Here is a 253,384-nt window from a genome sequence, read left to right on the forward strand (position 1 = left end):
AGGCTGGGCGTGCACACGGACTCCGGGAAAAGACGAACCTGACGACCACGGTGCCGGGCCGGGGGAGGGGAAGGGAAGTCCGCGAGGACCCAGAGGCCGAGTTCTCCGGACACCCGGAAACAGGGGAGGCGACCAACGTCGGGCGGGCAGTGGGCAGGAGCGGTGGGCAGGGGGAGGGCGGGCAGCGGGCAGGGACAGCGAGTGCCCTCGGCGCACAGCCCCTCGGGGAGAGCGGGCGCCAACGGGCAGACGGCGCGGTGCCTACCCAGAGGAGGCGCCCCGGGGGAATCGTGCTCCCGGCCCGGCAGGCTGCGCACAGCCCGGCCCAGGAGGCTGCGAGCGGTGTGGCCTCCTCGGGGCGGGGCGCAAAGCCGGGGGCGGGTCCTTTGCGCCCGGACCGCCTCCTCCGCTGCTAAAGCCGGCGCGGGCGCCCAGCTGCGGCACGCGCCCCTCCAGCCCAGGTGCCGCCGCCGCTTTGCCACCTGCTTGGACCTCCCGCCTCACCTCACGTCACATCAGCTCGCCTCACCTGTGCTCGGCTCGAAATGGACCCCAACTGCTCCTGCTCCACTGGTAAGAGGCCCCTGGCTCGGAGCCATGCGATGCCCCTTTCCCAGGCACAAGACAGAGCGTCCATGGTTTAAATCAGCGAGTATTTGGAGCTGAAGCTGAGGCGGACGCCTGCACTTAGCCGGTCTTGGGCCCTCTCCCTGCTGAAGCAGCCTCATCAGCCGTGAGAGCGTTTCCATCCCCCCCAGGCCTCCCATTTCAGTGGAGAGAGGCCGCAGGCCTGAGGCCTGAGGCCCAGGACTGTCTTCTCAACATCGCCCAGGTGGTCCATGGGGCTGCTGGTCCACACCCAGTGCTCTGTGCAGGCCTTGGGCTGCCTGTGCTTGGCAGGAGGCTGGGGACATTGCCTCTTCCGGGCCCAGGACATAGGCTCTGACCCTGGCCAGGCCCAGCCTTCCCGATGCGGGTTGGAGCCTGGGACTATTGCCGTGTGATAAACACAAGGGACAGCAAGGCTCTGTCTGGGGGAGGGCAGAGAAGGTGGGAGGTTAGCAGTTTCCCTGTGGTATGGGACCGGAGCTCCCAAGTAGTGGACCCTCCCTGCACAGAGGCGGCTGCACAGAGCCTTTGTACACCTAGTGCTGAGGCTCCTGTCTCACACTCACTGTTCCCTGCCTGGCCTTCTCTTCCTGGCAGGTGGCTCCTGCACCTGTGCTGGCTCCTGCACATGCAAAGAGTGCGCATGCACCTCCTGCAAGAAGTGAGTGTTGGGGCTTCTCTGGCGATCTGGGGGCTGTGGCCAAGGCAAGGGAGGGCACCCAGAGCTGGCTCTCAAAGTGTGGTTCTGGGAAGCTGGCCTTCCTTTACCCATAGGTCCCACCACTGCCTCTTGAAGCTTTCTGCCCCAGCCTGGGACCCCATGAGACGTGGACACCTCTTTCTGTGTGGCCCAAACCTGGGAGGTTCTACCAGAGTGGCCGTGGGACAGCATGTTCTTCTGCACTAAGGGTCCTCAGGGGCTGGGGGCAGAGGCTGTGCCAGGGTCCCTGTGCTGTGGGCACAGGAGTGTCCCGGTCATGTCTGCTGACTTCCCACTGTCCCTTCTTCCCAGGGCTGCATCGGAGCAATGCGGCTGCCGTGCCTGATGTGGGAGCGAGCCCGCTCTTCGTGGAAAGAGAGCAGGCTTGACAAACCTGCCTTTAAGAGTCAGCATAAGATCCTGGCCCTTTTCCTGTGAGCCCCGTGAATGATAATAAAGTGGTTGATTTGACTGTGGCTCAGGTTACTTCTTCTGTGCATGGGAAATAAGGATCTTAGTGCCCTTGGAGTGGGGATGGGGGAACCGAACCCTAATATTGGTTCAGAGTATAACAACCTGAGTGAGTGCTACCTTAGGGCAAGCCAGGTGACCTCACTGAGCACCACCTTCTGTGCCATGGAAAGCACTGGGCCAGAGGCCTAAGGGCACTGGCCAGATAGAGGAGGACTGCTATGCCCTTGCCAAGGCTTGGTGACCCAGAATCTTAACAATCACTCACCCATGCTCTGGTTTCCTTTCCAACTTCAGTCCCTTGTGTCCTTTGGGCTCCATGACATCTAAGAGGGTGGAATCCAACTCCCCAGTTACCCGAATTCCTGGCCTGAGGTTCTCAGACTCTCTCTGATGAATGACTGGTGCCAACAATCTGGGATTTCTCTATTCTGTCAGTCACAGACCTAAAGTGTGGTCAAACGAAATGTATGACACAGCTTTGAGAAGGACTGAATGTCTGAAACTCGCCTTTTGATTGGACAGACAACTCTCCATACATGAATGAGGAACAAATAAAGCAGGCAAACCAAAAGAATTACAAACCGCACGGGTTCTCTGAATGTGTGCGCTGAGCAATGGCAATGATTCACATGGGCGCCACGTGTGACCACGCACAGCTGAGTGAAGCTGCACCCAACAGCCCCAGAGGGAACCATCATCAGTCCTGCATCGCCCAGTGCCCCTGACTGGAGCCCACTTTCCCGGGGCTCCCAGCTGTGTGACCTGGCTCCCTGCTGTGACCAGGCTCAGAACTTCTGCAAGGTCCTCCTGAGCGCAGGTTGAAATGTGCCCCTCCTTCACCCGGGCCTCTGTGATTTCAGCAGCAAAGGGACTAGGGATTTGGAGGCAAGTGCCCAGGTACTCAGCAGCCAGGAGGGAGGGTAGCTGAGCATTTATCTTGGGTAAAATGTTAAAGGAGGGTATTTCTGCGCCCCAGGACAAATAAAGCAGGCCTGGGGTCTCTCGTTGTGCGTCCGGTGTTGTTGTCCTTATGTCCCTGAGAGGGAATGACCACTGGTCCAGACAGTGTCCTTCTGTTCCCCCCAAACCTCACATCAGCTACAGGATATAAAGCCATGAATCAACGCTCCGTTCCTCATTTCAGGCAGTGAGAGACGCTCCTCAGTGTTATGGCGTCCACACCCTATTTTGCTTAACACTGTACTTCGAAGGGATTCATAGTGTCCTAGATGTCTTTCTATGGAAGGCAAGCCGTGATCACTACTGAGTATGAACATCTGCCTTATTCTAGATGCAGAAGATGGCCAAATAATTGTATTGTAATATGTCTATTTCAGTGCGGAGTCCCCTAAACACTGCTCCATGGTTTGCAGTTCATTCAATGGTTCCCAGCAGTGGAGGAGTGCTCTGCACATGCGTGAGCCCCAGGCAAGCCTCTTGGACCTTGTCTTTCCCTTGGGAGGCATGCACAACTCCCTGGCTTTGTGACCTGGGGAAAGTGGTTTGGATGCCCTGAGTTGTCAACGGCCGTTAGCAAAAGGGCCCCCAAATAATAGCCCATTTCCCACTCAGGGGCCTGTGACAGTACACACGTAGAAAGTGGTTATAACAAGGCCTGGCAGGCGCATACAAAATGCTATGGATTGATTAACTGTCAGGAAAGTTGAAAGGGAAATGGCTCCTTTGCTGTAGAACCACGCCTTGGAAGCACCCTGAACTGAGGATGCGGAGGCCAGCCAGCTGTGGGCGGCGCTGCGGAGAGCTTGACAGCAAGAAGCACCAGCTGTCCTGCCCCATACATAAAGATATCCGTTCTGGCGTGGAGAACACAGAGAAGGGGGGCACAGAATGTACTGGCCGTAGCTGCGCGTGGTACGAGTTTTCGCAAAGCACGATGTGGTGACAGGCGAGAAGTGCAGTAGCAGGCAAAGGTCACAGGCACACAGGGTCCCCCTGCACAGATCCCTCAGGGGGCTATGCAGCCCCCACCGCTTGCCCGCAGCCAGGGTGCTGAGCGCGAGGCTGGGCTTGCACCCGGACTCTGAGAAAGGAATGAACATGACGACGGCCCGCGCAAGGACCGGGGATGCAGAAGCCGGCGAGGACCCAGACACGGAGTTCTCCGCCGGGCCACCCGGGAACGTGGGTGGCGGCCAACTCTGGCAACTACAGGGAGGGCAGAGGGCTGCCGAGAGCGCGTGCAGCCGCCGCACGGCCCCTCAGCGATAGCGGGTGCCAAAGGGCAACTGCCGCTGTGCGCACGGAGCTCAGGCGCTTTGGGGACCGTGCGCTCCGCCCGGGAAGGGTGCGCAGAGCCGGGTCAAGGTCGCTGCGAGCCCGTGAGGACTCCGCGAGGCCGGGCGCAAGGCCGGTGTGGAGCCTCTGCACTCCGACCCGCCTCCTCGGCTCTTTTAAGCCAAAACGCGGGCGCCCCAGCTGCAGAACGCGCCCCTCCAGTCCAGGGTGTCGCTGCCCCCTTTGCCACTTGCTTGGACCTCCCGCCTACACCTCGCCCTCAGCTCACCTTGGCTCGAAATGGACCCCCAACTGCTCCTGCCCCCAGTGGTAAGAGGCCCCCCCCGCTTGGAGCAGTGCGATGCCCCTTTCCCAGGTCCAAGACAGAGAACATCCTTGGGTTTAGAGCAGGAAGTACTTGGAGCTGGAGGCCGAGGCAGATTCCTGCACTTGGCCGGTCTTGGGCCCCTCTCCCTGCTCAAGCAAGCCTCATCAGCCCTGAGAGCGTTTGCATCCCCCCAGGCCTCCCATTTCAGAGGCGAGAGGCCACAGGCCAGAGGCCCCAGGACTGTCTTCTCGATATCGCCCAGGTGGTCCATGGGGCTGCTGGTCCACACCGAGTGCTCTGTGCAGGCCTTGGGCTGCCTGTGCTTGGCAGGAGGCTGAGGATATTGCCTGGGCTCCGGACACAGGCTCTGACTCTGGCCAGACCCAGTCTTCCAGATATGGCTTGGAGCCTGGGACGATTGGCTATTGTGGCAAACACAAGGGACAGCAAGGGTCTGTGTGGGTGAGGGCAGAGAAGGTGAGAGGTTAGCAGTCCCCCTGTGGTACGGGACAGGAGCTCCCAGAGCTGGGCCCTCACTGCACAGAGGCAGCTGGCTGCTCAGAGCATTTGCTGCACCAACTGCTGAGGCTCCTGTCTCACACTCACTGCTTCCTGCCTGGCTTTCTCTTCCTGGCAGGTGGCTCCTGCACCTGTGCTGGCTCCTGCAAATGCAAAGAGTGCAGATGCACCTCCCTGCAAGAAGAGTGAGTACGGGGTCTTCTTCTAGAATCTTGGAGTTGAGTAATAGGAGGAACCCAGAGCTCAGGAGGCAGGAGCAGACCAATGACCCAGTTTTCTGGCATCCCCTTCACCGCAACTGATTCAGGATCAGAGCTGGAAAAACCTTAGCAATGGCTCATTGCAGCCTGTCCTTATACAACAGGGAAACTGGGGTACAGCAGGTTTTTGCCAGTCAAGCACACACCTGGTAGAAGTAGTTCTCCTGCCTGCAATGCAGCTTTCTTAATCACCTCAGCTACGAAAGCACTTTATGGATGTGAGCTAGTGTCCACATGTGGTTTCTCTAACATGGTGCAGCCTTTCCTGTAGACAGAGGCTTCCCTGGTCCTCTGGGAGCTGCTCTGGCAAGGGTTTGTCCCCTGTCTGATCTTGAGGAACTGTCATTGTATGTTTCTGGGGGGACGGACGCCGGGCTTCCCACCTCTCCCAGAGGCCCTGTCACTGTCTCTGCAGGATTTCTGCCCTGTCCTGGACTCCAAAGGTGCAGGGTGGCTTTTCCTAATGGGGTAGGATCCAGGCGTCTTGGGACAGAGCACGGCCCTGTGGGGCTGGGGGCAGAGTGTGTGCCGCGCGTGCTTTGGGAAGGGAAGGTCCCAGGTAATGTGCTCTGACTTCTCACTCTCCTTTCTTCCCCAGGCTGCTGTTCCTGCTGCCCCGTGGGCTGTTCCAAGTGTGCCCAGGGCTGCATCTGCAAAGGGGCGTCGGGCAAGTGCAGCTGCTGTGCCTGACATGGGGGAGAGCCTGCTCCCCATGTGGAAAGAGCAGCATGTAGAAGCCTGTATTGTAATCAAATTTTTAGTACACCACCAATCTGTGTTCTACAGTACAGTTTGTATGACATAGTGAATCATAATAGTCGTTGTGTGACTATTTTTGGTCCCTGTATTCCTTTTGTGCCTTAGAATTAAGGGTGTTCAAGCCCTCAGGGCTGGGGGTCGGGTGATTGGACTGGAAATGTGTAGACATCTGGGTTCTTCATACAAATACTAGTCTCTAAGAAACCCTTATAAGGGGGAGAACATATACAACCTCTCAGGGACTCCCTTTCATTATCTGGGGATCACTGCCAAAGTTCACTCCTCCGTGATGTGAGGGTTAAAAAGTATTCAGAGGGAATGCGATTCAAGCACTTTGCCACTCCCACCGTTTGACTTCTACAGAGGGCTTTCTTACAAAGTTCTGTGAAAACACTGCTTTTATTTTCTAATACAGATATAAAATAAAATGAGTAATTAAGGAAAGATTCAAAAGACTACAGTAACGTGAACCCTATTTTCTGATTCAACACTTTACTTCAACTACGTAGGGAACAAGTAAAATAAGCAAAATAAAAGAGTTACAAATTGCAGTTTTGTTTACCAATGAACACTGGAAACAATTCACAAATATCCTGGTGTGTGGACCACAGAGGAACTTTGAGTAGAATAGCCCTGACAGCCCCAGAGGGAACCAGAATCTGTCTTGCCCCCACCCAGTGCCCCTGACCAGAGCCCACTCTCCCGGGCTCCCCGCTGTGACCGGGCTCAGAAAGTCTGCAAGGTCCTCCTGAGCTCAGCCTGAAAACTGCCCCTCCTTCCTCACCGGGCCTCCGCGACTTCAGCAGCAAACGGACTAGGGATTTGGAAGGCAAGTGCCCAGGAACTCCGCAGCCAGCAGGCAGGGTAGCTGTGCCTCGGTTCCCCATGAAGTGCTTCGGGTCTGCCAGGGGCAGGGTGATGGTCCCATTCTGCAGTTGGGAGGGGCGTGGTGCTGCTTCTTAGGCAGGAGTGACTTGTAACTCAAGCCAGTGGTTACCACCCCTGCCTCCATGTGGAGGCACTTGCTGCTTGATGTTCCAAGAGAGAGGCGAGTACCGTGGCCTCGGATCAGGATCACGCTCACCCGCAGGTGAGCTGCGTGTGGGGCAGAAGACGGAAAGTCAGAAGGCAGCCTGAATCACATGCATGGGTTTTCCCACACGACACATCCCGGTACACAGCACACCCTGCCCCACCCAAGTGGTACGGCCTGGCAAGTCACTCAGCCTCCCTGAGCCTGCGTTTCCCCTTTGGGAGGGAAGGAGATTATAGCATTAGGTGGGAGTAAATGAGAAAGTGGCTCAACTCCTGGCCAGGGCTTCCTATGCAGTGTCCGTTAGGATCTCTCTCTGTTCACACTTACTTTCTCGAGACAGGATCCTTGAGGTTCACAAGAGCTCCGGGGAGAAAGGCTGTTGATATGGAAACGTGACTCTGGGCTGTGGGTTAAGGACGGAATTGAAAATTCATCTGGCAGCCAAAGAGAGGGTGACTGTGCCCGCAGGAGTCCCCTGGGCACCAGAGGCTGCCACAGCATTTTGGACTGACACCAAGGCCCTTACCAGCCTCCTCAACGTCATCTGGTCTCCCTGTGCCCCAGAGACTGAGACCTCAAACAGGAAGAGACTGGAGTAATTACGCCAATGTCCACAGAGGGTCCGCCACCAGCACAATGTCACACTGCTCAGAAATAAAGGTATGGAAGAACCCAGGCTACAGTTGTCCCCAGAGCCCTGGGCCGCAGCTGGTGCATCATGGTGTCAGCGGATGCTACACTGGGACGTATCACAGTTCTAAGCTGGAGGGTCCCTTGGGGGGTGGAGACACGTGTTGTCCTTGGCTCAGAGGTGGGAAACCAGCCACAGAGGTCACAGCGCTACGCTGAGGGAGCTGACGGCTGGCTCACCTGCTGGCTCACGGCCCTACCCGCTGCTGCCTCTGTGTCCTCATCTTTCACATGCAGTCGTGACATAGGGTGACTGGTGAGGGCCAGGTGTTGCCGTCAGCCTACCAGAGTGCGATTCCACTTGTGTCACTCAGAGCAGGGTGACATTTAGTGGCTTCCCCTCTGCACTGTGAAACAGGCAATATGAAAGCATTTTCCTCATGGAAATGATAGAGGTAAAACTGGTAAAGAACATAGAAAGCTGCCTGGCATTGGGCGAGGTGGCCTATGAATATCAGCCATGTCTTTTATTAGCATTTTTTCTGGGGTAAAATGTAAATGAGGGATGTTCTTTACCCCAGACAAATACAGCAGGCCTGGGGACCCTGTTTTTTGTGTTCTGTGTCATCTTCATGACCCTGAGAGGACGTGACCTCTGGTCCAGACAGCGTCACTCTCTTCCCACACAACTGGCATCGGATCGGCCCCCAGGATATAAAGTCATGAAGCAAGGCTCTGTTCCTCATTTCAGACAGTGAGAGATGCTCGCCAGTGTTCTGCCACCTACACCCTATTTGACTTAACACTGTAATTCGAAGGGATTCATAGTGTTGTCGATGTTTTTCCTATGGAGGGCAAGCTCTGATCACTAATGAATATGAACATCCACCTCATTCTAGATGCAGAAGATGGCCAAATAATGGCATTATAGTATGTATGTTTCACTCAGGAGTCCCCTAAACACTGGCTCCATGCTTGAACAGACTGTTTGCACTCCATTCAATGGTTTCAAGCAGTGTAGGAGGGCCCTGCACACCCTTGGGCCCCAGGCAGGCTTCTTGGACCTTGTGTTTCCCCTTTGGGAGGAAGGAGGCAGGGAGGCTGACTGGATTCCAGCATGTACAACTCCCTGGCTAGGTGCCCCGGGGAAAGTGATTTTAGACGCCTTGAGTTGCAATTGGCCCTTAGTAAAAGGAGCCACCAAATAATAGCCCCATTCCCTTTTAGGGACTTGTGACAGTACACACATAGAAAGTGGTTATAACAGGGCCTGACAGGCACATAGAAAATGCTGTGGCTATAACCGACAGGAATGTTGAAAGGGAAATGGGCACGTTCCTTGCTCTGTTCTGGAAGGCAGATCTCCCTCGCCTCTAAGAAGAGAGCCCCTTTGGCGGTGTCCCCGGTTTTGGGAGAGCCCTGGAGTGGAGTGAGGGTGCGCTGGCCAGCTGTGGGCAGCGCTAGAGAGTTTGATGGTAAGAAGCACCGACTATGCTATCCTGCCCATATATACACATATATATATATACACATATATATATATATATATACATATAAATCCGTTCTTTCGTGGAGAACGCAGAGGAGGGTGCAGAGAATGTGTATGGGCCCTAGCTGCGGTGTACGAGTTTTCCAAAGCACCATGTGGTGACAGGGAGAAGCAGTGCAGTGGCAGGCAAAGGTCCTGTTCGCCGCCCGTCCCCTGCACAGATCTGTCGGGTGGCTAGGCACGCCCGCGCTGTCCGCCCGCAGGCAGGGTGCTGAGCGCGAGGCTGGGCGTGCACACGGACTCCGGGAAAAGACGAACCTGACGACCACGGTGCCGGGCCGGGGGAGGGGAAGGGAAGTCCGCGAGGACCCAGAGGCCGAGTTCTCCGGACACCCGGAAACAGGGGAGGCGACCAACGTCGGGCGGGCAGTGGGCAGGAGCGGTGGGCAGGGGGAGGGCGGGCAGCGGGCAGGGACAGCGAGTGCCCTCGGCGCACAGCCCCTCGGGGAGAGCGGGCGCCAACGGGCAGACGGCGCGGTGCCTACCCAGAGGAGGCGCCCCGGGGGAATCGTGCTCCCGGCCCGGCAGGCTGCGCACAGCCCGGCCCAGGAGGCTGCGAGCGGTGTGGCCTCCTCGGGGCGGGGCGCAAAGCCGGGGGGCGGGTCCTTTGCGCCCGGACCGCCTCCTCCGCTGCTAAAGCCGGCGCGGGCGCCCAGCTGCGGCACGCGCCCCTCCAGCCCAGGTGCCGCCGCCGCTTTGCCACCTGCTTGGACCTCCCGCCTCACCTCACGTCACATCAGCTCGCCTCACCTGTGCTCGGCTCGAAATGGACCCCAACTGCTCCTGCTCCACTGGTAAGAGGCCCCTGGCTCGGAGCCATGCGATGCCCCTTTCCCAGGCACAAGACAGAGCGTCCATGGTTTAAATCAGCGAGTATTTGGAGCTGAAGCTGAGGCGGACGCCTGCACTTAGCCGGTCTTGGGCCCTCTCCCTGCTGAAGCAGCCTCATCAGCCGTGAGAGCGTTTCCATCCCCCCCAGGCCTCCCATTTCAGTGGAGAGAGGCCGCAGGCCTGAGGCCTGAGGCCCAGGACTGTCTTCTCAACATCGCCCAGGTGGTCCATGGGGCTGCTGGTCCACACCCAGTGCTCTGTGCAGGCCTTGGGCTGCCTGTGCTTGGCAGGAGGCTGGGGACATTGCCTCTTCCGGGCCCAGGACATAGGCTCTGACCCTGGCCAGGCCCAGCCTTCCCGATGCGGGTTGGAGCCTGGGACTATTGCCGTGTGATAAACACAAGGGACAGCAAGGCTCTGTCTGGGGGAGGGCAGAGAAGGTGGGAGGTTAGCAGTTTCCCTGTGGTATGGGACCGGAGCTCCCAAGTAGTGGACCCTCCCTGCACAGAGGCGGCTGCACAGAGCCTTTGTACACCTAGTGCTGAGGCTCCTGTCTCACACTCACTGTTCCCTGCCTGGCCTTCTCTTCCTGGCAGGTGGCTCCTGCACCTGTGCTGGCTCCTGCACATGCAAAGAGTGCGCATGCACCTCCTGCAAGAAGTGAGTGTTGGGGCTTCTCTGGCGATCTGGGGGCTGTGGCCAAGGCAAGGGAGGGCACCCAGAGCTGGCTCTCAAAGTGTGGTTCTGGGAAGCTGGCCTTCCTTTACCCATAGGTCCCACCACTGCCTCTTGAAGCTTTCTGCCCCAGCCTGGGACCCCATGAGACGTGGACACCTCTTTCTGTGTGGCCCAAACCTGGGAGGTTCTACCAGAGTGGCCGTGGGACAGCATGTTCTTCTGCACTAAGGGTCCTCAGGGGCTGGGGGCAGAGGCTGTGCCAGGGTCCCTGTGCTGTGGGCACAGGAGTGTCCCGGTCATGTCTGCTGACTTCCCACTGTCCCTTCTTCCCACGGCTGCATCGGAGCAATGCGGCTGCCGTGCCTGATGTGGGAGCGAGCCCGCTCTTCGTGGAAAGAGAGCAGGCTTGACAAACCTGCCTTTAAGAGTCAGCATAAGATCCTGGCCCTTTTCCTGTGAGCCCCGTGAATGATAATAAAGTGGTTGATTTGATTGTGGCTCAGGGGGTTACTTCTTCTGTGCATGGGAAATAAGGATCTTAGTGCCCTTGGAGTGGGGATGGGGGAACCGAACCCTAATATTGGTTCAGAGTATAACAACCTGAGTGAGTGCTACCTTAGGGCAAGCCAGGTGACCTCACTGAGCACCACCTTCTGTGCAATGGAAAGCACTGGGCCAGAGGCCTAAGGGCACTGGCCAGATAGAGGAGGACTGCTATGCCCTTGCCAAGGCTTGGTGACCCAGAATCTTAACAATCACTCACCCATGCTCTGGTTTCCTTTCCAACTTCAGTCCCTTGTGTCCTTTGGGCTCCATGACATCTAAGAGGGTGGAATCCAACTCCCCAGTTACCCGAATTCCTGGCCTGAGGTTCTCAGACTCTCTCTGATGAATGACTGGTGCCAACAATCTGGGATTTCTCTATTCTGTCAGTCACAGACCTAAAGTGTGGTCAAACGAAATGTATGACACAGCTTTGAGAAGGACTGAATGTCCTGAAACTCGCCTTTTGATTGGACAGACAACTCTCCATACATGAATGAGGAACAAATAAAGCAGGCAAACCAAAAGAATTACAAACCGCACGGGTTCTCTGAATGTGTGCGCTGAGCAATGGCAATGATTCACATGGGCGCCACGTGTGACCACGCACAGCTGAGTGAAGCTGCACCCAACAGCCCCAGAGGGAACCATCATCAGTCCTGCATCGCCCAGTGCCCCTGACTGGAGCCCACTTTCCCGGGGCTCCCAGCTGTGTGACCTGGCTCCCTGCTGTGACCAGGCTCAGAACTTCTGCAAGGTCCTCCTGAGCGCAGGTTGAAATGTGCCCCTCCTTCACCCGGGCCTCTGTGATTTCAGCAGCAAAGGGACTAGGGATTTGGAGGCAAGTGCCCAGGTACTCGGCAGCCAGGAGGGAGGGTAGCTGAGCATTTATCTTGGGTAAAATGTTAAAGGAGGGTATTTCTGCACCCCAGGACAAATAAAGCAGGCCTGGGGTCTCTCGTTGTGCGTCCGGTGTTGTTGTCCTTATGTCCCTGAGAGGGAATGACCACTGGTCCAGACAGTGTCCTTCTGTTCCCCCCAAACCTCACATCAGCTACAGGATATAAAGCCATGAATCAACGCTCCGTTCCTCATTTCAGGCAGTGAGAGACGCTCCTCAGTGTTATGGCGTCCACACCCTATTTTGCTTAACACTGTACTTCGAAGGGATTCATAGTGTCCTAGATGTCTTTCTATGGAAGGCAAGCCGTGATCACTACTGAGTATGAACATCTGCCTTATTCTAGATGCAGAAGATGGCCAAATAATTGTATTGTAATATGTCTATTTCAGTGCGGAGTCCCCTAAACACTGCTCCATGGTTTGCAGTTCATTCAATGGTTCCCAGCAGTGGAGGAGTGCTCTGCACATGCGTGAGCCCCAGGCAAGCCTCTTGGACCTTGTCTTTCCCTTGGGAGGCATGCACAACTCCCTGGCTTTGTGACCTGGGGAAAGTGGTTTGGATGCCCTGAGTTGTCAACGGCCGTTAGCAAAAGGGCCCCCAAATAATAGCCCATTTCCCACTCAGGGGCCTGTGACAGTACACACGTAGAAAGTGGTTATAACAAGGCCTGGCAGGCGCATACAAAATGCTATGGATTGATTAACTGTCAGGAAAGTTGAAAGGGAAATGGCTCCTTTGCTGTAGAACCACGCCTTGGAAGCACCCTGAACTGAGGATGCGGAGGCCAGCCAGCTGTGGGCGGCGCTGGAGAGCTTGACAGCAAGAAGCACCAGCTGTCCTGCCCATACATAAAGATATCCGTTCTGGCGTGGAGAACACAGAGAAGGGGGGCACAGAATGTACTGGCCGTAGCTGCGGTGTACGAGTTTTCGCAAAGCACGATGTGGTGACAGGGAGAAGTGCAGTAGCAGGCAAAGGTCACAGGCACACAGGGTCCCCTGCACAGATCCCTCAGGGGGCTATGCAGCCCCACGCTGCCCGCAGCCAGGGTGCTGAGCGCGAGGCTGGGCTTGCACCCGGACTCTGAGAAAGGATGAACATGACGACGGCCGCGCAGGACCGGGGATGCAGAAGCCGGCGAGGACCCAGACACGGAGTTCTCCGCCGGGCACCCGGGAACGTGGGTGGCGGCCAACTCTGGCAACTACAGGGAGGGCAGAGGGCTGCGAGAGCGCGTGCAGCCGCCGCACGGCCCCTCAGCGATAGCGGGTGCCAAAGGGCAACTGCCGCTGTGCGCACGGAGCTCAGGCGCTTTGGGGACCGTGCGCTCCGCCCGGAAGGGTGCGCAGAGCCGGGTCAAGGTCGCTGCGAGCCGTGAGGACTCCGCGAGGCCGGGCGCAAGGCCGGTGTGGAGCCTCTGCACTCCGACCGCCTCCTCGGCTCTTTTAAACCAAACGCGGGCGCCCAGCTGCAGAACGCGCCCCTCCAGTCCAGGTGTCGCTGCCCCTTTGCCACTTGCTTGGACCTCCCGCCTCACCTCGCCTCAGCTCACCTTGGCTCGAAATGGACCCCAACTGCTCCTGCCCCAGTGGTAAGAGGCCCCCCCGCTTGGAGCAGTGCGATGCCCCTTTCCCAGGTCCAAGACAGAGAACATCCTTGGGTTAGAGCAGGAAGTACTTGGAGCTGGAGCCGAGGCAGATTCCTGCACTTGGCCGGTCTTGGGCCCTCTCCCTGCTCAAGCAGCCTCATCAGCCCTGAGAGCGTTTGCATCCCCCCAGGCCTCCCATTTCAGAGGCGAGAGGCCACAGGCCAGAGGCCCAGGACTGTCTTCTCGATATCGCCCAGGTGGTCCATGGGGCTGCTGGTCCACACCGAGTGCTCTGTGCAGGCCTTGGGCTGCCTGTGCTTGGCAGGAGGCTGAGGATATTGCCTGGGCTCCGGACACAGGCTCTGACTCTGGCCAGACCCAGTCTTCCAGATATGGCTTGGAGCCTGGGACGATTGCTATGTGGCAAACACAAGGGACAGCAAGGGTCTGTGTGGGTGAGGGCAGAGAAGGTGAGAGGTTAGCAGTCCCCCTGTGGTACGGGACAGGAGCTCCCAGAGCTGGGCCCTCACTGCACAGAGGCAGCTGGCTGCTCAGAGCATTTGTGCACCAACTGCTGAGGCTCCTGTCTCACACTCACTGCTTCCTGCCTGGCTTTCTCTTCCTGGCAGGTGGCTCCTGCACCTGTGCTGGCTCCTGCAAATGCAAAGAGTGCAGATGCACCTCCTGCAAGAAGAGTGAGTACGGGGTCTTCTTCTAGAATCTTGGAGTTGAGTAATAGGAGGAACCCAGAGCTCAGGAGGCAGGAGCAGACCAATGACCCAGTTTTCTGGCATCCCCTTCACCGCAACTGATTCAGGATCAGAGCTGGAAAAACCTTAGCAATGGCTCATTGCAGCCTGTCCTTATACAACAGGGAAACTGGGGTACAGCAGGTTTTTGCCAGTCAAGCACACACCTGGTAGAAGTAGTTCTCCTGCCTGCAATGCAGCTTTCTTAATCACCTCAGCTACGAAAGCACGTTATGGATGTGAGCTAGTGTCCACATGTGGTTTCTCTAACATGGTGCAGCCTTTCCTGTAGACAGAGCTTCCCTGGTCCTCTGGAGCTGCTCTCGCAAGGGTTTGTCCCCTGTCTGATCTTGAGGAACTTCATTGTATGTTTCTGGGGGACGGACGCCGGGCTTCCACCTCTCCCAGAGGCCCTGTCACTGTCTCTGCAGGATTTCTGCCCTGTCCTGGACTCCAAAGGTGCAGGGTGGCTTTTCCTAATGGGTAGGATCCAGGCGTCTTGGGACAGAGCACGGCCCTGTGGGGCTGGGGGCAGAGTGTGTGCCGCGCGTGCTTTGGGAAGGGAGGTCCCAGGTAATGTGCTCTGACTTCTCACTCTCCTTTCTTCCCCAGGCTGCTGTTCCTGCTGCCCCGTGGGCTGTTCCAAGTGTGCCCAGGGCTGCATCTGCAAAGGGGCGTCGGGCAAGTGCAGCTGCTGTGCCTGACATGGGGGAGAGCCTGCTCCCCATGTGGAAAGAGCAGCATGTAGAAGCCTGTATTGTAATCAAATTTTTAGTACACCACCAATCTGTGTTCTACATTACAGTTTGTATGACATAGTGAATCATAATAGTCGTTGTGTGACTATTTTGGTCCTGTATTCCTTTTGTGCCTTAGAATTAAGGGTGTTCAAGCCCTCAGGGCTGGGGTCGGGTGATTGGACTGGAAATGTGTAGACATCTGGGTTCTTCATACAAATACTAGTCTCTAAGAAACCCTTATAAGGGGGAGAACATATACAACCTCTCAGGGACTCCCTTTCATTATCTGGGGATCACTGCCAAAGTTCACTCCTCCGTGATGTGAGGGTTAACAAGTATTCAGAGGGAATGCGATTCAAGCACTTTGCCACTCCCACCGTTTGACTTCTACAGAGGGCTTTCTTACAAAGTTCTGTGAAAACACTGCTTTTATTTTCTAATACAGATATAAAATAAAATGAGTAATTAAGGAAAGATTCAAAAGACTACAGTAACGTGAACCCTATTTTCTGATTCAACACTTTACTTTAACTACGTAGGGAACAAGTAAAATAAGCAAAATAAAAGAGTTACAAATTGCAGTTTGTTTACCAATGAACACTGGAAACAATTCACAAATATCCTGGTGTGTGGACCACAGAGGAACTTTGAGTAGAATAGCCCTGACAGCCCCAGAGGGAACCAGAATCTGTCTTGCCCCACCCAGTGCCCCTGACCAGAGCCCACTCTCCCGGGCTCCCCGCTGTGACGGGGCTCAGAAAGTCTGCAAGGTCCTCCTGAGCTCAGCCTGAAAACTGCCCCTCCTTCCTCACCGGGCCTCCGCGACTTCAGCAGCAAAGGGACTAGGGATTTGGAGGCAAGTGCCCAGGAACTCCGCAGCCAGCAGGCAGGGTAGCTGTGCCTCGGTTCCCCATGAAGTGCTTCGGGTCTGCCAGGGGCAGGGTGATGGTCCCCTTCTGCAGTTGGGAGGGCGTGGTGCTGCTTCTTAGGCAGGAGTGACTTGTAACTCAAGCCAGTGGTTACTACCCCTGCCTCCATGTGGAGGCACTTGCTGCTTGATGTTCCAAGAGAGAGGCGAGTACCGTGGCCTCGGATCAGGATCACGCTCACCCGCAGGTGAGCTGCGTGTGGGGCAGAAGACGGAAAGTCAGAAGGCAGCCCGAATCACATGCATGGGTTTCCCACACACATCCCGGTACACAGCACACCCTGCCCCAACCAAGTGGTACGGCCTGGCAAGTCACTCAGCCTCCCTGAGCCTGCGTTTCCCCTTTGGGAGGAAGGAGATTATAGCATTAGGTGGGAGTAAATGAGAAAGTGGCTCAACTCCTGGCCAGGGCTTCCTATGCAGTGTCCGTTAGGATCTCTCTCTGTTCACACTTACTTTCTCGAGACAGGATCCTTGAGGTTCACAAGAGCTCCGGGAGAAAGGCTGTTGATATGGAAACGTGACTCTGGGCTGTGGGTTAAGGACGGAATTGAAAATTCATCTGGCAGCCAAAGAGAGGGTGACTGTGCCGCAGGAGTCCCTGGGCACCAGAGGCTGCCACAGCATTTGGACTGACACCAAGGCCCTTACCAGCCTCCTCAACGTCATCTGGTCTCCCTGTGCCCCAGAGACTGAGACCTCAAACAGGAAGAGACTGGAGTAATCACGCCAATGTCCACAGAGGGTCCGCCACCAGCACAATGTCACACTGCTCAGAAATAAAGGTATGGAAGAACCCAGGCTACAGTTGTCCCCAGAGCCTGGCCGCAGCTGGTGCATCATGGTGTCAGCGGATGCTACACTGGACGTATCACAGTTCTAAGCTGGAGGGTCCCTTGGGGGTGGAGACACGTGTTGTCCTTGGCTCAGAGGTGGGAAACCAGCCACAGAGGTCACAGCGCTACGCTGAGGGAGCTGACGGCTGGCTCACCTGCTGGCTCACGGCCCTACCCGCTGCTGCCTCTGTGTCCTCATCTTTCACATGCAGTCGTGACATAGGGTGACTGGTGAGGGCCAGGTGTTGCCGTCAGCCTACCAGAGTGCGATTCCACTTGTGTCACTCAGAGCAGGGTGACATTTAGTGGCTTCCCCTCTGCACTGTGAAACGGGCAATATGAAAGCATTTTCCTCATGGAAATGATAGAGGTAAAACTGGTAAAGAACATAGAAAGCTGCCTGGCATTGGGCGAGTGGCCTATGAATATCAGCCATGTCTTTACTAGCATTTTTCTGGGGTAAAATGTAAATGAGGGATGTTCTTTACCCCAGACAAATACAGCAGGCCTGGGGACCCTGTTTTTGTGTTCTGTGTCATCTTCATGACCCTGAGAGGACGTGACCTCTGGTCCAGACAGCGTCACTCTCTTCCCACACAACCGGCATCGGATCGGCCCCAGGATATAAAGTCATGAAGCAAGGCTCTGTTCCTCATTTCAGACAGTGAGAGATGCTCGCCAGTGTTCTGCCACCTACACCCTATTTGACTTAACACTGTAATTCAAAGGGATTCATAGTGTTGTCGATGTTTTCCTATGGAGGGCAAGCTCTGATCACTAAATGAATATGAACATCCACCTCATTCTAGATGCAGAAGATGGCCAAGTAATGGCATTATAGTATGTATGTTTCACTCAGGAGTCCCCTAAACACTGCTCCATGCTTGAACAGACTGTTTGCACTCCATTCAATGGTTTCAAGCAGTGTAGGAGGGCCCTGCACACCCTTGGGCCCCAGGCAGGCTTCTTGGACCTTGTGTTTCCCCTTTGGGAGGAAGGAGGCAGGGAGGCTGACTGGATTCCAGCATGTACAACTCCCTGGCTAGGTGCCCCGGGGAAAGTGATTTTAGACGCCTTGAGTTGCAATTGGCCCTTAGTAAAAGGAGCCACCAAATAATAGCCCCATTCCCTTTTAGGGACTTGTGACAGTACACACATAGAAAGTGGTTATGACAGGGCCTGACAGGCACATAGAAAATGCTGTGGCTATAACCGACAGGAATGTTGAAAGGGAAATGGGCACGTTCCTTGCTCTGTTCTGGAAGGCAGATCTCGCTCGCCTCTAAGAAGAGAGCCCCTTTGGCGGTGTCCCACGCTTTGGGAGAGCCCTGGAGTGGAGTGAGGGTGCGCTGGCCAGCTGTGGGCAGCGCTAGAGAGTTTGATGGTAAGAAGCACCGACTATGCTATCCTGCCCATATATACACACATATATATACACACACATATATATATATATATATACATATAAATCCGTTCTTTCGTGGAGAACGCAGAGGAGGGTGCAGAGAATGTGTATGGGCCCTAGCTGCGGTGTACGAGTTTTCCAAAGCACCATGTGGTGACAGGGAGAAGCAGTGCAGTGGCAGGCAAAGGTCCTGTTCGCCGCCCGTCCCCTGCACAGATCTGTCGGGTGGCTAGGCACGCCCGCGCTGTCCGCCCGCAGGCAGGGTGCTGAGCGCGAGGCTGGGCGTGCACACGGACTCCGGGAAAAGACGAACCTGACGACCACGGTGCCGGGCCGGGGGAGGGGAAGGGAAGTCCGCGAGGACCCAGAGGCCGAGTTCTCCGGACACCCGGAAACAGGGGAGGCGACCAACGTCGGGCGGGCAGTGGGCAGGAGCGGTGGGCAGGGGGAGGGCGGGCAGCGGGCAGGGACAGCGAGTGCCCTCGGCGCACAGCCCCTCGGGGAGAGCGGGCGCCAACGGGCAGACGGCGCGGTGCCTACCCAGAGGAGGCGCCCCGGGGGAATCGTGCTCCCGGCCCGGCAGGCTGCGCACAGCCCGGCCCAGGAGGCTGCGAGCGGTGTGGCCTCCTCGGGGCGGGGCGCAAAGCCGGGGGCGGGTCCTTTGCGCCCGGACCGCCTCCTCCGCTGCTAAAGCCGGCGCGGGCGCCCAGCTGCGGCACGCGCCCCTCCAGCCCAGGTGCCGCCGCCGCTTTGCCACCTGCTTGGACCTCCCGCCTCACCTCACGTCACATCAGCTCGCCTCACCTGTGCTCGGCTCGAAATGGACCCCAACTGCTCCTGCTCCACTGGTAAGAGGCCCCTGGCTCGGAGCCATGCGATGCCCCTTTCCCAGGCACAAGACAGAGCGTCCATGGTTTAAATCAGCGAGTATTTGGAGCTGAAGCTGAGGCGGACGCCTGCACTTAGCCGGTCTTGGGCCCTCTCCCTGCTGAAGCAGCCTCATCAGCCGTGAGAGCGTTTCCATCCCCCCCAGGCCTCCCATTTCAGTGGAGAGAGGCCGCAGGCCTGAGGCCTGAGGCCCAGGACTGTCTTCTCAACATCGCCCAGGTGGTCCATGGGGCTGCTGGTCCACACCCAGTGCTCTGTGCAGGCCTTGGGCTGCCTGTGCTTGGCAGGAGGCTGGGGACATTGCCTCTTCCGGGCCCAGGACATAGGCTCTGACCCTGGCCAGGCCCAGCCTTCCCGATGCGGGTTGGAGCCTGGGACTATTGCCGTGTGATAAACACAAGGGACAGCAAGGCTCTGTCTGGGGGAGGGCAGAGAAGGTGGGAGGTTAGCAGTTTCCCTGTGGTATGGGACCGGAGCTCCCAAGTAGTGGACCCTCCCTGCACAGAGGCGGCTGCACAGAGCCTTTGTACACCTAGTGCTGAGGCTCCTGTCTCACACTCACTGTTCCCTGCCTGGCCTTCTCTTCCTGGCAGGTGGCTCCTGCACCTGTGCTGGCTCCTGCACATGCAAAGAGTGCGCATGCACCTCCTGCAAGAAGTGAGTGTTGGGGCTTCTCTGGCGATCTGGGGGCTGTGGCCAAGGCAAGGGAGGGCACCCAGAGCTGGCTCTCAAAGTGTGGTTCTGGGAAGCTGGCCTTCCTTTACCCATAGGTCCCACCACTGCCTCTTGAAGCTTTCTGCCCCAGCCTGGGACCCCATGAGACGTGGACACCTCTTTCTGTGTGGCCCAAACCTGGGAGGTTCTACCAGAGTGGCCGTGGGACAGCATGTTCTTCTGCACTAAGGGTCCTCAGGGGCTGGGGGCAGAGGCTGTGCCAGGGTCCCTGTGCTGTGGGCACAGGAGTGTCCCGGTCATGTCTGCTGACTTCCCACTGTCCCTTCTTCCCAGGGCTGCATCGGAGCAATGCGGCTGCCGTGCCTGATGTGGGAGCGAGCCCGCTCTTCGTGGAAAGAGAGCAGGCTTGACAAACCTGCCTTTAAGAGTCAGCATAAGATCCTGGCCCTTTTCCTGTGAGCCCCGTGAATGATAATAAAGTGGTTGATTTGACTGTGGCTCAGGTTACTTCTTCTGTGCATGGGAAATAAGGATCTTAGTGCCCTTGGAGTGGGGATGGGGGAACCGAACCCTAATATTGGTTCAGAGTATAACAACCTGAGTGAGTGCTACCTTAGGGCAAGCCAGGTGACCTCACTGAGCACCACCTTCTGTGCCATGGAAAGCACTGGGCCAGAGGCCTAAGGGCACTGGCCAGATAGAGGAGGACTGCTATGCCCTTGCCAAGGCTTGGTGACCCAGAATCTTAACAATCACTCACCCATGCTCTGGTTTCCTTTCCAACTTCAGTCCCTTGTGTCCTTTGGGCTCCATGACATCTAAGAGGGTGGAATCCAACTCCCCAGTTACCCGAATTCCTGGCCTGAGGTTCTCAGACTCTCTCTGATGAATGACTGGTGCCAACAATCTGGGATTTCTCTATTCTGTCAGTCACAGACCTAAAGTGTGGTCAAACGAAATGTATGACACAGCTTTGAGAAGGACTGAATGTCTGAAACTCGCCTTTTGATTGGACAGACAACTCTCCATACATGAATGAGGAACAAATAAAGCAGGCAAACCAAAAGAATTACAAACCGCACGGGTTCTCTGAATGTGTGCGCTGAGCAATGGCAATGATTCACATGGGCGCCACGTGTGACCACGCACAGCTGAGTGAAGCTGCACCCAACAGCCCCAGAGGGAACCATCATCAGTCCTGCATCGCCCAGTGCCCCTGACTGGAGCCCACTTTCCCGGGGCTCCCAGCTGTGTGACCTGGCTCCCTGCTGTGACCAGGCTCAGAACTTCTGCAAGGTCCTCCTGAGCGCAGGTTGAAATGTGCCCCTCCTTCACCCGGGCCTCTGTGATTTCAGCAGCAAAGGGACTAGGGATTTGGAGGCAAGTGCCCAGGTACTCAGCAGCCAGGAGGGAGGGTAGCTGAGCATTTATCTTGGGTAAAATGTTAAAGGAGGGTATTTCTGCGCCCCAGGACAAATAAAGCAGGCCTGGGGTCTCTCGTTGTGCGTCCGGTGTTGTTGTCCTTATGTCCCTGAGAGGGAATGACCACTGGTCCAGACAGTGTCCTTCTGTTCCCCCCAAACCTCACATCAGCTACAGGATATAAAGCCATGAATCAACGCTCCGTTCCTCATTTCAGGCAGTGAGAGACGCTCCTCAGTGTTATGGCGTCCACACCCTATTTTGCTTAACACTGTACTTCGAAGGGATTCATAGTGTCCTAGATGTCTTTCTATGGAAGGCAAGCCGTGATCACTACTGAGTATGAACATCTGCCTTATTCTAGATGCAGAAGATGGCCAAATAATTGTATTGTAATATGTCTATTTCAGTGCGGAGTCCCCTAAACACTGCTCCATGGTTTGCAGTTCATTCAATGGTTCCCAGCAGTGGAGGAGTGCTCTGCACATGCGTGAGCCCCAGGCAAGCCTCTTGGACCTTGTCTTTCCCTTGGGAGGCATGCACAACTCCCTGGCTTTGTGACCTGGGGAAAGTGGTTTGGATGCCCTGAGTTGTCAACGGCCGTTAGCAAAAGGGCCCCCAAATAATAGCCCATTTCCCACTCAGGGGCCTGTGACAGTACACACGTAGAAAGTGGTTATAACAAGGCCTGGCAGGCGCATACAAAATGCTATGGATTGATTAACTGTCAGGAAAGTTGAAAGGGAAATGGCTCCTTTGCTGTAGAACCACGCCTTGGAAGCACCCTGAACTGAGGATGCGGAGGCCAGCCAGCTGTGGGCGGCGCTGGAGAGCTTGACAGCAAGAAGCACCAGCTGTCCTGCCCATACATAAAGATATCCGTTCTGGCGTGGAGAACACAGAGAAGGGGGGCACAGAATGTACTGGCCGTAGCTGCGGTGTACGAGTTTTCGCAAAGCACGATGTGGTGACAGGGAGAAGTGCAGTAGCAGGCAAAGGTCACAGGCACACAGGGTCCCCTGCACAGATCCCTCAGGGGGCTATGCAGCCCCACGCTGCCCGCAGCCAGGGTGCTGAGCGCGAGGCTGGGCTTGCACCCGGACTCTGAGAAAGGATGAACATGACGACGGCCGCGCAGGACCGGGGATGCAGAAGCCGGCGAGGACCCAGACACGGAGTTCTCCGCCGGGCACCCGGGAACGTGGGTGGCGGCCAACTCTGGCAACTACAGGGAGGGCAGAGGGCTGCGAGAGCGCGTGCAGCCGCCGCACGGCCCCTCAGCGATAGCGGGTGCCAAAGGGCAACTGCCGCTGTGCGCACGGAGCTCAGGCGCTTTGGGGACCGTGCGCTCCGCCCGGAAGGGTGCGCAGAGCCGGGTCAAGGTCGCTGCGAGCCGTGAGGACTCCGCGAGGCCGGGCGCAAGGCCGGTGTGGAGCCTCTGCACTCCGACCGCCTCCTCGGCTCTTTTAAACCAAACGCGGGCGCCCAGCTGCAGAACGCGCCCCTCCAGTCCAGGTGTCGCTGCCCCTTTGCCACTTGCTTGGACCTCCCGCCTCACCTCGCCTCAGCTCACCTTGGCTCGAAATGGACCCCAACTGCTCCTGCCCCAGTGGTAAGAGGCCCCCCCGCTTGGAGCAGTGCGATGCCCCTTTCCCAGGTCCAAGACAGAGAACATCCTTGGGTTAGAGCAGGAAGTACTTGGAGCTGGAGCCGAGGCAGATTCCTGCACTTGGCCGGTCTTGGGCCCTCTCCCTGCTCAAGCAGCCTCATCAGCCCTGAGAGCGTTTGCATCCCCCCAGGCCTCCCATTTCAGAGGCGAGAGGCCACAGGCCAGAGGCCCAGGACTGTCTTCTCGATATCGCCCAGGTGGTCCATGGGGCTGCTGGTCCACACCGAGTGCTCTGTGCAGGCCTTGGGCTGCCTGTGCTTGGCAGGAGGCTGAGGATATTGCCTGGGCTCCGGACACAGGCTCTGACTCTGGCCAGACCCAGTCTTCCAGATATGGCTTGGAGCCTGGGACGATTGCTATGTGGCAAACACAAGGGACAGCAAGGGTCTGTGTGGGTGAGGGCAGAGAAGGTGAGAGGTTAGCAGTCCCCCTGTGGTACGGGACAGGAGCTCCCAGAGCTGGGCCCTCACTGCACAGAGGCAGCTGGCTGCTCAGAGCATTTGTGCACCAACTGCTGAGGCTCCTGTCTCACACTCACTGCTTCCTGCCTGGCTTTCTCTTCCTGGCAGGTGGCTCCTGCACCTGTGCTGGCTCCTGCAAATGCAAAGAGTGCAGATGCACCTCCTGCAAGAAGAGTGAGTACGGGGTCTTCTTCTAGAATCTTGGAGTTGAGTAATAGGAGGAACCCAGAGCTCAGGAGGCAGGAGCAGACCAATGACCCAGTTTTCTGGCATCCCCTTCACCGCAACTGATTCAGGATCAGAGCTGGAAAAACCTTAGCAATGGCTCATTGCAGCCTGTCCTTATACAACAGGGAAACTGGGGTACAGCAGGTTTTTGCCAGTCAAGCACACACCTGGTAGAAGTAGTTCTCCTGCCTGCAATGCAGCTTTCTTAATCACCTCAGCTACGAAAGCACTTTATGGATGTGAGCTAGTGTCCACATGTGGTTTCTCTAACATGGTGCAGCCTTTCCTGTAGACAGAGCTTCCCTGGTCCTCTGGGAGCTGCTCTGGCAAGGGTTTGTCCCCTGTCTGATCTTGAGGAACTTCATTGTATGTTTCTGGGGGACGGACGCCGGGCTTCCACCTCTCCCAGAGGCCCTGTCACTGTCTCTGCAGGATTTCTGCCCTGTCCTGGACTCCAAAGGTGCAGGGTGGCTTTTCCTAATGGGTAGGATCCAGGCGTCTTGGGACAGAGCACGGCCCTGTGGGGCTGGGGGCAGAGTGTGTGCCGCGCGTGCTTTGGGAAGGGAGGTCCCAGGTAATGTGCTCTGACTTCTCACTCTCCTTTCTTCCCCAGGCTGCTGTTCCTGCTGCCCCGTGGGCTGTTCCAAGTGTGCCCAGGGCTGCATCTGCAAAGGGGCGTCGGGCAAGTGCAGCTGCTGTGCCTGACATGGGGGAGAGCCTGCTCCCCATGTGGAAAGAGCAGCATGTAGAAGCCTGTATTGTAATCAAATTTTTAGTACACCACCAATCTGTGTTCTACATTACAGTTTGTATGACATAGTGAATCATAATAGTCGTTGTGTGACTATTTTGGTCCTGTATTCCTTTTGTGCCTTAGAATTAAGGGTGTTCAAGCCCTCAGGGCTGGGGTCGGGTGATTGGACTGGAAATGTGTAGACATCTGGGTTCTTCATACAAATACTAGTCTCTAAGAAACCCTTATAAGGGGGAGAACATATACAACCTCTCAGGGACTCCCTTTCATTATCTGGGGATCACTGCCAAAGTTCACTCCTGCGTGATGTGAGGGTTAAAAAGTATTCAGAGGGAATGCGATTCAAGCACTTTGCCACTCCCACCGTTTGACTTCTACAGAGGGCTTTCTTACAAAGTTCTGTGAAAACACTGCTTTTATTTTCTAATACAGATATAAAATAAAATGAGTAATTAAGGAAAGATTCAAAAGACTACAGTAACGTGAACCCTATTTTCTGATTCAACACTTTACTTCAACTACGTAGGGAACAAGTAAAATAAGCAAAATAAAAGAGTTACAAATTGCAGTTTGTTTACCAATGAACACTGGAAACAATTCACAAATATCCTGGTGTGTGGACCACAGAGGAACTTTGAGTAGAATAGCCCTGACAGCCCCAGAGGGAACCAGAATCTGTCTTGCCCCACCCAGTGCCCCTGACCAGAGCCCACTCTCCCGGGCTCCCCGCTGTGACCGGGCTCAGAAAGTCTGCAAGGTCCTCCTGAGCTCAGCCTGAAAACTGCCCCTCCTTCCTCACCGGGCCTCCGCGACTTCAGCAGCAAACGGACTAGGGATTTGGAGGCAAGTGCCCAGGAACTCCGCAGCCAGCAGGCAGGGTAGCTGTGCCTCGGTTCCCCATGAAGTGCTTCGGGTCTGCCAGGGGCAGGGTGATGGTCCCATTCTGCAGTTGGGAGGGCGTGGTGCTGCTTCTTAGGCAGGAGTGACTTGTAACTCAAGCCAGTGGTTACCACCCCTGCCTCCATGTGGAGGCACTTGCTGCTTGATGTTCCAAGAGAGAGGCGAGTACCGTGGCCTCGGATCAGGATCACGCTCACCCGCAGGTGAGCTGCGTGTGGGGCAGAAGACGGAAAGTCAGAAGGCAGCCTGAATCACATGCATGGGTTTCCCACACACATCCCGGTACACAGCACACCCTGCCCCACCCAAGTGGTACGGCCTGGCAAGTCACTCAGCCTCCCTGAGCCTGCGTTTCCCCTTTGGGAGGGAAGGAGATTATAGCATTAGGTGGGAGTAAATGAGAAAGTGGCTCAACTCCTGGCCAGGGCTTCCTATGCAGTGTCCGTTAGGATCTCTCTCTGTTCACACTTACTTTCTCGAGACAGGATCCTTGAGGTTCACAAGAGCTCCGGGAGAAAGGCTGTTGATATGGAAACGTGACTCTGGGCTGTGGGTTAAGGACGGAATTGAAAATTCATCTGGCAGCCAAAGAGAGGGTGACTGTGCCGCAGGAGTCCCTGGGCACCAGAGGCTGCCACAGCATTTGGACTGACACCAAGGCCCTTACCAGCCTCCTCAACGTCATCTGGTCTCCCTGTGCCCCAGAGACTGAGACCTCAAACAGGAAGAGACTGGAGTAATTACGCCAATGTCCACAGAGGGTCCGCCACCAGCACAATGTCACACTGCTCAGAAATAAAGGTATGGAAGAACCCAGGCTACAGTTGTCCCCAGAGCCTGGCCGCAGCTGGTGCATCATGGTGTCAGCGGATGCTACACTGGACGTATCACAGTTCTAAGCTGGAGGGTCCCTTGGGGGTGGAGACACGTGTTGTCCTTGGCTCAGAGGTGGGAAACCAGCCACAGAGGTCACAGCGCTACGCTGAGGGAGCTGACGGCTGGCTCACCTGCTGGCTCACGGCCCTACCCGCTGCTGCCTCTGTGTCCTCATCTTTCACATGCAGTCGTGACATAGGGTGACTGGTGAGGGCCAGGTGTTGCCGTCAGCCTACCAGAGTGCGATTCCACTTGTGTCACTCAGAGCAGGGTGACATTTAGTGGCTTCCCCTCTGCACTGTGAAACGGGCAATATGAAAGCATTTTCCTTATGGAAATGATAGAGGTAAAACTGGTAAAGAACATAGAAAGCTGCCTGGCATTGGGCGAGTGGCCTATGAATATCAGCCATGTCTTTATTAGCATTTTTCTGGGGTAAAATGTAAATGAGGGATGTTCTTTACCCCAGACAAATACAGCAGGCCTGGGGACCCTGTTTTTGTGTTCTGTGTCATCTTCATGACCCTGAGAGGACGTGACCTCTGGTCCAGACAGCGTCACTCTCTTCCCACACAACTGGCATCGGATCGGCCCCAGGATATAAAGTCATGAAGCAAGGCTCTGTTCCTCATTTCAGACAGTGAGAGATGCTCGCCAGTGTTCTGCCACCTACACCCTATTTGACTTAACACTGTAATTCGAAGGGATTCATAGTGTTGTCGATGTTTTCCTATGGAGGGCAAGCTCTGATCACTAATGAATATGAACATCCACCTCATTCTAGATGCAGAAGATGGCCAAATAATGGCATTATAGTATGTATGTTTCACTCAGGAGTCCCCTAAACACTGCTCCATGCTTGAACAGACTGTTTGCACTCCATTCAATGGTTTCAAGCAGTGTAGGAGGGCCCTGCACACCCTTGGGCCCCAGGCAGGCTTCTTGGACCTTGTGTTTCCCCTTTGGGAGGAAGGAGGCAGGGAGGCTGACTGGATTCCAGCATGTACAACTCCCTGGCTAGGTGCCCCGGGGAAAGTGATTTTAGACGCCTTGAGTTGCAATTGGCCCTTAGTAAAAGGAGCCACCAAATAATAGCCCCATTCCCTTTTAGGGACTTGTGACAGTACACACATAGAAAGTGGTTATAACAGGGCCTGACAGGCACATAGAAAATGCTGTGGCTATAACCGACAGGAATGTTGAAAGGGAAATGGGCACGTTCCTTGCTCTGTTCTGGAAGGCAGATCTCCCTCGCCTCTAAGAAGAGAGCCCCTTTGGCGGTGTCCCACGCTTTGGGAGAGCCCTGGAGTGGAGTGAGGGTGCGCTGGCCAGCTGTGGGCAGCGCTAGAGAGTTTGATGGTAAGAAGCACCGACTATGCTATCCTGCCCATATATACACATATATATATATACACATATATATATATATATATATACATATAAATCCGTTCTTTCGTGGAGAACGCAGAGGAGGGTGCAGAGAATGTGTATGGGCCCTAGCTGCGGTGTACGAGTTTTCCAAAGCACCATGTGGTGACAGGGAGAAGCAGTGCAGTGGCAGGCAAAGGTCCTGTTCGCCGCCCGTCCCCTGCACAGATCTGTCGGGTGGCTAGGCACGCCCGCGCTGTCCGCCCGCAGGCAGGGTGCTGAGCGCGAGGCTGGGCGTGCACACGGACTCCGGGAAAAGACGAACCTGACGACCACGGTGCCGGGCCGGGGGAGGGGAAGGGAAGTCCGCGAGGACCCAGAGGCCGAGTTCTCCGGACACCCGGAAACAGGGGAGGCGACCAACGTCGGGCGGGCAGTGGGCAGGAGCGGTGGGCAGGGGGAGGGCGGGCAGCGGGCAGGGACAGCGAGTGCCCTCGGCGCACAGCCCCTCGGGGAGAGCGGGCGCCAACGGGCAGACGGCGCGGTGCCTACCCAGAGGAGGCGCCCCGGGGGAATCGTGCTCCCGGCCCGGCAGGCTGCGCACAGCCCGGCCCAGGAGGCTGCGAGCGGTGTGGCCTCCTCGGGGCGGGGCGCAAAGCCGGGGGCGGGTCCTTTGCGCCCGGACCGCCTCCTCCGCTGCTAAAGCCGGCGCGGGCGCCCAGCTGCGGCACGCGCCCCTCCAGCCCAGGTGCCGCCGCCGCTTTGCCACCTGCTTGGACCTCCCGCCTCACCTCACGTCACATCAGCTCGCCTCACCTGTGCTCGGCTCGAAATGGACCCCAACTGCTCCTGCTCCACTGGTAAGAGGCCCCTGGCTCGGAGCCATGCGATGCCCCTTTCCCAGGCACAAGACAGAGCGTCCATGGTTTAAATCAGCGAGTATTTGGAGCTGAAGCTGAGGCGGACGCCTGCACTTAGCCGGTCTTGGGCCCTCTCCCTGCTGAAGCAGCCTCATCAGCCGTGAGAGCGTTTCCATCCCCCCCAGGCCTCCCATTTCAGTGGAGAGAGGCCGCAGGCCTGAGGCCTGAGGCCCAGGACTGTCTTCTCAACATCGCCCAGGTGGTCCATGGGGCTGCTGGTCCACACCCAGTGCTCTGTGCAGGCCTTGGGCTGCCTGTGCTTGGCAGGAGGCTGGGGACATTGCCTCTTCCGGGCCCAGGACATAGGCTCTGACCCTGGCCAGGCCCAGCCTTCCCGATGCGGGTTGGAGCCTGGGACTATTGCCGTGTGATAAACACAAGGGACAGCAAGGCTCTGTCTGGGGGAGGGCAGAGAAGGTGGGAGGTTAGCAGTTTCCCTGTGGTATGGGACCGGAGCTCCCAAGTAGTGGACCCTCCCTGCACAGAGGCGGCTGCATCAGAGCCTTTGTACACCTAGTGCTGAGGCTCCTGTCTCACACTCACTGTTCCCTGCCTGGCCTTCTCTTCCTGGCAGGTGGCTCCTGCACCTGTGCTGGCTCCTGCACATGCAAAGAGTGCGCATGCACCTCCTGCAAGAAGTGAGTGTTGGGGCTTCTCTGGCGATCTGGGGGCTGTGGCCAAGGCAAGGGAGGGCACCCAGAGCTGGCTCTCAAAGTGTGGTTCTGGGAAGCTGGCCTTCCTTTACCCATAGGTCCCACCACTGCCTCTTGAAGCTTTCTGCCCCAGCCTGGGACCCCATGAGACGTGGACACCTCTTTCTGTGTGGCCCAAACCTGGGAGGTTCTACCAGAGTGGCCGTGGGACAGCATGTTCTTCTGCACTAAGGGTCCTCAGGGGCTGGGGGCAGAGGCTGTGCCAGGGTCCCTGTGCTGTGGGCACAGGAGTGTCCCGGTCATGTCTGCTGACTTCCCACTGTCCCTTCTTCCCAGGGCTGCATCGGAGCAATGCGGCTGCCGTGCCTGATGTGGGAGCGAGCCCGCTCTTCGTGGAAAGAGAGCAGGCTTGACAAACCTGCCTTTAAGAGTCAGCATAAGATCCTGGCCCTTTTCCTGTGAGCCCCGTGAATGATAATAAAGTGGTTGATTTGACTGTGGCTCAGGTTACTTCTTCTGTGCATGGGAAATAAGGATCTTAGTGCCCTTGGAGTGGGGATGGGGGAACCGAACCCTAATATTGGTTCAGAGTATAACAACCTGAGTGAGTGCTACCTTAGGGCAAGCCAGGTGACCTCACTGAGCACCACCTTCTGTGCCATGGAAAGCACTGGGCCAGAGGCCTAAGGGCACTGGCCAGATAGAGGAGGACTGCTATGCCCTTGCCAAGGCTTGGTGACCCAGAATCTTAACAATCACTCACCCATGCTCTGGTTTCCTTTCCAACTTCAGTCCCTTGTGTCCTTTGGGCTCCATGACATCTAAGAGGGTGGAATCCAACTCCCCAGTTACCCGAATTCCTGGCCTGAGGTTCTCAGACTCTCTCTGATGAATGACTGGTGCCAACAATCTGGGATTTCTCTATTCTGTCAGTCACAGACCTAAAGTGTGGTCAAACGAAATGTATGACACAGCTTTGAGAAGGACTGAATGTCTGAAACTCGCCTTTTGATTGGACAGACAACTCTCCATACATGAATGAGGAACAAATAAAGCAGGCAAACCAAAAGAATTACAAACCGCACGGGTTCTCTGAATGTGTGCGCTGAGCAATGGCAATGATTCACATGGGCGCCACGTGTGACCACGCACAGCTGAGTGAAGCTGCACCCAACAGCCCCAGAGGGAACCATCATCAGTCCTGCATCGCCCAGTGCCCCTGACTGGAGCCCACTTTCCCGGGGCTCCCAGCTGTGTGACCTGGCTCCCTGCTGTGACCAGGCTCAGAACTTCTGCAAGGTCCTCCTGAGCGCAGGTTGAAATGTGCCCCTCCTTCACCCGGGCCTCTGTGATTTCAGCAGCAAAGGGACTAGGGATTTGGAGGCAAGTGCCCAGGTACTCAGCAGCCAGGAGGGAGGGTAGCTGAGCATTTATCTTGGGTAAAATGTTAAAGGAGGGTATTTCTGCGCCCCAGGACAAATAAAGCAGGCCTGGGGTCTCTCGTTGTGCGTCCGGTGTTGTTGTCCTTATGTCCCTGAGAGGGAATGACCACTGGTCCAGACAGTGTCCTTCTGTTCCCCCCAAACCTCACATCAGCTACAGGATATAAAGCCATGAATCAACGCTCCGTTCCTCATTTCAGGCAGTGAGAGACGCTCCTCAGTGTTATGGCGTCCACACCCTATTTTGCTTAACACTGTACTTCGAAGGGATTCATAGTGTCCTAGATGTCTTTCTATGGAAGGCAAGCCGTGATCACTACTGAGTATGAACATCTGCCTTATTCTAGATGCAGAAGATGGCCAAATAATTGTATTGTAATATGTCTATTTCAGTGCGGAGTCCCCTAAACACTGCTCCATGGTTTGCAGTTCATTCAATGGTTCCCAGCAGTGGAGGAGTGCTCTGCACATGCGTGAGCCCCAGGCAAGCCTCTTGGACCTTGTCTTTCCCTTGGGAGGCATGCACAACTCCCTGGCTTTGTGACCTGGGGAAAGTGGTTTGGATGCCCTGAGTTGTCAACGGCCGTTAGCAAAAGGGCCCCCAAATAATAGCCCATTTCCCACTCAGGGGCCTGTGACAGTACACACGTAGAAAGTGGTTATAACAAGGCCTGGCAGGCGCATACAAAATGCTATGGATTGATTAACTGTCAGGAAAGTTGAAAGGGAAATGGCTCCTTTGCTGTAGAACCACGCCTTGGAAGCACCCTGAACTGAGGATGCGGAGGCCAGCCAGCTGTGGGCGGCGCTGGAGAGCTTGACAGCAAGAAGCACCAGCTGTCCTGCCCATACATAAAGATATCCGTTCTGGCGTGGAGAACACAGAGAAGGGGGGCACAGAATGTACTGGCCGTAGCTGCGGTGTACGAGTTTTCGCAAAGCACGATGTGGTGACAGGGAGAAGTGCAGTAGCAGGCAAAGGTCACAGGCACACAGGGTCCCCTGCACAGATCCCTCAGGGGGCTATGCAGCCCCACGCTGCCCGCAGCCAGGGTGCTGAGCGCGAGGCTGGGCTTGCACCCGGACTCTGAGAAAGGATGAACATGACGACGGCCGCGCAGGACCGGGGATGCAGAAGCCGGCGAGGACCCAGACACGGAGTTCTCCGCCGGGCACCCGGGAACGTGGGTGGCGGCCAACTCTGGCAACTACAGGGAGGGCAGAGGGCTGCGAGAGCGCGTGCAGCCGCCGCACGGCCCCTCAGCGATAGCGGGTGCCAAAGGGCAACTGCCGCTGTGCGCACGGAGCTCAGGCGCTTTGGGGACCGTGCGCTCCGCCCGGAAGGGTGCGCAGAGCCGGGTCAAGGTCGCTGCGAGCCGTGAGGACTCCGCGAGGCCGGGCGCAAGGCCGGTGTGGAGCCTCTGCACTCCGACCGCCTCCTCGGCTCTTTTAAGCCAAACGCGGGCGCCCAGCTGCAGAACGCGCCCCTCCAGTCCAGGTGTCGCTGCCCCTTTGCCACTTGCTTGGACCTCCCGCCTCACCTCGCCTCAGCTCACCTTGGCTCGAAATGGACCCCAACTGCTCCTGCCCCAGTGGTAAGAGGCCCCCCCGCTTGGAGCAGTGCGATGCCCCTTTCCCAGGTCCAAGACAGAGAACATCCTTGGGTTAGAGCAGGAAGTACTTGGAGCTGGAGCCGAGGCAGATTCCTGCACTTGGCCGGTCTTGGGCCCTCTCCCTGCTCAAGCAGCCTCATCAGCCCTGAGAGCGTTTGCATCCCCCCAGGCCTCCCATTTCAGAGGCGAGAGGCCACAGGCCAGAGGCCCAGGACTGTCTTCTCGATATCGCCCAGGTGGTCCATGGGGCTGCTGGTCCACACCGAGTGCTCTGTGCAGGCCTTGGGCTGCCTGTGCTTGGCAGGAGGCTGAGGATATTGCCTGGGCTCCGGACACAGGCTCTGACTCTGGCCAGACCCAGTCTTCCAGATATGGCTTGGAGCCTGGGACGATTGCTATGTGGCAAACACAAGGGACAGCAAGGGTCTGTGTGGGTGAGGGCAGAGAAGGTGAGAGGTTAGCAGTCCCCCTGTGGTACGGGACAGGAGCTCCCAGAGCTGGGCCCTCACTGCACAGAGGCAGCTGGCTGCTCAGAGCATTTGTGCACCAACTGCTGAGGCTCCTGTCTCACACTCACTGCTTCCTGCCTGGCTTTCTCTTCCTGGCAGGTGGCTCCTGCACCTGTGCTGGCTCCTGCAAATGCAAAGAGTGCAGATGCACCTCCTGCAAGAAGAGTGAGTACGGGGTCTTCTTCTAGAATCTTGGAGTTGAGTAATAGGAGGAACCCAGAGCTCAGGAGGCAGGAGCAGACCAATGACCCAGTTTTCTGGCATCCCCTTCACCGCAACTGATTCAGGATCAGAGCTGGAAAAACCTTAGCAATGGCTCATTGCAGCCTGTCCTTATACAACAGGGAAACTGGGGTACAGCAGGTTTTTGCCAGTCAAGCACACACCTGGTAGAAGTAGTTCTCCTGCCTGCAATGCAGCTTTCTTAATCACCTCAGCTACGAAAGCACTTTATGGATGTGAGCTAGTGTCCACATGTGGTTTCTCTAACATGGTGCAGCCTTTCCTGTAGACAGAGCTTCCCTGGTCCTCTGGGAGCTGCTCTGGCAAGGGTTTGTCCCCTGTCTGATCTTGAGGAACTTCATTGTATGTTTCTGGGGGACGGACGCCGGGCTTCCACCTCTCCCAGAGGCCCTGTCACTGTCTCTGCAGGATTTCTGCCCTGTCCTGGACTCCAAAGGTGCAGGGTGGCTTTTCCTAATGGGTAGGATCCAGGCGTCTTGGGACAGAGCACGGCCCTGTGGGGCTGGGGGCAGAGTGTGTGCCGCGCGTGCTTTGGGAAGGGAGGTCCCAGGTAATGTGCTCTGACTTCTCACTCTCCTTTCTTCCCCAGGCTGCTGTTCCTGCTGCCCCGTGGGCTGTTCCAAGTGTGCCCAGGGCTGCATCTGCAAAGGGGCGTCGGGCAAGTGCAGCTGCTGTGCCTGACATGGGGGAGAGCCTGCTCCCCATGTGGAAAGAGCAGCATGTAGAAGCCTGTATTGTAATCAAATTTTTAGTACACCACCAATCTGTGTTCTACAGTACAGTTTGTATGACATAGTGAATCATAATAGTCGTTGTGTGACTATTTTGGTCCTGTATTCCTTTTGTGCCTTAGAATTAAGGGTGTTCAAGCCCTCAGGGCTGGGGTCGGGTGATTGGACTGGAAATGTGTAGACATCTGGGTTCTTCATACAAATACTAGTCTCTAAGAAACCCTTATAAGGGGGAGAACATATACAACCTCTCAGGGACTCCCTTTCATTATCTGGGGATCACTGCCAAAGTTCACTCCTCCGTGATGTGAGGGTTAAAAAGTATTCAGAGGGAATGCGATTCAAGCACTTTGCCACTCCCACCGTTTGACTTCTACAGAGGGCTTTCTTACAAAGTTCTGTGAAAACACTGCTTTTATTTTCTAATACAGATATAAAATAAAATGAGTAATTAAGGAAAGATTCAAAAGACTACAGTAACGTGAACCCTATTTTCTGATTCAACACTTTACTTCAACTACGTAGGGAACAAGTAAAATAAGCAAAATAAAAGAGTTACAAATTGCAGTTTGTTTACCAATGAACACTGGAAACAATTCACAAATATCCTGGTGTGTGGACCACAGAGGAACTTTGAGTAGAATAGCCCTGACAGCCCCAGAGGGAACCAGAATCTGTCTTGCCCCACCCAGTGCCCCTGACCAGAGCCCACTCTCCCGGGCTCCCCGCTGTGACCGGGCTCAGAAAGTCTGCAAGGTCCTCCTGAGCTCAGCCTGAAAACTGCCCCTCCTTCCTCACCGGGCCTCCGCGACTTCAGCAGCAAACGGACTAGGGATTTGGAGGCAAGTGCCCAGGAACTCCGCAGCCAGCAGGCAGGGTAGCTGTGCCTCGGTTCCCCATGAAGTGCTTCGGGTCTGCCAGGGGCAGGGTGATGGTCCCATTCTGCAGTTGGGAGGGCGTGGTGCTGCTTCTTAGGCAGGAGTGACTTGTAACTCAAGCCAGTGGTTACCACCCCTGCCTCCATGTGGAGGCACTTGCTGCTTGATGTTCCAAGAGAGAGGCGAGTACCGTGGCCTCGGATCAGGATCACGCTCACCCGCAGGTGAGCTGCGTGTGGGGCAGAAGACGGAAAGTCAGAAGGCAGCCTGAATCACATGCATGGGTTTCCCACACACATCCCGGTACACAGCACACCCTGCCCCACCCAAGTGGTACGGCCTGGCAAGTCACTCAGCCTCCCTGAGCCTGCGTTTCCCCTTTGGGAGGGAAGGAGATTATAGCATTAGGTGGGAGTAAATGAGAAAGTGGCTCAACTCCTGGCCAGGGCTTCCTATGCAGTGTCCGTTAGGATCTCTCTCTGTTCACACTTACTTTCTCGAGACAGGATCCTTGAGGTTCACAAGAGCTCCGGGAGAAAGGCTGTTGATATGGAAACGTGACTCTGGGCTGTGGGTTAAGGACGGAATTGAAAATTCATCTGGCAGCCAAAGAGAGGGTGACTGTGCCGCAGGAGTCCCTGGGCACCAGAGGCTGCCACAGCATTTGGACTGACACCAAGGCCCTTACCAGCCTCCTCAACGTCATCTGGTCTCCCTGTGCCCCAGAGACTGAGACCTCAAACAGGAAGAGACTGGAGTAATTACGCCAATGTCCACAGAGGGTCCGCCACCAGCACAATGTCACACTGCTCAGAAATAAAGGTATGGAAGAACCCAGGCTACAGTTGTCCCCAGAGCCTGGCCGCAGCTGGTGCATCATGGTGTCAGCGGATGCTACACTGGACGTATCACAGTTCTAAGCTGGAGGGTCCCTTGGGGGTGGAGACACGTGTTGTCCTTGGCTCAGAGGTGGGAAACCAGCCACAGAGGTCACAGCGCTACGCTGAGGGAGCTGACGGCTGGCTCACCTGCTGGCTCACGGCCCTACCCGCTGCTGCCTCTGTGTCCTCATCTTTCACATGCAGTCGTGACATAGGGTGACTGGTGAGGGCCAGGTGTTGCCGTCAGCCTACCAGAGTGCGATTCCACTTGTGTCACTCAGAGCAGGGTGACATTTAGTGGCTTCCCCTCTGCACTGTGAAACGGGCAATATGAAAGCATTTTCCTCATGGAAATGATAGAGGTAAAACTGGTAAAGAACATAGAAAGCTGCCTGGCATTGGGCGAGTGGCCTATGAATATCAGCCATGTCTTTATTAGCATTTTTCTGGGGTAAAATGTAAATGAGGGATGTTCTTTACCCCAGACAAATACAGCAGGCCTGGGGACCCTGTTTTTGTGTTCTGTGTCATCTTCATGACCCTGAGAGGACGTGACCTCTGGTCCAGACAGCGTCACTCTCTTCCCACACAACTGGCATCGGATCGGCCCCAGGATATAAAGTCATGAAGCAAGGCTCTGTTCCTCATTTCAGACAGTGAGAGATGCTCGCCAGTGTTCTGCCACCTACACCCTATTTGACTTAACACTGTAATTCGAAGGGATTCATAGTGTTGTCGATGTTTTCCTATGGAGGGCAAGCTCTGATCACTAATGAATATGAACATCCACCTCATTCTAGATGCAGAAGATGGCCAAATAATGGCATTATAGTATGTATGTTTCACTCAGGAGTCCCCTAAACACTGCTCCATGCTTGAACAGACTGTTTGCACTCCATTCAATGGTTTCAAGCAGTGTAGGAGGGCCCTGCACACCCTTGGGCCCCAGGCAGGCTTCTTGGACCTTGTGTTTCCCCTTTGGGAGGAAGGAGGCAGGGAGGCTGACTGGATTCCAGCATGTACAACTCCCTGGCTAGGTGCCCCGGGGAAAGTGATTTTAGACGCCTTGAGTTGCAATTGGCCCTTAGTAAAAGGAGCCACCAAATAATAGCCCCATTCCCTTTTAGGGACTTGTGACAGTACACACATAGAAAGTGGTTATAACAGGGCCTGACAGGCACATAGAAAATGCTGTGGCTATAACCGACAGGAATGTTGAAAGGGAAATGGGCACGTTCCTTGCTCTGTTCTGGAAGGCAGATCTCCCTCGCCTCTAAGAAGAGAGCCCCTTTGGCGGTGTCCCACGCTTTGGGAGAGCCCTGGAGTGGAGTGAGGGTGCGCTGGCCAGCTGTGGGCAGCGCTAGAGAGTTTGATGGTAAGAAGCACCGACTATGCTATCCTGCCCATATATACACATATATATATATACACATATATATATATATATATACATATAAATCCGTTCTTTCGTGGAGAACGCAGAGGAGGGTGCAGAGAATGTGTATGGGCCCTAGCTGCGGTGTACGAGTTTTCCAAAGCACCATGTGGTGACAGGGAGAAGCAGTGCAGTGGCAGGCAAAGGTCCTGTTCGCCGCCCGTCCCCTGCACAGATCTGTCGGGTGGCTAGGCACGCCCGCGCTGTCCGCCCGCAGGCAGGGTGCTGAGCGCGAGGCTGGGCGTGCACACGGACTCCGGGAAAAGACGAACCTGACGACCACGGTGCCGGGCCGGGGGAGGGGAAGGGAAGTCCGCGAGGACCCAGAGGCCGAGTTCTCCGGACACCCGGAAACAGGGGAGGCGACCAACGTCGGGCGGGCAGTGGGCAGGAGCGGTGGGCAGGGGGAGGGCGGGCAGCGGGCAGGGACAGCGAGTGCCCTCGGCGCACAGCCCCTCGGGGAGAGCGGGCGCCAACGGGCAGACGGCGCGGTGCCTACCCAGAGGAGGCGCCCCGGGGGAATCGTGCTCCCGGCCCGGCAGGCTGCGCACAGCCCGGCCCAGGAGGCTGCGAGCGGTGTGGCCTCCTCGGGGCGGGGCGCAAAGCCGGGGGCGGGTCCTTTGCGCCCGGACCGCCTCCTCCGCTGCTAAAGCCGGCGCGGGCGCCCAGCTGCGGCACGCGCCCCTCCAGCCCAGGTGCCGCCGCCGCTTTGCCACCTGCTTGGACCTCCCGCCTCACCTCACGTCACATCAGCTCGCCTCACCTGTGCTCGGCTCGAAATGGACCCCAACTGCTCCTGCTCCACTGGTAAGAGGCCCCTGGCTCGGAGCCATGCGATGCCCCTTTCCCAGGCACAAGACAGAGCGTCCATGGTTTAAATCAGCGAGTATTTGGAGCTGAAGCTGAGGCGGACGCCTGCACTTAGCCGGTCTTGGGCCCTCTCCCTGCTGAAGCAGCCTCATCAGCCGTGAGAGCGTTTCCATCCCCCCCAGGCCTCCCATTTCAGTGGAGAGAGGCCGCAGGCCTGAGGCCTGAGGCCCAGGACTGTCTTCTCAACATCGCCCAGGTGGTCCATGGGGCTGCTGGTCCACACCCAGTGCTCTGTGCAGGCCTTGGGCTGCCTGTGCTTGGCAGGAGGCTGGGGACATTGCCTCTTCCGGGCCCAGGACATAGGCTCTGACCCTGGCCAGGCCCAGCCTTCCCGATGCGGGTTGGAGCCTGGGACTATTGCCGTGTGATAAACACAAGGGACAGCAAGGCTCTGTCTGGGGGAGGGCAGAGAAGGTGGGAGGTTAGCAGTTTCCCTGTGGTATGGGACCGGAGCTCCCAAGTAGTGGACCCTCCCTGCACAGAGGCGGCTGCACAGAGCCTTTGTACACCTAGTGCTGAGGCTCCTGTCTCACACTCACTGTTCCCTGCCTGGCCTTCTCTTCCTGGCAGGTGGCTCCTGCACCTGTGCTGGCTCCTGCACATGCAAAGAGTGCGCATGCACCTCCTGCAAGAAGTGAGTGTTGGGGCTTCTCTGGCGATCTGGGGGCTGTGGCCAAGGCAAGGGAGGGCACCCAGAGCTGGCTCTCAAAGTGTGGTTCTGGGAAGCTGGCCTTCCTTTACCCATAGGTCCCACCACTGCCTCTTGAAGCTTTCTGCCCCAGCCTGGGACCCCATGAGACGTGGACACCTCTTTCTGTGTGGCCCAAACCTGGGAGGTTCTACCAGAGTGGCCGTGGGACAGCATGTTCTTCTGCACTAAGGGTCCTCAGGGGCTGGGGGCAGAGGCTGTGCCAGGGTCCCTGTGCTGTGGGCACAGGAGTGTCCCGGTCATGTCTGCTGACTTCCCACTGTCCCTTCTTCCCAGGGCTGCATCGGAGCAATGCGGCTGCCGTGCCTGATGTGGGAGCGAGCCCGCTCTTCGTGGAAAGAGAGCAGGCTTGACAAACCTGCCTTTAAGAGTCAGCATAAGATCCTGGCCCTTTTCCTGTGAGCCCCGTGAATGATAATAAAGTGGTTGATTTGACTGTGGCTCAGGTTACTTCTTCTGTGCATGGGAAATAAGGATCTTAGTGCCCTTGGAGTGGGGATGGGGGAACCGAACCCTAATATTGGTTCAGAGTATAACAACCTGAGTGAGTGCTACCTTAGGGCAAGCCAGGTGACCTCACTGAGCACCACCTTCTGTGCCATGGAAAGCACTGGGCCAGAGGCCTAAGGGCACTGGCCAGATAGAGGAGGACTGCTATGCCCTTGCCAAGGCTTGGTGACCCAGAATCTTAACAATCACTCACCCATGCTCTGGTTTCCTTTCCAACTTCAGTCCCTTGTGTCCTTTGGGCTCCATGACATCTAAGAGGGTGGAATCCAACTCCCCAGTTACCCGAATTCCTGGCCTGAGGTTCTCAGACTCTCTCTGATGAATGACTGGTGCCAACAATCTGGGATTTCTCTATTCTGTCAGTCACAGACCTAAAGTGTGGTCAAACGAAATGTATGACACAGCTTTGAGAAGGACTGAATGTCTGAAACTCGCCTTTTGATTGGACAGACAACTCTCCATACATGAATGAGGAACAAATAAAGCAGGCAAACCAAAAGAATTACAAACCGCACGGGTTCTCTGAATGTGTGCGCTGAGCAATGGCAATGATTCACATGGGCGCCACGTGTGACCACGCACAGCTGAGTGAAGCTGCACCCAACAGCCCCAGAGGGAACCATCATCAGTCCTGCATCGCCCAGTGCCCCTGACTGGAGCCCACTTTCCCGGGGCTCCCAGCTGTGTGACCTGGCTCCCTGCTGTGACCAGGCTCAGAACTTCTGCAAGGTCCTCCTGAGCGCAGGTTGAAATGTGCCCCTCCTTCACCCGGGCCTCTGTGATTTCAGCAGCAAAGGGACTAGGGATTTGGAGGCAAGTGCCCAGGTACTCAGCAGCCAGGAGGGAGGGTAGCTGAGCATTTATCTTGGGTAAAATGTTAAAGGAGGGTATTTCTGCGCCCCAGGACAAATAAAGCAGGCCTGGGGTCTCTCGTTGTGCGTCCGGTGTTGTTGTCCTTATGTCCCTGAGAGGGAATGACCACTGGTCCAGACAGTGTCCTTCTGTTCCCCCCAAACCTCACATCAGCTACAGGATATAAAGCCATGAATCAACGCTCCGTTCCTCATTTCAGGCAGTGAGAGACGCTCCTCAGTGTTATGGCGTCCACACCCTATTTTGCTTAACACTGTACTTCGAAGGGATTCATAGTGTCCTAGATGTCTTTCTATGGAAGGCAAGCCGTGATCACTACTGAGTATGAACATCTGCCTTATTCTAGATGCAGAAGATGGCCAAATAATTGTATTGTAATATGTCTATTTCAGTGCGGAGTCCCCTAAACACTGCTCCATGGTTTGCAGTTCATTCAATGGTTCCCAGCAGTGGAGGAGTGCTCTGCACATGCGTGAGCCCCAGGCAAGCCTCTTGGACCTTGTCTTTCCCTTGGGAGGCATGCACAACTCCCTGGCTTTGTGACCTGGGGAAAGTGGTTTGGATGCCCTGAGTTGTCAACGGCCGTTAGCAAAAGGGCCCCCAAATAATAGCCCATTTCCCACTCAGGGGCCTGTGACAGTACACACGTAGAAAGTGGTTATAACAAGGCCTGGCAGGCGCATACAAAATGCTATGGATTGATTAACTGTCAGGAAAGTTGAAAGGGAAATGGCTCCTTTGCTGTAGAACCACGCCTTGGAAGCACCCTGAACTGAGGATGCGGAGGCCAGCCAGCTGTGGGCGGCGCTGGAGAGCTTGACAGCAAGAAGCACCAGCTGTCCTGCCCATACATAAAGATATCCGTTCTGGCGTGGAGAACACAGAGAAGGGGGGCACAGAATGTACTGGCCGTAGCTGCGGTGTACGAGTTTTCGCAAAGCACGATGTGGTGACAGGGAGAAGTGCAGTAGCAGGCAAAGGTCACAGGCACACAGGGTCCCCTGCACAGATCCCTCAGGGGGCTATGCAGCCCCACGCTGCCCGCAGCCAGGGTGCTGAGCGCGAGGCTGGGCTTGCACCCGGACTCTGAGAAAGGATGAACATGACGACGGCCGCGCAGGACCGGGGATGCAGAAGCCGGCGAGGACCCAGACACGGAGTTCTCCGCCGGGCACCCGGGAACGTGGGTGGCGGCCAACTCTGGCAACTACAGGGAGGGCAGAGGGCTGCGAGAGCGCGTGCAGCCGCCGCACGGCCCCTCAGCGATAGCGGGTGCCAAAGGGCAACTGCCGCTGTGCGCACGGAGCTCAGGCGCTTTGGGGACCGTGCGCTCCGCCCGGAAGGGTGCGCAGAGCCGGGTCAAGGTCGCTGCGAGCCGTGAGGACTCCGCGAGGCCGGGCGCAAGGCCGGTGTGGAGCCTCTGCACTCCGACCGCCTCCTCGGCTCTTTTAAGCCAAACGCGGGCGCCCAGCTGCAGAACGCGCCCCTCCAGTCCAGGTGTCGCTGCCCCTTTGCCACTTGCTTGGACCTCCCGCCTCACCTCGCCTCAGCTCACCTTGGCTCGAAATGGACCCCAACTGCTCCTGCCCCAGTGGTAAGAGGCCCCCCCGCTTGGAGCAGTGCGATGCCCCTTTCCCAGGTCCAAGACAGAGAACATCCTTGGGTTAGAGCAGGAAGTACTTGGAGCTGGAGCCGAGGCAGATTCCTGCACTTGGCCGGTCTTGGGCCCTCTCCCTGCTCAAGCAGCCTCATCAGCCCTGAGAGCGTTTGCATCCCCCCAGGCCTCCCATTTCAGAGGCGAGAGGCCACAGGCCAGAGGCCCAGGACTGTCTTCTCGATATCGCCCAGGTGGTCCATGGGGCTGCTGGTCCACACCGAGTGCTCTGTGCAGGCCTTGGGCTGCCTGTGCTTGGCAGGAGGCTGAGGATATTGCCTGGGCTCCGGACACAGGCTCTGACTCTGGCCAGACCCAGTCTTCCAGATATGGCTTGGAGCCTGGGACGATTGCTATGTGGCAAACACAAGGGACAGCAAGGGTCTGTGTGGGTGAGGGCAGAGAAGGTGAGAGGTTAGCAGTCCCCCTGTGGTACGGGACAGGAGCTCCCAGAGCTGGGCCCTCACTGCACAGAGGCAGCTGGCTGCTCAGAGCATTTGTGCACCAACTGCTGAGGCTCCTGTCTCACACTCACTGCTTCCTGCCTGGCTTTCTCTTCCTGGCAGGTGGCTCCTGCACCTGTGCTGGCTCCTGCAAATGCAAAGAGTGCAGATGCACCTCCTGCAAGAAGAGTGAGTACGGGGTCTTCTTCTAGAATCTTGGAGTTGAGTAATAGGAGGAACCCAGAGCTCAGGAGGCAGGAGCAGACCAATGACCCAGTTTTCTGGCATCCCCTTCACCGCAACTGATTCAGGATCAGAGCTGGAAAAACCTTAGCAATGGCTCATTGCAGCCTGTCCTTATACAACAGGGAAACTGGGGTACAGCAGGTTTTTGCCAGTCAAGCACACACCTGGTAGAAGTAGTTCTCCTGCCTGCAATGCAGCTTTCTTAATCACCTCAGCTACGAAAGCACTTTATGGATGTGAGCTAGTGTCCACATGTGGTTTCTCTAACATGGTGCAGCCTTTCCTGTAGACAGAGCTTCCCTGGTCCTCTGGGAGCTGCTCTGGCAAGGGTTTGTCCCCTGTCTGATCTTGAGGAACTTCATTGTATGTTTCTGGGGGACGGACGCCGGGCTTCCACCTCTCCCAGAGGCCCTGTCACTGTCTCTGCAGGATTTCTGCCCTGTCCTGGACTCCAAAGGTGCAGGGTGGCTTTTCCTAATGGGTAGGATCCAGGCGTCTTGGGACAGAGCACGGCCCTGTGGGGCTGGGGGCAGAGTGTGTGCCGCGCGTGCTTTGGGAAGGGAGGTCCCAGGTAATGTGCTCTGACTTCTCACTCTCCTTTCTTCCCCAGGCTGCTGTTCCTGCTGCCCCGTGGGCTGTTCCAAGTGTGCCCAGGGCTGCATCTGCAAAGGGGCGTCGGGCAAGTGCAGCTGCTGTGCCTGACATGGGGGAGAGCCTGCTCCCCATGTGGAAAGAGCAGCATGTAGAAGCCTGTATTGTAATCAAATTTTTAGTACACCACCAATCTGTGTTCTACATTACAGTTTGTATGACATAGTGAATCATAATAGTCGTTGTGTGACTATTTTGGTCCTGTATTCCTTTTGTGCCTTAGAATTAAGGGTGTTCAAGCCCTCAGGGCTGGGGTCGGGTGATTGGACTGGAAATGTGTAGACATCTGGGTTCTTCATACAAATACTAGTCTCTAAGAAACCCTTATAAGGGGGAGAACATATACAACCTCTCAGGGACTCCCTTTCATTATCTGGGGATCACTGCCAAAGTTCACTCCTGCGTGATGTGAGGGTTAAAAAGTATTCAGAGGGAATGCGATTCAAGCACTTTGCCACTCCCACCGTTTGACTTCTACAGAGGGCTTTCTTACAAAGTTCTGTGAAAACACTGCTTTTATTTTCTAATACAGATATAAAATAAAATGAGTAATTAAGGAAAGATTCAAAAGACTACAGTAACGTGAACCCTATTTTCTGATTCAACACTTTACTTCAACTACGTAGGGAACAAGTAAAATAAGCAAAATAAAAGAGTTACAAATTGCAGTTTGTTTACCAATGAACACTGGAAACAATTCACAAATATCCTGGTGTGTGGACCACAGAGGAACTTTGAGTAGAATAGCCCTGACAGCCCCAGAGGGAACCAGAATCTGTCTTGCCCCACCCAGTGCCCCTGACCAGAGCCCACTCTCCCGGGCTCCCCGCTGTGACCGGGCTCAGAAAGTCTGCAAGGTCCTCCTGAGCTCAGCCTGAAAACTGCCCCTCCTTCCTCACCGGGCCTCCGCGACTTCAGCAGCAAACGGACTAGGGATTTGGAGGCAAGTGCCCAGGAACTCCGCAGCCAGCAGGCAGGGTAGCTGTGCCTCGGTTCCCCATGAAGTGCTTCGGGTCTGCCAGGGGCAGGGTGATGGTCCCATTCTGCAGTTGGGAGGGCGTGGTGCTGCTTCTTAGGCAGGAGTGACTTGTAACTCAAGCCAGTGGTTACCACCCCTGCCTCCATGTGGAGGCACTTGCTGCTTGATGTTCCAAGAGAGAGGCGAGTACCGTGGCCTCGGATCAGGATCACGCTCACCCGCAGGTGAGCTGCGTGTGGGGCAGAAGACGGAAAGTCAGAAGGCAGCCTGAATCACATGCATGGGTTTCCCACACACATCCCGGTACACAGCACACCCTGCCCCACCCAAGTGGTACGGCCTGGCAAGTCACTCAGCCTCCCTGAGCCTGCGTTTCCCCTTTGGGAGGGAAGGAGATTATAGCATTAGGTGGGAGTAAATGAGAAAGTGGCTCAACTCCTGGCCAGGGCTTCCTATGCAGTGTCCGTTAGGATCTCTCTCTGTTCACACTTACTTTCTCGAGACAGGATCCTTGAGGTTCACAAGAGCTCCGGGAGAAAGGCTGTTGATATGGAAACGTGACTCTGGGCTGTGGGTTAAGGACGGAATTGAAAATTCATCTGGCAGCCAAAGAGAGGGTGACTGTGCCGCAGGAGTCCCTGGGCACCAGAGGCTGCCACAGCATTTGGACTGACACCAAGGCCCTTACCAGCCTCCTCAACGTCATCTGGTCTCCCTGTGCCCCAGAGACTGAGACCTCAAACAGGAAGAGACTGGAGTAATTACGCCAATGTCCACAGAGGGTCCGCCACCAGCACAATGTCACACTGCTCAGAAATAAAGGTATGGAAGAACCCAGGCTACAGTTGTCCCCAGAGCCTGGCCGCAGCTGGTGCATCATGGTGTCAGCGGATGCTACACTGGACGTATCACAGTTCTAAGCTGGAGGGTCCCTTGGGGGTGGAGACACGTGTTGTCCTTGGCTCAGAGGTGGGAAACCAGCCACAGAGGTCACAGCGCTACGCTGAGGGAGCTGACGGCTGGCTCACCTGCTGGCTCACGGCCCTACCCGCTGCTGCCTCTGTGTCCTCATCTTTCACATGCAGTCGTGACATAGGGTGACTGGTGAGGGCCAGGTGTTGCCGTCAGCCTACCAGAGTGCGATTCCACTTGTGTCACTCAGAGCAGGGTGACATTTAGTGGCTTCCCCTCTGCACTGTGAAACGGGCAATATGAAAGCATTTTCCTCATGGAAATGATAGAGGTAAAACTGGTAAAGAACATAGAAAGCTGCCTGGCATTGGGCGAGTGGCCTATGAATATCAGCCATGTCTTTATTAGCATTTTTCTGGGGTAAAATGTAAATGAGGGATGTTCTTTACCCCAGACAAATACAGCAGGCCTGGGGACCCTGTTTTTGTGTTCTGTGTCATCTTCATGACCCTGAGAGGACGTGACCTCTGGTCCAGACAGCGTCACTCTCTTCCCACACAACTGGCATCGGATCGGCCCCAGGATATAAAGTCATGAAGCAAGGCTCTGTTCCTCATTTCAGACAGTGAGAGATGCTCGCCAGTGTTCTGCCACCTACACCCTATTTGACTTAACACTGTAATTCGAAGGGATTCATAGTGTTGTCGATGTTTTCCTATGGAGGGCAAGCTCTGATCACTAATGAATATGAACATCCACCTCATTCTAGATGCAGAAGATGGCCAAATAATGGCATTATAGTATGTATGTTTCACTCAGGAGTCCCCTAAACACTGCTCCATGCTTGAACAGACTGTTTGCACTCCATTCAATGGTTTCAAGCAGTGTAGGAGGGCCCTGCACACCCTTGGGCCCCAGGCAGGCTTCTTGGACCTTGTGTTTCCCCTTTGGGAGGAAGGAGGCAGGGAGGCTGACTGGATTCCAGCATGTACAACTCCCTGGCTAGGTGCCCCGGGGAAAGTGATTTTAGACGCCTTGAGTTGCAATTGGCCCTTAGTAAAAGGAGCCACCAAATAATAGCCCCATTCCCTTTTAGGGACTTGTGACAGTACACACATAGAAAGTGGTTATAACAGGGCCTGACAGGCACATAGAAAATGCTGTGGCTATAACCGACAGGAATGTTGAAAGGGAAATGGGCACGTTCCTTGCTCTGTTCTGGAAGGCAGATCTCCCTCGCCTCTAAGAAGAGAGCCCCTTTGGCGGTGTCCCACGCTTTGGGAGAGCCCTGGAGTGGAGTGAGGGTGCGCTGGCCAGCTGTGGGCAGCGCTAGAGAGTTTGATGGTAAGAAGCACCGACTATGCTATCCTGCCCATATATACACATATATATATATACACATATATATATATATATATACATATAAATCCGTTCTTTCGTGGAGAACGCAGAGGAGGGTGCAGAGAATGTGTATGGGCCCTAGCTGCGGTGTACGAGTTTTCCAAAGCACCATGTGGTGACAGGGAGAAGCAGTGCAGTGGCAGGCAAAGGTCCTGTTCGCCGCCCGTCCCCTGCACAGATCTGTCGGGTGGCTAGGCACGCCCGCGCTGTCCGCCCGCAGGCAGGGTGCTGAGCGCGAGGCTGGGCGTGCACACGGACTCCGGGAAAAGACGAACCTGACGACCACGGTGCCGGGCCGGGGGAGGGGAAGGGAAGTCCGCGAGGACCCAGAGGCCGAGTTCTCCGGACACCCGGAAACAGGGGAGGCGACCAACGTCGGGCGGGCAGTGGGCAGGAGCGGTGGGCAGGGGGAGGGCGGGCAGCGGGCAGGGACAGCGAGTGCCCTCGGCGCACAGCCCCTCGGGGAGAGCGGGCGCCAACGGGCAGACGGCGCGGTGCCTACCCAGAGGAGGCGCCCCGGGGGAATCGTGCTCCCGGCCCGGCAGGCTGCGCACAGCCCGGCCCAGGAGGCTGCGAGCGGTGTGGCCTCCTCGGGGCGGGGCGCAAAGCCGGGGGCGGGTCCTTTGCGCCCGGACCGCCTCCTCCGCTGCTAAAGCCGGCGCGGGCGCCCAGCTGCGGCACGCGCCCCTCCAGCCCAGGTGCCGCCGCCGCTTTGCCACCTGCTTGGACCTCCCGCCTCACCTCACGTCACATCAGCTCGCCTCACCTGTGCTCGGCTCGAAATGGACCCCAACTGCTCCTGCTCCACTGGTAAGAGGCCCCTGGCTCGGAGCCATGCGATGCCCCTTTCCCAGGCACAAGACAGAGCGTCCATGGTTTAAATCAGCGAGTATTTGGAGCTGAAGCTGAGGCGGACGCCTGCACTTAGCCGGTCTTGGGCCCTCTCCCTGCTGAAGCAGCCTCATCAGCCGTGAGAGCGTTTCCATCCCCCCCAGGCCTCCCATTTCAGTGGAGAGAGGCCGCAGGCCTGAGGCCTGAGGCCCAGGACTGTCTTCTCAACATCGCCCAGGTGGTCCATGGGGCTGCTGGTCCACACCCAGTGCTCTGTGCAGGCCTTGGGCTGCCTGTGCTTGGCAGGAGGCTGGGGACATTGCCTCTTCCGGGCCCAGGACATAGGCTCTGACCCTGGCCAGGCCCAGCCTTCCCGATGCGGGTTGGAGCCTGGGACTATTGCCGTGTGATAAACACAAGGGACAGCAAGGCTCTGTCTGGGGGAGGGCAGAGAAGGTGGGAGGTTAGCAGTTTCCCTGTGGTATGGGACCGGAGCTCCCAAGTAGTGGACCCTCCCTGCACAGAGGCGGCTGCACAGAGCCTTTGTACACCTAGTGCTGAGGCTCCTGTCTCACACTCACTGTTCCCTGCCTGGCCTTCTCTTCCTGGCAGGTGGCTCCTGCACCTGTGCTGGCTCCTGCACATGCAAAGAGTGCGCATGCACCTCCTGCAAGAAGTGAGTGTTGGGGCTTCTCTGGCGATCTGGGGGCTGTGGCCAAGGCAAGGGAGGGCACCCAGAGCTGGCTCTCAAAGTGTGGTTCTGGGAAGCTGGCCTTCCTTTACCCATAGGTCCCACCACTGCCTCTTGAAGCTTTCTGCCCCAGCCTGGGACCCCATGAGACGTGGACACCTCTTTCTGTGTGGCCCAAACCTGGGAGGTTCTACCAGAGTGGCCGTGGGACAGCATGTTCTTCTGCACTAAGGGTCCTCAGGGGCTGGGGGCAGAGGCTGTGCCAGGGTCCCTGTGCTGTGGGCACAGGAGTGTCCCGGTCATGTCTGCTGACTTCCCACTGTCCCTTCTTCCCAGGGCTGCATCGGAGCAATGCGGCTGCCGTGCCTGATGTGGGAGCGAGCCCGCTCTTCGTGGAAAGAGAGCAGGCTTGACAAACCTGCCTTTAAGAGTCAGCATAAGATCCTGGCCCTTTTCCTGTGAGCCCCGTGAATGATAATAAAGTGGTTGATTTGACTGTGGCTCAGGTTACTTCTTCTGTGCATGGGAAATAAGGATCTTAGTGCCCTTGGAGTGGGGATGGGGGAACCGAACCCTAATATTGGTTCAGAGTATAACAACCTGAGTGAGTGCTACCTTAGGGCAAGCCAGGTGACCTCACTGAGCACCACCTTCTGTGCCATGGAAAGCACTGGGCCAGAGGCCTAAGGGCACTGGCCAGATAGAGGAGGACTGCTATGCCCTTGCCAAGGCTTGGTGACCCAGAATCTTAACAATCACTCACCCATGCTCTGGTTTCCTTTCCAACTTCAGTCCCTTGTGTCCTTTGGGCTCCATGACATCTAAGAGGGTGGAATCCAACTCCCCAGTTACCCGAATTCCTGGCCTGAGGTTCTCAGACTCTCTCTGATGAATGACTGGTGCCAACAATCTGGGATTTCTCTATTCTGTCAGTCACAGACCTAAAGTGTGGTCAAACGAAATGTATGACACAGCTTTGAGAAGGACTGAATGTCTGAAACTCGCCTTTTGATTGGACAGACAACTCTCCATACATGAATGAGGAACAAATAAAGCAGGCAAACCAAAAGAATTACAAACCGCACGGGTTCTCTGAATGTGTGCGCTGAGCAATGGCAATGATTCACATGGGCGCCACGTGTGACCACGCACAGCTGAGTGAAGCTGCACCCAACAGCCCCAGAGGGAACCATCATCAGTCCTGCATCGCCCAGTGCCCCTGACTGGAGCCCACTTTCCCGGGGCTCCCAGCTGTGTGACCTGGCTCCCTGCTGTGACCAGGCTCAGAACTTCTGCAAGGTCCTCCTGAGCGCAGGTTGAAATGTGCCCCTCCTTCACCCGGGCCTCTGTGATTTCAGCAGCAAAGGGACTAGGGATTTGGAGGCAAGTGCCCAGGTACTCAGCAGCCAGGAGGGAGGGTAGCTGAGCATTTATCTTGGGTAAAATGTTAAAGGAGGGTATTTCTGCGCCCCAGGACAAATAAAGCAGGCCTGGGGTCTCTCGTTGTGCGTCCGGTGTTGTTGTCCTTATGTCCCTGAGAGGGAATGACCACTGGTCCAGACAGTGTCCTTCTGTTCCCCCCAAACCTCACATCAGCTACAGGATATAAAGCCATGAATCAACGCTCCGTTCCTCATTTCAGGCAGTGAGAGACGCTCCTCAGTGTTATGGCGTCCACACCCTATTTTGCTTAACACTGTACTTCGAAGGGATTCATAGTGTCCTAGATGTCTTTCTATGGAAGGCAAGCCGTGATCACTACTGAGTATGAACATCTGCCTTATTCTAGATGCAGAAGATGGCCAAATAATTGTATTGTAATATGTCTATTTCAGTGCGGAGTCCCCTAAACACTGCTCCATGGTTTGCAGTTCATTCAATGGTTCCCAGCAGTGGAGGAGTGCTCTGCACATGCGTGAGCCCCAGGCAAGCCTCTTGGACCTTGTCTTTCCCTTGGGAGGCATGCACAACTCCCTGGCTTTGTGACCTGGGGAAAGTGGTTTGGATGCCCTGAGTTGTCAACGGCCGTTAGCAAAAGGGCCCCCAAATAATAGCCCATTTCCCACTCAGGGGCCTGTGACAGTACACACGTAGAAAGTGGTTATAACAAGGCCTGGCAGGCGCATACAAAATGCTATGGATTGATTAACTGTCAGGAAAGTTGAAAGGGAAATGGCTCCTTTGCTGTAGAACCACGCCTTGGAAGCACCCTGAACTGAGGATGCGGAGGCCAGCCAGCTGTGGGCGGCGCTGGAGAGCTTGACAGCAAGAAGCACCAGCTGTCCTGCCCATACATAAAGATATCCGTTCTGGCGTGGAGAACACAGAGAAGGGGGGCACAGAATGTACTGGCCGTAGCTGCGGTGTACGAGTTTTCGCAAAGCACGATGTGGTGACAGGGAGAAGTGCAGTAGCAGGCAAAGGTCACAGGCACACAGGGTCCCCTGCACAGATCCCTCAGGGGGCTATGCAGCCCCACGCTGCCCGCAGCCAGGGTGCTGAGCGCGAGGCTGGGCTTGCACCCGGACTCTGAGAAAGGATGAACATGACGACGGCCGCGCAGGACCGGGGATGCAGAAGCCGGCGAGGACCCAGACACGGAGTTCTCCGCCGGGCACCCGGGAACGTGGGTGGCGGCCAACTCTGGCAACTACAGGGAGGGCAGAGGGCTGCGAGAGCGCGTGCAGCCGCCGCACGGCCCCTCAGCGATAGCGGGTGCCAAAGGGCAACTGCCGCTGTGCGCACGGAGCTCAGGCGCTTTGGGGACCGTGCGCTCCGCCCGGAAGGGTGCGCAGAGCCGGGTCAAGGTCGCTGCGAGCCGTGAGGACTCCGCGAGGCCGGGCGCAAGGCCGGTGTGGAGCCTCTGCACTCCGACCGCCTCCTCGGCTCTTTTAAGCCAAACGCGGGCGCCCAGCTGCAGAACGCGCCCCTCCAGTCCAGGTGTCGCTGCCCCTTTGCCACTTGCTTGGACCTCCCGCCTCACCTCGCCTCAGCTCACCTTGGCTCGAAATGGACCCCAACTGCTCCTGCCCCAGTGGTAAGAGGCCCCCCCGCTTGGAGCAGTGCGATGCCCCTTTCCCAGGTCCAAGACAGAGAACATCCTTGGGTTAGAGCAGGAAGTACTTGGAGCTGGAGCCGAGGCAGATTCCTGCACTTGGCCGGTCTTGGGCCCTCTCCCTGCTCAAGCAGCCTCATCAGCCCTGAGAGCGTTTGCATCCCCCCAGGCCTCCCATTTCAGAGGCGAGAGGCCACAGGCCAGAGGCCCAGGACTGTCTTCTCGATATCGCCCAGGTGGTCCATGGGGCTGCTGGTCCACACCGAGTGCTCTGTGCAGGCCTTGGGCTGCCTGTGCTTGGCAGGAGGCTGAGGATATTGCCTGGGCTCCGGACACAGGCTCTGACTCTGGCCAGACCCAGTCTTCCAGATATGGCTTGGAGCCTGGGACGATTGCTATGTGGCAAACACAAGGGACAGCAAGGGTCTGTGTGGGTGAGGGCAGAGAAGGTGAGAGGTTAGCAGTCCCCCTGTGGTACGGGACAGGAGCTCCCAGAGCTGGGCCCTCACTGCACAGAGGCAGCTGGCTGCTCAGAGCATTTGTGCACCAACTGCTGAGGCTCCTGTCTCACACTCACTGCTTCCTGCCTGGCTTTCTCTTCCTGGCAGGTGGCTCCTGCACCTGTGCTGGCTCCTGCAAATGCAAAGAGTGCAGATGCACCTCCTGCAAGAAGAGTGAGTACGGGGTCTTCTTCTAGAATCTTGGAGTTGAGTAATAGGAGGAACCCAGAGCTCAGGAGGCAGGAGCAGACCAATGACCCAGTTTTCTGGCATCCCCTTCACCGCAACTGATTCAGGATCAGAGCTGGAAAAACCTTAGCAATGGCTCATTGCAGCCTGTCCTTATACAACAGGGAAACTGGGGTACAGCAGGTTTTTGCCAGTCAAGCACACACCTGGTAGAAGTAGTTCTCCTGCCTGCAATGCAGCTTTCTTAATCACCTCAGCTACGAAAGCACTTTATGGATGTGAGCTAGTGTCCACATGTGGTTTCTCTAACATGGTGCAGCCTTTCCTGTAGACAGAGCTTCCCTGGTCCTCTGGGAGCTGCTCTGGCAAGGGTTTGTCCCCTGTCTGATCTTGAGGAACTTCATTGTATGTTTCTGGGGGACGGACGCCGGGCTTCCACCTCTCCCAGAGGCCCTGTCACTGTCTCTGCAGGATTTCTGCCCTGTCCTGGACTCCAAAGGTGCAGGGTGGCTTTTCCTAATGGGTAGGATCCAGGCGTCTTGGGACAGAGCACGGCCCTGTGGGGCTGGGGGCAGAGTGTGTGCCGCGCGTGCTTTGGGAAGGGAGGTCCCAGGTAATGTGCTCTGACTTCTCACTCTCCTTTCTTCCCCAGGCTGCTGTTCCTGCTGCCCCGTGGGCTGTTCCAAGTGTGCCCAGGGCTGCATCTGCAAAGGGGCGTCGGGCAAGTGCAGCTGCTGTGCCTGACATGGGGGAGAGCCTGCTCCCCATGTGGAAAGAGCAGCATGTAGAAGCCTGTATTGTAATCAAATTTTTAGTACACCACCAATCTGTGTTCTACAGTACAGTTTGTATGACATAGTGAATCATAATAGTCGTTGTGTGACTATTTTGGTCCTGTATTCCTTTTGTGCCTTAGAATTAAGGGTGTTCAAGCCCTCAGGGCTGGGGTCGGGTGATTGGACTGGAAATGTGTAGACATCTGGGTTCTTCATACAAATACTAGTCTCTAAGAAACCCTTATAAGGGGGAGAACATATACAACCTCTCAGGGACTCCCTTTCATTATCTGGGGATCACTGCCAAAGTTCACTCCTGCGTGATGTGAGGGTTAAAAAGTATTCAGAGGGAATGCGATTCAAGCACTTTGCCACTCCCACCGTTTGACTTCTACAGAGGGCTTTCTTACAAAGTTCTGTGAAAACACTGCTTTTATTTTCTAATACAGATATAAAATAAAATGAGTAATTAAGGAAAGATTCAAAAGACTACAGTAACGTGAACCCTATTTTCTGATTCAACACTTTACTTCAACTACGTAGGGAACAAGTAAAATAAGCAAAATAAAAGAGTTACAAATTGCAGTTTGTTTACCAATGAACACTGGAAACAATTCACAAATATCCTGGTGTGTGGACCACAGAGGAACTTTGAGTAGAATAGCCCTGACAGCCCCAGAGGGAACCAGAATCTGTCTTGCCCCACCCAGTGCCCCTGACCAGAGCCCACTCTCCCGGGCTCCCCGCTGTGACCGGGCTCAGAAAGTCTGCAAGGTCCTCCTGAGCTCAGCCTGAAAACTGCCCCTCCTTCCTCACCGGGCCTCCGCGACTTCAGCAGCAAACGGACTAGGGATTTGGAGGCAAGTGCCCAGGAACTCCGCAGCCAGCAGGCAGGGTAGCTGTGCCTCGGTTCCCCATGAAGTGCTTCGGGTCTGCCAGGGGCAGGGTGATGGTCCCATTCTGCAGTTGGGAGGGCGTGGTGCTGCTTCTTAGGCAGGAGTGACTTGTAACTCAAGCCAGTGGTTACCACCCCTGCCTCCATGTGGAGGCACTTGCTGCTTGATGTTCCAAGAGAGAGGCGAGTACCGTGGCCTCGGATCAGGATCACGCTCACCCGCAGGTGAGCTGCGTGTGGGGCAGAAGACGGAAAGTCAGAAGGCAGCCTGAATCACATGCATGGGTTTCCCACACACATCCCGGTACACAGCACACCCTGCCCCACCCAAGTGGTACGGCCTGGCAAGTCACTCAGCCTCCCTGAGCCTGCGTTTCCCCTTTGGGAGGGAAGGAGATTATAGCATTAGGTGGGAGTAAATGAGAAAGTGGCTCAACTCCTGGCCAGGGCTTCCTATGCAGTGTCCGTTAGGATCTCTCTCTGTTCACACTTACTTTCTCGAGACAGGATCCTTGAGGTTCACAAGAGCTCCGGGAGAAAGGCTGTTGATATGGAAACGTGACTCTGGGCTGTGGGTTAAGGACGGAATTGAAAATTCATCTGGCAGCCAAAGAGAGGGTGACTGTGCCGCAGGAGTCCCTGGGCACCAGAGGCTGCCACAGCATTTGGACTGACACCAAGGCCCTTACCAGCCTCCTCAACGTCATCTGGTCTCCCTGTGCCCCAGAGACTGAGACCTCAAACAGGAAGAGACTGGAGTAATTACGCCAATGTCCACAGAGGGTCCGCCACCAGCACAATGTCACACTGCTCAGAAATAAAGGTATGGAAGAACCCAGGCTACAGTTGTCCCCAGAGCCTGGCCGCAGCTGGTGCATCATGGTGTCAGCGGATGCTACACTGGACGTATCACAGTTCTAAGCTGGAGGGTCCCTTGGGGGTGGAGACACGTGTTGTCCTTGGCTCAGAGGTGGGAAACCAGCCACAGAGGTCACAGCGCTACGCTGAGGGAGCTGACGGCTGGCTCACCTGCTGGCTCACGGCCCTACCCGCTGCTGCCTCTGTGTCCTCATCTTTCACATGCAGTCGTGACATAGGGTGACTGGTGAGGGCCAGGTGTTGCCGTCAGCCTACCAGAGTGCGATTCCACTTGTGTCACTCAGAGCAGGGTGACATTTAGTGGCTTCCCCTCTGCACTGTGAAACGGGCAATATGAAAGCATTTTCCTCATGGAAATGATAGAGGTAAAACTGGTAAAGAACATAGAAAGCTGCCTGGCATTGGGCGAGTGGCCTATGAATATCAGCCATGTCTTTATTAGCATTTTTCTGGGGTAAAATGTAAATGAGGGATGTTCTTTACCCCAGACAAATACAGCAGGCCTGGGGACCCTGTTTTTGTGTTCTGTGTCATCTTCATGACCCTGAGAGGACGTGACCTCTGGTCCAGACAGCGTCACTCTCTTCCCACACAACTGGCATCGGATCGGCCCCAGGATATAAAGTCATGAAGCAAGGCTCTGTTCCTCATTTCAGACAGTGAGAGATGCTCGCCAGTGTTCTGCCACCTACACCCTATTTGACTTAACACTGTAATTCGAAGGGATTCATAGTGTTGTCGATGTTTTCCTATGGAGGGCAAGCTCTGATCACTAATGAATATGAACATCCACCTCATTCTAGATGCAGAAGATGGCCAAATAATGGCATTATAGTATGTATGTTTCACTCAGGAGTCCCCTAAACACTGCTCCATGCTTGAACAGACTGTTTGCACTCCATTCAATGGTTTCAAGCAGTGTAGGAGGGCCCTGCACACCCTTGGGCCCCAGGCAGGCTTCTTGGACCTTGTGTTTCCCCTTTGGGAGGAAGGAGGCAGGGAGGCTGACTGGATTCCAGCATGTACAACTCCCTGGCTAGGTGCCCCGGGGAAAGTGATTTTAGACGCCTTGAGTTGCAATTGGCCCTTAGTAAAAGGAGCCACCAAATAATAGCCCCATTCCCTTTTAGGGACTTGTGACAGTACACACATAGAAAGTGGTTATAACAGGGCCTGACAGGCACATAGAAAATGCTGTGGCTATAACCGACAGGAATGTTGAAAGGGAAATGGGCACGTTCCTTGCTCTGTTCTGGAAGGCAGATCTCCCTCGCCTCTAAGAAGAGAGCCCCTTTGGCGGTGTCCCACGCTTTGGGAGAGCCCTGGAGTGGAGTGAGGGTGCGCTGGCCAGCTGTGGGCAGCGCTAGAGAGTTTGATGGTAAGAAGCACCGACTATGCTATCCTGCCCATATATACACATATATATATACACACACACACACACATATATATATATATATATACATATAAATCCGTTCTTTCGTGGAGAACGCAGAGGAGGGTGCAGAGAATGTGTATGGGCCCTAGCTGCGGTGTACGAGTTTTCCAAAGCACCATGTGGTGACAGGGAGAAGCAGTGCAGTGGCAGGCAAAGGTCCTGTTCGCCGCCCGTCCCCTGCACAGATCTGTCGGGTGGCTAGGCACGCCCGCGCTGTCCGCCCGCAGGCAGGGTGCTGAGCGCGAGGCTGGGCGTGCACACGGACTCCGGGAAAAGACGAACCTGACGACCACGGTGCCGGGCCGGGGGAGGGGAAGGGAAGTCCGCGAGGACCCAGAGGCCGAGTTCTCCGGACACCCGGAAACAGGGGAGGCGACCAACGTCGGGCGGGCAGTGGGCAGGAGCGGTGGGCAGGGGGAGGGCGGGCAGCGGGCAGGGACAGCGAGTGCCCTCGGCGCACAGCCCCTCGGGGAGAGCGGGCGCCAACGGGCAGACGGCGCGGTGCCTACCCAGAGGAGGCGCCCCGGGGGAATCGTGCTCCCGGCCCGGCAGGCTGCGCACAGCCCGGCCCAGGAGGCTGCGAGCGGTGTGGCCTCCTCGGGGCGGGGCGCAAAGCCGGGGGCGGGTCCTTTGCGCCCGGACCGCCTCCTCCGCTGCTAAAGCCGGCGCGGGCGCCCAGCTGCGGCACGCGCCCCTCCAGCCCAGGTGCCGCCGCCGCTTTGCCACCTGCTTGGACCTCCCGCCTCACCTCACGTCACATCAGCTCGCCTCACCTGTGCTCGGCTCGAAATGGACCCCAACTGCTCCTGCTCCACTGGTAAGAGGCCCCTGGCTCGGAGCCATGCGATGCCCCTTTCCCAGGCACAAGACAGAGCGTCCATGGTTTAAATCAGCGAGTATTTGGAGCTGAAGCTGAGGCGGACGCCTGCACTTAGCCGGTCTTGGGCCCTCTCCCTGCTGAAGCAGCCTCATCAGCCGTGAGAGCGTTTCCATCCCCCCCAGGCCTCCCATTTCAGTGGAGAGAGGCCGCAGGCCTGAGGCCTGAGGCCCAGGACTGTCTTCTCAACATCGCCCAGGTGGTCCATGGGGCTGCTGGTCCACACCCAGTGCTCTGTGCAGGCCTTGGGCTGCCTGTGCTTGGCAGGAGGCTGGGGACATTGCCTCTTCCGGGCCCAGGACATAGGCTCTGACCCTGGCCAGGCCCAGCCTTCCCGATGCGGGTTGGAGCCTGGGACTATTGCCGTGTGATAAACACAAGGGACAGCAAGGCTCTGTCTGGGGGAGGGCAGAGAAGGTGGGAGGTTAGCAGTTTCCCTGTGGTATGGGACCGGAGCTCCCAAGTAGTGGACCCTCCCTGCACAGAGGCGGCTGCACAGAGCCTTTGTACACCTAGTGCTGAGGCTCCTGTCTCACACTCACTGTTCCCTGCCTGGCCTTCTCTTCCTGGCAGGTGGCTCCTGCACCTGTGCTGGCTCCTGCACATGCAAAGAGTGCGCATGCACCTCCTGCAAGAAGTGAGTGTTGGGGCTTCTCTGGCGATCTGGGGGCTGTGGCCAAGGCAAGGGAGGGCACCCAGAGCTGGCTCTCAAAGTGTGGTTCTGGGAAGCTGGCCTTCCTTTACCCATAGGTCCCACCACTGCCTCTTGAAGCTTTCTGCCCCAGCCTGGGACCCCATGAGACGTGGACACCTCTTTCTGTGTGGCCCAAACCTGGGAGGTTCTACCAGAGTGGCCGTGGGACAGCATGTTCTTCTGCACTAAGGGTCCTCAGGGGCTGGGGGCAGAGGCTGTGCCAGGGTCCCTGTGCTGTGGGCACAGGAGTGTCCCGGTCATGTCTGCTGACTTCCCACTGTCCCTTCTTCCCAGGGCTGCATCGGAGCAATGCGGCTGCCGTGCCTGATGTGGGAGCGAGCCCGCTCTTCGTGGAAAGAGAGCAGGCTTGACAAACCTGCCTTTAAGAGTCAGCATAAGATCCTGGCCCTTTTCCTGTGAGCCCCGTGAATGATAATAAAGTGGTTGATTTGACTGTGGCTCAGGTTACTTCTTCTGTGCATGGGAAATAAGGATCTTAGTGCCCTTGGAGTGGGGATGGGGGAACCGAACCCTAATATTGGTTCAGAGTATAACAACCTGAGTGAGTGCTACCTTAGGGCAAGCCAGGTGACCTCACTGAGCACCACCTTCTGTGCCATGGAAAGCACTGGGCCAGAGGCCTAAGGGCACTGGCCAGATAGAGGAGGACTGCTATGCCCTTGCCAAGGCTTGGTGACCCAGAATCTTAACAATCACTCACCCATGCTCTGGTTTCCTTTCCAACTTCAGTCCCTTGTGTCCTTTGGGCTCCATGACATCTAAGAGGGTGGAATCCAACTCCCCAGTTACCCGAATTCCTGGCCTGAGGTTCTCAGACTCTCTCTGATGAATGACTGGTGCCAACAATCTGGGATTTCTCTATTCTGTCAGTCACAGACCTAAAGTGTGGTCAAACGAAATGTATGACACAGCTTTGAGAAGGACTGAATGTCTGAAACTCGCCTTTTGATTGGACAGACAACTCTCCATACATGAATGAGGAACAAATAAAGCAGGCAAACCAAAAGAATTACAAACCGCACGGGTTCTCTGAATGTGTGCGCTGAGCAATGGCAATGATTCACATGGGCGCCACGTGTGACCACGCACAGCTGAGTGAAGCTGCACCCAACAGCCCCAGAGGGAACCATCATCAGTCCTGCATCGCCCAGTGCCCCTGACTGGAGCCCACTTTCCCGGGGCTCCCAGCTGTGTGACCTGGCTCCCTGCTGTGACCAGGCTCAGAACTTCTGCAAGGTCCTCCTGAGCGCAGGTTGAAATGTGCCCCTCCTTCACCCGGGCCTCTGTGATTTCAGCAGCAAAGGGACTAGGGATTTGGAGGCAAGTGCCCAGGTACTCAGCAGCCAGGAGGGAGGGTAGCTGAGCATTTATCTTGGGTAAAATGTTAAAGGAGGGTATTTCTGCGCCCCAGGACAAATAAAGCAGGCCTGGGGTCTCTCGTTGTGCGTCCGGTGTTGTTGTCCTTATGTCCCTGAGAGGGAATGACCACTGGTCCAGACAGTGTCCTTCTGTTCCCCCCAAACCTCACATCAGCTACAGGATATAAAGCCATGAATCAACGCTCCGTTCCTCATTTCAGGCAGTGAGAGACGCTCCTCAGTGTTATGGCGTCCACACCCTATTTTGCTTAACACTGTACTTCGAAGGGATTCATAGTGTCCTAGATGTCTTTCTATGGAAGGCAAGCCGTGATCACTACTGAGTATGAACATCTGCCTTATTCTAGATGCAGAAGATGGCCAAATAATTGTATTGTAATATGTCTATTTCAGTGCGGAGTCCCCTAAACACTGCTCCATGGTTTGCAGTTCATTCAATGGTTCCCAGCAGTGGAGGAGTGCTCTGCACATGCGTGAGCCCCAGGCAAGCCTCTTGGACCTTGTCTTTCCCTTGGGAGGCATGCACAACTCCCTGGCTTTGTGACCTGGGGAAAGTGGTTTGGATGCCCTGAGTTGTCAACGGCCGTTAGCAAAAGGGCCCCCAAATAATAGCCCATTTCCCACTCAGGGGCCTGTGACAGTACACACGTAGAAAGTGGTTATAACAAGGCCTGGCAGGCGCATACAAAATGCTATGGATTGATTAACTGTCAGGAAAGTTGAAAGGGAAATGGCTCCTTTGCTGTAGAACCACGCCTTGGAAGCACCCTGAACTGAGGATGCGGAGGCCAGCCAGCTGTGGGCGGCGCTGGAGAGCTTGACAGCAAGAAGCACCAGCTGTCCTGCCCATACATAAAGATATCCGTTCTGGCGTGGAGAACACAGAGAAGGGGGGCACAGAATGTACTGGCCGTAGCTGCGGTGTACGAGTTTTCGCAAAGCACGATGTGGTGACAGGGAGAAGTGCAGTAGCAGGCAAAGGTCACAGGCACACAGGGTCCCCTGCACAGATCCCTCAGGGGGCTATGCAGCCCCACGCTGCCCGCAGCCAGGGTGCTGAGCGCGAGGCTGGGCTTGCACCCGGACTCTGAGAAAGGATGAACATGACGACGGCCGCGCAGGACCGGGGATGCAGAAGCCGGCGAGGACCCAGACACGGAGTTCTCCGCCGGGCACCCGGGAACGTGGGTGGCGGCCAACTCTGGCAACTACAGGGAGGGCAGAGGGCTGCGAGAGCGCGTGCAGCCGCCGCACGGCCCCTCAGCGATAGCGGGTGCCAAAGGGCAACTGCCGCTGTGCGCACGGAGCTCAGGCGCTTTGGGGACCGTGCGCTCCGCCCGGAAGGGTGCGCAGAGCCGGGTCAAGGTCGCTGCGAGCCGTGAGGACTCCGCGAGGCCGGGCGCAAGGCCGGTGTGGAGCCTCTGCACTCCGACCGCCTCCTCGGCTCTTTTAAGCCAAACGCGGGCGCCCAGCTGCAGAACGCGCCCCTCCAGTCCAGGTGTCGCTGCCCCTTTGCCACTTGCTTGGACCTCCCGCCTCACCTCGCCTCAGCTCACCTTGGCTCGAAATGGACCCCAACTGCTCCTGCCCCAGTGGTAAGAGGCCCCCCCGCTTGGAGCAGTGCGATGCCCCTTTCCCAGGTCCAAGACAGAGAACATCCTTGGGTTAGAGCAGGAAGTACTTGGAGCTGGAGCCGAGGCAGATTCCTGCACTTGGCCGGTCTTGGGCCCTCTCCCTGCTCAAGCAGCCTCATCAGCCCTGAGAGCGTTTGCATCCCCCCAGGCCTCCCATTTCAGAGGCGAGAGGCCACAGGCCAGAGGCCCAGGACTGTCTTCTCGATATCGCCCAGGTGGTCCATGGGGCTGCTGGTCCACACCGAGTGCTCTGTGCAGGCCTTGGGCTGCCTGTGCTTGGCAGGAGGCTGAGGATATTGCCTGGGCTCCGGACACAGGCTCTGACTCTGGCCAGACCCAGTCTTCCAGATATGGCTTGGAGCCTGGGACGATTGCTATGTGGCAAACACAAGGGACAGCAAGGGTCTGTGTGGGTGAGGGCAGAGAAGGTGAGAGGTTAGCAGTCCCCCTGTGGTACGGGACAGGAGCTCCCAGAGCTGGGCCCTCACTGCACAGAGGCAGCTGGCTGCTCAGAGCATTTGTGCACCAACTGCTGAGGCTCCTGTCTCACACTCACTGCTTCCTGCCTGGCTTTCTCTTCCTGGCAGGTGGCTCCTGCACCTGTGCTGGCTCCTGCAAATGCAAAGAGTGCAGATGCACCTCCTGCAAGAAGAGTGAGTACGGGGTCTTCTTCTAGAATCTTGGAGTTGAGTAATAGGAGGAACCCAGAGCTCAGGAGGCAGGAGCAGACCAATGACCCAGTTTTCTGGCATCCCCTTCACCGCAACTGATTCAGGATCAGAGCTGGAAAAACCTTAGCAATGGCTCATTGCAGCCTGTCCTTATACAACAGGGAAACTGGGGTACAGCAGGTTTTTGCCAGTCAAGCACACACCTGGTAGAAGTAGTTCTCCTGCCTGCAATGCAGCTTTCTTAATCACCTCAGCTACGAAAGCACTTTATGGATGTGAGCTAGTGTCCACATGTGGTTTCTCTAACATGGTGCAGCCTTTCCTGTAGACAGAGCTTCCCTGGTCCTCTGGGAGCTGCTCTGGCAAGGGTTTGTCCCCTGTCTGATCTTGAGGAACTTCATTGTATGTTTCTGGGGGACGGACGCCGGGCTTCCACCTCTCCCAGAGGCCCTGTCACTGTCTCTGCAGGATTTCTGCCCTGTCCTGGACTCCAAAGGTGCAGGGTGGCTTTTCCTAATGGGTAGGATCCAGGCGTCTTGGGACAGAGCACGGCCCTGTGGGGCTGGGGGCAGAGTGTGTGCCGCGCGTGCTTTGGGAAGGGAGGTCCCAGGTAATGTGCTCTGACTTCTCACTCTCCTTTCTTCCCCAGGCTGCTGTTCCTGCTGCCCCGTGGGCTGTTCCAAGTGTGCCCAGGGCTGCATCTGCAAAGGGGCGTCGGGCAAGTGCAGCTGCTGTGCCTGACATGGGGGAGAGCCTGCTCCCCATGTGGAAAGAGCAGCATGTAGAAGCCTGTATTGTAATCAAATTTTTAGTACACCACCAATCTGTGTTCTACAGTACAGTTTGTATGACATAGTGAATCATAATAGTCGTTGTGTGACTATTTTGGTCCTGTATTCCTTTTGTGCCTTAGAATTAAGGGTGTTCAAGCCCTCAGGGCTGGGGTCGGGTGATTGGACTGGAAATGTGTAGACATCTGGGTTCTTCATACAAATACTAGTCTCTAAGAAACCCTTATAAGGGGGAGAACATATACAACCTCTCAGGGACTCCCTTTCATTATCTGGGGATCACTGCCAAAGTTCACTCCTGCGTGATGTGAGGGTTAAAAAGTATTCAGAGGGAATGCGATTCAAGCACTTTGCCACTCCCACCGTTTGACTTCTACAGAGGGCTTTCTTACAAAGTTCTGTGAAAACACTGCTTTTATTTTCTAATACAGATATAAAATAAAATGAGTAATTAAGGAAAGATTCAAAAGACTACAGTAACGTGAACCCTATTTTCTGATTCAACACTTTACTTCAACTACGTAGGGAACAAGTAAAATAAGCAAAATAAAAGAGTTACAAATTGCAGTTTGTTTACCAATGAACACTGGAAACAATTCACAAATATCCTGGTGTGTGGACCACAGAGGAACTTTGAGTAGAATAGCCCTGACAGCCCCAGAGGGAACCAGAATCTGTCTTGCCCCACCCAGTGCCCCTGACCAGAGCCCACTCTCCCGGGCTCCCCGCTGTGACCGGGCTCAGAAAGTCTGCAAGGTCCTCCTGAGCTCAGCCTGAAAACTGCCCCTCCTTCCTCACCGGGCCTCCGCGACTTCAGCAGCAAACGGACTAGGGATTTGGAGGCAAGTGCCCAGGAACTCCGCAGCCAGCAGGCAGGGTAGCTGTGCCTCGGTTCCCCATGAAGTGCTTCGGGTCTGCCAGGGGCAGGGTGATGGTCCCATTCTGCAGTTGGGAGGGCGTGGTGCTGCTTCTTAGGCAGGAGTGACTTGTAACTCAAGCCAGTGGTTACCACCCCTGCCTCCATGTGGAGGCACTTGCTGCTTGATGTTCCAAGAGAGAGGCGAGTACCGTGGCCTCGGATCAGGATCACGCTCACCCGCAGGTGAGCTGCGTGTGGGGCAGAAGACGGAAAGTCAGAAGGCAGCCTGAATCACATGCATGGGTTTCCCACACACATCCCGGTACACAGCACACCCTGCCCCACCCAAGTGGTACGGCCTGGCAAGTCACTCAGCCTCCCTGAGCCTGCGTTTCCCCTTTGGGAGGGAAGGAGATTATAGCATTAGGTGGGAGTAAATGAGAAAGTGGCTCAACTCCTGGCCAGGGCTTCCTATGCAGTGTCCGTTAGGATCTCTCTCTGTTCACACTTACTTTCTCGAGACAGGATCCTTGAGGTTCACAAGAGCTCCGGGAGAAAGGCTGTTGATATGGAAACGTGACTCTGGGCTGTGGGTTAAGGACGGAATTGAAAATTCATCTGGCAGCCAAAGAGAGGGTGACTGTGCCGCAGGAGTCCCTGGGCACCAGAGGCTGCCACAGCATTTGGACTGACACCAAGGCCCTTACCAGCCTCCTCAACGTCATCTGGTCTCCCTGTGCCCCAGAGACTGAGACCTCAAACAGGAAGAGACTGGAGTAATTACGCCAATGTCCACAGAGGGTCCGCCACCAGCACAATGTCACACTGCTCAGAAATAAAGGTATGGAAGAACCCAGGCTACAGTTGTCCCCAGAGCCTGGCCGCAGCTGGTGCATCATGGTGTCAGCGGATGCTACACTGGACGTATCACAGTTCTAAGCTGGAGGGTCCCTTGGGGGTGGAGACACGTGTTGTCCTTGGCTCAGAGGTGGGAAACCAGCCACAGAGGTCACAGCGCTACGCTGAGGGAGCTGACGGCTGGCTCACCTGCTGGCTCACGGCCCTACCCGCTGCTGCCTCTGTGTCCTCATCTTTCACATGCAGTCGTGACATAGGGTGACTGGTGAGGGCCAGGTGTTGCCGTCAGCCTACCAGAGTGCGATTCCACTTGTGTCACTCAGAGCAGGGTGACATTTAGTGGCTTCCCCTCTGCACTGTGAAACGGGCAATATGAAAGCATTTTCCTCATGGAAATGATAGAGGTAAAACTGGTAAAGAACATAGAAAGCTGCCTGGCATTGGGCGAGTGGCCTATGAATATCAGCCATGTCTTTATTAGCATTTTTCTGGGGTAAAATGTAAATGAGGGATGTTCTTTACCCCAGACAAATACAGCAGGCCTGGGGACCCTGTTTTTGTGTTCTGTGTCATCTTCATGACCCTGAGAGGACGTGACCTCTGGTCCAGACAGCGTCACTCTCTTCCCACACAACTGGCATCGGATCGGCCCCAGGATATAAAGTCATGAAGCAAGGCTCTGTTCCTCATTTCAGACAGTGAGAGATGCTCGCCAGTGTTCTGCCACCTACACCCTATTTGACTTAACACTGTAATTCGAAGGGATTCATAGTGTTGTCGATGTTTTCCTATGGAGGGCAAGCTCTGATCACTAATGAATATGAACATCCACCTCATTCTAGATGCAGAAGATGGCCAAATAATGGCATTATAGTATGTATGTTTCACTCAGGAGTCCCCTAAACACTGCTCCATGCTTGAACAGACTGTTTGCACTCCATTCAATGGTTTCAAGCAGTGTAGGAGGGCCCTGCACACCCTTGGGCCCCAGGCAGGCTTCTTGGACCTTGTGTTTCCCCTTTGGGAGGAAGGAGGCAGGGAGGCTGACTGGATTCCAGCATGTACAACTCCCTGGCTAGGTGCCCCGGGGAAAGTGATTTTAGACGCCTTGAGTTGCAATTGGCCCTTAGTAAAAGGAGCCACCAAATAATAGCCCCATTCCCTTTTAGGGACTTGTGACAGTACACACATAGAAAGTGGTTATAACAGGGCCTGACAGGCACATAGAAAATGCTGTGGCTATAACCGACAGGAATGTTGAAAGGGAAATGGGCACGTTCCTTGCTCTGTTCTGGAAGGCAGATCTCCCTCGCCTCTAAGAAGAGAGCCCCTTTGGCGGTGTCCCACGCTTTGGGAGAGCCCTGGAGTGGAGTGAGGGTGCGCTGGCCAGCTGTGGGCAGCGCTAGAGAGTTTGATGGTAAGAAGCACCGACTATGCTATCCTGCCCATATATACACATATATATATACACACACACACACACATATATATATATATATATATACATATAAATCCGTTCTTTCGTGGAGAACGCAGAGGAGGGTGCAGAGAATGTGTATGGGCCCTAGCTGCGGTGTACGAGTTTTCCAAAGCACCATGTGGTGACAGGGAGAAGCAGTGCAGTGGCAGGCAAAGGTCCTGTTCGCCGCCCGTCCCCTGCACAGATCTGTCGGGTGGCTAGGCACGCCCGCGCTGTCCGCCCGCAGGCAGGGTGCTGAGCGCGAGGCTGGGCGTGCACACGGACTCCGGGAAAAGACGAACCTGACGACCACGGTGCCGGGCCGGGGGAGGGGAAGGGAAGTCCGCGAGGACCCAGAGGCCGAGTTCTCCGGACACCCGGAAACAGGGGAGGCGACCAACGTCGGGCGGGCAGTGGGCAGGAGCGGTGGGCAGGGGGAGGGCGGGCAGCGGGCAGGGACAGCGAGTGCCCTCGGCGCACAGCCCCTCGGGGAGAGCGGGCGCCAACGGGCAGACGGCGCGGTGCCTACCCAGAGGAGGCGCCCCGGGGGAATCGTGCTCCCGGCCCGGCAGGCTGCGCACAGCCCGGCCCAGGAGGCTGCGAGCGGTGTGGCCTCCTCGGGGCGGGGCGCAAAGCCGGGGGCGGGTCCTTTGCGCCCGGACCGCCTCCTCCGCTGCTAAAGCCGGCGCGGGCGCCCAGCTGCGGCACGCGCCCCTCCAGCCCAGGTGCCGCCGCCGCTTTGCCACCTGCTTGGACCTCCCGCCTCACCTCACGTCACATCAGCTCGCCTCACCTGTGCTCGGCTCGAAATGGACCCCAACTGCTCCTGCTCCACTGGTAAGAGGCCCCTGGCTCGGAGCCATGCGATGCCCCTTTCCCAGGCACAAGACAGAGCGTCCATGGTTTAAATCAGCGAGTATTTGGAGCTGAAGCTGAGGCGGACGCCTGCACTTAGCCGGTCTTGGGCCCTCTCCCTGCTGAAGCAGCCTCATCAGCCGTGAGAGCGTTTCCATCCCCCCCAGGCCTCCCATTTCAGTGGAGAGAGGCCGCAGGCCTGAGGCCTGAGGCCCAGGACTGTCTTCTCAACATCGCCCAGGTGGTCCATGGGGCTGCTGGTCCACACCCAGTGCTCTGTGCAGGCCTTGGGCTGCCTGTGCTTGGCAGGAGGCTGGGGACATTGCCTCTTCCGGGCCCAGGACATAGGCTCTGACCCTGGCCAGGCCCAGCCTTCCCGATGCGGGTTGGAGCCTGGGACTATTGCCGTGTGATAAACACAAGGGACAGCAAGGCTCTGTCTGGGGGAGGGCAGAGAAGGTGGGAGGTTAGCAGTTTCCCTGTGGTATGGGACCGGAGCTCCCAAGTAGTGGACCCTCCCTGCACAGAGGCGGCTGCACAGAGCCTTTGTACACCTAGTGCTGAGGCTCCTGTCTCACACTCACTGTTCCCTGCCTGGCCTTCTCTTCCTGGCAGGTGGCTCCTGCACCTGTGCTGGCTCCTGCACATGCAAAGAGTGCGCATGCACCTCCTGCAAGAAGTGAGTGTTGGGGCTTCTCTGGCGATCTGGGGGCTGTGGCCAAGGCAAGGGAGGGCACCCAGAGCTGGCTCTCAAAGTGTGGTTCTGGGAAGCTGGCCTTCCTTTACCCATAGGTCCCACCACTGCCTCTTGAAGCTTTCTGCCCCAGCCTGGGACCCCATGAGACGTGGACACCTCTTTCTGTGTGGCCCAAACCTGGGAGGTTCTACCAGAGTGGCCGTGGGACAGCATGTTCTTCTGCACTAAGGGTCCTCAGGGGCTGGGGGCAGAGGCTGTGCCAGGGTCCCTGTGCTGTGGGCACAGGAGTGTCCCGGTCATGTCTGCTGACTTCCCACTGTCCCTTCTTCCCAGGGCTGCATCGGAGCAATGCGGCTGCCGTGCCTGATGTGGGAGCGAGCCCGCTCTTCGTGGAAAGAGAGCAGGCTTGACAAACCTGCCTTTAAGAGTCAGCATAAGATCCTGGCCCTTTTCCTGTGAGCCCCGTGAATGATAATAAAGTGGTTGATTTGACTGTGGCTCAGGTTACTTCTTCTGTGCATGGGAAATAAGGATCTTAGTGCCCTTGGAGTGGGGATGGGGGAACCGAACCCTAATATTGGTTCAGAGTATAACAACCTGAGTGAGTGCTACCTTAGGGCAAGCCAGGTGACCTCACTGAGCACCACCTTCTGTGCCATGGAAAGCACTGGGCCAGAGGCCTAAGGGCACTGGCCAGATAGAGGAGGACTGCTATGCCCTTGCCAAGGCTTGGTGACCCAGAATCTTAACAATCACTCACCCATGCTCTGGTTTCCTTTCCAACTTCAGTCCCTTGTGTCCTTTGGGCTCCATGACATCTAAGAGGGTGGAATCCAACTCCCCAGTTACCCGAATTCCTGGCCTGAGGTTCTCAGACTCTCTCTGATGAATGACTGGTGCCAACAATCTGGGATTTCTCTATTCTGTCAGTCACAGACCTAAAGTGTGGTCAAACGAAATGTATGACACAGCTTTGAGAAGGACTGAATGTCTGAAACTCGCCTTTTGATTGGACAGACAACTCTCCATACATGAATGAGGAACAAATAAAGCAGGCAAACCAAAAGAATTACAAACCGCACGGGTTCTCTGAATGTGTGCGCTGAGCAATGGCAATGATTCACATGGGCGCCACGTGTGACCACGCACAGCTGAGTGAAGCTGCACCCAACAGCCCCAGAGGGAACCATCATCAGTCCTGCATCGCCCAGTGCCCCTGACTGGAGCCCACTTTCCCGGGGCTCCCAGCTGTGTGACCTGGCTCCCTGCTGTGACCAGGCTCAGAACTTCTGCAAGGTCCTCCTGAGCGCAGGTTGAAATGTGCCCCTCCTTCACCCGGGCCTCTGTGATTTCAGCAGCAAAGGGACTAGGGATTTGGAGGCAAGTGCCCAGGTACTCAGCAGCCAGGAGGGAGGGTAGCTGAGCATTTATCTTGGGTAAAATGTTAAAGGAGGGTATTTCTGCGCCCCAGGACAAATAAAGCAGGCCTGGGGTCTCTCGTTGTGCGTCCGGTGTTGTTGTCCTTATGTCCCTGAGAGGGAATGACCACTGGTCCAGACAGTGTCCTTCTGTTCCCCCCAAACCTCACATCAGCTACAGGATATAAAGCCATGAATCAACGCTCCGTTCCTCATTTCAGGCAGTGAGAGACGCTCCTCAGTGTTATGGCGTCCACACCCTATTTTGCTTAACACTGTACTTCGAAGGGATTCATAGTGTCCTAGATGTCTTTCTATGGAAGGCAAGCCGTGATCACTACTGAGTATGAACATCTGCCTTATTCTAGATGCAGAAGATGGCCAAATAATTGTATTGTAATATGTCTATTTCAGTGCGGAGTCCCCTAAACACTGCTCCATGGTTTGCAGTTCATTCAATGGTTCCCAGCAGTGGAGGAGTGCTCTGCACATGCGTGAGCCCCAGGCAAGCCTCTTGGACCTTGTCTTTCCCTTGGGAGGCATGCACAACTCCCTGGCTTTGTGACCTGGGGAAAGTGGTTTGGATGCCCTGAGTTGTCAACGGCCGTTAGCAAAAGGGCCCCCAAATAATAGCCCATTTCCCACTCAGGGGCCTGTGACAGTACACACGTAGAAAGTGGTTATAACAAGGCCTGGCAGGCGCATACAAAATGCTATGGATTGATTAACTGTCAGGAAAGTTGAAAGGGAAATGGCTCCTTTGCTGTAGAACCACGCCTTGGAAGCACCCTGAACTGAGGATGCGGAGGCCAGCCAGCTGTGGGCGGCGCTGGAGAGCTTGACAGCAAGAAGCACCAGCTGTCCTGCCCATACATAAAGATATCCGTTCTGGCGTGGAGAACACAGAGAAGGGGGGCACAGAATGTACTGGCCGTAGCTGCGGTGTACGAGTTTTCGCAAAGCACGATGTGGTGACAGGGAGAAGTGCAGTAGCAGGCAAAGGTCACAGGCACACAGGGTCCCCTGCACAGATCCCTCAGGGGGCTATGCAGCCCCACGCTGCCCGCAGCCAGGGTGCTGAGCGCGAGGCTGGGCTTGCACCCGGACTCTGAGAAAGGATGAACATGACGACGGCCGCGCAGGACCGGGGATGCAGAAGCCGGCGAGGACCCAGACACGGAGTTCTCCGCCGGGCACCCGGGAACGTGGGTGGCGGCCAACTCTGGCAACTACAGGGAGGGCAGAGGGCTGCGAGAGCGCGTGCAGCCGCCGCACGGCCCCTCAGCGATAGCGGGTGCCAAAGGGCAACTGCCGCTGTGCGCACGGAGCTCAGGCGCTTTGGGGACCGTGCGCTCCGCCCGGAAGGGTGCGCAGAGCCGGGTCAAGGTCGCTGCGAGCCGTGAGGACTCCGCGAGGCCGGGCGCAAGGCCGGTGTGGAGCCTCTGCACTCCGACCGCCTCCTCGGCTCTTTTAAGCCAAACGCGGGCGCCCAGCTGCAGAACGCGCCCCTCCAGTCCAGGTGTCGCTGCCCCTTTGCCACTTGCTTGGACCTCCCGCCTCACCTCGCCTCAGCTCACCTTGGCTCGAAATGGACCCCAACTGCTCCTGCCCCAGTGGTAAGAGGCCCCCCCGCTTGGAGCAGTGCGATGCCCCTTTCCCAGGTCCAAGACAGAGAACATCCTTGGGTTAGAGCAGGAAGTACTTGGAGCTGGAGCCGAGGCAGATTCCTGCACTTGGCCGGTCTTGGGCCCTCTCCCTGCTCAAGCAGCCTCATCAGCCCTGAGAGCGTTTGCATCCCCCCAGGCCTCCCATTTCAGAGGCGAGAGGCCACAGGCCAGAGGCCCAGGACTGTCTTCTCGATATCGCCCAGGTGGTCCATGGGGCTGCTGGTCCACACCGAGTGCTCTGTGCAGGCCTTGGGCTGCCTGTGCTTGGCAGGAGGCTGAGGATATTGCCTGGGCTCCGGACACAGGCTCTGACTCTGGCCAGACCCAGTCTTCCAGATATGGCTTGGAGCCTGGGACGATTGCTATGTGGCAAACACAAGGGACAGCAAGGGTCTGTGTGGGTGAGGGCAGAGAAGGTGAGAGGTTAGCAGTCCCCCTGTGGTACGGGACAGGAGCTCCCAGAGCTGGGCCCTCACTGCACAGAGGCAGCTGGCTGCTCAGAGCATTTGTGCACCAACTGCTGAGGCTCCTGTCTCACACTCACTGCTTCCTGCCTGGCTTTCTCTTCCTGGCAGGTGGCTCCTGCACCTGTGCTGGCTCCTGCAAATGCAAAGAGTGCAGATGCACCTCCTGCAAGAAGAGTGAGTACGGGGTCTTCTTCTAGAATCTTGGAGTTGAGTAATAGGAGGAACCCAGAGCTCAGGAGGCAGGAGCAGACCAATGACCCAGTTTTCTGGCATCCCCTTCACCGCAACTGATTCAGGATCAGAGCTGGAAAAACCTTAGCAATGGCTCATTGCAGCCTGTCCTTATACAACAGGGAAACTGGGGTACAGCAGGTTTTTGCCAGTCAAGCACACACCTGGTAGAAGTAGTTCTCCTGCCTGCAATGCAGCTTTCTTAATCACCTCAGCTACGAAAGCACTTTATGGATGTGAGCTAGTGTCCACATGTGGTTTCTCTAACATGGTGCAGCCTTTCCTGTAGACAGAGCTTCCCTGGTCCTCTGGGAGCTGCTCTGGCAAGGGTTTGTCCCCTGTCTGATCTTGAGGAACTTCATTGTATGTTTCTGGGGGACGGACGCCGGGCTTCCACCTCTCCCAGAGGCCCTGTCACTGTCTCTGCAGGATTTCTGCCCTGTCCTGGACTCCAAAGGTGCAGGGTGGCTTTTCCTAATGGGTAGGATCCAGGCGTCTTGGGACAGAGCACGGCCCTGTGGGGCTGGGGGCAGAGTGTGTGCCGCGCGTGCTTTGGGAAGGGAGGTCCCAGGTAATGTGCTCTGACTTCTCACTCTCCTTTCTTCCCCAGGCTGCTGTTCCTGCTGCCCCGTGGGCTGTTCCAAGTGTGCCCAGGGCTGCATCTGCAAAGGGGCGTCGGGCAAGTGCAGCTGCTGTGCCTGACATGGGGGAGAGCCTGCTCCCCATGTGGAAAGAGCAGCATGTAGAAGCCTGTATTGTAATCAAATTTTTAGTACACCACCAATCTGTGTTCTACAGTACAGTTTGTATGACATAGTGAATCATAATAGTCGTTGTGTGACTATTTTGGTCCTGTATTCCTTTTGTGCCTTAGAATTAAGGGTGTTCAAGCCCTCAGGGCTGGGGTCGGGTGATTGGACTGGAAATGTGTAGACATCTGGGTTCTTCATACAAATACTAGTCTCTAAGAAACCCTTATAAGGGGGAGAACATATACAACCTCTCAGGGACTCCCTTTCATTATCTGGGGATCACTGCCAAAGTTCACTCCTCCGTGATGTGAGGGTTAAAAAGTATTCAGAGGGAATGCGATTCAAGCACTTTGCCACTCCCACCGTTTGACTTCTACAGAGGGCTTTCTTACAAAGTTCTGTGAAAACACTGCTTTTATTTTCTAATACAGATATAAAATAAAATGAGTAATTAAGGAAAGATTCAAAAGACTACAGTAACGTGAACCCTATTTTCTGATTCAACACTTTACTTCAACTACGTAGGGAACAAGTAAAATAAGCAAAATAAAAGAGTTACAAATTGCAGTTTGTTTACCAATGAACACTGGAAACAATTCACAAATATCCTGGTGTGTGGACCACAGAGGAACTTTGAGTAGAATAGCCCTGACAGCCCCAGAGGGAACCAGAATCTGTCTTGCCCCACCCAGTGCCCCTGACCAGAGCCCACTCTCCCGGGCTCCCCGCTGTGACCGGGCTCAGAAAGTCTGCAAGGTCCTCCTGAGCTCAGCCTGAAAACTGCCCCTCCTTCCTCACCGGGCCTCCGCGACTTCAGCAGCAAACGGACTAGGGATTTGGAGGCAAGTGCCCAGGAACTCCGCAGCCAGCAGGCAGGGTAGCTGTGCCTCGGTTCCCCATGAAGTGCTTCGGGTCTGCCAGGGGCAGGGTGATGGTCCCATTCTGCAGTTGGGAGGGCGTGGTGCTGCTTCTTAGGCAGGAGTGACTTGTAACTCAAGCCAGTGGTTACCACCCCTGCCTCCATGTGGAGGCACTTGCTGCTTGATGTTCCAAGAGAGAGGCGAGTACCGTGGCCTCGGATCAGGATCACGCTCACCCGCAGGTGAGCTGCGTGTGGGGCAGAAGACGGAAAGTCAGAAGGCAGCCTGAATCACATGCATGGGTTTCCCACACACATCCCGGTACACAGCACACCCTGCCCCACCCAAGTGGTACGGCCTGGCAAGTCACTCAGCCTCCCTGAGCCTGCGTTTCCCCTTTGGGAGGGAAGGAGATTATAGCATTAGGTGGGAGTAAATGAGAAAGTGGCTCAACTCCTGGCCAGGGCTTCCTATGCAGTGTCCGTTAGGATCTCTCTCTGTTCACACTTACTTTCTCGAGACAGGATCCTTGAGGTTCACAAGAGCTCCGGGAGAAAGGCTGTTGATATGGAAACGTGACTCTGGGCTGTGGGTTAAGGACGGAATTGAAAATTCATCTGGCAGCCAAAGAGAGGGTGACTGTGCCGCAGGAGTCCCTGGGCACCAGAGGCTGCCACAGCATTTGGACTGACACCAAGGCCCTTACCAGCCTCCTCAACGTCATCTGGTCTCCCTGTGCCCCAGAGACTGAGACCTCAAACAGGAAGAGACTGGAGTAATTACGCCAATGTCCACAGAGGGTCCGCCACCAGCACAATGTCACACTGCTCAGAAATAAAGGTATGGAAGAACCCAGGCTACAGTTGTCCCCAGAGCCTGGCCGCAGCTGGTGCATCATGGTGTCAGCGGATGCTACACTGGACGTATCACAGTTCTAAGCTGGAGGGTCCCTTGGGGGTGGAGACACGTGTTGTCCTTGGCTCAGAGGTGGGAAACCAGCCACAGAGGTCACAGCGCTACGCTGAGGGAGCTGACGGCTGGCTCACCTGCTGGCTCACGGCCCTACCCGCTGCTGCCTCTGTGTCCTCATCTTTCACATGCAGTCGTGACATAGGGTGACTGGTGAGGGCCAGGTGTTGCCGTCAGCCTACCAGAGTGCGATTCCACTTGTGTCACTCAGAGCAGGGTGACATTTAGTGGCTTCCCCTCTGCACTGTGAAACAGGCAATATGAAAGCATTTTCCTCATGGAAATGATAGAGGTAAAACTGGTAAAGAACATAGAAAGCTGCCTGGCATTGGGCGAGTGGCCTATGAATATCAGCCATGTCTTTATTAGCATTTTTCTGGGGTAAAATGTAAATGAGGGATGTTCTTTACCCCAGACAAATACAGCAGGCCTGGGGACCCTGTTTTTGTGTTCTGTGTCATCTTCATGACCCTGAGAGGACGTGACCTCTGGTCCAGACAGCGTCACTCTCTTCCCACACAACTGGCATCGGATCGGCCCCAGGATATAAAGTCATGAAGCAAGGCTCTGTTCCTCATTTCAGACAGTGAGAGATGCTCGCCAGTGTTCTGCCACCTACACCCTATTTGACTTAACACTGTAATTCGAAGGGATTCATAGTGTTGTCGATGTTTTCCTATGGAGGGCAAGCTCTGATCACTAATGAATATGAACATCCACCTCATTCTAGATGCAGAAGATGGCCAAATAATGGCATTATAGTATGTATGTTTCACTCAGGAGTCCCCTAAACACTGCTCCATGCTTGAACAGACTGTTTGCACTCCATTCAATGGTTTCAAGCAGTGTAGGAGGGCCCTGCACACCCTTGGGCCCCAGGCAGGCTTCTTGGACCTTGTGTTTCCCCTTTGGGAGGAAGGAGGCAGGGAGGCTGACTGGATTCCAGCATGTACAACTCCCTGGCTAGGTGCCCCGGGGAAAGTGATTTTAGACGCCTTGAGTTGCAATTGGCCCTTAGTAAAAGGAGCCACCAAATAATAGCCCCATTCCCTTTTAGGGACTTGTGACAGTACACACATAGAAAGTGGTTATAACAGGGCCTGACAGGCACATAGAAAATGCTGTGGCTATAACCGACAGGAATGTTGAAAGGGAAATGGGCACGTTCCTTGCTCTGTTCTGGAAGGCAGATCTCCCTCGCCTCTAAGAAGAGAGCCCCTTTGGCGGTGTCCCACGCTTTGGGAGAGCCCTGGAGTGGAGTGAGGGTGCGCTGGCCAGCTGTGGGCAGCGCTAGAGAGTTTGATGGTAAGAAGCACCGACTATGCTATCCTGCCCATATATACACATATATATATACACACACACACACACATATATATATATATATATACATATAAATCCGTTCTTTCGTGGAGAACGCAGAGGAGGGTGCAGAGAATGTGTATGGGCCCTAGCTGCGGTGTACGAGTTTTCCAAAGCACCATGTGGTGACAGGGAGAAGCAGTGCAGTGGCAGGCAAAGGTCCTGTTCGCCGCCCGTCCCCTGCACAGATCTGTCGGGTGGCTAGGCACGCCCGCGCTGTCCGCCCGCAGGCAGGGTGCTGAGCGCGAGGCTGGGCGTGCACACGGACTCCGGGAAAAGACGAACCTGACGACCACGGTGCCGGGCCGGGGGAGGGGAAGGGAAGTCCGCGAGGACCCAGAGGCCGAGTTCTCCGGACACCCGGAAACAGGGGAGGCGACCAACGTCGGGCGGGCAGTGGGCAGGAGCGGTGGGCAGGGGGAGGGCGGGCAGCGGGCAGGGACAGCGAGTGCCCTCGGCGCACAGCCCCTCGGGGAGAGCGGGCGCCAACGGGCAGACGGCGCGGTGCCTACCCAGAGGAGGCGCCCCGGGGGAATCGTGCTCCCGGCCCGGCAGGCTGCGCACAGCCCGGCCCAGGAGGCTGCGAGCGGTGTGGCCTCCTCGGGGCGGGGCGCAAAGCCGGGGGCGGGTCCTTTGCGCCCGGACCGCCTCCTCCGCTGCTAAAGCCGGCGCGGGCGCCCAGCTGCGGCACGCGCCCCTCCAGCCCAGGTGCCGCCGCCGCTTTGCCACCTGCTTGGACCTCCCGCCTCACCTCACGTCACATCAGCTCGCCTCACCTGTGCTCGGCTCGAAATGGACCCCAACTGCTCCTGCTCCACTGGTAAGAGGCCCCTGGCTCGGAGCCATGCGATGCCCCTTTCCCAGGCACAAGACAGAGCGTCCATGGTTTAAATCAGCGAGTATTTGGAGCTGAAGCTGAGGCGGACGCCTGCACTTAGCCGGTCTTGGGCCCTCTCCCTGCTGAAGCAGCCTCATCAGCCGTGAGAGCGTTTCCATCCCCCCCAGGCCTCCCATTTCAGTGGAGAGAGGCCGCAGGCCTGAGGCCTGAGGCCCAGGACTGTCTTCTCAACATCGCCCAGGTGGTCCATGGGGCTGCTGGTCCACACCCAGTGCTCTGTGCAGGCCTTGGGCTGCCTGTGCTTGGCAGGAGGCTGGGGACATTGCCTCTTCCGGGCCCAGGACATAGGCTCTGACCCTGGCCAGGCCCAGCCTTCCCGATGCGGGTTGGAGCCTGGGACTATTGCCGTGTGATAAACACAAGGGACAGCAAGGCTCTGTCTGGGGGAGGGCAGAGAAGGTGGGAGGTTAGCAGTTTCCCTGTGGTATGGGACCGGAGCTCCCAAGTAGTGGACCCTCCCTGCACAGAGGCGGCTGCACAGAGCCTTTGTACACCTAGTGCTGAGGCTCCTGTCTCACACTCACTGTTCCCTGCCTGGCCTTCTCTTCCTGGCAGGTGGCTCCTGCACCTGTGCTGGCTCCTGCACATGCAAAGAGTGCGCATGCACCTCCTGCAAGAAGTGAGTGTTGGGGCTTCTCTGGCGATCTGGGGGCTGTGGCCAAGGCAAGGGAGGGCACCCAGAGCTGGCTCTCAAAGTGTGGTTCTGGGAAGCTGGCCTTCCTTTACCCATAGGTCCCACCACTGCCTCTTGAAGCTTTCTGCCCCAGCCTGGGACCCCATGAGACGTGGACACCTCTTTCTGTGTGGCCCAAACCTGGGAGGTTCTACCAGAGTGGCCGTGGGACAGCATGTTCTTCTGCACTAAGGGTCCTCAGGGGCTGGGGGCAGAGGCTGTGCCAGGGTCCCTGTGCTGTGGGCACAGGAGTGTCCCGGTCATGTCTGCTGACTTCCCACTGTCCCTTCTTCCCAGGGCTGCATCGGAGCAATGCGGCTGCCGTGCCTGATGTGGGAGCGAGCCCGCTCTTCGTGGAAAGAGAGCAGGCTTGACAAACCTGCCTTTAAGAGTCAGCATAAGATCCTGGCCCTTTTCCTGTGAGCCCCGTGAATGATAATAAAGTGGTTGATTTGACTGTGGCTCAGGTTACTTCTTCTGTGCATGGGAAATAAGGATCTTAGTGCCCTTGGAGTGGGGATGGGGGAACCGAACCCTAATATTGGTTCAGAGTATAACAACCTGAGTGAGTGCTACCTTAGGGCAAGCCAGGTGACCTCACTGAGCACCACCTTCTGTGCCATGGAAAGCACTGGGCCAGAGGCCTAAGGGCACTGGCCAGATAGAGGAGGACTGCTATGCCCTTGCCAAGGCTTGGTGACCCAGAATCTTAACAATCACTCACCCATGCTCTGGTTTCCTTTCCAACTTCAGTCCCTTGTGTCCTTTGGGCTCCATGACATCTAAGAGGGTGGAATCCAACTCCCCAGTTACCCGAATTCCTGGCCTGAGGTTCTCAGACTCTCTCTGATGAATGACTGGTGCCAACAATCTGGGATTTCTCTATTCTGTCAGTCACAGACCTAAAGTGTGGTCAAACGAAATGTATGACACAGCTTTGAGAAGGACTGAATGTCTGAAACTCGCCTTTTGATTGGACAGACAACTCTCCATACATGAATGAGGAACAAATAAAGCAGGCAAACCAAAAGAATTACAAACCGCACGGGTTCTCTGAATGTGTGCGCTGAGCAATGGCAATGATTCACATGGGCGCCACGTGTGACCACGCACAGCTGAGTGAAGCTGCACCCAACAGCCCCAGAGGGAACCATCATCAGTCCTGCATCGCCCAGTGCCCCTGACTGGAGCCCACTTTCCCGGGGCTCCCAGCTGTGTGACCTGGCTCCCTGCTGTGACCAGGCTCAGAACTTCTGCAAGGTCCTCCTGAGCGCAGGTTGAAATGTGCCCCTCCTTCACCCGGGCCTCTGTGATTTCAGCAGCAAAGGGACTAGGGATTTGGAGGCAAGTGCCCAGGTACTCAGCAGCCAGGAGGGAGGGTAGCTGAGCATTTATCTTGGGTAAAATGTTAAAGGAGGGTATTTCTGCGCCCCAGGACAAATAAAGCAGGCCTGGGGTCTCTCGTTGTGCGTCCGGTGTTGTTGTCCTTATGTCCCTGAGAGGGAATGACCACTGGTCCAGACAGTGTCCTTCTGTTCCCCCCAAACCTCACATCAGCTACAGGATATAAAGCCATGAATCAACGCTCCGTTCCTCATTTCAGGCAGTGAGAGACGCTCCTCAGTGTTATGGCGTCCACACCCTATTTTGCTTAACACTGTACTTCGAAGGGATTCATAGTGTCCTAGATGTCTTTCTATGGAAGGCAAGCCGTGATCACTACTGAGTATGAACATCTGCCTTATTCTAGATGCAGAAGATGGCCAAATAATTGTATTGTAATATGTCTATTTCAGTGCGGAGTCCCCTAAACACTGCTCCATGGTTTGCAGTTCATTCAATGGTTCCCAGCAGTGGAGGAGTGCTCTGCACATGCGTGAGCCCCAGGCAAGCCTCTTGGACCTTGTCTTTCCCTTGGGAGGCATGCACAACTCCCTGGCTTTGTGACCTGGGGAAAGTGGTTTGGATGCCCTGAGTTGTCAACGGCCGTTAGCAAAAGGGCCCCCAAATAATAGCCCATTTCCCACTCAGGGGCCTGTGACAGTACACACGTAGAAAGTGGTTATAACAAGGCCTGGCAGGCGCATACAAAATGCTATGGATTGATTAACTGTCAGGAAAGTTGAAAGGGAAATGGCTCCTTTGCTGTAGAACCACGCCTTGGAAGCACCCTGAACTGAGGATGCGGAGGCCAGCCAGCTGTGGGCGGCGCTGGAGAGCTTGACAGCAAGAAGCACCAGCTGTCCTGCCCATACATAAAGATATCCGTTCTGGCGTGGAGAACACAGAGAAGGGGGGCACAGAATGTACTGGCCGTAGCTGCGGTGTACGAGTTTTCGCAAAGCACGATGTGGTGACAGGGAGAAGTGCAGTAGCAGGCAAAGGTCACAGGCACACAGGGTCCCCTGCACAGATCCCTCAGGGGGCTATGCAGCCCCACGCTGCCCGCAGCCAGGGTGCTGAGCGCGAGGCTGGGCTTGCACCCGGACTCTGAGAAAGGATGAACATGACGACGGCCGCGCAGGACCGGGGATGCAGAAGCCGGCGAGGACCCAGACACGGAGTTCTCCGCCGGGCACCCGGGAACGTGGGTGGCGGCCAACTCTGGCAACTACAGGGAGGGCAGAGGGCTGCGAGAGCGCGTGCAGCCGCCGCACGGCCCCTCAGCGATAGCGGGTGCCAAAGGGCAACTGCCGCTGTGCGCACGGAGCTCAGGCGCTTTGGGGACCGTGCGCTCCGCCCGGAAGGGTGCGCAGAGCCGGGTCAAGGTCGCTGCGAGCCGTGAGGACTCCGCGAGGCCGGGCGCAAGGCCGGTGTGGAGCCTCTGCACTCCGACCGCCTCCTCGGCTCTTTTAAGCCAAACGCGGGCGCCCAGCTGCAGAACGCGCCCCTCCAGTCCAGGTGTCGCTGCCCCTTTGCCACTTGCTTGGACCTCCCGCCTCACCTCGCCTCAGCTCACCTTGGCTCGAAATGGACCCCAACTGCTCCTGCCCCAGTGGTAAGAGGCCCCCCCGCTTGGAGCAGTGCGATGCCCCTTTCCCAGGTCCAAGACAGAGAACATCCTTGGGTTAGAGCAGGAAGTACTTGGAGCTGGAGCCGAGGCAGATTCCTGCACTTGGCCGGTCTTGGGCCCTCTCCCTGCTCAAGCAGCCTCATCAGCCCTGAGAGCGTTTGCATCCCCCCAGGCCTCCCATTTCAGAGGCGAGAGGCCACAGGCCAGAGGCCCAGGACTGTCTTCTCGATATCGCCCAGGTGGTCCATGGGGCTGCTGGTCCACACCGAGTGCTCTGTGCAGGCCTTGGGCTGCCTGTGCTTGGCAGGAGGCTGAGGATATTGCCTGGGCTCCGGACACAGGCTCTGACTCTGGCCAGACCCAGTCTTCCAGATATGGCTTGGAGCCTGGGACGATTGCTATGTGGCAAACACAAGGGACAGCAAGGGTCTGTGTGGGTGAGGGCAGAGAAGGTGAGAGGTTAGCAGTCCCCCTGTGGTACGGGACAGGAGCTCCCAGAGCTGGGCCCTCACTGCACAGAGGCAGCTGGCTGCTCAGAGCATTTGTGCACCAACTGCTGAGGCTCCTGTCTCACACTCACTGCTTCCTGCCTGGCTTTCTCTTCCTGGCAGGTGGCTCCTGCACCTGTGCTGGCTCCTGCAAATGCAAAGAGTGCAGATGCACCTCCTGCAAGAAGAGTGAGTACGGGGTCTTCTTCTAGAATCTTGGAGTTGAGTAATAGGAGGAACCCAGAGCTCAGGAGGCAGGAGCAGACCAATGACCCAGTTTTCTGGCATCCCCTTCACCGCAACTGATTCAGGATCAGAGCTGGAAAAACCTTAGCAATGGCTCATTGCAGCCTGTCCTTATACAACAGGGAAACTGGGGTACAGCAGGTTTTTGCCAGTCAAGCACACACCTGGTAGAAGTAGTTCTCCTGCCTGCAATGCAGCTTTCTTAATCACCTCAGCTACGAAAGCACTTTATGGATGTGAGCTAGTGTCCACATGTGGTTTCTCTAACATGGTGCAGCCTTTCCTGTAGACAGAGCTTCCCTGGTCCTCTGGGAGCTGCTCTGGCAAGGGTTTGTCCCCTGTCTGATCTTGAGGAACTTCATTGTATGTTTCTGGGGGACGGACGCCGGGCTTCCACCTCTCCCAGAGGCCCTGTCACTGTCTCTGCAGGATTTCTGCCCTGTCCTGGACTCCAAAGGTGCAGGGTGGCTTTTCCTAATGGGTAGGATCCAGGCGTCTTGGGACAGAGCACGGCCCTGTGGGGCTGGGGGCAGAGTGTGTGCCGCGCGTGCTTTGGGAAGGGAGGTCCCAGGTAATGTGCTCTGACTTCTCACTCTCCTTTCTTCCCCAGGCTGCTGTTCCTGCTGCCCCGTGGGCTGTTCCAAGTGTGCCCAGGGCTGCATCTGCAAAGGGGCGTCGGGCAAGTGCAGCTGCTGTGCCTGACATGGGGGAGAGCCTGCTCCCCATGTGGAAAGAGCAGCATGTAGAAGCCTGTATTGTAATCAAATTTTTAGTACACCACCAATCTGTGTTCTACAGTACAGTTTGTATGACATAGTGAATCATAATAGTCGTTGTGTGACTATTTTGGTCCTGTATTCCTTTTGTGCCTTAGAATTAAGGGTGTTCAAGCCCTCAGGGCTGGGGTCGGGTGATTGGACTGGAAATGTGTAGACATCTGGGTTCTTCATACAAATACTAGTCTCTAAGAAACCCTTATAAGGGGGAGAACATATACAACCTCTCAGGGACTCCCTTTCATTATCTGGGGATCACTGCCAAAGTTCACTCCTCCGTGATGTGAGGGTTAAAAAGTATTCAGAGGGAATGCGATTCAAGCACTTTGCCACTCCCACCGTTTGACTTCTACAGAGGGCTTTCTTACAAAGTTCTGTGAAAACACTGCTTTTATTTTCTAATACAGATATAAAATAAAATGAGTAATTAAGGAAAGATTCAAAAGACTACAGTAACGTGAACCCTATTTTCTGATTCAACACTTTACTTCAACTACGTAGGGAACAAGTAAAATAAGCAAAATAAAAGAGTTACAAATTGCAGTTTGTTTACCAATGAACACTGGAAACAATTCACAAATATCCTGGTGTGTGGACCACAGAGGAACTTTGAGTAGAATAGCCCTGACAGCCCCAGAGGGAACCAGAATCTGTCTTGCCCCACCCAGTGCCCCTGACCAGAGCCCACTCTCCCGGGCTCCCCGCTGTGACCGGGCTCAGAAAGTCTGCAAGGTCCTCCTGAGCTCAGCCTGAAAACTGCCCCTCCTTCCTCACCGGGCCTCCGCGACTTCAGCAGCAAACGGACTAGGGATTTGGAGGCAAGTGCCCAGGAACTCCGCAGCCAGCAGGCAGGGTAGCTGTGCCTCGGTTCCCCATGAAGTGCTTCGGGTCTGCCAGGGGCAGGGTGATGGTCCCATTCTGCAGTTGGGAGGGCGTGGTGCTGCTTCTTAGGCAGGAGTGACTTGTAACTCAAGCCAGTGGTTACCACCCCTGCCTCCATGTGGAGGCACTTGCTGCTTGATGTTCCAAGAGAGAGGCGAGTACCGTGGCCTCGGATCAGGATCACGCTCACCCGCAGGTGAGCTGCGTGTGGGGCAGAAGACGGAAAGTCAGAAGGCAGCCTGAATCACATGCATGGGTTTCCCACACACATCCCGGTACACAGCACACCCTGCCCCACCCAAGTGGTACGGCCTGGCAAGTCACTCAGCCTCCCTGAGCCTGCGTTTCCCCTTTGGGAGGGAAGGAGATTATAGCATTAGGTGGGAGTAAATGAGAAAGTGGCTCAACTCCTGGCCAGGGCTTCCTATGCAGTGTCCGTTAGGATCTCTCTCTGTTCACACTTACTTTCTCGAGACAGGATCCTTGAGGTTCACAAGAGCTCCGGGAGAAAGGCTGTTGATATGGAAACGTGACTCTGGGCTGTGGGTTAAGGACGGAATTGAAAATTCATCTGGCAGCCAAAGAGAGGGTGACTGTGCCGCAGGAGTCCCTGGGCACCAGAGGCTGCCACAGCATTTGGACTGACACCAAGGCCCTTACCAGCCTCCTCAACGTCATCTGGTCTCCCTGTGCCCCAGAGACTGAGACCTCAAACAGGAAGAGACTGGAGTAATTACGCCAATGTCCACAGAGGGTCCGCCACCAGCACAATGTCACACTGCTCAGAAATAAAGGTATGGAAGAACCCAGGCTACAGTTGTCCCCAGAGCCTGGCCGCAGCTGGTGCATCATGGTGTCAGCGGATGCTACACTGGACGTATCACAGTTCTAAGCTGGAGGGTCCCTTGGGGGTGGAGACACGTGTTGTCCTTGGCTCAGAGGTGGGAAACCAGCCACAGAGGTCACAGCGCTACGCTGAGGGAGCTGACGGCTGGCTCACCTGCTGGCTCACGGCCCTACCCGCTGCTGCCTCTGTGTCCTCATCTTTCACATGCAGTCGTGACATAGGGTGACTGGTGAGGGCCAGGTGTTGCCGTCAGCCTACCAGAGTGCGATTCCACTTGTGTCACTCAGAGCAGGGTGACATTTAGTGGCTTCCCCTCTGCACTGTGAAACGGGCAATATGAAAGCATTTTCCTCATGGAAATGATAGAGGTAAAACTGGTAAAGAACATAGAAAGCTGCCTGGCATTGGGCGAGTGGCCTATGAATATCAGCCATGTCTTTATTAGCATTTTTCTGGGGTAAAATGTAAATGAGGGATGTTCTTTACCCCAGACAAATACAGCAGGCCTGGGGACCCTGTTTTTGTGTTCTGTGTCATCTTCATGACCCTGAGAGGACGTGACCTCTGGTCCAGACAGCGTCACTCTCTTCCCACACAACTGGCATCGGATCGGCCCCAGGATATAAAGTCATGAAGCAAGGCTCTGTTCCTCATTTCAGACAGTGAGAGATGCTCGCCAGTGTTCTGCCACCTACACCCTATTTGACTTAACACTGTAATTCGAAGGGATTCATAGTGTTGTCGATGTTTTCCTATGGAGGGCAAGCTCTGATCACTAATGAATATGAACATCCACCTCATTCTAGATGCAGAAGATGGCCAAATAATGGCATTATAGTATGTATGTTTCACTCAGGAGTCCCCTAAACACTGCTCCATGCTTGAACAGACTGTTTGCACTCCATTCAATGGTTTCAAGCAGTGTAGGAGGGCCCTGCACACCCTTGGGCCCCAGGCAGGCTTCTTGGACCTTGTGTTTCCCCTTTGGGAGGAAGGAGGCAGGGAGGCTGACTGGATTCCAGCATGTACAACTCCCTGGCTAGGTGCCCCGGGGAAAGTGATTTTAGACGCCTTGAGTTGCAATTGGCCCTTAGTAAAAGGAGCCACCAAATAATAGCCCCATTCCCTTTTAGGGACTTGTGACAGTACACACATAGAAAGTGGTTATAACAGGGCCTGACAGGCACATAGAAAATGCTGTGGCTATAACCGACAGGAATGTTGAAAGGGAAATGGGCACGTTCCTTGCTCTGTTCTGGAAGGCAGATCTCCCTCGCCTCTAAGAAGAGAGCCCCTTTGGCGGTGTCCCACGCTTTGGGAGAGCCCTGGAGTGGAGTGAGGGTGCGCTGGCCAGCTGTGGGCAGCGCTAGAGAGTTTGATGGTAAGAAGCACCGACTATGCTATCCTGCCCATATATACACATATATATATACACACACACACACACACATATATATATATATATATACATATAAATCCGTTCTTTCGTGGAGAACGCAGAGGAGGGTGCAGAGAATGTGTATGGGCCCTAGCTGCGGTGTACGAGTTTTCCAAAGCACCATGTGGTGACAGGGAGAAGCAGTGCAGTGGCAGGCAAAGGTCCTGTTCGCCGCCCGTCCCCTGCACAGATCTGTCGGGTGGCTAGGCACGCCCGCGCTGTCCGCCCGCAGGCAGGGTGCTGAGCGCGAGGCTGGGCGTGCACACGGACTCCGGGAAAAGACGAACCTGACGACCACGGTGCCGGGCCGGGGGAGGGGAAGGGAAGTCCGCGAGGACCCAGAGGCCGAGTTCTCCGGACACCCGGAAACAGGGGAGGCGACCAACGTCGGGCGGGCAGTGGGCAGGAGCGGTGGGCAGGGGGAGGGCGGGCAGCGGGCAGGGACAGCGAGTGCCCTCGGCGCACAGCCCCTCGGGGAGAGCGGGCGCCAACGGGCAGACGGCGCGGTGCCTACCCAGAGGAGGCGCCCCGGGGGAATCGTGCTCCCGGCCCGGCAGGCTGCGCACAGCCCGGCCCAGGAGGCTGCGAGCGGTGTGGCCTCCTCGGGGCGGGGCGCAAAGCCGGGGGCGGGTCCTTTGCGCCCGGACCGCCTCCTCCGCTGCTAAAGCCGGCGCGGGCGCCCAGCTGCGGCACGCGCCCCTCCAGCCCAGGTGCCGCCGCCGCTTTGCCACCTGCTTGGACCTCCCGCCTCACCTCACGTCACATCAGCTCGCCTCACCTGTGCTCGGCTCGAAATGGACCCCAACTGCTCCTGCTCCACTGGTAAGAGGCCCCTGGCTCGGAGCCATGCGATGCCCCTTTCCCAGGCACAAGACAGAGCGTCCATGGTTTAAATCAGCGAGTATTTGGAGCTGAAGCTGAGGCGGACGCCTGCACTTAGCCGGTCTTGGGCCCTCTCCCTGCTGAAGCAGCCTCATCAGCCGTGAGAGCGTTTCCATCCCCCCCAGGCCTCCCATTTCAGTGGAGAGAGGCCGCAGGCCTGAGGCCTGAGGCCCAGGACTGTCTTCTCAACATCGCCCAGGTGGTCCATGGGGCTGCTGGTCCACACCCAGTGCTCTGTGCAGGCCTTGGGCTGCCTGTGCTTGGCAGGAGGCTGGGGACATTGCCTCTTCCGGGCCCAGGACATAGGCTCTGACCCTGGCCAGGCCCAGCCTTCCCGATGCGGGTTGGAGCCTGGGACTATTGCCGTGTGATAAACACAAGGGACAGCAAGGCTCTGTCTGGGGGAGGGCAGAGAAGGTGGGAGGTTAGCAGTTTCCCTGTGGTATGGGACCGGAGCTCCCAAGTAGTGGACCCTCCCTGCACAGAGGCGGCTGCACAGAGCCTTTGTACACCTAGTGCTGAGGCTCCTGTCTCACACTCACTGTTCCCTGCCTGGCCTTCTCTTCCTGGCAGGTGGCTCCTGCACCTGTGCTGGCTCCTGCACATGCAAAGAGTGCGCATGCACCTCCTGCAAGAAGTGAGTGTTGGGGCTTCTCTGGCGATCTGGGGGCTGTGGCCAAGGCAAGGGAGGGCACCCAGAGCTGGCTCTCAAAGTGTGGTTCTGGGAAGCTGGCCTTCCTTTACCCATAGGTCCCACCACTGCCTCTTGAAGCTTTCTGCCCCAGCCTGGGACCCCATGAGACGTGGACACCTCTTTCTGTGTGGCCCAAACCTGGGAGGTTCTACCAGAGTGGCCGTGGGACAGCATGTTCTTCTGCACTAAGGGTCCTCAGGGGCTGGGGGCAGAGGCTGTGCCAGGGTCCCTGTGCTGTGGGCACAGGAGTGTCCCGGTCATGTCTGCTGACTTCCCACTGTCCCTTCTTCCCAGGGCTGCATCGGAGCAATGCGGCTGCCGTGCCTGATGTGGGAGCGAGCCCGCTCTTCGTGGAAAGAGAGCAGGCTTGACAAACCTGCCTTTAAGAGTCAGCATAAGATCCTGGCCCTTTTCCTGTGAGCCCCGTGAATGATAATAAAGTGGTTGATTTGACTGTGGCTCAGGTTACTTCTTCTGTGCATGGGAAATAAGGATCTTAGTGCCCTTGGAGTGGGGATGGGGGAACCGAACCCTAATATTGGTTCAGAGTATAACAACCTGAGTGAGTGCTACCTTAGGGCAAGCCAGGTGACCTCACTGAGCACCACCTTCTGTGCCATGGAAAGCACTGGGCCAGAGGCCTAAGGGCACTGGCCAGATAGAGGAGGACTGCTATGCCCTTGCCAAGGCTTGGTGACCCAGAATCTTAACAATCACTCACCCATGCTCTGGTTTCCTTTCCAACTTCAGTCCCTTGTGTCCTTTGGGCTCCATGACATCTAAGAGGGTGGAATCCAACTCCCCAGTTACCCGAATTCCTGGCCTGAGGTTCTCAGACTCTCTCTGATGAATGACTGGTGCCAACAATCTGGGATTTCTCTATTCTGTCAGTCACAGACCTAAAGTGTGGTCAAACGAAATGTATGACACAGCTTTGAGAAGGACTGAATGTCTGAAACTCGCCTTTTGATTGGACAGACAACTCTCCATACATGAATGAGGAACAAATAAAGCAGGCAAACCAAAAGAATTACAAACCGCACGGGTTCTCTGAATGTGTGCGCTGAGCAATGGCAATGATTCACATGGGCGCCACGTGTGACCACGCACAGCTGAGTGAAGCTGCACCCAACAGCCCCAGAGGGAACCATCATCAGTCCTGCATCGCCCAGTGCCCCTGACTGGAGCCCACTTTCCCGGGGCTCCCAGCTGTGTGACCTGGCTCCCTGCTGTGACCAGGCTCAGAACTTCTGCAAGGTCCTCCTGAGCGCAGGTTGAAATGTGCCCCTCCTTCACCCGGGCCTCTGTGATTTCAGCAGCAAAGGGACTAGGGATTTGGAGGCAAGTGCCCAGGTACTCAGCAGCCAGGAGGGAGGGTAGCTGAGCATTTATCTTGGGTAAAATGTTAAAGGAGGGTATTTCTGCGCCCCAGGACAAATAAAGCAGGCCTGGGGTCTCTCGTTGTGCGTCCGGTGTTGTTGTCCTTATGTCCCTGAGAGGGAATGACCACTGGTCCAGACAGTGTCCTTCTGTTCCCCCCAAACCTCACATCAGCTACAGGATATAAAGCCATGAATCAACGCTCCGTTCCTCATTTCAGGCAGTGAGAGACGCTCCTCAGTGTTATGGCGTCCACACCCTATTTTGCTTAACACTGTACTTCGAAGGGATTCATAGTGTCCTAGATGTCTTTCTATGGAAGGCAAGCCGTGATCACTACTGAGTATGAACATCTGCCTTATTCTAGATGCAGAAGATGGCCAAATAATTGTATTGTAATATGTCTATTTCAGTGCGGAGTCCCCTAAACACTGCTCCATGGTTTGCAGTTCATTCAATGGTTCCCAGCAGTGGAGGAGTGCTCTGCACATGCGTGAGCCCCAGGCAAGCCTCTTGGACCTTGTCTTTCCCTTGGGAGGCATGCACAACTCCCTGGCTTTGTGACCTGGGGAAAGTGGTTTGGATGCCCTGAGTTGTCAACGGCCGTTAGCAAAAGGGCCCCCAAATAATAGCCCATTTCCCACTCAGGGGCCTGTGACAGTACACACGTAGAAAGTGGTTATAACAAGGCCTGGCAGGCGCATACAAAATGCTATGGATTGATTAACTGTCAGGAAAGTTGAAAGGGAAATGGCTCCTTTGCTGTAGAACCACGCCTTGGAAGCACCCTGAACTGAGGATGCGGAGGCCAGCCAGCTGTGGGCGGCGCTGGAGAGCTTGACAGCAAGAAGCACCAGCTGTCCTGCCCATACATAAAGATATCCGTTCTGGCGTGGAGAACACAGAGAAGGGGGGCACAGAATGTACTGGCCGTAGCTGCGGTGTACGAGTTTTCGCAAAGCACGATGTGGTGACAGGGAGAAGTGCAGTAGCAGGCAAAGGTCACAGGCACACAGGGTCCCCTGCACAGATCCCTCAGGGGGCTATGCAGCCCCACGCTGCCCGCAGCCAGGGTGCTGAGCGCGAGGCTGGGCTTGCACCCGGACTCTGAGAAAGGATGAACATGACGACGGCCGCGCAGGACCGGGGATGCAGAAGCCGGCGAGGACCCAGACACGGAGTTCTCCGCCGGGCACCCGGGAACGTGGGTGGCGGCCAACTCTGGCAACTACAGGGAGGGCAGAGGGCTGCGAGAGCGCGTGCAGCCGCCGCACGGCCCCTCAGCGATAGCGGGTGCCAAAGGGCAACTGCCGCTGTGCGCACGGAGCTCAGGCGCTTTGGGGACCGTGCGCTCCGCCCGGAAGGGTGCGCAGAGCCGGGTCAAGGTCGCTGCGAGCCGTGAGGACTCCGCGAGGCCGGGCGCAAGGCCGGTGTGGAGCCTCTGCACTCCGACCGCCTCCTCGGCTCTTTTAAGCCAAACGCGGGCGCCCAGCTGCAGAACGCGCCCCTCCAGTCCAGGTGTCGCTGCCCCTTTGCCACTTGCTTGGACCTCCCGCCTCACCTCGCCTCAGCTCACCTTGGCTCGAAATGGACCCCAACTGCTCCTGCCCCAGTGGTAAGAGGCCCCCCCGCTTGGAGCAGTGCGATGCCCCTTTCCCAGGTCCAAGACAGAGAACATCCTTGGGTTAGAGCAGGAAGTACTTGGAGCTGGAGCCGAGGCAGATTCCTGCACTTGGCCGGTCTTGGGCCCTCTCCCTGCTCAAGCAGCCTCATCAGCCCTGAGAGCGTTTGCATCCCCCCAGGCCTCCCATTTCAGAGGCGAGAGGCCACAGGCCAGAGGCCCAGGACTGTCTTCTCGATATCGCCCAGGTGGTCCATGGGGCTGCTGGTCCACACCGAGTGCTCTGTGCAGGCCTTGGGCTGCCTGTGCTTGGCAGGAGGCTGAGGATATTGCCTGGGCTCCGGACACAGGCTCTGACTCTGGCCAGACCCAGTCTTCCAGATATGGCTTGGAGCCTGGGACGATTGCTATGTGGCAAACACAAGGGACAGCAAGGGTCTGTGTGGGTGAGGGCAGAGAAGGTGAGAGGTTAGCAGTCCCCCTGTGGTACGGGACAGGAGCTCCCAGAGCTGGGCCCTCACTGCACAGAGGCAGCTGGCTGCTCAGAGCATTTGTGCACCAACTGCTGAGGCTCCTGTCTCACACTCACTGCTTCCTGCCTGGCTTTCTCTTCCTGGCAGGTGGCTCCTGCACCTGTGCTGGCTCCTGCAAATGCAAAGAGTGCAGATGCACCTCCTGCAAGAAGAGTGAGTACGGGGTCTTCTTCTAGAATCTTGGAGTTGAGTAATAGGAGGAACCCAGAGCTCAGGAGGCAGGAGCAGACCAATGACCCAGTTTTCTGGCATCCCCTTCACCGCAACTGATTCAGGATCAGAGCTGGAAAAACCTTAGCAATGGCTCATTGCAGCCTGTCCTTATACAACAGGGAAACTGGGGTACAGCAGGTTTTTGCCAGTCAAGCACACACCTGGTAGAAGTAGTTCTCCTGCCTGCAATGCAGCTTTCTTAATCACCTCAGCTACGAAAGCACTTTATGGATGTGAGCTAGTGTCCACATGTGGTTTCTCTAACATGGTGCAGCCTTTCCTGTAGACAGAGCTTCCCTGGTCCTCTGGGAGCTGCTCTGGCAAGGGTTTGTCCCCTGTCTGATCTTGAGGAACTTCATTGTATGTTTCTGGGGGACGGACGCCGGGCTTCCACCTCTCCCAGAGGCCCTGTCACTGTCTCTGCAGGATTTCTGCCCTGTCCTGGACTCCAAAGGTGCAGGGTGGCTTTTCCTAATGGGTAGGATCCAGGCGTCTTGGGACAGAGCACGGCCCTGTGGGGCTGGGGGCAGAGTGTGTGCCGCGCGTGCTTTGGGAAGGGAGGTCCCAGGTAATGTGCTCTGACTTCTCACTCTCCTTTCTTCCCCAGGCTGCTGTTCCTGCTGCCCCGTGGGCTGTTCCAAGTGTGCCCAGGGCTGCATCTGCAAAGGGGCGTCGGGCAAGTGCAGCTGCTGTGCCTGACATGGGGGAGAGCCTGCTCCCCATGTGGAAAGAGCAGCATGTAGAAGCCTGTATTGTAATCAAATTTTTAGTACACCACCAATCTGTGTTCTACAGTACAGTTTGTATGACATAGTGAATCATAATAGTCGTTGTGTGACTATTTTGGTCCTGTATTCCTTTTGTGCCTTAGAATTAAGGGTGTTCAAGCCCTCAGGGCTGGGGTCGGGTGATTGGACTGGAAATGTGTAGACATCTGGGTTCTTCATACAAATACTAGTCTCTAAGAAACCCTTATAAGGGGGAGAACATATACAACCTCTCAGGGACTCCCTTTCATTATCTGGGGATCACTGCCAAAGTTCACTCCTGCGTGATGTGAGGGTTAAAAAGTATTCAGAGGGAATGCGATTCAAGCACTTTGCCACTCCCACCGTTTGACTTCTACAGAGGGCTTTCTTACAAAGTTCTGTGAAAACACTGCTTTTATTTTCTAATACAGATATAAAATAAAATGAGTAATTAAGGAAAGATTCAAAAGACTACAGTAACGTGAACCCTATTTTCTGATTCAACACTTTACTTCAACTACGTAGGGAACAAGTAAAATAAGCAAAATAAAAGAGTTACAAATTGCAGTTTGTTTACCAATGAACACTGGAAACAATTCACAAATATCCTGGTGTGTGGACCACAGAGGAACTTTGAGTAGAATAGCCCTGACAGCCCCAGAGGGAACCAGAATCTGTCTTGCCCCACCCAGTGCCCCTGACCAGAGCCCACTCTCCCGGGCTCCCCGCTGTGACCGGGCTCAGAAAGTCTGCAAGGTCCTCCTGAGCTCAGCCTGAAAACTGCCCCTCCTTCCTCACCGGGCCTCCGCGACTTCAGCAGCAAACGGACTAGGGATTTGGAGGCAAGTGCCCAGGAACTCCGCAGCCAGCAGGCAGGGTAGCTGTGCCTCGGTTCCCCATGAAGTGCTTCGGGTCTGCCAGGGGCAGGGTGATGGTCCCATTCTGCAGTTGGGAGGGCGTGGTGCTGCTTCTTAGGCAGGAGTGACTTGTAACTCAAGCCAGTGGTTACCACCCCTGCCTCCATGTGGAGGCACTTGCTGCTTGATGTTCCAAGAGAGAGGCGAGTACCGTGGCCTCGGATCAGGATCACGCTCACCCGCAGGTGAGCTGCGTGTGGGGCAGAAGACGGAAAGTCAGAAGGCAGCCTGAATCACATGCATGGGTTTCCCACACACATCCCGGTACACAGCACACCCTGCCCCACCCAAGTGGTACGGCCTGGCAAGTCACTCAGCCTCCCTGAGCCTGCGTTTCCCCTTTGGGAGGGAAGGAGATTATAGCATTAGGTGGGAGTAAATGAGAAAGTGGCTCAACTCCTGGCCAGGGCTTCCTATGCAGTGTCCGTTAGGATCTCTCTCTGTTCACACTTACTTTCTCGAGACAGGATCCTTGAGGTTCACAAGAGCTCCGGGAGAAAGGCTGTTGATATGGAAACGTGACTCTGGGCTGTGGGTTAAGGACGGAATTGAAAATTCATCTGGCAGCCAAAGAGAGGGTGACTGTGCCGCAGGAGTCCCTGGGCACCAGAGGCTGCCACAGCATTTGGACTGACACCAAGGCCCTTACCAGCCTCCTCAACGTCATCTGGTCTCCCTGTGCCCCAGAGACTGAGACCTCAAACAGGAAGAGACTGGAGTAATTACGCCAATGTCCACAGAGGGTCCGCCACCAGCACAATGTCACACTGCTCAGAAATAAAGGTATGGAAGAACCCAGGCTACAGTTGTCCCCAGAGCCTGGCCGCAGCTGGTGCATCATGGTGTCAGCGGATGCTACACTGGACGTATCACAGTTCTAAGCTGGAGGGTCCCTTGGGGGTGGAGACACGTGTTGTCCTTGGCTCAGAGGTGGGAAACCAGCCACAGAGGTCACAGCGCTACGCTGAGGGAGCTGACGGCTGGCTCACCTGCTGGCTCACGGCCCTACCCGCTGCTGCCTCTGTGTCCTCATCTTTCACATGCAGTCGTGACATAGGGTGACTGGTGAGGGCCAGGTGTTGCCGTCAGCCTACCAGAGTGCGATTCCACTTGTGTCACTCAGAGCAGGGTGACATTTAGTGGCTTCCCCTCTGCACTGTGAAACGGGCAATATGAAAGCATTTTCCTCATGGAAATGATAGAGGTAAAACTGGTAAAGAACATAGAAAGCTGCCTGGCATTGGGCGAGTGGCCTATGAATATCAGCCATGTCTTTATTAGCATTTTTCTGGGGTAAAATGTAAATGAGGGATGTTCTTTACCCCAGACAAATACAGCAGGCCTGGGGACCCTGTTTTTGTGTTCTGTGTCATCTTCATGACCCTGAGAGGACGTGACCTCTGGTCCAGACAGCGTCACTCTCTTCCCACACAACTGGCATCGGATCGGCCCCAGGATATAAAGTCATGAAGCAAGGCTCTGTTCCTCATTTCAGACAGTGAGAGATGCTCGCCAGTGTTCTGCCACCTACACCCTATTTGACTTAACACTGTAATTCGAAGGGATTCATAGTGTTGTCGATGTTTTCCTATGGAGGGCAAGCTCTGATCACTAATGAATATGAACATCCACCTCATTCTAGATGCAGAAGATGGCCAAATAATGGCATTATAGTATGTATGTTTCACTCAGGAGTCCCCTAAACACTGCTCCATGCTTGAACAGACTGTTTGCACTCCATTCAATGGTTTCAAGCAGTGTAGGAGGGCCCTGCACACCCTTGGGCCCCAGGCAGGCTTCTTGGACCTTGTGTTTCCCCTTTGGGAGGAAGGAGGCAGGGAGGCTGACTGGATTCCAGCATGTACAACTCCCTGGCTAGGTGCCCCGGGGAAAGTGATTTTAGACGCCTTGAGTTGCAATTGGCCCTTAGTAAAAGGAGCCACCAAATAATAGCCCCATTCCCTTTTAGGGACTTGTGACAGTACACACATAGAAAGTGGTTATAACAGGGCCTGACAGGCACATAGAAAATGCTGTGGCTATAACCGACAGGAATGTTGAAAGGGAAATGGGCACGTTCCTTGCTCTGTTCTGGAAGGCAGATCTCCCTCGCCTCTAAGAAGAGAGCCCCTTTGGCGGTGTCCCACGCTTTGGGAGAGCCCTGGAGTGGAGTGAGGGTGCGCTGGCCAGCTGTGGGCAGCGCTAGAGAGTTTGATGGTAAGAAGCACCGACTATGCTATCCTGCCCATATATACACATATATATATATACACATATATATATATATATATACATATAAATCCGTTCTTTCGTGGAGAACGCAGAGGAGGGTGCAGAGAATGTGTATGGGCCCTAGCTGCGGTGTACGAGTTTTCCAAAGCACCATGTGGTGACAGGGAGAAGCAGTGCAGTGGCAGGCAAAGGTCCTGTTCGCCGCCCGTCCCCTGCACAGATCTGTCGGGTGGCTAGGCACGCCCGCGCTGTCCGCCCGCAGGCAGGGTGCTGAGCGCGAGGCTGGGCGTGCACACGGACTCCGGGAAAAGACGAACCTGACGACCACGGTGCCGGGCCGGGGGAGGGGAAGGGAAGTCCGCGAGGACCCAGAGGCCGAGTTCTCCGGACACCCGGAAACAGGGGAGGCGACCAACGTCGGGCGGGCAGTGGGCAGGAGCGGTGGGCAGGGGGAGGGCGGGCAGCGGGCAGGGACAGCGAGTGCCCTCGGCGCACAGCCCCTCGGGGAGAGCGGGCGCCAACGGGCAGACGGCGCGGTGCCTACCCAGAGGAGGCGCCCCGGGGGAATCGTGCTCCCGGCCCGGCAGGCTGCGCACAGCCCGGCCCAGGAGGCTGCGAGCGGTGTGGCCTCCTCGGGGCGGGGCGCAAAGCCGGGGGCGGGTCCTTTGCGCCCGGACCGCCTCCTCCGCTGCTAAAGCCGGCGCGGGCGCCCAGCTGCGGCACGCGCCCCTCCAGCCCAGGTGCCGCCGCCGCTTTGCCACCTGCTTGGACCTCCCGCCTCACCTCACGTCACATCAGCTCGCCTCACCTGTGCTCGGCTCGAAATGGACCCCAACTGCTCCTGCTCCACTGGTAAGAGGCCCCTGGCTCGGAGCCATGCGATGCCCCTTTCCCAGGCACAAGACAGAGCGTCCATGGTTTAAATCAGCGAGTATTTGGAGCTGAAGCTGAGGCGGACGCCTGCACTTAGCCGGTCTTGGGCCCTCTCCCTGCTGAAGCAGCCTCATCAGCCGTGAGAGCGTTTCCATCCCCCCCAGGCCTCCCATTTCAGTGGAGAGAGGCCGCAGGCCTGAGGCCTGAGGCCCAGGACTGTCTTCTCAACATCGCCCAGGTGGTCCATGGGGCTGCTGGTCCACACCCAGTGCTCTGTGCAGGCCTTGGGCTGCCTGTGCTTGGCAGGAGGCTGGGGACATTGCCTCTTCCGGGCCCAGGACATAGGCTCTGACCCTGGCCAGGCCCAGCCTTCCCGATGCGGGTTGGAGCCTGGGACTATTGCCGTGTGATAAACACAAGGGACAGCAAGGCTCTGTCTGGGGGAGGGCAGAGAAGGTGGGAGGTTAGCAGTTTCCCTGTGGTATGGGACCGGAGCTCCCAAGTAGTGGACCCTCCCTGCACAGAGGCGGCTGCATCAGAGCCTTTGTACACCTAGTGCTGAGGCTCCTGTCTCACACTCACTGTTCCCTGCCTGGCCTTCTCTTCCTGGCAGGTGGCTCCTGCACCTGTGCTGGCTCCTGCACATGCAAAGAGTGCGCATGCACCTCCTGCAAGAAGTGAGTGTTGGGGCTTCTCTGGCGATCTGGGGGCTGTGGCCAAGGCAAGGGAGGGCACCCAGAGCTGGCTCTCAAAGTGTGGTTCTGGGAAGCTGGCCTTCCTTTACCCATAGGTCCCACCACTGCCTCTTGAAGCTTTCTGCCCCAGCCTGGGACCCCATGAGACGTGGACACCTCTTTCTGTGTGGCCCAAACCTGGGAGGTTCTACCAGAGTGGCCGTGGGACAGCATGTTCTTCTGCACTAAGGGTCCTCAGGGGCTGGGGGCAGAGGCTGTGCCAGGGTCCCTGTGCTGTGGGCACAGGAGTGTCCCGGTCATGTCTGCTGACTTCCCACTGTCCCTTCTTCCCAGGGCTGCATCGGAGCAATGCGGCTGCCGTGCCTGATGTGGGAGCGAGCCCGCTCTTCGTGGAAAGAGAGCAGGCTTGACAAACCTGCCTTTAAGAGTCAGCATAAGATCCTGGCCCTTTTCCTGTGAGCCCCGTGAATGATAATAAAGTGGTTGATTTGACTGTGGCTCAGGTTACTTCTTCTGTGCATGGGAAATAAGGATCTTAGTGCCCTTGGAGTGGGGATGGGGGAACCGAACCCTAATATTGGTTCAGAGTATAACAACCTGAGTGAGTGCTACCTTAGGGCAAGCCAGGTGACCTCACTGAGCACCACCTTCTGTGCCATGGAAAGCACTGGGCCAGAGGCCTAAGGGCACTGGCCAGATAGAGGAGGACTGCTATGCCCTTGCCAAGGCTTGGTGACCCAGAATCTTAACAATCACTCACCCATGCTCTGGTTTCCTTTCCAACTTCAGTCCCTTGTGTCCTTTGGGCTCCATGACATCTAAGAGGGTGGAATCCAACTCCCCAGTTACCCGAATTCCTGGCCTGAGGTTCTCAGACTCTCTCTGATGAATGACTGGTGCCAACAATCTGGGATTTCTCTATTCTGTCAGTCACAGACCTAAAGTGTGGTCAAACGAAATGTATGACACAGCTTTGAGAAGGACTGAATGTCTGAAACTCGCCTTTTGATTGGACAGACAACTCTCCATACATGAATGAGGAACAAATAAAGCAGGCAAACCAAAAGAATTACAAACCGCACGGGTTCTCTGAATGTGTGCGCTGAGCAATGGCAATGATTCACATGGGCGCCACGTGTGACCACGCACAGCTGAGTGAAGCTGCACCCAACAGCCCCAGAGGGAACCATCATCAGTCCTGCATCGCCCAGTGCCCCTGACTGGAGCCCACTTTCCCGGGGCTCCCAGCTGTGTGACCTGGCTCCCTGCTGTGACCAGGCTCAGAACTTCTGCAAGGTCCTCCTGAGCGCAGGTTGAAATGTGCCCCTCCTTCACCCGGGCCTCTGTGATTTCAGCAGCAAAGGGACTAGGGATTTGGAGGCAAGTGCCCAGGTACTCAGCAGCCAGGAGGGAGGGTAGCTGAGCATTTATCTTGGGTAAAATGTTAAAGGAGGGTATTTCTGCGCCCCAGGACAAATAAAGCAGGCCTGGGGTCTCTCGTTGTGCGTCCGGTGTTGTTGTCCTTATGTCCCTGAGAGGGAATGACCACTGGTCCAGACAGTGTCCTTCTGTTCCCCCCAAACCTCACATCAGCTACAGGATATAAAGCCATGAATCAACGCTCCGTTCCTCATTTCAGGCAGTGAGAGACGCTCCTCAGTGTTATGGCGTCCACACCCTATTTTGCTTAACACTGTACTTCGAAGGGATTCATAGTGTCCTAGATGTCTTTCTATGGAAGGCAAGCCGTGATCACTACTGAGTATGAACATCTGCCTTATTCTAGATGCAGAAGATGGCCAAATAATTGTATTGTAATATGTCTATTTCAGTGCGGAGTCCCCTAAACACTGCTCCATGGTTTGCAGTTCATTCAATGGTTCCCAGCAGTGGAGGAGTGCTCTGCACATGCGTGAGCCCCAGGCAAGCCTCTTGGACCTTGTCTTTCCCTTGGGAGGCATGCACAACTCCCTGGCTTTGTGACCTGGGGAAAGTGGTTTGGATGCCCTGAGTTGTCAACGGCCGTTAGCAAAAGGGCCCCCAAATAATAGCCCATTTCCCACTCAGGGGCCTGTGACAGTACACACGTAGAAAGTGGTTATAACAAGGCCTGGCAGGCGCATACAAAATGCTATGGATTGATTAACTGTCAGGAAAGTTGAAAGGGAAATGGCTCCTTTGCTGTAGAACCACGCCTTGGAAGCACCCTGAACTGAGGATGCGGAGGCCAGCCAGCTGTGGGCGGCGCTGGAGAGCTTGACAGCAAGAAGCACCAGCTGTCCTGCCCATACATAAAGATATCCGTTCTGGCGTGGAGAACACAGAGAAGGGGGGCACAGAATGTACTGGCCGTAGCTGCGGTGTACGAGTTTTCGCAAAGCACGATGTGGTGACAGGGAGAAGTGCAGTAGCAGGCAAAGGTCACAGGCACACAGGGTCCCCTGCACAGATCCCTCAGGGGGCTATGCAGCCCCACGCTGCCCGCAGCCAGGGTGCTGAGCGCGAGGCTGGGCTTGCACCCGGACTCTGAGAAAGGATGAACATGACGACGGCCGCGCAGGACCGGGGATGCAGAAGCCGGCGAGGACCCAGACACGGAGTTCTCCGCCGGGCACCCGGGAACGTGGGTGGCGGCCAACTCTGGCAACTACAGGGAGGGCAGAGGGCTGCGAGAGCGCGTGCAGCCGCCGCACGGCCCCTCAGCGATAGCGGGTGCCAAAGGGCAACTGCCGCTGTGCGCACGGAGCTCAGGCGCTTTGGGGACCGTGCGCTCCGCCCGGAAGGGTGCGCAGAGCCGGGTCAAGGTCGCTGCGAGCCGTGAGGACTCCGCGAGGCCGGGCGCAAGGCCGGTGTGGAGCCTCTGCACTCCGACCGCCTCCTCGGCTCTTTTAAACCAAACGCGGGCGCCCAGCTGCAGAACGCGCCCCTCCAGTCCAGGTGTCGCTGCCCCTTTGCCACTTGCTTGGACCTCCCGCCTCACCTCGCCTCAGCTCACCTTGGCTCGAAATGGACCCCAACTGCTCCTGCCCCAGTGGTAAGAGGCCCCCCCGCTTGGAGCAGTGCGATGCCCCTTTCCCAGGTCCAAGACAGAGAACATCCTTGGGTTAGAGCAGGAAGTACTTGGAGCTGGAGCCGAGGCAGATTCCTGCACTTGGCCGGTCTTGGGCCCTCTCCCTGCTCAAGCAGCCTCATCAGCCCTGAGAGCGTTTGCATCCCCCCAGGCCTCCCATTTCAGAGGCGAGAGGCCACAGGCCAGAGGCCCAGGACTGTCTTCTCGATATCGCCCAGGTGGTCCATGGGGCTGCTGGTCCACACCGAGTGCTCTGTGCAGGCCTTGGGCTGCCTGTGCTTGGCAGGAGGCTGAGGATATTGCCTGGGCTCCGGACACAGGCTCTGACTCTGGCCAGACCCAGTCTTCCAGATATGGCTTGGAGCCTGGGACGATTGCTATGTGGCAAACACAAGGGACAGCAAGGGTCTGTGTGGGTGAGGGCAGAGAAGGTGAGAGGTTAGCAGTCCCCCTGTGGTACGGGACAGGAGCTCCCAGAGCTGGGCCCTCACTGCACAGAGGCAGCTGGCTGCTCAGAGCATTTGTGCACCAACTGCTGAGGCTCCTGTCTCACACTCACTGCTTCCTGCCTGGCTTTCTCTTCCTGGCAGGTGGCTCCTGCACCTGTGCTGGCTCCTGCAAATGCAAAGAGTGCAGATGCACCTCCTGCAAGAAGAGTGAGTACGGGGTCTTCTTCTAGAATCTTGGAGTTGAGTAATAGGAGGAACCCAGAGCTCAGGAGGCAGGAGCAGACCAATGACCCAGTTTTCTGGCATCCCCTTCACCGCAACTGATTCAGGATCAGAGCTGGAAAAACCTTAGCAATGGCTCATTGCAGCCTGTCCTTATACAACAGGGAAACTGGGGTACAGCAGGTTTTTGCCAGTCAAGCACACACCTGGTAGAAGTAGTTCTCCTGCCTGCAATGCAGCTTTCTTAATCACCTCAGCTACGAAAGCACTTTATGGATGTGAGCTAGTGTCCACATGTGGTTTCTCTAACATGGTGCAGCCTTTCCTGTAGACAGAGCTTCCCTGGTCCTCTGGGAGCTGCTCTGGCAAGGGTTTGTCCCCTGTCTGATCTTGAGGAACTTCATTGTATGTTTCTGGGGGACGGACGCCGGGCTTCCACCTCTCCCAGAGGCCCTGTCACTGTCTCTGCAGGATTTCTGCCCTGTCCTGGACTCCAAAGGTGCAGGGTGGCTTTTCCTAATGGGTAGGATCCAGGCGTCTTGGGACAGAGCACGGCCCTGTGGGGCTGGGGGCAGAGTGTGTGCCGCGCGTGCTTTGGGAAGGGAGGTCCCAGGTAATGTGCTCTGACTTCTCACTCTCCTTTCTTCCCCAGGCTGCTGTTCCTGCTGCCCCGTGGGCTGTTCCAAGTGTGCCCAGGGCTGCATCTGCAAAGGGGCGTCGGGCAAGTGCAGCTGCTGTGCCTGACATGGGGGAGAGCCTGCTCCCCATGTGGAAAGAGCAGCATGTAGAAGCCTGTATTGTAATCAAATTTTTAGTACACCACCAATCTGTGTTCTACATTACAGTTTGTATGACATAGTGAATCATAATAGTCGTTGTGTGACTATTTTGGTCCTGTATTCCTTTTGTGCCTTAGAATTAAGGGTGTTCAAGCCCTCAGGGCTGGGGTCGGGTGATTGGACTGGAAATGTGTAGACATCTGGGTTCTTCATACAAATACTAGTCTCTAAGAAACCCTTATAAGGGGGAGAACATATACAACCTCTCAGGGACTCCCTTTCATTATCTGGGGATCACTGCCAAAGTTCACTCCTGCGTGATGTGAGGGTTAAAAAGTATTCAGAGGGAATGCGATTCAAGCACTTTGCCACTCCCACCGTTTGACTTCTACAGAGGGCTTTCTTACAAAGTTCTGTGAAAACACTGCTTTTATTTTCTAATACAGATATAAAATAAAATGAGTAATTAAGGAAAGATTCAAAAGACTACAGTAACGTGAACCCTATTTTCTGATTCAACACTTTACTTCAACTACGTAGGGAACAAGTAAAATAAGCAAAATAAAAGAGTTACAAATTGCAGTTTGTTTACCAATGAACACTGGAAACAATTCACAAATATCCTGGTGTGTGGACCACAGAGGAACTTTGAGTAGAATAGCCCTGACAGCCCCAGAGGGAACCAGAATCTGTCTTGCCCCACCCAGTGCCCCTGACCAGAGCCCACTCTCCCGGGCTCCCCGCTGTGACCGGGCTCAGAAAGTCTGCAAGGTCCTCCTGAGCTCAGCCTGAAAACTGCCCCTCCTTCCTCACCGGGCCTCCGCGACTTCAGCAGCAAACGGACTAGGGATTTGGAGGCAAGTGCCCAGGAACTCCGCAGCCAGCAGGCAGGGTAGCTGTGCCTCGGTTCCCCATGAAGTGCTTCGGGTCTGCCAGGGGCAGGGTGATGGTCCCATTCTGCAGTTGGGAGGGCGTGGTGCTGCTTCTTAGGCAGGAGTGACTTGTAACTCAAGCCAGTGGTTACCACCCCTGCCTCCATGTGGAGGCACTTGCTGCTTGATGTTCCAAGAGAGAGGCGAGTACCGTGGCCTCGGATCAGGATCACGCTCACCCGCAGGTGAGCTGCGTGTGGGGCAGAAGACGGAAAGTCAGAAGGCAGCCTGAATCACATGCATGGGTTTCCCACACACATCCCGGTACACAGCACACCCTGCCCCACCCAAGTGGTACGGCCTGGCAAGTCACTCAGCCTCCCTGAGCCTGCGTTTCCCCTTTGGGAGGGAAGGAGATTATAGCATTAGGTGGGAGTAAATGAGAAAGTGGCTCAACTCCTGGCCAGGGCTTCCTATGCAGTGTCCGTTAGGATCTCTCTCTGTTCACACTTACTTTCTCGAGACAGGATCCTTGAGGTTCACAAGAGCTCCGGGAGAAAGGCTGTTGATATGGAAACGTGACTCTGGGCTGTGGGTTAAGGACGGAATTGAAAATTCATCTGGCAGCCAAAGAGAGGGTGACTGTGCCGCAGGAGTCCCTGGGCACCAGAGGCTGCCACAGCATTTGGACTGACACCAAGGCCCTTACCAGCCTCCTCAACGTCATCTGGTCTCCCTGTGCCCCAGAGACTGAGACCTCAAACAGGAAGAGACTGGAGTAATTACGCCAATGTCCACAGAGGGTCCGCCACCAGCACAATGTCACACTGCTCAGAAATAAAGGTATGGAAGAACCCAGGCTACAGTTGTCCCCAGAGCCTGGCCGCAGCTGGTGCATCATGGTGTCAGCGGATGCTACACTGGACGTATCACAGTTCTAAGCTGGAGGGTCCCTTGGGGGTGGAGACACGTGTTGTCCTTGGCTCAGAGGTGGGAAACCAGCCACAGAGGTCACAGCGCTACGCTGAGGGAGCTGACGGCTGGCTCACCTGCTGGCTCACGGCCCTACCCGCTGCTGCCTCTGTGTCCTCATCTTTCACATGCAGTCGTGACATAGGGTGACTGGTGAGGGCCAGGTGTTGCCGTCAGCCTACCAGAGTGCGATTCCACTTGTGTCACTCAGAGCAGGGTGACATTTAGTGGCTTCCCCTCTGCACTGTGAAACGGGCAATATGAAAGCATTTTCCTTATGGAAATGATAGAGGTAAAACTGGTAAAGAAGATAGAAAGCTGCCTGGCATTGGGCGAGTGGCCTATGAATATCAGCCATGTCTTTATTAACATTTTTCTGGGGTAAAATGTAAATGAGGGATGTTCTTTACCCCAGACAAATACAGCAGGCCTGGGGACCCTGTTTTTGTGTTCTGTGTCATCTTCATGACCCTGAGAGGACGTGACCTCTGGTCCAGACAGCGTCACTCTCTTCCCACACAACTGGCATCGGATCGGCCCCAGGATATAAAGTCATGAAGCAAGGCTCTGTTCCTCATTTCAGACAGTGAGAGATGCTCGCCAGTGTTCTGCCACCTACACCCTATTTGACTTAACACTGTAATTCGAAGGGATTCATAGTGTTGTCGATGTTTTCCTATGGAGGGCAAGCTCTGATCACTAATGAATATGAACATCCACCTCATTCTAGATGCAGAAGATGGCCAAATAATGGCATTATAGTATGTATGTTTCACTCAGGAGTCCCCTAAACACTGCTCCATGCTTGAACAGACTGTTTGCACTCCATTCAATGGTTTCAAGCAGTGTAGGAGGGCCCTGCACACCCTTGGGCCCCAGGCAGGCTTCTTGGACCTTGTGTTTCCCCTTTGGGAGGAAGGAGGCAGGGAGGCTGACTGGATTCCAGCATGTACAACTCCCTGGCTAGGTGCCCCGGGGAAAGTGATTTTAGACGCCTTGAGTTGCAATTGGCCCTTAGTAAAAGGAGCCACCAAATAATAGCCCCATTCCCTTTTAGGGACTTGTGACAGTACACACATAGAAAGTGGTTATAACAGGGCCTGACAGGCACATAGAAAATGCTGTGGCTATAACCGACAGGAATGTTGAAAGGGAAATGGGCACGTTCCTTGCTCTGTTCTGGAAGGCAGATCTCCCTCGCCTCTAAGAAGAGAGCCCCTTTGGCGGTGTCCCACGCTTTGGGAGAGCCCTGGAGTGGAGTGAGGGTGCGCTGGCCAGCTGTGGGCAGCGCTAGAGAGTTTGATGGTAAGAAGCACCGACTATGCTATCCTGCCCATATATACACATATATATATATACACATATATATATATATATATACATATAAATCCGTTCTTTCGTGGAGAACGCAGAGGAGGGTGCAGAGAATGTGTATGGGCCCTAGCTGCGGTGTACGAGTTTTCCAAAGCACCATGTGGTGACAGGGAGAAGCAGTGCAGTGGCAGGCAAAGGTCCTGTTCGCCGCCCGTCCCCTGCACAGATCTGTCGGGTGGCTAGGCACGCCCGCGCTGTCCGCCCGCAGGCAGGGTGCTGAGCGCGAGGCTGGGCGTGCACACGGACTCCGGGAAAAGACGAACCTGACGACCACGGTGCCGGGCCGGGGGAGGGGAAGGGAAGTCCGCGAGGACCCAGAGGCCGAGTTCTCCGGACACCCGGAAACAGGGGAGGCGACCAACGTCGGGCGGGCAGTGGGCAGGAGCGGTGGGCAGGGGGAGGGCGGGCAGCGGGCAGGGACAGCGAGTGCCCTCGGCGCACAGCCCCTCGGGGAGAGCGGGCGCCAACGGGCAGACGGCGCGGTGCCTACCCAGAGGAGGCGCCCCGGGGGAATCGTGCTCCCGGCCCGGCAGGCTGCGCACAGCCCGGCCCAGGAGGCTGCGAGCGGTGTGGCCTCCTCGGGGCGGGGCGCAAAGCCGGGGGCGGGTCCTTTGCGCCCGGACCGCCTCCTCCGCTGCTAAAGCCGGCGCGGGCGCCCAGCTGCGGCACGCGCCCCTCCAGCCCAGGTGCCGCCGCCGCTTTGCCACCTGCTTGGACCTCCCGCCTCACCTCACGTCACATCAGCTCGCCTCACCTGTGCTCGGCTCGAAATGGACCCCAACTGCTCCTGCTCCACTGGTAAGAGGCCCCTGGCTCGGAGCCATGCGATGCCCCTTTCCCAGGCACAAGACAGAGCGTCCATGGTTTAAATCAGCGAGTATTTGGAGCTGAAGCTGAGGCGGACGCCTGCACTTAGCCGGTCTTGGGCCCTCTCCCTGCTGAAGCAGCCTCATCAGCCGTGAGAGCGTTTCCATCCCCCCCAGGCCTCCCATTTCAGTGGAGAGAGGCCGCAGGCCTGAGGCCTGAGGCCCAGGACTGTCTTCTCAACATCGCCCAGGTGGTCCATGGGGCTGCTGGTCCACACCCAGTGCTCTGTGCAGGCCTTGGGCTGCCTGTGCTTGGCAGGAGGCTGGGGACATTGCCTCTTCCGGGCCCAGGACATAGGCTCTGACCCTGGCCAGGCCCAGCCTTCCCGATGCGGGTTGGAGCCTGGGACTATTGCCGTGTGATAAACACAAGGGACAGCAAGGCTCTGTCTGGGGGAGGGCAGAGAAGGTGGGAGGTTAGCAGTTTCCCTGTGGTATGGGACCGGAGCTCCCAAGTAGTGGACCCTCCCTGCACAGAGGCGGCTGCACAGAGCCTTTGTACACCTAGTGCTGAGGCTCCTGTCTCACACTCACTGTTCCCTGCCTGGCCTTCTCTTCCTGGCAGGTGGCTCCTGCACCTGTGCTGGCTCCTGCACATGCAAAGAGTGCGCATGCACCTCCTGCAAGAAGTGAGTGTTGGGGCTTCTCTGGCGATCTGGGGGCTGTGGCCAAGGCAAGGGAGGGCACCCAGAGCTGGCTCTCAAAGTGTGGTTCTGGGAAGCTGGCCTTCCTTTACCCATAGGTCCCACCACTGCCTCTTGAAGCTTTCTGCCCCAGCCTGGGACCCCATGAGACGTGGACACCTCTTTCTGTGTGGCCCAAACCTGGGAGGTTCTACCAGAGTGGCCGTGGGACAGCATGTTCTTCTGCACTAAGGGTCCTCAGGGGCTGGGGGCAGAGGCTGTGCCAGGGTCCCTGTGCTGTGGGCACAGGAGTGTCCCGGTCATGTCTGCTGACTTCCCACTGTCCCTTCTTCCCAGGGCTGCATCGGAGCAATGCGGCTGCCGTGCCTGATGTGGGAGCGAGCCCGCTCTTCGTGGAAAGAGAGCAGGCTTGACAAACCTGCCTTTAAGAGTCAGCATAAGATCCTGGCCCTTTTCCTGTGAGCCCCGTGAATGATAATAAAGTGGTTGATTTGACTGTGGCTCAGGTTACTTCTTCTGTGCATGGGAAATAAGGATCTTAGTGCCCTTGGAGTGGGGATGGGGGAACCGAACCCTAATATTGGTTCAGAGTATAACAACCTGAGTGAGTGCTACCTTAGGGCAAGCCAGGTGACCTCACTGAGCACCACCTTCTGTGCCATGGAAAGCACTGGGCCAGAGGCCTAAGGGCACTGGCCAGATAGAGGAGGACTGCTATGCCCTTGCCAAGGCTTGGTGACCCAGAATCTTAACAATCACTCACCCATGCTCTGGTTTCCTTTCCAACTTCAGTCCCTTGTGTCCTTTGGGCTCCATGACATCTAAGAGGGTGGAATCCAACTCCCCAGTTACCCGAATTCCTGGCCTGAGGTTCTCAGACTCTCTCTGATGAATGACTGGTGCCAACAATCTGGGATTTCTCTATTCTGTCAGTCACAGACCTAAAGTGTGGTCAAACGAAATGTATGACACAGCTTTGAGAAGGACTGAATGTCTGAAACTCGCCTTTTGATTGGACAGACAACTCTCCATACATGAATGAGGAACAAATAAAGCAGGCAAACCAAAAGAATTACAAACCGCACGGGTTCTCTGAATGTGTGCGCTGAGCAATGGCAATGATTCACATGGGCGCCACGTGTGACCACGCACAGCTGAGTGAAGCTGCACCCAACAGCCCCAGAGGGAACCATCATCAGTCCTGCATCGCCCAGTGCCCCTGACTGGAGCCCACTTTCCCGGGGCTCCCAGCTGTGTGACCTGGCTCCCTGCTGTGACCAGGCTCAGAACTTCTGCAAGGTCCTCCTGAGCGCAGGTTGAAATGTGCCCCTCCTTCACCCGGGCCTCTGTGATTTCAGCAGCAAAGGGACTAGGGATTTGGAGGCAAGTGCCCAGGTACTCAGCAGCCAGGAGGGAGGGTAGCTGAGCATTTATCTTGGGTAAAATGTTAAAGGAGGGTATTTCTGCGCCCCAGGACAAATAAAGCAGGCCTGGGGTCTCTCGTTGTGCGTCCGGTGTTGTTGTCCTTATGTCCCTGAGAGGGAATGACCACTGGTCCAGACAGTGTCCTTCTGTTCCCCCCAAACCTCACATCAGCTACAGGATATAAAGCCATGAATCAACGCTCCGTTCCTCATTTCAGGCAGTGAGAGACGCTCCTCAGTGTTATGGCGTCCACACCCTATTTTGCTTAACACTGTACTTCGAAGGGATTCATAGTGTCCTAGATGTCTTTCTATGGAAGGCAAGCCGTGATCACTACTGAGTATGAACATCTGCCTTATTCTAGATGCAGAAGATGGCCAAATAATTGTATTGTAATATGTCTATTTCAGTGCGGAGTCCCCTAAACACTGCTCCATGGTTTGCAGTTCATTCAATGGTTCCCAGCAGTGGAGGAGTGCTCTGCACATGCGTGAGCCCCAGGCAAGCCTCTTGGACCTTGTCTTTCCCTTGGGAGGCATGCACAACTCCCTGGCTTTGTGACCTGGGGAAAGTGGTTTGGATGCCCTGAGTTGTCAACGGCCGTTAGCAAAAGGGCCCCCAAATAATAGCCCATTTCCCACTCAGGGGCCTGTGACAGTACACACGTAGAAAGTGGTTATAACAAGGCCTGGCAGGCGCATACAAAATGCTATGGATTGATTAACTGTCAGGAAAGTTGAAAGGGAAATGGCTCCTTTGCTGTAGAACCACGCCTTGGAAGCACCCTGAACTGAGGATGCGGAGGCCAGCCAGCTGTGGGCGGCGCTGGAGAGCTTGACAGCAAGAAGCACCAGCTGTCCTGCCCATACATAAAGATATCCGTTCTGGCGTGGAGAACACAGAGAAGGGGGGCACAGAATGTACTGGCCGTAGCTGCGGTGTACGAGTTTTCGCAAAGCACGATGTGGTGACAGGGAGAAGTGCAGTAGCAGGCAAAGGTCACAGGCACACAGGGTCCCCTGCACAGATCCCTCAGGGGGCTATGCAGCCCCACGCTGCCCGCAGCCAGGGTGCTGAGCGCGAGGCTGGGCTTGCACCCGGACTCTGAGAAAGGATGAACATGACGACGGCCGCGCAGGACCGGGGATGCAGAAGCCGGCGAGGACCCAGACACGGAGTTCTCCGCCGGGCACCCGGGAACGTGGGTGGCGGCCAACTCTGGCAACTACAGGGAGGGCAGAGGGCTGCGAGAGCGCGTGCAGCCGCCGCACGGCCCCTCAGCGATAGCGGGTGCCAAAGGGCAACTGCCGCTGTGCGCACGGAGCTCAGGCGCTTTGGGGACCGTGCGCTCCGCCCGGAAGGGTGCGCAGAGCCGGGTCAAGGTCGCTGCGAGCCGTGAGGACTCCGCGAGGCCGGGCGCAAGGCCGGTGTGGAGCCTCTGCACTCCGACCGCCTCCTCGGCTCTTTTAAACCAAACGCGGGCGCCCAGCTGCAGAACGCGCCCCTCCAGTCCAGGTGTCGCTGCCCCTTTGCCACTTGCTTGGACCTCCCGCCTCACCTCGCCTCAGCTCACCTTGGCTCGAAATGGACCCCAACTGCTCCTGCCCCAGTGGTAAGAGGCCCCCCCGCTTGGAGCAGTGCGATGCCCCTTTCCCAGGTCCAAGACAGAGAACATCCTTGGGTTAGAGCAGGAAGTACTTGGAGCTGGAGCCGAGGCAGATTCCTGCACTTGGCCGGTCTTGGGCCCTCTCCCTGCTCAAGCAGCCTCATCAGCCCTGAGAGCGTTTGCATCCCCCCAGGCCTCCCATTTCAGAGGCGAGAGGCCACAGGCCAGAGGCCCAGGACTGTCTTCTCGATATCGCCCAGGTGGTCCATGGGGCTGCTGGTCCACACCGAGTGCTCTGTGCAGGCCTTGGGCTGCCTGTGCTTGGCAGGAGGCTGAGGATATTGCCTGGGCTCCGGACACAGGCTCTGACTCTGGCCAGACCCAGTCTTCCAGATATGGCTTGGAGCCTGGGACGATTGCTATGTGGCAAACACAAGGGACAGCAAGGGTCTGTGTGGGTGAGGGCAGAGAAGGTGAGAGGTTAGCAGTCCCCCTGTGGTACGGGACAGGAGCTCCCAGAGCTGGGCCCTCACTGCACAGAGGCAGCTGGCTGCTCAGAGCATTTGTGCACCAACTGCTGAGGCTCCTGTCTCACACTCACTGCTTCCTGCCTGGCTTTCTCTTCCTGGCAGGTGGCTCCTGCACCTGTGCTGGCTCCTGCAAATGCAAAGAGTGCAGATGCACCTCCTGCAAGAAGAGTGAGTACGGGGTCTTCTTCTAGAATCTTGGAGTTGAGTAATAGGAGGAACCCAGAGCTCAGGAGGCAGGAGCAGACCAATGACCCAGTTTTCTGGCATCCCCTTCACCGCAACTGATTCAGGATCAGAGCTGGAAAAACCTTAGCAATGGCTCATTGCAGCCTGTCCTTATACAACAGGGAAACTGGGGTACAGCAGGTTTTTGCCAGTCAAGCACACACCTGGTAGAAGTAGTTCTCCTGCCTGCAATGCAGCTTTCTTAATCACCTCAGCTACGAAAGCACTTTATGGATGTGAGCTAGTGTCCACATGTGGTTTCTCTAACATGGTGCAGCCTTTCCTGTAGACAGAGCTTCCCTGGTCCTCTGGGAGCTGCTCTGGCAAGGGTTTGTCCCCTGTCTGATCTTGAGGAACTTCATTGTATGTTTCTGGGGGACGGACGCCGGGCTTCCACCTCTCCCAGAGGCCCTGTCACTGTCTCTGCAGGATTTCTGCCCTGTCCTGGACTCCAAAGGTGCAGGGTGGCTTTTCCTAATGGGTAGGATCCAGGCGTCTTGGGACAGAGCACGGCCCTGTGGGGCTGGGGGCAGAGTGTGTGCCGCGCGTGCTTTGGGAAGGGAGGTCCCAGGTAATGTGCTCTGACTTCTCACTCTCCTTTCTTCCCCAGGCTGCTGTTCCTGCTGCCCCGTGGGCTGTTCCAAGTGTGCCCAGGGCTGCATCTGCAAAGGGGCGTCGGGCAAGTGCAGCTGCTGTGCCTGACATGGGGGAGAGCCTGCTCCCCATGTGGAAAGAGCAGCATGTAGAAGCCTGTATTGTAATCAAATTTTTAGTACACCACCAATCTGTGTTCTACAGTACAGTTTGTATGACATAGTGAATCATAATAGTCGTTGTGTGACTATTTTGGTCCTGTATTCCTTTTGTGCCTTAGAATTAAGGGTGTTCAAGCCCTCAGGGCTGGGGTCGGGTGATTGGACTGGAAATGTGTAGACATCTGGGTTCTTCATACAAATACTAGTCTCTAAGAAACCCTTATAAGGGGGAGAACATATACAACCTCTCAGGGACTCCCTTTCATTATCTGGGGATCACTGCCAAAGTTCACTCCTCCGTGATGTGAGGGTTAAAAAGTATTCAGAGGGAATGCGATTCAAGCACTTTGCCACTCCCACCGTTTGACTTCTACAGAGGGCTTTCTTACAAAGTTCTGTGAAAACACTGCTTTTATTTTCTAATACAGATATAAAATAAAATGAGTAATTAAGGAAAGATTCAAAAGACTACAGTAACGTGAACCCTATTTTCTGATTCAACACTTTACTTTAACTACGTAGGGAACAAGTAAAATAAGCAAAATAAAAGAGTTACAAATTGCAGTTTGTTTACCAATGAACACTGGAAACAATTCACAAATATCCTGGTGTGTGGACCACAGAGGAACTTTGAGTAGAATAGCCCTGACAGCCCCAGAGGGAACCAGAATCTGTCTTGCCCCACCCAGTGCCCCTGACCAGAGCCCACTCTCCCGGGCTCCCCGCTGTGACCGGGCTCAGAAAGTCTGCAAGGTCCTCCTGAGCTCAGCCTGAAAACTGCCCCTCCTTCCTCACCGGGCCTCCGCGACTTCAGCAGCAAACGGACTAGGGATTTGGAGGCAAGTGCCCAGGAACTCCGCAGCCAGCAGGCAGGGTAGCTGTGCCTCGGTTCCCCATGAAGTGCTTCGGGTCTGCCAGGGGCAGGGTGATGGTCCCATTCTGCAGTTGGGAGGGCGTGGTGCTGCTTCTTAGGCAGGAGTGACTTGTAACTCAAGCCAGTGGTTACTACCCCTGCCTCCATGTGGAGGCACTTGCTGCTTGATGTTCCAAGAGAGAGGCGAGTACCGTGGCCTCGGATCAGGATCACGCTCACCCGCAGGTGAGCTGCGTGTGGGGCAGAAGACGGAAAGTCAGAAGGCAGCCCGAATCACATGCATGGGTTTCCCACACACATCCCGGTACACAGCACACCCTGCCCCAACCAAGTGGTACGGCCTGGCAAGTCACTCAGCCTCCCTGAGCCTGCGTTTCCCCTTTGGGAGGAAGGAGATTATAGCATTAGGTGGGAGTAAATGAGAAAGTGGCTCAACTCCTGGCCAGGGCTTCCTATGCAGTGTCCGTTAGGATCTCTCTCTGTTCACACTTACTTTCTCGAGACAGGATCCTTGAGGTTCACAAGAGCTCCGGGAGAAAGGCTGTTGATATGGAAACGTGACTCTGGGCTGTGGGTTAAGGACGGAATTGAAAATTCATCTGGCAGCCAAAGAGAGGGTGACTGTGCCGCAGGAGTCCCTGGGCACCAGAGGCTGCCACAGCATTTGGACTGACACCAAGGCCCTTACCAGCCTCCTCAACGTCATCTGGTCTCCCTGTGCCCCAGAGACTGAGACCTCAAACAGGAAGAGACTGGAGTAATTACGCCAATGTCCACAGAGGGTCCGCCACCAGCACAATGTCACACTGCTCAGAAATAAAGGTATGGAAGAACCCAGGCTACAGTTGTCCCCAGAGCCTGGCCGCAGCTGGTGCATCATGGTGTCAGCGGATGCTACACTGGACGTATCACAGTTCTAAGCTGGAGGGTCCCTTGGGGGTGGAGACACGTGTTGTCCTTGGCTCAGAGGTGGGAAACCAGCCACAGAGGTCACAGCGCTACGCTGAGGGAGCTGACGGCTGGCTCACCTGCTGGCTCACGGCCCTACCCGCTGCTGCCTCTGTGTCCTCATCTTTCACATGCAGTCGTGACATAGGGTGACTGGTGAGGGCCAGGTGTTGCCGTCAGCCTACCAGAGTGCGATTCCACTTGTGTCACTCAGAGCAGGGTGACATTTAGTGGCTTCCCCTCTGCACTGTGAAACGGGCAATATGAAAGCATTTTCCTCATGGAAATGATAGAGGTAAAACTGGTAAAGAACATAGAAAGCTGCCTGGCATTGGGCGAGTGGCCTATGAATATCAGCCATGTCTTTATTAGCATTTTTCTGGGGTAAAATGTAAATGAGGGATGTTCTTTACCCCAGACAAATACAGCAGGCCTGGGGACCCTGTTTTTGTGTTCTGTGTCATCTTCATGACCCTGAGAGGACGTGACCTCTGGTCCAGACAGCGTCACTCTCTTCCCACACAACCGGCATCGGATCGGCCCCAGGATATAAAGTCATGAAGCAAGGCTCTGTTCCTCATTTCAGACAGTGAGAGATGCTCGCCAGTGTTCTGCCACCTACACCCTATTTGACTTAACACTGTAATTCGAAGGGATTCATAGTGTTGTCGATGTTTTCCTATGGAGGGCAAGCTCTGATCACTAATGAATATGAACATCCACCTCATTCTAGATGCAGAAGATGGCCAAATAATGGCATTATAGTATGTATGTTTCACTCAGGAGTCCCCTAAACACTGCTCCATGCTTGAACAGACTGTTTGCACTCCATTCAATGGTTTCAAGCAGTGTAGGAGGGCCCTGCACACCCTTGGGCCCCAGGCAGGCTTCTTGGACCTTGTGTTTCCCCTTTGGGAGGAAGGAGGCAGGGAGGCTGACTGGATTCCAGCATGTACAACTCCCTGGCTAGGTGCCCCGGGGAAAGTGATTTTAGACGCCTTGAGTTGCAATTGGCCCTTAGTAAAAGGAGCCACCAAATAATAGCCCCATTCCCTTTTAGGGACTTGTGACAGTACACACATAGAAAGTGGTTATAACAGGGCCTGACAGGCACATAGAAAATGCTGTGGCTATAACCGACAGGAATGTTGAAAGGGAAATGGGCACGTTCCTTGCTCTGTTCTGGAAGGCAGATCTCCCTCGCCTCTAAGAAGAGAGCCCCTTTGGCGGTGTCCCACGCTTTGGGAGAGCCCTGGAGTGGAGTGAGGGTGCGCTGGCCAGCTGTGGGCAGCGCTAGAGAGTTTGATGGTAAGAAGCACCGACTATGCTATCCTGCCCATATATACACATATATATATACACACACATATATATATATATATACATATAAATCCGTTCTTTCGTGGAGAACGCAGAGGAGGGTGCAGAGAATGTGTATGGGCCCTAGCTGCGGTGTACGAGTTTTCCAAAGCACCATGTGGTGACAGGGAGAAGCAGTGCAGTGGCAGGCAAAGGTCCTGTTCGCCGCCCGTCCCCTGCACAGATCTGTCGGGTGGCTAGGCACGCCCGCGCTGTCCGCCCGCAGGCAGGGTGCTGAGCGCGAGGCTGGGCGTGCACACGGACTCCGGGAAAAGACGAACCTGACGACCACGGTGCCGGGCCGGGGGAGGGGAAGGGAAGTCCGCGAGGACCCAGAGGCCGAGTTCTCCGGACACCCGGAAACAGGGGAGGCGACCAACGTCGGGCGGGCAGTGGGCAGGAGCGGTGGGCAGGGGGAGGGCGGGCAGCGGGCAGGGACAGCGAGTGCCCTCGGCGCACAGCCCCTCGGGGAGAGCGGGCGCCAACGGGCAGACGGCGCGGTGCCTACCCAGAGGAGGCGCCCCGGGGGAATCGTGCTCCCGGCCCGGCAGGCTGCGCACAGCCCGGCCCAGGAGGCTGCGAGCGGTGTGGCCTCCTCGGAGCGGGGCGCAAAGCAGGGGGCGGGTCCTTTGCGCCCGGACCGCCTATTCCGCTTCTAAAGCCAGCGCGGGCGCCCAGCTGCGGCACGCGCCCCTCCAGCCCAGGTGTCGCTGCCCCTTTACCACTTGCTTGGACCTCCCGCCTCACCTCGCCTCAGCTCTCCTTGGCTCGAAATGGACCCCAATTGCTCCTGTCCCAGTGGTAAGAGGCCCCCCCGCTTGGAACAGTGCGATGCCCCTTTCCCAGGTCCAAGACAGAGAACATCCTTTGGTTAGAGCAGGAAGTATTTGATGCTGGAGCCGAGGCAGATTCCTGCACTTGGCCGGTCTTGGGCCCTCTCCCTGCTCAAGCAGCCTCATCAGCCCTGAGAGCGTTTGCATCCCCGCAGGCCTCCCATTTCAGAGGCGAGAGGCCACAGGCCAGAGGCCCAGGACTGTCTTCTCGATATCGCCCAGGTGGTCCATGGGGCTGCTGCTCCACACCCAGTGCTCTGTGCAGGCCTTGGGCTGCCTGTGCTTGGCAGGAGGCTGAGAATATTGCCTGGGCTCCGGACACAGGCTCTGACTCTGGCCAGACCCAGTCTTCCAGATATGGCTTGGAGCCTGGGACGATTGCTATGTGGCAAACACAAGGGACAGCAAGGGTCTGTGTGGGTGAGGGCAGAGAAGGTGAGAGGTTAGGGCAGAGAAGGTGAGAGGTTAGCAGTCCCCCTGTGGTACGGGACAGGAGCTCCCAGAGCTGGGCCCTCACTGCACAGAGGCAGCTGGTTGCTCAGAGCATTTGTGCACCAACTGCTGAGGCTCCTGTCTCACACTCACTGCTTCCTGCCTGGCTTTCTCTTCCTGGCAGGTGGCTCCTGCACCTGTGCTGGCTCCTGCAAATGCAAAGAGTGCAGATGCACCTCCTGCAAGAAGAGTGAGTATGGGGGCTTCTTCTACAATCTTGGAGTTGAGTAATCGAAGGAACCCAGAGCTCAGCAGGCAGGAGCAGACCAATGACCCAGTTTCCTGGCATCCCCATCACCGCAACTGATTCAGGATCAGAGCTGGAAAAACCTTAGCAATGGCTCATTGCAGCCTGTCCTTATACAACAGGGAACCTGGGGAACAGCAGGTTTTTGCCAGTCAAGCACACACGTGGTAGAAGTAGTTCTCCTGCTTGCAATGCAGCTTTCTTAATCACCTCAGCTACGGAAGCACTTTATGGGTGTGAGCTAGTGTCCACGTGTGGTGTCCCTATCCTGGTGCAGCCTTTCCTGTAGAGGCTGCACAGAGCTTCCCTGGTCCTCTGGGATCTGCTCTCGCAAGGGTTTGTCCCCTGTCTGGTCTTGAGGGCCTTCAGTGTATGCTTCTGGGGGACAGAGGCTGGCCTTCTAGCTCTCCCTGAGGCCCTGTCACTGTCTCTGCACAATCTCTTCCCTGTCCTGGATTCCAAAGGTGCAGGGTGGCTTTTCCTAGTGGGTAGGACCCAGGTGTCTTGGGACAGAGCAAGGCCCTGTGGCGCTGGGAGTAGAGTGTGTGCCACAGGTGCATTGGGAAGGGAGGTCCCAGGTAATGTGCTCTGATTCTCATTCTCCTTTCTTCCTCAGGCTGCTGTTCCTGCTGCCCCGTGGGCTGTTCCAAGTGTGCCCAGGGCTGCATCTGCAAAGGGGCGTCGGGCAAGTGCAGCTGCTGTGCCTGACATGGGGGAGAGCCTGCTCCCCACGTCGAAAGAGCAGCATTTAGAAGCCTGTATTGTAATAATATTTTCGTACACCACCAACCTGTGTTCTACATTACAGTTTGTATGAAATTGTGAATCATAAAATCATTGTTGACTATATTTTCATCCTTTATTCCTTTGTGTGCCTTAGAAAAAGGGTCTTTATGCCCTCAGGGCTGGGGTCGGGTGATTGTACTGGAAATGTGTATACATCTGGGTTCTGCATACAAATACTTGTCTCTTACAAACCGTTATAAGGGTTCAGAACATATACAACTTCTAGGGGTCTCCCTTTCATTATCTGGGGATCCCTGCCAAACTTCAGTTCTCAGTGATTTGAGGGTTTAAAACTATTCAAGTGGGGATGGAGTCCAATACCCCAGCACTACCACCATCTTGTTTTCCTTCTACACAGGGTTTACTTCTAAAACACTGCTTAAAAACCAGTTTTTATTTTTTAATACAGATTTAAAGTTGGGTAAAATAAAATGAATTACTAAGGAAAAAATTTAAAGGATACAATATGTAAAACCTATTTTTCCATTCAACACATTTCATTAACCATGTAAGGAAGAAATAGGAAAAATGAAAGAATTACAAACTACACAATTGTTCAACAATGAGCCCTGGATAAAATTCACAGTGTGGAGCCCTCACATACCAGAGGGAACCACGGGTCTTGCCTAGTCCAGTGCCCCAGACCGGAGCCCACTCTCCCCGGGCTCCCTGCTGTGACCAGGCTCAGAATGTCTGCAAGGTCCTCCTGAGCTCAGGCTGAAAGCTGCCCCTCCTTAACCCAGGCCTTGGCAATTTAAGCAGCCAAGTGACTTGGTATTTTGAGGGACTTGCCCACTATTAACCAGCAAGTGGAAGGGTGGCTGAGCATTAGATCCAGATGAAGTGTTTAGTGTCTGCCTGGCACAGGCTCATGGCAGATTCTGTAGTTTGTAGTGTGTGGTGGTGCTTCTTAGACAGGAGTGACTTGTCACTCATGCCAATGATTTGTCCCACTGGCTATTTGTGGAAGGAAGTGCTATTTGATGTTAAAGCAAAAAGCAAAAAGAGTCCTGAGTTCCAGTAGTAAGGGCCATTATTGCAGGCAGGTGTCCTGTGGGAAGCTGGGAAGGTGGCTGCGTGTGCAGAGTGAATGGGGTTTGATTTTGGGCAGCCCTGATTCACAGCCCACTGTGCTACCTCCTCCTTGCCCACGTGGGCAAGTAGTTGATATTCGGGGAGACTCCCTTTCCTTATGTGTATAATGGGGATTATATCTCAATGTTGTAGCTTAAATGAGATAATGGCCTGGCTCCTAACTAGGATTTAATAAACAGTGGCCATTATGATCACTATGTCCATACTGACATTCATGGAGACAGGATCCCTTTAGCTTCCAACAAGCTCCTGGAGAAATGCTCACTGGTTTGGAAGTATTTCTGTGGGTTGGAGGCTAAAGATGAGATTCAGTGCCAGGCAGAATGTGGATGATCTGAAATAAGCCCTGGGGACAAGACACGGCCACAGCATTTCGACAGGCATAAAAGCCTTTCCCACCCTTCATGTCATTTGAACTTCTCAGGAACCAGTGAGAGTGAACAAGCAGCAGCAGGAGTGCTTCTGCCAACATCCAGAGAGATTAAGCAACCTGCCCAAGGTCACACAGCTTGTAGTCAGAGATCTGAACCTATAATGCAAATGCAGCTGCTCTCACCCTGGGCCACAGCCTGTTGATCGTGATGTCACTGAATGCTAAAATCTGCCTCTCATTATTCAGAGCTGGAAGGCTCCTTTGAGAAAGTCTAGTTGTGCTCCTGCTTTTAGAGATGGGAAAACTGAAGCCCAGAGAGGTCAAACCTATGCAGAAGGATGTGACCACCAGCTCAGTGCTCTTCCCACTGCCGCCTCTGTGCCACATGTTCAGTGTCACTGCTTTCCATGTGTCATCACAGTGTAGGATGGTAGGTGAGGGCAAGGTGCTGCAGACAGCCTGCATGAGTGCAATCCCACCTGTGTCACTTACAGGTGTGTCATGTAAGCTCTCTGTGGCTCAATCTTTTCCACTATAATAAGGGCAAAATAACAGCATCTAGTTCTTAGGATTAAACCATTTAAAATTCATGCAAAGAACTTAGAATAGTGCCTGGCACACAGTAATGTATAGTATCAGCTATTATTTTATTAATATCATTCATAGCATAGGAGATATCATTCTACTTCCAAAGAAATAAGCCAAGCCTGGTTGCTTAGGTGTGTATCTTGTTTTATCTTCATCAGTCACATGCGCACATGACCAGTTGCCCAGAGAGGGTTATTCCTACAAAAGAGGGATCAGCACTAAAGAGATAAAGCCATGAGTGAGACAGTCTGTGTCCTCGTAGCGGATATAGAAGGATGGCTGCCATTTCTGTTGCCCCCCTCCACTAGTAATTTTATTTCACATTGCCTTATAAACGACATATTTTTTCTTAACTATATATATTTGCAGTACAGAGTCGTTAGCACTATGGAAAATGAGAATTGGTTTGCATCCAGACACAGAAGGCAGACACAAAAGCATGTGTATATTCCTTTCGTATCACTTTCGTCACTCCCAGGATTGAGCCCAATGCAGTAGAGACGGGCTGCAGACATTCCTCTGGGCCAAAGGGAAGTTTTATCATTGACTTTTTCTTTCTTTTGGGATGTGGCTGGAATAAGACCCAGGGCACTGCTTTCCAGCCCTGGGACCCTGGGGTGGTTAGGTAAACTCCTGTGTTGTACACAGGTTTGCCTTTGGGGAACCAGCTCATCAGCAATATTTTCCCTAAAGGTTGTTAGTGTTCACAGAGTGAAAGTGATTCATCAAAGCCTGGCACAGTCTGAATGTTATGTAATTGTCAGGAATACTACAAGGGAAATAATCACCTTTCTGGCTTTGCTATTTAATGCCTATTAATAGGTCTGCCTATCACCTAAAATGATCCCTTCTCTGGTGGATGGGGGGCACTCCATGCTTTGGGAACCTCCACTTGCAGTAGGGTAGACTGGCTGGGCTGCAGAAAGCCCTGGAAGTTTAGGCAAAGGAACACCTAGACAAATGTGCCTATACATCCCTTTTGTCCTGGAGGATGGAAGGAAGGAGGGAAGGGAGGCAAAGGCCTGTGTTCCCCTAGGTACTGTGTACAGGAAAAACGCGGCAGGAGGACTGTAGTGGGGTCCAGGACAGGCAATTCTGGGCGGGGATGGGGAAGGCGAGTGGGGAGTGAAGGTCACCTACCGCTGGTGTTTGCACCCAACTCCCTGGCCCTGGCCAAGCCAGGGTCGTGAGCCCGAGGCTGGGATTGCACACGAGGTGGAATTGCCCACGAAACTGGGATTGCGCAGGAGGCTGGGATTGCACACGGACTCGGAAAAGGACGAACCCGAGACCGACGGTGCGGGGCCGGAGGTGGGTAAGACCTCGAGGACTGAGGCGGTAACATCCCGGACACTCGGGAACACGGGGTGGCTGCCAACGTCGGCAGAACTGAACGGCGGGCAGGGGGGTTGGGACACGGCGTGCGGTCCGCGCACAGCCCCTCCTTGGGAGCGGGCGCCAAAGGGCAGCGCGCGCTGTGCGCACAGAGCCCAGGTGTCCTCGGGGACCGTGCGCCCGGCCCGGCAGGGTATTCACAGCCCTGCCAAGGTCGCTGCGGGCCGCACGGCCTCCGCGGGGCGGTGCGCAAGGCCGGAAGGCGATGTGGGGGGTGGGGGCCTCTGCGCCCGGACCGCCTCCTCCGCCTATAAAGCGAGCGGGGGCGCTTGCTCGGCAACAGAACGCGCTCCGCCAGCCCAGGTGCCGCAGCCGGTTTGCCACCCGCTTGGACCTCCCGTCTCACCTCAGCTCGCCTCCAAATGGACCCCAACTGCTCCTGCTCCACTGGTAAGAGGCCCCTGGCTCGGAGCCGTACGATGCCCCTTTCCCAGGCGCAGGTCAGTGTACCTGGGTTAGAGTAGAGAATGTTCTGAGCTGGCGCTGAAGCAGACTCCTGGAGTTTGCCCAGTGCTTTCTTCTTAGGCAGCTTCTGAGAACATTTCCAGACCTCCACTTGCGTCTCTTTTAGCGTCGAGGGTCCTGAGACTTGAGGCTGTACTTCAAAGGTCACACACAAGGTTGGTTGGTCAGGAGATGCTGGACTGGGACCCAGAGCTGCTCTGGTAGCTGCCAGGAGCTGTTGGCAGTTGGAGACATTGCCTTTTCAGGGTTCAGGGCATAAGGCCATGGCCCTCAGCCCTGCTCTGCCTGAGCTGGGTGTGGAGCAAAATCAGGAGGCACCCTACTTTTACCAGCACTAGAAGAGAGAAGGTGGGGCTTCTATTTACCCTGTGTGGGATAGGAGCTTCTAAACTGGGACCTGACAGCGGCGGCTGCAAGGAGTGTTTGTTGACTGACTCCTCAATCTCCTGTCTCACACTCATGCTCCCTGCTTGTCCTTCTCTTCCTTGTAGATGGCTCCTGCACCTGTGCTGGCTCCTGCAAATGCAAAGAGTGCAGATGCACCTCCTGCAAGAAGAGTGAGTATGGGGGCTTCTTCTAGAATCTTGGAGTTGAGTAATAGGAGGAACCCAGAGCTCAGCAGGCAGGAGCAGACCAATGACCCAGTTTTCTGGCATCCCCTTCACCGCAACTGATTCAGGATCAGAGCTGGAACAACCTTAGCAGTGGCTCATTGCAGCCTGTCCTTATACAACAGGGAAACTGGGGTATAGCAGGTTTTTGCCAGTCAAGCATACACCTGGTAGAAGTAGTTCTCCTGCCTGCAATGCAGCTTTCTTAATCACCTCAGCTACGGAAGCACTTTATGGGTGTGAGCTAGTGTCCATGTGTGGTGTCCCTAACCTGGTGCAGCCTTTCCTGTAGAGGCTGCACAGAGCTTCCCTGGTCCTCTGGGAGCTGCTCTCGCAAGGGTTTGTCCCCTGTCTGATCTTGAGGACCTTCATTTGTATGTTTCTGGGGGACGGAGTCTGGCCTTCCAGCTCTCCCTGAGGCCCTGTCACTGTCTCTGCACGATCTCTGCCCTGTCCTGGACTCCAAAGGTGCAGGGTGGCTTTTCCTAGTGGGTAGGACCCAGGTGTCTTGGGACAGAGCACGGCCCTGTGGGGCTGGGGGCAGAGTGGGTGCCGCGCATGCTTTGGGAAGGGAGGGCCCAGGTAATGTGCTCTCACTTCTCACTCTCCTTTCTTCCCCAGGCTGCTGTTCCTGCTGCCCCGTGGGCTGTTCCAAGTGTGCCCAGGGCTGTATCTGCAAAGGGGCGTCAGACAAGTGCAGCTGCTGTGCCTGACATGGGGGAGAGCCTGCTCCCCATGTGGACAGAGCAGGGTTTACAAACCTGCGTATATTTTTTCATAGTACACTGAACGAATTACTACACTCTTTTTTCTATGGAATATTTGAATGACAATAAACTCATCTACACTCTTCTAGGTCCAGTACCTGTGGTGTGTTGGGAATATGGTATTGGTTGTAGTTGGGCTGCAGGGGAACCTGTGTTGGTGGAAGATGGCGGAGTGGGGGTGGAATCGGACTTCCTGCCATCTGGCCTGGCATTTGTTCTCTACAACCTATGACAGAGCAATTCCTCTACCACCTTCTAGAGAGAACTGACTGGTCCCTGCCCTTATTGTGCTTCTATGTCATGGCCTATATTCACTCAATAGCCACCTATGGTGCACCTACTATATACACAGGCATTAGGTTCTCAGTGACAAGGTTATATGCAGACTGCTGGGGGGAGGGAGTTACCAGATAGAAGAAACATAGTGGCTGTGGAGGAGAATGCTTAAGGATGGTGACCTTTGCACTGAGATCTGACAGCTACATTCCTGTCAGAGGTGACACCTTGAGCAAAGGCACTACAGTGGGGAAGAGCTTGGTTTGCTCAGGGAATAGAAGGCCAGTGTGTCTGGGAGCGTGTGAGGGGAATACTCCAAGCTCACTTTGGAGAGGGGAGAGCAGAGACCGTATGTTTCATTCATCTGAATGAGCCCAGACTGGTCGCACAGCTGAATCACTTGGAGAAGTGGAAAGAGGACCACACCATGGTCCTACTCCTCATTTCTGATTTCTTAGGTCTAAAATGGGCTGGGGAACCTATATTTTAAATAAGTATCTAAGGTTGCAACCCGCTGAGTTGGTTACACTGAGTCATTTAGTGAAATGAAATAGGCATCTGCCAGGAAATACTCCCTCTTCAGTTGGTATTTGAAGTCAATGCCCCCAACATGTGGCTGACTCTACTGGGGGCCAGGGGGACCTGAGGATACCTGGCTCCTGTCTGTGCAGGGAGAGGTGGGCAGGCCTTGCCACACAGGATGTGGTGAGCTTCTCTGTAGAGACCAAATCCAGCTGAGGGCAGTCCTCACCTCCACGGGGGCTCACACTACAGAAACACCACTGCAGTGTGGGCAGGCCAGTGCCCCAGCTGCTGTTTCCTGGTGACAGAGCCTAGCACCTGAGTGGGCCTGTGATGTGGCACTGCCCTGTTTAGTGAAAGTTCCTGGTGCCAGAGTCATAAATCTGCCCAGTTGTTTTTCTTTCACAACTGCCAAAACCTCTCTGGGGCAAGGTACAGAGTGTTCTCACACGGTCTGACAAACAATCCCCCAGCTTGTAGCTTTTTCTTTTCCCAGTCATGAACTAACATCCCAGCTCCACACCCCAGCTCCATGCCCCCAAGGGTGGGCAAGGCATGCCCATTAGGGACATCTGCTGGGGAGATTTTAACAGATTTTTTAAACATTTAATAAGGCTGTATCAGAATGCCTTGTTTAGTTCTGAAAGTTAACACCTTGCTGAACTGGTAAAGTAGTTAAGTGTGTCAGTTGTGGAGCCAGATGCTTGGCTAGCACTGTAACTCCACTACCTAGGCAGTTGGTGTGGCCTGTCTGTGCCTTATATTTCTCATTTGTAAAGTGAAGGCAGTTTAGTGCCTGCACTGTAGGATTGTTATGAGATTAAATGTGTCCAGAACAGTCCTGGGCATATAACAAGTGTTCAGTAAGTGGTACTTCCCTTGGGGCCAGGCACGGTATCTGACAACCAGTAGGGGATCCATAAATGCTCTCTACCGGATTCAGAGAGCACTTACTGGACCCCTACTGTATGCAAACCGTTGTGCTGGACACAGAGAGGATGCTAATATATGAATAAGATCCAATCCTTTTGTTGGAGGAGATCTTATTCAAATCCCTGTCAAATTCTGGGAGCGTTTATCACTTCAAGAAACAGTTCCTGAGCGGGGGCAGAGAGTGACAGAGTCTGAACATTCTGCCTTCAGGGAAAGGCCCTGACTTGAATAGCTAAGACGGTGTGCAAGGCTTGGGAGGAGAAGTCTGAACAGGAGGCCAGGAGAAAACTCAATTTATTTATTTATTCATTCATTCATTCACTCATTTGCATGGTCACTTCTAGGCCAGAACTGTTTGGAGAATTGGTGGGTGGGCTTGACAAGCAGGGGTCTGACTCTTCCTGTGGAGGGAGGAGGCTGGCATGATACTGCTGCCCAATGCAGATGCCTAGTATTCAATGAAGGCAAACCGGGCCAATCAGATCTCCTCCCCTGAGAAGTGTAAATTCAAGGTGCAGGTGGTGGGAACACAAGGTAACTAAGAGCTGTAATGGGAGCTACGTCATAGGAATAGTAGCGAATTCACCTAAATGGAAGCTATGAGGATAATTAGACCAAGCTACTTATTTGTTTTCTATGAGAACTGTTTTTCAGTCTTCCAGGGACCCAGACAGGCTGAACTCTGCTGAGAAGAGTCCCAGTGACCCTTTACCTCCCTTTGAATTCTGAAAGCCAGCCCTGTATTGGCTAGGGCCCCTTGAATGAAAGCAACAGAAAGGAACTCTAGCTAAATGGGTAAAATCAAAATTCACTGGAAGGGTATTGAGGACCTATGGAAGTGACCAGAAGGATGGAGAACAAAGGCCCAGAAAATGGGCAGGAGCCGTGGGGAGGTCAACAGGTCATGTCCCAGGAGCAGCTTGTCGGGCTGCTGCAGCTGGCACAGCCCTCACCACTTACTTCTGCTGTCCCCGAATGCCATCACTGCCACTGGCCCCGGCTCCTGCCACTGAATTCTGGAGTGTCCATGAAGCTCTTCCTCCCTTGCCCAAGGCCCCATGTTCCAGGAGGTCCAGCTGGCTGAAGGTGGGGAGGAGGACTCTCTGGCCACCTAGGGATTCCCCAGGGGGAGGCAGGAGCCCGCATACACTCTGGATTCACCCTGTGGGGTTTCCTTCTATGTCAGTAAGTTCCCAGCTGGAAACCAGTCGGTCATTTGGGAGAGTTTAATAAAGGGCTTTTAAATATATACGTAAACAAAGGAGTTGAAAGGATTAAGAAAAATAAATCAGAAATGTGGAGACTCTCAGGCTTGTAGCAGTGTCACCATTGGCAGGTCCAGGCCTGAAGGACCCCAGGAAGGGGCTGTCACTGGACCCCAGAGAGAACAGCTATAGCTGCAGGCTTCGTAGCTGCGGGAGAGGAAGCCCCAACAGGAGCTGCGGCCTTCACGTCAACACCCAGCCTTGCAAGAAAATAGCCTGGGGAATACAGTCCATGACCGGCTGTCTTCCCTTTCCCATGTCTGCCAGTGCTCCCATTGGCTGAACCAACCAGATGCTGCTGGGTTCATATACAGCTCCCACCCACTTCCTGGCTCCTTGAGGGGAAGGTGGGGAGTGGATATGGAAAATACCAGCCCAGGCTGCAAATAAGGTGTGCCTCCATCAACAACGGCCGTTCATGTCTCTTCCTTGCACTCTGGAAAATTGAATTAAAGTAAGGATGACTTAATCTCACTGAGTTGAAGGTGGGTCAGGTGCAGAAAAACTGGCAGAAGCCTGCAAGAGGAGTTGGGGGGAGTGGGTGAGGCGTAGTGCGGGCACTGGAGGGCTCTCAGAGCCCTGCCTGCAGGTGTGACCAGGCGAGGCTGCTCAGAGCCCCAGGTGAAGAAGGAGGGAGGAGGAACGGAATCACACACCGTTGTCTGCATGAGACACTCACCTGGCCCCACCCGTGGCATGGCAGTGCACACTGAGCTACCCTTTCAGAGCGTTCCCTTCCCTGAGGCCTGTCCTGGCTGGCTGGACACACGCACCTCCCACCAGGGGGCAAAGCCAGGCTCCTTCCAGGACCCTTGCCTCTTCCGTGGTGACCTTTCTCCCTCCCTCCTCAGACTCTTCTACCTAGGAGGGAGGGGAGGTTGGGGTGTATTGTAAAGGTTGGTTTGCATCAAGGCTGTCAATGGGGACTTCTTGGGGGCCCTCCTGAACCTGAGCCTCTGCCTGTACAGATTTTGAGATTCTTCAACCCTCAGGGGAGGAGGCTGAGGCAAGGCTGAAAGCTGGTGTTGTCATGGAGGCTTGGGTAATATGAAGGACTTTTTGGAGTAACCCCCAGGGAGTCCAGAGGTTGTATCGAAAAGCTGGAGAATGGGATCTGAGCCACGTTACCAGCCACACTGGCCTGCATCATTGCCATTGCTGCAGGTGGGGGTACAGCCATATGCACACTGCCTAGACTCTGTTTCATCTCTAAGACACCTCCCTGCACCCACACAGCCAGGCTAAGCCAGAGCCTCTAGCAGCAATTCAGTGATTTGGAGTCACCCCAGCTGGGAAGGTTTGCCAGCTTCATGTGTCCTTCAGAGAGAAAGGGCAATGCTTTACACAGAGAAGCGACCCTCAGGGATGCATTTGGGCATGTGATGGGCACTGGTTGAGTTTGGGTATCTGACATCCATTCCCCCACTTCCTTTTGGTGAACTCCCCACTGTGCATGGCCTTGGAGGAAAGGGAGACCAGGAGGCCAGCTAAAAGATAGAGGTCCAGATATTTGTTTTCCAGGGAACCTCAGACAATTGGATGTTCCCCTTTTGGAATACAAACATGAGCAAGAATGAATTCCAAGGTCCTTCATCACATGCCCTGATCAGATTCTGTGAACCCTGAAACCAGGCCTGTGGATCCTGTGTCCCAACCCTATGGCATTTCCTTAGCTCCTGTCCCCTTTCCAAGCCTGGTCCTGCAAGTCCAGGGCTCTCCCCAGCCACACACCTACCCCCACCCCCCAAACTTGGACCCTTCTAGCAAACGATGCTTAGCCTAATTCTTTTCCTAGTAGCTCACAAGTCTGGGGAAGATGTTGGCGGAGCAAGTTGGCTTCCTCTGTGACATCACAGGATCACCTCCTGTGCCCAAGATACCCAGACTCCCAGGGCCTGAGACTCTGAAGGCAGAATGGATCCTGGCACCTGGATATCACTTCTCATCCTGGGCCATGTTCTTTCTTGCTTGGACCTGCCAGACATGCCCATGGGTGAGGCCTTCTCTGGGCAGGTAGGCATTTCCTTTGGGGCCTCCCACTCTTAAGCCTGGGAAACTTACTTTCCTGGCAGAAGATTTAAAGTTTGTACTGGTCAGATGAGGCTTCTCATATCCCTATGGCTCACATGGTCCTGGGTCCCTGGTACAGTTGAAAAAACCAAGGCAAAATCCCCACAGAGAAGCTCCCCTGGAGGGAAGTGCCCCAAGGGTATATGCACAACCATCCTCCGTCTCCCTGCCTCCCCTTACAGCAGGCCCTGCACAGTGTGGGCACTAGCCTCTCCTGGAGGAGAGGACAATATAAGAAAAGGCTAGGAGGTGGGAAAAGAGTCTTGTCTGATCATTTCCCAGGTAATGAGGAGCCATAAAGGGTTAAGAAACAAGGAAACAGTGGGGTTGGGGCTGTCATTTATTCATTCCTGGGTACTTCCTCTGTGCTGGGTCTGTGACAAAGATTGATTAGTAATGATGAGGAAGACAGTCTTTGCCCTGTAGGGGTCCTCAGTCCGTGGTGTGAGTGTGGGAAAAGTCACATATGCAAATAAATTCAATATAGGGCGATAGAAGGCAGTGTGGCACCAAGCGGACTCCTACCTCTTCCCGCCACTCCACTGCCACCGAAGTCCTCCCGGGACCCACAGGGCCTGCGGACACACATCTCTCGGTCCATAGGATGTTTACATTATATTGGGAATCTCATTGTGCCTTTAATTTGCATTGTCTTGATCACCAATGACGAACATCTCTTCCTATGTTTATTGCCATATATGTTTCTTTTTCTGAAAAAGTCCTTGTCTACAGCTTGTGCTCATTAGAAAAAAATTAACTGAAGTCCATACTTACTCAGATCTCCTTTATTTTTACCTAAAATCCTTTTTCTGTTCTAGGAAAGGTTCCACACTGCCTCTGGTCATCAAGTCCCTTTAGGCCCCTCTTGGCTGGGAAAGTTTTTCAGACTTTCCCTATTCTTGATGACCTTGATGGTTTTGAGGAGTGCTGGTCAGATGTTTTGCAGGATGCGCCTCTATGGCATCTGTCTTATGTTTTCCTCATGATTAGACGAGGATTCTGGGTTCTTGGAAGACCACAGAGCGTCTCGTCATACCATCGTATCAGGAGCACAATACTGTCAACAGGACTAATCACTGCTGATGTTGACCTTGAGCACCGGGCCGAGGCAGTGTTTCTGAGGTGTCACCCCTGTAAGGTTACTCTTTTTTCCCGTTTCCAAGCCTTCCTCTTAGAAAGGAAGTCACTTTGCACTTCCACACTTGAGGAATAAGAAGTCATGCTCAAGAGTGAGTATCTTCATAAATTATTTGGAATTCTTCTACATATTTGTTTCTTCTCTACTTATTTGTTTCTTCAACTATATTAGCATGGATTCGTGGTTATTTATTTTATACTTTGGGTTATAATCCAATACTACTTTATTTTTTTGGTTCAAATTGTTCCAACTTTGGCCACGGGGAGCTCTTTCAGTTGGCCCCCCACCCCGGTCCAGTCGCCCTACCCCTATTGTGGGTTTCTTTCTCCTGTCTATATTTCTTCCTTTCTCTATTCCTCCTTCCCTCCTTCCCTCCCTCCTTCCTTCCTTCCTATCACGCCATTACCTTCTGCTTCTGACTATTTTTCTATGGGTTATCCATACCCTGCTGCATATTGCATTATGGGAATTTATTACATACCCTTAAAATTCATCCTTTGTCTGACCAAGTCTTTTGATGAGCAAAAAGTTCTTACTTTAAGGAATTCAAATTTATCAAATTTTATTATATAATCAGTTCTTTTGCGGCTTTTCCAGGAAATCTTTTGCCACTCTAAAGTCTAAAAGATATTTGAATACCTAAAAATATCTAAAATACATTTTACAAAGTTTTGTTTTTGAATTGAAGTCCTTCATCCATCTGGCATGAATTTTATATATAGTGTGGAGATAAGGATCCAATTTCATCTTTTTCCTGGTGAGTAATAACATCCGTTCTTTTTGGTTCTTTCTTTCCCCCACTGGTTTGGTTTGCCATACCTCTTATATATCGAAGTTCCACAGATGTGTTAGTCCATTTCCGAGCTCTGTTTCCTGAAGCTCCATAGAATGTCCCGAAGTTCACTGGTGATAACTTCCCTTCTGCCCACGCCCTTACTCTCTCTGCCACGCTCTTCTTGAGAAAGGTCCTGGCTCTGGCTATCCCTGGCTCTTTGCTCTTCCATATACATTTTAGAATCATCTTATGAAAGCTCCATGGAAAAATCCCTGTAGATTCTGATCAGAATTGCGTTGAATCTACAGATCAATTTGATTGAAAGCAGACTCTTTTCTTGCTTAAATAAGATAAATTAATTTTCTCACAGCTCTGCAGTCTAGACGTCCAAGATCAGGGTGCCAGAATGGTGAGGTTCTGGTGAGAGCTCTTTTCTTGGCTTAAAGATAGCTGCCTTCCCACTGTGTCCTCGCAGGGTAGCAAAAGCACGAGAGGAGACATCTTTAGGATATTCAATCTTCCTATCACGAGATGCTGTAACTTTAGGGCACTGCTGGTAAATGGTTAATGACCAGTTCTCCAGGAACAAAACATGCATTTGCAGGGGACAAGGATGGGCTACTCCAAGATGTGCCATTATGACATGTGAGCTGAAAACAATCATCGCCCAAGACTCAGAAAGACACTTTGACCTTCCCCAGCCCAACTGCATAAAAAGGGTATAGATAGTGGAGCAGCTCCAGAAGGAGAGCCATCATGCATCACAGCACATAACCTCTTTATAATATGACACAGGTGTGGTAAGCAGGAAGGAATGTGGAAAATTCCTCTCTGTGTCCCTCTGTTTCTGTGTGGCCTATCAAACATTTGTTTACCAAACATTTACTCTTTTATATTCCTGTAAATTGCTTCCTTTGTCTTTGAAGTCCCTGACCCCTACCTCCTTACCTTAGCTCAGGATGACATATATACCACATCTCCCTGACTATCTTTGGAATCTATGCCTCTAGATTCCCTATATGTAATTAAATTTGATTTTTTCCTCCTGTTAATCTGTCTCATGCCAATTTGATTTTTAGACCAGCCAAGAGGGATAGAGGAAATTTCTTCCTCCCCAATACATTTATAGACAGGAGTATATACATTTATGATACATTTTTATGATATAAAGCATAGATAGCCCACAATTTAGAAAAACCGCACAATATGCAATATTCTTTATTGTGCTCTATATTGTCCATGTAATCTACTGATTTTTTCAGAATGCTTTCACAGACTTTTGCTGATCCCTTCTATTTGTAGCCAATCTGTGTTTTGCAATTGATGAATGAGGGTAGCTGCTGTATGAATGCGGGCTCACATTTTTTGTTTTCATAAATAAGGAAGGTGAAAGTCACATACGGTTTCTGTTGCATATACTTTTTCATACTGTTTTTTGAAAAACAATCCTTTAAAAATGAAGAAAGCTATTCTTGGGCCATTCAGAGACAAGCTTTGGGCCCAGTATGGCCCACTGGCCAAAATTCACTGACGCTTTCTATGTCCTTGAGATTTGTTTACATTTATTGTATCCGATTGATGAAAATACTCTACAGTGGTGTATTTCTGTGCTGCGCTCCCCAGCTTTGCATTCAGTGACATCACATTGGTAGCTTGAAACTGGGCAGTATTTATAGCTAAATTGGCAAACACTGAAGACCAGGGCTTGATTTATTATTGGTTGATTGCCTAGACTTCAGAAAGTGATGCAGGAAATGTTGATAATGCAGATTAAACCTAAAATGTGTAATTACATTGTGAATGGTACAACAATTGAGGAAATAGTCTTCTAGTATTTGCAAATTATCATCCAATTCAGCAGAGAAATCACTCCTGTCATTTTAACAGACAAGTCATGAAAAAGAAATACACAGGCCCGACATGGGGTCACTTCCACTAGGCGAGGTCACCAAACCAGGACCTAATATCGAAGCCTAATTACAGCTTCAACCTCCCCCAGAAATGCAATCAGTCAGGAATTTTCTGACCAGCATCATTGATAAGATAATCTTTCACATGAGCTTTCTTCATCGTCCATAAAAGAAAATGCATTTTCTTTCATGCACATATAATAGGTGCATTTTAAGGCCCCCTGTCCTTCCCTCTTAGAGAAAGTGACCTTGCCTGAGTCAATCACTTCTTTTCTTTGATTAATAACTACCCCCCCACACCAATCAAAACCTTCCATTTTGTACAATTCTTGGAGCATTTCTCTGCTTGTTGGAGGGGATGCTGCCTTATTCATGAATGGCTTAATAAAGCCAATTAAATCTTCAAATGTCCTTGGATGAATTTTATTTTTTAACAAAGTAAAATGACAACATACATCATCTGCTAATGGCACTCTCACCTCCCTGTGCAGAAGATCCCCTACCTCTCACTAGGTGTGGATCCTACTACCCATCACTCCATAGGCAAGTGATCCAGTCCTGGCCAACCAGAGTAACAGGGTAGGGATACCCATGTGACCCAATTCAGGCCAATCCGAGAGAATTCTGAGATTTGTTGGAACTACGTTGGCTTGGGTTGCCTAAGCTCCTGGGGTCTCCACACGGACCCATCTGAGCATACAGCTCAGCGAGGACCTCAGGGCCAAGACCTGGAGAGAGTCCAGATGTCGCTGTTGGAGCACTCACATCGAAGGGGCCGTGAGCAGGACTCGCCTGGGTTTTCGGTTCAGTGAGTCAAGCTCTTATAACAGAGCTTTCCAACGGCCCATCTCAAAACATGAGTGCCAGTTTTTTCTTTGAAAAGTACAGACACCCTAGACCTAGAGGGATACACAGGAGACCAGGCATCAGGAGATCAGTGGCCTAATCTGGACTTACCCCCTCTTGATGGCACAACCTCAGATCAGTTGCTTCTGCTCTTGGCGCCTCAGTTTCCTCATCTGGTCCCTGTCCTCAAAGGTGTGTAGAGACGAGTTAGACAAAAGCCTGCTTGCCAAAGTGCCGACAGCATTCTTCTGCTGTCGAGGCATCTGCCTTCAATAGGGAGAACTCCCAGGTGATTGAGCATGGAGTATGTCAACCTGTGGTGGCTCATGGTGACAAAGTCTTTCTCCTCCACAATTTCTCAGTGCAATTCACAAGGAAGTTTTTCATGACTCATCTTGATGATGAGGGGTCATACTAAGGGGAAACGAGTGTACAGCATGGAGTATGCCAGCCAGGGGTTTTATTTCCAGTTGTGCCTCTTACCACCTGTATGAATGTAGACATATGAATGTCTATATTGATGTTGGGCAAGGTATTGTGCTTCTCTGAGCCTCAATTTATTCATCCATCAAATGGGATTGTGAAGATTAAACAACACTGTGCCCAGCATATAATAGGTGCTCAACCAATGGTAGATGTTATTAAGACAACGATGTGTGGCTTTCCACCAGATTAATAGTGACTGTGAAGTTTGAAATTATCAAATGGGAATACACTCCCACAGCTCTGAAAGACCAAAGGAGCTTTAGACTTACCTACAATGTTCTGATTCTTTTTAAGCAAGCAAATGAGTTCAGGTATTTATTTTGGAAATAAAAACAATTATTTGTGAAAGGAAATTGTGACATACGCGAGGTATGTCTGAGCAAATCTTATTAAATCTGCTAGTCTGAGCGCTTTGTATTTTAATGACGGCACTGACTTCACGTCCTGGGTGTTTGCTGCCCCTTAGTGGTCATTTCTGTCATTGCAAGCTGGGGGAAATCCCTATTCAGTTTTACTAGTCAAACAGCCAGCAAGCACATCAAAAGGTTGACGACATTCAGACTTGCTTTCCTCAGATGCTAGAAAGCAGTTCTCAGTTCACAGCTAAGACAGACAGGCCCTTGGGAAAATCGTCTGGAGTTAGCACGAGCTAATAGAAGCAGTGACCTGCCAATTTTCCTAGAGCCTTAGTTTGAATTTTAGGACCTTGACTTTTCCTCCTCCTTTCCTGCTACGAAAGGTTCTATTTAGACCATGCTTATAATTATTGATCAAGTGCACTTGAGTTCATTTTGTGAAGACAGTTTTGAGGATTTCATAGCAGATTCAGAAATAATTAGACATATTTAGGATGCCATAAAATGGAGGCATCTTGTATGGTTTTCCCAATTTGCCTGGCATCAGAAACAAAGTGATGTACTTAGGGCCTAAGACAGGGGCTTGAGGCCAAGGAAACCTGGAGGCTTCCATGTCATGGGGTGTTACAGCTGTCACTTTGGCGACTCGGTGTGCTGGCTGAACTTGAGGTTGTGAATATCCCCATGACTCAAGTTTCCTGGCTTCTACCACCTCCTGTCCATCAGGGCCCAGATAAAATAGTTATTCGGGGCTCAGACTTGGGCAGAAGCCAAATTCTACAACTGTTAATTTGAATGATATTTAATAGAGTTTCAACAGAGTTTCAAGAGGCTTCGAGAGAATTCCAGCAAGCTCAGCCAGAACTTTGGTCTGTTCTTAACACAGCAGCCAGACTCCTGGTAGAACATGTCACTCCTCTGTTCCGAACCTTCCAATGACTTTCCATTTCTCTTGGAGTAGAAGCCAAAGTCCTTACAGTGGCTCACAAAGCCCTACATGGCTCCCTCCTGCCTGCTACATTTGCCAAGTCCTGTTCCTCGTGAACATTAGGAATGTTCTGTCTCAGGGCCTTTTGCACTTCCTGCTCCCTGGGCCTGGGATGCTCTGTCAGACTGGCTCCCTCCCTCATCTCCTTCAGACCTTCACTCAGTGCCCTCTCCTTTGGAAGCCCAGCTTAATTTTTTTCCTGAGCACCTATCATTATCTAATCTCTTTTATTTTTATTTGACACTTTGTCTACCTCCCCTAACAGAATGCACACTCTGTGAGGACAGGGGCTTTTTTTTAATAGAAAAAATCCTTTTACTGAAGACATTAATTGGCAAGGTGTGTACATAAGAAATAATGTCAGACAAGGTAAACTTGTAAGTTAAAGATCTCGTTAGAAAGAAGGACATCACTTGAAGGAAACCATTTATAAGCCATTATATAGTTACTGTAAAAGGTGTTTTATAATTACCGTAAAAAATGTTCAATCTTGTTTATTTAGCCCAGGAAGCAATATAATAATCTCACATCCTGGTTTTATAGGCTCAGATGAGATCTGAGTTGTATTTTCCCTGCTTGTTACCTTGAGAGTTTGTTCAGTTGAGGAATGAACAAGAACAGTGTAGCGCAGTTGCGGAGTTAATTGCCTGGACTTCAGAATACCCATGCTGGAGAAGGAGCGCCAAGAAATGAACCATGATGGCTGTGGTGGCTCTAATAGAAGTGAGAATTTAATCACTAATGCTTCTGGTGTCTGAGGTTCTGGGGTCAGTGTTGTATGTGGGACCTGAAGGCCTGAGGTCAAGCCCTGCCTCTGCCACTTATTGGTCTGTCCCTGTGGGCCAATCCCAGTGCCCAGCACATAGTAGGTGCTCATTGAAAAAGAAGCCAAAGTTGGCGATACAGCCTTGGAGGTTCTGGAGGTGAGAGGGATGGTCAGAAAACTCTTGGGCCTCACAGGGAGTCACAGATGAGGAGGGAATGGTAGATGTAAAGGACCTGCAACCCACTTTTAAAGAACTCTGGACAGTGTAAATCCCACCAGTGATTATTAATGCACCATGCCAGGGCCAGCTTGTGGGGTTAAGAAGGGCCCTGCAGGGAGGTTGAGGCCAGCATGAAGGAAATACCCTGGAGAAGTTCACAGCCAAGTGCAGAGGGTAGATGCCTACATATCCATCTAGCATGGGCCAGTGCAGTCTGTGCCACCATGGGGCTCAGAATCACCAAGTGGGGAGCAAAGTGTTCTGAGAGGGAGGGCTGGGGACCAGGCAATCTTGGTGGGACTATGAGCTGGATACAACCAGACGGCGGTGGGAACATCTTGGGGGCAAAAATAACCTTATTGTCAGGTCCTTTTTCTCCCTTCCATGCTCCCCCTACCTTGATTACTGAAGTCATGTATTTTCTCATGGCAGAAAACTTATAAATTAGAAAAGAACTAAGAAAATCTCACCACCCAGAGATGGTACTTGCTAACATTTTAGTGTATATCCCTGTAGCTTATTTTTGACATTATTAATTTTTAACTATGAATGATACACAAGCATATTCTTCTTGTAAAAAATTAAAGCATTACAAATAGGTCTCAAGTCCCCTTATATAGCCGGCCCCACTCCTAATCCCTCCGCTCCACCCCTTGCCTCCCAGGTGACCACTTCATCAGGGTAGTAAATATTCCAGACTGTTCTCTATGTACGTAGAGATGTAGAGGCCTATTTTATGTTTTGGTTAGAATTAATTTTATATTGCAAATTCAGTTTTGTGGCTGCATTTTCTTTTTTAATTCCCATGTGACTACGTTCTCTATATAATTATGTATGTTCTTATAGAAAATATATTATTTTGTAGGTTTCTATATTTGTTTGAACTGTATTGCTTGTACTGATGTGCAACTTGTGTGACACTGATTTAGTGCAAAGGGGTTGAGAATGCAGGCTCTGGAACCTGATTACATAGATTTAAATCCTGTCTCTACCTCTTCCTAGCTGTGCGACCTGAGCCGATTACCTAACCTCTCTGTGCTTCAGTTGTCTGCTTTGTAAAAGGGAGCTGTTAGTAGTTAGTCTCTCCCTTCCTGGAAGAGTTGTCATGTGGACAAAATGAGATAACATATGTTCACTATTAAAAACAGTGCTATAAATAAACATTCGGTCAAATAAATTTGTTAATACTTATAGGATCATCTCATTATTGGATGGCTAAACAGTAGAATGGCTAAGAGCACGGGCTCCACAGCCAAGGCTGACTGCTACCTGGGTTCAACCCCCAGACCCACCAGTGGTCCAATGAGCTTCAGACAAGTTTCTTAATTTTTCTATGCCTTATCTCTAAAATGGCTTAGTTGTAGTGTCTGCTTTGTAAGGTGAGAATTACATTAATATGCCTAAGTATTGAGAAAGGTACTGCACTGAAGTGTTAGTAATTTTTTTGTCTGCTACCTGACATTTCAAAGAATGACTACACAGTACAGTTTTAAAAGCCATTTTTCTCTCCTTTTTTATTTATCAAGGTATCATTGATATACAATGTTATACTCAGGTTTCACATGAGCAACATTGTGGTTACTACATTCCCCCTAATATCAAGTCCCCACCATATACCCCATTGTAGTCACTGTCCATCAGCATAGCAAGATGAAAAGCCATTTTTCTTTTAATAGACACGTAGGCTGGTTACCCATCTCCTTGCTCCTGGGCATCTCTCTACCCACAAGTGGAACTCCTAGGTCAGTGGGTGTGTACATTTCAATCTCTTAATATTTAAAAAATGTTCACATAGATTTATTATTTTAAAGAGTCAGGTTAGAAGATTTTGCCAGTTTTTTCACTTAACTATACAGTGTGAATAATTTCCAAAATCACTAAATATTCTATAGCATTTTCTTTACCTACCTTTTCATAAACATTTTATCTATGGAAAATTTCAAACATATACAGAAGTACGGAGAATGTAAAATGAACCCCCATGCACTCATCCCCTAGCTTCAAAAAATGTTGACATTTTGCCATACTCTGTATGGCACTGTTAATAATGGCCTAATGTGCACTGTCCACATGTGCTGTAATTTACTGGGACTGTACCTTACTGTTGGAAAATTAGGATTTTATTTTTTCACTATGATAATAGGATTTAAATATCTCCCATATAGTGATAGAAGTACAGGAGTATTCTGACATTCTGTTTTAGGTGTTGCCCTGCTCCCCACTTAGCCCAATACTGATCCTCTTCTGCCCTCAGGTTTCCAAATGCAGAGCTGGAGACAAGGATTCTGGACATGTGACTTATTGAAGGAGAGAGGGAAATAGAGCAAGGAAGAGAGGGGCTGAACAAGGATGTGTTGTCAGGGACCCTCTGACCTGAGCTTTCCCATCTGGGTGCTCTGGAGCAAAACTCTTAACACTGACTTGCCCTGCTATGGACAGGGAGGTGGGCTTTCTTTTCCTTCATGTCTATAGCCCCTGGCAGCCCAGGGGCTGGGGTCACCTCCTACTCATTTTAGGGGGAGGGAGAGGCCACAGGGCCAGGTGAGGGACAGTGACAGCCTGTGAGGGGGTCTGAAACACCAAGACGCTCATGTTCTGCATCCTGAGACCCTTGCTGAGACCTATTGATAAGTGAGATTTCATAAAAAGCATCTGTGAGGTTACAACAAATCTTCAGAGCTCTTGGCTTAAACTAGAAAAGAGGCAGGAGGCAGGAAATGAATCTCTCCTCTTTTCATATCTGGCTGCAAAGCCCACAGACGCCCAAGCTCAGGCTGCAGCTAGACATGGAATGAGATGAAAGATTAGGCCACATGATGGCTCCAGCAGAATTTAAGAAAGAAACAAACAAAAAAATTAGTCAATAAAAAGCAGCAGGAGGCTGCAGGGGATGTGGAGTGGGAGACAAAGGGACAGGCAGAGGGGAGATTATCCCAAGTTTCTGCAGATTCATGGGCCATTGGAAAAAGCTGGCAGGGAGCAAAGAAACTGCTGAGAAGGGGATATTTAGATTTTGGAATAGAGCTTCTGTTTGTCAGGCAGGAGAGCTGTTTGCAGACAGGAGGGTAGAGTGGGACTCGCCTGTATTGCTTGTACTGATGTGCAACTTGTGTGACACTGATTTAGTGCAAAGGGGTTGAGAATGCAGGCTCTGGAACCTGATTACATAGATTTGAATCCTGTCTCTACCTCTTCCTAGCTGTGCGACCTGAGCCGATTACCTAACCTGGGTGCAGGTTCAGGTTCAGGTTCAATACACAAGGCAGGAAGGGCTCTTGGAGAATTAATATTCTCACGCTTAGAAGTGTGAGGCCTGACCTTCTGAAGGTCATTGGCCTGCTGTCCGTCCTGCTGCCAGACACGGGAAGGGACAAGAGAGAAGACATTGCCATCTGTGCTTCTGGGCTGCATCCCACCCACACACATTTTATTGACTGGAATGTGGACTGTAAGAATCAAAATCTTGAAAAATCTGGGTCTCCAAGATTCACACATGGCCCAATGGAATTGTCTCAGTAATGGCTGCCCCCTATAAAGTGGTCGCACCTCACTCCCCACCACTCCCTAGTAATTTATATCTGCCCGCCTCATTTATCAGATTTTTGGCTGGACCACCCACCAAGGTTTCAGGAAGTCCAACCTCAATTATCTTTTTTTCCGTCAAACATCTTTTGAGGCTCCACTCTCTACCTCTGGCTACAGCTATTTGTCTGATGTTCAGGAAGACAACAATGGGCAGGGGGAGTAGATGGGGAAGACCAACATAGAGGGTAAGGATGTGAGCCGTGGAACCAGACAGTTTGGGTTCAAATCTTGGCTCCAGTACTAGCTATATGAGCTTGAAAAGTTGTTATACCCACTGGGGACTCAGTTTTCTCAACTATAAAATGGGAATAATGAAATGAATAAACACATAAAGCTCTTGCACTGATGAAGTGTGCAACGTTAGCTATTATTGTGATTGCTAGCCCTGGACTCTGATGTTACTGAGCCTCCTGCTACACAAGGCCACTCCCAGGGCTGTGCTTCCACTGGCCATCAGTTACAGAAACTTACCCTGTCATACCTTATTTGGAAAGAATTTCAAAATCCAGAATGTTCCTACAGCCTCTGGAGTTTTCGGAGCACATCCGTGCATATGTTCCCATGGAGCCTCATTCATCCTGCCAGGTGGGCTGGACTTGGATGAGCACAAGTGACTCCCTCTGACAAGTGATTGGACTGAGAGTCAGAAGGCCCCATGGTTCCACACAGGTCACAGGCAGTTAGGATGCCCCTGAGTTTTTCCCGGGGGAGGGGTGGCATCATGGGAATGCCTGAGAACCACAAGGGTATAGTTAGACCTGGAAATGAAGCACCTCAGAGGCAAAGGTGAAATCCTGTTCCCCCACTGTGGGGAAGTTGGGGTTTCTATGGCCAGGATACCCACTGAACTCAAACCACCTGATGATGTAACTGGCCTGTTGCTAGGCTACCACTTCCACACCCATAGGCAATAAGCTATTATTGTGCTATATAGAGAGCTTGGCCCAGTGCTCTGGGCGGAGGCAGAGATGCTGGTGCTTAACCCACCACCAGGAGAACGAACCGGGTACCCTTTCACCCCAAAGAACGTTTTGCTGTCAATTTCTTTGATCACATTGAATCCATAGTGAACTTGCCTGGGGCTGAAACCCACTGGCAAGACACTAGGGTTGTTTCAAGTGCTTGGGAAGTCAATAGAGCAAGGATTTTTGTGCTGACTTCAGTATGTGGCCCTCCTAATTGGTCAAAACTTTTCCTAATGAGTGTGACCATTCCTTTCCTCCACAGCTCTGCTTGGGTTTGGAGTCGAGGAAACAGCGATTTAAAAACCCTTTAGCATGTTTGATGGACTCTGGGAGAGTGAGTATGGCTTATGAACAAACAGAGGGGTCCCTGCTGGAAGAGACCTAGGCCCTCCACCCAGACATAGCCACTGTGGAGAGCAGAGGCAGGCTGGCTAGCCGGCCCCTGCTTGGTGTGGGGAGGTGGCTGGGGACTGGGCCCTGAGTACTGGGCATGTACAGTGTGGTGCCTGGTGCCCCCTGGTGGATGCAGAGTTGCTCTGCAGGACAGCTGTCTGCATGATCTTACTGGGTTCACATGAGGTGGCCCATCTGTGGGACTAGTCAAATCACCACACCCATCTCACAGGATTGATAATAGGACCTAGGGCACACCAGGCATGCAGGCACCTCCCTAGAAGCTCTGCAAAGCCCTAGGCAGCTGGAGCTGAAGAAAGGGTGAATCAGCTGAGCAAAAGTCAAGGGAGCAGTAGTCCGATTCCCTGCCGAGCTCTGCCTTATTGACAGGAGTTTTGTGTGAGTTGTTCAGATGTTGTGTATCTACTCCCTTTTATAAGAACAGTGGGACTCCAGTAGCCTCGACTGCGAGAGAACACCCACCTGTTACCCTTAAACCTTTTAAGAAGCAGAACTGAAGGAGAGAGCAATGTTCTTTTTTTTTTTTTTTTGAACATTATATTTACTAGGGTCCCTCCTTCACCAAGTCCCCCCCACAAACCCCGTTACAGTCACTGTCCATCTGTGTAGTAAGATGTTGTAGAATCACCACTTGTCTTCTCTGTGTTGCACAGCCCTCCCCATGCCTCCCCCCCAAGTTATACATGCTAATCGTAATGCCCTCTTTCTTTTTCCCCACCCTTATCCCTCCCTCCCCTCCCATTCTCCCCAGTCCCTTTCCCCTTGGTAACTGTTAGTGCATTCTTGGGTTCTGTGATTCTGCTGCTGTTTTGTTCCTTCAGTTTTTCTTTGTTCTTATACTCCACAGATGAGTGAAATCATTTGGTACTTGTCTTTCTCCACTTGGCTTATTTCACTGAGCATAATACCCTCTAGCTCCATCCATGTTGTTGCAAATGGTAGGAATTACTTTCTTCTTATGGCTGAATAATACTCCATTGTGTATATGTACCACATCTTCTTTATCCATTCATCTACTGATGGACACTTAGGTTGCTTCCATTTCTTGGCTATTGAAAATAGTGCTGCGATAAACATAGAGGTGCATCTGTCTTTTTCAAACTGGGCTGCTGCATTCTTAGGGTAAATTCCTAAAAGTGGAATTCCTGGGTCAAATGGTATTTTTATTTTGAGCTTTTTGAGGAACCTCCATACTGCTCTCCATAGTGGCTGAACTAATCTACATTCCCACCAGCAGTGTAGGAGGGTTCCCCTTTCTCCACAACCATGCCAACATTTGTTTTTGTTTGTCTTTTGGATGGTAGCGATCCTTACTGTGAGGTGATATCTCATTGTGCTTTTAATTTGCATTTCTCTGATAACTAGCGATGTGGAGCATCTTTTCATGTGTCTGTTGGCCATCTGAATTTCTTCTTTGGGGAACTGTCTGTTCAGCTCCTCTGCCCATTTTTTAATTGGATGATTTGCTTTTTGTTTGTTGAGGTGCGTGAGCTCTTTATATATTTTGGATGTCAGGCCCTTATCGGATCTGTCATTTATGAATATATTCTCCATACTGTAGGGTACCTTTTTGTTCTATTGATGGTGTCCTTTGCTGTACAGAAGCTTTTCAGCTTGATAGAGTCCCACTTGTTCATTTTTGTTTTTGTTCCCCTACCCCGGTGAGATATGTTCATGAGGAAGTTACTCATGTTTATGTCCAAGAGATTTTTGCCTATGTTTTCTTCTAAGAGTTTTATGGTTTCATGACTTACACTCAGGTCTTTGATCCATTTTGAATTTTTTGTGTATGGGGTTAGACAGTGATCCAGTTTCATTCTCTTACATGTAGCTGTCCAGTTTTGCCAGCACCATCTGTTGAAGAGACTGTCGTTTCCCCATTGTATGTCCATGGCTCCTTTATCGTATATTAATTGCAGGTCGATAAATTTTTAAAAAGTGAATGCATCCATGCAGTCAGCATCCAGATTAAAAAACAGAACATTAACAGATCTCAGAAGAGTCTCTCATTTCTATTCCCAGGGAACAACCGTTCTCCCCTTCAAAATAACCACTCTTCTGACATCTGTCACCATAAAGTGGTTTTGTCTGATGTGAACTTTATATAAACGGAGTCATCCTTTGGGGTCTGCCTTCTTTTGCTCACCATTATGTCTGTGAGATTCATTCCTGTTGTTATTTGTGGATGTAGTTCATTCTTTTAGTTACTGAATATTCTGCTATCTGACCTCACCTAAATTTATTTATCCATTCTTCCGCTAATGGGCTTTGGGGTTGTTTCCTCTTTGGGGCTATGGTGCTATGAGCATTGTGGTACATGGCTTTTGGTGAAAATATGTATGTATTTATGCTGGAGATAGAAAGATAGGTAGGTAGGTAGGTAGATAAAGAGATAGAGAAACAGGTAGAAAGGTGATACGAACATATGTGGAATTGCTGGGTCATAGAGTAGGTGTGTATTTAGCTTTAATATATTTTGCCGGGTTTCCAAAGTGGTTGTCTCTATTTACAACCCCTCAACAGTATATGGTTGCCCCAGTTGCTCCACAACCTTTTACAATTTTTTATTTTTGTGTTAAAATACATATAAAATTTACCATCTTAACCATTTTGAAGTATATGGTTCAGTGGTGTTAGGTACTTTCTTAACATGCACCAACCCCTCTCATTCATCTCTGTAACTCTTCACCTTGCAAAGCTGAACCAGTATTCACTAAACAGTAAGTCCCTGTTTCCTTCCCTGCCCCCAAGGCCCTGACAACCACCACTCTACTTTCTGTGTAATTTTGTCTACCTTAAGTATAAATGGAATCATACAGTATCTGTCCTTCTGTGACTGGCTTATTTCACTTAATATAATGTCCTCAAAGTTCATCCATGTTGTTGCTTATGTTAGAATCACTGTTTTTAAAGGCTTGGTAACATTTCATTCTGTGGATATACCACATTTATTTATCCATTCGCCCACCAAAGGACTCTTGGGTTGCTGCCATGTTTTGGCTATTGTGAATAATGCTGCTATGAGCATGGTGTATAAATATCTCTTTGAGAACCTGCTTTCAATTACTTTGGGTATGTGTCCAGAAATGAAATTGGTGGATCACATGGAAATTCTATTTTTAGTTTTTGAGGTCCCTCCATACTCTCTTCCAAAAAGACTTTTGCACTCCCCAACACTTTCTCTACATCCTAATCAACACTTGTTATTTATATGTTTATTTTTATAGTAGCCATCCTAATGGGTGTGAGGTGGTATCTCAAGGTAGTTTTGATTTGCATTTCCCTAATGATGAGTGATGTTAAGCCTCTTTTCATGTCCTTATTGGCCATTTGTATATTCTCCCTCTTTTTGTTTGTCCTTTGGAAGTTTGATTATGATGTGTTTTGGTGTAGGTCTCTCACTTCTTCTTACTTGGAGTTTGTTGAATTTCTTGGATGTTTATGTTCATGTCTTTCATCAAATTTGGTATTTCAGCCATTATTTCTTTAAATATTCTCTCTGCCCCTTTCTTTTCTCCTTCTGGGACCCCCACAGTGTATATGTCAGTCCTCTTGATGGAGTCCCACAGGTACTTTAGGCTCCATTCCTTTTTCCGTAATATTTTTTCTCTCTGTTCCTCAGACTGGATAATTTCTATCATTCTATCTTCAAACTCAGTGATTCTTTCTTCTGTCCGCTTAAGTCTGCCCTTGAATCCCTGTAGTGAATTTTTCACTTCAATTATTATACTTTTCAGAATTTGAGAATTCTGAGTTTCAGAGTAAGCCCCAGAATTTCTCGGGGACAATTTCTGTTCATTTTTTTTTCCCTTTGAATGGGCCATAGTTTTCTGTTTCTTTGTATGCTTTGTGTATTTTGCTGAAGACTGGATACTTGAAAATAGTAATGTAGTAACTCTGGAAATCAGATTCTCCCCCTTCCCCAGGGTTTGCTCTTTTTTTGCTTTTGTTTTGGTTGTTTCTGTTCATTCGATTGCTGCAGGCTGTCTCTGAGCCAAGGATAATCCTGAGGTGTAAACTTAGCACCTTCTTAGGACTTTTCTGAGTCTTTGCCTTTCCTTGGGTACATGTGGTCACTTTGTAATTTTCTCCATATATGCAGTTGTTCTGAATGTCCTAGTATTTAATGTCTGGGTCCCAAAGGGGGAAAAAGAAAAACGAAGTGGGGGTGGGAAATAGAGTGCTGGCTCTTTAAATCCCCAGGCATCACTTCCACCCTGGTGGAGGGGCTTGCAACAATGGGGGATGGTGCAACAACAATGGCTGCTCTTCTCTTTGTACCTCTGATATCAGGAGCAGCAACCAGTGATCAGAGCACAGATCCCTGATATTTGGAAAAAACAGTCCTTCTTGGCCCACCCTGGCTCCCACCACTGTGCAAGCTGCTCCAGGAGTAGATGTACAATGGCCTGCCACATGGTTGAAGGTGGGGGGTGGGCATCTGCTACTGTGCTAAGTGCTGAAATCAAGTAAAATTACCTTCAATTTGCCATCCAACCCTTCCCTTGGAAGTGGCAAGCCTTAAGACTCTAGAGTTCAAAATTGTTACATCAGACAGATACTGTCCAGGCAATTGTCTAGGTGGGAGAGAGAATTCCTATCCACCAATTCCACTTCTGAGTGTATACTCAAAAGAATTGAAATTTATCTCCCAGAATCTTCACTCTACAACCTTTTGGACACTTGGTACTGCCAATTTTTAAATATAGCCATTTTCTCAACTTCATTAGTAATCAGAGAAATGAAAATTTAAACCCCAAGAGATATGCTACACATCTATTAGAGGGGCTCAACTAAGGAAAAAAAATCTGACAATACTAAGTATTAGTGAAATTTGGAGCAAGAGGAACTCTTAGGCATCGCTGGTGGGAATGTAATATGATGTAATCATTTTATAAAATAATTTGGCAGTTTTATAAACTTAGATATATATATATGTATATATATATATATATATCTAACTTTAGATATATAAATATTCCACTCTTATATATTTTCCCAAGAGAAATAAAATATATATTCATGCAAAAACCTGTACATGAATGCTTATAGTTTTATTCATAATAATAAAAAACTAGAGATAACAGAAATATCCATAAAAATGAATGGATAAATAAAATGTAGTTTAGCTATCAATTAGAAGGAATGAACTTCAGATACATGCATCCACATGGATGAATACTTAAAAACATTAATCTGAGATAAAGAAGCCAGACCCAAAAGATACGGTATGATTCCATTTACGTAAAATTCTAGAACAGGCAAAACTAAGTTATAGTGACAAAAAGCAGATCGGTGTTTCCTGAGGTGTATGCCGCAGGACCAAGAGGAGACTGACTGCAGAGGAAGATGAGGGAAATTTGTAGAATGATGGGAATAGCCCACATCTTGATGGTGAGGATGCAATACATTTATTAAACACATCTAAGCATACTCTTCAAAAAGGTGCATTTATGGAAGGAAATTGTACTTCATGAAAAATGTAGTTATTCTAGCCTGATGGCTGTGAGGTGGTTTTTCATTGTGGATTTAATTTTCATCACACCTATAACTCATGATGTTGAGCACCTCCCACATATTTCTTGCTATTTGGATATTTTATCAGGGTTCTCAGAAGGCAAGCTGAAACTCAGGAGAGCTTATAGTAGTTCCAGTCCCAGTCCAACAGCCTCAAGTCCCAGGATGAGCCAGGGTTTCAGTCCTAGTCTGAAGGCAGGAAGAAAACCAATGTCCAAGCTTGAAGGTAGTCAGGAATTCTCTCTTGCTCAGCTTCTGTTCTATTTATGACTTCAACTTATTAGATGGACCCACCCACATTACGAAGGCCAATGTTCTTTAGTCCGTCTAGTGATTCAACTGTTAATCCTACACAGAAACACCCTCACAGACACATCAGAATAATGTTTGACCAGATATCTTGGCACCCTGTGGCCAGCAAGGTTGAAATATAAAATTAACCATCACAGATATCCTGATTTGTGAAATACTTATTCAAGTCTTTCATCCATTTCTAATTGGGTTATCTTTCTTTTTGATTTACAGGAGTTTTTAAATATATTCTGGATATAATCTTCATGAGATAGATCAATTGCAAATTTTTTTCTAATGCTTGCCTTTTCACTCTCGATGGTGTCTTTTCATTACGGTTAGTGTTTTGTTGTATCTTAAGAAATACTTGCCAATCCCCAGGTCATGAATTCTACTCTTGTCTTTTAGAGCTTTATTATGCTTTCTTTTCTCATTCAGCTCTATAATCAATCTGGAATTTATTTTTCCTATGTGGTGTGAGGTAGGGATGGATGTAACCCCCAGCACCCCACAATAAATTCAATATCTCTTATTGAAAATGTCATCCTTTGCCCTCACCCATATTGAGTCACTTTTTTCATGAATCAGGTAACCATATAAATGTGAGTTCACTTTTAGACTCTCTATTCTGTTTAATTTTTCTATTATCCTTGTGCTAGTATCATTCTTTTCAGATTACTATAGCTTTAAATAAGTCTTGATACATGGAAGTATAAGTCACCCTTCTCACTTAATCTTCTTTAAGAATGTATAGAATGAATATTTTTGGCCTTGTGCATTTTCAGATGAGCTTACAATCAGCTTGTTATTTTCTATTAAAATTTTTGCTGAATTATGATTACAATACATTGAACCTATACATCACTGTGCGTAAAATAGCAGTATTTCCAGAATCTCTTGCCTGGCTTTAGTGCATCTCCACATAATGGGAGTTTCCAGGGGTTGGAGAGGAGTAACCATCTCCATATCAATAGGTAATTACAAGGGCAATAGAGGGCTTATCTGGACTGGAGAGGTTGGGTGGGGGCTTGTTGACTGCCACCTGGTTGCCTTGTGGGGAAGCAGAAGTGGATAACTGCTTGTAAGAAATAAACTTTATTTCTCCCTTTCACTGATTTTGGTTTCAAAGGTATTTTGCCCTAGGATTTTCCCCTGGAGTCAGTCACTTTAGGGAGAATTCACATCGCTATAATATTGTGTCTTCAATTCAAAACATGGTATTTCCCTACATTTATTTACGTCTTTTGTCAGCCTCAGTAGTTTTGCAGTATCAAGATCTTACATGTCTTTTCATGAAGTTTGTTCCTATTTATATATTTTTAATGCTGTTAAAAAGAAATACACAGGCCCAACATGGTGTCACTTCTGCTAGGCCAAGTCACAAAAACAGGGCCTAATACTTAAACCCAATTACAGTTTCAACCTCCCCCAGAAATACAGTCAGTCAGGGATTTTCTGATCAGCATCATTGATAAGATAATCTGTCACATGAGCTTTCTCCATCTTCCATAAAAGAAGACAGAATAATCTACATTATAAGGCCCCCTGCTCTTCCCCCTAAGAGAAAGTGACCTTGCTTGAAACAATCCCTTCTTTTCTTCTGTGACTAGCTTTTTCCCCACCTTCCTGTCTATAAAAACTTTATGCTTTGTACAGTTCTTTGGAGTATCTCCTTACTTGCTAGAGGGGATGCTGACCAGATTCATGATTTGCTTAAAAAAGCCAGTTAGATCTTGAAATGTACTTAGATGAATTTTGATTTTTAACAATGTTAATGTAATTTACATCATTAAAACATTTTCATTTTCTTATTCGTTTTTGCTAATATATAGAGTAGAATTTATATATATCAATCTGGTATTTTACAACCTTGCCAAATTCATTGATTAATTTTAATATTTTATCTGTAGATTATTTGGATTTTCTTCCTTAAATATTTGAAAGAATTCACCAGTGAAGGCATCTGGGTCTGGTGTTTTTTGGTTTTGCGTGTTACTTTTCTTTTCGTGGGAGCTAAGGGCTTGCTCTGAAATCTTGTCTGTCCAGAGGCCTTGACATTTGTTGATCCTTCATGTCTTACATGGCTGCTCCTTCATTGATTCAGTTACCTGCTCAAATGCCACCGCCTCAGAGAGGTCCTCCATGACTGTCCCAGCTAAAGTACACCCACTCCTCTCAACGACCATTTCTTTTTTTTCCATAGACTTAAAAACCCCTAATTTAACTCTCCCCAAAAGTTGTTTATATGTTTGTTGCTGATCTTCCCTGTTAGAATGTGAGCTCCACAAGGAGAGCTGTCAATCTCATTCCCCTCTGACTCTTCAGTGCTTGGCACACAGCAGTTACCCAGTAAATATTTTTAAAGTGATTAAATGAATGAATGAAAGCCAAATGGATGCCCTTTGACATGACAAAGCTCCCAGAACACGAGAGCAATGATGAAAATGTTCATCATTGAGCCTCACCATGTTAATGTTAAAAACTGTCTAGGATCTCAATCAGACTTAGCATAGAAAGAAAAACCTGCAATATAATCCTGTAGTCTCTGCCAAGTTACTATGTCATTTTGAAACAAAGTGTAATGAACATAAAAATAAGACTTTCTAAGCTTCTGCCTTTGTAAATGGAACAGTTTAATGTTATTTTTTAAATTTATAGAATGAAATGTAATATGATGGTGAAAATTTTCTTCTTAACAGTGTTGAAAGTACCATTTTACATTCCATGTAAAACACATTCACTTGGGAGAAGCTTCCTGAATGCTGCCCTACTGACATTGGGTTCAAGTAATACCTTCATCCTCAGGATTTTTTTGATTGCAAGTGACAGAAAACTCAACTGAAATTGAGCAAAAAGTTGTTTTTTTTTCCCTTCATGCAATGGAACATTTCAGGGATAGGGATACCTTTAGCTTGGTCTAGCTCACACAGTGTCACTGGATTCTAGCCTCTCTGTCACTATATTGCTCTTCTGTAATGGCTCTTCCCAGGCAGGTCCTTCCCCTATGACTAGGAGACAAACAAAAATTTAAAAGGTTAATTTTAGGGAGTGAAACATCTTAACTCTACTGAGTTACAGACCCATCCCTGAACCAGCCCCAGTGGCCAGGGCACTGCAGAACTCTGATTGGCTAGGCCTGAGTCACATGCCACCAATGAAAACACTGAGACTAAGAGTAGGGGCGAAAGGTTCCCCAAAGGAACAATAGCAGATGTCCACTAGAGATCTGTCTGCTAATACAGTCTAGTGTACTGAATGCACATTCCATGTATTTAATGAATTAATCTGAACAGGAAAAATATCTGAAAGTGCTCTGATTTGACCAGACAAGAGTTCAAAGGCTTGCATTTCTTTCAGATGATCATTCAAGTAAAGACAAAAAAAGTAAACATATATTTGGCAAGTATAAAAGACATGTAAAATCTGTTTTATCTATAAGGCTCCACCAAAGATTTCCTTCTAATAAAGGGTTGCATTGTTGAAACGTGTTTGGATACCAACAGGACTAAATGGGGGAAGGTAAGGATTCCCAGTTGTATCCCAGGGCCCTTTTAAGTAAGAAGGGGTGTGCAATTCCCCAATTTAGGGAGAGGGGTCTGGTCTAACAGGGCCTCTGGGAGCATATTTGAGAACAACTCTCAGACAAAGGCGTTTGGAAGGTTCTGAGCTCCGTTAAAAGTGAAAACTTATAAACTGTGTAATTAACTGAAACAGCTCCACAAATCACACTGCTACACAACCTTGTCATTAAGTAAAACAAACTCCTGTCTGTGGCATTTGCAAGGCTTTCTCATCGTTCATGTCAGCTCAGACGTCACCTCCTCAGAGAGGCCTTCCCCGACCGCGCAAGCATTCTCTCTCTCATCACCTATATTTTTCGTCGCAGTCATCCTTACAAACTGGCAGTTATTTATTATATTTCGTTTCCCCCATCAGCCTGAGAACTGCATTAGGGCAGGGATCTAGGGCGCCTAGAATAGTACCTGGCGCTAGGTTGGCGCTCAACGGGGGGTGAGAAATCCGCTCAGACAACTGTGCAAACGCTTTCTCCCTGCGGAGCCGACCCCAACCACACGGAAAGGTGCGGGGCTCTGGCTGCTGGTGTGCCGAGAGTGACAGCTAAGCTGAAGGCCCCGTCCCCGGGCCAGCCCGTGTCCTTGTTCTCTTCCGCGGGTCTCCATAAAGATCATTTGGCGGCGCGCCGCGCAGGGGCTTCTGGGAAGGCTGGCCTTGGCCAATGAGGAAGCGGGAGCGAGCGGCGCGAGAAGCGGACGCTAAGTTGTCCTGCCGGAACGCGGGTGGCCTAGACGGCTTCAGTGCCAGGTAAGGGGGTACCTGGCCGCGTCCATATGCCCAGGTCTTGTCCTTGAACCCGCGGCACCGCGGCTCGACGGATTCCGGTCCTCACGCCCGGAGCCATGCTGCTCGCATTTCCGTTGGCCTCGTGGCAGCCAGGGACGCCTGACGCCCGCGACCTAGCGCCCTGACGCACCGTCCCCCATTAGAGCGTCGGGCTGTGCCCTGCGTGTGCCCCGTGTCTGCCCTCGTTCTGCTGGCGGAGCGTTGGCCTCCGGGCTCTGCCCCTCCCCAGCTATAGCGTTGGGCCGCACGGGGCCACGCCGCCACCTCGGCCCTGCCCTGCAAGCCCGTCCTTGGCTGAATCGACGCCTCCTCACCGCTGCAGCCCTCCGACGCCTGATACCTTTCTGACTGAGCCCTCCAGCTCTCCCGCCCCTTGTGGGTACACCTTTCAGGGAGCGGTTGTCCTTCGAGGGAAGGGGTCTTTGGGTTGAGGGTGACGACTCGGCGAGCCTTGCCCAACCCTCGGCCTGTCTCCTGTACTGGCATCCCGGGAAATGCCCCTCCCCATGTGAGGAGATGCTGGTGATTACAACCTGGAGGTGGCCTGCGCTTTCTCTGGGCTCACAGCATCCCATCCTCGGCAAAGGCAATGCCCAAGTTTATGGGCTCTCGTTTTAAAAGAGTACAGGGCCGACTGCAGGAGTCTTTGGACAAAGTTTGTACGACCCATTCACAGAGCCGCTGGTCCTGGTTTGCCCCTTTGTCAGGTGTGAGTAGTTTTTTTCTTTTTTTTGTTTTGGCTGCAAAGTCTCAGTAGGAGCAAAGGTCACCTATTGTATCTTCTCTGTGGGGTCTTGGGAGTGTGTCCTTGGGGATAGCTTTTATCTTTCAACTATTCTTTGTGAATTTGTGTTTGGGAAGTTTTCCTTTTCCATTCATGGTGATCTCATTGAAGTTCATAGTTTTAAGTACTCACATGTTAGGCTATCAGATCCATCGTTCTATCTCCAGCCTCTCCCTAGACCTATATCCAGCTGCCTACTTAGCATCTCTATTGGGATGATTGATGGGAAGTCAGACTGAACATGTCGAGATAGGGCTAGCAAGCTGCCTCCATCTCCCTTCCCAAAGTGCTCTTCTGCTTTTCTCATCTCAGTAATGTGAAAGGCTCTGGCCAATAACCTTGGAGGCCTCCTTGACTGCTCCCTCTCCCTTCACATCCAGTGCTTGCCACCCTGGGCCAGTGCTCACCACCTCTTGCCTGGTTTATCGAAATAGTTTCCCATCTGGTCTCCCTGCTTCTGCCCTGGCCCCTACTTTCAGCATGGCGGTTAGAAGGATCTCTCTAAAATACAGGTCAGAAGACCCTCCAACTTGTCTTCCATCTCATATAAAGACAAACTCTTTATAGCGAGCTGTGTCGCACTGTTACTTTCTCTTTCATGTTCTGCTCCTCTCCTTCCACATGTCAGACATGCTCTGGCCTCAGCGCCTTTGTGCTTGCAGTTCAATATCCGTATGGTTTGCTCCCTTCTTTAAAGTTTTTCTCTGGGAGTCACTTAGTGAGACTTTTCCCACTTCCTGTCTTCCTTTACAGCCTTAGTTGTTCTTAGCACTTCTATTTTACTTATCTTGTGTATTGCTTGTCTTTCCTCCCTATAATGTGTGTATGTAAGAGGGTTTCTTCTATCTGTTTTGTTCCTTGATGTATCCCTACCATCTACACCTGTCACACAGTAGGTGCTCAATAAATGTGAAAGTTAATGTTACTGGCACGGTTAGAGGTTTGGGGATAGAGTGGTGAATGAGACAGGTGGCTCCAGTGAACTGATGTTCCTATGGAAACATCACTTGCAGTTGACACAGAGATAGAGAATGTAGATTCGGGGCTGTTTTTTTAAAAAGGACAGGACATCTGAACAGAGACGGGATTGAAATGAGCAAGCAAGTCATGGGAATATTTGGAACAAGAGCATTCCTCAAAGGAGAACAGCCAATGCAAAGATGCTCAGGTGTGAACATGTGGAGCCGGGGGAAGCTTGAGTATCTGAACGTGCTTCTTGATGGACTGAAGTAGGAAGTACGATACAGGAGGGAGACACACATGTTCTAAGGAGGGGAGAGGTCAGTAAAACCCGGAGGTGAGCACCCAACCTTGGAACAGGTCACTTTAATTCAGCAAACATTTATTTGGTCCCTATTTTGTGCTAAACTTAGCTGCTGATGATTGAAAGTTGAACAGTCCATGGACCTGACCCTACCCTACCCTACCTTATGGAACTTGCCATGTAGAAGGTGAGACAGACATGGGAAGAAATAATCACAATTATTCCTCCAGGGAAGAACATTAATAGAAGGTTCGGGATGGTGTTTGGAGGCGTCTGGAGTAGGGTGGCCTGCCCAGCTAGCTTTGCAGGATATGTAGGAGTTCCCTGTGTGACAGGGCAGGTTTGGTGTGTATTACAGCCGAGTGTGCACCTCCTTGTGCAGGGGTACAAAGGGAGGAAAGCACCTGAGGCACCCCAAGGAGTAGTGAATTTCTAGGGTAACTTGTGGGGAGGGCAGTAAGAGATGAGGATGGTAAGGGTGGCAGTGTCAGAGTGGGGCCCCTTTCCCCTCTCTGTAGGGGGTTAGGGTACGGACAGTCTCTGATGGGATTAAGGCAGGGGAGCATTTCAGACAACCTCTCTGAACACGGGGAGGGTGGTAGAGGCATGAGAAGACTTATTAGATGGTTGAGGTGATCAGGAGAAATGCGTTAGGGTCAGGGCAGGGGCAAGAGAGATGAAGGTTTGACTGCTACGAGATTTGAGGGATAGACCTGGAGATTGGTTGAATGATTAGGAGAGGAAGGGGGACCTGAGGTGATTCACAGGTGGTTTCTGGCTGAATTCTCTCACTACTCTTCCCCATGATTATGTGCTTCAGCCACATGGCCTCCTGCTCTTCAAACATGTCATATACACTTCTGCTTTGGGGCTTTCGCCTTCACTGTTTCCTCTGCAAGAACATTCTTCCTCCAGGTATCTACCTAGCTCGCCCCCTTTCTTAGGTCTCTGCTGAAAGGTTTCCTTTTAAAGAATCTTCTCAGAACATCCCAGCTAAAGCAGCCCCACTGTCCAGGCTACCACAGTTCCCTGTTTTATCTCTTGTAGCACATAACAATATCTGGCATCATGTGTCTAGTTGTTTCTGTGTTTTTATTGCCTGTGTCCTAACAGACAGACTTAAGCTCCTTGAGACTGGGAACATCATCTGATTTTTCTGCAGCTCCATCCCCAGTGCCTTGAATAGATAGTACCTAGCACATGACAGATGCCCAATAAATATTTGAAGTTGAAGGAAGGAAGATGGGGCTCTTAAGCTTGGTGGACTTTATAAGGGCAGAAATTGAGAAAATAAGGACTCACACAATTTTGGCAAGGTTTGTGGAAGATTATTCTGGCAATTAGTGACGGTGATAAGAACCTAGCTGCTGTTTGAGGACACTGATGGAGGTATAAATAAAGCTACAAAACAATTTAAGCTTCGGGCATTTGGGGGAGAAGGGATCTAGGTATTAACAGACAATAATATAAGGCAAATAGAGGAGAGTGACAGCAATAAAATGGTAGGCTGAGAGGTCCTAATGCTTGTGACCACATAAAAACAACATAAACACCAAATAAGCAACTGCATATTGAGAGAAATAGCTCTTTGAGAGTTCTGGAATGAAATGAGTCTGCAGAAATCCTGAGGAGCACAAAACCCTGCTGCCTGGAGAAGTGTAAGGCAAATGAATGGAGTAGAAAAGAATTCAGATGAGATTTCTGTGCGATGGATATTGAGGAAAATCAGTTGGTAGGTAGGACTTGAATGGGTGGTGAAAATAATGTTTAGTGAGGGGTTAGTGTGTGGCAGGTGAAGGAGGTACAGCTATTTTTCCATTTCAGAGATGAGGCCCAGAGGGAGTAATTAATTTGCCCAAAGTCACCCAGCTAGAGAATGGAGGAGCTGCCCGGAGTGCAGGGGTGCAGTGGAAGGTGGGTGGATGGACGTGGTTGGGGAAAAGGGCATGTACAGGGTGCTAACGGAGAGTAAACAGGTAACTGGTACACGGGGTTTAACCAGAAGCAGTGCCTCATCTGACTCCCCGTGAGTGGGAGGCATTGAGGGTTTTTGAGCCGGAGCAACACAGGAAGGTGATGGTGAAAAGACTGAGGTGGCCACAGTGGACGACGTGATGGGGTGTGGACGGGCTGTCAGAACCAGCATCTGGCAAGAGTGTGGGCTCAAGGGGACGCCAATTTGGCGTCCTGTGATGGCGAAGAGGATGAGAGCAAGTTAGACTAACCTTATTGTGGCAATCATTTAGCAATGTACACATCTGTCAGATCATTACTGTATAACTTAAACTCGTATCAGTTATATCTGAATAAAGCTGGGGGGAAAAAAAGCAGCAGTTAGAGAACACTGCAAAAATGCAAATATCCCTTGCCATCTAGATCTATTTAGGTAATGGGAGTTTGGGTAGCATGTGTGGAGATTGAAGGATATGTTACCTGAATCTGTAGTATTTGGTTTCCTGTGGTTTTTTTAGGAAGTAGCAATCGTTTAGATTACTTTTTGAGGAATACCTACCCGCTTTCTCTCAAGAAATGTATCTGCATACGTTTGGTTTCTTAGCCTGCAGAGTGGAGAATACCTGTAAACAAACCATCTGAGGCCATGCACAGATGCAGAGGAGAAGGGTGATTGGAACCTGAGGGAGAAGCCAAGGGACAGAGGTGGCGGTATTGGGGAGGGCAGCCGGTGGTGGTGGTGGTGGTGGTTGGGTGTGGATGACTACTTTGGCACATCCTGAATGTGACAGATAGATGCTTGCATGGAGCGCCTGAGAACCCCGGGTTGGAGTGCGAGTGCACGAAGCAGGGGTGGGTGTGCATCTGATAGGTAGTCATTACCATCGAGGATTCTGGGGCAGTGGTGGGGAGACAAACACTGAAGCAGAGAGTTTAGAGTGGTTTTAAAATTAGCAAGTTATTGAAAGTTAGACAAGGTGACACATTCTCATAGAAAGGACTTCAGACTGACAGAGCGGTATAGAATGAGAAGGAGAAATCTCCCAACTCCTTGCTTTGCTCTCAGAGGCACCGCTAGGTTAAATTTCTTGCTATATTAATGTTGTTTCTTGCTGTTTCTTCTAACAACTTACTGTGAAGAATCCTTAATTGTGTAGCTTAATGAGTTTTTACATATATATTCACTCGTGACCACCACCCATATTGAGATAAAAACATTTCCAATACCCTGGTGTCTTAGTCAGCTTGGGCTGCTATAACATAATACCTTAGGCTGAGTGGCTTAAACAACAGAATTTTGTTTTGCCACAGTGCTTGAGGTTGGAAGTGCGAGATCAGGGTGCCAGCATGGGGGAGGGCCCCCTCCCTGATGTGTAGTGGGCACCACCTTGCTGTGTGCTCACACGGTCTTTCCTGAGTGAGTAAGTGCCATGTGGGGTGGGAGAGGAAGCAAGCTCTCTGGTGTCTCTTTTTAATAGGCCACTAATCCCATCATGAGGGCCCCATTTCATGACCTTATCTAAACCCAGTTCCCAAAGGTTCCTTCTCCAAATACCATCATATTGGAAGTTAGGACTTCAACACACAGATTTTGGAGGGGGGGCACATTGCAGTCAGTGGCCCCTGGAGCGTTCTCTTGTGTCTCCAATCATTAATAGGGATCCCAGCCAGTCACCCTCTACCCCTCAGGATAACCAGTGTTCTTACTTCTAGCACCAAAGATTAGTTGTCTCTGTTCTTAAGTCATGCATTATGTCTTTTTTTGTATTTGGCTTTTTAGTTCATCATGTCTGTGAGATTTATCCATATTGTTCCATATAGCTGTAATTGGAGTTTTTCCATTGTGTGGTATGCCACCATATAAAAATATACCACCATAAAAAAAGCAGTGGGACAATTCTGTATATACAGTGGTTTTAGGATTATTTGTTGTTAGGGGGGTGGACTCAGACTTTTGTTAGAATCATCTGATAAAGTTATTTTCTTATTCTTGTATTTGTTTTGCAGGGGTTCCTAGTGCCTCTGATGCTGGTGTCATGGCCCTGAAGGCAAGAAGCCTTCCTTGTTTCACAGCAGGGTTTCTCAGCCTTGGTACTACTGATATGTTGGGCTGCGTAATTGTTGGAGAGGCTGTGCCGTGGCCCTCTAGGATGGCCGGCAGCACCCCTGGCCTCTCTCGTCTGGATGGCTCTCACAGATACACTCCCTGAGTTGTGACAACCAAAAATGTCTCTAGATGTTGCAAGTGACCTCTGGAGGGCAGTCTGGGGAGTGGAGAATACCTGTAAATGAACCATCTGAGGCCATGCGGAGGTGCAGAGGGGAAGGGTGATAAGAACCTGAGGGAGAAGCCAAGGGACAGCGGTGGCGGCATTGGGGAGGGCAGCCGGTGGTGGTGGTGGTGGTTGGGTGTGGATAAGAGCCACTGCTTTAGAGAGAAAAGCCAGAACCAGATCCAGAGACCTTTTGAAGGCTGACTTGGTGATGTGGCCCTGTTATGCCACTTGTAAGGTAGCCTGGTGTCATGCCTAAGGTTCTGTATACAGGTAATTCCCATCACTAAAATGGGGCTGCAGCTTCTAACACCTTGAATTCAATGACTGATTAAAATATCCTGCATTTGTAGATTTTTCATGGTGGGCAGGCCGTTAGAAGTCACCTGAGCCAAACTCCTTATCTCACTTGTGGCAGAACTGGGATCCAGAGAAAGGGGAAGCCCAAGTCCCAGGGTCAGAGGACTGATGTGGGGCAGAGCCAGGCTGGGGCCCATAGTTCTTCCATCCCAGACTGGCTTTTTGGACAATGGGGAACTTACCAGAAAATTCCCTATACTTTTCTGTGGTGCCAGATTGCCTCTTTTTGCTCATTGAAAATAAAATAACACAAGTGGTATTTTGTGTATCAGGAGAGCTGACACTGCACATTCCTACCACAAACCCTGAGTCATCCAGGCCAGTGCTAGTACTGAATCACCCAGGTATTTAATTTCTCTTCTGTCAGGGGTAATTTATTGTAGTTCTTTGTTTTCTCCAGAAGTCTACCCTCTGAATGAATAATGATTCGGTCCAGCTCTCTTTCACTTAGTCTCACAGGACTGTAAAGAATTTCCCAACAACACATTTTTTCTGTCCTTTTCCTCCCCTTCCTAGATAGAGGTGCCTGAAACAATAGAAGCTGTTAAGGTGTAATTTTCTTTTTGGTTGTTGTTGTAATTGAAAGCCGACAGATACAGTAAAAAGTGAAATGATATTGTCATCTAACCATAGTTTACATATTCAAAAGAAGAAAAGAGAGCAGGAACCATCCTCAACTTTTGATGCCTCCAGTGAGGCTTTACTCATCAATCATGAAAGTTACCATTGAACACTGTTCCTGTGAGTAACTCTGGGGGGGAAATCCGAGGACAAAATACCTTTGAAACCGAAATCAGCCAAAGGGAGAAATAAAGTGGGAGAAACCCCCTTTATTGCTTTAAAGCAGTCATCCATTTCTGCTCTCCCATGTCTCTCATGACCAGGCTGCAGAAGAAGGGACCCCACCCAACCTCTCTGGTCCAGATAGGCCCTCGCTTGCCGTCGTAATTACATATAGATATGGAGATGGACTACTTCTCTCCACCCTTTGGAAACACTGATTGATAATGGAGATGCACTGAGGCCAGACAAGAGATTTTAGAAATACCGCAATTTTACCCACACTATATTTTAATCCTAGTAAGTCTAATTAATAAGATTTGGAAGGCAAGATTTACACTTTAAATTAAATGCTAAGTTTCTTTTGAATGATACCATTGTGGAAACTTAGATTTCTAATAAAAACCATATTTGATAGTAGAGAATATAACATATATTTAAAAATTGTAATTGTCTTCCAGAAGTTCTTACTGAATGATACAAAGTTGTGATTAAATAAGTAATAATTTAATATCAGCTATTTACTAGAAGAATTTTTTGAAACTGATATTTTTATAATTAAAAATGACAAAATGTCACCAAGTTGGCATCTTTGGAAAAAAGCTAAAATAGCATTTTACAATGATAGAGATCAGTGGAGTCTGTAGAATACTCTGTATTATTGTGGGGAAAATCGAAGTTCTATCACCTTAACCTTAAGCTACTTAATGATGTAACTGGCCTGCTGCTAGGCTACGGCTTCCACACCCATAGGCTATAAGCTATCACTGACTGAGTCACTACATAAAGAGCTGTGCCCAGTGCTCTGGGTAGAGGCAGAGAGAAGGAGGATTACAGACCTGCAGACTGTTGGATGCAGACTTCATTCTAGTGCTCCACCTATGTCCCCCATATCTCTGGCAGAACAAGCCGGGTTACCCGAAGAACAACGTTCCTTTGTCATTCCTTGGTCTCCACTGAATCCACAAGGAACTTGCCCCAGGGCCGAAACCCATTGGCAAGACAGTTATCAACCCCTTGAAGTTGGTAGGGATTATCATTTTTGTATGGATGAGGAAATTGAGAGGAGAGATTTGGGTTTTATTCTCAGGGTAAATCTACTCACCTTCAGCTAGTAAAAGTGAACATTCTAGATTGGAACCAGGTATGTGGGTTCAAAGTCCTGTCTTCTCCAGTTTACCCATTCTGTTTAAAAATTAAAAAAGAATTATTTTACTGTCACATTAAAACTTTAAAACAGGAAAAGGAATAACATTTTTATTTGTTCATTTTGAAGAAAAAAGGTATAAATAGCATCAGTTATTTCCTCTGATGTATATAAAATTCCCCCCTTTGGCAACATCCCAACAGATACAGCAGCGCTAAATATGCATTTGTTGGGTTGCAGGATCTTTGTAGTTGAAAGAGATCATCCTTGTTTATGTGGTAAAATTAGAATTCCACGATGAGCAGTAGTAAGTATTGTTTGACTGTATTGAAATTCTGCAGGGAAAGTAGTTGGTGTCATTTTCCCTGTGCAAGTCATTGAATCAGGAGAGATTCCTGAAGAAAAGAAAATACTGGAGAAAAGACAGATGGCCTTGTCTTTATCTTTTTGTCTCTTTCTCAGCCTGTTTGTATTTCTTAGATAACTGGGCTTTTGGATTGTGAGTGATAAGGAAAAGGAAAAATTCACTTGGATTTAGTGTTTGCTTTGTACTTGCAAAGGGCAGTGAGTTCCCTCTAGTGTGCTGTGCACTAGGTCAAAAGAACATTTACTGGACAGTTTTCGTCATTCATAAAACAGTTCCCCAAAAGTACTCTCCAAATAAAAATCTTGAGGTGAGGGGAATGGCAGCAGGCCTATTGTGTCCTTCCTCGTTAACTCTCCGTTATGGTGTTTTCACTGCTGAGGCCTGGTAAGGGTAGCTCTGCCAGGGGCATGTGGTTGGTAAGTAAATGTAGGTCTAGTTCAGATACCGTAGGCCAGCTAGGCAATCGGTGGGCCAAATAAGCTAAGGTTTTTTAAATGTTTTAATCACTGAAAAAAAAATCCAAAGAAAAATATTTTGTGACACATGAAAATTATATGAAATTCCAATTTGAGTTAAGGTTTGATTAAAGTTTTATTGGAGCAAAACCATGCTCATTTGCTTACATATTATCCACTTTCAAGCAGAGTTGAGTAGTTGCGACAAAGAATGGTCTAAAAAGCCTAAAATACTCGCTGTCCAGCCCATTTACAGAAAAAGTTTGCTGGCCCTTGCCCTAGGATACCAGTCTCAAGGACTCAAAACTAGGAAGGAGTTTGGTAGAAGGTGTGGAATGGATGGCTGTGAGGCTCGTTCGTATTTTCCTTTGTCTTCTGTTAGCTTTGAGGATCTGAGGCACTTTACAGGAGTCTATGTACTTTACAGTAGCGTATCCTGGAAGTAGCGTAAGGCATAGGTCAAGAGAAGTGAGTAACAGCTCTCTTTGGGGTGACCCCATGACCTGTTAAGCTCTGATTCCCCAACTGGGAGTCCACAAAGCCCTGAGTGCGTGAAAAGATGTGATCTCCTTGTTGCTGATGCCTTAAAAGAAAAGAAACTAGTAAATTAACAATTAACAGCAGAAAACAGATGTGTAGACATTTTAATACAGTAAGCATGAACACCGTAAAAGACTAAGAATCAGACCATCTGCAAAATCCTGAAGGGGCCGTTCTTTGAGAATACTGATTTAAAATGATCCAGAAATGCCCAGTACTGTGAATATTTAAGTATCTACTTGTAAGGGAAAAATACTCTTCCTGTGTTTCCTTTGCTCTCGCTACTCTTCTGTAACACCACTTCTGACACCAGGTGAGTGGGTTTTCCACACATCAAGCAATTTTCAGATTCTCTGGACACCAGCTGGATACCCTACAATTTAACTCAATTCCGTAGTCTCTACTGGAGATAACATCAGATCCCACAGGTTAAGGGTTTAGTCCCACAAGACTGCTGCCCACCCGCCTTGAAGTTTGCCCTTCATGTTAACGCTTTCGGGTGGTTGAGGTCCGTGGAGGCTCATTAGGACTGCCAATGGCATAGCAGAACAATTTGTTGCTCATACCCTGCGACACTCTCTGAAGCACCTGTCAGTGTTGCCAAAGCCTCTCCCAGTCGGGCTCAGATCAGTCGTTGCAGACAGAGAGGAGCCCTAGTGCTGTGAGTCTGTCTTTGCTGGCCTCTTCCATCCAGCCCGTTTTGCTGCTTTGGCTGTTCCACCTCCACCTCTGTGGGTTCTCAGTGTAGCTTCTTCCAGGCTCCCTCCATCATAGCTCCCAAAGGGTGCGGCTGGTGCCCAGTCTGTGTGTGTCCTGGCCAGATTTTCCCAGGACAAAGTTGGGACGTCCTCTTTCCCTGCTCTTCCTCCCCTCCCCCGCCACCAAATCATTGTAGTTCTCCCTCTGTGTGGTTATTTTCGTGATCAGCTTTCATTGTTTAGGGTCAGAATTGATATTTGGTTGGTTTAGCCCCTTTATTTTATGGCTAAATTGGTACTTATTTTGTTTAGGGGATAAAAATTGTCCTTAAATGCATGAAATCAACCATAAATATAAAATTTTTAATGAAATGGGATGATGACTACATTGAAGTATAGATTGGAAACTTTAGTGGCTTTTTTGTAAACTAATTTCGACGGGTTGAGTTACAACACAGGACAGATCCAGTTTTCCCCAAACACGGTGTTCCGTACATATTTCTGTTCTCTCAGACAGACATGGAAGAAGTTTAGTTGCTACTCTAAAGTTCTATAGCAAAATTCCACATGTACTTCTATAGGTTTAGAATTCTTTTCACCTAAAAACTGGGCTGTTTCTTTTAAAATACCACTGTTTTTTGTCTGACCATTCAAGGGAAAGCACTAGTGTGGACTAAGTGATCTGAATCCATGCCATTTATACTGTCACTGCCTTATGCTGTGCATTCTCAGAAATGTTAAGTATCAGTTGGTAGTCAGAAGGGAATGTTTCTGCTCTGGTCTTTGCTTGCCAGTGGGTGCGGATGTGGCAGGGGAGTGCAGGAAGCCTTCGAAAACAGACTCTACAAATGGAAGAATAAAACTCCCTCCTATTCATTCAACAAATGAGCACCTACTGTGTGCCACGCACTGTTCTAGGATCTTAGGATACATCAGCAAACAAAACAAAAATGTCCTTGTGCAGCTTACTTTCTGGCAGGGGTGTCAAACATTAAGAGATGGGGCAGTGGTAGGAGGGGCTGCAGTTGCACTCCAATATTTTTGCTGTATGTTGGCATCAAAGACATGATGACAGGTTAGCTGAGACAAATTAGGAAATCAGCCATGAGCATATGTGAGAGAGGAGTGTTCAGGTGGAAGAAACAGGGACTACAAAGGCTCCAGGGCAGGAATGTGCCTGACCCACTGGGGGATCAGCAGGGAGGCCCATGGTGGTTGGAGCCCAGGAAAGGAAGGGGAACAGGGCTAGATCTTAATCTGAATGGTAAGGGGAGGTGGGTCTGCATCTGTCCGGCTTCAATCTGCATAGGAGGTTTAAGCAGAGAAGGGATGTGATGTATGTGACTTTGAAAGAATCCGTGGTTGCTGGGTTGGGAATAGGCCGTGGGAGGCAAGTGCTGAAGCAGAGGTGATAGTGACTTGGATGGGTGGAGGTGGTGGGAGGAGGTGGATTCTGCATGCATTTTGAAGGTAGGTTTGAGAGGCTTTGTTGGCCTGTTGGATGCAGGTGTGAGTCATGGAGACCTTCAAGGATTTTGGCCTAAGCCCCTGAGTAATGGAGTCTCCACACTGAGAAGGCCAAGGAGCAGGTTTTGCAGATGAAAGGTTAGAGCTCAGATTTGGGCATATTCAGTTTAGGATCTTGGTTAGAGATTCAGCCTTTATTTTACCATGGTCAAAAAAAAATTATGTTAAATTAACTTTAAAATTTTTATTTATTAATCATTACTTTTATTTTACATTTATTATTTATATTTAAATCCATCACTCTAAATCTTTGTATGGGCTGAGCATTTCCTTTGTCTGAATTTGTCTGATATGGATGTGAAATGTTAGATATATATTTTTTCCTTTTCTTTTTTAAATGGAAAAGTTTTTGTTTCATTTAGTTCTTTATTCAGGTACTTTCAAGATTCTTTTTTAGGAAGGAAAAAAATTACTTCCTTCTCTTTGGCTCTGTTAGATAAATTATTATTCTTCAGAATAAAAAAATAATGGGGGAAGTGGCAGAATATTACTTTTCTTTCCTCTTTCTGGTGAGCGACAATGATTCTCGTAGTAGAATGTTGACTTTGTAGTTTTCTGAGGAAAACATTTCTCCATCAGGCAAGAGCCATTGTTTAAAAATATCTTTCTTTTTCTTTCTTCTATTCATGAGAATGCCTTCCTCACTCTGCCATCCCCATTTCCCAAACGGGTACAGATTGCCAGGTGCAGCTTGGTTCTGTTAAATCCAAAAAAATGACAAAGATTATCTAGCAACTTTAGGTAAAGAGTTATTGTGTATATGACTTTCTGTCTAAATACTGAAGTCAGCATGACACTTCGTAAAGAATACCGAGGTGTTTTCATGTTCAGTACAGCTCAGCTATGTTTCTGTTAGCCTTTGCCCTTGCCTTTAAAGTTAATTTCCTTTAATGTTAATTTTAAAAAGTCCTTACTCTTTTTTACTGTGGATTTATGGTGCTAACCATGCCCTTTTATCATTAACCGTTGCTTCATAACTGAGATACAATTATGTACTGTGATAACATTGTCACTGCAGTTCTAGACCAGTGGGATTTCAATAGTGCAGTAGGAGCCATGGGTTCAAAACAAAGTAGAAAAGTATAATTAATAAGAGCTACTACTTAAAGAATTTGTTCTTTTTTGAATAAATAATGATCCTGTTAAACTTTTAACAATGTAAATTTTATTTTTTTCATAATGGTGATACTGTTTATGTTCTGTTGAGTTAAATACTGGTAGAAGTTAAAAACATTTTCTTGGTCAAGAACCATATGAAAGATAGTATAGTATATGTAAGATTCATCTATGCATAATATCCATTAAATAACAGCACCACTAAGTGGTCTTGCTAATAACATTTCATGGTCTAGAAGCCAGGTGCTATTTATACTAGTATAAATATTATCAGCAGTGGTATTTCTAAAAGTAGTAAGTATATTAACAACTAACGCTAATATTTTGAATATCATATGTACCAAACATACGTATCTCTGCTCTCAGTAACCTTGTAAGGTAAAGATTTGTGTGAATGGAGACTTGGACATGAATTTTAAAAGACCATCTTCCATGTTAGTGAAGGGGCAGGTGTGTGAGAGTAACGTGGGGTCAGTCAGAAGACCTATATTATTGTGGTCTCAGCTCAGCCTCATGCAGCAGTGAGTATGCTGGGCATGGAACTGAGCCCTGTGGGCTCGAGTTGCTTCTCTTGTCTGCTTAGGAGCCTCACAGAGTTGAGAATCATATGAGACAAGGGCTGATGAATGGCCGGTGCTCTGCAGGTGGTGGTTTTCTAAGAAAGGTGGAGGAGGAGGTGCAGGGTGATTGTTCTTGAAGCCTCCCAGAGGTTGTCACCATGGCTTTCATTTCCTTGGCGGCTTTGAGTCTGTGGAAGGAGGCAGGAATTCTGGTCTGTGTCTAAATATCTTTGCATTTGTTCTGGTGGGAAAAATCAATCTTGGGGTTGTCAGTTTGCACAGAAATGATCTATTTCTTCATAGCCTGACTCATTTTCTCTGTCAGGCCTGTTGTTGGCTAAGTTCAGGAACAAATCCTGCTTGTTGATGAGCTGTCTCCTTGTCTGTTTACAGAAAGTCCTAGTGGTTTGTTAAGCTTGTGACAGATTCAGGCAGTGTTTGAAGCCTGTCTTTCCCTTGATTTAAGTCTCTAATTGTTTTCTCCCCTATCTAGGCTCTTTATCTCCAATGGATACTGAGGGGTTTGGTGAGCTCCTTCAGCAAGCTGAATAGCTTGCCACTGAGACTGAAGGCATCTCAGAGCTTCCCCGTGTGGAACGGAACCTACAGGAGATCCAGCAGGCAGGCGAGTGCCTGCGTTCCCGAACTCTCACTCGCACGTCCCAGGGGACAGCAGATGTCAAGGCATGAGTGCTGGTGGGGAGGCAGCTTTGGTACTGGGTGGCTGGGGGCAGGATCTGTTTTTTCTTTCCTGCCTTGAGTTAGGATGCAGTCTGTAGATGAGAGACACGGGCCAGATTCTTGGAAATTCAGAGTTTTGTAAACCTGTCAGCAGTCTTGCTTTGTCTTCCTGCCTTGGGTTTTGTAGCCTGTTTGCCTGACCAGGCTGTGAGCTCCTGTCCCAGGCAGAGGCGATCAGAGTGGGAAAGTAAGAGCTTTGTCATGCAGAAACCCATCATAATAGTTCCTACTTGGGTTCACTGACTATTGGGTCATAAATGGCTCCCATAGGTATATTAGTAAATGGGGGCCACACAGATAAGTGTTACTTTCAAAGGCAGAGAGCGCTCATCAATGAACAAAGTTTTTAAGAGCACTTGGGAGGCATTGATGAGTAGTCAGTGATGAGAAGCCATCCACAGGAGGAGTGACTCTGTTTGTGTCTTGTCAGTGATCCCAGAAGCTCCTTCTGAAAGGCCTTGGAGATGCAGTGCCTGCCAGTTGGTGGTAAAACAGGAAAGTGGGTGAATCCCGAGAGAGTGCAGCTGTTGAAAAGTGCTGACTGACTGGCTGGCCAGTCGCTGCTGCTGTCACACAGCATCAGTTGGGCTGTTGTCTCCACAGAGTTCCCAGTTTGGAGTTCCCAGTGTGCCAGGCCTTGGCCATCTCTAGGATATAGCCATGAACTAGACATGGTCCTTGCCCTGAAGGAGCTTGTCATTTGGGAGGTAGGAAAACAAAAAACCCTGCTAGTTAGTGTGGGTCAGAAACTTGGCTAGTCTTAAGATTTTGCTTAATCCTCACAACAGATATTAGGACTGTTGTCCCCTTATAACAGTTGAAAAGCTAAAGCTCAGAAAAGGCAAGTAACTTTCTCCGATTATACAGCTGGTGTAATGGTGAGTGGTGAGCCAGGGTTCTAATCAAGTAGCCTGACTCCAGAGTGCATGTTCCTTTAGCCCTGATAGAAGGGCCATGGGAGAATGGAGAGGTGCTATTACCTTGGTGGGTCTGGAAAGTTACAGAGGTTCTGTGTGGGAGGTATGAGAAATTATTAGTCATCTGCTTAGTCTTCATTCCTTGAATTTAAGAGTGACTTAGATGCTGGTGCTAATGGGGAGACATTATTTTGGGTCCATAATAAATGTCACGGGGGTGAGTACAAGGGCTATATTATTTTTCCAACTAATCGTGAGAACTGAATGTTTTGGCTGCTATGCCCAGTCAGTAAGGATATTGTGGAAATTCTTCTGTAGGCCTCCCCACAATTTTATTTTTTTGAGTACTAGTTAGTTTTGGTTCTGTTGGTACTGGTAAAGGCAAGGCCGAGGAACCTGGCAGGGAATTTTTACTGTGGAGCCTTGCAGCTAAGTGCAGCCAACTGCTCCCCTACACTGTTCCCCAGCACCCCAACGTGCCTTCTGCCATATCTGCTAACTTGCCCTCCCTGCAGACTCCATACTGCTGCGCTAACTGGTGCCTGCAGTTACCCTCAGTCTTGGCATACAGGCTCTGTGTTTGTGTGCAAGGATGCTGCTAGAGCCAAGGACCATGATGCCAGCTGAGTTGCTATAGTTGTAATTTAATTGCATCAGCTTTACAGCCTATTAAGAGCAAAAACGGAAAATGTGTTCTTGGTAACAATTATCAGTCCTGCTCTCTTTCTTGTGAATTTCCATTCTTCCTCATCTCTTTCTACCTTAAAATCATTATTTTAGGGAGGAGGAAGTTGGTACATTGGAAGAATGGTTATAGGGTGGGGCAGGTGCTTCAAAAGAAACCAAAGAGCTGATGACTGTATTTTTCCATCTTTTCGATAGGCAGAGACATAAAGTGTGATGTGAATATTTTAGTAAGGGTGAGGGCAGAGGCAAAAACTGAGCAGGAAAAATTGTCTTACATGAAATACATTTTGAAAGAGAGTTCTGTCTTTAAGATTTTAGTTAAGATTAGAATGTAAGTTTAAGATTGAATTGTTCTGTGCTGAATTCATTTGAATAAATATACTTTGTTGGGTTTTTCATTTTAGGGAATAGATATGATAGCTTTTTTGCATGTATGTGTTTGATATTTTTAAGTTGTTAATTTCTGAACACATGAAGAATATGCCTAACATATATAAAGGTATAAAATCAGGAGTTGGCCCGCTGACCCATGAGCCCAATCCACCCTGCTGCTGTTAAAGTGTTATTGGAACATGGCCACACTTGCCTGTTTATATATTGTCTTTGCTGCTTTCGTGCTGCAGTAGCAGAGTTGAGTAGGATGACAGAGACCTTATGGCCTGCAAAGCCTAAACGATTTACTGTCTGTCTTTTACAAAGTGTGCTGACTCCTGGTGTAAATAGTAAGATTAACGAACACTTAATGTGCACATTGCACAGTTAAGACACCAAATATGATTCAATAGCTGTGAAGCCCTCTGTGGGTGCCCATCATTAATTGTATCCCCCCTCTTTTCCCCTCAGAGATGCCTCATTGGATTTTTCCACTCAGACTTAGAAGTCAAACCAGTTAGAGGCATACAAAGAAGAAAAAGCAATTGCTTGCTCTCTGTAACTTCATCCTCCAGGATAACCAGTGTTGTTAGTTGTTTTTTTATTCTTTCACACTTTGCTCCATGTTCGTGCAAAGCACATACAAATATTATTTGCCCAAGTTGTACCGCATATTATAGCTTTCCTTGTGCTGATACTACTAAGCTACCTTTGTAAGCACTTACTCTTTATTAGGCACTGTGCCAACCACTTTGCATGCATTATGTAATTTCTGCTTAAAAATAACCCTGCAAAATAAGTGTTATTATCTCTTTTATAATTGAGGAACATCAGATAGCAAGTGACCGAGCCAGACTGCAAATCTGGCCTGGTCAGCTGGAATCCCTCATGTTCGCCTGGTGCTTTTCAGTTCCCAAAGGATTATCACAGGCATTCTCCTGACCGGGCTTCATGAGCCTAAGAGGTGGGAGAGGCAGGGGTTTTTCTCCATATTTTAATAGAGGAGGAAGATGAAGCTTGGAAAAATGGTATGTCTAAGATTTTCAGCAGTAGGTGACAGGTGGGACTTGAACACATACCCTGCCTCCTTCATCAGTCCTCCCTGTATGGCTTCTCTATGTGCACTGGACAGTTCCTGCAGGCTGTACCCACCTTGATGACCTTTCTCTTCTAATAATTCTAATACCCAAATTTTAAATTCTGAGGTTCTCAGCCTGGCATACCTTAAAATCACCTGGACACTGAGTACATTCTCCCATATCACTGGTGGAAATGTAATGCCTGTGGGACAGAATTTGGCAATATCTAGCAAATTTGCCCTGGATCCAGCAATCCTAATTCTGGGAATCTATCCCAAATATACATTGGCAAAAGTACAAAAAGATGTTTGCGCAAGGACATTCTTAGCAGCATTACTTGTAAAAGCAAAAATTGGAAACAGCTCAAATGTCATCACTAGGGGACTGGTTGGCTACATATGGTACTTCTACATAGTGAAATACTTTTCAGTAGTACAAAGGAATGAAAATATATACTACCATGAAGTGACTCTAGGATATACCATTAAGTAAAATAAAAAATGCAAGGTGGAGAAAAGTGCATAGTACTCATTATTTAAGAAAGCAGGTGGAAGACATCTAATATTCATGATCAGAAGACTTAATATTATTAAGATGTCAGTGCTCCCCAGATGAGTCTCCAGAGTCAATGTCATTAATCCCAGCTGCTTTTTACAGAAGTTGACAAGTTGATCCTAAAATCCATATCACCATGCAAGGGACCTAGAATGGCCAAACAATCTTTAAAATGTAGAAGACTGTTGAAAGACTCATACTTCTGATTTCAAACTTAATACAGAGCTATAGTAATCAAAATTATATGGTACTGGCATAAGCATAATCATATAGATCATTTGAATAGAATTAGGAGCCCAGAAATAAACCCATTGTCCACTGAAAATGATGCTGAGACAACTGGATTATCTACATGCAGAATGAAGTTGGACACCTTAACTCCAGATGGAGTACAGACCTAAATGTAAGAGCTAGAAAATTGAAACTCTTAAAAGAAAACAGGTATAAATCTTCCTGACCTTAGGTTAGGCAAAGCCTTGTCAGGTATGAAACTAAAAACCCAAGTGACAGAATAAAAATAGATAAATTGAACTTCATCAGAATTAAAACCTTCTGCACTTCAACGGACACTCTCCAGAAACTGAGAAAATTGCCCATGGAATGAGAGAAAATATTTGCAGATTATATACAGACGTACCTCAGAGATAATCAGTTCCCGACCACTGCAGTAAAGCAAGTATCACAGTAAAGCAAGGTGAATGAATTTTTTGGTTTTCCAGTGTATATAAAGTTTACACTATACTATAGTTTAAGTGTGCAATAACATTATGTCTAAAAAAAAAAGGTTCATACATTAATTAAAAAGTACCTCATTACTAAATAATATTAACCATCATCTGAGCTTTCAGCAAATTGATCACAGATCACTATAACAAATATAATAATGAAAAAGTTTGAAATATTATAAGACTTACCAAACTGTGATAGAGGCATGAAGTCAGCAAATGCTTTTGGGAAAATGGTGCCTGTAGGCATTCTTCATGCAGTTGCCACAAACCTTCAAATTGTTAAAAAGGCAGTGTCTGTGAAGTGCAGTACCTGATAAAGGATTTGTATCCAAAATATGTTAAAAAAAAAAAAAACCTCTTACAACTCAGTAAAAAAGACAATGCAATTTAAAGATGAGCAAAAGATCTGAATAGACATTTCTCCAAAAGATAATATATGTGTCCAATAAGCAAATGAAAAGATGCTCAACATCACTACCTATCAGGGAAATGTGAATCAAAAACAAGAATGTACTTCACACGCTTCATACACACTAGGATAGCTATAATCAAAAAGACGACGACAAATGTTAGCAAGGATGTGGGAAAGTAGAAATTCTCATATACTGTGGGTATGATGTAAAGTGGTGCAGCCCCTTTGGAGACCAGTCTGGCAGTTCCTTAGAAAGTTAAATATCGAGTTACCATACAACTGAGCCCTTCCACTCCTAAGTATATACCCAAGAGAAAGGAAAATAATTGTCCACACAAAAACTAGTTCATGAGTCTTCTTGGCAGCATTATTCATAATAGCCAAAATGTGGAAACCAGCACGTGTCCATCAGCTGGTGAATTGATAAATAAAATATAGCATATCCATGTAATGGAATACTGTTTGCATCAAGAAAGAATGAACTACCTGCTCCAACATGGATGAACCTTGAAAAACATCATGCTAAGTGAAAGAAGCCAGTCACAGAAGACAACACATTGTAGAGTTCTATTATGTGCAATGTCCAGAATAGGCAAGTCTACAAGTTAGAAAGTAGATTAGTTGTTGCCTAGGGAATGGGTAGATTGGGGGACATGGGGAGTGACTGCTTGTGGGTAGCAGTTTCTTTTTGGGGTGAAGAAAATGTTCTAAAGTCAGTTATAGAGTGATGGTTACACAACTCTATACTGAAAACCACTGAATTACACATTTTAAATGAGTGATTATATAGTATGTGAATCATATCTCAATAAAACTGTAAAAGCAGGTGATACAAATGTGTTTACATACCTGCTGATAAAAAAAAGAAAGTGTTTTAAAAGTACCTGGGCTTTGCTTTAATTGGGTATGGTCAGACTTATAGACATGGGGGTGACTCTCATGTTCTCTAGGAACAGGCAGGGCATGCCCTGCAGGACCCCAGGGGGAAGCAAATGGAGTCAGTCAGAAGGCAAAGGGATCTACCATAGAGCTTCCTCACTCAGAATTTCTCTGAGAGGAAATACTCCAGTTAATAAAGATACAATATACCACCATTTTCCAACCTCTGAGGAATTAATGAATCTAAATAACAAATCATCAGTTTCTGCTAAGTTCTAGAAAGAGATTACCAGTTGTTAACATAGCTCTTGATGAAAGCCTGGAATGATCGAATAAAAAAATAATGCCACAAGAATCCTATCAAAACTTTAGAGCTCATTTTCAGTTTATAGGAAACACAGAGGCCAGAGGAATATGTTAAGTGACATGAGGATGCAATCAGTAAAACCTGTGGGAATCTCCATTTTTGCTACTTTGAGTGTAGGCTATATGGATCAACAATATAAAAATCAATGTAGGAGCTTTTAGAAATGGAGAATCTTCAGCCCCATCCCAGATACATTCATAAATACAAAGTGTGACATATCCATATAATGGAATGCTATTCAATAATGAAGAGAAATGAAATACTGATACATGAATCAGAATCTGCATTTTAACAAGCTTCCCAGGTAATTCACATGCACATTTCAAGTTTGAGTAGCAGTGGTTTGATTAGTCTGTAGGGCACATATTCCAGAGTCTCCAGCAAAGAAATTGTAAGAGAGAAAAAAAAGAAAGATGAGGTGATGAAAGGGAAACCTGTAGATTAAAAGAGATTTGGGAGGCCTGTCAGTCATTCACAAGTAGAGCCCTTATTTGTATCCCATTCAAACAAACACAAATTTTTAAATGATGAAATAATTGGGGGGAATATCTTGGATCGGCTTTGAAATAATTCGGGTGTTGGAAAAGAGAAAGTGAGTAGCGATGTTAATGAAACAGCATTGGCTACAACTTGACAGTTGTTGAAGCTGGCTGATGGGTACAAGTTTACTATTTTAATTTTGTATTAAGAGGTTTTTTTTCCCTCCATAATGGTTAAAGAGGGGTTTTCACTAAGATGGCTGTAATCAAAAAGGTAATGAAGGTGTTGGCTAGGCTATGGAAAAATTTGGAACGCTTGACATTGCTTGTGGGAGGGTAAAATGGTATAGCTGCTTTGGAAAACAGTCTGGCAGTTCTGCAAAAGGCTAAACGGAGTTCCCATATGATCTAGCAGTTCTACTCCTAGGTATATACCCAAGAGAAATGAAAACATGTTCACACAAAAACCTTTACATGAATGGCAGCATTTTTCATAATAGCCAAAAAGTGGAAACATTGCAAATACCCATCCACTGATGAATGGATACATTCATAAATAGGAAATGAGGCATATCTCTGTGATGGAATACTATTCCATAATAAAAAGAAATGAAGTACCTTATACCTGCTGCAATATGATGAACCTTGAAAACAGTCTGCTAAGTGAAAGAAGCCAGTCACAAAAGACTACCTATTGAATGATCCCATTTATATGAAATGTGTAAAATAGGCAAATCAATAGAGAGAGGAAATAGATTGCTGACTGATTGCTTGGGTCTGGGAAGATAGGGGGAGTGACTGCTGATGGTAGTGGGTTTATTTTGGAGGGTGATGAAAATGTTCCAAAATTGATTGTGGTGATGGTTGTACAACCCCGTGAATATACTAAAAGCCACTGAATTGTATGCTTTCGATAGGTAAATTATATGGCATGTGAGTTATATCTCAGCAAAGGTTTATTTATTTATTTTTTTTTTATTAAGGTATTATTGATATACACTCTTATGAAGCTTTCACATGAAAAAACAGTGTGGTTACTACATTTACCCATATTATCAAGTCCCCACCCGTACTCCAATGCAATGACTGTCCATCAGTGTAGTAAGATGCCACAGATCCACTGTGTGCCTTCTCTGTGCTACACTGTTCTCCCTGTGATCCCCACATCATGTATACTAAACATAATACCCCTAAATCCCCTTCTCCCTCCCTCCCCACCCGCCCTCCCACACCCCTCCCCTTTGGTAACCACTAGTTCCTTCTTGGAGTCTCTGAGTCTGCTGCTATTTTGTTCCTTCAGTTTTGCTTCGTTGTTATACTCCACAAATGAGGGAAATCATTTGTCACTTGTCTTTGTCTGCCTGGCTTATTTCACTGAGCATAATGTCCTCCGGCTCCATCCATGTTGTTGTAAATGGTAGGTTTGTTTCTTTCTTATGGCTGAATAGTATTCCATTGTGTATTTTCTTTATCCATTCATCAACTGATGGACACTTAGGTTGCTTCCCTACCTTGGCTATTGTAAATAGTGCTGTGATAAACATGGGGTTACATATGTCTTTTTGAAACTGAGAAGTTGTATCCTTTGTGTAAATTCCAAGGAGTGGGATTCCAGGGTCAAATGTTATTTCTATTTTTAGTTTTTTGAGGAACCTCCATATTGCTTTCCACAATGGTGGAACTAAAGCTTTTTTTTTTTTTTTTTTAATTTAAAAAATCTTTGGAAATAAAGTTGCCTTGGTGATTCTAATGTGCTACCAGGGCTGGGAACCACTGTGCTAGAAATTTAGCTGTTAAAGATTATTAGAAGAGAGAAGCAAGAGTATCTGACATGGTAGCCTGGAGGGGAAGCCCCAGGGATGGCATCCTAGTTGACCTGTCTACACAGAAGAAACAAAGACCTACAGTGGGCAGCCCTCTGGGTGCACACCATCTACTTCAGTAGTATTTAGTAGAACAGAAATAAACATGAAAAGGCCTTTCTCTTCTCCATTAAGTCTGTTAGTTCAGGATTGGAAATCTTAGCTGTCCCACCAATAGGTGTTAGAGTTACTTGTGCTGCCAAAGGGTCGAGCTTCTTCTACGTTCCTGAGAATGAACACAAACTGTCAGTGGGATTTGAGGGTACTAAATCCTAATCCGAAAGCAACAGTCTAAACATTTAATCTAATTCCCTAAATTTCTTTCTTCCAGAGAGTATTCTAGATATAAATGAAAATCTGTGATTTTTTCTTTTAATTCTTCCATTTTTACATTGTCCTGGGTAAGTAGAAATAAAGCCAGCTGTATTAGTCCCATCTCTCTTCAAAAGCATTTATTAGTCAGGTGACAGCCTCCTGCATTACCCCTCTTAAGGGGGGACTTGAGATGTACTGCAAATGCTTTTTGGCTTTTGGAGAGAAACCACGGAGAACTGCCTTGGATTCTGGTTTGACCTCCATTTGCAGTCGCTGATTTTCCTGGCCTTTTAGTTGCCTCAACGAATGAATAAAGTTTGAACTAGTTTATTCATGAAACTTCTGAAATTATGTGGTTCACTGTATGTGTTTTCAGAGGCTGTAATTATAGGATGATGTTTCCTAAGAGTTTATGTCCTGGAGCTTGATGACTACTGGCTCTGGACTTTGGATAAGTTGGGTAACTTCTTTGCATCCCAGTTAGGGATTGAGAATAACATCTACCTCATTATTTTCTTTTCTGTAAAATGCTTGGAGAAGTCTGAGCTATCATTTTATTGATATACTACCACTTTATTCTAGACAAGTCCCTTACTCTAATTCAGGCATGATAAGAACTCTCTTACTATGAAATGCGATGTTGTGTCTGCAATTCTAGGGAGTAAATCTTTATGGAAAGATATAAAACAAAGCATCTGGGTGCAGGATATAGGAAGTTTTGAATGAATATTACTCTCTAGTGTTTTATGAATCATTAGATGTCCTAATCCTACTTTTTTCTCTCTGCCCTGTATCCTTGTATAGGTCCGTTCTCCTTGGGTCTCGGGGACTTGACATATCCCACATCTCCCAGTGATTGGAGAGTCTCAGTGCGGCCACTACCTTTGAGCCTCTTGAGCCTGTGAAGCACACAGACATTCAGGTAGGGGCTGCCAGGCTCCAGGACTGGTAGCGCGTTGACGTGCAACCCATGCTGAAGGCCCTGGCCCTTTGTTGACCAGCAGATTTAGGAATTTCAGATTTTGTTTACTTCTCTTCTTCCTCAGATATTAAGAGATGGGGAGGCTCTGCTTTGGTGGTATAGTTATTTTGGGTTATTTTCAGAGTGCTGTGTGAGAGTGAATTTAAGAAAGCAATTCCAACGTGCACTTTTAGATTATTGTAATTATGAGAACAGATTTCTCTTCCTTCTTTGGGCTTAATCCAAGGAACAGAGACATTAGTTGTAAGTTCCTCTTGCTTTCTTTGCTAGTTCTCAAATAATTGTACTATTTGTTTTCCACATTTCTGCATCTTGCTTGTACTAGTTGGCAAAGAGCTGGGGAAAACTTAGAGTGCTATTTACTGAAACCTGTTCTTCAATTTCTAGGAAGTATTTGGCTGCGTTAGTGGCACCAGGAAGTAGTCTAATAGAGCACTGCATTCTCATTTAACCTAACATGCCGCTGGCACAATTGATTGCTAGTTTAATCTAGTCGGAAACTGATTGGGGGTGTGTGTGTGTTTGTGCATGTGTGTGCGTTTAGGCATGCGTGCATTGTTAAGGAAAAAACATGCATTTAATTTTGAGTAGTTAGAACACTGCATTTGTGTTAGAATGAACAGACAGTGGGGTGGCGTTCTTATGATTAATTTGTCTTTGAAATACAGGACACAGGTCCTGCAAAGGTAAATCTTGGTATAAGCAGGTATTGATTGTGTTATTATTTGGGTTCAATTTGAGTTAAAACTCTTTACCCCTTAGCTTTCCCAAGAACTGTTTTAATCCATCTAATGGCTATAATTGTACTACATTTATTCTAGTTCAGAAACCTAAAGCCCTATATACTTTGAGTTGAGAGTTGAGTAACTATAGCTATTCATAATTTTTTCTGTTATTGATATGTTCCCAGAGTATGGAAATCCAGTTTTTTTTCTAGTTTTATGTGCTAAATCATGTTTGCCTGTCACCTTATAGATGCCTCCTCATTTCCATGTTATCTTAAAGTGCCACGTATACTCACCTTGTATACCTAACTGCTGCTGTGCTGTCCCCTTCCCCCTTTCTATTTTAACCTCTTGATGCTCTGTAAACAAATACTTGTAACAGGGATGAGGTGGATGAATGGGATAGAGCTCAAATAATTTGAATAAATACCATATATTTGGGGGAGCACTCCTAATAATACGGAAAGAAATGACACCGGGCCAAAGGTTGTTTGTTTTTAATGTTTAAAATACCGAAGAAGTTGTTTGTGCCCCAGGGTGTGCTGGGTGTCCAGCTGGAACTGCGCTCCTTTCTGGGGGGCTTCCTCGGACAGGAAGCCGGTGGGCAGGGCTGGGAGTGTCTCTAAGCGTTCCCGGTTCATGGGTGAGTGGCCAGGATGTGGGGGCAATGGTGTCCCCTGAGTGGGAAGTTTCAGGGGCATGTGCAGTACCAATTGGGGTGCCACTGCTACTGCCATCCCTCGGCCTGTCCCCTTGATTGTGGCCGGGGCCCAGTGGGGATACTTGTGGTGCTGGAGAGGGTTTTCCAACCAGCTGCAGTCTAAACCCCATGGCTCTGCCTGGTAGATAGCTTGCAATTACCATGAAATATAGGCCAACACAGAGTTGTCTAAAAGCGCATCGAAAGAAGATGCCCCATTTTCCCAGTGCCACTAGGATCTGGCCAGTGCGGTAATCTTTTTTGAGGGTGTGGGACCTCTGCCCCTCCCAGCAGCCCCTGCCACTTTCTCCAAGTGGAAGGTGTGAGCCACAGGGGCTGGCTGGGGCTTCGGTACTGGCAAGGTTCTGCAGCCAGATTCACCAATGTGAGGAGCCAGGGGTAGGTGGGGGTGGGCAAAACCCTGGGGCAAAGGGCTGAGGTCCTCAGGGCAGAGGCTCCTCTTCAACCCCGCTCTGCCTGGGCCCCAAGACACTAGTGGTGAGTCTAGAGAAGCCATCAGTTTGGTGGCCGCTCACAGACTGGACATAGCACCAGCGTGGACCCCATCAAGGAGCTTCCTGTCCAAAGAGGGCCAAGACAGGGCACTGAGGAGGGGGACATGTGCCTGGGAGTGCCCACAAGGGTGCCCATCCTGGTGGGGGGGATGCCTGGCTCGGGCCTTCTCTGCCGAGCTGGTCTCCCTTAGAGCCCACCTGGAACATCCACTTTCCTCGCCCCTCTTGTTTTGTGCCCCTTAATCCTTGGCACCTCATGGGGACAATGCACTGCTGGCCATTTGTCATCCATCGTGTTATTGTTTGAACTCAAACCTGATCCCTCTGGAGACCCTGGGAAACACACATTTCCCAGGTTCAGACCAACTTTCTCTGGGGGCATCCAGGGCTCCACACCACACAGCAGTGAGACTGGCCCCTCCGGAGATCACATCCCAAACGGGGACAAGGTCTTTGGGGTTGTGCCTGCCCCTGGGAGGGTCTGCTGGAGTTTGTGGCTGCTGAGTCCCACTGGTCACCAGAACTTACTAAAGACCTGAACTGTTCCTGGGGGCTTCATCTCGAGGTCAGCAGTGACTGCTCTGGGCTGGACCTTTCAGGCCTGCCTTGCGCCCTCCTGGCCTCATTCCGCCCTGCAGGAGCCATCTCCTCCACGGCCAGTTTCCCCTTCCTTGGTTTCCCTTCTCTGAATGATGCTAAAGAGGGCAATAGCCACGGGTGTGTGGACCTGGCCCCAGGCTCTGTTCTCCACCTTCGTCCCCACAGCCATGCTCTGCGGAGGAAAATGAGGCTCAGGGGATTCACTTGCCCAAAGCTGCAGGTGGTCCGGCCTGAGGCTGCTTCAGCCCACCTGTCCACTGGAGACTGTCTGATGTCTGTGGGACCTGAGAGCCTCTACCCTCCACTCTCTCCATGCACCCCAGAATTGGGTAGGAGCCTTGCAGAGTCACAGGCAGCTTGAGCATCGGCAAGGAGACAGGTTGTTCTCAGAATAAGCCGAAAGGCCCTCCCTGTCCTGGGCCCTAGGCTGACAGTAGCGGTGAAGAATGGAGGGGACAGCACCCATCCTTCTGATGCGTTTGGGGACCTGTGTAGCCCTGGGAGCCAAACCCGTGCTCTTCCCTCTCTGGGACTGTCATAGTGTGCGGAATAATGGTTGATCCAACCTGTGACATATCCTCCTTTACTGCCACCCTGGGGGCCCTCTAGAAGCTTCCCTGTCCCAGAGGGGAAAGGCTTGGCTGTGGCGTCCCATCAGCACTGCTCTAGCCTTCAGCGGCAATTCAGAGCCAGCCGCCTGCCACAGCCACCCTCCCTCAGCAGCCAGACACAGCCCCACATCTCACCCGCCCATTCAGAAAGAGCTCTGTGGTGGGGGGGTCTGTGCCACACCCCCTGTGAGTCAGAGGTGGGAAGGAGCCCCGGAGAAGGTGGAAGAAAGGCAGCAGGACATGTCCCCACTGCCAGGTGGCCCCAGGATTGGACTGGGGCAAGACACAAGGACACACATCGTGTGGGTGCGCCTGGCAGAAGCTCCTCGGGCACTGAGACAACACAGCACACTGGTGCTAGGAAAAGCTGGCACTTTTTATTAATGCTAGGTGACTAATAAATACAGTACTGCAGCCAATAAATTATTACAATAATGAGAAATTTATTAAACAAAGTCACTATTCTAACAAAATTAGAGTTAATATGGGGTGGGAGGTGGTGGTGGGGTTGGGAAGTGAGACCATTGCACGTCGGCTCTTAACGGTGTGCCCTTCTTTTAGACATGGCTCTGCGAGCAGGCTTCTGGGTGGTCAGCGCTTGGCACTGGATTCCAGCCGCCTAATTTTGGGTGGGGGGGAACCCTGTTTTTCGTCGGAGTGTCGAGAACTATGACACCTCTTGGGAGCCCGCCTGAGGAGTGGCTTCTCTTCCACCTTTGCTGGGGTGGGCATGGGTGCCGTCACATAGGCTTGGTAGCCACCAGTGAGGGGGATGGTCTGTCCGTTCCAGTGGAAGTGGGCTTCAACATGCCCTTCGTTGATGAGCTGGTAGTAAGCCAAAGGGGAGGCCGCTGCTGCTGCTGCAAAGAAAACCAGAACTGATCAGTTACTCTTCCTGTACACAATGTCCTGCCAGAACCTTCCCTCCGTCATGTCTCTTTCAGTTTCTGGCTGAAGCCATTCGATCTGCTTGGCATCTAAAACCCAGACTTGGCCCATCACTTCTATGAATCCCCTGGAGAAGCGATGTTGGCTGCAAGAGCAATTCCGTGGAGCCTGTGGCAGCAGGAGAGCAGGAAATCTGTTCCCCATTCCCAGAGGAAACTCAACCTGAAAATGATTGCAATGCAATCAGGATCCCCTCCATCTCTCCCGTCCACAACTGAGGAAACATTTGTTAAAGTCTGTCACTTCTGAGGCAGTTTTAGTGGAAATACCTTTCCAGTTTTGGAAAAAAGAATCTTACACGAATCAGTTAAGAACCCCTCTCCCTTTGAGCCCCATCTGTGTTGCCTTTTTCAACCACGCTGAACTCTAGCCCTCCGATACTTCCATGTAGATTTGAAAAAGGCAAATCCCAAAGCAGAGTGACCAGGAGGCTCAGGCCAGAATGTGGGTACCTAGTCTAGGCCCACATCAGCGCAACCTCTGGGACGTCTTTTCCTCAGCCGTTAGGTCTCAGTTTCCCTTTATCACTCCCCTTGGCTCTTCTGCTCTTCCCATCAGTATGACACCCTTTTTCCCCCTACTCAGAGGCTCAGTCTGGGATGTGTCTGAGGGCTCCCATGTGGACAGCATGGTGAAGGGGCCCAGGTTGGAAGGTGAGGTTATGAGTGTCCCTCAACAGCTCTTCCTCAAACTGCTCCGTTTACACAAAAATGCTCTTGACTTTTGCTAAGAGGCCAATCACCACACTGGCTTTTCTGCTGGTCCTAGAACAGGCCAGCCTCATTCCTACTTCAGGATCATTCACTTGCCATTTCCTCAAGGGTCCGGAAGGAAGCATTTGTAGCCCGAAGGTGGAGGGAAGGCTACATTAATAAAGATTAGGAAATTTCTCAACGCTTGCCCAGGGATGACACTTCACTTGCCCTCAGCAGTGAGCAGGAACACAGGTATTAGTTAACAGCTGGGGAAAGTTCTGACGTATTGCGGGCCAGCCCGAAAGGAGAAGCCAGGTGGCAGCCAGGTGAGGCTGTGTGCCCACCAGTGACTCTTGTACAGATGCCCCGCCTAGGCCTACCTGCTGTGCAGCCCTCCCAGGGCACAGAGAATAAGTTACACTGCACGTAGATCTGGTGAGACATTCTCAGGCAGCCAGACTGCTATCTGGTCTCAAACTGGTAGGAGTGCTTCTCCAAGAACACTGGGTTTGTGTAGTCATGCTGCCACGGCAACAGTGAGGCCTGTGAGGTCATCGATACCCAGTGAGGTCACGTACGGAACCTCACTTCAGGTGCAGGTGCAGGCTCTCTTGTGGAAGAGAGCAGGGTGGAAGCAGAGGGGCATCCTAACTGGCCCTTCCATCTAGCCCTCCATATCCATGCCTTAGTCAAGTAGCCATTTCCCGTGGAATGTACCTGTGGGCTGGCACAGGAGGGCAAGAGGCCCACATTCTGAGATTGTCTTGAAGGGCAGGATTAACCTAAGAGACAGCCAGGGTGTTTGGCACTGAGCCTAAGGATCCCACAGTTGGAAAGGCAGAGATTTGTGTGGACTAGGGAATCAGGGAAGGCTCCTTGGCAGTGCACCTGAAGGGCAAGGGGACTTGGGACCTATGGAGAGGAGAGGGAAGGCACTTCAGGTAGGAAAAATAAAAGCAAAGACACGTTCTTCTTAACGTTCGCCTACCCCAAATGTTAATTCATAGAGCCTTTGTGATTTTACAAGTAAGACTTCAAAAAACCAAGAGGTTATGGGGCCTATAGATGACCAGGCAGTGGAAAGGTGTTCTGCTCAATGGTAGGCTTTCCCCTTGGGGCTCTGGATGTATAGCTGGTAGGAATGTGAGGAGAAGCTCATCACATTTCAAAGTGACTCTGGGAGGGACGTTACAAGTGCTCTAAGGCAAAGTGAGGGTCCTGAATGACTTCACAGAGTGGGAATGAATTCTGACTTTAAGATCCCATTTTTCAGGTGCAAACACTAAGGCATTGGGAGATAAGTGGTATGGTAAACAAGGCCCAGTAGGGTGGCCCCTGTGAACCAGCTCCCAGACAGGAAATGATGAGGGCTTATTAACTCAATGCCAAGTGCTAATCCTACTTTTTTCTCTCTGCCCTGTACCCTCATATAGGTCAGTTCTCCTTGGGTCTCGGGGACTTGACATATCCCACATCTCCCAGCGATTGGAGAGTCTCAGCGCGGCCACTACCTTTGAGCCTCTTGAGCCTGTGAAGCACACAGACATTCAGGCAGGGGCTGCCAGGCTCCAGGACTGGTAGCACGTTGAGCGTGCAACCCAGGTTGAAGGCCCTGGCCCTTTGTTGACCAGCAGATTTAGGAATTTCAGATTTAGTTTAATTCTCTTCTTCCTCAGATATTAAGAGAAGGGGAGGCTCAGCTTTGGAGGTATAGTTATTTTGGGTTATTTTCAGAGTGCTGTGTGAGAGTGAATTTAAGAAAGCAATTCCAACGTGCACTTTTAGATTATTGTAATTATGAGAACAGATTTCTCTTCCTTCTTTGGGCCTTATCCAAGGAACAGAGACATTAGTTGTAAGTTCCTCTTGCTTTCTTTGCTAGTTCTCAAATAATTGTACTATTTGTTTTCCACATTTCTGCATCTTGCTTGTACTAGTTGGCAAAGAGCTGGGGAAAACTTAGAGTGCTATTTACTGAAACCTGTTCTTCAATTTCTAGGAAGTATTTGGCTGCGTTAGTGGCACCAGGAAGTAGTCTAATAGAGCACTGCATTCTCATTTAACCTAACATGCCGCTGGCACAATTGATTGCTAGTTTAATCTAGTCGGAAACTGATTGGGGGTGTGTGTGTGTTTGTGCATGTGTGTGCGTTTAGGCATGCGTGCATTGTTAAGGAAAAAACATGCATTTAATTTTGAGTAGTTAGAACACTGCATTTGTGTTAGAATGAACAGACAGTGGGGTGGCGTTCTTATGATTAATTTGTCTTTGAAATACAGGACACAGGTCCTGCAAAGGTAAATCTTGGTATAAGCAGGTATTGATTGTGTTATTATTTGGGTTCAATTTGAGTTAAAACTCTTTACCCCTTAGCTTTCCCAAGAACTGTTTTAATCCATCTAATGGCTATAATTGTACTACATTTATTCTAGTTCAGAAACCTAAAGCCCTATATACTTTGAGTTGAGAGTTGAGTAACTATAGCTATTCATAATTTTTTCTGTTATTGATATGTTCCCAGAGTATGGAAATGCAGTTTTTTTTCTAGTTTTATGTGCTAAATCATGTTTGCCTGTCACCTTATAGATGCCTCCTCATTTCCATGTTATCTTAAAGTGCCACGTATACTTACCTTGTATACCTAACTGCTGTGCTGTCCCCTTCCCCCTTTCTATTTTAACCACTTAATGTTCTGTAAACAAATACTTGTAACAGGGATGAGGTGGATGAATGGGAAAGAGCTCAAATAATTTGAATAATTACCATATATTTTGGGGGAGTATACTCCTAATAGTATGGAAAGAAATGAGACTGGGCCAAAGGTTGTTTGTTTCTAATGTTTAAAATAGCAAAGTTGTTTGTTTTAAAGCTAATGGGTTTAAAATTTTTCTTTGACATATTTGGAATACGTATTTGTAATACTTAGCACATTTAGTGATGCACTTTGTTGAGTTCCTGTTGATGAGGTACTCCATTTTTCGCTTTGAGATGTTAATGACAGGTTTGTTTATAAATGTATTGAGTCATAATGATCATTTATTCTGGTCTACTTAATGCCTGACACTCCTTCAACACCTTCCATTAAATGGTTTCAGCAATGCATGGTTGGTCATATCAAAGAGAGTTTCTCAGTTTAGAATGAGCATGGCTAGGAAGGAGGTCTGGTCCTGTACCCCTGGGAAATCTTTGACTTTGAGAGGAAGGATGTTTCCATTTCAAAATTTTATCTCTTGATTGAGTTTTTCCAGTGTAGCTTCAAAAATGCAAAATGGTCAATCCAAGATAATGGTTGGTTTACTGGGAATTGGTCATCTAGACCTGAAGTACAGATTTAAGATGAACTATTTTCAAAATAAGTTCTCTTTTGATTTCATCTTCTTGCCAGCAAAGGCTTAAAGGAGAAAGATTTGTTTTTAAAGGGTTGAAGTTTTGGCTTGATCTGAGATGAGTCTCCTTATTTTTCTGATAGGAATTGGAAGTTTTAAATTGTATTGCAGGGCCAGCTGACCCATGCTTAAACTTTCTGTATACATGTGTTGCATGTCAATTCCTGACTTCTTGTTGAGTAGTCAAATGTAAGAGCTAGGCCAGCTTTCACCTTTAATGTGGAGTGGTCCTCCTTTTAATTCTCGTAATGTTTTGGTTTTCCAAAGAGTTAACTTGGACATTATCAATTTTTTGTTTTTAGAAGAGCCAGATACACATTTTAATGGACATTTTCTAATGTAACAGCTTTATTGAGGTATAATTCATATGCCATAAATCTAATGGATTTTTGTGTATGAACTTTTGTTTTCCTACCAGTGCAGATTTAGAGATGAGAATGCAGTCTAGTCCCATGTGCTGGGTGTCAACCAGTGAATTTATTATATCAGTTTATAAATTCATAAAAGGAAATGTTGAAGGATACTTTGACAGAAGCTGAGACCTTGTACTATCCATCATTTGCATTAGTTACACTCTTGAAAAGGCATTTCCCATGTATAGATACATATGTATATATACCTATAGTCCTTTTCTGTTTGGTGAACACTGTATTTGTTTCTAATGGAGCTTGAAATGAATACAGGTTTTTTGTTGTTTGTCATAATGAGTAATAGTGGCATGCATTGAGAATGCTTTTTTAAAAGATTGCCCTGGTGAGCAAAGTAACATATTTTGAAAACCCACTGCAATATATGTATAGCTGGGCTAGTAGAATTTCTAAAAATGATTATTGATTTGATTTTTTAGAAATGGTAATAAACAAGGCGTACACGTTTGTGTAAGAGGTGAAGGGCAGTAACTATTAACAGGACATGTTCTGTGAGACTTCACAGTGCTTGCAAGTACAGGTTCACAGAGATCTGCTTGCTTCTGTCTTCGGAAAAAAAGTATTGAGGGCCCATTGCACATCTTTAATGTGATCTTAACAGTACTAATGTACCATGGATGATGTGTATTATATAATAATAAGGTACTAATTTATACAGTTAAGTTATTTTCTGGACTTTTTCACCAGATCACCTGTATATCTCAAGAAGGTTGTGCAGAAAATAGCCTTAGTTGGCCATACAAATGGGAGCTACAGTTTCTCACCATTAGACCAATGGCATTAGACCAAAATATGATATATAGTTAAGCTTACTGCAGTAGATTTATAGGGCTGCCATGACAAGTTTTCACAAACTCAGTGGCCTTAAAACATTAGACATTTATTCTCTCATGGTTCCTGGAGGCCAGAACTTTGAAATCAAGGTGTTGGCAACTCCGTGCTCCCTCCAAAGGCTCTAAGGGAGAATCCTTCCTTTTCCAGCTTCTGGTGTCTCCTGACAGTCCTTGATTTGTGGCATTATTACTCCTATCTGCCTCCATCTTCACAGGTTTTCCTCAGGTGTGTCAAATCTCCCTCTCTTTTTTTTTGTAAGGATACCAGTCTTTGGATTTAGGGCCCACCCTAAATCTAGGATGAGCTCAACCTGAGATCCTTAATTTAATTACATCTGCAAAGACCCCATTTCCAAACAATGTCACATTCACAGTTATTGGGAATAGGGCTTAGGTACATCTTATTTTTGGGTGGGGAGTGGGCACACCTCAACCCACTACACTTATAGTGCCAGAAAATTTAAAACTGTAAATTAACTCTAGTTAATGAGACATCTTCAAATCTACCTTTATTTCACAGCTGTGTGGAGTACAGTTGATTTTTGAATAATGCAGTGATTAGGGGTCCCCCCCCAAGTAAAAAATCTGCATGTAACCTTTGACTCACCAGAAACAGCTTCCAATAGCTTACTGTTGCCTGAAAGCCTTCCTGGTAACATAAAATAGTCAATAAATCACGTTATTTTGTATGTTATATGTGTTATATACACTGTACCCTTAGGATAAAGTAGGCTGTAGAAATGTTTTTCAAATTGTAAGTCTCCACAGATTTTTCCAGTATTTGTATTGAAAAAAAATATGCGTGTAAGTGGACCTGTGCAGTTCTAACCGGTGCTGTTCAAGGATCGGCTGTATTGGGATACGGCGTCTGTTGCTGGTCATTCCAGCGACTGCAAACCTCAACCAAATATCCACGCTCATCCTCAGCGTTCTCTTTCAGGCCTGTGGGGAGTGAGGCTGGCCGCCCATGTCTGAGTCCTGAGCTCAGTACCAGTTACTCTTTCCACGCTGATTAACAGTCTGAAGGGGTTTGAGAGATTTCTGCGGAGACATTTTTCAACCAGAAACAATATGCTTTTTTATTAAGTATTAAGTACCCAATTTGTAGGTTATGTATAGATAGGATTAAATTGTGATACCTTCCTAAGGTAGGAGGAACTAGTATATATGTTTATGTGTGTATATGTTTGTGTGTAAATATACGTATATGTGCGTGTATATGTATTTGTGTGTATACCTCTACTAAAGCCAACCAGGATGCCTAACACTTTATTTTTGCGACCAACTGGGAGACAGGTCATGGTTTCCGGGTGGAGGTACCCTTGCGCACGTCGCACATGATGCACTTGAAGGCCTCGGCGCCGTTCCGGAAGGTGCGCACGCTGCAGTCCCAGTCGCTCCCGTCCGATGATGGCTTCGGCTGCCGCTTCGGCCTGGTGGGGCTCTTCTTGTCGCCTATGGCTTGGAGATGGGTGCGCGCCGGGAGCCACACCACGGCCACCTGTTGTCAGCTCGGGGCCGCAGCAGGGGAGGGTGAAAGGAAGGAGCGACACAGCAGCAATTCACTGGAGAAATCCGCTTGATTAGGTAAAGGTGCTGGGTTATATAGGAAGGGGCATGGGGTGATTGTGGTGTTACTGCTACGGGGCTGGTGGCTGTTGGCTAGGTGCTGGGATTGGGAGTGGGGAGAGAGGTGATTGGGCTTCAGGTGGCGCCTCCGGGAACTGAGGACCCGGAAGAGCAGCCGGAAGTTCGCCATCTTACTGGTGGGGGCCCTTCATTCCCCCCTTTCTCCTCTATGGGGTTGTGGACATTGCTTTCTCTCTGACTGCTTTCTGCTGAACGGGGGCGGAGAAGGGAGTGAGGGCTTGAGGATTGGGGGGAAAGGGTTGATAGGACTCCCCACAGTAAGGACGAGTAGATGTCGACTTCTTCAGGTTGGAAATCAGTGAAGGTTCCCTGTAACCATAGGTCGAGGACTTGTTGATTCCAGTGGTGCCAAGAAGATACGGGTGCCAGAAGACAGGCATCTGTGGCCATTGTTTCTAGGAACAGTTTCCATTGGAGAGACGGGTCCATCACAGCGTGTGGTGAGGAGGTTACGTGAGGGTGAGGGATCTTCTGTGGCCAAAAGCTGATAGTTCCTGAGTAAAAGCTGGTTGAAAGTTTGATTAGAGATTCTTCCGACTTGGGATTTGATGAACTTTATTATACAGGGTAAGAAGAGACAGACGAGAAGAATGATTATTCTGGGCCCTGCAATGGGCCAGAGCCAGGTAAGGAGGGGGTTTGTTAGTGTTGAAGAGAAATGGGTTGGAATTGGAAGCAGAGTGGAGGCTGGAGGCAAGGTCGGCGAGTTTGGTAATGTCAGTTTCTACAATGTCAGATTCGTTGATGTAATAGCAGCACTCTTCCTGAAGGAAGACGCAGGTGCTGCCCTTTTCGGCTGTAAGCAGATCTAAGGCCCACCGGTTTTGAAGGGTGACCTTAGCTAGTGAAGTGACCTGTCTTTGGAGAGAGGCCAGGGAATCGGCAGTGGATGTCAGGGCCCCCTCAAGTTTGGCATTGAGATCTCTAATTGCCCATAGAGAGTGACCCAAGGCTCCCCCTGAAAATCCCGGCCCAATGGCTGAGGTGGCTAGGGAAATACCGACCATAATGGGAAGGAAAGCAGCCCTTCTTGTGCACAAGGGCAAAGGAGGTTGAAGCTCAAGGAATTCTGCCATGCTGTAAAGGGATTAGGGTGACGAGAATGCAGGGTGTGCTGGAGTTGGGAGGCAGTGAGTTAAAAAGACTGCCATTACACCAAAAGAAGTGTCCCGGCTGTGTAAAAGTCTTAGAGCTGGAGGTAGGGGTGTGGATAGAGACAGTGAAGTGCGCTGGAGAGGGGAGGAGTTGGGCCTACACAGTGGTGGATGGTGAGATTATCTGCGTATTCTGGTTCCCGTAGGGGTATGTCTGCCAGGGGGCAGAAGGGTTGTCCTTCTGCATGGAAAGAGTAGTTGGAAATATTAAGGGGCACGGTGGCTAGCAGTGGGCGCTGTAGTGATACGCACAAAAAACAATTGGCAGTGTTGAGGGTGTGGTTGAGAAAGATGGTGGTGTCCTGAATGAGCTGTAACCAAGAGTAGGAGGAATAAGAAGATGAAGAGGCGCCGTCAGGAGTTTGGATAATGACTTTTTCGGGATGTCCAATATCTGATGCAACTTGAGAGATCTGGGAGTGAGAGGGAACATACTCTCGAGAGATATGAAGGGTACCGTGGGGGTTGAGGACCCCCCCCATAGTAAACTGAGGCTGTGACCCCAGCGGCCCATCGAGAGTCCCAGGGATCTGGGATTGATAAGGAGAATGAGCTATTGGGATATTTTATGAAACGGTTGGAGGAGTAATACTGTGGGTACCGGGAGTTATCCATGTAGTGAATGGCGCAAGACCATTAGGGACATCCCCTGTAGGTGTCTGGCCATCGCCTGCAATAGGCTTGTCTTTGGTCATAGAGGAAGCAGAGGTAGGGAGAATAAAGGTAGCTGTTAGTGAACACTTCGGTGGAGGGAGGAAAGTGGAGGTACAAAGGCTCAGAGCAGCCTTTCAGAGGGCAGTCTGATGTGGCAATGAGGGCAGTAACTTTTGTTTGATGCTGTGTGTAAGTCTGTCTGACTTTGAATTGCCATACAAAGGAGGCTGGGGTGGCGGGGAAGACAATAGGAATGAGGGAAAAAAGCAAGAGAGCAGTAAAGGAGGAAAAAGTCGTGATTCGGGTATGGATGGCAAAGGGGGTGAACGGGAGATGCGTAGTTTCAAGGGATCAGAGGGATGAGGCGTGGTAGAGTAGACAGCGTCTTGGGCTGTATCCGAAGGACTCTGGATTGTGACTTATGGGTCTTGGGTGTCCAGAGAAGGTGGGTCCTGGGTATTTGGTTTCAACCTGGAGATATGAATCCAAGGGGTGACAGAGTTATCAGGCAGTAAGAGCTTGGCGGCCGAGGGGGTGCAGAGAATAACTGGGTGTGGACCTTCCCATTTCGGGGTGAGAGAGGGCCGATCCTCTGGCGGCCTATAAAACACTAGTTGGCCAGGCTGTAAGACAGGAGGATTTTGGGAGGCGGATGGATCAGGAAGGAGCCAATCCTGATATTTCCACAATTCATTGCGGAGGAGAGAGAGTAACGAAAGGGCCATATTGGGAGGAATTGGTCCTTTGTGGGAAGGGAGCCCCGGGGGTAGAATCGGGCGGCCGTACATGATCTCAAAGGGTGACAAGAAGGAAGGTTTCTTTGGGAGGGCCCGAATGCGGAGTAGAGCTAAGGGAAGTAAGCGAACCCAGTCAAGGTGTAGTTCTAGAGATAGTTTGGTCAGGATGTCCTTTAGAGTCCTATTGGTTCTTTCTACTTTTCCTGAAGCCTGTGGTCGATAAGGACAATGTAAATGCCAGGGGAGCGAGAGCGACTTGGAGAGGTTCTGGATAATTTGGGCAGTGAACTGGGCCATTATCTGATTGGAGGGAAATGGGCATCCCGAACCTAGGAAAGATCAGGGTGAGGAGGATAGAGGCAACCGCGGACGCTCGTTTGTTAGTGGTGGGGAAAGCTTCGACCCATCCTGAAAATGTATCTACTAACACGAGTAGGAATCTGGTACGCCGTACAGGGGGCATGTTAGTGAAGTCTATTTGCCAATCTGTGGCGGGGACATTACCCCTTCCTTGATGAGCCGGGAAGGGTCAGGCCTCGAGGGGGTATTAGGGTTAGTGCATTGGCAGATGGTGCACCTGCAGGTGATTTGGTTAAGTAGGGTTTTGTCTTCAGGAGAGAAAAAAAGGATTGTAAAAAATGGATCAAGGATTGGGGGCTGGGATGGAACAGATCATGTAAGAAGCGGAAGAGGGACTCTTTGTCCTGGGAACAGAGGGTGTCTTGTGATAAGGCTAAAACCACAAGGGCAGACGGAGATCGTGGAGTGGCACGGAAGGAAGTTGTGAAGGGCTTCCAGGCAATCATGCGAGGGAGTATGAGGAGAGTAGGGTAGAGGAAGAAGAGTGGCTGGATTCAGGGGCTGGCAGGGGAGGAAAGAAATGTCTAGATTTTGGAGGAAAGAGGACAGTAAGGTCAGGAGTCTAGAGGGAGGGAGAGTCTGTAAACTTTTGTAGGTTAAGAGATCTTTTAGGTGATGTGGGGACAGAATGGTAAGGGGCGCCCCGAATGTTAGTTTATGAGCTTCTTTCTGCAAGAAAGGCAGGGGGCCCATCCCCGAACTGTGGGGTCCAATTGCTTGGAGAGATAAGCTACCGGGGCAAAGGATGGGCCGTAATATTGGCCTAGGACTCCTAGTGCTTGACTGGACCTTTCATGGATGTATAATGAGAAGGGCTTCGACAAATCAGGAAGATGGAGAGCTGGGGCTTCTACAAGGGCTTGACGGAGCTTAATGAAGGAGTGTCGGGGTGAGGAGGATAATGGTTCTTTAGGGGGGCCCTTGTTGAGGTCGTATAGGGGTCTTGCCAACAGGGAGAAGTTAGGGATCCACGCTCTAAAATACCCAGCCAGGCCTAGAAAGGAAAAGATTTCTGTCTTGGTTTTGGGAACGGGCAGGTCTGAGAGGAGTCGTTTTCTGTCTAAGGTAATGGACTTTCTTTGTTGAGACAGAAGGAATCCTAGGTAAGTGACAGAAGGGGAAGAGATTTGAGCTTTGACGGGGGATACCCGGTAACCTCTGGAAGCTAGAAGGTTAAGTAGGGAGGCAGTGTCAAGTTGAGACTGTTCCCTCGAGGGACTGCAGAGTAGAAGATCGTTTACGTATTGTAATAAGGTGGACTCGGAGTGATCATGATGAAACTGTTTGAGGTCCTGAGCTAGGACCTCTCCAAAAATATGGGGACTATCTCGGAAGCCTTGTGTCAAAACTGTCCAAGTGAGTTGTTCAGAATGTCTTGTGCATGGGTCCCTCCAGGTGAAGGCGAAAAAATCTTGGGAGGAGGGGTCCAGAGGGATAGAAAAAAATGTGTCCTTGAGATCTAGGGCTGAGAAGTGGGATGCTGAGGCAGGGATCTGCGATAAAAGGGTGTATGGATTTGGAACTAAGGGATGGATAGGGACAACGGCCATGTTGATGAGGCGAAGGTCTTGGACAAGGCGGAAAGATCCGTTGGTTTTTTTAACAGCTAATATTGGGGTATTAAACGGAGAGTGAGTGGGTCTGAGGTAATTTTTGTTTAAGAGATCTTGAATGATGGATTGGAGACCTATGAGGGCTGAAGTGGTTAGGGGTATTGGGACTGACAGATAGACTAAGAGGGGTCACGTAATTTGATAGAGGCAGGAGGACATAGAACCACAGAGGGGCTTGAAAGCTCCCAAACTTTGGGATTTACAGGGTGTATGAGGGTGGAACCGGAGCTTTCATAGGGTAGAGGGGGGTCATCAGCTCTGAGGGCCATCAGAAAGGGAGTACTGGGGGCTGTGGGAGTGGATATAGTTATGGAAACGTGGAGGAGAGAAGGGATGTCCTGTCTTAGTAAAGGGATGGGACACTGGGGCATAACCAGGAAGGAGTGGGAGAAAGGTATAGGATTGTCTTGGATTGTGCATAAAAGGGGGGGGGGGTTTAATGGGAAAATCAGTTTAGCTAATACTCCGACTATAGGAGTAATGGCAGGCATGGTAGGTAGTATTCTCGCAAGACTGAGAAGGTGGCTCCTGTATCTAGGAGGAAGGAGATGGGGCGACCGTCTACTATTAAAGTAACCCTGGGCTCCTGTTTGGTGATGGAAATGGTCGGGTGAGAAGCCCCCGGGCCACGTCAATCTTCTTCTGCCAGCCCCACTACAGCGGGCTTAGGATGGGGGTTGTTCATCCAGCCTCCCCTTCAGGTGGTTGGGCAATCAGACCCCCAGTGGCCCTTTTTGTGGCATCTGGGGCATGGGGTGGTAGGAGATCTGGGGAGGGGCACGCCCTTGACCAATGTCCCTCTTTTCCGCACTTGAAACAAGCTCCTGGGGGGGTCTTGTTTGTAGAGGGGCGCCCAGGTTGTGGTTTTATCAGCTGGGCCAACATTTGGAAATTGGCCTGATCAGCCTTTTGTTTATGGCATTCTTTTTCCTCCTCCCGGTTATGGAGGACTTTAAAGGCCACTGTTAGGATCTCAGTCTGTGGGGTAGCGGGGCCCTGTTCTAACTTTTTGAGTTTAGCTTTAATGTCGGGGTAGCTTTGAGGTAGAAAGTATGTCATAAGGACATGTCTTTCGTCAGGCGTTTCTGGGTCCAGGCTGGTATACTGTAATAGGGCTTGAGTGAGTCTGTCTAAGAACTCGGAGGGAGTTTCCTCCCTCCTTTGAATTATGTCTTGGAGCTTTTGAAAATTGACTACTTTACGAGCTGCCTTTTTCAGACCTGCTATTAAGCAGCAGGCGAAGATATCTCGAGAGCGGAGACCCACGGCGGTGTTATAATCTCAGTGTAGGTCTTGTTCGTGGACAGTGGTGGGGCCAGGGGGATAGATGGCATCAGTCCTGTTGGGTTTCGGTAGCGTGCGTTTGGGCGAAGTCCCAAACTCGTCTATGCACTTCAGGGAGGAGGGTATTGGCCAGGAGCATGAAAATGTCATGATGTATGAGACTCTAAGACTGGAGGATCCATTGAAACTCCCTGATGTATGTCGTGGGATCAGTGGAAAAGGAACCTAGGCGTTTCTCAAGTTGGGCTAAATCTCCTAAGGAGAAAGGGAAGTGAACATGCACAATGCCTTCGGATCCTGCTACTTCCTGGAGGGGGTCAATAATTTTGGGAGGCCCTCAGGACCGAGTCTGAGGGGGACTGAGGGCTCAGTCTTGGGGGGGAAACAGGTGATGGGGGCAAAGACGCGATAATTTTGGGAGGCCCTCGGGACCGAGTCTGAGGGGGCAAAGACGGAGGAGGCTCCTGGGACTTAGGGGGGCTGAAAGGCTCAGGCTTGATCTGCCAGGGGGGGCAGGCCAAGGGGGACGAAGGTGGAGGGGTTGAGGGGAGGAGATGGTGGTTGAGGAAGAAGACGAGGGGGAAGGGAGAGGACGGGAGGCTTCTGTGAGGGACCAGGTGGAGGCGGCGGCGACGGCGGAAGAGGACGGAGGGGTTGTAGGAACGGGAGGGGCGGACGTGGGAAGCCTGTATGGTGGAGGCTCGTCGGCTGGGTCAAAGGTAATCGAAGAGGGACTGGGAGTGTGTGGAGGGGAGACAGCTTGCAGGCTAGGAGAACGTGGGGCGGGGAACAGGTGGTGCAGAGGCTGGGATTTTGAGCTAGGAGGCGAAAATCTTTGATAAAGGAAATCTTCCATTTTTTCAGGCACTGGCAGTAGTTAAAAATATCGTGAGTGATGTTAGGATCAAGAGTTCCCCCTGCGGGCCATTGGTTGTTATTGTCTAGGGGGTATGTCGGCCAATCTTGGGAGAAGTATTTATGGAGAAGTTTTGGTTTTATATCAGGTGTCAGGGAGAGGGTAGTTAGATGCTTGAGCAGGCATTCAAGAGGTGAACTTTCAGGGAGGAATGAGGAGGCTCCCATGGCTAAAGGACAGAGAAGGAGACAAACAGGGGAAGAAGAACGGAGATCCTCGGACTGGGAGCAGACCGCAAGGAGACAAAGGGCATCCCCGATGATCCTTGGTGGTCTGCAGAAACTTGTATATGAGTCGGAATTTCTTAGGAAGTGTGGGTCGTCACCCAGACTTCTCTAAGAAGGCAGAGTGCCGGAGTCACGAGGAACCTAGTACTAGGAATTTTTGGTGGATGGAACGGAAGGAGGAGGGGGGATAAAAGGGAGCGTTCTCATCCACAAAGGAGTCACCTCGTTTATGGCTGTTGCAGGAGGGGCCTGAGGGTCCGCCACAGCCATGAAAGCCTGAGGGGGGAGAGTTCCCTCCTCGTCTCCAAGCGTCATGGCCTTGACGGACGATCACGGTCAATGGCGCTGCGATAGCTCAGGGGAGAGTGGCCCACCCCAGGGAAATTTTGCTTAAAAAGTTTCGGCACTAATGGAAGGAGCAGTGAGTGCGTTTATAACTGTCGGAGGAGGGGCCTGAGGGTCTGCTGCAGCTGTGAAGGCCTGAGGCAGGGAGAGTTCCCTCCTCGTCCCCAAGCGTCAGGGCCTTGCCGGACGATCACGGTCAATGGCGCTGTGATAGCTTGGGGAAGAGTGGCCCACTCTGGGGGAAAACTTACCCAAAGGCCAGAGAGAATTGGTGAGTGTGAGGAGCCAGCGCCAGAAAAAGAGGACGAGGGCAAGCTGCTGCTTGTGTCGGGGGGAAGACAGGGCCCAGTTGGGATATCCCGTCTCCCGGGTTTCAGCACCAATGAAAGGAAGGTGTGACACACAGCAGCAATTCACCGGAGAATTCCGCTTTATTAGGGAAAGGTGCTGGGTTATATAGGAAGGGGCATGGGGTGATTGTGGTGTTACTTCTACGGGGCTGGTGGCTATTGGCTAGGTGCTGGGATTGGGAGCGGGGAGAGAGGTGATTGGGCTTCAGGTGGCGCCCTCGGGAACCGAGGACCCAGAAGAGCAGCCGGAAGTTCGCCATCTTACGGGTGGGGGCCCTTCAGAGGATCCCACGCAGCCTCCGGCTGTAGGGGGAACTCCCATCACTCTTTTTTCTCTTATACATTAGGCCTTTGCTTATTGCCTCTCTTTACCTCTAAAATGTCCAAGCCCTAATTTCAGTCTGACTCGAAGGCTTTCCTTAGGTGCCACCTCTTTCATGGTCTTCTCAGATCTCTCTACCCCATGGCTTCTAAATATACTATGTTGGCTTTACTGCTTTGGGGGAAAAAAAACAATTTTCTAAATGTTCCCCCACAAAGGAAACAGATGTTTAGATTTTGTTGCTGGAATTGGCTTAGCAGCAGATTCAAATTTTAGAAAAGTGAAAATTCAGCCCCTTCTACCAAAGAAAGGAAAAAAAAAAACCTAAATGAAGGTCAAAATCTGCTTAAATTTCCAGATGGAGATCTGTCTTGTACGATTAAAGAGAACTAGAAGTCTTAAATAGAGGATGAAGATTAATATTAAAAAATTAGAGTCAGGGAAAATGATCTATCACATATCAGACTAATGGCATAATAACTGACTGTTTAAAAACTTGTTTTGCTTACCACATTTACAATAAACATACATTACTTCCTTCCTTTTTCTGTCTTTGGCCTTGGAAATGCAGAGTATGCTCAAACTACTCCTGACTTATCTTTTAGATAACCAAAAGAAACTAAAATGGTCTTGGTAAGTATACAGATGAGTCACTGTGGCATAACCCCTTATCACCAAGTTGTTATTTTCATGGTTTATCTTTTAAATTTTTATCTTCAGAATTAAGATATTGCTGCTTAACTGCAGCTGTATTTAATAGCTTAAGAGGAAAAGTAGTTGTGTTGTTTGCTAATTGCGTGTTTGCAAGTTGTTAGTGAGGAATTGGTTCCAGAAATCCCGTGGCAGTTTGTTGGAAAGAGGGTCAGACTTGCTTAGGATGATTAGTATGGTAATAGCAGCTCTTCAGGAATTTTACTGGCAAAATATTAATATTGAGGGAAAATACAGTAAGGTTTCCTTGTCTTGAATCAGTTGAGGGGAAGTGCAATCTGAATGAGTGAACAGTATCTTAATTCTGGGATTATTTTTACAGAAGTGTAGTTGTCATTTTCATCTGTTTCTAGAAATTGAAAGTATCAAGCATGTATATCAATGAGATGTCTCACCAAAGCTACTTTAGTAAATTTGAAGAAGAGATGAGGTTCATTCATAAGAGTTGCATCTATTTGCATACTGATATTTTGTATAATAATTCTGAGAAATGGTTTAAGTACACAGAACATACCTCTCCTCAATGTTGTTTTTATTCTTAATATGCTTGAGCAGACTTTTCTGCACATAGTGATCTAGCTAAATTGGATGATTAGAAATTTTGAGTTGATAGACTCTGAAGAAATAAGATTTTGCTTTTTAAATGTTTTCACATAATATATAAACATAAGAGACTATTTCATGGAATCTAACAGTGTACAGGCTTTCAGTTTAGCGTTTGTGCTTATTGACCTTTGTTATACTCCTCTTGCTCCTAAGAGAGTCAATGGAAAGTTCGTGGTAACCTTTCTTTTCAGTTTTTAAGGAGATTTTTATGGATATTTGAATATCGCTCTTTTCCCAGCTGATGACAGCTATTTATCCTGGACTTAAGTCAACTATAGTAATGCTCTTGGATTCACTAGCAAATGAATCCAGTTCTCCCTGGATCCAAAGCCTGTTAGAGAGAAACCCTTTCCTGAAACAAGCACCAGGTACATTTCAGGCCAAGATTCAGTTGTAGTGGCTGATCTGCACGTGGAAAAGACATCTCACTGTGCCCCATATTCTTGTTCATGACAGTAGTTGTGCCAGGCTTTGACTCTTGTGTGAGCACTTGTGTTCCCATTACCCTCACTTAATAAACATATTTGCTGTTCCTTGTCATTAAACCCTGACCCAGTATAAATCTCAGAGCTGATAAAAACCAGTAAACATTTGAAGAAGAAAAAATGGTGTCTTCACAGAGGCAGGTTAATGAATATGCCACCTTGTTTTGTGTCTATTATTAGGAAGTCTAATGCTGATTGCTGTGCTAAGTACTGAAATGGTTCAATTTTTCTGCTTGTTTCTGTTAAAGGAAAAGGTAGGCATTGTGGTCTAGTGGCAAAGTAATGCAGTTACGTTAAAGTGTCTTGTGAATGGAATTAAAACTGGTAGCTTTTGGAATAAAAATCGGTATTCAAGGCATTGGCTGTGGAAATGTGAAGAACTACTTTTACATGAGCGAAGGCTGTAAGATTGCAGCCTTTTTACTTATCCATTTGCACATACTCCTGAATGCAGGGCTTTCATGAGCAAGTAAATGGGTGCTGAATGAATTCCGAGCAAGCAGGAAATGACAGGCTTTTTTGTCTTCTCAGAGGTGTCTTGTATCCTGTAGTGAGCCAGGGAATATCAGTTACCAACTTCAAGAAGACAGAAGTTGGAATGGTTTCCTAAGAGTATTTGGGAAGAAGCCCACGGCTGAAATATTTATCTAATGATTTAATAGAGCACTTCAGATATTGGCCAGGCCCTCGCGCCTTTGAACTGGAGTTGAGTCATCCCTTCCCTCCTTCATGAGCTGCCTCTTAACCTGCCGATGCTGTTACTGTCCCGGCACTCTGGAGATGGGAACATATATCGTCATCTTCACCCTGATATCTTTAAATTGTTTGATATCAGGAACCAGAAATGGGCAAGTCTTTTTATCTGCTGAAGTATTTGATACTGGAGTGGGTGTGATGTAAATCGGGGTTAAGCCCTAGTCACATATTGAATGCATTACTGTAGATCAGTCTGTCATTCTCAGATGGCGGCCCTTGACCCTGTGCACCACTTTGATCTTCTTGCCATACCGCCCTGTGTTCTCTTATTTCTGTTTTAGAATGTTCAATTCAAAGCTTTCCAGGCCTGCAACCCGATGTGGCTCCTTACGTTGGTGGTGATTGCAAAGTATGGGGCCTGAGTTCCTGTTGTCGCCACTAAAATTACATATTCTAGGAAGGAACTCAGAGAGGGGCTCAGACAAGGGAGACTCTTGGTTTTGCTTCTTTTGATTGGTTAGTTTGGTGGGACCAGGAGAAGAAGCTGGGAGGTGGGAAAGGCAATATCCTTCTCTGACAAGACCTGTCCTTAGGATTTCTGCTGTAGAGCTTTCAGAACCCGGAGTATGTTGCTTGCGTTTAAAGCATTTTTCTCTTTCACAAATGCTTGGCCTCCATCTTTGCACATCAGATATGGAAGGGTTGAGTGTGTCCCCCAGCTCAGGTCACTGGTAGCTGAGCTGAGGCCAACTAAGGCCCTTGATTCTGACAGTCCTGGTCTGCAATAGTAACGATCAGCAACAGTGCACATGCCACTTTCATTATCCTGGAGGATGGAAGGGTAAGTCCTCTCTTCTCACCATGGAGTGGCTGTGAGGCCAGAATGCCATCAGCTGAATCCTGCCCTTGCCCCTCAGAAAGCTCCAGTACTTGAGGCACTGCAGCAGGATCTGCTGATCAGGGCTGGGCGGACGCAGCTTCCAGCAAATTGTATAGCAAGAACCCTTTTTTATAAAACATTTACACCAAGGCCTGGGCTATTCATTTAATTTATAAAACAAAGGGGAGCATTAGGGCAGCAGACATAAGTGGGAATAAAGATTTACTGGTGATTATTATTTGTACCTGATTTGATGTATTTCATTGAATGCCATGAGCAAAAGGATATGGGAGAGTTTCCTCCACTGCTCCCTTTTCTTTCAAAATAAATCTGTTTTAAAATGTTATCACTGTCTTAGGGACAGATAGAAACAGCCATGGAAGGTTATATATGCTTGATTTGCTCAAGGTGCCACAATATACTGGTGTGATATTTATCTGGTAGCACTCTCTTGTCTTATTAGGGTCTCTTGTATCCAGACTGCGTACCCTGTCTCAGCAGCACCAGTCTCTAGATGAGCAGGGCCTGGTGGATCCTTGATGGTTGACAGACATTTACAGTAGCACTTGGTTTGTTACAAGGTCACCAATTTTCCCAGATGTCTTCACATTGCAGGACTGTTGTGATACGTGTTGTTCATGCAAAAGGTGCTTACAGAATCGGTGCTTCTGTGACAAGTCTTTTTTCATAATTTGTCTCAGACTAAGAGATACTTTTATAAAAGTATAAATTACTAGAAAAAAAAGAAATACAAAATACATGCACAAAGCAAACCCTAGTTTTTAAAATTAAATAAAATTACTGTCAGATTAGTATAAATGTTTCTGAATGCTTATTCTCTGTTTTTGTACTTAGCTGCTGCAGACTGGGAACAAAGTATTTTCCAACTAGTACCCCTACAGCTGTACTTTGAATAGTGCCAGTTTAAATAACTGTGTTTCCTTCTTTCCTCCCTTACTCTCTCCCTCCTTCCATCCCTTCCTCCCATCCTTTCTTTAGTTTCATTAAGTGTGCCCTGCTGCTGCCTGAAACAGGGAAGCAAATACCAGTTTGAATTGATGTCTTCTGTTCAACCCCAGCTCTCAAATCAGGGCGGGAAAGAAAAGGTTTCCTGAACATTTATTGTGTCCAGACACTGTCCTGAGTGCTTTCTGGGGTTCCTCTTTCAATCCCATAACTGCCTAGGGTGGGTATTACTGTTAACCCTTCTTTTTACCACTGAGGAACGTAAGGCCTACAGAAGCTAAGTATGTGAGGCCTGAACTCCCTTCTGTTGCTTTGAGTTCAGTACTTTGCCCTTAGCTCCCTGGGTTTTAAATTTCATTTGTAGACTGACTGTTTTAGTGAAGGACTGACTTTTCAAGATATATTTGAAAAAGAAAGGTAGTGGAAGTATGAAGTAGAAATGTAATTGATCGCTCATTTAGGTAGAACAAAATCCACAGTAGGAAGCCCACAGTAAGCAGATGCGTAGGCATTGCTCTTTTTTTTACATAAGCTTAGTCGTAAAATCCTGTTGATTGAGGGAGAAGCTTCTAACTCTTGACACAAACCCCTGCAGGTTTTCAAAGGGGAGATGAGTTCTGCGGGAAGGCCAAACCCGCTCGATCTGTTCATCTGGAAGTGCTTGCTTTTTTGCCATCGTGTTCTGCTTGCTGAGCTGTCAGTTTAATTTGCTGTCTAAAGCTCAGCCTATTATTTCTCAGGTTCGCTGCCCTACAGGTATACTGCAAAGGGTCTCTACAATCCTGGAGCAGCTTTTAGTTTCAAAATGCCAAGGTCTTTCTTGTGTTTGTGAAAATAGGTTGTGTTCAACTTCTTGCTTGATCATCTTTGTTTTGCTTCTAAAGCCGAGCTTGAGTTAGAAGGATGATGCTAGAAGCAATTTAAAGGGCACATCAGATTTTTTACTGTAATCCTGGACTACTGATTGTTGACTTATTTGTAGGTTTAATGCAGACCCATTTCCTTACTTAGCGTCTGACTGGCCATTAAGCTCTGGCAGTGTGCCGGAATGTTGAAATCTTGCATCTTATAATATGATTTGGCTATCTAAGGGTATTATGTGTGTTTGGTTTTTATAGACACAGACAAAGCCCTAACTTTGTGTGTGCTCCAGAATACAGAAAAGAATTTCTCTGCAGCAGAATTATTCAGTTGTAGGAGACAGCATAAAAGTGAGGGGTTGACATTCAGCAGAACATTAACACCTTAGGTCATGCAAATGGGTGTATCCTTTGGACTAACTGACTCTCATAAGTAAGTGCAGAGTCACCACAGACTCTTGAGGGGAAGACCAAGCAGGGACCTAACGGGGTGTAGTGGGTCACCATTAAGCACTCATGTATAAGGGCACAGGATGGCTTGGTGCCACTCATCTAGCAGGAAGTTGAAATTAGAATCTACCTGGAGAACCGGTATGATGTCCTGCTTACAGAGGGTGCTGGGCTCAGAGTGTTGTTGGAGAAGTAACGCTTGTCTGCTAAAGACTTGTACCCTTTTCCTTCACAACCTAGACATACCATGAATAGAATAGAGAGTGAGCCCTTACCTCTTGAGTGAAGGCTTAAGAGAGTTAGATGACAAGGAAACATTAAATTTGGGATTTTGAGAGTGTGAATGAGAACTGAATGGCTTTAGGAACAAAAATTCACTTTACCCTTAATTACGAAATTAAGACATGCTTAATCAGAAAACTTGGACAGTGTCTCATAGTGAACTTTCCTGACTGATACGTTGCCCCTTGAAGTTGTCAGAGCAGCCACCATTTTGGGAGTGTTGAATTGTTAGGACCAGGTGCTTGAAACTATAGAATGTCAGTTTGAAATGACTGTGAAAATTTATTTATTTTACCAGAGAGGTGAGGAATTAGTCCATTAAGCATAGTTTGAATTGGTTAATTCCTATAAAACGATGTAGTCTTTTCTTTTATTCTGTAACGGAAAGCTTCTGAACGTGTGAAAAGGGAGCCAAGAAAAGCAGATTTCATGAGCAACCATTATGTCATTTCATTATCCCCTGCGAAACCATTTGGAAAAATTGTTATGGAGAAGTTCCATGACTTTGTTCAAGTTTGGAATATTCAGGGGGAAGAAACAGGCCAAGAATTGTATGTGAACTTTGAGGGGCACTATGAGGAGCCCAGAATCTTAGGTTTTAACAAGCCCTCTCATTTGAGGTCCACCAGGGTCATTACAGAAGTCCACTGTAGGTAATCCTGCTTTTCTAACCATCTCTGCCAACTTTTAAACTCAATCTACCTGTAGACCAACCCTGAACTTTCAGCCTGCAGAGCAGTGTGTTTAAGGTTTGAGTTAACAAAGAATTTGTAACCACCCTGGTTTTTTAATCTTTGCTTCATCAAGGACACACTGGTCAGTAAAATGTATGTTAAAACATATCTATTAAAAACTTATGACTTATGATTGGTCATTGTTTATTTTTTCATCATGGAGGTATTGACTCTGATACTCAGGCTGTAGCTCAAAAAAGCAGTCAGAGCCCAGAAGGGAATGAAGATGAGAGGGAGACAGAGGAACAGGAAGGGCGGGGATTCATCATCCCATCTTGGTTCATCATCATTATCCTCTCTGATAGCTCTGAGCGGATGTACTATTGCTTCTGCAAATGTTAATAATTCATGGATGGACTATGCCAAAGGCAGGCCTAAATCTGGTCTCTCAGCAGATTAAATACACCGTCTGCCAGCAGTCAGAGCCAGGAGAGATGAAAGATGGACTTGTTGTTTTTATCCATTCACCTGATTTTCTCTGTCCTTCTCAGCTCCTCTCATCTTCATTTTATTTACCTTTTTATTTGCCTCTCTCTCTCTTGCCCCGTCTCCCATTAAGTGAGCACTGGATCTGGGTCTACTGTTAATGACATTACATTTTACTTTTCTTTAGCTGCTAGTAACAACAGATGCCATGAGAGAAAGCAGAGAGGCAGAATAAGTATTTCCTTGGAAGTGTCTAAATTAGTCTGCATATTTGAAAAATGTATTGAAATATGCAGCCTGTATCTTAGAAATCATTCAAAATGGCTTCTTCCTTTGAAGAAAAGTCCTGTTGTACAGACCATTGAAGGGTGTACATAGTGTTCTTACTTCATACAGGTCTGGTGGCATTTTCCCATTTTACAGATGGAGAAACTGAGACATGACTGAATGACTTGTGTAGGGCTGTCAAGAACCCAGTTCTCTTGGCTCCAATATGCTTTCCACTGGACTTAATTACCTCTTGCTTTTATAAATTATATGTAGGTAGCCTTATGAGGCATTTACCTGTAAGGCGTAAATATAATTTAATTAGATTAAATTAGAATAATATGTAGGTGGATTCACATGAACATTTCACGTTCAGATTAAATTCTAATCTGAATCTAAAAATTCAGATTAAATTCTAAATGAAAATTTGCCGAAAAGCACCACTGTAGGAGAAAGCTGAAGACAATCTGTACTTGTGTAGACATTTCCAGAGCTTCTGAATAACCCACAACAACTTACTTCTGAATAACCCACAACAACTAACTGGTAAATATATGCTGAGTACTTCCCCATGTATGGTGGTTTATCAAGCTCCCTAAGTGGATATAATATTGTCCCCATCTTTATTAGATTTTTTAAGTCTGAGAGGAGTCAGCTACTTGAAATGCCCCAGGATCAGCTTATGGATGTGAGATGGCAGGGTGGTAGTAGAACTGGAAATCGTAGTCACCTCAGTGGTTTGCTGGAGGCCTCGGTAAGAAGCATGTTAATAAAACTGGACCATTGTTTTAAAAATGATTTCCACCTTTGTCACTGCTGAAAGGCTGGTGGAGAGAAGAATGGTGTAGGAAAAGTAGATTTCAAAATCAGCCTAATTTCCAAAAACTATTTTAGAATTGCAGATCTTTGTGTTCCCCTGTTATGGAGATGACAAAAGGTGTAGTATACACATGAAAGCCTAACCCATGGTTGTACAGGGCTGCATAAGCTCCTGGGGTCTAGACGAAGCCACCCACCTCACTTGCCCTGGTTGTCTGTCCTGACCTGAAGTGGCATGAGATGACGGGCCGGGCATCGTCTCACCTCTGCCTCCCCTCCTTGTAGGACCAGCATCCTACATGGTGTCACCATGTTTTCTATTTCAAGTTCATTTTGTTGTTGTTTCTTATATAATTTTTACTCTGGTTACTTTCTGTTGTAGCTTTTTTTCTTAAGGTTTGTATCCTTGAATATAATTTTATTATATCTTGACACTAAGTTTTATTTATTGCTTTGAGGAATGCCAAACTCAACTTTATAATAGGGATTAATGAGAAAATAGAAGTCTGTCTACAATTTTTTTTCATATCTGACCAGATAAAGAATGAGTACAGTTTGCCCCTTGTTTAAATTATTGAGGATTGGCTGATTTTAGTAATCCTTTGTATGGAAGAAAAAAAAATTTTTTTTAATCAGTTTCTTCATCAGTGTTTTCCAGCTAATAGGAGAAATAGTAAATAAGTGCTGCAGAAAAATGACATGAAAATTAAGGTTTTAGTGTCTTCTCTAAAATGGAATAATAAGATAGACCCTGCTTTAGTAAGCAAATCCAAACTCTGGATATCTGCGTTTATAAAAGAAATCTAGGGGTGATATTTAGCTTTAGTATTCCTGCAAATAACAGCTTCTCTATTGCATTCAAAATAGAATGTGTTTAAAAGAATTCTATTTACAATCAACCTGGTAAGAAATACATCTGTTGTGTAAAGTGCATTGGTAACAAGAGTTAGCAAGCTAGAATTGTCCATCATCTGCCCCATGTCATAACTTAAAATTCCATGAAATCTGGGGCTTGAGCACACACCGGTGGTCCAGTTTTCTTAGTACAGTGTCCCATAGTGCTGTGCAAAGACCTCTAAGCAAGAAACTGAGATCCTGAACCAGGACCTGGACCAGGTCACTGTGTAACCTTGGCCAGAATCTGAGTTTTTCTGTGCCACAAGGGAAGCAAATTGCCCCTGATATGGTAAAGACTCTGAAGAGTCTTCATATACTTTACTATTTCATTTATTTTTTATTGAGGTAGAAACTCTTCATAGTCTACGAGTTTTTCCCAAAAAGACTTATTCCCTCTTTCTAAATACTAAGGCTTGACAGATGCTGTGTGTGTGTGTGTGTGTGTGTGTGTGTGTGTGTGTGTGTGTGTGTGTGTGTGTGTGTGTGTGTGTGTGAGAGAGAGAGAGAGAGAGAGAGAGAGAGAGAGAGACAGACAGACAGACAGACAGACAGACAGACAGACAGACAGACAGACACTGACCCAGTGATAGAGCTGTCCTCATTCTGAGCTTCTGAAACGTGGGACTGCCGTGAATGGCCCTTGGAGGAGTATTTGAGGAGTGATGCTGTCTCCCATTTTAGCCTGTTGCAATTCCTGTCTGCATTTGCAGGGTACTGCTTCTTGAAAACCTGGTAAGAAAGAGTGGAAATCTTCTGAAATCACTTTCACCCTCTTCTAAACCCTGCTTCCATCTTCCTTGTAGATAGGCATACCAGGGGCAGAATTCTGCTCTAGAGCAGTGGGAACTCATCAGCTTCTCAGTGCAGAGAGTACTTTTTTCCCCCTGTTGTTTCTTGACCCATGGGTAGACAGGTTTGCGGATGAGCAACAGAGAATAAACCTCAATTTGTTTTACTGCTAAATAAAGACATGCAGAAATCCTCTGATTTTCTATTGTCTTCCAAAGTCAAGTGTTCTCAGTTAAAACAATACTCAAGGTGAAATGTCATTAATAAAATTAGCAGATTGCTTTTTCATTCTCAGCTGATTTGTCAGGACAGCTCAGCTATGAGTGCCATGCCATTGACTTTGGGCCAGGACCATCTCATTTTCCCTGAACCTCCTTGGCCCTGGATGCAACTGAGAAGGAAGCCGACTTTGGAAATTGAATACTGCTGGTAATGACGCTTAGTCACAAAGAGTTTGGTGCCTCTGCACACTGGCCAGGGACCACCTCAGATGCTGACAGAGAGACACAGACATTGTGTCTCTCTACTGAAGGCTGTGGTTATCTTGGGGAAGGGAATTGAAGAGATTTGAAAGAACAAACAACAAGCAAAAGAAATATTTAATTCCCCTTTATATATTTGCCTGCATCCACATGAGTGGGGCCTAGGGAGCATTGATAAAAATCAATGAAGTGGTTTTGTTGAGTGCACACTAAGGGCAGCACCGTGGTAGGCACTGATAATAATTAGAATAAACACAAAATAAAAAAATAGGGATGCTTCCCTCCGGAAGCCCATTGTTCTCTACCTGGAGAGCCAAGACTAACAATCCTATAATAGGATCAAACTGTCCAAGACAATGTAAAGTGAGAGGCAAAACCGGATGGGATGACAGAGATTCTAAATGCTGTGGTTGTTCGGAGGAGAGGAAGAGAGAAATGATGAGTGAATTCTGGGGTAGTTGGGGAAGACCCCCTGGAACAGATGGGCCTTGAAAGATTTAATGGGTTTAGCTTGTAGGAAGTGAAAGAGGATAGATATGAGAGTAATAAGCTGACCAAAGCCAGGCAGGTGAGAACAGAAGTTACGTGCTAAGAGAAAATCTGTCCAGGAGGGAGAATCAGATGTGGAAAAAGTGACTGCCAAGCAGTGGAGTGTAGGCAATACATGCTGTTGAAAGTTTTGGAGCAGGTAAATGTCAAGAGGAGGGAGGGTGTGCAAACACATGGAAGCTGGCTTGACCAGTGGAAGGAGACCTGCTGAGGTGTGTGGTTCAGAGGCAGTTGTAACAATCCAGCCACAGCGGTGATGGCGAGGACCGAGAAAATGGAGGTTGGATGTGTGAGAGACATTTAGAATGAAACATCTGCCCCACCTAGTGCCTGATGCACTTAAGAAAGATGTTCACAAATAGCTAGCTCAAGGTTTGTAGCAAGAAGAAAGATGGGTGCCATTGGTTGAAGCTGAGAAATGAGGAAGATTAACTAGATTGAGAGTTGAGATTTCATTTCAGTTTCTGATGTTCTGGCAAGACATCCCTTTGGAAATGCCCCTGAAACTTTTAGAAACAGGATAAGAAACAGTGCTGAGAAGATAACTCCGACAGAAATTTTTTGAGCCACTGGTCTGGAGGTAAGAATTGTGGCAGTAAAGTGAATGTATAGGAGGGGAAATGTATGGCATGAGACAAGGGAACAAGGTCCTAGAGGAGAGAGGAGCCAGAAAGAGGTCGGCATTTGTTGGGAGCCGGGGCTATGTCCCTTCCCCCACTTCTGAACCTAGCATGGGAAAGCACAAGCTTGAGAGCAACCCGTGCAGTCCTTGGAAGTTATCTGCTCACAAAAAACATATCTTGTCCTTGAAGACGAGCCAAGAATCCTCACTCTGAAAATAGGGAGACTTTGAGGATGTTGGAAAACACCGCCCCTGCTTCTGGCCTGCCCCCCCTGAGAAGGGAAAGATGAGTATAGCACTTGGCTGAGGTCCAAGAAAGGCATTATAAAAATAAAGGTGCTGCGCCACATCGGGGCTGCAGCAGCCATTGTCTGTCTATCTATGTTGTCTGTGTTTTTTGTTCTCTCATCAGGCGCCCAAATGTGGGGCGTCCTCTCAGAGTGAGTTGTACATATAATCAGCTCCATGCCTCTCCTTCAGAGACTGTTTGACTTCGACGGCAGGCACCGTCAAGTGGCGCGCAATGTGGGGCCTGAAGTACGGAGGAGAACGTGAGAGCCGCCGCGAGATAACAGTGCGCACGAAGCAGTCCCAGCCTGCCTTTTGTCCTAGTCCATGCGCTGCTGGACAGCGCAAGTGGTGGCCCATACTGGGAGGACACTCCTTTGTTGAGGACAAAAACGACGTATCAGCTGAGGACCCCCGGGAGAAAAAGCTTCAGCCGAAGTGAAAGGTAAGCGGGGAAAACAGAATTACCCACTAAACTGGGAAGGAATTACCCACTAAACTGGGAAGGAGTCGCCCATTAAATTGGGAGGAAAAATAGTAGAACTCAAGCTCTGAGAAAGGCCTCACAAAATTCATGGGCTGTTGGGGAAAATCGCCCTCAGAAGAGGCAGTGCGCAGACAATTTATATCTGTGCAAGCTCTGAGAGAATTTTCATCCTAGCAGGCTTTCTTTGCCTTATTGTTCTGCTAATTGTCCTTGTCATATATTATTGCTAAGCTGCTTTCTATTTTTCGTAAGTTACAAAATGGGATCAGATCTGTCTAAACATCAGGCCAAAAACAGCTTGAAACAGCTGCTTAAAGCAGCAAGAACTGGAATAAAAGATGAAACAGCAAAGAAGTACATCAATGCCTTAGGAGAGATAAGTCCTTGGTTACTGACAGTGGGAAGTTTTGACAAAGAAGACTGGGAGAGGCACAAATTGGACGTTGCTAAATATATGACGGAAAAATGGAGAGGATTCAGTCCCTCCTAATGTCCTTTCCCTTTGGGCCTTAGTTAAAGATTGCTTCTCCTCCCCCAAAGTTGTGATTCAAGAGCACATACAAGATTGTGCTAAGACAGGGGAAATTCAAGAAAGAGAATCACAGGCTGGAGACGATTTAGTAGAGACTTCATCACAGACAGAAAAGGCAGCAAGGGGCCCGCTGAATGCAAGAAAGGAGGAGATAAAAAAAGGGGGATGGGTTCAAGAAAAGTAGGAAAAAGGCATCCTGTCGCTCATCAGACTCAGACACAGGAAGCTCCGATAATGCAGAAGGGCCTGAGAGAACTAGTCGGGGAGAAGTGAAAGTAAGCAAGGAAAAGCTCAGAAATAGTGATGAGCCTATGAAAAGATCATTTAAGGAAAGGCCGGTGGAGAATATGCCTCCCCCTAGATACACCTCTCAGATTTTGCCCTCCGCGCCGCCCTTTGATCGGAGAGAGGATTTAATTGAGTCCTTAAAAGCTCAAGTCATTGCCTCCCAGGAGTAAATCCAGCAACTCACTAATCTGCTCGGAAAAGGGTGTAGAGTAATTTGGGAGCCAGAAACAGCTGAGTCCTATTTGCACAGATACTTAAGTATATGCTGTGGACACGTGGCTCAAAAGTAGGACAACAACAACTAACAAAATTTTTAGAATTTTTAGAACAAGTGTGTCCTTGGTTCCTCGAAGAAGGTATCTCATTTAAAAGATGCTGTTTTTCACAGTTTAGGAGGTAGTCCTGCAGCTAACACGATGTAAATAGAACCTGAAAAATAATCAAGCTACACCCTCAAATCAACATGTAAATAGCTGTATTCTATTAACTCCTTTCCTTAGAGGCAGTCATCCTAGAGCTAGGCATTTCCTTGTCTGCAGCCCCAAGGAAGCGAAACAAGCTTGTAACCCGAATCAAGGCTCTAGCAGCGAAGTCACACAGTCCCTGCACTTATCAGACAGTCAGGGGCCTCTCAAGGAATGACTAAAGCTCGGGCAGAAAAAACTAGGAAAACTAACTGGAACTAATCCAATCCCTAAACTCTAAAAAAGAAGTGTCTTGTCTTCTGCACACAAACCTGGCCTCAATACAAACTCCCTGATTAGAGAGGCTTAGCCCCTGAAAGAGATATGCAATATAATGTTATGCAGCTAAATATATTTGCTACAAAGAAAATGGTCAAAAGTCCCATGAACTACTACAATATAGAACTAGTTTTCTAAATTCTTTCAGTGAAAATCTATTCTACTTACTAGGTTCATCATTATCTTTGAAAATTGGGAAGTTTTAAACTAGAGTCCCTGAGATAGAAGAAATTTATCTTTTACAATACAGCCTGGCTTTAAATAACTCGTGCTAGAATTGTACATGCATTTTATTTCCAGCCCCCTGGACTGGGGCTGTATAAGCCTTGACCCAGTAATGTAAACTGCTTGCCCTTAGAGTGTATTCTTGAAAACTGAAGTACTTTTAATCAAATAAACTAAGAAGAAAGAAGGCAATTGAATATTAGAAACTCAAATCTTTATGTCAGTTTGTCTGTGTATATGTTTTTATATGAAAAGTGTTGCTAACTGTAGTCATTACATCTTGGTCTGTATGTTTGTGTGTCTAAGTGTGTAACTAATAACTATTTTCTACCTCCGGATGGTATTAAAAATTGATTAAAAAACAAGCGCTTGTGAAAATTGAGCATTCTAAAACTTCCAGAAAATCTAATAAAAAATATTATGCATTAATGCTAATTTAAGCTTAACTGATATGGACATGTCCTTATAGTTACTAGCTGCCAAAGTTTACTTTAAGTCATTTAAGTTGATGTTACCTATTAAATATTTCAAGAAGATGCGTAAAGAAAAGCTTGACTTTGATGTGTAGTGAAAGTTTTGTAATGATCTAGCATGGTTGCTAAAAATAAGTAAACAAGTGCAGCAAATAAGCATCTTAATAATAATACTGTATTAATGTATAACAGTGTGTATATATGCAAACAGCCTGAGAATTTTTGTGGTAACCAAACTTTTTAAAGTTTGTTAAGTTATATAGACATATTTTGTGCCTAATGAGAAATTGTGTTGTAAGGCACATTTCCAAAAATGATAATATATGTTCATAGATGTATCAATCTGAAGAATACTAGTGTAACAGTTTACGGTGGCCTATTTTTCAGTGTTCACTGAAAGTTAAAGTATCAAATGATTTTAAGTTCTAATGAAAACTACTTAAATAAGGAAAACATTTCTCTATGCTAAAAGATGTGTGCTTTAATAAGAGAAGGCATAAAGAATAAAAACTAGTCTGCATGCTAAAGAATGTGTTTTTTGATAAAAGAAAGTAACTTTGTTCTAAAGTACAGCTATTTATTTAAAGAGAGACAGAGACAGAGAGAGCTGTGTGGTGCAGCAGCGTGGTGCCTTTTGTTGTGGCGGATCCGCTCAGCCCGTTGCTTTGGGGGAGGGTCAAGATGTTTAGAGATAAGGCAGGATAAACCCAGTCAAGCCCTAGGCAAGCCCAGGCATAATTCTCACTGGCTTATGTGCTTGGGACCATGGGGCAAATGAAGAATAAATTACTATATTCTTACAGATATAATCATGCTATGTGAAATTAAAGCAAGTGAGTCTTAATATCGAGAACACAGCAAAATTGGACTTTTGTTTTCAGTTGGAAAGACAAAGTATTCTTTAACTGTTAGTCTGCTCTTAATATTGAAAGATTGCAAAGGGTTCTCTAATTGTTTTATTAAAACAGTTTCTTATGCTTAAAGTCTTAATGAATTGTCTGAGTATTTAAGAAAATAAGATCTTAATATTAAAAAGACTAAGCTAAGTGTTAACAACTATGTAACCTTCTGCATTTGCTTTTAAACTTTCTTATCATTCTAGTTAAATAATAAGTGTTATTTAATAACTAATTCTATTCAGGCAAGTGCCTTGAAAACTTTTGACAGCTTCCCAAAACCAAAATTTAAAAAGGTATTTTTACCTCTCGATTAACTCTGATATTTTCCAGAGGGCCCCTGGAACATATCAGTAGAATTTCTTCTCCTCATCTAAGAAAATATTTGACTAATTTGGCTTATTTACCTGGTATATACTTACCTAAAAAGTGCTGTCAAAAGGAATAATGCTCGATTTTATTACTGAGTGTTTTATGTTACGAAATATCCAAACTTCCATATATCAACTGTCTTACAGTAAGTTCTCATCAAATCTTTAACCATTGTCATTTGTAAATCTTTTCTTGTTTATAATGACTGTTTAATTACTACTAAACTAGTAAAGAACTAGATTTCAGCAAATTGAGTAGTAGTTACTTAAAATTAAGTAAACTAAAGAAAAATGATTTTGTAGCTTCTTGTTTCAAGTGTTGCTGATAAAATGTTTTAAGCTTTATCTCTTAAGCTGACTGACAATGCTCCAGTTTACCTCTCCTCTGTGTTACATACATTTTTTTAGCTATATAACATCATTCATAACACAGGCATTTCAGACAATTCTACAAGTCAAGCTCTCATTGAATATTGTGATCTTATTCTTAAACATTATTAATACAAAGAGAAGGGATTACTCCCTGATATGATAAAATTAGTTGCAAGTTGACGATTGGTGCATGCTTTACATATCCTTAATTTTGATCTTCTGGAGGGTGATAGATGGTCAGTGGTAGAGGTACATTTTTCTGATAATATTTCCTTTTCTGAAACAACAACAGTTCCTGTGTAGTAGTCTCCAGTGAGTTCTTCACTATGGCATGAAGATCATATCAAGGTGTGGGGCAAGGGGTTTGCTTGTGTTTTTACAGAGGATCAATGCTTGATCTGGCCGCCCAGAAAATGAATTCAGATACGATATGAAGGAGAACTTCCAACATCAACATCCTCTGGAGGAGTCATTCCAGGTGACCATCAAAAAACCTCAGCAAAAGTCTGCATGTCAAACACGGAAAACTGAAGCCCACTAAATAATATTACAACAACTCGTGAGCCAAAAAGCTGCACGTCATCTTTTTGTGTAGCAAGAAATTCCTCTATCATTGAACTGTTGAAGAAGAATTTAATAGGCACAAGACTTTCTCCTATGGTGTTTAATAATATCTCGGGCATAAACATCACTCTTCCCCCTAAAGTGCTTGCTCCTGATGCCCAATTAAATCTACCTGTTAGTATTACTATAATTACTGATTGTGTATGTATTAATTGTACTCATGTAGCCTCTTACTGCAATTGTGCAATCATTGTAAAATGGTCTTCTAGATATAGACTTCCAAATAGTTGGGTATTTTTGTGTGATAATGAAACATATCAAGCCCTTTCTTCACACTATCAAGGTGTTTGTGAGGTGGGACGCATTCTTCCTGCTCTAATAGACCACCTGAATATAAGCGCAAGAAGCTTCTCCGAGCTCTGCCATCTGATTGTCATGAAAACTTGAAACTTCGAGATCCTGCCGCTGTTGCAGTTGCAGCTGCGTTCCTCCTGCCAGTTCCTAGACTTGTCATTAGAATGCAGAAAGAGATATCTAAGCTAGCCTGCGCGCATAGCATAACAAACTTGACTGCTTCTGTATTATCTGAACTCAACCAAGAACTGAGAGAATTGGGAGCTGCAGTGCTTCAGAATCGCGCTGCTGTGAACTGTCTGATGTTAAAAGAGCATGTAAGATGTGATCAGTTTCCAAGAATGTGCTGTTTCAATTTCTCAAACTACCCAAAATCAATTAGATGATATCCCTCATATTGTCAATAAGTTTTTACAAATGCCTAAGCTATCTAACTAGTTTTCTTAATTTCATTAGATATAACTAGTAATTGTAAGTCTGCCTTTGTTATGTATCTGTATTCCTATTCTGTTAATGTGTATATGCAATTTAACTAGTAGTTTGTTAAAACCTATATATATATTCAAGTTATGTCTGTCTTTCGACATGTTCAAAGAACCCCTGAATAGTGTCTGGCACGCTGTCACACCTCTCTTAACCCTAAGCATTTTATGTCTTCTGTTGCTGTTACTAGGGCCTTGTGTCCTTTGCAGCATGTGGAAACTCATCCAACAAGCCTTAAGAGACCTGCATCATTTGAAATTGCAGACGGCCCCCCCACTTGTAAGTCATAAGATCTAAAGTCAAGTATGGTAGCCAGCGACGGGTAAGATATGGTTGAATGGTAAATACCAACCTAAGACAGGGAGTGGTTGACAGAGGACTATGGCCCCATGACGGGTAAGGATTTACTTCAACCATACAACCTAAGACAGGCACATACCTTGACCCAGTCTGAGTTAGGCTGGTTATTTTATTAAAGAAAAAAGGGGGAGATGTTGGGAGCCGGGACTATGTCCCTTCCCCCATGTCTGAATGCAGCATGGGAAAGCACAAGCTTGAGAGCTATCGGTGCAGTCCTTGGAAGTTATCTGCTCACAACAACATATCTTGTCCTTGAAGATGAGCCAAGGCTCCTCACTCTGAAAATAGGGAGACCTTGAGGATGTATGAAAACACCGCCCCTGCTTCTGGCCTCCCCCCCGAGAAGGGAAAGATGAGTATAGCACTTGGCTGAGGTCCAAGAAAGGCAGTATAAAAATAAAGGTGCTGCGCCACATCGGGGCTGCAGCAGCCATTGTCTGTCTATCTGTGTTGTCTGTGTTTTTTGTTCTCTCATCAGGCGCCCAAACGTGGGGCGTCCTCTCAGAGTGAGTTGTACATATAATCAGCTCCATGCCTCCCCTTCAGAGACTGTTTGACTTCTACGGCAGGCACCGTCAGGCAGTGGTGGGCTGGGAAGGGGACCAAGATCCAGCTATGTCTCAGAAGCCTAAGGGTAGGGGATAATAATTGTGCAGTGACCCATGGCTCTCATTCTTAACTCTTTAAAGCATTTATCCACTGGAGATACTGTTTGATCTTCCTGGCAACCCACTGCACCAGGCAGAGGGCAGAACAAGCTCATCAGAGATCTGATAGGTAAAGCTCTGTATATTTTCATTGCACTTTATAGCTTAATAATTCTTCACTTGCAATGGTAATTTCACTTGATGGTTATTATAATTCTACTTGAACCATAGAATTTCAGTGACTTCCTGTTTCTATTTCATAATCTTATTTTTTAATGGTAACAGGTTTAAAAGAAGGAATTAATAATGCCACGCCTTTAAAAATGTCTCCTCCTTGATATGTTTCAAATTGGAACTATCTTCCCCTCTCTTTTTTTCCTATTGAGACATTTTTTGAGCCAATTAACAATATTAGGGGGAAGGTCAGAGAGTCTTAGGAATCTGGGTATCTTAAGTTGGAGGAAGTGTTCCTATTTGAGTTGGAGGAAAATCAATCTTTCTTGGTCCTATACCTGTGCTTTGCTGAGAAGTTCTTTAATGGACTGGCTGATAAAATCTATAGAGAGATGGAAATAGAATTAACAAACTTGAAACTTTTCTGTTAAAGATTCTTATTATGATGAATTCTAAAGAGCTTCTAATGTCATGCTTTGTTGGAGTTTTATGTGGAATACTGTTTGGAAATTCAGGCCTTCACCTGAAATTTGGAGATCTTTCAAATAGCACAGAGATCTTAATACACTTTGGTCATTGTGGTAGTAAGATCCATCTGTTTTTGTACTTTTGGGTGTCTAGATTTTTTATGTAGTGTGTGTATCTGAGTACAGGGTAGCTGCTGTTGTAGTTCAGAATGGTGTAGTGTGCAGAGGACTTTGAAAATGTGGTTTTTATCCCCTTTGATAGGAAAAGACCAGATATCCTTTCTGCATTTGTATAAGCATGCCCATTTTTATCCCTTAAATTAATAAATCTGGGTCTACTAGTCTATCACTTACCTACCCTTTTCCGTTTTAGTTTTTGCTGGCTTAAGGATATATAAAGCCAAAACAGAAAATTAAACAATAGACTACTGAAGAGATGTTTAAGAATGGTCACTTTATATTCAGCTCATGATAAAACAAATGGAGAAGTACCTCCTTTGTAAGGTGGCTTCTTTCCAGTGTTTTTACAACCTCCACATACATATTTAGCCATCTGGGGTCTGAGACAGGTTACTTAACAGTTCTCAGTACCCTCTGCCCCAAGGTCGTTTACAGTTAGAATATTCTGCAACTCATGTCTTTGGGATACTCATAGTTTGGGGGAACATGGAGTCTAAGTTGGTTTACATTTTATTCTAGCGTAAATATCCTCTTAACTTACTTTTTGGCCATACTGATGAGGAAAAACATCTTAATAGTGACTCAGCAAGGTGGGTTTTTTTTACGGAGTTTATTCAGTGTCCTGGAGTGAATGTCAAATGTCTCCCTGAGGGATAGGTTTTAACCATCAGTGAAACCCGTTGACTGCAAGCACACTGGGGTCTTTGGCTTTTTTTTCTTCTTCCCTCTTCATCCCCAGGAAGAGACTCCTGTGGCTGCATATCCACTATGCTCCCATGCAGTATTTATTTGATCAAAAACAAAAGAGTTTTGCTTGCCTTGGTTCAGAGAGAGGGTCCCCCAGGATTGTCTTTTGTTCAGTAATTGGAGCATAAGCTGAGCCTGGTTAATTTCAAAGCTACCCCCAACACACTGTTCCCTCCCTCCCTCCTTGAGCAGTTTCTGAGCTGCTAGTGGTACCTTGTATTGGGTCTGGAACAAAAAAAGCTTGAATTGTTGAATGTTAGCTACACCTACTGTGACATCTGCTATGATACCAAATAGCACTGTTGGTGCAGTTAATTTTAAGTTAGGGGAAGAAACAAAACTGGAATGCTCTTCCCCTTTACAGGGCTTGTTAATATAAAATCTTTTAACTACCATTTATTTTAGCATCATGGCACCTGCAAATTCCTGCTGCTCAGTTAAGGAACCAGCGTCACACGTAACTGGTGTTACAATCTGTGGCCACAGCACTGCATCACAATGCAGCAAATGCACCTTCAAATTATGCATTTGGTGCTATCACAGTGAATAAAACAAAGGAAATCATGAGTTGATTTTGTTGGTGACGTAAGTTCTTTCATTGTTATTCACTGTTCAGACACCAGTGCGTTCCTGTCTTCCCATTTTCATGTATCTTTTTTATTAGCCAGACAGATCTGAAACATTTCAGCTCTGAGGAATTTAATTGGCAAAAGTTCTGGTACAAAAAATATAAATTAATTATTAGTTGTTTTTCTTCTAAAGCATAAAGATCTGCAACTTGGTTCTTCCTCTTTAAATACCAAAATGACGATTATATACTAATAAGACCCTTAAGTAGCCAAATTCTAGATGCTATATAGCCAAGTTAATATGTATATAACAATATATTGTGAAATTGGTATATATCATGTGCCCTTCATTTTCGGGCAGGATAGATGTTGGTTTTGCACCCAACAGATTGCAATTGTAGGGTGTGTGGTTTTTGTTTTTGAAGATGAAGGGTCGTTTGCATTTTTCTTTTGCAATCTGCACTGTAATGATGGTCTACTACCTGACTGGCCTGTTTTAATCATCTGGTGCCTGGTTCTTAGTGCAGTTTCATCTTTGCTTTTTCACAAGCTTCCCCTATTGCACAGTTGTTTGCATTGAATTTCTTTTTAGTGACTATGAAAAACACGTTAGTGTTTTAATGTAGTCTCCCTCCAGTTTTCAGGTTATACCTCAAAACACAGAGGAAAAAATCTCTTTCTGAGAAGCTCTTTTAAAAACCATTACGGTAGAATGGGAATATTCATTATTTTATCCATCATGTATTTTTCCCTAAATGTTGTACAAAGAAGTGACAGTTGAGCTGAGCACATGTTAATAAAAGGTCTGCATTTTCCTGTATCACTGACGGTTTCATTGGCTGTATAGTCCTGAAACGAAATACCCTCCATTCTGTTCAAAGCTATCATTAATCTGAATAGTTATTTAAATAGTATTGAAATCTTTTAACTACTGAGAGGCCAAACATTTAAGATGGTGAATTTACTGTTCCCTTTGAGGGATAGTGCTGTTGTTGACGGCACAGCAATCTGAGATGCTAGTGTATGTTGCATCTACACATTCTGTAGGCTAAGATGCAGAAACTGTCTGCTGCTGTATAAAATCTTTTAACTACCATTTATTTTAGCATCATGGCACCTGCAAATTCCTGCTGCTCAGTTAAGGAACCAGCTTCACACGTAACTGGTGTTACAATCCGTGGCCACAGCACTGCATCACAATGCAGCAAATGCATTTTCCACATGAACCAGACATGACAGCTGAAGTGATTATTAACCATGCAAGATGTCGGAAGTCATCAAAAATTCACATCAGCGTAATTGTAGTGGCTGGGTTGGGGGAAAAAGTATCAGAGCATTCCTTGCCTACATGTTGTCTCTCCCCCTCTTAAATCTTAACTTGGTACAGTCCGTTAACAATAAAATACCCTTCTGTAACCTATAAACTGTTACTCCCATCAGTTTGGGCTTTCAAACTGATGGCTGACTTCTCTGAATTTTTGTAGAGCAGCCGGTGTGATGATGCTGTGCCCTAGGGGCTGCATGCACCCTTTTTAAGGGGACCCTGCAATCTTATTGTTTAATTGGACTCTTTAGTGCTAGTGCTTAGGTCTTCAACATTTGCAAGGTGTTTCCTTTCGCTTTTTCTTCTTTCTTTCTCCTCCTTCTCCTCCCTCCCTCCCTGACCCTTCCCACCTCTCCATTCTGGCAGTTTGGAGTGGGAAAACTTGAGCTCTGGTTCCAACAGAGCTCATCCCACCCACGTAGAAGGTATGGAAGATCTGCAGTGACCAGCGGCTTCGACTGGTCTGTAACTCCTTAAATTTGAGAGCTGCAGGTAGGATTTCCTGTGTTTTGTAAAGAAATTAAGTTAAGTGCACCTTAATAAATAGAGTGACAGCATGTTGTTGAAGTACCTCTGAAAGACAAGGTCTTGATTTGTTTAAAATTTTGATATCAATTCAGAAGCATTTAACTTAATGACAGAAAAAGTACTTAAAGTCTCCTGAGAATTGTTCAGATTAGTGCCTTGTCATTCTAATATTTTTCTTTTTAAAAAAATGCGTGGGTCAGAGAGGTATTTGCTTAAAGATTTAAATAGTTATTTAGGATTTTTGCAGACTTCATCTTTAAGTAAGTAGTGTGGACTTTGGGATTTTTTTTAAAAGATGCATGTGAGGTGCAGAATTCTTAATGAGGAGAAATATTAAAACAATTTTTTTTCTTTGCTATAACTAGATACTTCTTTGGGGTTATAGGTGATTGTGTGTGTGTGTGTAGGATGCCTTGTCAAGGAATTCAGTCATTTATATTTTGTTATAGGGAAAAAGTGCTATTTTAGAGGTACTTGGAATCATTTGACAGGAAATGCTTTAGCATAAGGCTTTAAATGAAAAGAATCAAATAGTAACACCAGAGATGTCGATTCTTAAGTATTATCAAATGTAGAGAATTTAAATTAAGATAGTTAAATTCCTCCTCAACCGAGAATGATATGAGTCCTTTAAGTATATTTCAAATTTTTGGTGCAGAGAATGTGAATTGTGTAAGTGAAGTGAAAACTTCGTAAGTCAATAAGCATTATCTATAGGGTAGTATGATTACAAATGTTGCCTGTAACACTTTTAATACTTTGATTAATATCAGAGGTAAAATGCTTTCAATTGAGAGTTAAAAAGCACCTTGCTTGTTGTCTTCTCTAAAAACAACAAAAGACAATGATGTATAGCTTTTTATCCCAAGGAATGAATTTGTATCATGGGACCAGTAGGGTCTGGACTTCTTTCCTTAGCATAGACTTGGAAATTGCTCACCTAGTTGAAAGATTTAGCTCCCTTCAGAGGTGTGGGACTTTCGGTACTATTAACAATAGGAAGACTTGAGGAGCTGTCAAGTGGGGAATGGAGGAGAGCTGCTCAGGGAAGGGAAAGGAACTGTGAGAATTCCCTGTCTCGGCACTGAAAGTCTGGATTTACCCATAACTGAGATTACTTTAAAACTCTGACCCAGTGCAGCGTTGCAAATAATTGATTTCCGAGATGAGACAGTAAGCTGTGGTTTGCATTTTGTAAAGATGGAGGAAACCTCTAACACTGACCCTTTGTGGGAGATGGCTCAATTATCCGTGCCTTGATACAGTTGCAAATTATTTTCCTTTGTCTGAAGTGCGTGGATGCCAGCGCCTTCATCAGAGCTCCTTAATTTAATGTATGGAAAATGTCTCAGCCACCATTTTTAACAATTAGCTGTATCATGGTTGAGGTGAGCTGGGTTCTGAAGGCAGCTGCAGGGCCATTTCATTTACGTTAGGTTCTGTGGCATGAGAGCTTTGTTACTGTAAAACTCAATGAATTTGCACACTGTATAGAAGAGTTCTCTAGGACGGTGGGAGATATTCCCAGAAAGAAAATAGAATCCTTTTGTCTACAGTAAGTATTTCTCATAAAGTGGTGAGAGGTTGAACATTTGTCTTTGGATGAATGGGCAAAATAGACTTTAAAAGGAATGCTGCAAATATTAAAGGTGTAACAGAGGCTCGGGATGTATGTTTTCATGAATGTGTTAGAAACTAAGTAAGAGATGTATATATATACTAGAAATGTAGGTTTCATGAATGATTTTAACACATGCTTTAATCATTCATAATTTAAGTTAATGAGAGGTATGAATTTATCACTAAAGATGTAAATGACACTTGTGAGAAAAAATCTAAATAAGATATAATTAAAAGAGTTTTGGTTTGTTTTTACTGTCTTGCAGTTTGTTTTCCATTCTTAAAGAAAATTGCTGGATTTCAGTTTAGTTTTATTTTTTTTAAGATGGAAAACATTTCCATTTTAATGATCTGTAATAATAGCTGTTTAAACTGTAAGAAAAAATGTTTTAACAAAACAAGATTTTGTCCTAAAAAGTCAGTAGATTGAGGCTTTCATTCTCATTAATGGGGATAATTTTTAGTGGCGTTTGTTTAATTAATAGTTGTGACTTCAAAGCTACTTGTGGAAAAGGCTTGTTTGTCGTTGTAAGCATAGAAATCTTGATTTCTAAAATTAGTTGGATTTGACTCGGTTTATTCCTTTGTTCCTTTATGCTCTTACTGAGAGGGAGCAAGTGGATTTTAACTTTGATTTGTATATTTATCTTTTTAAAGGCACTTCACCCAGGAGAATTTATACTAAGAGTATTTTACAGTAAACTGTACCATGAAGAATTTGCTCAAAATGCTTTAGTTTTGGGAGTTGAATCTTCCCAGAAATGGATATCTGAGAATGCTTTGAACTTGATATCACATTTATAAAGCCAGCTGGTCTTCCAGGTCTTGTTGCACTAGCTGTTGTTCATCCTGTTCACTGAATGCAGCTTTCTTTAATTAATAGATATTTTTTGAAACTAAGGGAGAGGAAGATTTTCACATCAGGCTTTTCATTGAAATAGGAAGGCTCAGTTGTCCTAAGCCCTGTTTAGAACCCTACAAAGATTGCATAAATCTTACACTTGCAGTATTGGAGCCTAGATCTCAATATAATTTTATTTTAATCCTGGGAGGAAAATTAAGTGTATTAACAGGTTAACTATATGGTAGCCTGCAAAGGGATTCTTTTCCCTTGATTTTTATAAGGCTTGCACTTTGAAATAAACGAGTTTTATTTAGAGAGAAAGGAGTTTAGCAGCGAATTAGAGCTCCATCTTAACTGCAGCTTTGCTTGCATTGAAAGGAAAGGAGCGACACGCAACAGCAATTCACCGGAGAATTCCGCTTTAGTAGGGAAAAGTGCTGGGTTATATAGGAAGGGGCATGGGGTAATTGTGTTACTTCTACGGTGCTGGTGGCTGTTGGCTACGTGCTGGGATTGGGAGGGGGGAGAGAGGTGATTGGGCTTCAGGTGGCGCCGGCGGGAACCGAGAACCCCGAAGAGAAGCCGGAAGTTTGCCATCTTACTGGTGGGGGCCCTTCATTCCCCTCTTTCTCCTCTATGGGGTTGTGGACATTGCTTTCTCTCTGGCTGCTTCCTGCTAAACAGGGGTGGAGAAGGGAGTGAGGGCTTGAGGATTGGGAGGAAAGGGTTGATAGGACTCCCCACCGTAAGGATGAGTAGATGTGGACCTCTTCAGGCTGGAAATCAGTGAAGGTTCCCTGTAACCATAGGTCGAGGACCTGTTGATTCCATGGTGCCAAGAGGATATGGGTGTCAGGAGCCAGGCGTCTGCGGCCATTGTTTCCAGGAACAGTTTCCAGTGGAGAGACGGGTCCATCTCAGCGTGTGGTGAGGAGGTCACGTGAGTGTGAGGGATCTTCTGTGGCCAGAAGCTGGTAGTTCCTGAGTAAAGGCTGGTTGAAAGCTTGATTAGAGATTTTTCCGACTTGGGATTTGATGAACTTTATTATACAGGGTAAGAAGAGACAGGCGAGAAGAATGATCATTATGGGGCCTGCAATGGGCCAGAGCTAGGCGAGGAGGGGTTTTGTTAGTATTGAAGAGAATGGGTTGGAATTGGAAGCAGAGTGGAGGCTGGAGGCAAGGTCAGTGAGTTTGGTGATGTCAGTTTCTACAATGCCGGATTCGTTGATGTAATAGCAGCACTCTTCCTGGAGGAAGACGCAGGTGCCGCCCTTCTCGGCTGTAAGCAGATCTAAGGCCCGCCGGTTTTGAAGGGTAACCTTAGCTAGTGAAGTGACCTGTCTTTGGAGAGAGGCTAGGGAATCGGCAGTGGATGTCAGGGCTCCCTCAAGTTTGGCGTCGAGATCTCTAACTGCCCATAGAGAGTGACCCAAGGCTTCTCCCTGAAAACCCTGCCCCAATGGCTGAGGTGATCAAAGAGATACCGACCATGATGGGAAGGAAAGCAGCTCTTTTTGTGCGCAAGGGCAAGGGAGGTTGGAGCTCAAGAAATTCTGCCCTGCTGTAAAGTGTAAGCTGTGGAATTAGGGTGACGAGAATGCAGGGTGTATCGGAGTTGAGAGGCAGTGAGTTGAAAAGACTGCCATTACACCAAAAGAAGTGTCCCGGCTGCGTAAAAGTCTTAGAGCCGGAGGTAGGGGTGTAGATAGAGAGGCAGTGAAGTGCGCTGGAGGGGGGTGGAGTTGGGCCTACACAGTGGTGGATGGTGAGATTATCTGCGTATTCTGGTTCCCATAGGGGTATGTCTGCCAGGGGGCAGAGGGGTTGTCTTTCTGCATGGAAGGAGTAGTTGGAAATATTAAGGGGCACGGCGGCCAGCAGTGGGCGCTGTAGTGATGCGCACAAGAAACAATTGGCGGTGTTAAGGGTGTGGTTGAGAAAGATGGTGGTGTCCTGAATGAGCTGTAACCAAGAGTAGGAGGAATAAGAAGATGAAGAGGCGCCGTCAGGAGTTTGGATAATGACTTTTTCGGAATGTCCGATATCTGATGCAACTTGGTAGATCTGGGAGTGAGAGGGAACATACTCTCGAGAGATATGAAGGGTACCGTGGGGGGTCGAGGACCCCCCGTAGTAAATGGAGGCTGTGACTCCGGCGGCCCATCGAGAGTCCCAGGGATCTGGGATTGATAAGGAGAATGAGCCGTTGGGATATTTCATGAAACGGTTGGCGGAGTAATACTGTGCGTACTGGAAGTTACCCATGTAGTGAATGGCGCAAGACCATTAGGGACATCTCCTGTAGGTGTCTTGCCATCGCCTGCAATAGGCTTGTCTTTGGTCATAGAGGAAGCAGAGGTAGGGAGAATAAAGGTAGCTGTTAGTGAACTCTTCGGTGGAGGGAGGAAAGTGGAGGTACAAAGGCTCAGAGCAGCTTTTCAGAGGGCAGTCTGATGTGGCAATGAGGGCAGTAACTTTTGTTTGATGCTGTGTGTAAGTCTGCTGACTTTGAATTGCCATACAAAGGAGGCTGGGGTGGCGGGGAAGACAATAGGAATGAGGAAAAAAAGTGAGAGAGCAGTGAAAGAGGAAAAAGTCATGATTCGGGTATGGATGGCAAAGGGGGTGAACGGGGTTTTGGAGGAAAGAGGACAGTAAGGTCAGGAGTCTGGAGGGAGGGAGGGAGAGTCTGTAAACTTTTGTAGGTTAAGAGATCTTTTAGGTGATGTGGGGACAGAATGGTAAGGGGCACCCTGAATGTCAGTTTATGAGCTTCCTTCTGCAAGAACTGTCTAGTGGCTAATGCTCATAGGCAGGGGGCCCATCTCCGAACTGTGGGGTCTAATTGCTTGGAGAGATAAGCTACTGGGGCAAAGGATGGGCCATAATATTGGCCTAGGACTCCTAGAGCTTGACTGGACCTCTCATGAATGTATAATGAGAAGGGTTTCGACAAATCAGGGAGATGGAGAGCTGGAGCTTCCACAACAGCTTGACGGAGCTTAATGAAGCAGTGTCGGGGTGAGGAGGATAATGGTTCTTTAGGGGGGCCCTTGCTGAGGTCGTATAGGGGTCTTGCCAACAGGAAGAAGTTAGGGATCTACGCTCTAAAACACCCAGCCAGGCCTAGAAAGGAAAGGATTTCTGTCTTGGTTTTGGGAATGGGCAGGTCAGAGAGGAGTCGTTTTCTGTCTAAGGTAATGGACTTTCTTTGTTGAGACATAAGGAATCCAAGGTAAGTGACAGAAGGGGAAGAGATTTGAGCTTTGACAGGGGATACCCGGTAACTTCTGGAAGCTAGAAGGTTAAGTAGAGAGGCAGTGTCAAATTGAGACTGTTCGCCGCCGGAGTCACAGCCTCCATTTACTACGGGGGGTCCTCGACCCCCCACGGTACCCTTCATATCTCTGCAGAGTAGAAGATCATCTACATATTGTAATAAAGTGGACTCGGAGTGATCATGATGAAACTGTTTGAGGTCCTGAGCTAGGACTTGTCCAAAAATATGGGGACTATCTCGGAAGCCTTGTGGCAAAACTGTCCAAGTAAGTTGTTCAGAATGTCTTGTGCATGGGTCCGTCCAGGTGAAGGCGAAAAAATCTTGGGAGGAGGGGTCCAGAGGGATAGAAAAAATGCGTCCTTGAGATCTAGGACTGAGAACTGGCCGAGGCAGGGATCTGCGATAAAAGGGTGTATGGATTTGGAACTAAGGGATGGATAGGGACAACGGCCATGTTGATGAGGCAAAGGTCTTGGACAAGGCGGAAAGATCCGTTGGTTTTTTTAACAACTAATATTGGGGTATTAAATGGGGAGTGAGTGGGTCTGAGGTAATTTTTGTTCAAGAGATCTTGAATGATGGGTTGGAAACCTATGAGGGCTGAAGTGGTTAGGGGGTATTGGGCCTGACAGGTATACTGAGAGGGGTCACGTTATTTGATAGAGGCAGGGGGACATAGGGCCACGGAGGGGCTTGTAATGTCCCAAACTTTGGGGTTTACAGGGTGCATGAGGGTGGAACCGGAGCTTTCATTGGGTAGAGGGGGTCGTCGGCTATGAGGGCCATCAGAAAGGGAGTACTGGGGGTTATGGGAGTGGATATAGTTATGGAAACGTGGAGGAGGAAAAGGATGTCTCGTCCTAGTAAAGGGATGGGACACTGGGGCATAACCAGGAAGGAGTGGGAGAAAGGTATGGGATTGTCTAGGATTGTGCATAAAAGCGGGGGGATTTAATGGGAAAATCTGTTTACCTCCTACCCTGACTATAGGAATAATGGCTGGCGTGGTAGGGCCCCGGTATTCTCACAAGACTGAGAAGGTGGCTCCTGTATCTAGGAGGAAGGAGATGGGGCTACCGCCTACTGTTAAAGTAACCCTGGGCTCCTGTTTGGTGATGGAAACGGTCGGGCAAGAAGCCCCCAGGCCCTGTCAATCTTCTTCTGCTAGCCCCACTACGGCGGGCTTAGGATGGGGGTTGTTCATCCAGCCTCCCCTTCAGGTGGTTGGGCAATCAGACCCCCAGTGGCCCTTTTTGTGGCATCTGGAGCATAGGGTGGTAGGAGATCTGGGGAGGGACACGCCCTTGACCAATGTCCCTCTTTTCCGCACTTGAAACAAGCTCCTGGCGGGGCTTGTTTGTAGAGGGGCGCCCAGGTTGTGGTTTTATCAGCTGGGCCAACATTTGGAAATTGGCCTGCTCAGCCCTTTGTTTACGGCGTTCTTTCTCCTCCTGTCAGTTATGGAAGACTTTAAAGGCCACTGTTAGGATCTCAGTCTGTGGGGTAGCGGGGCCCTGTTCTAACTTTTTGAGTTTAGCTTTAATGTTGGGGTAGCTTTGAGCTAGGAAGTATGTCATAAGGATATGTTTTCTTTCAGGTGTTTCTGGGTCTAGGCTGGTATACTGTAATAGGGCTTGAGTGAGTCTGTCTAAGAACTTGGAGGGGGTTTCGTCTCTCTTTTGAATTATGTCTTGGAGCTTTTGAAAATTGACTACTTTATGAGCTGCCTTTTTCAGACCTGCTATTAAGCAGGAGGCAAAAATATCTCGAGAGCAGAGACCCATGGTGGTGTTATAATCTCAGTGTGGGTCTTGTTCGTGGATAGTGGTGGGGCCAGGGGGATAGGTGGGGTCAGTCCTGTGGGTTTCGGTAGCGTGCGTTTGGGCAAAGTCCCAAACTCGTCTACACTCTTCAGGGAGGAGATTATTGGCCAGGACCATGAAAGTGTCAGGATGCGTGAGGCTGTAAGACTGGAGGGTCCATTGAACCTCCCTGATGTATGTCTTGGGAATCAGTGGAAAAGGAACCTAGGCGTTTCTCTAGTTGGGCTAAATCTCCTAAGGAGAAAGGGACATGAACGCGCACGATGCCTTCAGATCCTGCTACTTCCCGGAGGGGGCGTAATTTTGGGAGGCCCTCGCGACCGGGTCTGAGGGAGACTGAAGGGTTCTGGCTCAGTCTGTGGGGGGGAAACAGGTGAAGGGGGCAAAGCCATGATAATTTTGGGAGGCCCTCAGGACCGAGTCTGAGGGGGCAAAGACGGAGGAGGCTCCTGGAACTTAGTTAGAGGGGAGCTGAAAGGCTCCGGCTCGATCTGCGGGACGGGGGGAGGTGAGAGTAATGGAGGAAGAGGGGGTGAGGTGGGGGAGGAGAGGGAAGGGAGAGGACGGGAGGCTTCCGTGGGGAAAGAGGCAGCGGCGGCAGCGGTAGAGGAAGGGGGAGAGGCTGTTGTAGGAGAAGAAGGGGAAGGGAGAGGACGGGAGGCTTCCGCGGGGAAAGAGGCAGTGGCAGCGGCGGTAGAGGAAGGGGGAGGGGGTGTTGTAGGAGAAGAAGGGGAAGGGAGAGGACGGGAGGCTTCAGCAGGAAAGAGGCAGCCGCGGGGGTGGAGGGTGGAGGGGTTGTAGGAGGGGGAGGGGCCAAAGGGGGAAGCCTGTATGGCGGAGGCTCGTTGGCCAGGTCAAAGGTAATCGAAGAGGGACTGGGAGTGTGGGGAGGGGAGGGAGACGGCTTGCAGGCTAGGAGATCTTGGGAAGGGGCAGGGGAGGAGGAGACGGAAAGCTTCGATATAGGGCATCTCCTTCCATTTTTTCAGGCGCTGGCAGTAGTTAAAAAGATCGCGAGTGATGTTAGAATCAAGAGTTCCCCCTGCGGGCCATTGGTTGTTATTGTCTAAGTGGTATGTTGGCCAATCTTGGGAGCAGTATTTACGGAGAAGTTTTGGTTTTATATCAGGTGTCAGGGAGAGGGTAGCCAGATGCTTAAGCAGGCATTCAAGAGGTGAACTTTCAGGGAGTTATGAAGAGGCTCCCATGGCTAAAGGACAGAGAAGGAGACAAACAGGGGAAGATGAACAGAGATCCTCGGACTAGAAGCAGACCGCAAGGAGACAAAGGGCATCCCCGATGATCCTTGGTGGTCTGCGGAAACTCGTATACGAGTCGGAATTTCTTAGGAAGTGTGGGTGTCACCCAGACTTCCCTAAGAAGGCAGTTTGCCGGAGTCACGAGGTACCTAACGCTAGGAATTTTCGGCAGACAGAACAGATTTCGGCGGATGGAGCAGAAGGAGGAGGGGGAGAAAGGTTCTCATCCACAAAGGAGTCACCTTGTTTATGGCTGTCGGAGGAGGGGCCTGAGGGTCCGCCGCAGCCCTGAAGGCCTGAGGTGGGGATTTATGGCTGTCGGAGGAGGGGCCTGAGGGTCCGCCGCAGCCGTGAAGGCCTGAGGCGAGGAGAGTTCCCTCCTCATCCCCGAGCGTCAGGGCCTTGCCGGATGATCACTGTCAATGGTGCTGCGATAGCTCGGGGAAGAGTGGCCCACTCCGGGGGGAAACCTTACCTAAAGGCCAGAGAGGAGTGGTGAGTGTGATGAGCCAGCACCAGAAAAAGAGGACGAGGGCAAGCTGCTGCTGGTTTCGGGGGGAAGACGGGGCCCAGTTGGGGTGTCCCGTCTCCCGGGTTTTGGCACCAATGAAAGGAAAGGAGCGACACACAGCAGCAATTCACCGGAGAATTCCGCTTTATTAGGGAAAGGTGCTGGGTTATAGGAAGGGGCATAGGGTGATTGTGTTGTTACTTCTACGGGGCTGGTGGCTGTTGGCTAGGTGCTGGGATTGGTGGGAGGGAGGGGGCAAGAGGTGATTGGGCTTCAGGTGGCGTGGGCGGGAACTGAGGACCCCGAAGAGAAGCCGGAAGTTTGCCATCTTACTGGTGGGGGCCTTTCATGCATGAAATGTTTGAATAGCATGAAGGGGGTCACAAAGCCTTCCTTCAAAATTTTTCAAGTAAAATTTGGTTAAGGATTCTGGTCTTACTGTCTTTCTCTGGTTTTATGTAGGCTGGTACTAGGTTGTCTGGGGAGCTAAGAGAGACCCAGTTGCTTTTCATTTTCTTTGCTTTTACCATGGTCTACTCAAGATTGGCTACTGGGCAGAGGCTCTCCTTTCTGGTACTTGTAGGGGATGATCCCCAAATCTCTTCAATCCAGAAGCTCTTCAGTTTTCTCATGAAATTTTAGTCTGACTGGTAGTATAGAGTTAGGAGCTGGGTTTTTTTGCTGCAAAGAAAAAATGTATTCATATGAAACCTTTGAATGCTCTGGCAGTGCCATAATATAGATAAGCAAACATGTCGGCCAGCCCGCTGGGAAACCTTCCATGGCCCTAAGATGGCAGTGAGCAAGGAGTGAAATGGCGTCACTAGGAACGCTGTGATAAGAAGTGGACCGCAAGGCTCATTTTCATTCAATCAAGTTTGAAGACTTTAGGAGTACTGTCTTGCCAATTTACAGTTAATTTTTATTTTGTAGGAAGACAGAAATTTTGAGATTTCCCTGAAGTAAAGAGTTAATTAGCACTTATATCTAAATAGCTTCTGATTGTTTCTTTTAAGAAATCCATGCATGGCAAAAATGGATAAAAATAAACTTCTAAAAAGATATTTCATGGAACACTTCTGAAATTCCTTACTTGGTGCCTTCTTCTTCTTTTTAAATGTAGAAAATTACTCTTTCCACATAGATTTTCAGAAAACAGGACAGTATGCTTCTTTTATGGCCAGGTGAAACTAGCATTCCTATGACAACAGTGTGTTATTTGTCTTTGACTCTGGCTTTTATTCAAGCTCTTTGCAGGCTTTGGTTTTTATATATAAATATTTCATATATAAAATACTTGTCAGCTGCCTTCAAAAACAAAGTTTGTTGTATTTCTTTTGTGGTTCAGGGTATGGATTATTTGGAAATGAATTATAGTCATAGTGGGTAGTGACAGTGCTAATTTCTTACCTGTTCCCACCTCTCATGGAGTTGGAATATCTAGAGCTGGTCTTAGAGTTTATGTCATGCAATCAGCTCATCGTACAATTAAGTAAAGCAAGGTTTACTGTAGTTAAACAGCTTTCTCAAGGTCATACATCTGAAGACAGTTGATTTCACCTGAAATCCAGGCCTTGACTCCTAATCTGAGCTGTGCTGTGCCTCTGTCTGTATTTGATGCCATCTCTTTCTCTCTGGGGGCTTGCTGCTGCTGACTGATGGATCTAATGGACTGAACTTTCAGTGAAGTATTGTCATTGCTCTACTCTCCTAAGTCACAGAGATGTTCTTTTTTCAGCCTTGCCAGAAATGACTGACTGAGCTATGCTTGGACCTGTGTTGTAGGTGACATGAATTTATAAACTTATCATATGTATAAGTACACATTTAAAAATAAAACATGTTCTGCAAGTGGAGTTTGAGGGTCCATTGTATTGACTAGGTATGACAGGTGAAGGACTCATCTCTTGGGATGGGCATGGGCAGTACATGCATCTGCCCTGAGCTGGGCTGGGGCTGGGCATTCTAGTGTGTCCTCCTAGAAGATGGCTCCTTCAGCTCTAGGTTTGAGGGGATCCACAGTGCAGGGTAGCCCCTTGTACTCTAGTATGATGGGCTGGGTGAAAGCGTTTAGCTCCCTGTCAATTTCGTGCAATTTGTATTTTAAAAAATGGTCTTGCTCTCTCCCCTTCTGTTGCTTACATTTGCCATCCCAGCAAAGCAACATTTCATGTTTCCTGTACCTGTGGTGAGAATGGCGAGCCGTGTATCCTGCAGTATTCCCTCAGCTCTGACAGGGTAAAGTCACAATGTTTCCAAACTCAATTAAGGTTGTAGAGAGACTATGAATTCCCAAGTACTGTTAGCAGAGGGGGTACCATGACACACTCCATGTGACACAATGGGGAGTTATAACAGAGAAGTCTCTTGTTTGTTTTAGTGGTCTCCAGACAAATTTTTGAAAAAGAACTTGTGAATGAGAAGACCTGCAGCAAAACCAAAGCTCCCTTCTCTGGGACAGCCACGAGGACCAGTGCTCCTGCAATGCCGCCAGCATAAGCAGTGCTGCATAGCGGGAGGAGCTGGGATTTTCAACTGCAGTGTGAATGACTGACACCGGGTGCCAGCAGGGAATTAATAGGCGCGTGCTTCCCGAACATTGTCTTGACTCACAGCGCTCCTTGTGCTTGCTAAGGAGAACTCTGAGGCTTCATCCAGAGTGCTGTAGAAACCAATCTCTCAAAAAGCGACTTAGCCCCCACCTAACTGGCTCAGACATGTACCCTCTGCTGTCTGCCCTCATAGCCCCCAAAGTTTGCTTTTTTTCCTCTTTCCACAGAGGAAAGACACTAGATCTGACAAAGCAAGGGAATCTGTTTTTTTATATAAGGGTTATTTTAATGCATTCTTTTAGAGTGGTTTTGGGGTGCAGTTGGCAGGGATGTTGACCATGATAAAGGCCGTTATTGATGCGTGCCTATTTTATACTGCAGTGCAGTGTTAGTGCCCCAAGTTCTCTGGATGTGGGTTAATCCATCTCTAAGATGGAAATCAGATTCCTGAAGACATATTAAATCATTTTTGTCATCCCTTAATGTGGCCTCCTTATCTTTCCATCATCTAGAGTGGCTATGGGATTAATATTTTTAGGTCTATTCCTGCCAATGGGTGAGGAGCGGGTTCTTCTGCTGCTTTTTAAAGCCATACTTTAGCATACCGTGATACTCCATTTTCCAAGCAAGATTGAAAAGTTTTCTCTTTAGAATCCTTCCTGTTCTGTGTCCCCACAGGTCAGCCCAAGCAAGTGTGCTGAGTTGGATGAGGGGGGAGCAGAGAAAATGCCCAGAGTAGCTGTCCTTGCCTTCTCCTGTGGGGCCACCTCAGCAGTCTGAGAGCAGTTGGCTGGCTGCCCCGCCCTCCCTCCCTCCGTGCTTGGCTTCTAGTGTTCCCACTCCTCCCCACCCTCCTTCCAGGAGTGGAGAGAGAGGAGGGCCCGCAGAGGCCCAGCCCCCGGAGCACGGCACACCCCGCCCCATCCGGGCTGCCCTGCTAGGATGCCGCTCAGGCTTGCTTTTCTGGAAGTAGTTTGGCATCAGCACTGAGCAAGTCACACCCTCTCCCCAGGCTTCTTGGGACCAGCAGGAGAAAGTTGCTCACACAACCCTGAAAGGCTGTTTCAGGACTTTCCTGTATTTGGGAGGGTCGTTCTGTCAAAAAGCGTTTTTCCCCTACTAGTGCCTAAATGGCCATCCTTTATTATTTTACTCATTTATATTATGCCCCTACTACTTGCTCTCCGTCCACATGGAGACTCTCAGTAACTAAGCTGAGCAGATCGCTCTCCTTTCCTGGATGGCCAAAGATGAGTAACAGACAACAGGCATGCCCAGGGGCCCCTAAAAGAGGCAGAACTGGCTTTGCAGCAGTGAGCACAAGAGATTTAAATGACTCTCACATTATGCAGCCATTAACCTTGCACTTACTCTACAAGTGCAGCAACCCAAAGTGCTAATAAGCAGCTCCAGGTTGATACCTTAGTGTAGAAATAGGAAGAGGCATCTAGTAGTTATATCCCTACATTGTGTTGACGAGGGAGATGTGCTGCATGCGTACCCCTATACCCCTCGGTACTGCACCACGGGAGTGACATATCCCCATTCTCAAAAATGACTTTCCCTTCTGCCATGGTGAGTCCTACCTCTTACATTTTTTCTTTACCCAGTGCTGAACATGTTGGAAGTTCGGTTTTTGTTATATGGTATCCTTCTTCTTTGTGGGATGGGGAGAATAATAGGGAGGGAGGGGACCACCAAAGGCAATTAGATGGGCTTAGATGAGTGGCTTCCTCAATGGTCCTATTGCTTTTCCAGAAGGCACAGGTGAGATGGAATTGTATCATGGCCGTATTGGCATGCCCTCACAGAGACCAGGCATGCCAGTACACCCAAGTCAGAATGCTGCCCGTAAGGCCTTAGGGCTGGTCTGGAAGGAGGGACTGTGTGTAGATCTCATTCCATGTAGTGTATTCTTGGGGTGAGAATTTTCTTGCACACATTGAGTTCTCTTCAACCTGTGAGAATTTGCAGGCATGCCATCTTGTACACCCGTTTGAATTATGTGAGCAAGCAATTTGGTTTGCCTTAATGGACCCAAATCTATCACATAATTATATGACTCTGTTTAGCCCAGTAGCAGAAACCATGTACAAAATGGGACCCTGCAGCCTGACAGTGACAGAGGGCCTGGTGCCCACGAGATGCCATGTTTTAGCACCAAGGTCTGCCACCTGTGGCCCCAGAGCTGCCTGCAGGCCAGTGATCTGCCGAGCTAGCAAACGGTGGAGCTTCACAGCCACTCTTCTGCTGGATCTGCTGCCACCTGCTGAATGAGAGCAGCTAGGTTTTTGCATAAATGCACGATGAGAAATCATGCAACAGCATCAAACATAAATTACAATGGGCAATGTCAGCTCTGCTGGCTCAGCACTGCTTTCTGCAGGGTTTTTTCTTTTTTTTGAGGTATATATATATTGAAATCTGTGAACTATTTAAAATATTAAATTTTTTTGTAGTAAACAAGAGGGACTTATCTAAGTATCTTACTTGGAGAATAAAGCCTAGATTTGCTATTCTGTGTGCTAAGAAGTCTGCAAAAGTAGATTCAGTCTCTTGTGGGCCTTCCAAGCTGACATTTTATGTATTCTGATTTTATTGCATTAAATATTGATCTAATAAAATATACAAATATGCTATAAACCACATGAAAGTTCCCTAAATCTTGAAAATGCTCAAATTTTAGAACTTCTCTGTTCTTTGGGGCTTAATCAGTAAAGAACATCTCTGCACCTGAGAAAGTCCTCGAGGCATTCATTCTCTGTAGGCACTGTGAAGAGAGCTAATGAAAAGTGCGTCCGCGCCATCTGAAGCCCAGCAGCTCTGAGTCCTGGCAGGGTTTCCATTGTGCTCATCTGAAAACAGTACTTTGGTTTGTCCTTCCTCACGTTCTCCTTAAGTAGCAGTTTTAACCTTTGTAAAAATTTCACTTAAGAGAAGGTTTTAGAAGACGTCATTTGTTCAGAAATTGGGAGGAAGGTTTGGGAGAAGTTATGGGAGTAGATAGAAGACGTCGTTTGTTCAGAAATTGGGAGGAAGGTTTGGGAGAAGTTATGGGAGTAGATACTTTACTCTGAATGAGCTGAAGCAGAATAGTAGGTACAACTTAATTCCTGTCTTTATAGAATCAGACACTTTTCCGTTACACTCTCTAAAGGTCTCATGAATACTTGCTTATTGGAGTTCTTGTTTCATCGTGGAACAGACCCTCTTGATTGTTCCATTTTTTGTACATGTATTTTTGATCTGCTAATTTTTCTTTCCTCCTTCATTGTCTTCCTAGGTGTTGCTGTATCTTGACAATGATTTTGTTTCAACTACAATGACTGTTTCCTACAGTCACTGCTCACATGTGTTAATATTATTTTGATTCAGAATGTAGGTTATAGATTTCCTATTAATTTGTGTATATTAAATGAGAGAAGACCCAAGATTTTTCATAACATCCACCGTGTATTGTTGCCCTGTGTCAGATATTCTGTACAAAGTCGGCTTGCTGTGGGTGCTGCACTTCAAATTTTGACGGGATGGATTGCTGCTTGATTTCTTGAACACAAACAGACATGAATTGGTCGTCTGTGTTTTGAGGAGCATATAAATTATGATTTTTGCTTTTTGGGGCCAAACTAGATGATTTTATCTTTTTCTTTTATTTTTTAATGGTCAGGAAATTTATGTGTTCTTCGATTTAAACCATTTATGTAGCTGTCCAACAAATCACTTATTTGTGTAGGTGGGAAGCACAGAGCTGTGAAGGCATCACTGTAAGCTCTTGTTTTGCCATCGGACCATATCCTAGCTAAAGTGTATACTGAAATTTTTCTCATGGAGACCCTGATTTGTTACAGTTTTCATTTTTGGAAAGCAAATTAGCTAAGATAATTTGGCCATTTGACAGAAACAAACATCCTTTTTGCCTATTCCCTTTTTCTATATGGTAGGAGTTAGCTGCTGCTTGTATTCTAAAACCCAGTCTATGTAGTGATTATAATAAAGCAATTTCATGCCTGTCTTTTTCAACCTCAGCCATTTACAAGCTAGTTTGGCTGCCAGGTCCTTGAGATGTGACCACATGTTTGAAAAGAGAATCACTTACCTTGCAATTACTTTCTGGGTACCCTGTACCCCTTTTCAAAACTGTGTTGCATACAACCATTTCGCTATTACTGAAGACCAAGATTAGTACCTGTTTTTACTAACCGAAAGGAATATGAAGAGGATTTTCACTTTTATGAGAGAAATCAAAGAGCAACAGTACCGTTCAGCATTTGTTTTACAGCAAGTGAGCCATTAGAGAGGGGCAGCACATACCCAGAGCAGCGGTGGTGGCCCTGCCAAGCTCCTTCCCCAAGAACCGCACTCAGCATCTCAGCATCAGGCACCAGAGCTCTGAACTCTGTGAGCATTTGTGCTTTATCTCCATTCATTTTGTATGTCTGTTAACAAGTTGTGTCCTAAGGCATCAGAAAAACTCAAGAGAGCTTATTTTGGGAGGCTGGGAACGCTAAAAAATATTTCCATAAAAATTAATGGTAATTGCTTCCTTTTGCCATTTTCTGCTTACAAAAGGTTTCATTGGAACGTTTATTTTTGGATAGAGGTGAGACCTTTATACATTCAAGGCAGCCTACTTCCTGTGTTAAAGACAACATGTGGCTGGAGGTATTCCTTGAGCAAAGACATGTACAGTATTTATTGTTCCACATCCATAAATAGTAATAGTATTTTGGAACTCTGTAGAGTTGACATCTCGAGCAATGGTTTCAGCTTTTGTATGTGACCCATAGTAAGAAATACATTTTACAGCATGATCTACTTCATACATACAGATATGTATATACAATTGAAAGAAGTTTCACAAAATGCTTTTTACCCATACCCCATATTTCTGTTGCATTTTTTTTCATTTAAAAAAATGCTAGTAGATTTCATGACTCAGCTGTGGGTTCTGACCCACATATTGAAAAAGGCCATTCTAAAAGGAATGCTCCAAACTTGACATTTATCATCTCATTCCTTCCCTATGTGAGGTAAGTGGCAGAAAGGAATAAATATACAAGCATAAAATACTGTTTATACCACCTTGACTTGCTGTGATGATGGGTAGAGTGGAGGAAAGAAGAAAAAGGTGTCAGAAAATTTGGCTTCTAAGTCCGAGCTTTATTGCTTAAGAACCAGGTTATCATAATATGGAAACACACATTTTAGAGTTGGTGGAAGCTCTAGAAACCAAGTCATACAGCCCCTTTAATGTTTAAACCTATATTAAGAACGTACTTTAAAGTATGAGCTAGTTATGTAGTATTGAGAGAGAGTTTAATAGGGGGTTATAAGTAAGAACTAGAACCAGATGAGTGTAACACACACCTAGCACAAGATAATTACCATTCTATACAAATCTTAGCTCTTACTAGTACTGGTATAAAATGGAGTTTTCTCCTCTTTCACCTTTGCCATGTGTAATGGGGAACTAATAACTGATGAATAAAACAAATTTAAGGTTGTTTTGTTCCTTTCCTGGACTCTTTCCTGTTAGACAGAAAAGGAAATTATTCGTTATTTTCTCAATTTAGAAGTTGTCTGTTCCTTCAGTAGCTTAGAAACAGCTAGTTTCTTAAGAAAACTGAGTTCTGCCTCTGCCTCTTCCTGCTTGGGAACCCTTGGTCAAGTTAGTTAAATACTGAAAACTGTTTCTTACCTGAAAATGACGTGGAAGTGGATGGGGGAGAGTGGGGTGATCAATGTCTGTTCTTTCACACTGTTTAAAGGTGAGCAGTAATGTCTTTGAATTGCTTAGAGCAGTGTCTGGCCCTTAATTGCTTCCAGAATGGGAGCTATTATATGTTCCAGGAAGCTTGAAACCAAAGCACATTCATGGAGCCAGTTAGAAGGTCTGTTTCCAGAACTGCTTCCAGTGAGGAGCAGTATACAGGGGAGGAAGTCAGGAGTAGTTAAATTACCTAGCAGGCCTGCAGATGTTTATGGAGTGTTCTTTATTGAGCAGGGCAGCAGTCGAAGGGCTGGGTGGGACACGATGAGCAATGAAAAGTGCTTGCTGGCAGGAAAAGGGGATTAATGATGAGGAGCTCTGAGGGTCACAGGTGCTGTCATCTCTGAGTGGGAAGTGAGCTGCTGGGCCTTCTCTATGACCAGGGGTCTGCAGTGTGGCAGGCCCCCACCCAGTGAGAGAAGACACCTTCTGGTGTACCCTTCACACCCCAGCCCACCTCTATAGAAACTCATTTTTCTGACAAGCTATAAAGTATACCTCTGGAATGGGAGGCTTGAGAGGTGACTCACAGGAGTTCACACATGGGGAAAAGGGAAGTCAAGGAAAAAAGCTATAGGAAAGTTGGCCAAGGCAAGTATTTTTCTGCCCAACTTTTTAGTTCTTTAACTTGTTATTTTCCCTTCAAATGTGTGTTCTTTAAAGAAATGGCCACTAGATGGCACACAGACCCCAGCACTATTCTGACTAGAAATTATTCTTTTTAAGATGCTTTTCAGAAGATAGGTCACTAATGTGTTGTTTTTAAAAACAAAATATGGTATGTAGGGTATTTTACGTACCTCATTTTTGAAAGGAATAAAGAATGAAAAATTAAAAACTCATAATCTATATATTTTGTGGCCTCCATTTGTGCTACAGAGAAAGCCCAATTGTTGAGGTACATACGGCTCATGGTCTTTGTTCGTATGTAGGTGATCCTAAAATTTGATTCTCATGCACAAATGCTTCATCTAATTTATTAAGTGAGATTTTTATAATGTGCATTTATAATGAATATATTAAAGAACAGAATAATCTCCCCAAAGCAATCTTTTGTCCATCTTTTTCTTTATTACTATTTGAAATTTCATTTCTTAGAAATTCTGGAATTGTGTTTCTTAGAGAATATTATGTTGCTTTTAAACAAATCGTCTGATTATTGCTTTTTCTGTGTGTATGTGTGTGTGGGTTATGTGCAGAGCATGGATGCAGTTAAAAGAAAGGGATAGACTGGTCACTGACTGAAGCCTTTAGCTTTAGCCATTGAAGACCACTCATGAAAGGGGAATCATAATAAAGGTTTGTTGATTTGATATAATCATTTGCTGTGGAGGGTATAAACAAGGTCCGTTAACATCCTTGCCATCATTTTGTGTCTGGCTCCCCTGTGATGGCCAGAAGCAGGCACGTGGTGAGAAGCTGCCCACTTCTGAATAAAGCACATGGGGTCCTAGCTATATATGCTCTGGATTACTGAGGCCATTATATTAGTAAGCAAGTGGTAGATCCTCTCCTCACGCCACTCCAACACCAATTACCAGGATAGGTATTTGGAACAGTTGTGTCCACAGGGCTGCTTGAAAGCTGCCTTGGGGGCTGTGCTAGAGGGAACTGTTTCCTGGGCTGCTGGCCATTGTCCTTGTCCACCCCAAGCACCACCATGTTGGCATATGACAGCAGGTGTGGGAGAGTCATGGGCCAATACAGAAGAGATCTGGGGAATCCATGAAGATAGTAATATTTTATTTAAGTTTGATATCCCCAGTCTTACCCACTATCACCCCTGTTTTGTTTTGTTTTTTTGTTTTTAAGAACCAGCAGCCTCATAATCTGGAACTGTTTGAACAAAATATAATAAAATGTTACAGTTGTTAAAACATAATAATAAGTGATCAAAAATTAATTAACCATGACAGTTTTTAAGAAAACTGTCAAATAATTCTTAAAAATTTAGTCTTCATTTTAAAAGCTTTAGCTTAATTCTACTTTGTATTAGATTCGCACAGAGTCTTCTTAGGAAAACAAAAAGGCAAAACATGATTCTTAAAAAACAGGCCGTTTGCATGTGCATACAGTGAGACAACGAATTTGACCGGATCTGTACTGTTGGAACTCAACCAGGAGTTGGGAGGGGTGCAAGTTGTAGCACTCCAAAATCTTATGACTAAAGACTATCTACGGTTAAAAGAACATATGGGATGTGAACAGATCCCAGAAATGGGTTGCTTTAATTTGTCTGATTTTTCTCAGACTGTTCAAGTACAGTAGGACAATATCCATCATATCATAGACAAATTTTCACAAATGCCTAGGGTGCCTAAATGGTTTTCTTGGCTTCACTGGAGATGGATAGTAATTATAGATTTGCTTTGTTTATGTCACCGTATTCCTATTATGTTAATATGTGTGTACAAATTAGTTAGTAGTTTAAAACCTATACATACTTAAGGTACTCTACAAGAAGATATGTCAAAGAAATAATCGGTCCTCCCATGTTTTCTTCCATATGCTACCTCTATAGCTTTTCTTCTTCCTTCCTAATTACAACCCTTAAATAGAATTCGTGCCTCATATCGAATTTACCGAGTATCATCATTCCTCCAGGTGGTAAAGATACCTCGAGACAAGTGCTGGGCATAGAAGCCACAGGGCATAAATCTGCAAAGAAGTAAAAAGCTAACCTTTTCAAACAATATGGCTTCTCTGTCACTTACCAACTTTACATTTCCCTGTATGCCCCCGGAAGATGACTGGTTAGCCAGAGATGGGTAAGATTCCTCAAGGGAGGAACAACCTAAGACAGGCACAGTCACAGGGGGGCCATCAGGTGAGAAATTGGGGATCAACAGAGGTGAGGCTCAGAACCTCATCCCCCCTGCTTTGAGAGAAATCTGCATCCGTGGATGTTTTGCTGCTCTTGTCTAGCTTGGATTAATACTTAGTTCATAGGCTCACACCTGATCATCTGATCATCTACATTTGCCCTCTTACAGCACTAAACTATGTTTTCTACCTTTATCTTGCATCTACCTACCACTTCAGCATTTTATTAAAAATAAAAATAATAATAATAATAAAGGGAGAAATGTGGGATCCACATATAAATCAAGTATAAAAATCAAACGAATATTCATATTTGACCTGATTGTTTATAGTTCATAATGCATGATCAAAACTGAAAGTTTCTGTGATGACTGCCCTTGTACTGTTCACCATGTAAGAATTTATTCACTATGTAAGAATTCGTTCACCATGTAAGAACTTGTTCATTATGCTTCAGAAGATTGGAGACTGACGAGAATTAGACTTGAGATGGATTAATGATTGTACATTGAGCATTGACCCCCCTATACTGAATTTTATTGTTGTTAACAACCATTTGATCAATAAATATGAGAGATGCCCTTTCAAAATAAAATAAAAATAAAAATAAAAATAAAAAAACAGGCCATTTGGACAGGTGTAAATGCTGGACATGCAGGTACCTTCCATTACAGAGTGTAGGCAGATCTAACATGAGATGACTTGGATGACTTGAACTCTCTCATATTACAACTAAGACTTCTCTACCTCTTTTAGCTGATGGGTCATCTTCCTTGTTCCTACTTGGCCCCCACACCCAGGCTGTGGGAAAGAAGCTTCACTCTTGTGTGAAGGGCAAGGTGTTTGTGTGGAGGCAGGCATAGAGGGAAGCCCACTCCGCCTGCCTGCAATTGTGGCTGTCTCTCAGGACAGTGTCCCTCCTCCCCAAGACCTCAGCTTGAGCAATGAGGACAATGAATAGCAACAAGGAAGCCACCCTGGCCATCTCTTTCTTGAATGTCACCAACAATTCTAAATGTAATTGCTTCTAAAAATAGAGCTACACGTATTGAGCCTTGTGCCAACCACTTGATAGCATTATCTTGTTTAATATTCATTTTACATGTGAGTAAACTAAGGTTTAGAGAGTTGGGTGACTTGTCTAAAATCATGCCTTTAGTAAATATAGGCACCCCGATCTGAAAGTAGGTCTGTCATTGAGCTATTGTGTAGTTGCATTTGCAGGCATTAAGCCTTTACATATTAAACCAGACTTGTGGACTGTCTCATCTTGACCACACCTGTATAAAGCAGCAGATGACATCAGACCTCATAGAGAGTGCCTGTGGCAAAACCGCAGAGGAAATATGTAACTAAATGATTTTTGGGTCTCCCAGCCATTAACAAGCAAGTGAAAAACACCCAGACAAGTGGATGGTGATGGCTTCCTCAGTGTTAGGAAGAAATTGAAGAATTAATCAAAGCAAGAGAGAAATGTAGACTAAGAAACAGTTAGGAGCACTGTGAGTGGCTGCATAGCTGTGTGTATGATACGGCTATTTAGGAATTTTGAAGGGCAGTTGTGACTGTTTACGTTTTATATGATAACACAACAGAGGACTCCACAGTACTGTGTCATGGGGATTTTACCTTCCTGCAGTCATCATGTGCTCACCATGAAAGAAACTAGTAAACACCTGTATAAACCATCTATTTCGATGTTTTCGAGTTGAGTGACTTTTGTGAGGGTGAAGGTGGGCAGGGTAGCGTATATTCTAAAAGTTAATCATTTTTTCCCCACAGTGTGCTTCTGATTATTTGGAGGTTAATTTTAACTTAAGTTGTGTCATTTCTCTCCCCTTTCCTAGGGCTTCCTGAAGAATGAGAAGGACAATGCCCTGCTGTCTGCCATTGAAGAGTCCCGGAAAAGGGTAGGAAACAAGTCCAGATGTAGATGTGTACCGTTGTGAGGGCAGCACTGTCTATTGGGGAGTGCGGGTTAGTTCACCAGAGGGAGTTCTGCCGGCACCATGTTTGAAGAAAATACCATGCTTGTAACTCTATGTGTGCTTAGTGACTGGAATGCATCTGAAACACTGGACTGGTCAATTAATTATTAATCTTAAAATGGGAGGGCTAGACAATTCTTTGCTTTCATTGTTATGGTATAAATGGTATTTTGGTTTCTATGAATCAGCAGTTCAGAAAAGCAATTAAGATCATTGGTAATATTCCTCATTTTCTTTTTCTTTTATCACACAATTTGCCTTTCTCTGCTACCTTTCATAATAACAATTTCTTCAAGCTCTTAAAAAAAAAGAAACTAGCTTGGTATGCAAAAGGTTGGCAAATAAGTCAGCCCAAGCAGCCATTATATTTGCAACAATATTTTTGCAGCAAGCATTTCCTCAAGGTACGCAGAGATCATTTACTTTACTAACATGTAAGTTATTTCCATTTGTTTCTGACAAGGATTGAATGATCAAAACCTTTCCAAAACATTCCATTATGGAGTACGAGAGTTTTCGGGCCATTGGGATCTTTTGGCAAGTGAGAAGAAAGATTGGCAATCATGTGGAGCTGGTTCTAAACATCTGAAAATGTACCTTTTCCCAGGAATGCAGCTGGAGGGTTCATGCTAATCTGTCCACAGTGGCTGTCTCTGCAGAGGAAGGGTGAAAGGGGACCTCTGTCTGTGGTTTATGTAACTCTTACACAGGTGAAATAAATTATGTATCATTTATGCAGTTTAAAAAATAATAAAGTAACAAAATGCTGCTTTCAGTTCGTTTGATTAAAATGTTCTCTGCAGGTGGACATGTCTCAGTAGGGCTGATCTGAGTGAGAAAGGGCAGCAAAGGGCTTGCCAACCCTGATTTGTAAGAAAATGTTCCAAAGGCATAATTTAAATGACTGATACGTTCAATTATCAGAGTGAAATTCACTAAAATTTCATCAATTACATTTTTGGCAATAGTACTTACACCTGAAAATAGAGAAATTCACTTGATTCAGATTTGAATATGGTTTTAAAAAGAATTTTTTTAATTCTTTGTTCACACAGTGAGTTACTCACCAACACTGATTCTCCTGCTGTGAAGGGCCAATGAAACTAAATTAGAATTGTTGACTGCTACCAAGCCTTATTAATCCATTTATCCTGTAGAATGTGTTTCTGGAATTGGCAGTCTCCAAACATTGTGCCATACTGAGAATAAATGTGGAGCCAGGCAAAACATTGAAGTGACGTACCACAGTGCAAAAGGTGTGCATATGTGTTTGTGAGGGAGATATTCCCATGTTGGTAGGCAGCCTCGGGGGAGATCTTTCACCTGTCTGGACACCAAAAGACGGCTGATAAGCAAGAATCATTTTCAAACAAAAATGAGCGGCTTCCTGGCATTTTGGTAGTAATTTCATGTTGGAGTGACTTGCCAGTGTCCTGCTGAAATGCCAAGAAAACACGCTACAAAACCATTAATGTGTCCTCTCTTTTCCCAATTGGTGCATCCCAGCAAAAACAACAACATTATTGGAACACATGTAGAGTTTCTAAAAGCCGCAGCAGCTGGATAGTAAGTGGGTGTGAGGTCAAAGCATATTGCCCCCTTCCCTTTATGAAAAGGGGGTTTAAGTGCTCCCCACCTGTTCTTACTTCAGTTGCCCAGTTCTCTCCCTGCCTTCCTTTCTTAACTTTGTTCGAAGACATACATTTCCACACTTAACCTGAAAGATTCTAGTTTAATTTACAATAGTTTCTCCACGACTTTGTCATTTCCTATGGCTTGTTTTGCCTTCCTTTTAATTTTTTAGACCTCATATGCTTTCCAAGGTTGTCCCTTTTCTCTTCTCTCAGGTTTCCTTCCTTCTTGTCCTGCTGTTCCCTACCTGCCGCCTTGCCTCACACCCACATTCTCGTCCTCTTCTCTTAGTTCTTAGTTGAGTAGCTCTGGTGATTCTCTCATTAGCTCTTCTAGTTGGCATTCTTCTTTGCACCTAATTCACTGGTTCTGAAATGGGTCTAAAGGGAATAGGCTGGGATAGGGCAGATGGGTGGCTGATCACCCCTGATTAGCCCCCAAATTGGGCGGGCGGGGCGGCCTCCTCGGGGCGGGGCGCAAAGCCGGGGGCGGGGCCTTTGCGCCCCGACCGCCTCCTCTGCTTCTAAAGCCGGCGCGGGCGCCCAGCTGCAGCACGCGCTCCTCCAGCCCAGGTGTGGCTGCCGCTTTGCCACCTTCTTGGACCTCCCGCCTCAGCTCTCCTCGAAATGGACCCCAACTGCTCCTGCTCCACTGGTAAGAGGCCCCTGGCTTGGAGCCATCCGATGCCCCTTTCCCAGGCACAAGACAGAGCGTCCTTGGGTTAGAGCAGCCAGTATTTGGAGCTGGAGCCGAGGCGGACTCCTGCACTTAGCCGGTCTTGGGCCCTCTCCCTGCTCAAGCAGCTTCATCAGCCGTGAGAGCGTTTGCATCCCCCCCCCAGGCCTCCCATTTCAGTGGAGAGAGGCCGCAGGCCAGAGGCCCAGGACTGTTTTCTTGACATCGCCCAGGTGGTCCATGGGGCTGCTGGTCCACACCCAGGGCTCTGTGCAGGCCTTGGGCTGCCTGTGCTTGGCAGGAGGCTGGGGACATTGCCTCTTCCGGGCCCAGGACATAGGCTCTGACCCTGGCCAGGCCCAGCCTTCCCAATGCGGGTTGGAGCCTGGGACTATTGCCGTGTGATAAACACAAGGGACAGCAAGGCACTGTCTGGGAGAGGGCAGAGAAGATGGGAGGTTAGCAGTCACCCTGTGGTACGGGACAGGAGCTCCCCAGTACTGGGCCCTCCCTGCCCAGAGGGGGCTGCACAGAGTGTTTGCGCACCGACTGCTGAGGCTCCTGTCTCACACTCACTGCTCCCTGCCTGGCCTTCTCTTCCTGGCAGCTTGCTCCTGCACCTGTGCTGGCTCCTGCAAATGCAAAGAGTGTGCATGCACCTCCTGCAAGCAGTGAGTGTCAGGGCTTCTTTGGCGATCTGGGGGCTGTGGCCAAGGCAAGATAGGGCACCCAGAGCTGGCTCTCAAAGTGGGGTTCTGGGAAGCTGGCCTTCCTTTATGCATAGGTCCCACCACTGTCTCTGCCCGATCCTGGGATCCCATGAGACATGGACACCTCTTTCTGTGTGGCCCAAACCTGGAAGGGTCTACCAGTGTGGCCGTGGGACAGCATGTTCTTCTGTACTAAGGGACCAGGGAAAGTGATTTAGACCCCCTGAGTTGTAGATGGCCCTTCATAAAAGGGGCCCCCAAATAATACCTCAGTTCCCTTTCTGGGGCTTGTGACAGTACACATGTAGAAAGTGGTTATATCATGGCCTGACAGGCATGTAGAAACTGCTATGGCTATAACTGACAAGAATGTTGAAAGAGAAATGGTCACGTTCCTTGCTCTGTTCTGGAAGGCAGATCTCCCTCGCCTCTAAGAAGAGAGCCCCTTTGGCGGTGTCCCACGCTTTGGGAGAGCCCTGGAGTGAGGGTGCGTGTGCTGGCCAGCTGTGGGCAGCACTAGAGAGTTTGATGGCAAGAAGCACCGGCTATGCTATCCTGGTCTTGGGCCCTGTCCCTGCTCAAGCAGCCTCGTCAGCCATGAGAGCGTTTCCAGCCCTCCGCCACCCCCCTCCCCAGGCCTCCCCTTTCAGTGGAGAGAGGCCACAGGCCAGAGGCCCAGGACTGTCTTCTCGACATCGCCCACATGGTCCATGGGACTGCTCGTCCACACCCAGAGCTCTGTGCAGGCCTTGGGCTGTCTGTGGTTGGCAGGAGGCTGGGGACATTGCCTCTTCTGGGCTCAGGACATAGGCCCTGAGAACCGGCCTTCCCGATGTGGGTTGGAGCCTGAGACCATTGCCAGGTGGTGAACACAGGGACAGCAAGACTCTGTCCAGCAGAGGGCACAGAAGGTGACATGTTTGCAATTCCCCTGTGGTATGGCACAGGAGCTCCTAGAGCTGGGCTGTCTCTGCACAGAGGCGGCTGCTCAGAGTGTTTGGGCACCAACCGCTGAGCTTCAGCTCCTGCCTCACAGTCACTGCTGCCTGCCTGGCTTTCTCTTCCCGGCAGGTGGCTCCTGCAGCTGTGCTGGCTCCTGCAAATGCACAGTGTAAATGCACCTCCTGCAAGAAGAGTGAGTGTGGGGTCTTCTGAAATCTTAAGAGTTGTGTCAATGGAGAAGTTCAGAACTCAGCATGCCAGAGCAGAGCCATGTTTCAGGTTGTTGGCATCTGCCTCTCAGCTACTGCTTCAGGATTACAGTTGGCAGAATCTTAGAGATGGTTCAGTCCAGGTGCTCATTGTAAATTAGGGAAGCTAAGGTATAAACAGGTTATCACCAGTCTAACAGAAATCTGGTAGAAGTAGTTCTCCAGCCTCAAATGCAGCTTTCCTAATTATCTCAGCTTCAGAAGCAGTTTGTCGATGTGACCTAGTGACCATGTGTGGTTTCCCTAACCTGGTGCAGCCTCTCCTGTAGAGGCAGCCCATACCCCCTCTGGTCCTCTGGGAGGTATTCTGGCAAGGGTTTTTTCCCTGCCTGATCTTGAGGGCTTTCATTATGGGTTGGTGGAAAATTGTCCTTCCATTTCTCCCCTTGGCCCTGTCACTGTGTCTTTAGGCTTTTTCCTGTCCTGTACTCAGATGGCACATGGTGGCTTTTTCCTAGTGTGTAGGATTCAGTTGTCTTGGAACAGAGTAGGCCGTCTTGAACCCAGCGTTCTCCAGGGCATGGGGCAGAGCATGTGCTGGACCTGCTTGGGAAGGGAAGTCCCAGGTAATGTGCTCTGACTTCTCACTCTCCCTTCTTCCCCAGGCTGCTGTTCCTGCTGCCCCGCAGGCTGTGCCAAGTGTGCCCAGGGCTGCATCTGCAAAGGGGTGTCGGGCAAGTGCAGCTGCTGTGCCTGAAGCGGGGGAGAGCCTGCTCCCCATGTGGGCAGAGCAGCATGTAGAAACCTGTATTGTAATAATATTTTAGTACACCACCAACCTGTTTTCTACATTACAGTTTGGATGAAATAGTGGATCATAATAATCGTTGTTGACTATATTTTGGTCCTGTATTCCTTTGTGTGCCTTAGAAATAAGGGTCTTCATGCCCTCAGGGCTGGGGTCGGGTGATTGGACTGGAAGAGTATAGACATCTGGGTTCTGCATACAAATACTAGTCTCTAACAAACCCTTATAAGGGGTGAGAGCATATACAACTTCTCGGGGTCTCCCTTTCATTATCTGGGGATCCCTGCCAAACTTCAGTCCTCAGTGATGTGAGGGTTTAAAAGTATTCAAGAGGGGATGGAGTCCAACACCTCAGCACTACCACCATCTTGTTTGACTTCTGCACAGGGTTTCCTTCTAAAACACTGCTTAAAAACCAGTTTTTATTTTTTAATACAGATTTAAACTTGGGTAAAATAAAATGAATTACTAAGGAAAAATTTTAAAGGATACAATATGTAAAACCTATTTTTCCATTCAACACATTTCATTAACCATGTAAGGAACAAACAGGAAAAATGAAAGAATTACAAACTACACAATTGTTCAACAATGAGCACTGGATAAAATTCACAGTGTGGAGCCCACACATACCAGAGGGAACCACGGGTCTTGCCTCGCCCAGTGCCCCAGACCGGAGCCCACTCTCCCGGGCTCCCTGCTGTGACCAGGCTCAGAAAGTCTGCAAGGTCCTCCTGAGCTCAGACTGAAAGCTGCCCCTCCTTAACCCAGGCCTTGGCAGTTTAAGCAGCCAAGTGACTTGGTATTTTGAGGGACTTGCCCACTATTAACCAGCAAGTGGAAGGGTGGCTGAGCATTAGATCCAGATGAAGTGTTTCGTGTCTGCCTGGCACAGGCTCATGGCAGATTCTGTAGTTTGTAGTGTGTGGTGGTGCTTCTTAGACAGGAGTGACTTGTCACTCATGCCAGTGATTTGTCCCACTGGCTATTTGTGGAAGGAAGTGCTATTTGATGTTAAAGCATAAAGCAAAAAGTCCTGAGTTCCAGTAGTAAGGGCCATTATTGCAGGCAGGTGTCCTGTGGGAAGCTGGGAAGGTGGCTGCGTGTGCAGAGTGAATGGGGTTTGATTTTGGGCAGCCCTGATTCACAGCCCACTGTGCTACCTCCTCCTTGCCCACGTGGGCAAGTAGTTGATATTCGGGGAGACTCTGTTTCCTTATGTGTATAATGGGGATTATATCTCAACGTTGTAGCTTAAATGAGATAATGGCCTGGCTCCTAACTAGGATTTAATAAACAGTGGCCATTATGATCACTATGTCCATACTGACATTCATGGAGACAGGATCCCTTTAGCTTCCAACAAGCTCCTGGAGAAATGCTCACTGGTTTGGAAGTATTTCTGTGGGTTGGAGGCTAAAGATGAGATTCAGTGCCAGGCAGAATGTGGATGATCTGAAATAAGCCCTGGGGACAAGACACGGCCACAGCATTTCGACACGCATAAAAGCCTTTCCCACCCTTCATGTCATTTGAACTTCTCAGGAACCAGTGAGAGTGAACAAGCAGCAGCAGGAGTGCTTCTGCCAACATCCAGAGAGATTAAGCAACCTGCCCAAGGTCACACAGCTTGTAGTCAGAGATCTGAACCTATAATGCAAATGCAGCTGCTCTCACCCTGGGCCACAGCCTGTTGATCGTGATGTCACTGAATGCTAAAATCTGCCTCTCATTATTCAGAGCTGGAAGGCTCCTTTGAGAAAGTCTAGTTGTGCTCCTGCTTTTAGAGATGGGAAAACTGAAGCCCAGAGAGGTCAAACCTATGCAGAAGGATGTGACCACCAGCTCAGTGCTCTTCCCACTGCCGCCTCTGTGCCACATGTTCAGTGTCACTGCTTTCCATGTGTCATCACAGTGTAGGATGGTAGGTGAGGGCAGGGTGCTGCAGACAGCCTGCATGAGTGCAATCCCACCTGTGTCACTTACAGCTGTGTCATGTAAGCTCTCTGTGGCTCAATCTTTTCCACTATAATAAGGGCAAAATAACAGCATCTAGTTCTTAGGATTAAACCATTTAAAATTCATGCAAAGAACTTAGAATAGTGCCTGGTACACAGTAGTGTATAGTATCAGCTATTATTTTATTAATATCATTTATAGCATAGGAGATATCATTCTACTTCCAAAGAAATAAGCCAGGACTGGTTGCTTAGGTGTGTATCTTGTTTTATCTTCATCAGTCACATGCGCACATGACCAGTTGCCCAGAGAGGGTTATTCCTACAAAAGAGGGATCAGCACTAAAGAGAAAAAGCCATGAGTGAGACAGTCTGTGTCCTCGTAGCGGATACAGAAGGATGGCTGCCATTTCTGCTGCCCCCCTCCACTAGTAATTTTACTTCACATTGCCTTATAAACGACATATTTTTTCTTAACTATATATATTTGCAGTACAGAGTCGTTAGCACTATGGAAAATGAGAATTGGTTTGCATCCAGACACAGAAGGCAGACACAAAAGCATGTGTATATTCCTTTCGTATCACTTTCGTCACTCCCAGGATTGAGCCCGATGCAGTAGAGACGGGCTGCAGACATTCCTCTGGGCCAAAGGGAAGTTTTATCATTGACTTTCTCTTTCTTTTGGGATGTGGCTGGAATAAGACCCAGGGCACTGCTTTCCAGCCCTGGGACCCTGGGGTGGTTAGGTAAACTCCTGTGTTGTACACAGGTTTGCCTTTGGGGAACCAGCTCATCAGCCATATTTTCCCTAAAGGTTGTTAGTGTTCACAGAGTGAAAGTGATTCATCAAAGCCTGGCACAGTCTGAATGTTATGTAATTGTCAGGAATACTACAAGGGAAATAATCACCTTTCTGGCTTTGCTATTTAATGCCTATTAATAGGTCTGCCTATCACCTAAAATGATCCCTTCTCTGGTGGATGGGGGGCACTCCATGCTTTGGGAACCTCCACTTGCAGTAGGGTAGACTGGCTGGGCTGCAGAAAGCCCTGGAAGTTTAGGCAAAGGAACACCTAGACAAATGTGCCTATACATCCCTTTTGTCCTGGAGGATGGAAGGAAGGAGGGAAGGGAGGCAAAGGCCTGTGTTCCCCTAGGTACTGTGTACAGGAAAAACGCGGCAGGAGGACTGTAGTGGGGTCCAGGACAGGCAATTCTGGGCGGGGATGGGGAAGGCGAGTGGGGAGTGAAGGTCACCTACCGCTGGTGTTTGCACCCAACTCCCTGGCTCTGGCTAAGCCAGGGTCGTGAGCCCGAGGCTGGGATTGCACACGAGGTGGAATTGCCCACGAATCTGGGATTGCGCAGGAGGCTGGGATTGCACACGGACTCGGAAAAGGACGAACCCGAGACCGACGGTGCGGGGCCGGAGGTGGGTAAGACCTCGAGGACTGAGGCGGTAACATCCCGGACACTCGAGAACACGGGGTGGCTGCCAACGTCGGCAGAACTGAACGGCGGGCAGGGGGGTTGGGACACGGCGTGCGGTCAGCGCACAGCCCCTCCTTGGGAGCAGGCGCCAAAGGGCAGTGGGCGCTGTATGCACAGAGCCCAGGTGTCCTCGGGGACCGTGCGCCCGGCCCGGCAGGGTATTCACAGCCCTGCCAAGGTTGCTGCGGGCCACGCGGCCTCTGCGGGGCGGGGTGCAAGGCCGGAGAGCGAGGTGGGGGGCCTCTACTCCCGGACCGCCTCCACCGCCTATAAAGCGAGCGGGGGCGCTTGCTTGGCAACAGCACGCGTTCCTCCAGCCCAGGTGTGGCTGCTGCTTTGCCACCTGGTTGGACCTCCTGCCTCACCTCAGCTCGCCTCGAAATGGACCCCAACTGCTCCTGCTCCACTGGTAAGAGGCCCCCGGCTCGGAGCCGTACGATGCCCCTTTCCCAGGCGCAGGTCAGTGTACCTGGGTTAGAGGAGAGAATGTTCTGAGCTGGCGCTGAAGCAGACTCCTGGAGTTTGCCCGCGGCTTTCTTCTTAGGCAGCTTCTGAGAACATTTCCAGACCTCCACTTGCGTCTCTTTTAGCGTCGAGGTTCCTGGGACTTGGGCTGTACTTCAAAGGTCACAAGGTTGGTTGGTCAGGAGATGCTGGACTGGGACCCAGAGCTGCTCTGGTAGCAGCTGCCAGGAGCTGTTGGCAGTTGGAGGCATTGCCTTTTCAGGGTTCAGGGCATAAGGCCATGGCCCTCAGCCCTGCTCTGCCTGAGCTGGGTGTGGAGCAAAATCAGGAGGCACCCTATTTTTACCAGCACTAGAAGAGAGAAGGTGGGGCTTCTATTTACCCTGTGTGGGATAGGAGCTTCTAAACTGGGACCTGACAGCGGCGGCTGCAAGGAGTGTTTGTTGACTGACTCCTCAATCTCCTGTCTCACACTCATGCTCCCTGCTTGTCCTTCTCTTCCTTGTAGATGGCTCCTGCACCTGTGCTGGCTCCTGCAAATGCAGAGAGTGCAGATGCACCTCCTGCAAGAAGAGTGAGTATGGGGGCTTCTTCTAGAATCTTGGAGCTGAGTAAGAGGAGGAACCCAGAGATCAGTAGGCAGGAACAGGCCAATGACCCAGTTTCCTATCACCAACTGTTAGTGAAACAACATTGAGGATGGATAAGTGTCTAGTAGATAGAGCAACCTGAGGTAACTTTGGTTACTTCAATGAGAGCAGTTTTGGCAGAGTGGTGGAGGTGGAGGCCAGACTGGAATGGGCTAAGGAGTAAAAGAAAGAGGAGCCTGTAGTACTAAATCTGGGCAGAGCGTACTTTGCTAGCTTTATGACTTTTTAAAGGGACCATATTTTGTTAGAATAAATAAATTAACAGCTTTCTCTGGGGTATGGAGTTTGTAATTTTCTTTTACATCTGTTAACTCTACCTTCGAAGTATATTTAGAATGTGACCACTTCTCACTGCCTCCACTGCCAGGTGCCCAGCCTCAGCACCATCATCTCTCACGTTGGCTACTGAAGACCCTTCTAATTGATCTCTGTGTCTACCCTGAACCCCAGTAGGCTGCTCTTCATATTGCTGTCACTGTGACTGTGGTAAAAAAAACATGATCAGTCAGGCCACTCCTCTACTGAAAACCCTTTATGGGCTCTAATTTTGTAAAGAACTAACATGTGGGGGGATCTGACGACCGTGTCCTATCTGCTTACTGCTGTCACATCAGGCATCTGACTTCCATTATTCTCTCTTCTCCTTTTTGTGCTCCAGCCAAGTTTGCCTCCTTGTTGTTCCTGTAACACACCCACCAGTCAAGCTGCTGTCTGAGGGCCTTTGCACTGACTGTTTCCTCTGCTGTGTGCTCCTCCACTAGTTACGAACTTGGTTAACCGAAATCTTCTCTTCTCATTGAAGCCAATATTGGCTTCTTTATTTAAAATTTTAACCTGTGAAGGCGGTTCAAAGTTGCAAGGATGTCATGTACAGCATGATGAATATAGTTAGCACGACTATATTGTATGTTTGAAAGTTGCTAAGAGAGTAGATCTTAAAAATTGTCATGACAAGAAAACAAAACTTATAATATGTGAGGTGATAAATGTTTATGAAACTTATTGTGATAATTGTTTTCCAGTATACATGTATCAAATCATTATGTTGTATACTGTAAACTAATATGTTGTATGTCAATTATATCTCAATAAATTGGAAGAAAGTTTTAACCCATCCCCTGTATTTTTTTTTTGGTCTTAATGAAGTAAATGCACTTGATTTTTTTTATTGTGATAAAATATACAGTTTTAATTGAATTTTACCATTTTAACACTTATTAGGTGTACAGTTGATTGGCATTAGCTACACTCACAATGTTGTGCAACCATCACCACCATCCATTTCCAGAACTTTTTTGCTTCTCCAACTGAAACTTGGTACCCATTAAGTAATAGCTCCCATTCCCCTCCGGATCCCTCCCAACCCCCTGGCAACCATCATTCTACTTTCTGTCTTTTGAATTTGACAACTCTAGGTACTTCATGTAAGTGAAATCATATAGTATTTTTCCTTGTGTGTCTGACTTATTTCACTTTGCTTAGTGTCTTCAAGTTTTATCCACGTCAGAGCAGGTGTCAGAATTCCATTCCTTTTTTAGGGCTGAATACTACCCTATTTTATATCTATGCCATATTTTATTCCTCATTCATCTGTTGACAGACACTAGGGCCGTTTCACCTTTTGGTTATTGTGAATAAAGCTGCTGTGAATATTGGTGTACAAATATCTGTATGAGCTTTTGGAAATTTGATTTTTAATAAAAATCTAATTTCTAACCTATTTAGCATGTGTGATATGTATTTAAACCAGATTGAGAAGCTTTCCTTTTGAAAGGTTAGTTCTCCAAAGACTTCACAAATACCTTGTACAGATTAAATATTTTACAATTTTGAAATACAGATAGAAAATAGGTGTAAACAAGGAGAGAGGCTTAACACAAAGGAAATAAAGGTGCCCATCCCCTGCATTTTCAATCTCCTTTATTCCTGCTCTTTTCTTGTCTACAGCACTACCAGTTTTCCAGCATACTATATACTTTACTTATTTGTTGCACTTAATGTTTTTTCCCCCCTCACCAAAAGGAAAGCTCTCCTAGAGCAGACATTTTTTTCCTTTTTTTTCCCTAAAAAAGACCAGGAGAGTGACTGGCCCAGACTAGGCACTTAAGAAATATTTATTGGATGAATGACTGAGCATTATTTTTATGTTCAGTGAAAAGGAAAACAAAGTAGTATGTGCTGAAAGGAAGAAGGAAAGCCTGCCCTGGATAACAGAAGAGGTTTCCTTCCTTTGAATTTCTCTTGCTTTCCCTCTCTTCAGGCTGTCGCAGAGGAGGAATGATAGTGGACAGCCTCTCACTGTGCTACCACAACAAACTCATCTTAGCCCCTATGGTTCAGGTAGGGACTTTCCCAATGCGGCTGCTGGCCCTGGATTATGGAGCAGACATTGTGTACTGTGAGGTAAGAGGCTCCCAGTTTCCCCAGAGAAGCTTCTTCGAGTGCAGTCTCTCCATGTGCAGGAGGCAGTGGTCAGGAGTAGGGAGTGGGGGCAGAATGGGCACTCACTTCACAGATGTTCACGGAAGGTGGCAGGAGGCAAGCACATGACACTCATGAGTTCTGTGAGCCCAGCTGAGGCCCAGAAGCCGGGGCAGCATAGAGGCTCTGTGGGATATGGGCCAGGTGAGTCGATGAGCATTGTGTTAGGTTGCTGCCCTGGCGCCTACAGCAGTTAATACACATTCAGTGTGTGAATGAATGAACTCAAGGTTAAGGAAGAGGAGGACAAGGACCAGATCCAGGTGAGGGAAACTGGATGGGCTTGGTTTTGGGAGTCACAGGATTTTCTGGTGGTAGTAGCTAGTGGGCCAGTTATTACTTGCCAGTGGCTCTGGAGAATATTAGGACTTTAGACCCAGGTTTATAAGAGAGCATCTTCTAGGAAAAATAAAATTACAGGAGTAACTGATAGTGGATAGTGAGAGAGTATGAGCAGTGGTTCTCAGTTGGGCCCATTTTAGAATTTTCTGGAGAAGTTCCCCACAATCCTCAATCCCGCTATGTCCCCTTAGTGGGTGTGAGAAGTTTTATGAAGAAGCTACCTAAGTGTGTCCTATATTTCCATCTTTAAAAGGCTCTGGTGGTGGGATGAGGGCTGTGGCTACAAAAGGTCCACACGAGGAATCCCTGTGGTAGTGGAACTATTCTGTGTCTTACTGAATTAATGTCAATATCCTGGCAATGATATTATACTACCGTTTCGTAAGATGTTACCACTGGCGGAAATTGAATGAAGGGTACATAGTATCTCACATTCTTACAACTGCATGTGAATCTCTAATTATCTCCAACAAAAAGTTTAATGAAAAAGAAAGCTACAGGTGAGGAGAAAAGAGAGGGCTTAAGAGGGGATTTGGAAAGAATATAACCTTATGCACTTGGTGGGGGGGAGGCCAGGGGTGCCATGGGCAGCAATTCATGATCGAGAAGTTGAAAGAGTGAGAGAAATAGGCTAATTAAGAAAAGTGGTGTGTCAGGCAGAAGTCCCAGGTCTGTTAGCTATGTCTGATGATGCAGAGAGTTCAATTGTAAAAGATAAAGAAGGTATTTTGTCGCGACCCTTCAGGGGCCGAGGCAACACGCCCAAGGTCTTGATTCTTCTCTAGGCTTTATAGTTTAATCTGTCACGGTGGTTACAGCAGTTGTCGGGAAGCTCCTCTCCCTCCCGGCGGGCTCCCTTATATTCAGTCACCCAACCAATCCGGGACAGTATCATGCGTGACCTTTAAGCGGATAGGTGTCACGCGCCACTCTAAGCGGGCAGCACGAGCTGTGCACGGGTACGGAAGTCTGCTGGGCCAATCCCCAACAGGGAAGCAAGCGCCATCTTTAGGGCCTTGTCCAGCTGGAGTGGGGCTCAGCCTCGGCCATAGGCCGGTCCCCCCCCATATTTGATCTGAAAATTAGTTGATTGGAGGACAGCATGGTACAACAGATGTGAGCACTTTCTGTAGTCAACAGATGGAGGAGTGAACAGCAAATGAGGAGGTGAAAATAGGGCTGCTGACTACCCCGCAAGAATTCAAGAGGTGAAAGGAGAGAGAGCAGGCAGGCAGGTAGTGGAGGTGAAGGACGCTGGGTGAAACGAGTTTTTTTTTAGGCAACTTGCCTGTTTGTAGCATGAGGAAGGCCCCAGCATTGAGGGGAGGCCTAAAGATTTGGGGGATTAGTGGAGATGGGTAGGGCCAGGTCTTGGAGGGGACAGGGTGAGGTGGTGGGACCTGCTGTCCTCTAGCGTAGGGTGAGGAGGAGAGGGAGAGGGTGATGGGAGCAGGGGAAGCTGAGGGGCTTTGCCTGAGAGACTTGGTTGACAAGGTGTAGGAATCCCGTCTTCTGTTGGAAATGAGGGTGGCAGGTGTGGGACGGACCTGAGGAAAGAAAGCCAAGACGTTTTGGTCCTGTTCCTGTGGGGGATGAGCACTGGGAGGTTTGCCTGGCAGCCAGGTGTGCAGGGTTGCCGGTTTGCAGCTTTATGGAAGGGAGAACTGAGAAGCCTGGCAGGGAGATGTCCGCGGCTGGGATTGCCATGATGGTATATATGGTAGGGCAGGGCCCGGGGCATCTAGAGTGCTGGCAGAGTGAAATGGGAGGGAGGGAATATGTGTTGTCCAGAGGTGAGAGTCAGAAAAGAAGGTTCTAGAGTTCAGGATTACAGAGGCCTGAGACCTGACTCAGTGGTTTGTCAGAGTGAAGGCGAGGATGTGCAAGAGATGGGCACTGGGCTGTTAGCGCACATCCACAAGCCTTTCAGGCTGCCAGACGTGCCCAGGGCAGGGAGGAGCCTGTTCCCTGGGCCAGTCCCCGGGGAATGCGGTAGTGTGCTGGGCATTACTGCCAGTCACTCATCCCTGAGCCCACGCTCAGGCCCCCAGGTGGCCAACCATGGGTCAGGTGTAGCGTTTCCTTTTCAGCACCCTCCTTGCCCTCCAGACAGGCTTCCTGGATTTGGAAGGGGGTTGGGAGGAGGGACTGTGAATAATCAAGGACCAGAGCCTGAGGACTGGGGCCAAAAGCCCCAGTTCCAGAGAACTTAGACAGCTGTGAACCTTTCATTGCTTGTGATGCCCCCTGTCCTGCTCTCAGGATGATGACAGAGAGGGACATGCTAGCTCTTCATTCCACTTAATCCATATTTACCAACAGGGTCGTGCGGGATGACTCAGACTCAAGGGTGAAGCCCCCTGCTTCTTCCCTGCTGCCCAGCTCCCTCTGTGCAGCTGCACCCTCCCCGCGATTGCTGCAGGGCCCTGTGTCTGTGGTGTCACTCTCCTCTCTCCCTAGGTGTCACACCTTGTCTCCATCCGTTATTTGCTTACTCTGATGACCCTCCATGGCCCTTCTCTCCCTAATTTTGTGTTCGTTAAAAGTAGGAGTTGGTCCTTACTTTTAATTGAGTGCTAGCCCTTTATTTTTAGATTCACTTATGTCTCTACTCTGGCTGTGCTGCTGGTTTCTTCTGTTGGACCAAGTGGTGGTAAGGGCTTCAGGCCTTTAGAGCCACTGGCTCCGCTGGGCTCAAGTTTATGCTGCGGCCAGATTCTGGGGGTTGTAAAAACTGAGAAGAAGGCAGTAGTGCCTCCATTAATACATTAATGTATTCAGCCCCCTTGGCCTTCAGTTTTCCTGTGCAGGGAGCATTTTTCTGGGACTCCAGGAAGTTGCACTCGCTTGGAGCTAGGTGGAGTGAAACACCAGGATTGGAGTGAGTGACTGCATGGCAGCAGTGCCTGTTCTAGGTAGCCACTACATGTGGTGGGGGTCACAGAGCTGGGCTGGGTGAGCAGTGCTGCCGCAGGAAGCAGAGCTGACCTTCCAGGTTCCAGATGCTACAGCAGCCACTTCGTTAGGGATTCCTAGGTGTGGGGAAGTTGGGTTTCCTATGGCCAGGATCCTCACTGAACTTAAACCACCTGATGATGTAACTGGCCTGTTGCTAGGCTACCGCTTCCACACCTTTAGGCAATAAGCTATTATTGGGCTATGTAGAGAGCTTGGCCCGCTCGGCCCAGTGCTCTGGGCGGAAACAGAGACGCTAGTGCTTGGCCCACCGCCCGGAGAACAATCTGGGTAATAAACCCTTTCACCCCAAAGAACGTTTTGCTGTCAATTTCTTTGATCACATTGAATCCATAGCGAACATGCCCAGGGCTGGAACCCATTGGCAAGACACCCACTCACAGTGGGGTGTGCCAGGGCAAGGAGGAGAAGCAAGCACTGGCATGAGCCCATTGCCTCTCTTGCTTCAACCAAGTCTCTGTTGTGGGGTATGCCACACAACTCCATCTCTCTAAATGTGCCCCTATTTCCCCAAAATGAGTTTTAAAAAGAGATTGGCGTTCACGGCAAGACCCTGGGCTGCAGCATTAGACCAGCCTGGGTTCAAAGCCTTTTTTGGTTCCTTAATTACATAACCTTGGGTAACTTCTTCTCTTCTGTCTCATTTTCTCCTCTGAAACAAGAGGCTACCTGCAAAGCATTGTTGGTCGGATTAAATTAAACCACGTAAATAAAGTGTGGCACATGGAGTTCCTTTCCCCAGTTTTCCCTTGATGATAACAGGGTTTTCCAGGGTTTATTGTCCCAGAGAAGTGAGAAATTGTTAATTCAATGTATACTAATTAGCACCTTCTGAGTATAAGATTTGGTGCTAAGATTATTCACTATCTGGAGATAAAGCAACCCTGAACCCACCATCCAGTAAGGAGGCTGCTTTTGTTGCTCAAACATCATGATGCCAGCTGGCTGGGCAGAAACAGCACCCTCTGAGTATAAGATTTGGTGCTAAGATTATTCACTATCTGGAGATAAAGCAACCCCAAATCCGCCATCCAGTAAGGAGCCGCTTTTGTTGCTCAAACATCATGATGCCACCTTGCTGGGCAGAAACAGGGAACAGAGAGATCTCTTTGCCAAAATGGTCTGCAAAAGATCCTCCCTAAATGTTGCCAGCTGGTGAAAAGAACCAATAGGCTAAGTCAAACCTAGTCAAGCCCACAACACAGATATTATTCTTCTCAGGTTACTGTATTCCTTTCATTCATCTGATGCATTTATTAAGCACTTATTCTATACCAGGCCTTGCATTGAAATGAATGTATTTTAATTTTATTTGTGGAAATTAAGTTCAGAAAAAAAAGTAGAAAACTTGATTCTTGCCACGACAGATTTTGCAAAATCATCAGAGAAATTCACTGATTATTTTAAAAAATTGGGACCATATTGGTTACAAACTTTCCCTTCAGACCTTCCAGTTTAAACTGAACTGTGAAACTGAGGATCAGACTTTTCATAATACAAAACCAAATGCATCATGAAAAGTAAATTCTGTGAAGAGACTTATAGATCAAAAAAACCAAATATATTTCTCCAGTAAAAAATTACATTATCAGCCAGATGGATAAAGAAAGTTTTGTTCTCACCTGTGTGCTCTCTTCCCTGACTTTTTTTTTTTTTTGAGAGGGCATCTTTCATATTTATTCATCAAATGGTTGTTAACAACAATAAAATTCTGTATAGGGGAGTCAATGCTCAATGCACAATCATTAATCCACCCCAAGCCTAATTCTCGTCAGTCTCCAATCTTCTGAAGCATAACGAACAAGTTCTTACATGGTGAACGAATTCTTACATAGTGAATAAGTTCTTACATGGTGAACAGTACAAGGGCAGTCATCACAGAAACTTTCGGTTTTGATCACGCCTTATGAACTATAAACAATCAGGTCAAATATGAATATTTGTTTGATTTTTATACTTGATTTATATGTGGATCCCACATTTCTCCCTTTTTTATTATTATTTTTATTTTTAATAAAATGCTTAAGTGGTAGGTAGATGCAAGGTAAAGGTAGAAAACATAGTTTAGTGTTGTAAGAGAGCAAATGTAGATGATCAGGTGTGTGCCTGTAGACTATGTGTTAATCTAAGCTAGACAAGGGCATTAAAACATCCATAGATGCAGAAGATTTCTCTCAAAACGGGGGGGTGAGGTTCTAAGCCTCACCACTGTTGATCCCCAATTTCTCACCTGATGGCCCCCCTGCGACTGTGCCTGTCTTAGGTTGTTCCTTCCTTGAGGAATCTTACCCGTCTCTGGCTAACCAGTCATCTTCCGGGGCCTCTTCCCTGACTTTTTAAGGACAATTTTTTACTTTCTACTCTAAAAAAGAATGAGACATCTAAAATAGTCATCAGCATGGGGCTGCAGCCTGGTGGGTACGTATGAAATCATTTTCACAAAGTAAACCATAGCATTGGCTCATTTGAAGTCTGAGCTCTCCCTGGCAGCCAGCATTTAGCAGTCTTATCTCTGAAGGTAAGATAAAATTTGGTCACACCACAGTTACAGGAAATGCTCCCAGTGCTCAGTAATGTCACAGAACCATTGATCTGACTGACCACCAAAATCATATATAGGAGCTGGCCCTGCCCTGCTATGTTACTCTGGCCACTATTGGCTCCAGTTTGGGCCAAATTCTGGGAGTGCCAATTCTATCTGAGAAATTCAGGCTCTGTTTTCATGCATAGTTGATAACTTGGGGGGCTGGAGCCTCCATTCTGAGAATTCCCTGGAGGGTGGATCTTGCAGAACCTTTCCAACTAAGATTAACTAAGCGCCCCCTGGTGGACACAAAGCTGCATATGCCAAGCCGCTGCCCTCCAGGGCTTCCAGTCTGGTTAGAGTTGCCAATTGCAAGGTCCTGTGATGTGGGCGGTGGGGGTGAGTTTGTGGCTCTGTCCTGGTGGGTCAGGGAAGCCTCTACTGAATTCTGGAGGATTGTGGAAACAGGTCTTGCCAGAAATAAAACCACTTAACACTTCCTGAGCACATACCATCTGCAAGACTATCAAAACTCTTAACATATATTAACTAATTTCATCCTTAGAGCAACTCTTTGTGGTAGGTTATTGTTATTACAAATACCTACAATGTGAAAAGGTGATCCCCCAAAATAAACTGGGGTGTTCTTGGATATAGTAACCAAAGAATCTAGAAAGAATGGTGGAAAGCCCCAAAGATACCCATGTGCACTATTGTTCACCATACTTGTTTGATGATATTAATTTTCTCCTGACTTTGCAGAGAAGGATTAAGTCTTCTCATTTCTATGAGTGATAATAGCTAGAAGTCTGTTTCTGTTTTCTACTTTCATTTTTAGGCACACTTTTCTTTTCTCATTTAAGTTTTTTTATTTTTCCCCCTGAACTGCCAGCTGCAAATACATTTAATAATCAACCACCACAGAGACCCTGACAGATGAGCCTTGAAACAGATGGTTCCAGTGAAAGGCAG

General features: G+C 49.6%; 2 protein-coding genes, 1 long non-coding RNA gene and 1 pseudogene across 3 annotated transcripts; 3 read left to right on the forward strand and 1 right to left on the reverse strand.

The window, feature by feature from the left end:
* The first annotated feature begins 110,985 nt into the window (after positions 1 to 110,985).
* Positions 110,986 to 113,311, forward strand: LOC140847073 (metallothionein-2-like). The gene is made up of 3 exons (XM_073226038.1): positions 110,986 to 111,691; positions 112,340 to 112,405; positions 113,079 to 113,311. Exons 1-3 carry the CDS (start codon positions 111,664 to 111,666, stop codon positions 113,168 to 113,170), a joined length of 186 nt encoding a protein of 61 aa, XP_073082139.1. The 5' UTR covers positions 110,986 to 111,663; the 3' UTR covers positions 113,171 to 113,311.
* A 3,362-nt stretch (positions 113,312 to 116,673) lies between these two features.
* Positions 116,674 to 118,627, forward strand: LOC140847072 (metallothionein-2). The gene is made up of 3 exons (XM_073226037.1): positions 116,674 to 117,089; positions 117,656 to 117,721; positions 118,397 to 118,627. Exons 1-3 carry the CDS (start codon positions 117,062 to 117,064, stop codon positions 118,486 to 118,488), a joined length of 186 nt encoding a protein of 61 aa, XP_073082138.1. The 5' UTR covers positions 116,674 to 117,061; the 3' UTR covers positions 118,489 to 118,627.
* A 27,449-nt stretch (positions 118,628 to 146,076) lies between these two features.
* On the forward strand, positions 146,077 to 239,613 carry LOC140847008 (metallothionein-1E-like; annotated as a pseudogene).
* A 2,031-nt stretch (positions 239,614 to 241,644) lies between these two features.
* Positions 241,645 to 243,556, reverse strand: LOC140847009 (uncharacterized). The gene is made up of 2 exons (XR_012126571.1): positions 243,444 to 243,556; positions 241,645 to 241,802 (listed from the first exon to the last, which is right to left on the reverse strand). It is a non-coding gene; the product is annotated as an uncharacterized lncRNA (long non-coding RNA).
* Between the last annotated feature and the right edge of the window lie 9,828 nt (positions 243,557 to 253,384).

Source organism: Manis javanica, chromosome 17 (genome assembly GCF_040802235.1).
Source record: "Manis javanica isolate MJ-LG chromosome 17, MJ_LKY, whole genome shotgun sequence".
NCBI lineage: Eukaryota > Metazoa > Chordata > Mammalia > Pholidota > Manidae > Manis > Manis javanica.

Excerpts from the sequence above, each read along its gene's own strand:
- LOC140847073 (XM_073226038.1), top strand. The coding sequence starts at position 111,664 with ATGGACCCCAATTGCTCCTGTCCCAGTG. Across the intron at positions 111,692-112,339 it reads CAATTGCTCCTGTCCCAGTG|GTGGCTCCTGCACCTGTGCT; the intron begins GTAAGAGGCCCC and ends TCTTCCTGGCAG. Across the intron at positions 112,406-113,078 it reads ATGCACCTCCTGCAAGAAGA|GCTGCTGTTCCTGCTGCCCC; the intron begins GTGAGTATGGGG and ends TTTCTTCCTCAG.
- LOC140847072 (XM_073226037.1), top strand. The coding sequence starts at position 117,062 with ATGGACCCCAACTGCTCCTGCTCCACTG. Across the intron at positions 117,090-117,655 it reads CAACTGCTCCTGCTCCACTG|ATGGCTCCTGCACCTGTGCT; the intron begins GTAAGAGGCCCC and ends TCTTCCTTGTAG. Across the intron at positions 117,722-118,396 it reads ATGCACCTCCTGCAAGAAGA|GCTGCTGTTCCTGCTGCCCC; the intron begins GTGAGTATGGGG and ends TTTCTTCCCCAG.